The sequence below is a fragment of the Ranitomeya imitator genome, chromosome 6 (assembly GCF_032444005.1).
Source record: "Ranitomeya imitator isolate aRanImi1 chromosome 6, aRanImi1.pri, whole genome shotgun sequence".
Taxonomy (NCBI): Eukaryota; Metazoa; Chordata; class Amphibia; order Anura; family Dendrobatidae; genus Ranitomeya; species Ranitomeya imitator.
In genome coordinates this window covers 288,902,820-289,191,177 of record NC_091287.1, presented here as the reverse complement: position 1 = coordinate 289,191,177, position 288,358 = coordinate 288,902,820, and the positions used below count along the sequence as shown (strand labels likewise).

At 43.5% G+C, this 288,358-nt stretch overlaps 1 protein-coding gene across 6 annotated transcripts; it reads right to left on the bottom strand.

Moving 5' to 3' along the window:
- Positions 1-94,986: 94,986 nt before the first annotated feature.
- On the bottom strand, positions 94,987-285,887 carry RELCH (RAB11 binding and LisH domain, coiled-coil and HEAT repeat containing). 6 transcript variants are annotated; one of them, XM_069730630.1, is made up of 30 exons: positions 285,355-285,886; positions 251,393-251,482; positions 243,949-244,020; positions 243,779-243,834; positions 227,702-227,815; positions 220,825-221,016; positions 217,108-217,199; positions 204,872-205,186; positions 200,708-200,783; positions 200,355-200,450; positions 190,415-190,527; positions 189,025-189,115; positions 187,444-187,515; positions 172,152-172,292; positions 170,272-170,436; positions 169,267-169,414; positions 159,498-159,654; positions 157,236-157,359; positions 155,824-155,872; positions 143,112-143,191; positions 142,856-142,962; positions 140,105-140,204; positions 121,691-121,773; positions 121,035-121,098; positions 118,193-118,331; positions 113,249-113,365; positions 108,361-108,449; positions 105,596-105,666; positions 96,662-96,778; positions 94,987-95,836 (listed from the first exon to the last, which is right to left on the bottom strand). In XM_069730630.1, the coding sequence occupies exons 1-29, from the start codon at positions 285,857-285,859 to the stop codon at positions 96,664-96,666; spliced, it is 3,633 nt and encodes a 1,210-aa protein (XP_069586731.1). In that variant the 5' UTR covers positions 285,860-285,886; the 3' UTR covers positions 94,987-95,836; positions 96,662-96,663. The 6 variants fall into 6 exon arrangements, 5 of the variants coding, with proteins under 5 accessions (XP_069586731.1, XP_069586734.1, XP_069586729.1 ...); XM_069730633.1 differs by lacking the exon at positions 243,949-244,020; XM_069730628.1 differs by lacking the exon at positions 96,662-96,778 and having other exon boundaries at positions 285,355-285,885.
- Positions 285,888-288,358: the final 2,471 nt, after the last annotated feature.

Here is a 288,358-nt window from a genome sequence, read left to right as displayed (position 1 = left end):
TGGGTCCAACCAAACTTTTCTCTGTTTTAGGCCACGTTCACACATTCAGTATTTGGTCAGTATTTTATTTCAGTATTTGTAAGCTAAAATCTGGAGTGGGTGAGGAATACAGAAGTGGTGACTTGTTTCTTTTATACTTTTCATATGATTATTCAACTCTTGATTTTGGCTTACACATACTGATACAAAATACTGACCAAATACTGAATGTGTGAACTTGGCCTTACATTTGAGCATTTCATGACAATGAAGAATACAAGTGATTGCCAAATATAAGTTAGACCTATCAGTGAAGGCTTCTTTTTAAAAAAGGGGATGTTTTGTAGTATATTTGTGTAGCGATAAGGACCACAAATGTGCCATTTTTTGCTCCCTTTCAAATATAATTTGTTTTTCACAGCATCTGGCTTTAAAAAAAGCAAAGCTCGATATACTCTTGTTTCCCATGTCCACAGGTGAGTCTCCATTGCTGCTCACCGTGTCTAGCATTGGGTGTGGTGCTGACGTCATGTCGACAGCATGGCGGTCACCATTCATTTTTGGATTCGTGGAGGCTCTGGTTCCTCTGTAATTTAAATGTAGCTTTTTCCTTTCAGGCCAGCAAGATTTAATGTCCGTTTTCCTTGCTGGTATCTGGGGTGTTGCTGGTCAGCTGATGTGGGTGGTGACCATTCCCACCATCCTTCAAATAGACACCTGACACATCATCTGACTGTTGGTGATAGAGTTTCTCTAGAGACCAGCTGATGAGTGTGGAGCTCTCTGGTGTCAGTGTGTATCAGCTGTTTGAGGTCCTGGTTCTGGATCGCCCCCAGTAGGGCAGTGCGGTACTCGGAGCCGGGCCCTTCGGTTCTCAAGGGGGATGTCACGGTGGCTGACCCGGTCCGTGGCCCTAGGGGCGTCCGTTGATAAATGGGGGAAGGTCTTTAAAGGGATAATGTTCATGACACCACCTGTGGTATTCGGTCAGGGTGACCAACGCTGCTTAGGGGTCCGCTGGGGTGATGTTATGGCAGCTAGATAGTATACCTTCCCACAGGTGAAGTATATCCCCAGGGCTTCCCAAAGTGTAGATGGTGGATGGTGTAAGGCGCAGTGAAGAATGAGGACACAAGGGTGCATTCTCTTTACCTTTTTACTGAAGGTTCAGCATCCACAGTCCAAAGCACCAGATCACATGGCAGGCAGAGTCCGGCCAGTCTGAAGGCAAATCCAGAGTCCCCTTATCCAGGTGGAAATCAGTAGCCTTCCTCTAGTGCCTGGATGTTGTAGTACCTTACTGCTGAGCTTCTCATAAGGTCCTCACAACTGTTGTTGGTGTTCTAGATGTTATGTCTTTCTGTCCCCCAGATGGATAGGAACAACCCGTATGACTGATGGCCTGAGGCTTATTACAGGGACTCTAGCATGCCCTGGCCCCCACAGTTGCCACCGTGCCTCCTGGGTAAAAGGTCGGGCAACTAATATGGAATTAGCTGTCCTGCTGATCTCTGGAGCCAGGCTTGGAGACGAGGACTCCCTTGGTGTTCCGGCTACCGGCTTCTGCACCTCAGAAGGAGGCAGCCTTTTACAGGGCAGAAATCCTTCTGGTTTCCTCTCCTTTTGATATGACTTCGTTTCTCACTCTCAGCAACGCAGTTCCCTTTAATAAAAACACACCTAGTTCTTCCTATCCCTCCCCTCTTTCTCCTTACCTTTCTGGAGGATTCGCCTGTACAGGCAGGCCTATGCTTACATTTTCCATGATTCATATTCAGACTTGACTTCACACTTGGGTTTCTGCACTGACAATTAATTGCTTTGTTACTTTATATGACATATTTAATTTGATGTTTTAACATGTGTCCAACGGATATTTCTTATGTTTTCTTGGGTGGGTGGGTGGGTGGGGGGGTCATGGTTCCTCCTTGGGCTTCCTTCCCTTTGGTTGGGTTCTCAGGTAGTATACTACCAAAACTTGTCTTACTGTAGTTAGAGCTACAAGGCTCTGGCTTTGTAGCAATTATAGATATGTTTTGTTTTTTCTTTGTTTCTCTTTTTTTCTCTACTCCCTTTCCTTTTCTTCCCCTTTCTAAATACTTCCTCTCCATGCGGGTGCTCCTTCCGGGCGGATCAATAAAAATTTGCTGCACAGTGGCGCATTCAGATTATGGGTAAATTAAAGTTTTGCTCCTTTAATGTAAAGGGGCTAAATATTCCTGAAAAAAGGAGACAGGTCCTATACACAAGTCATAAACAGCAGGTTTCGGTCCTGATGCTCCAGGAGACGCATTTTAAAACTGGGGCTGTCCCCCCCTGTGTTTCAAAATATTACCCCAAATGGTACCACAGTTCCAATCCGCATGCCAAATCTAAGGGGGTCTCGATAGCTTTTCATAAAAACTTTGTGCCGGAAGTGCTGAGTTCCTCTATAGACCCAGATGGTAGATACGTGTTTTTAAAAATTTCCTGTGATACACGTCAATTGGTCTTGGCTAATGTCTATTTTCCGAATCAAGGTCAGCAGAGCTTCAGTGCGGAGTGTGGGAGGCGCCTCGGGGAATTCGCTGGCTCCTCTCCTGTGATACTGGGGGGCGATTTCAACATTCCCATGAATCCGGCGGTAGACGTCTCTTCGGGTAAGACTTCATACTCGCTTTCTTCTATTGCTCGGATTAGGAAACAAATGCGAGACATGAGACTAGTTGACATTTGGAGGGTACTTCACCCGGGTACAAAGGACTACAGCTTTTTCTCACAAGTGCATAACACTTACAGCAGAATTGACTACTTTTTTATCTCACACAACCTGCTGGACCTCCCAGTGGAGGCAGAGGTGGGTTCGATATTGTGGTCGGACCATGCCCCGATATTTCTTTCAATTCTGTTCCATTCTAATACAAAATCGGGCTTCTCGTGGCGCCTGAATGAGAACTTGCTCCAGGATGACCAATGCAAAACCGATGTGGAAAAGACGATATCCAATTTTGTAGCGGACCATGTGGGGGACACCACATCTTCTCCTATGAAATGGGAGGCCCTGAAAAGCGTGATACGGGGAGTTCTTATTTCACATGGCGCGCGCTTGAAGAGGGAGAGGGTCGCAGAAATAATTAAACTCTCAGACCAAATTCATAAATTAGAAACGCAACACAAAAGAGATCTCAATGAGGTTACATTCGCACACTTGTCCACAATCAGGCAAAAGTTGCTCACCTTACTGGACCAAAAGTCACGCTACCTCAGGGAAAGGCTCCGAAATCGCTTTTACCATCATGGAAACAAAAGCGGCAAGATCTTGGCTAGATACATTAACCCACGAGGCCCAAATACATTTATTCCCTTCATTAAAAATGGGAAAGGGGAAAAGTTATATAGTACCAGAGACATCACCTCGAGCTTCAGTGATTACTACAAAGACTTATACAACATAGATGGCCACTACAAAGATCTATCCACATCCGCTCTCCATAACAAAATTAATACGTATTTACAGCAAAACAATATACCCCTTCTACCGGAGGACGAGATTCTGGGCCTAGAGGGGGAGTTTACACTGGAGGAGGTTTTGGAGACTATCAAAGGCCTGAAACAAGGGAAAAGTCCAGGTCCAGACGGGTACTCAGCCGGTTTTTATAAATCATTCTCCTCATTATTGAGCCCGATTTTTCTTGAAGTGTGTAATTCGGTCTCCTCGGGTGGTTCCTTTCCCCCTCAGGCTTTGGCCGCTCATATCACGGTCATACCAAAACCAGATAAAGACCCCTCGTTATGTAATAACTATCGTTCAATATCTCTTATAAATTTAGACATTAAAATCTACGCGAAGATGATTGCAAATAAATTGAGCCCTCTCCTTCCAAACGTGATAAACCAAGACCAGGTTGGTTTTGTCCCAGGTAGGGAGGCGCGTGATAACACCATTAAGACCATCTCTTTGATAGACAGGGCGGGACGGGAGGGGGGTGATCCCATGTGTATCCTGTCGATCGATGCTGAGAAGGCCTTCGACAGGGTACACTGGGAGTTTTTGTTCCGGGCCCTGGCGGGGATTGACCTGGGAGAAAATATGATGCATAGAATAAAGGCCTTATATACCTCCCCTAACGCCCAGGTGAAGGTGAATGGCACCCTTTCAGACACGTTCGAGATACGGAATGGTACGAGGCAGGGATGCCCGCTCTCCCCTCTCCTATATATCCTGTCAATGGAATACCTGGCCACCGCCATACGCAATAACCCCTCCATAAGAGGAGTTAAATTAAGATCAGAGGAACACAAGTTGGCGCTTTTTGCCGATGATATCCTCTTATATGTTACCTCCCCCATAACTAGCATACCCAATATCATTTTAGAATTTTCGAAATTCGGTCACCTAAGCAATTTTAAAATTAATTCCCACAAATCCATGGCCTTAAACATATCCCTACCACCACCTGAGGTAAGTGGGCTGCGAGCCTCTTTCCCGTTTGGTTGGCGCTTCGATTCACTTCCATATCTGGGGATCAGAATAACAGCCAAAACATCTGGTTTGTACGATGCAAACTTTAAAAAGGCGTTGCAAAAAGCGGAGCTGGACTTAGAGAAGTGGCATAAACTTCAACTGTCTTGGTTTGGTAGAGTTAATGTAATTAAAATGGACTTATTGCCTCGCCTTTTATATTATTTCCAGACAATCCCGTTATATCTTCCCGCGTCCTTCTCGCGACTCAAGAAAGCGGTCATCCGATTGGTCTGGTCTCATGCTAGATCAAGAATATCACATTTTGTATTAAGCAGGTCCAAGAGGAGGGGGGGAATTGGCCTACCAGACTTCCTAGTATATAGTCGTGCCTCATTAGGTACTTGCATTTTAGACTTATACCACAGCAGTAACAACAAGAAATGGGTGGGCCTGGAGGGTGATCTCGTTGGCGGGGATCCTCAGGCGATACTATGGAACACGGGAGGGGGGGGGTTGAGGTCGAACCTTCCATTCATGACTAGGAACATGCTTCTACTTGTACGACAGAGTGGCAGAAATACTATAACCTCTACAGCCCCGGGTCCACTAACCCCAATTTACGACAATCCTCACTTCCCCGCAGGTCTCCGTAGGGAAAATTTCCTGAGTAAAAACAGAGCCGCAAGACCCATTATATTTGACTTCATAAATCAGACAGGTATTAAGTCCCTACACGAAATATACCAGGGGGGGGAACCTCCTGAGGGCTCTTGGTTCTTTTACGAACAGCTAAAGAGCTTCATAGGCACATCATTTAAACTTAATAAGTCCATGGGGGTGTTAACCCCTTTCGAGAAAATTTGTCTCGCTGAGGAGCCCCCGTCTCGTAAGGTGTCCCTCCTATATAATCTTTTCCAGGAGAGCCAGACCCCAACACATGACTTCCCAACGTTTTTCTCAAGATGGAAGAGTGACTTGGGGATTTCATTGTCCCAGGAGGAAAGAGATAAGATTTTTCTGTTCACCTTTAGGACTTCGCTGTCGGCTGTGTCACAGGAGAGGAGTTACAAGGTTCTGTCGAGGTGGTATAGATGCCCCTGCCAGGTTCATGCTATGTTCCCGGTGATCCCGGATATTTGTTGGAGATGCACATCAGAAAAAGGGACTTATGTCCATATCTGGTGGGAATGTCCACCCATAAAGAAATTCTGGATGTTAGTTTTTGATCTCCATAACAAATTATCCTTTCGCAAAATACAACCCACAGTGGAACTAGCCCTCTTGTCTCTGTGTGACATGTCGATATCTGGTTTTAAGAGGAGTCTTCTCAGACATTTTCTCACGGCTGCCAGGAATTTGATTCCTAGATACTGGAAGCAAGATCGTTACCCCTCAGGCTCCGATTTTGTTGTGGAGCTTAACAACATTTACAGAATGGAACAATTGATAAGTGAATCCATGGGGGATTAGACGAAATTTTTTAACACTTGGGCTTCATGGATTGTATTCAGGGAGACCCCAGGGTTGGACGTATGGTTGTCCAGGTCCTAATTCATATCTGGAGCCGATATGGGATCGTTCGCGTAATGGTTGTTGCCCCTGTCCTCTGGCCTGCCGTCGTGGCTTAAAGCCAATATTGGTGACTCAATGATCTTCTCTCCACTACATGAGGCCTGGGGTCAGCCCGGAAGGAGTGCCGCATTCCTCATACCTAGTGTACCCTCTTACCTTCGCCCGCTTTCCTTTCCCCTCCCTCCCTCCCCCTCCTTTCCTCCACCCCCCCCCTTTTTTTTCTCTTTCTCTTTCTTTCTTTTTCTTTTCTTTCTTTCCTTCTCTTTCCGTTTCTTTAATTCTTTCTACTTCTGCTTACTTCTTATATCTAACGACATTCTATACTAATATAAATGATTAAATATAGCTAGTAATGCTTGATTGCCTTTGATGCTGTTTATATGTTTCAACTATGAAAAATATCATTGTTAACTTGAAAGTGTTATCGTTGGCAGTGGCCAACTACATTTAATATTTGCTGAGACTTTCTCTTTTTGTATGATCTACGGGTTGTACCCCGTTGAGTTTAACAATTGTCTCAGCACTGTACCATTGTTTGTATTGTTTATTTGCTTCAATAAACCTGATTTATACAAAAAAACACACCTAGTTCAGTGGGCACCATCCAAAATTATCACATATAAGACAAATGGGTTCACTACCGAGCATGTATTATATACCTCAAAGTTTCAGAAAGAAAAAGCACATGCCCACCAAAGGTTGGAACTCCACAAAAGAATTTTTGTTGCAATAAAGTATCAAAGTTTATTTCTACAAGGTAATACTACACACAATTAAAAACAATTAAATTTACTCCAACGAGTAAATAACTCCATTATTACAAAATCCACCATTATATGTAAAATACATTTACTTTATACAAACATATATTCTGGCATTAGAAGATATTGCACCAATTTATAACTTCCAATAATGCTGCATTTGAATATCATATAATATAACAATGTTATCTGTATCATGGGGCCTCTGGACTGGTGACCTTAGGTATAATGTGAGGGGCTGTATCTGGTATATTATAGTAAGTATTCACTTGGGCCCACAGGTTTTAAACAAGGCAAATACACATACACAGATGATAAAATTTGTGACTATAACTGGGGTTAGATCTCCAGAGATGTTCATATTAGCACCACCAATATTCTGAATCGATAATATCCATGCGGGGTGCACAATTGGTTAGCCCAAAGCAACTTAGTAGGAGAAAGCCGTATACTTATCCCCAAACAGTCCTCTACAGTCACTCTGCGGTCGCCCCCTGGTCCCTTAGAGCAGCGGTGCAGCCAGTATATGAAGGAGTGTGGAAGCCCACGCATTCCGACACACAAAGGTGTCTTTCTCAAGGTGAGTATGTTCCTTGTGCGGTATCCGCGCTATTTAAACCATTTCAATTTTATTTACCTTGGTCTCAGGTGTGAGAAGCCGGAAGCAAGCACAGCTTCAGCGTGTGATATCCTAATCCGGAAGTATAGGTGCGGGGTTTGATGCGCTTGCGCAGTATGTCATTGAGCTTTGTCGCTACATATGCGCAAGCGCAAACAGGTCCGGCGGCAAGCCTGTATCTTTCCCCATGCTGACGCATAAAAAAGGCTTGCGTCTGCACACTGGGTACTCTCATTTTGGATACCAACCCGGAAGTGCAGACACGAAACCAGCCTCCCGATTGCACTCTGGCGCAGCAAACCATAGCGCTCAGTCCCTACGTATGCGCAGGCGCGAGTGGGTCCAGCGGCCAGCCTGTAGCCTTCCCCATACTAGTGCATAATCAAATTGCGCCCGCTCACTGGGTACTCTAATTAGGGACCCAGTGTGCTTGCGCAGTAAGTCATTGCGCTTTATCACTACATATGCGCAGGCGCAATTGGGTCCGACAGCAAGCCTATACCTTTCCCCATGCTAACACAAAAACAAAAAACAAAACTTGCGTCTGCGCACTGGGTACTCTAGTTTTGGGTCCCACCCCAAAAGTATAGATAAGAGGCTAGCTTCTTCATTGTACTCTTGCGCAGTACAATCATTTACAGATACAGGTTTTTACACCTACAGATGTTTAGTTTGTAGCGTACAGGGGCATAGTCTCTTAGCGCTATCGTCTTATTTATGGTAACCATGATCCTAGATCATATTTCTACTAATCTGCAAATCTACTGTTGTAATGGTAAACCCATAGAGATGGTGCACACTAAAGTATATTGGCCCTTGTCCCTTTTTGATCCAGAGCACTCCGTAATCCCAAATCACCTGTTGTATTATCCCGAGCAGACAAACCAGGAAAGTGAGAAGAAACATATATTCACGCCTATTACATTTATAGGTCTCTGGACCTCTATAGACTTAAGCACCACTAGGGCGCAAGTAATGCTATCACCCGATACCGAAAAAACAAAATATAGTATACAGTCTATAGGATCTTCCTTTCTTCTTGTCTTCATAGTGGATGGCTATTTTCCCAGATCCCATCAAACCTGTTAAAGGAAGTAGATCACTGGAAAGAGAAAAGGAAAAGAAATGAGTGAGGAAAAGAGGGGTAAAGTTAAATATATACAGAAACTCTCTGCCCATGGTCATAAAAAGGAACTGTGCAGATCATTTCTTTTTATAGAAGCCAGAATATAACAGCTCCTCATTAAGACCATTGGGTGCTAAACTGTCTAGATCGAAAATCCATCTGGCTTCTCGACGTCAAAGTTCTTCTGTTACGTTGCCACCCCTTATATTAGTGTTGACCCTTTCCAAGCCCATGACTTTAAGAGAGTCCCCTGAGCCCGCATGGGCTTCTAAAAAGTGTGCCGCCACTGATGTTAAAGCTTTGCCTTTTGCTTTGTCCGATCTCGCGGTGGCTATATTGGACAGATGTTGCTGTGCCCTACGCTGTATCTCCTGTGTCGTCTGACCGACGTAAATTTTCTCACAACCACAGACCAAGGCATAAACAACATTACGTGAACGGCAATTGAAGTATGTCTTGGACTGTATTTGTTTGGGCTGTTGTTTAACTGTAATCCCTATACCAGCAATCATTTTGGGGCAAATTGAGCAGCTCCCACATGGAAAAGAACCTCTATTTGAGTGGTTGGATCTGAGTCTTGTAACTGGGCGTCTATAATGGCTATTGGACAGATGGTCTTTTAGGTTTTTTGCCCTTCTTGCTACCACCTTGGGTCGATCTCCAATGAAGGGCCTTAGTTTTGGTTCACTTCTCAGGATGCCCCAATTTGCATTTAGTATGCGGTATATGTCACTCCACTGGTTGTTATATTGGGTGATTAAATTGATGGTATTTGAAACAGGTCTTACCCGCGATCTTAGGGCTTCCTCCCTTGTCTTCTCTCTTGATATCTCAAAAGCCTTTGATATAGTCCTGCGGGGATATCCTCGATCTCGAAATCTGTCGGTCAACAGACGCGACTCCTCGATGAAGTCCTCTGTGCGGCTGCAGTTCCTCCGCAGTCTGAGGAATTGTCCTTTTGGGATTCCCTTTTTGAGGTGCATCGGGTGGAAGCTCTCAAAGTGGAGGAGGTTGTTTGTGGCTGTCCTTTTCCGGAATAGTGTGGTCCTGATCCAATTCTGGTCTATCATCAATTTCAAATCTAGGAACTCAACAGAAGTAGTGGAAAAACAAGATGTTAATTTAATGTTCCAAACATTATTGTTGAGTCCCTCTATGAAAGTATGCAACCCCTCAGCTGTCCTGGACCACACTATGACAATATCGTCTATGTAACGTAGCCATTTTATCACATATTTGGAAAACTCCTCCAATTGTTGTACATGTGTCTCCTCCCACCACCCCATAAAGAGGTTCGCATATGAGGGCGCACATTTCGCCCCCATAGCTATGCCAGATGTCTGTTTATAGTAATCCCTATCAAACACAAAGTAGTTTTTTCCAGGACAAATTTGAGTAATTGCAGGATGAAGGTGTCATGGGCCGTGTCTCCCGTGGATTGTTTACTTAAAAAATAGGATGTAGTAATCATACCCAAATCATGTCCAACATTCGTGTAAAGCGCTTCCACATCTAGGGTTACTAGGATCGCTTTATCGGGAACTTCTAGGCCTTCACAAATTTCGATCAAATGAGATGAGTCACGCACATATGAATCCAAGGACTTTACCACCGGCTGTAAAAAGAAATCCAGATAGGAACATGGTTTTTCATAAAGGCCCCCCAGACCAGAAATAATTGGTCTACCTGGTGGCCTATCAGTGGATTTATGTACCTTAGGCACCAAGTAGAATGTTGGAATAACTGGATGGTCTGTAGTTAGATAGTCTCGTTCTCTCTTATTTATCGTGCCTGAGGAAAAAGCACCCGCGATCAAATTGTCCAATTGTTTTTTAAAAATTGCTGTTGGATCTGATGGTAATTTGGACATGATTTGGGTATGATTACTACATCCTATTTTTTAAGTAAACAATCCACGGGAGACAGGGCCCATGACACCTTCATCCTGCAATTACTCAAATTTGTCCTGGAAAAAAACTACTTTGTGTTTGATAGGGATTACTATAAACAGACATCTGGCACAGCTATGGGAGCGAAATGTGCGCCCTCATATGCGAACCTCTTTATGGGGTGGTGGGAGGAGACACATGTACAACAATTGGAGGAGTTTTCCAAATATGTGATAAAATGGCTACGTTACATAGACGATATTGTCATAGTGTGGTCAGGGACAGATGAGGGGTTGCATACCTTCATAGAGGGATTCAACAATAATGTTTGGAACATTAAATTAACATCTTGTTTTTCCACTACTTCTGTTGAGTTCCTAGATTTGAAATTGATGATAGACCAGAATCGGATCAGGACCACACTATTCCGGAAAACGACAGCCACAAACAACCTCCTCCACTTTGAGAGCTTCCACCCGATGCACCTCAAAAAGGGAATCCCAAAAGGACAATTCCTCAGACTGCAGAGGAACTGCAGCCGCACAGAGGACTTCATGGAGGAGTCGCGTCTGTTGACCGACAGATTTCGAGATCGAGGATATCCCCGCAGGACTATATCAAAGGCTTTTGAGATATCAAGAGAGAAGACAAGGGAGGAAGCTGTTGTGAGTTCTGTTTTTGGGCTCCCTCTGGTGGTTACTGATGGTACTGGGTGATTTGTGTTCTGCTGTCTCTGGTGTCCACCTGTTCTATTAGCATTTGGGAGTTTCCTATTTAACCGGGCTTTCTTGTCATTTCCCCGCCGGCTATCAAGGTTATCTGAGTGTTTTGTTACCTCAGCTTCTGGCTTCAGTAATCTTCAGGACAAGCTAAGTTTTTGATTTTCTTGTTCCACGTTTTGCTTTATTTTTGTCTTGTCCAGCTTGCTTATAATTGTTTCTTTGCTGCTGGTTGCTCTAGTGGGCTGTAATTGCTCCTCATGTTCCATGAGTTGGAACATGAGTTCAAGTAATTACAGGATGGTTTTTTGAAGGGTTTTTTGCTGACCGCGCAGTTTACTTTTGTATCCTCTGCTATCTAGTTTTAGCGGGCCTCATTTTGCTGAATCTGTTTTCATACTGTGTCTGTGCCTTCCTCTCATTTCACCGTCATTATATGTGGGGGGCTGCTATTTCTGTGGGGTATTTCTCTGGAGGCAAGAGAGGTCTGTGTTTCTTCTAATAGGGGAAGTTAGATCTTCGGCTGGTGCGAGACGTCTAGGATCAACGTAGGCACGTTCCCCGGCTATTGTTATTTGTGTGTTCAGGTTTAGGGTCGCGGTCAGCTCAGGTTCCATCACCCTAGAGCTCGTTGGTGCTTGTCCTTTTGTGATTCCCTGCCATTGGAATCATGACAGTATAGCCGGCCAAAATGTTTGGGCTGAAGTAGGAGGAAAAGTAGTCTGAGGAAGTTTTTTTTTTTTTTCTCTCCTCTGAGGTTGCTGCCTAGCCTTAATTGCAGCCTGGCTGATTTTTTTTTTCCTCCTCTTAATCCTTGAATGGCTCTGACCTTAGCTGTTTATCATGGACGTCCAGAGTTTAGCTTCCAGCTTGAATAATCTTGCTGCTAAGGTTCAAAATATACAAGATTTTGTTGTACATGCTCCTATGTCTGAACCTAGAATTCCTATTCCAGAGTTCTTTGCTGAAGATAGATCTAGTTTCCTGAATTTTAGGAACAATTGCAAGCTGTTCCTTTCTTTGAAATCTCGCTCTTCTGGAGACCCTGCTCAGCAGGTTAAGATTATTATATCTTTCCTGCGGGGTGACCCTCAAAATTGGGCATTTGCATTGGCACCTGGGGATCCTGCGTTGCTTAATGTGGATGCGTTTTTTCTGGCATTGGGTTTGCTCTATGAGGAACCTAACCAGGAGATTCAGGCTGAAAAAGCTTTATTAGCTCTCTCTCAGGGGCAAGATGAAGCAGAAATATATTGTCAAAAATTTCGGAAATGGTCAGTGCTTACTCAGTGGAATGAGTGCGCCCTGGCTGCAAAGTTCAGAGATGGCCTTTCTGAGGCCATTAAAGATGTTATGGTGGGGTTCCCTGCGCCTACGGGTCTGAATGAGTCTATGACTATGGCTATTCAGATTGATCGGCGTTTACGGGAGCGCAAACCTGTGCACCATTTGGCGGTGTCTTCTGAACAGGCACTTGAGACAATGCAATGTGATAGAGTTCAGTCTAGAAGTGAACGGCAAAACTATAGGCGGAAAAATGGGTTGTGCTTTTATTGTGGTGATTCAGCTCATGTTATATCAGCATGCTCTAAACGCACAAAAAAGGTTGATAAGTCTGTTGCCATTAGTACGTTACAGTCTAAGTTCATTCTGTCTGTGACTCTGATTTGCTTATTATCATCCATTTCCGTCGATGCCTATGTAGATTCAGGCGCTGCCCTGAGTCTTATGGATTGGTCATTTGCCAAGCGATGTGGGTTTAGTCTTGAGCCTCTGGAAGTCCCTATTCCTTTGAAGGGAATTGACTCTACACCTTTGGCTATGAATAAACCTCAGTACTGGACACAAGTGACCATGCGTATGACTCCCGTTCATCAGGAGGTGATTCGCTTCCTGGTATTGTATAATTTACATGATGTTCTAGTACTTGGTCTGCCATGGTTACAAACTCATAATCCAGTCCTTGACTGGAAAACAATGTCTGTGTTAAGCTGGGGATGTCAGGGGGTTCATGATGATGCACCTCCGATTTCTATCGCTTCATCTACTCCTTCTGAGGTTCCTGTATTTTTGTCGGATTATCGGGATGTTTTTGAGGAGCCTAAGCTCAGTTCGCTTCCTCCTCACAGGAATTGCGATTGTGCTATAGATTTAATTCCTGGTAGTAAATTTCCTAAAGGTCGTTTGTTCAATCTGTCAGTGCCAGAGCATACTGCTATGCGGGATTATGTTAAGGAGTCCTTGGAAAAGGGACATATCCGTCCATCTTCGTCCCCTTTGGGAGCAGGTTTTTTTTTCGTGGCCAAAAAAGATGGGTCCTTGAGGCCTTGTATAGATTATCGTCTTTTGAATAAGATTACCGTAAAATATCAGTATCCTTTGCCTTTGTTGACTGATTTGTTTGCTCGCATTAAGGGGGCTAAATGGTTCACTAAGATTGATCTTCGGGGTGCGTATAATCTTATACGAATAAAGCAAGGTGATGAGTGGAAAACCGCATTTAATACGCCTGAGGGCCATTTTGAGTATTTGGTAATGCCTTTCGGACTTTCTAATGCTCCTTCAGTCTTCCAGTCCTTTATGCACGATATTTTCCGTGAATATCTGGATACATTTATGATTGTGTATTTGGATGATATTTTGTTTTTTTCTGATGACTGGGAGTCTCATGTTCAGCAGGTCAGGAAGGTGTTTCAGGTCCTGCGGGCTAATTCCTTGTTTGTAAAGGGCTCAAAGTGTCTCTTTGGAGTCCAGAAGATTTCTTTCTTGGGGTATATTTTTTCCCCTTCTACTATTGAGATGGATCCCGTCAAGGTTCGGGCTATTTGTGACTGGACGCAGCCTGCATCTCTTAAGAGTCTGCAGAAGTTCTTGGGCTTTGCTAATTTCTATCGTCGTTTTATAACTAATTTTTCTAGTGTTGTTAAGCCTTTGACGGATTTGACTAAGAAGGGTGCTGATGTTGCTGATTGGTCTCCTGCGGCTGTGGAGGCCTTTCAGGAACTTAAACGCCGGTTTTCTTCTGCTCCTGTGTTGCGTCAGCCTGATGTTTCGCTTCCTTTCCAGGTTGAGGTTGATGCTTCCGAGATTGGAGCGGGGGCGGTTTTGTCGCAGAGAGGCTCCGATTGCTCGGTGATGAAGCCATGTGCGTTCTTTTCTAGGAAGTTTTCGCCCGCTGAGCGGAATTATGATGTGGGTAATCGGGAACTTTTGGCCATGAAGTGGGCATTTGAGGAGTGGCGTCATTGGCTGGAGGGTGCTAGACATCGTGTGGTGGTCTTGACTGATCACAAAAATCTGATTTACCTTGAGTCTGCCAGGCGTCTGAATCCTAGACAGGCTCGTTGGTCACTGTTTTTCTCTCGTTTCAATTTTGTGGTTTCATACCTGCCAGGTTCAAAGAATGTGAAGGCGGATGCTCTTTCTAGGAGTTTTGTGCCTGACTCCCCTGGAAATTCTGAGCCCACTGGTATCCTTAGGGATGGGGTGATTTTGTCGGCCGTCTTCCCAGACTTGCGACGTGCTTTGCAGGAGTTTCAGGCGGGTAAACCTGATCGTTGTCCGCCTGAGAGACTGTTTGTTCCGGATAGTTGGACCAGTAGAGTCATCTCCGAGGTCCATTCTTCTGCGTTGGCAGGTCATCCTGGAATATTTGGTACTAGAGACTTGGTGGCCAGGTCTTTTTGGTGGCCTTCCTTGTCTAGGGATGTGCGTTCTTTTGTGCAGTCTTGTGAGGTTTGTGCTCGGGCTAAGCCTTGCTGTTCTCGAGCCAGTGGATTGTTGTCACCTTTGCCTATCCCGAAGAGGCCTTGGACGCACATTTCCATGGACTTTATTTCGGATCTCCCTGTCTCTCAAAAAATGTCCGTCATCTGGGTTGTGTGTGACCGCTTTTCTAAAATGGTTCATCTTGTACCCTTGCCTAAGTTGCCTTCCTCCTCTGAGTTGGTCCCTCTGTTTTTCCAGAACGTGGTTCGTTTGCATGGGATTCCGGAGAACATCGTTTCTGACAGGGGATCCCAGTTTGTGTCTAGATTTTGGCGGACGTTCTGTGCTAAGATGGGCATTGATTTGTCCTTTTCGTCTGCATTCCACCCTCAGACGAATGGCCAGACGGAGCGAACTAATCAGACCTTGGAAACTTATTTGAGGTGTTTTGTTTCTACTGATCAGGATGACTGGGTTACCTTTTTGCCGCTGGCCGAGTTTGCCCTTAATAATCGGGCTAGTTCTGCTACCTTGGTTTCTCCTTTCTTTTGTAATTCGGGGTTTCATCCTCGTTTTTCCTCTGGTCAGGTGGAGCCTTCTGATTGTCCTGGAGTGGACATGGTGGTGGATGGGTTGCATCGGATTTGGAGTCATGTGGTGGACAATTTGAAGTTGTCCCAGGAGAAGGCTCAGCAGTTTGCTAATCGCCATCGCCGCGTGGGTCCTCGACTTCGTGTTGGGGACTTGGTGTGGTTGTCTTCTCGTTTTGTTCCTATGAAGGTCTCTTCTCCTAAGTTCAAGCCTCGGTTCATCGGTCCTTATAGGATCTTGGAAATTCTTAACCCTGTGTCGTTTCGTTTGGATCTCCCGGCATCGTTTGCTATTCATAATGTGTTCCATCGGTCGTTGTTGCGGAGGTATGAGGTACCTGTTGTTCCTTCGCTTGAGCCTCCTGCTCCGGTGCTGGTGGAGGGAGAATTGGAGTATGTTGTGGAGAAGATCTTGGATTCTCGTGTTTCCAGACGGAAACTCCAATATTTGGTCAAGTGGAAGGGTTATGGTCAGGAGGATAATTCTTGGGTGGTTGCCTCTGATGTTCATGCTGATGATTTGGTCCGCGCTTTTCATAGGGCTCATCCTGGTCACCCTGGTGGTTCTTGTGAGGGTTCGGTGACCCCTCCTCAAGGGGGGGGTACTGTTGTGAGTTCTGTTTTTGGGCTCCCTCTGGTGGTTACTGATGGTACTGGGTGATTTGTGTTCTGCTGTCTCTGGTGTCCACCTGTTCTATTAGCATTTGGGAGTTTCCTATTTAACCGGGCTTTCTTGTCATTTCCCCGCCGGCTATCAAGGTTATCTGAGTGTTTTGTTACCTCAGCTTCTGGCTTCAGTAATCTTCAGGACAAGCTAAGTTATTGATTTTCTTGTTCCACGTTTTGCTTTATTTTTGTCTTGTCCAGCTTGCTTATAATTGTTTCTTTGCTGCTGGTTGCTCTAGTGGGCTGTAATTGCTCCTCATGTTCCATGAGTTGGAACATGAGTTCAAGTAATTACAGGATGGTTTTTTGAAGGGTTTTTTGCTGACCGCGCAGTTTACTTTTGTATCCTCTGCTATCTAGTTTTAGCGGGCCTCATTTTGCTGAATCTGTTTTCATACTGTGTATGTGCCTTCCTCTCATTTCACCGTCATTATATGTGGGGGGCTGCTATTTCTGTGGGGTATTTCTCTGGAGGCAAGAGAGGTCTGTGTTTCTTCTAATAGGGGAAGTTAGATCTTCGGCTGGTGCGAGACGTCTAGGATCAACGTAGGCACGTTCCCCGGCTATTGTTATTTGTGTGTTCAGGTTTAGGGTCGCGGTCAGCTCAGGTTCCATCACCCTAGAGCTCGTTGGTGCTTGTCCTTTTGTGATTCCCTGCCATTGGAATCATGACAGGAAGCCCTAAGATCGCGGGTAAGACCTGTTTCAAATACCATCAATTTAATCACCTAATATAACAACCAGTGGAGTGACATATACCGCATACTAAATGCAAATTGGGGCATCCTGAGAAGTGAACCAAAACTAAGGCCCTTCATTAGAGATCGACCCAAGGTGGTAGCAAGAAGGGCAAAAAATCTAAAAGACCATCTGTCCAATAGCCATTATAGACGCCCAGTTACAAGACTCAGATCCAACCACTCAAATAGAGGTTCTTTTCCATGTGGGAGCTGCTCAATTTGCCCCAAAATGATTGCTGGTATAGGGATTACAGTTAAACAACAGCCCAAACAAATACAGTCCAAGACATACTTCAATTGCCGTTCACGTAATGTTGTTTATGCCTTGGTCTGTGGTTGTGAGAAAATTTACGTCGGTCAGACGACACAGGAGATACAGCGTAGGGCACAGCAACATCTGTCCAATATAGCCACCGCGAGATCGGACAAAGCAAAAGGCAAAGCTTTAACATCAGTGGCGGCACACTTTTTAGAAGCCCATGCGGGCTCAGGGGACTCTCTTAAAGTCATGGGCTTGGAAAGGGTCAACACTAATATAAGGGGTGGCAACGTAACAGAAGAACTTTTACGTCGAGAAGCCAGATGGATTTTCGATCTAGACAGTTTAGCACCCAATGGTCTTAATGAGGAGCTGTTATATTCTGGCTTCTATAAAAAGAAATGATCTGCACAGTTCCTTTTTATGACCATGGGCAGAGAGTTTCTGTATATATTTAACTTTACCCCTCTTTTCCTCACTCATTTCTTTTCCTTTTCCTTTAACAGGTTTGATGGGATCTGGGAAAATAGCCATCCACTATGAAGACAAGAAGAAAGAAAGATCCTATAGACTGTATACTATATTTTGTTTTTTCGGTATCGGGTGATAGCATTACTTGCGCCCTAGTGGTGCTTAAGTCTATAGAGGTCCAGAGACCTATAAATGTAATAGGCGTGAATATATGTTTCTTCTCACTTTCCTGGTTTGTCTGCTCGGGATAATACAACAGGTGATTTGGGATTACGGAGTGCTCTGGATCAAAAAGGGACAAGGGCCAATATACTTTAGTGTGCACCATCTCTATGGGTTTACCATTACAACAGTAGATTTGCAGATTAGTAGAAATATGATCTAGGATCATGGTTACCATAAATAAGACGATAGCGCTAAGAGACTATGCCCCTGTACGCTACAAACTAAACATCTGTAGGTGTAAAAACCTGTATCTGTAAATGATTGTACTGCGCAAGAGTACAATGAAGAAGCTAGCCTCTTATCTATACTTTTGGAGTGGGACCCAAAACTAGAGTACCCAGTGCGCAGACGCAAGTTTTGTTTTTTGTTTTTGTGTTAGCATGGGGAAAGGTATAGGCTTGCTGTCGGACCCAATTGCGCCTGCGCATATGTAGTGATAAAGCGCAATGACTTACTGCGCAAGCACACTGGGTCCCTAATTAGAGTACCCAGTGAGCGGGCGGAATTTGATTATGCACTAGTATGGGGAAGGCTACAGGCTGGCCGCTGGACCCACTCGCGCCTGCGCATACGTAGGGACTGAGCGCTATGGTTTGCTGTGCCAGAGTGCAATCGGGAGGCTGGTTTCGTGTCTGCACTTCCGGGTTGGTATCCAAAATGAGAGTACCCAGTGCGCAGACGCGAGCTTTTTTATGCGTCAGCATGGGGAAAGATACAGGCTTGCCGCCGGACCTGTTTGCGCTTGCGCATATGTAGCGACAAAGCTCAATGACTTACTGCGCAAGCGCATCAAACCCCGCACCTATACTTCCGGATTAGGATATCACACGCTGAAGCTGTGCTTGCTTCCGGCTTCTCACACCTGAGACCAAGGTAAATAAAATTGAAATGGTTTAAATAGCGCGGATACCGCACAAGGAACATACTCACCTTGAGAAAGACACCTTTGTGTGTTGGAACGCGTGGGCTTCCACACTCCTTCATATACTGGCTGCACCGCTGCTCTAAGGGACCAGCGGGCGACCGCAGAGTGACTGTAAAGGACTGTTTGGGGATAAGTATACGGCTTTCTCCTACTAAGTTGCTTTGGGCTAACCAATTGTGCACCCCGCATGGATATTATCGATTCAGAATATTGGTGGTGCTAATATGAACATCTCTGGAGATCTAACCCCAGTTATAGTCACAAATTTTATCATCTGTGTATGTGTATTTGCCTTGTTTAAAACCTGTGGGCCCAAGTGAATACTTACTATAATATACCAGATACAGCCCCTCACATTATACCTAAGGTCACCAGTCCAGAGGCCCCATGATACAGATAACATTGTTATATTATATGATATTCAAATGCAGCATTATTGGAAGTTATAAATTGGTGCAATATCTTCTAATGCCAGAATATATGTTTGTATAAAGTAAATGTATTTTACATATAATGGTGGATTTTGTAATAATGGAGTTATTTACTCGTTGGAGTAAATTTAATTGTTTTTAATTGTGTGTAGTATTACCTTGTAGAAATAAACTTTGATACTTTATTGCAACAAAAATTCTTTTGTGGAGTTCCAACCTTTGGTGGGCATGTGCTTTTTCTTTCTGAAACTTTGCAGTTCCCTTTAATGTCTCTTTCTTTGGATGCTGCCGCATTGGTGAGCAGGCGCAGCTCCGTGTCCTTCTGTCTAGGCCTCTGACAGGATCCCACCCCTGTCAGGGACCCACTACCTGGGTGGAGCTCAGATAGCAGCTAACTGAGTGTAGCTCAGCCAAGGTCCGCCATACTGGTGCTGCCTGGGTGAAACCTAGTCAGCTTCTGCCTAACTTCCTATCCAGACCACCAGTTTTACCTAATTGTGAAGAGTGCCCTACTAAATAGGAGCATAGCTCCCACTGGTGGACTGGAGTGTGAAGTGTGGTGTGTGGTATGTGATACCTCGCAAAGTGATCTCCTTTATTGCCATCAGACGTAACATCACTCACTGGTGGAAGAACGACATTACTACAACGACCAGGACCCTGGGGCGCTGCATTTCCGTATCCTGTGCGGAGTGGAGTTTGCAGCAGCAGCAGCTAGGAAGCTAAGTTTCCTTATTCCCTGTCTTTGTCAAGTGCTTGTCACTACCCCTTGTGCTTTCACCATCTGCACTGGTGAGGTTAGCGTCCTTGCCAGCCAGTGCACTAGCCAGGGTATAGTGAGGTGACAGCTAGGGACAAGGTTCATGACGGCGGTGATGGGAAGGACCCGCATAGGGCATTAGCGGAGCTTAGGGATAGGCACAGGCTGAGTTAGGAGGTGCCCCATCTCTCGTTCCCTATTGTTAGGGCCTTCCCCTTTTTCCATACCCGTTGTTGGTGTTCGTTGTGTCGTCTGTAGGACTTAACTGAGTCGGTTCATGACCGCTGCAGCCAGTGAGCTCAGCGTCTTTGAGCAAGGCATTCTAGTGTAGAGCCACTGAGCTCACTAATTGACAGACGTGCTGTCAAAGTGATGTCAGCAATGCACCCAATGTCACATATAGGGCGCATGGTTTGTTTGTTTTTTTGTTTTTTTTAAATGCAGCAAGGGACAAATTATATTTGAAAGGACATAACTCCTTTAAAATAGAGCAAAATATGGTGCTGATGTATTTCATACCTTATCATTTAAATAATTAATTATCTCCTGTTACAGGGATAACAGACAACATCAAAATACATGGATAGTGCACAAATTTATTCCATAGTACATATTTAAAGAACACAAATAAAAATGGAATAAAAACCCCAGAGTTGTCAATTTATTCACACATAGATTGTCTTGAATGGAGGGGAGATTCACATGCTCGGCTTCCGCACCATTCATTATCAATGGAGCTGTCGGAAATAGATAAGCATAGTTCTTGACTTTCTCCAGCGGTCCCATAGATGATAAATGGAGAGGAAGCTACAGCATGCATACTTCTAGTCTTTTCAAGGCAGAGCAGCAGAGATCAGTTCTCAGGTTTCCAAAGTCCTGATATTGGTATCACTAAAGGTCCTAGTGCACCAAACCCCGTTTATTCATTCTTGTTATGAAGCATCTCACGGTCGCTGTGTGCACAAACTCTGAAATCATCCGAAACAGGATCAATGATCACGAAAAAAATTGCTTTGCATTTGATGACCATTTGGTCTATATCTCAAATCTGCATATATCTAGTAAACTTGCTACCCAAACACCAACAGAGAACTGCTCATCAGACCTAAAAATGCGGGTCAGGTTGGCTTACTTGATTGCTGACTCTATTACCTGACAGCAGCCCATACCAGAGTACTTGACATGTTTCAGTGTTCTGAGTCAAAGCTTTGGGTTTGCATTGCACAAGATATTTTGCCCTAGGTCAGTAACAACATTGCCATGGACATGTACTCTAATAGTCCAAGAGAACATCCCCATGTCCTACAGCACATATTACACCTGGCTACCTTGTATTTGTCTAAGGTAAAAGGCACACTCATTGATACCCAAGGCCTATTACCCCACTGTTCTTACTAAGCTTTTTAACGAACTCCTTTCTCGGCAGCACTAGGAAACAACTTCTAAGGCCTTCTCAAATATGATTAGGCTGGAAACTACTTCACTCCTCCATTTTGCTGGCTCAATATGATTGAGCCCTTGAGTACGCACATTTTAATACTTGTTTCATTACACGCTGACCTTCATACGTTATTTTCTTCTTTTAAGCCCTGCTTGTCTTTCCCATGTCATTTGCAAGCTATTTCAGCCATATATTAATTGTTGCTCTCTCCCTATATGCAAGAACTCTTTGTGTTCTTCAAACTATAGGAAACTGAACTAGATGGACAGAGATGAATAAATCAATGGGCTAAATATTTATTTATACCACATAAAAAGGTAATTGCTATAAAATGCATCAAACGTACTATAAAATCTCATCAAGGTTGTACTGGGTTCCTGCTGCACTCAACAGATGGTAATCCTTGGTTCCAGATAAATTTTGGCATTTTAGGAGAGTGTAAGAAAAAGGAAGCATACTTGGTGGAACTGATCAGTTATAAGACTTTTTTTGGATGCAGGTAAGGCTGGTTTCACATTTGCGGTTGTGTACGCAGCGTTCCTTCCGCAATTATCCGCATGCGTCGTGTATTCTTATATTTAACATTAGGGACGCATGTGCCTGCGATCGGTTGCGCTTTGCCGCGTTTGACGACGCATGCGTCGTTTCGCCATCTGTGGTTTGGCGCAGTAAAAGCTACATGTAGTAATTTTAGAGGCGTCAATTTGCCGCCTAGAAACGTATGCGATTGTTAGCGGAAGGAATACGGCAAAAAACGCATTACAGTCTATGTGAACGAATGCGTTCGCAAGCACATGCGTTTGCTTCTGTTTGTGAACGCATGCGTTGCATCACAGGAAAACATGTCTAGACACTGATTAGCCACCCCCCACATACAAAGTGATAAAGGGAGGGAGTGGACATTTGCAGGTACCTATACAGCAGACTGGGAAGCAGATCAGACAGAGGAAAGCACCTTGGAGGAAACAAGACTGAACAATGTGAGTATATCCTAGCCAATGCCTTTATTTTCTATTTTCTGTCTCTATATGTTCTAATTTCTGCCATTGTTTCCTTTCTGCATGCATCAGAATGTCATCTTCTGAGGAGGAGCAACGTCCTGGGCCTGCACAAGCCGAACATGTCAGTGAAGTGAGTACTCGCCTCCTCAGATTGGTAAGTCTGTTACATCTACACATATGACAATATTTTTTTTCCCTTTTTTTAGAGCACTTCTTCCACTGCGGCAGAGGCTGAGCAGGAGCAGCGAGTTCACGGTCGGGTGGCAAGGCGGCAGCGTGTACGTATACGTGGCTGACTGTTTATTGCATCCTCACTTTACTATTCTTGAATCTTCATTTCTTTACTTTCCTCTTTCTTTACATTTTTCTTCTGGACTCCTTTTTTTATTGACTTTCAATTTTCATGCCAGTTTTCTGTGCCTGTTTTCTTTCTTTTTCTAATGTCTCCAACATTAATGTCTTTATTTATTTTTTAGGTTCCAGAACGGGATGAGGACCTCACTGAAAATGACCTCCTTATCTCTCTGGTCCATGAGCGTGTCCCGTTGTAGGACACCCGGCTTCCGCAGCACTCGGACAACGTGACGATCCAGCGACTATGGAATGAGGTGGCCAAAGCGATGTGGGATGGCTGGGACAACGCCCCGACTCGGGTCCGAAATGCATTTTGTAAGTATTGCAATGCAGTGTGATGCAGCAGAGACCTTGGCCGGCATCACACAACTGTGTGTGATGAGAGAAACTCTCAGGAGTTTCTCTCATCACACACAGTTGTGTGAGCACGGCCAAAAGTCCATTGTCTGACCATTATTTTTTTTTTTTTCAACAGTGCTCAAAGTCAAAACATGTTGGCGTTCGATGAAGGACCACTGCAACAAGGACCTTCGTCAAGAGAGCAGTGTTCGTAGTGGTTGTGGAGCAAGGATCCGAAAATATAAATACCACCACATTCTGGCATCAGGTGTTCCTTTTTCCCAGTTCTCTGCCTCTGCCCCTTTTTTGGGGGGCTCTTCCCGGCAGTGGCAGAGGGCCTCAGACAGGCCACTCATGCCCGAGTTTTTGCACTTGAGCTCGGTTTTTCACGATGGACTCATGGCGATGGGTGACCGACTGGATACTGCCATTAGCCATATGAATACACGTATCCAGGAGGTCACCAAAAGCCTTGACCAAGTAAAAGCCGACCTCCAGAGTCCAGCACATCATTTTTTTAACCAAATTGAACAGGGCATGTTGGAAAACCTTACTCCTGATCTCCACCTTAGTGTCATGCAGGCCTGCAATGCTGCTTACGTGCAGGCTATGCAGCAGAGTCGGTATTTTCAGCAGACAGTGGCGGCATATCCACCTGTGCCTACACTGTCACGATTGACCTCAATGCCGACATCTGCTGCATACCACTGCACGGCCACCACCATTCCAAGCACTGCCGGACACCACTACAGCACCACCACCATGCCGAGTGCTGTTGGACAGCCCACCACCACCACCATGACAACTGCTGCTCCTGCATGGACCTCCTCCACTGACACCACCATGCAGCAGCAGGACCCTGGCATGCACTTCCACTCCACCACCACTATGCAGCAGGACCCAGGCATGGCCTTCCGCTCCACCATGCAGCAGCAGGACCCTGGCATGGCCTTCCGCTCCACCATGCAGCAGCAGGACCCTGGCATGGCCTTTTGCTTCACAACCATGCCACAGCAGCAGGACCCTGGTGTGGCCTTCCAACCTCCAACCGCAACCATGCAGCAGTAACGGCACAAAGAACCTGACAGTTCGGCCACTATGACCAGGCCACATGAAATGACCCCGCCGAGGCTCCCCAGACCGCAGCACCGATCCCAAAAAGAGAAAAGGAAACAGCTGACTATGTCTATTCCTCCCCCCTCACCTCTCAATGTGTCTGTAATGTCAGGTTTGTCTCTCAGTATGTCTCAGCCCTCTCCTGCATCAAGCCCCATCCCCGAACTCCCAGATCCAACTACGCTGATTGCCCCTTCTCCTGCCACCCCTTCGTCGTCCACACTTAGCCAGGCCTCACAGCTACACACACCCCAGTTCCGTCACTCTATGCCAAGCAGGCGCAGTAAAAAAAAAATTTTTGTTAAAAAAATAAATAATAATGTTTTTTGCCCCCAATAATGTTTGGTTATTTGTGTATTTCGCCGCTGGCAACACACACCGTGTGCCTAATAAAACACTGCACCGCACACTATATTTTTTTGCCAACTCATAGCTCCAGTAGTTAAGTACAACACTGCAGCTTTGTGTGTTTGGTATAGAGCTATAAGGTGGCAAAAAAATATATAACTTGTATTTTCTCCATAATCTCTTCAGTCTGATTAATCTGTGTCGCAGACTGAAGAGAAAATGGCGGTAATACAATCAGATCTATACTCAACAGGTCATATGTCATAAATAGTGAGTTCATGATGCACAAAACTCTGCGTCATGAACGTATTATATATGACACCTGACCTGGTGAGTAGAGAACTGCCGTGTATAACCTCCATTTTTTCTTCAGTGTACGTAATCTATTTCACACAAACTGAAGAGACGATGGAGGTCATACAAGGCATATCTATACTCACCTGGACAGTTGTCAGAAATAGTGAATTCATGAGGCTGTTATTTGTGCATCTTGAATTCATTATTTCTGACACCTGACTTGATGAGTGTAGATCTGCTTTTTATTATACCTCCATCTTCTCTTCAGTCTGTGTCCAATAGATACTGCAGAAAAGAATCTGGATGTAATGACGTCAACTACCTTTACACTATCAACATAAGTGGTTTTTAGAGGAAATACATAGGAGACTCGGTCAAGATAGCAAAACACGAATTTTATTAACAAAAATTATTATTAACATTTAAAACATAACTGGTACAGGCCAAAACCCAACAGGAAATTTTACACAATATTGTCTTGCCGTGCCACACGTCCAATATCAGAATCAAAATAGGCAGCAAATTGGTCCCGCATGTGGCCAACTTCAACTGGACCGCAGCGGGTGATGCTGGTAATCTGGCAATGGGTTTGCAACTGGTTCATCCAATTCAATGTTGGGTCGCTCCTTAGCCATTATGTAATTGTGGAGAACCACACAGGCTTTGACCACCTCATCGACTGTCTCCATTTTTAGATTATTGGCTGTCGCAAGAATGCGCCATTTTGAGACAAGAATCCCAAAGGTACACTCCATTGTTCTTCGGGCCCTGGTCAGTCTGTAGTTATAAATCCTTTTAGTGTTCTTCAAGTCCCAACTGGAATATGGCTTCAGTAGGTTTTCACACATCTGAAAGTCCTCATCCCCAACCAAAACAAATGGCATCGGTGGGCCTTGAGTGTTGGGGAGTGGTCGTGGCAGTAGAAAATTAAAATTTCTTCCATACACACGTTGGCCCATATCCGAGTTCTTGAAAGTCTGTGAGTCATTCCCACGACCAAAAGCTCCAATGTCCACGGTGATGAAGCAACAGTCCGCATCTGCTATTGCCATGAGCACAACTGAAAAATATTTTCTGTAGTTGAAGTACTCTGATCCAGTTCTGGCGGGTTTGATAATGCGGATGTGCTTTCCATCCACCGCTCCCAAACAGTTGGGGAAATCACACACACTCCAGAATTTTTCAGCAATTTCAATCCACATGTCCTCTGTGGGTAGCGGTATAAACTCATCACAGAGAACATTCTACAAAGCCCGTCAGGTGTCCGCAACTATTCCAGACATGTTGGAAATTCCAAGCTGGCACTGAAAGTGGAGGGATGATAAGCTCTCTCCGGTTGCCAGAAAACTGAGATAAGAATACAAAAATAAATTTACAATTAATTCCATTTATGGTGGTGTTTAGCTAAAGATCTAAAGGAAAATACAAATAATATATGGCAGACCAATAATAATTATGACTGGCATTTCTTTAGAATTATTACGTACCTTAATGTAGCCAGGAGACGTTCCTCTGCTGGAATCGCTCTACGGAGCTGGGTGTCCTGTCTCAGGATGGCTCCTTGGACACGACCAAGCAATTCCCGGAAAGAGTCTTGAGACATCCTGGTATATTCCGGGAATTTGTCCGGGTTGGCAATAACACCTTTACCCCCAAGGGTGGTTTGCACGTTAATGACCAGGCCAATTTTTACAATTCTGACCACTGTCCCTTTATGAGATTATAACTCTGGAACGCTTCAATGGATCTTGGCGATTCTGACACTGTTTTCTCATGACATATTGTACTTCATGATAGTGGTAAAATTTCTTCGATATAACTTGCGTTTATTTGTGAAAAAAATGGAAATTTGGCAAAAATTTTGCAATTTTCCAACTTTTAATATTTATGCCCTTAAATCACAGAGATGTGTCATGTAAAATAATTAATATAATTAATAAGTAATATTTCCCACATGTCTACTTTACATCAGCACAATTTTGGAACCAAAATTTTTTTTTGTTAGGGAGTTATAAGGGTTAAAAGTTGACCAGCAATTTCTCATTTTTACAACACCAATATTTTTTAGGGACCATATCACATTTGAAGTCATTTTGAGGGGTCTATATGATAGAAAATAACCAAGTGTGACACCATTCTAAAAACTTCACCCCTCAAGGTGCTCAAAACCACATTCAAGAAGTTTATTAACCCTTCAGGTGTTTTATAGGAATTTTTGGAATGTTTAAAAAAAAAATTAACATTTAACTTTTTTTCACAAAAAATTTACTTCAGCTCCAATTTGTTTTATTTTCCCAAGGGTAAGAGAAGAAATTGGACCCCAAAAGTTGTTGTGCCATTTGTTCTGAGTACGGCGATTTCCCACATGTGGGGGTAAACCACTGTTTGGGCGCATGGCAGAGCTCACTAGGGAAGGAGCGCAGTTTGACTTTTCAATGCAAAATTGACTGGAATTGAGATGGGATGCCATGTTGCGTTTGGAGAGCCACTGATGTGCCTAAACATTGAAACCCCCCACAAGTGGCACCATTTTGGAAAGTAGACCCCCTAAGGAACTTATGTAGATGTGTGGTGAGCACTTTAACCCACCAAGTGCTTCACAGAAGTTTATAATGCAGAGCCGTAAAAATAAAAAATCATATTTTTTCACAAATATGATCTTTTCGCCCCCAAGTTTTTATTTTCCCAAGGGTGAGAGAAGAAATTGGACCCAAAAAGTTGTTAGAGCAAAAGAGGGGAGAAGCCAGCGCTGCCTAAGGTTAAGACGCAATACATAAAGTGCAAATGCACATATTGATTTCTAACTGTATTTTCAAAATGAGACATTTAGCAAACAATTGATCAATTCTTTGAGCCACCCCACCACTTCACGGCATTCTCATAATGGGGCAGTCCTACTCTACGTTTTTTATATTCGCTGTGCCACAAAGGCCTCCTAAATGAACTAAAAGCAAGACCACATTAAATACAAGCTGTACCTGGAGCATTACTGAGTCACTCCCATGGCGCCAGAGGAGGCAAGCGAGGATAAAGGTTGACCAGGTCCAGACAGACATTTCAGGTCCAACCTCCACACTGCCCATCCAGCACCACAGATAAAGAGTGAGACAGGCTGAGACACAGGTGCATAATTAAACAAAGCCTAGGGCAGGGCAGGGCTGCTGTGTGTGTGTACAGCAGCCTATCAATCACAGAAACACAGAAAGAATGGCGCACGTAACCCGGCACGGCGCACGGCAACAGTGGTGGTCAGCCACTTACCAATATCAGAGCAAAAGAAGGGAGAAGCCAGCGCTGCCTAAGGTTAAGACGCAATACATAAAGTGCAAATGCACATATTGATTTCTAACTGTATTTTCAAAATGAGACATTTAGCAAACAATTGATCAATTCTTTGAGCCACCCCGCCACTTCACGGCATTATCATAATGGGGCAGTCCTACTCTACGTTTTTTATATTCGCTGTGCCATAAAGGCCTCCTAAATTAACTAAAAGCAAGACCACATTAAATGCAAGCTGTACCTGGAGCATTACTGAGTCACTGTTAGTTACAGTTAGAAATCAATATGTGCATTTGCACTTTATGTATTGCGTCTTAACCTACATGATACATGGCCAAAAGTGCAGGGGTGTGGCCAAACTGTAGCTTGCCCTGCCGGATTTTAATATCTGACGGTGGCAATCCCATGCTCTCTCTCTTCTGCAACCCCATTGTCACAGTCCCTCAGTGGCCATCTTCCTCTCTCTTCTGCTACCTTGAGCCCCACGTGTCCCTGCCTGCCTGAATTTTGGCCCCCCGTAAGCGCGGCCGATCACTATGACGTACTATCCCGTCGGTGGGCATACGGGCTCACCCCACCTCGACGGGATAGTACTTCTAATGTCAGAAAGGGGTTAAAGTAATGATGGCCACTCGTTTTTCTTTACTTAGCTGCTTTTTTCTTGCAATAATACAAATTCTAACAGTCTATTCAGTAGGACTATCAGCTGTGTAACCACCAGACTTCTGCATAACACAACTGATGGTCCCAACCCCATTTATAAGGCAAGAAATCCCACTTATTAAAGTGAAAACCATTTCCGGTGACTACCTCTTAAAGTTCATCAAAAGAATGCAAAGAGTGTGCAAAGCAGTCATCAAAGCAAAAGGTGGCTACTTTGAAGAACCTAGAATATAAGACATATTTTCAGTTGTTTCATACTTTTTTGTTAAGTATATAATTCCACATGTGTTAATTCATAGTTTTGATGCCTTCAGTGTGAATGTACAATTTTCATAGTCGTGAAAATACAGAAAAATCTTTAAATGATTAGGTGTGTCCAAACTTTTGGTCTGTACTGTATGTGGGCATTCATACTTGCCACGTAATATATGACTGCATTTTCAGGAAGTGGAGAGGACAGTAGTGGTAAGCCACAGACTGACAAACTTTATGAAGAGACAGCAGACAGCGGTGATCAAAAGCACAAAATGATTAGAGAAGACAGTGGAAACAAATGCACTTGTTAAAATAAGTAAATTAAATGTCATTTTACTGCATTCAGTGCTAAATAAAAAGGAGCTCCCAAAGAATGCCAACATTTCTGAGTAAATTGCCTCTTCAGAGAAAAAGAGGACTTGAACTCTATAGCGCCACCTGTTGGAAGTAGCGATCCTACAAGTCACAATCAACCCTTTGACGAGTTTTGCAATATGACTTAGGATAAAAGCCAAAGCAGTATCTCAATTCGCAGACACGGTGTTTCGGGCTGTTAGCCCTCTTCAGTGTGAAGCATGAGAACTAATTTGGCTAGGTGAGAGTCTCTAAACTGAGTTCTAAGGGGTAAGGTATCTCCTTGTGGAGAGTGACATATCAGCTCTGGCTTGTCAAGGTAAGGAGGCTTATTCGCCTTGCGATGCATTTCTGGGAAATTTAATATGCAAATTGCCTCTTCAGAACATAATGTTCATGGAAGCAGCTGTCTGGTGTCAAGCACACAAATAAACATTTACGAAATCTAATTTTTAAACAATGTAAACTGAAATGAAAAACCCTACAAATCCCTTTTTTGATAGGCCATATTTTATTTATTTTGCTCACTTACCGGTATATAGCGCCATTAATTCCAAAGGGCTTTACAGACACTATCCTATAACCTTCAACGAGACGGAAAATCCATGGACATCTGGATGAGCTTTAAAACTCAGTTCACATTTATTCTGTGCACTAAGCCAAGCACTTACCGTACCTCTGGGTATACAAAATTCCACAAAAAATGTGATTTAGAGTAAACCACCAATGGAACAACTCATTGCAATAAGGTAGATTTAATCACCGTGGACCAGTTCTGGCTCCTGTTCCATAGGTTTAGTCATCGTTTTAGCTCAAAAAAGTGTTTTTGTGCACGCCTGAAAAGATGGGACACCGCCAGAACATAAGCCAGATAAAGTTCAATGTGACTCTGAGTGGTTCCATCAGGTGTTTAGGTTAAATCACATTTTTTAGGATTTAAACAAACCCCAATGTAAGCGCTAAGCGTAGAGCACAGTATAAATGTAAACTGAGCCTTATACTGACAGCAACCAAAAATGTTATGCACCCCAAAATACTACCAAAAAAACTTTAAATTAACTCACAAAAAACATTCCCCACTCAGGTTCGTCATCTAGCAATGGAAAAATAGGGTATTTATACATACTGGTAGCATGTAGTCTCTGGAAAAGCGACATGGAACTTACAAACCAATCCAGCAGAATCTGCTCTCTAAAATCCAAATGCCAGCCTCTTCCCCCTACAGTGCATGGGCGGACATACCGCAACTGCACTGGGGCCTGGAGGCTCCAGGGGGCCCATGGGGGCAGGGCCGATGTTAGGAGCAGACAGCTGCCTAGGGCCCCCGCTCCCCCAGGGACCCCCTGCTAGTAGCTCATTACACAGCTGCTATGGTGCCCTGTGAGGCAGGGGTACCCACCTGCCGCCAGGGCTGACTCCCTCGCTGCATTGAACTATACCGGCGTCTGCCGGTACATTCCCCACTCTGCCTCTGACACTGCAGGTGCGCAATGATGTCATTGCGCACTCACTGTATGCCAGGCAGTGCAGCTGCTGACACAGGGGCAGGGAGCAGCGCGGGCACGAGAGGTGAGGAGTGTGTTTTCTTTGTTTGATTTTTTTTACACTATAACAGTGAGTACTGGACTGTGGGGCCATTTTCAGGGGTGAGATGCAGGCTGTGCTATATACTACATGGCTGTGCTATATGCTGTGTGGGCTGTGTTATACACTACATGGCTGTGCTATATACTATGCAGGCTGTATTATATACTACATGGGCTGTGTTACATACTACGTGGCTGTGTTACATACTATGTGGCTGTCCTATATGCTACGTGGCTGTGTTATATACTATGTGGGCTGTGTTATATACTACGTGTGCTGTGCTATATACTATGTGGTTGTGCTATATGCTTCGTGGCTGTGCTATATACTACATGGCTGTGCTATATACTACATGGCTGTGCTATATGCTACGTGGCTGTGCTATATACTACGTGGCTGTGCTATATACTACGTGGCTGTGCTATATACTATGAGGGCTGTGTTACATACTGCGTGGCTGTGCTCTATGCTACGTGGCTGTGCTATATACTACGTGGCTGTGCTATATACTACGTGGACTGTGTTATATACTATGTGGCTGTGCTATATACTACATGGCTGTGCTATATACACTACGTGGGCTGTGTTATATACTATGTGGCTGTGCTATATACTATGTGGGCTGTGTTATATACTACGTGTGCTGTGCTATATACTATGTGGTTGTGCTATATGCTTCGTGGCTGTGCTATATACTACATGGCTGTGCTATATACTACATGGCTGTGCTATATGCTACGTGGCTGTGCTATATACTACGTGGCTGTGCTATATACTATGAGGGCTGTGTTACATACTGCGTGGCTGTGCTCTATGCTACGTGGCTGTGCTATATACTACGTGGCTGTGCTATATACTACGTGGACTGTTATATACTATGTGGCTGTGCTATATACTACGTGGCTGTGCTATATACACTACGTGGGCTGTGTTATATACTATGTGGCTGTGCTATATACTATGTGGCTGTGCTATATACTACATGAGCTGTGTTATATAGTACGTGGCTGTGCTATATACTATGTGGGCTGTGTTATATGCTACATCGGCTGTGTTATATACTACGTGGCTGTGTTATGTACTACATGGGCTGTGCTATATGCTATGTGGGCTGTGTTATATGCTACGTGGGCTGTGTTATATACTACGTAGCTGTGCTATGTACTATGTGGCTGTGCTATATGCTACGCGGCTGTGTTATATACTATGTGGCTGTGCTATATACTACGTGGCTGTGCTATATACTATGTGGGCTGTGTTACAATTTACGTGGCTGTGCTCTATGCTACGTGACTGTGCTATGTACTACGTTGGCTGTTATATACTACTTGGCTGTGCTATATACTACATGGGCTGTGTTATATACTATGTGGCTGTGCTATATACTATTTGGCTGTGCTATATACTACATGAGCTGTGTTATATACTACGTGGCTGTGCTATATACTATGTGGGCTGTGTTATATGCTACGTCGGCTGTGTTATATACTACGTGGCTGTGTTATGTACTACATGGGCTGTGCTATATGCTATGTGGGCTGTGTTATATACTACGTGGCTGTGCTATGTACTACGTGGCTGTGCTATATGCTACGTGGCTGTGTTATATACTATGTGGCTGTATTATATACTACGTGGCTGTGCTATATACTATGCGGACTGTGCTATATATTATGCAGGGTGCTATATGCTACGTGGGTTTTACTATATACTATGTGGCTGTGTTATATACTACATGGGCTGTGTTATATACTATATGGCTGTGCTATGCTACGTGGCTGTATTATACTACATGGGCTGTGCTATATACTACGTGGCTGTGCTATATACTATGTGGACTGTGTTATACACTACGTGGCTGTGTTACATACTACGTGGCTGTGTTATATACTATGTGGGCTGTGTTATATACTACGTGGGCTGTGCTATATACTATGTGGGCTGTGTTATATACTATGTGGGCTGTGTTATATACTATTGGGGGTATATTATATTCTATGGGGAGGCTGTGTTATTTACTATGGGGGTACATTATATTCTATGGGGAGGCTGTGTTATATACTATGGGGGGATGCATTATATTCTATGGGGGGCTACATTATATACTGTGAGGAGGTGGGCTGTATTATATTCTATGGGGGCTATATTCTATTCTATGGGGGCTGTATTAGATTTTATGAGGGAGGATTGCATCATACTCTTTGATGGGGCTACGTTATATTCTATGGGGGGCTGTATTATATTTATATTCTAAGAGGGGTGATTGCATTATACTCTATGAGGGGGCTACATTATACTATATGAGGGGGGCTGCATTATATTTTATGGAGGGTTACATTATACTCTGTGGGGTGGTTGCATTATGCTCTATGGGGTGGCTGCATTATACTATATGTGGGCTTCATTATACTGTATTGAGGACTATGGGGAATACATTATACCATATGAAGAACTATGTGGTGCATTATACTATGGGTAGTCAATTGTACTACAGTGATGACTATGGCGGTGCATTATACTATATGGAGCACAATGAGGGGTGTATTATACTATGTGGAGTGCTGAGCGGTGTATTTTAATATATGGAGGACTATGGGGAGTGTATTATACTATGTGGATGACTATGGGAAGTGTATAATACTATATGGAGGACTGAGAAGTATTATACTATATAGAAGACTATGGTGCATATTATATTATATGGAGGACTATGAGGTGTGCATTTTACAATATGGAGGACTGTGGTGCACATTATACTATGTGGAGGACTGTGGGGTGTATTATACTAAACAAGCAAAATGCTGCATATTCATCGAGTGATTGGATTGTTTTTGCCGGGACAAAAATCATTGTTCTCAGCAGCACATCGCCAGTGTAAACTGCAGATATGCTGCTGATAGCATTATACTGTATGGTGTTCTGTTAGTGATCTATTAGTGATTATTCTGTTCCCATTACTCTTTCTCAGTTGATGTAAAGAGACTGGGAAACAAGTGTTGAACGACACCAGTATTGTCGATCACACTCATTTAGCGGCCTGAACTCAGCGCATGTAAATACAACCAAAATGCTTTTGTGTGATGTGCAATATGTTAGCATTTGGGGCCCCATTTTAAACTTTGCCTAGGGCCCCACTTTGCCTAAAAATGGCCCTGCCTGCAGGGCGGCTAATATTGACGTCAATCTGGCCAGTTTATCCAGCCCCGAGGCTTCAGGGGGCCCCTGGCCAGATTGCCCTCATGTGCGGTGTGCAAGGACCAATCCCTGCAACTCTGCTGCCTGCAGGAGAAAATGGCAGCAGAGCGGAGCTGCAGGGAATGGATTCGTCCTGCTTCCTGCCTGCGCTTCCTATCTCACACAGCAGCGGCTGAATTATATCATCATTCAGCGCCGCAGCTGTGCGAGACAGGAAGCTGCTGGCAATGGTGGGGCTTCAGGATACAGTACACAGAAGTGAGGTGTGTGTATGCAGAGAGGTGAATGGTGCTGTGTGTGTCTGTGTGTGTGTGTGTATAGGTGGAGGAGAGGTCAATGATTGGGATGATGGGGCAGAAGGCAATGATTGGGTTGACAGAGAAGGCAATGATGAGGGTGATGGGGCGGAGGGCAATGATAGGGGTGGTGGGGGAGGCGGAAATGATGGAGGTGGTGAATGGGCAATAATGGGGTGGTGGGAAGTAAGCAATAATGGAGGTGGTGAGGACAAGGGCAATCATGGGGGTGGGGGAGAGGGCAATAATGGGATGGGGATATGGGGTATTGGGATGAGAGGAAAGGGGATTTATAATGGATTTAGGAACGGGGAGGTGTAGGAAGACGTTATCATCGATTATTATGTCTAACACAGTCCCTTAGTATATAATGTACTCACTTATGTATAGCACAGTCCCTTAGTATATATTTAGCTTTTTCGCCTTAAAAGGAGGGGGGCCCAGCTGTCTGTGTTCGCCCCTGCTGCAGTGCATTACTTTAGCTGTACATGTTGACTCCTGAGATTCTCGCTAAAGGGGAGAATGCCAAGCTGGCAGGGTGGCGTCCCATCTGTCCTGTTTTGTGTCAGTGCTGTGAATGTAGCCTGGGACTTTTCACCCTTCAACTTTCCAGGTTCTGCCAGACTACAACCCAACTTTGATTTTTTTTTTTTGGCGCTATTGGGATTGTAGCTGAGCAACACAAGGAAGAACTAAGGGATGATAAACCCCTGGTTTAGCTTATGCAAACCGATAGACATGTACAGATGTTTTTGTTTTCTCTTTATGTAGCATTCTTGTTTGTGTATTCATGTTGGTATTTTGCACTGCTTTGTATAAATATTTTGATATATATTCCACCAATATTGTACAGCAACTATGTAACATAAGAAAACATTAAGATAAGTTATATATTTATATAACATGTTGGAAGTACTCCAATGTTAAGCCATAATACTGGCTAGGAAACGGTTTCCAGAGGCTATACGTATGTCTCATTTTGGAGAGATAAAAAGCCTACAGCCTGCAGTGATCCTCAACCTACGGAACCAGTGCACAACCAGCTCTACCCTCTCCTCTCACTCATCCCCTGCAGACTGTGAGCCCTCACGGGCAGGGTCCTCCCTCCTTATGTACCTGTGTGCCTTGTTTTTTGCTCATGTTTAATGTATTTGTCTATATTTGCCCCCTTTTCACATGTAAAATGCCATGGAATAAATGGCGCTATAAAAATGCATAATAACAATAATAATAATCTCAATTGCGTAATGTGCCGCTTGTGGCTGCCATTTTCCCGGAGTCCACAACATTAGAAAGTATGGAAGGTGAGAGGCTCCGAGCTTTCATAAAATATCGGCAGAGGCCCCACACCACTGAACACCTCATCGTACCAGCCTGGGGCCTGCAGCCATAGCACGACTCCTGCTGCCGCCGAACACTCCATCCTATCAGTCTGGAGCCTGCGGTATCTTCTGCCTCTGCCTGTAGTGACCCTGTCAGCTCCGCCACCCCGGCCCCCATGTAAGCTACTGCAAAAGCAGATTGTAACATGCACCAGTTTATTAAAAAACCTTTTTTTTTCTATTTTCCCCCCAAAATGGGATACATTTTATAATCTGCAAAATATGGTAATTTGTTACTTCCATGGCCCACTGTTATAAAATTCTGTGACATACTTGTGTAGTCAAAATAGTTTCTACATCCCTAGATGAACTACAGGATTGGGATATTTTCCAACATGATGGGGTGGATTTCATGGTGCTGCTGCCTCAAGTGCTCTGCTAATGTGATAATGCATCAATATTCTATTTAAACCAAAATTGCAATCCAAAAGTCAAGTAGCACTTCTTCCTAGTTAAATCCCACTGAAACACCAGAAAGTATTATCCATCCATTTATAGGGGTACAACTGTGTTCAGAAGAAATTGCATAAAAATTGTGTGGTGCTCTTTCTCCTTTTACCCCTGGTGAAAACAAAAATTTGAAGTAACATTTTTTGTGGAATTTTTTTTTTATTTCTTTTTGCCCAATCCTAAAAAATTCTGTGAAGCATCTGTAGGTTAAACATGCTCAACCACATGTCCAACCCCTTTCCACTTCCTGCCACCTTCAACTCAAAATATTTAAAGGATCCATACATTTGTCAACCAAGAATCTGCAAAAACCATAGTCCATGCATTCATTGTCTCCCGCCTTGACTACTGCAACCTTCTACTTTATGGCGGCCTCCCTTCTAACACTCTCACACCCCTCCAATCTATCCTAAACTCTGGTGCCCGACTAATCCACTTATCCCCCCCGCGCTATTTCCCAGCCTCTCCCCTCTGTCTATCCCTTCACTGCCTCCCCATTGCCCAGAGACTCCAGTTCAAAACCCTAACCATGATATAGAAAGCCATCTATATGAAGGACTGAAAACTATATTATACTATATGGAGCACTATGAGGAGTGTATTATACTATATGGAGCACTATGAGGACTGTACAGTCATGGCCAAAATTTTTGAGAATGACACCAAAATTATATTTTCACATGATCTGCTGCCCTCTGGTTTTTATTAGTGTTTGTCTGATGTTTATATCACATACAGAAATATAATTGCAATCATATTATGAGTGCCAATAGGTTATATTGACAGTTAGAATGAGTTAATGCAGCAAGTCAATATTTGCAGTGTTGACCCTTCTTCTTCAAGACCTCTGCAATTCTCCCTGGCATGCTCTCAATCAACTTCTGGACCAAATCCTGACTGATAGCAGTCCATTCTTGCATAATCAATGCTTGCATTTTGCCAGAATTTGTTGGTTTTTGTTTGTCCACCCGTCTCTTGATGATTGACCACAAGTTCTCAATGGGATTAAGATCTGGGGAGTTTCCAGGCCATGGACCCAAAATCTCTATGTTTTGTTCCATGAGCCATTTAGTTATCACCTTTGATTTATGGCAAGGTGCTCCATCATGCTGGAAAAGGCATTGTTGGGCGCCAAACTGCTCTTGGACGGTTGGGAGAATTTGCTCTTGGAGGACATTCTGGTACCATTCTTTATTCATGACTGTGTTTTTAGGCAAGACTGGGAGTGAGCCGATTCCCTTGGCTGAGAAGCAACCCCACACATGAATGGTTTCAGGATGCTTTACAGTTGGCATGAGACAAGACTGGTGGTAGCGCTCACCTCTTCTTCTCCGAATAAGCTGTTTTCCAGATGTCCCAAACAATCGAAAAGGGGATTCATCAGAGAAAATGACTTTGCCCCAGTCCTCAGCAGTCCACTCCCTGTACCTTTTGCAGAATATCAGTCGGTCCCTGATGTTTTTTCTGGAGAGAAGTGGCTTCTTTGCTGCCCTCCTTGAAACCAGGCCTTGCTCAAAGAGTCTCCGCCTCACAGTGCGTGCAGAAGCACTCCACCAGCCTGCTGCCATTCCTGAGCAAGCTCGGCACTGCTGGTAGTCCGATCCCGCAGCTGAAACAGTTTTAAGATACGGTCCTGGCGCTTGCTGGTCTTTCTTGGGCGCCCTGGAGCCTTTTTGACAACAATGGAAGCTCTCTCCTTGAAGTTCTTGATGATGCGATAGATTGTTGACTGAGGTGCAATCTTTGTAGCTGCGATACTCTTCCCTGTTAGGCCATTTTTGTGCAGTGCAATGATGGCTGCATGTGTTTCTTTAGAGATAACCATGGTTAACTGAAGAGAAACAATGATACCAAGCACCAGCCTCCTTTTAAAGTGTCCAGTGATGTCATTCTTACTTAATCATGACTGATTGATCGCCAGCCCTGTCCTCATCAACACCCACACCTGTGTTAATGGATCAATCACTAAAACGATGTTAGCTGCTCCTTTTAAGGCAGGACTGCAATGATGTTGAAATGTGTTTTGGGGGTTAAAGTTCATTTTCTGGACAAATATTGACTTTGCAAGTACAGTAATTGCTGTTAAGCTGATCACTCTGACATTCAGGAGTATATGCAAATTGCCATTAGAAAAAATGAAGCAGTAGACTTTGGAAAAATTAATATTTGTCTCATTCTCAAACTTTTTGTCCATGACTGTATTATACTATATGGAGGACTGAGCAGTGTATTTTAATATATGGAGGACTATGAGGAGTGTATTATACTATATGGAGGACTGAGGAGTGTATTATACTATTTGGGCACTATGAGGAGTGTATTATACTATATGGAGGACTTGGCAGTGTATTTTAATATATGGAGGACTATGGGGAGTGTATTATACTATATGGAGGACTATGGGGAGTGTATTATACTATATGGAGGACTGAGGAGTGTATAACACTATATGGAGGACTGAGGAGTGTGTTTTAATATATGGAGGACTATAGGGAGTGTATTATACTATATGGAGGACTATGGAGAGTGTATTATACTATATGGAGGACTATGGGGTGTATTATACTAAACAAGCAAAATGCTGGATATTCACTGAGTGATTAGATTGTTTATGCCTCAACAAAAATTATTATTCTCAGCAGCACATCGCCGGTGTAAACTGTAGATGTACTGCTGATAACATGATACTGTATGGGGACAGATTGATCTAATAGTGATTGTTCTGTTCCCAGCATTCTTTCTCAGTTGGTGTAAAGAGGTCGAGAAACAAGCGTCGAACGACTTCAATATTGTCACACTCGTTTAGCGGCCTGAACACAGCGCATGTAAATAAAACAAAAATGCTTCTGTGTGATGTGCAATATGTTAGCATTTGGGGCCCCATTTTAAACTTTTTCCTAGGGCCCCACTTTGCCTAAAACCGGCCTTGCTTCTCCTGTTACATTTGGGAAAAATATGAAGCTAAATCAACATATTTGTGGAGAAAATGTCATGTTTCATTTTTTTGCATCCCAATATTATAAACTTTTGTGAAGCACCCATGGGTAAAAAGGGGTATAGATTCCAAAATGTGGTCACTTATGGGGGGGAGGCTTTTTATATTATGGAACCTCAGGGGCTATGCAAATGTGACATGGCTTCCGCAATTTCTCTCGAAAAGTCAAATTCTCTTCTGAGTCCTGTCTTGTGCCAAAGCAGTTATTTTTTAACACAAATGGGGTATTACCATGTTTGGGTGAAATTGCACAATAAATTGTGAGAATCATTTTCTCCTATTACCCTTTGTAAAAATTTTAAATTATTGCTAAAGCAATATTTTACTGGAAAACATATAATTTTTTTGTATTCCTATTTTAATTAATTCTTGTGAAACACTTAAAGGGTTAACAAACTCCCTAACAGCAGTTTTGAATACATTGATGGGTGCAGTTTTAAAAAATAGTAGAACTTTTGAGGTTTTCCTCTTAATTGGTCCATCATAATGTCAAACTTAAATAAATAAGGCAGCACACTGCGGCGCTAAAACATGCAAACATGAAACCTGAAAATTGAACTGCATTACTGCACTAGAAATATGAAAAAATTAGAGTGTTTAGCGCATAAATTGGCCAATTTATGTGTACCTGGTAGCCACATTAGGGCATCTCTCTTATACCAGGTCCTACACTTGCCTTTCCTTGCTGAGAATAAACGTCTTCATCTGAATGGGTACCTGCAAAACCTCTTCTTAGACTAAATTTCTCTCTCTCTCTGTGGAGGGGTAATCGACCTACTGCGATTAAAACACCTGTGGCTAGGAGGCGGAGTGCTCAGTCAGAAGGCTAAAGAATACAATTTTAAAAAACCTGACCGGCACATCCAAACATAGAATAAGTGTGAACAGGAGCTGAACCTAGAGTCACCAACTCGTATAAAGTCAAATAAATAAGGCAGCACACTGTGGCACTAAAACATGCAAACATGAAACATGAAAATTAAACTGCATTACTGAACTAGAAATATGAAAAAATGTAAAGCTCCATGGAATAAATGGAGCTATAATAAATAATAATAATAATAACAACATTTTATTGACCTCAATTTACCACTAACATGAAATACAAAGTGTTACAAAAAAACAGATTCAGAATCACTGGGATATATAGAAGAGCTATTACCAGATAAAATGTCACAAATAATATAATATAATAATTGAAATATGGGGCGTGGTCATTAAGGCAGAAAATGACTCAAACTATAAGTTAAAGGGAATGTGCCATCAGAAAATAACCTATTGTTTAAATCATGCTTATCCAACTAGTCACCAGCCCGGCTCGGTCCATGGTGGCTTTTAAAGTTTGTTCTCTGAAACGCCACAGCGATTCAGTGTCAAACATAACTGGCTGAGTTCATACAGCCAGTGCCTGACACATGCTGCTGGATAGAGCAGCACGTATCAGCTGTTAGGATCTCTTTAACTTCCTATTGTTTCAGGAAATAACAGGTTCCTAACTATAATGGTTAACACTATCTTTTTTATTGAAGTGTCTAATGAGCATGTGCAAAGGTCATTGTCTAGGGTGGGTGAGCAGGGTCATTAAAACTTATTGTAAGTGGTGGACATGATGCTGAGTAACTTCTCACAGCTAAGCCATGAGACAGGATAGTCAGGAGTCCAAAGTAAAAAGCCAGGAAAGTATGTCATAAACAGAAGGAAGAGAAAAAGGCATAGTCAGGAAATGTTCTGAGGTCAGAATTCAAGGGAGATAGTGGATCAGAGCTGAAAAGGTTAAACAGATGGAAGGTCAGAGCGAGGTCCTAGGTCCAACGAAAGATCTACAAACAGTGCGTAAAGCACAGAGAGACAAACCACATGGTAGCTGAATGTTTGTCTGGCAGAGGTCTGGGAGTAACAGCCCATTTAAGTAGCCTGGCAATCACCTAGGATATTGAATACCTAGAGACAGTCAGTGCCTCCCAGTCTCAGATTGGAAGGCTGAGCTGTCAATCAACACAGTGACAGCTCAACACGCCCCTACATCAGATTGGATGACTGAGATGTGGATCAAAGTGCTTCTTCATGCCCCTGTACCAGATTGGACAGCTGAGCTATCAGTAACTGCATTCCAGACACACTGAGGGGTGGAACCATGACAGTACATCTCTTCTTAAGGGCCATCGGACCCCCAAGCTTCCAAGGAAATTTTAGATGGAAGGCCCTCACTAACCGATTGGCCTTACATCTGGAGCTGGGACCCAGGATCTCTCCTCTGGTCCTTATCCCCTCGAATGGATGAGGTAATGGATGGAATTTTGTGCCCTACAAGAATCTACAACCCACTAAACCTCAGACTCCAAGCCACCATCGACCGAAATCGGAGGAGGCAGGAGTGAGACAATGCTGAACGTACAAACTCCTTCAAAAGGGATTTATGGAACATGTTAGGGATGCGAAGGGATGGAGGAAGCTTTAATCTAAATGTCAACGGAATGAACACCCTTAGAATCTCATATGAACTAATAATCTTTGGAACCAACTTTGCCGATGGCACTTTAAATTTAATGTCCCTAGATGACAACCAAACCTTAGTTCCAATATTAAAAGCAGGACCCACTGAACGACTTCTATCAGCCTTCCATTTTTGGCAAATCTGAGCAGTCCTAATAATCTTTTGAACCTCCCTCCAGACATCCCCAAGTTTCTGTATGGCGACCTCCACAACAGGACATTCAGAACTAATCCCAAAAAATTCACCATAATGGAGATGAAACCATAATTACAGAAAAATGGTGAGGTTCCAATAGAATAATTTACTCGAATGTTAAATCAAACTAGAGGTAAAAACAAAGGCCAGTCATCCTGCTGAGTGGCCACAAAGCACCTTAGAATTGTTTCAAGATTGATTTGTTCTCTCAGTCTGACCATTGGTTTCAGGGTGGTAAGCTGATGACAATACTAAGGGTACCGTCACACAGTGGCATTTTGATCGCTACGACGGCACGATTCGTGACGTTCCAGCGATATACTTACGATCTCGCTGTGTCTGACACGCTCCTGTGATCAGAGACCCCGCTGAGAATCGTACGTCATAGCAGATCGTTTGAAACTTTCTTTCGTCGTCTAGTGTCCCGCTGTGGCGGCATGATCGCATGGTGTAACAAAGGTGTGCACGATATTGTATACGATGAGCGCATAGTAACCAACAGCTTCTACATCGCAAATACGTTGTGAAATTATCGCTCCAGCGTCGTGCATTGAGAAGTGTGACCGCAGTCTACGACGCTGGAGCGATATTGGAGCGATGCTGGAGCGTCACGGATTGTGCCGTCGTAGCGACCAAAGTGCCACTGTGAGACGGTACCTTTAGTTTACTTCAAAAAGCTTTCTAGACTTTAAAGATAAATTGTGCTTCCCTATCAGACACAATGTTAAGAGGGATCAAAGGAACAAAATTAGTTTTTTTGTTGAATCAGTCAAACCAGATAGCAGTTTTCCCACCAGACAGAGTCAAATCTGTGCGGAAAACCAAGGACAAATGAATCCATGGTCTTTCTGCAATTGGCAATGGAGACAATTCCCCGGCTGGCTATGACTGACTTTAGAGCGTGCACAGACCTCATAAACAGAAAATATTTAATATCATTTTGCATGGACAGCCAACAAAAAAGTCTAGCAATGGCTTTCCATGTAGCCGTAACCCCAGAATGACCACTCAAAACAGAATCATGAAATTCCTGTCTTCCAATCTCAGGTATACAGGCACAAATAATTTGGACCATGGAGTAGCGAAAGTAGCCAACGACTGGACTTTATGCATGTCCTCTTCCAATTCCGAGGTTACCATAGAAACCACAATACCCTGCGGAATAATGGAGGATGGAGGTTCTGGAGGAGAAACTGAACAGAGACTAACAGAAAATGTGTCCGTTTTCACATTCTTAGACCATGGCCTGAACATAATCGAAAAATTAAACCTACAGAAAAACCAGGACCAACTGGCCTGTCTAGGAGTTAACCTTACCAGGGTCCATTTTAAACCCTTTTGGTGACAAGATAAACCCCAATAATTAATTCTCCCGATCAGAAAAAAACACATTTCTCTAATTAGCTAAGAAAGAATTCTCCCTCATCCTTTGTAACACAACACAAGTTCCTGGTGAGAGTCTAAATCTGTCGAGAAAATTAGAATATTATCCAGGTAAATCACAACATATCTCCGATGCAATCAGTGAAAATATCACTCAGAACATTTTGAAACACAGCAGGTGCATTTGATGATAGAAATAGCATGACAAGGTTTTCAAATAGACCCTCAGATGTTTAAAACACTGTTTTACACTCATCACCTTTCTGGAGGCATATCAAATTGTAAGCCCCTCTAAGATTAAGTTTAGAAAACACCCTGGCCCCCCAGAAGCCAGGGTGTGGCTTAGTGGAAATGGGTAAATATTTTTAACTGTGATTTTGTTCAGTTCTCAGAAATCGAGGAAAGAACGGAGACCCCCCATTTTTCTTTTTTTTTACAAAGAAAAGCTATTCTGCATTTTCAATGTATGTGGTTTTTCCTATGTTATTCACATTTCTTTGCTCGTCTTACTTAAATGTGAATGTTCTTACAGGGACAACATCAGTAAAGGATTTAGTGAGTTTTATGGGAAGGAGTATTGACAGTGCAGTCACCCAATTACTGCTTCTCGTTCTTCTGCTTCTTGTTCAAATGGTCTTCGTGACTGGTTGAATATGGGGAATGTGGCTATGCCATTTGCTGTTCCCATGATTTGGTGAGAACCCAAAAATCATAGTTATAACTGCTACTTTTGTTTTGTCAAATTTAAGGGCTTTTCTACAAAGAGCAAACATAAGATTAATTACCCTGAACAAATCTGCGATTAGGCCAGTTCCACATGATGGTACCTTGCCAGTTCCAGTACCACCGTTGTCTGGATTGGATGAAAATGAAGCAGAATATAAAGACTATGGAGCGGAAGCTAATGGCGAAGACATGGAGATCTCAAGTCAAGATGAGTATGTACTTGATGGAGCAGCCGAGCAGCCAGAACACTTTACTCAACATGAATTACATGATCTCATCAGAAACCTTTCATTCTCAAAAGATAAAGCTGAACTTCTTGCATCTGGGCTGAAACAGAAGAATCTTCTTCATGATGATGTCAAAGTGTGTTATTACCAAAGCAGAAGTAACACTTTAACACAATTTTTCACAGTTGATGGACCAATAGTGTACTGTAACACTGTCAATGGCCTCTTTGAAGAACTGAATCAAGAGTATTTTGCTGCAGATTGGCGATTGTTTATTGACTCATCCCAGAGAAGTTTGAAAGCAGTGTTGCTTCACAATGAAACCATCAATCCCTATTGCTCACTCATGTCATCTAAAGGAAAGTTATGAAATTCTGTCAGTTGTTTTGCATGCTATACAATATAAGCATCATCAATGGAATATCTGTGGTGATTTGGAAGTGATTGGTCTGCTAATGGGAGGTTTCACAAAATATTGTTGCCTCTTGTGTTTATGGAACAATAGAAATAAAGTAGAGCATTATGTTCGTCGTGATTGGTGTCAGAGAAACATCTGCAGCACGGTGGCGCAGTGGTTAGCACAGCAGCCTTGCAGCGCTGGAGTCCTGGGTTCAAACCCCACCAAGGACAACATCTGCAAAGATGTTTGCGTGTTTGCGTGGGTTTCCTCCGGGTTCTCCGGTTTCCTCCCACATTCCAAAGACATACTGATAGGGAATTTAGATTGTGAGCTCCATCGGGGACATCAATGATAATGTGTGCAAAATGTAAAGCGCTGCGGAATATGTTAGCGCTATATAAAAATAAAGATTATTATTATTATTATCTATGCTCCAGGTAGAGACAATGTTCAGCATAATCCTTTAGTTGCTCCAACAAAAATCTTTCTTCCTCCACTACATATAAAGTTGGGATTGATTAAAAACGTTGTGAAAGCCATGGCAAAGACAAATTCACAAGAGTTCCAGTAGTACATTTCACAGAAATTCTCCAGCATTTCACCAGCAAAACTGAAGGAAGGGGTATTTGTTGGTCCTCAGATCAGAGAACTTATGAAAGATGATGTGTTTGAAGGAACTCTAAATGATAGGGAATTGAGATCTTAGAAAAGCTTCAAGTTGATCTGAGAAAATATTTTCTTTGCAAAACAAAAATCTCCAGAATATGTTGAAGGTGTTGAGGAACTGTTAATAATAATAATAATAATAATCTTTATTTATATATATCGCCAACATATTCCACAGTGCTTTACAGTTTAACAGTTTCAAATACCACAGTTATAAGTAACAACGTTAACAATACAATAATTAAAGCAAAATAAGACGACCCTGCTCTTGAGAGCTTACAATATACAATGAGGCGGGGGAGAGACAAAGTACAGGTGTGTATTTACAATGATGTATTTACAATGATGGCCCAGCCTTCATCAGGGATATAGATGGAAGTAGTGAATTGGCTACACACACACAAATCTAAAATGACTTTTATTATGGAATGTGATAGGCCACTCTGAACAAATATGTTTTGAGGGTGCGCCTAAAACTATGCAAATTGTGAATGGTCCTAATTTCTTGGGGTAGAGCATTCCAGGGGATTGGTGCAGCACGGGAGAAGTCTTGGAGACGGGAGTGGGAGGTATGGATTAGTGCAGATGTTAGTTGAAAGTCATTTGCAGAATGCAGCGGTCAGCTTGGCAGAAATAGACAGAAATAAGGGAGGAGATGTAGGGGGTGCCACACTGTGGAGAGCTTTGTGGGTGAGAACAAGTACTTTGAGTTGGATCCTATAATGAATGGGCAGCCAGTGTAACGACTGGCGAAGAGCGGCTGCATTTGAATACCAATTAGCCAGGTAGATGACCCTGGCTGCTGCATTAAGGATAAACTGAAGAGAGGAAAGTCGAGTAATGGGGAGGCCAATTAATAGAGTGTTACAGTAGTCCAGGCGGGAGTGGATCAGGGTGACAGAAAGGGTTAATGTTGTTTCCATGGTGAGAAATGGGCAGATTCTAGAGAAGTTCTTTAGGTATAAGCGGCAAAGATTGTAGTTAGGTGAGTTGTGACGACTGGAGAGAGAGACTGGAGGATATGAGAGGGAATAGGGTCGGTAGTGCATGTAGTCGGATGAGAAGAAGAGAGGAGCCTGGAGACTTCTTCTTCTGTGATTGGATTGAATGAGGAGAGTGAGCCAGGGGAAATGCAGGGAGGGATGGGAGTCACAGCACTTAGTGGCTGGGAGCGGATTTCCTGATGGATATTATCTACTGTATTTTCTCTATAAAGTGGAAGGCCAGGTCATCAGTACAAATGTCTGCGATAGGGGCTTGTGATTTTGGCCTGAGGAGGGGTTGTTGGATAGTGAGGAGATCAGGGTGGTGAAGTAGGTCTGTTTGTTGAGGAGAAGGGCAGAATTATAAGTTCTTAACATAAATTTGAAGTGGACGAAGTCTTCTGGTGTGCGAGTTTTCCTCCATAAGCGTTCAACACACCTAGAGCATCGCTGGAGTAGTCAGGTTTGAGATGTGAGCCAGGGCTGTTTTTCTCTGTACTTGGAGGTTCTGAGGGTGAGGGGCGCTACTTGGTCCACGGTCCTTCTAAGGCCATGTTCACACGGTTTTTACAGCGGAACCGCGGTGATTTTGCTGCTGCGGGTCCACTGCAGTTTCCATTGCGTTTACAGTAACATGTAAACCCTATGGAAACCGCAAACCGCTGTACACATGCTGCAGGAAAAACCGTGCGGGAATGCAGCGGTTTACAACCCGCAGCATGTCACTTCTTTATGCAGAATCGCGGCGGTTCTGCACCCATAGGAATGCATTGATCCGCTTACTTCCCGCATGGGGCTGTGCCCACCATGCGGGAAGTAAGCGGATAATGAGAGGAGACTCTCCTCCAGGCCCTGGGAACCATATTTGTGTAAAAAAAAAAATGAATTAAAAAATAATGATATACTCACCTCCCAGTGCTGCACGCGGCCGTCTGGTCTCAGGTTTGCTATGCGAGCAGGACCTGCGGTGACGTCGCGGTCACATGACCGTGACGTCGGGGTCACATGACCGTGACGTCATGAAGGTCCTTCTCACACAGCATCTTTGGAACCGGACCGCCGCTTGCAGCGCCGAGGAGATCGGGACGTCAGAGGGTGAGTATATCATTATTTTTATTATTTTTAACATTAATATTGATGCTGCACATGCAGCATTAATAGTAAAACAAGTGCAGGATTAAACCTGCAGCGGAACCCGGAACACAAACCGCGATAAATCTGCAGGGATAACTGCAGCGGGTTTGCCCTGCAGATTTATCAAATCCGCTGTGGGAAAACCCGCGGGAGAACCCGCAGCCCCCTTCCTACGTGTGCACATAGCCTAAGAGTGTCATTGTAGTGGTGTACAGCCAGATCAGGACAGGAAAAAGAGGAGATTGGGGACAGTGATGAGTGTAAAGGTACCGTCACATAAGCGACGCTGCAGCGATACCGACAACGATCCGGATCGCTGCAGCGTCGCTGTTTGGTCGCTGGAGAGCTGTCACACAGACCGCTCTCCAGCGACCAACGATCCCGAGGTCCCCGGTAACCAGGGTAAACATTGGGTTACTAAGCGCAGGACCGGGCTTAGTAACCCGATGTTTACCCTGGTTACCATCGTTAAAGTAAAAAAAACAACCACTACATACTTACCTACCGCTGTCTGTCCCCGGCGCTGTGCTTCTCTGCTCTGGCTGTGAGCGCCGGGCAGCCGGAAAGCAGAGCGGTGACGTCACCGCTCTGCTTTCCGGCCGCTGTGCTCACAGCCAGAGCAGAGAAGCCCAGCGCCGGGGACTGACAGCGGTAGGTAAGTATGTAGTGGTTGTTTTTTTTACTTTAACGATGGTAACCAGGGTAAACATCGGGTTACTAAGCGCGGCCCTGCGCTTAGTAAACCGATGTTTACCCTGGTTACCAGCGAAGACATCGCTGAATCGGCGTTACACACGCCGATTCAGCGATGTCAGCGGGAGATCCAGCGACGAAACAAAGTTCTGGACTTTCTTCCCCGACCAGCGATATCACAGCAGGATTCTAATCGCTGCTGCCTGTCACACTGGACGATATCGCTAGCCAGGACGCTGCAACGTCACGGATCGCTAGCGATATCGTCTAGTGTGACGGTACCTTTAGGAGTCTGAAAGTGTATGAGAGCTAATGGCGTGTAGATTTCTGAATGTGGGGTAGGTAGGAGTGTACTGGGGTGGGCGAGGAATTGTGAGCGCGAAGGAGAGAATGTTGTGGTCAGAGAGGGGAAGCGGTGAGTTATCTAGGTAGGAGATTGAGCAGAGCCGAGCGAAGACCAGGTCAAGGGTGTTATCGTCTTTGTGTGTTTCAGAGAGCTGTGAAAGGCCAAGAGAAGTGGTTAGTGATAGAAGCTGGGTTGCACATGTGGAATGCATATCAATGTCTTGGATGTCGCATGTCTCTGAAAATGCACTTTTTGCATTCACATTTCGATTTCTTCCCTCAAAATCTTGGGGATGTAAGCGATGAACAAGGCGAGTGGTTTCACCAGGACATTAAATTAATGGAACACCGCTACCAGGGCTTTTGGAATGACTCAATGATGACAGATTACTGTTGGATGTTATATAGGGACAACCCTGAAAAATCGTATCAATGACAGTCTAATGTCAAGCACCTTTAATTTCTGCTCATATTTTGGTTTCTATTTTGCATGTGAAATTATTTTGGTTCAATAAAAACTGTTTTGTAAGGTGTAGCATTTTTTCTGATATGTAGATTACTGTTTTTTTTCTTTTTTTAATGTCACCAGTATATTTCCTAGATCTACTATATAAAGCTGAATGTGTGTATGTGTGTGTGTATGTATGTGGGGGATTGGCATCTGCACCGTCGCAGCTACAGCCACCAAATTTTGCACAGTCACACGTCTGGACCCCGAGAGCGTCATAGGCTATGTTGTGAGGCGAAATTTTAACCCCGCGCGTTCCAATTCACCAAACAATTTTGCCCCTATCTACATAATGGGGAAAAAAGTGAAAGGAAAAGTGTTGGAAGCGTCGAAGCTACAGCAACAAAATTTTGCACAGTCACACGTCTGGACCCCAAGAGCATCATAGGCTACGTTGTGAGGTGAAATTTTAACCCCGCGCTTTCCAATTCACCAAACAATTTTGCCCCTATCTACATAATGGGGAAAAAGTGAAAGGAAAAGTGTTGGAGGTGTCGCAGCTACAGCAACAAAATTTTGCACAGTCACACGTCTGGACCCCGAGAGCATCATAGGCTATGTTGTGAGGTGAAATTTTAACCCCGCGCTTTCCAATTCACCAAACAATTTTGCCCCTATCTACATAATGGGAAAAAATGAAAGGAAAAGTGTAGGAGGCAAATTGACAGCTGCCAGATGTGAACAAGGGGGACTTAAAGAATGAGAGCGATGGCGCCAAAGAGTATATACCGTACAGTTGCTAAGGTGGGGCCCCGACATGGGATACTCACCACACACGGGGATATGATTACACACACAAAATGCGCCACACACTACCACGTGCTTGAACACATATTACCCTCAGCATACATTTCACCACAAATACACCAACCTCGCCACATAAAAGTCGAAACACAAAAGTCGCCGCTCAAAACTCGCCATGCGCAGAACTCGCCACATGCAAAAACTAGGCTCTTGCAAAACTCGCCACAAGTGCAAAACCCACCTCATGGAAAACTCGCCACAGGCAAAACTTGCACACGTGAAAAAATTGCCACATGCACAAAAGTTGCAACACATGCAAAAGTTGCCTCACACAAAACTTGCACATACTCAAAAGGCACCACACATAAAACTCGCCACGCGCAAAACTCGCCATGCGCAAAACGTGCTGCACACAACTTGCTACACTAACCTGTCACATGCAACTCGCCACACAATAAGTTGCTACACGCATGTTGCCACACAAAACTCATCTCACAAAAGTCGCTACATGCATGTCGCCACACGCAACTCAACACACACAACTTGACAAACGAAACTCGCCCTAAAACACACACAAGTCTGGTTTTATCCTTCAAAAATAAAAATCTGATTAATAAGCAGACAAACTACACGAGCAACAAATGTACCATATAGGAAATACGGCAGCTGTCAGTCACATGACCTGTCTATTATGTGTATGTTTGAGCTAATATATACTACCAGGTGGAGGGCTTCCTGTTGGCTGGGGATTTATCAGGCTGCCAATTTAGCTTACAAATACTGAGGTAAAAATACTGAGCAAATAACGTGTGAAGACATACAGGCATATACTATATACAGGGGAGATGACACACAGCAGGTATATACTATATACAGGGGAGATGACATACAGGTATATACTATATACAGGAGATGACATACAGGTGTATACTATGTATAAGGGAGATGACAAACATGTATATACTGAGGTGAAAATGAGAGGTGTGAGTGCAAAATGAGAGGAGTGAGGGAAAATAGTGGAGTGATCGGAAAATGACAGATGTGAGGTCGAAATGACAAGTGTTAGGGGGGAATGAGAGGAGTGAGGGAGAAAATGAGAGGTGTGAGGGAGAAAATGAGAGATGTGAGGGGGAAAATTAAAGATGTGTTTGGGAAAATGAGAGGCGTGATGGGAAAATAAGAGAAGTGACGTGCTATAACTAACCACAGATATTTACTATGCCCAGGCAACGCCGGGCTCTTCAGCTAGTCTTATAATAATGATGCTGCTCCTTGGAAACTACACATGCTACAGAAGAACTATAAACATTTTTGAAATCAGGATAAAAAGATGATTCAGAAAAGTACAAAGTCACCTGCGATGATTATAATAAATATTTTTTTGTAGACCTGTGTAATTAGCACAATCATAAGGACCATGAGTAGGTAGTATCTCCGTCTCTTTTTCTGAGACCACAACTCTGAAGTCCTTCAGGTACCCCGGCAGACCCTTCAGACTAGCAGAGCATATTTGTACAGTCTTTAGACATTTCTTGCAACAACTAGGGCTCCATTTAACGATCTCCTTCTGGCACTAATCAATAACAGGATTGTGAATCTGCAACCACGGAAGTCCCAGTACCAGACCAGCAGGTAAATTACCCAAAACAAAACCGGAAATGGATTCAGAGTGGTGTGCTCCCACTTGGAGCGTGAAATCCCCTAACTTCTGGGTGCAACGGTGTCTTGTCAAGAATTAAAATTTGAATGGGTTTTTCTGAAATAATTGTCTCTAACCCTAACTTCAGAACCAGTCCCAAATCAATAAAGTTAGCAGCAGAACCACAGTCAATGACTTCCAATGCTGATAACACCTGGTTGTTGAAGGCTAATACCGTACTATATCAGAGGAAGAAAAAGGTACCTGGGAGTCTGAGTATCCTCCTCGGCCGTCACCCAGAGTCAAACGATCTCACGACGGTTTGCTAGCCTGAGGATGAGTTGGGCAATTCTTGAGAAAATGTCCAGAGAGACCACAGTACAGGCAGAGTCCAAGATCTTGTCTATGTCTTTTCTCCACAACATAAAGACTGGCAACTCTAACCTCCAATGGCTCCACCTATGGTAAATGGATCTGCTCCGGGAAAGTATCTGTCCACCATATCTCTCCTGGATTCTGTAGACCATTAGTATGGCCTGGCTCATTGCCTCCACCAGAGAACAAGGGGCATCATGAAGGGCAAGAGCATCCTTGAGGGTTTAAGAAAGACATTTGTAGAACTGGCACCTGAAAGCTACATCGTTCTACAGAACTTCAGTGGAATACTGACCAAACTCAGTACATAGTCCTATGTGCGACTTCCCTGTACCCGATCCACAAGCTTAGCATCAGCAACCTAGATCCTATCGGGTTTATCATATCAGACCTAAACTGTCAAAAATGCAAAAACTGTTCTGGGGATTGTGGGGACAAGGAAAATATCCAGGTCTTAGGACCTCCTCGCAGTAGGGACATGATTATTCACACTCGTTGGAACTAATCCCCTGATGACCAGGAGCGCAGGGTAAAAAATAACATACATCTCTCTCTGGATACCCTAAACTGGTCTTTCCCTCCCACAAATTTATCAGAGAGAGACCCACTACAGGTTCGGGAGAGAATTGGGTACCGATGTCACAGCCACTGCCGGCAGTGGAGGGCTAATCAAATTAATTTTTTGACCCTGCAATCGACATTGTGATGACTCCAGACTCTGGCATTCCTTAGCCAATTCCTGAGTCATCTTAGTCAAGTTTGCCACCTGGTCACAGAGTTTGTGAACAGGCTGGTAAAAAAGAAAAACATGTTGGCCAGATGTAAAGTGACGCTGAGTTACCGTATTTTTCGGACTAAGACGCACCGGACCATAAGACGCACCCCAAATTTGGGGTGAAAATTGCAGAAAAAAATATTTTTTATAAGATGGGGGTCCGTCTTATTGTCCGAATTTACAGTATCTTACCTGAGGGCTGGCGGTGGCAGAGCAGGGTCACAGGAGGCAAGGTGTCGGCAGAGGTGGGGTGATGCTGGGATGAGGAGGTGCTGGGATGAGAAGGTGCTGGGATGAGGAGGTGCTGGGATCAGGAGGTGCTGGGATCAGGAGGTGCTGGGATCAGGAGGTGCTGGGATCAGGAGGTGCAGTGAGAGGTATGGCGTGAGAGGGGTTCCAGGCTTACCGTGCAGGCAATGCAGGCTTACCATGGCGGCAGAGGTGCGGTGGCAGAGGAGGCGCAGTAAGCGGGGTCCCTTTCCCCGGTATGGTGATGCAGCAGCCCGGTAAGCAGCAGAGCCGGGTGAATCCTGTTGTTATCGGTGGGCGCGGCCATCTTCCTGAGGCCGCGTGTGTGCAGATGAAGCGCTCTGCTTCCCGGGGCTTCAGGAAAATGGCCGCGGGAGGCCGCGCGTGCGCAGATGGAGATCGCGGCGGCCATTTTCCTGAAGCCCCGGGAAGCAGAGCGCTCCATCTGCGCACGCGCGGCCTCAGGAAAATGGCCGCCACCACCGATAACAACAGGATTCACCCGGCTCTGCTGCATACCGGGCTGCTGCATCACCTCACCGGAGAAAGGGACCCCGCTTACTGCGCCTCCTCTGCCGCAGCACCTCTGCCACGGTAAGCCTGCATTGCGACTATTATACGCACCCCCCATTTTCCCCTCTTTTTTGGGGGGGAAAAAGTGCGTCTTGTAGTCCGAAAAATACGGTACTACTCACAGCCAAGCCGTGAAATGGTATAGTCAGGAGTCCAAGGTCAAAAGCCTGGAAAGTCATAAACAAAAGGAAGAGACAAAGGCATATTCAGGTAATGTTCCAAGGTCACAATACCAGAAGGATAGCAGATCAGAGCAGAAGGAGTTAAGGAGATGGTCAGAACGAGATCCAAAGTTAGACAATGAAAGATCTATAAACAGAACACAAGGCACAGACAGTTCAGGACACCCCTGCACCAGACTGGATGACTGAGTTGTCAATCAAAGTACTGACAGTTTCAACTTTCCCTTGTACCAGATTGGACAGCTGAGCTGTCAGTAACCGCATTCCAGACACACTGGGTGGAACCGTGACAGTGGATCCTGTGTTATCAGCTGTGTATAGAGATGTTACCGATCATTGTTCTCTTGCCTTTGATAATATGGAGCATTGCTGTAAACTCTTCCTAAAAGAGCAGTAAGTAAAAGTCTAACATAGCTACAGTGTGTAAATGATTATTATTTTTATTAAATATAGTAATATATATATATGTATATATATATTAAAATTCATACACTTTGCCCTTTCCTACAGTACCATTATTTTCCTAATAAAATTCCCACTGACAGGTTTCATTTAAACGTGAAATTAATGAATGCGTCTATTTTATGTCACATCATTGTCGACACAATTAAATAGTAATATGCTGGGCATTGCAGTAGCTTAGGTATCCATAGTTGTGCGGCACCCCAGGGTCCTGGTCATCGCAGTGGTATTGCTTTCTTCTCGGGGAGCGTGATGCTTCGTTTGGAGGCAAAGAAGGATAACTGCATCCAGGTATCACAAACATGCAACACATTTCACACTCCAGGCCACCAGGGGGAGCTTCTGATCCTATTTATTAGGTCACTCCCCATATATATGTAACTGGTAGCCTGTAGGGAAAGTTAGTCAGTTGCTGGCTGAGCTCAGCTCAGTTAGTTCCAGACCAGAGTCTGAGGAGGACAGAAGGTTAACGGAGCTGTGCATGCCCTCAGAGCTGCAGCTCCCGGAAAGAGATATTGAAAGGCAGAACTGTATTGCAGCGAGCATGAAGGAAGTCAAAGCAAAGGAGAGGATACCAGAAGGGGACCAGCCCAGCCCCGCTCAAGCTGTCTCCTTCTGAGGTGCAAAATCCCAGTAGCCGGAACACCGAGGGAGTAAGAACCTCTACGCCTTATTTCAGAGAGTGCGGCTGTTTTCTTCAAATTTATTTCAGAGACCGGCAGGACAGCTAATTGCAGGTTACCTGTCTGCACCTACACCCAGGAGGCATGGTGACACCTACAGAGCCGGGTTATCTAAGAGACCCTATAAACAGGCTCAAGTCACCAGTCATATGAGTTTTGTCCTATCCTAAATGGGGGACAGAGAGAATGAAACACCACATCTGTGAGACCCTTATGTGAAGCCATAGGCAGTAAGGGACTACACCACCGCAAGCGCAAGGGAAGGCTACTGATTTCCACCTGGACAAGGGAACTCTGTGCTTGCCTCCAAACCGGCCGGACTCTGCCTGCCCTATGATCTGGTGCCCTGGACTGTGGATGATGAAGTCTTCAGTAAAGGTAAAGAGACTGCAACCTTGTGTCCTCGTTCTTCTCTGTGCCTATCACCATATCACCATCTACACACCAGGAAGCCCTGGGGACATACTTCACCTGTGGGAAGGTATACCATCTAGCTGCCATAACATCACCCCAGTGGACCCCTTAAAGCAGCGTCAGTCACCCTGACCGAAAACCACAGGTGGCGTCACGAAAATAAACTCTATCTGTTTAAAGACCTTTCCCCTTTTACACGAATGTCCCAGGGCCACGGACCAGGTCAGCCACCGTGACATCCCCCTGTGAACCGCAGGACCCGGTACCGAGTACCCCTTGCCCGCGGGGCGACTCAGTTGTAACTACTAACAAACTAACTAACTGACACTATATCAGTTGTCATAACCATGGATACCTAAGCTAGTGGAATGCCCTGCACATGGGGTAAGCGACATAAGGAATCAGAAGAACTATGCTACATTTCTAATTGAAATTTCTAATATTATTATTATTACACCTACTACATATCAGGATAGGATTTTAGAGATGGTAATACTCCTTTAAGCTAAGCTTACCAGTTAATTGACTAAAGCAATGAGAAAGTATTTCATGTTAATTTGAATTTATTCTAACTGATTACAGATCATGTGATGAGCCGAAATGTAAATTGACATTCCTGGGCCCCAATACAACATCTGTAACAAGGTCCCTCCAAAGTGCCATTTATAACACTTCATTTTTCTATATCCCCTGCACACTTATTTGTTCCTCGCACAACCACCTCCAAGATTTCTCCGGAATATCCCCCATCCTCTGGATTTCCACGCCTCAACACATCCGATTATCCACCACCCTCGGACCCTTCATACAAAACCTGAAAACCCATCTCTTCAGGAAAGCCTACAGCCTGCGATAACCATTCTGCCGCCTCACCACCACCAGAGCTGCTGCACCCCCGACCTTCTGTCTCTTCCCCTTTATCCCGTAGAATGTAAGTCCGCAAGGACAGGGTCCTCTCCCCTCTGTACCAGTCTGTCATTGTAAATTTGTTTACTGTAAACGATATCTATAACTCTGTATGGAACCCCTTTCTCATGTACATCACCATGGAATTAATGGTGCTATATAAATAAATAATAATAATAATAATAATGCCGAAGGGGCCTTTATGAAACCATAAGCACCAGTGCCCAGGTATGACTGCTATCTCTGCAAACTCTATAGCTATCTTCTTTCAGTTTAGAAAACTCTTCTAATTCACAAATCTTTTTGCGATTTACCAGAAATTAGGAAACTTAGTTTGGTCAAACATGCATGCGTTTTACAGTTAAGCAAATAGATTTGCAGGACTCTGTTCCAGCCTCCACATTGGTAAGTCATGGCTACTGGATCAGAGCCCATCAAACCTCCTCCTTCCTATATGCATCCCTGGCTCCTCTTTTGATTAGTAGCTCCAGCACAAAGTTATTGTTGCGGCATGATGCATGCATGACACCTGACCTTTTAATCAGAAGAGGTGCAAAAATGCTGGTAGGTAGGAGGAAGTTTGGAGGGTTCTTGTTCAGCAGTCATGGACTATCAATGTGGTTGCTGGGCTAGGTCCTCCAAGTCATTTTGCTCAACTCTCATACGTTCCTTATGAGAAGAGTAAAGTAAGCCGCTGTCAAACACCTCTGAGATTTAATTCAGACATCCGTGAGTCACATACATGTTCTGAATATTTCAAGAATAGAACAAGTATGCATTATAGCCTACAGTCAGGGCCGGACTGGCCATCTGGCAATTCTGGCAAATGCCAGAAGGGCCTGTCTGGTTGTGGGCCGCCTTGTCTGCTACGTTGTTAACAGAATCCGTGTTCTCAAGACACCCATACTATTAAGAGTTGTGATGGAGCACAAAGTCGCTGACTCCGTCACTTACCCCAGCAGGCCACCAGTACCATTGGAAGCATTGGTCTTGTAGAAAATCTTCCTTTCCTCCATCCAGGGTAATATTAGTAAAATATCCCATCTGGTTCACGGGGATGGGGACAACATGGGCCTGTGTGATTTCAAATGCCAAGGCTGAATTTCAGCTCCAGTCTGTACCTGCCTACAGGGCTATTCACAAGTCCACGGTCATTTTGTCAGATAGAGTAGTCCACAAAAAATCATTGAAACATGTCCATTTTTGATCCAAGTCATATAAGTTTATGGAAACTTGAAAATCATAGACAGCTTTATAGTGCAGTCCGTGTGCTGTCCCTACTTAACATTGTTATGGATAAGACAAGCTTTGCAATTTATTTATATTTTTTAGCAAAAAATCACTGATGAAACGCTGATGGTAAAAGCTGATACATGGAGCAAACACTGATGAAACTCAGTACTCATTTTTACATATAAGAAATATCACAAAAGTCTAAATGAGGCCTTATTTCCAACACTCCTTTCTTTAGATAGCGGACAGGTCCCATTGAAATTAGGTGATTTAGCCATGTTCCCTCTAGTGTTATGGAGGACTTTACCTATCAACATATTTTGCATGCAATGCTTATTACATAAATTGCTGCCACAAAGATGAGGTTAGTTTTTATAAAACAGTTGGAAAACCTTTCCGTCTTCACAATATATGCTCAAGTCCCTTAAAGTCCATTTACATAGATCAACCGGCTGAGCACTACAACCAACGATTGGCAAACATTTAGGGATCGGCAGTCGTCTAAATGCCTATTTACATAGGCAGACCAAAGTTAACTGTACGCAAAAAGTCCGACTGGTTCATTTCAGTCCTCATAAAGCACATCACAGGAAAAGTTAAAAACAGCCCTTGTACAGCACAAAATGAAACATAAAGCAAAATGTCCATATAATAGTGCTGGTTTGCCTGCCTAGGTTAGAGTCCAGCTTCTTAGTTCTTTAGGAAAGGCACACAATCCAGGAGGTCTGCACACCTTCATACACATAACATCTGCAAGATAAACAGGTCCCATTTTACAATGTGAACCATATGCAGGGGTGGAGATATGGTGAGCAGCCATCCTGCCCTAACTCTTCAGATGCTCACAATAAGACCTGGCCTTATCATGGTCGATTAACCCCTATTAGTACTATGTGTACTAGAGCATTACTCCAGGTTTATATCACAAAGGACGTACACCTCGGTGATACATATTTCTAAACCACCATGTGTCTGGCAGCCAACTTACATACCTCCCCCTCTGCCTAAAGCAATGGGGCTTGGCACCTAATACCACTAGACATGGGATTCTTGAGAAAACATCGCCATTACCATGTAACTTTCCAGCTCTATGTTCCACATAGAAGTGGAAATCCTGCAGGGCTAACAAGAGCATTTCCCAAGACTGTCAGCGCTGGCAGTGCTTATCCACCATATCCCAAAGGCGTCGGCTATTACGACCCAACATATACTATAGGTTTGCGAGCAACATTAAGAGGACATCTTACCTATATTTACCTGACCTTCTGGACATAACAATGTTTGAGAAAGAAACTGGCTGGTTCGAAATGTAAGTTATTGTTTTATCTCCCACTATATTTCATAATGTCCAGCACTGTGGTGAATTAACTTTGAAATAAAATAAGAATCTCTTGTAACATTTTTGTGAGTATGGCTAATTACCTCATACTGATTCTTGGGTTGTCCATTTCAGCCGGCACCCATCCATCAACGCTGAGTGCACATCCTATTTACTACATACCTTTGGACGCCCAACTCCCTTTTTAACCTCCGTCTCCTGATGGGATCCCCAGTATGGAGTGGTTTGCCTCTCCAAGGAACCCTCGACCCCCTGATAGCTTTCAACCAGTCTGACCAAATCATCGGCATTCCAGGAATCTCTCTGGGCAACCCAAGTCTGCATCGTCCTTGGGAGTGCATGAATTGGTCTATTAAACTCTCTCTGCCATCTGCGCTGGGGTAAATGACTCTGGCTGGAACCATTTTTGGACAAGGAGCAATAGATTAAACATTTGGGAGCGAGGGGGGTTTGCTCCGGTGATATGCCTAGCACTGGACTTGTTCTCTGACAGTCATTGTCATCCCAAGTGCACCAAAATTTCTGGGTTCAATTTCGTGTATTCTTTGGCATCCTGTAAGGCTAAATCATATTAGGCCTTTTGTGGCTCCCCTATTGGGTATGACATCAGGACTTCCGCCCACTGCTCTGGTGGGAGTTTCTACCTATTGGTGACCCTTTAAAATGATTAGAAAGGCCACTACCTAGTCACCCAAGGTCATTTTCTGCAAGGTTGTCCTCAAAGCCTTGCTGACAGAGAAATCATCAGCTGACCTTGAAGTTGGAGCTGGCACCATGTCATGATACGCCTGTGAATATTTTAATCTGCTGCTGCTGTTGTTAGTGCTGGATTTGTTGTTGCTGTTGCTGGAGCTGCTGCTGGAGCTGTTGCATAAACAGCTTATTTGTCTCTTGTTTTGCCAGCTGTTGTTGGTAGTGCTGTTGCTATTCCTGGGCTTGCACCAGATGTTTAATCAGGTCCTCCCCAGCTTTACCCAAGACATGCAGCACTTCTGTATCATGTGTTCCCTGGAAACGTTGCTCACACTTCTAACACCAAATGTAGCACTGCTACTCACTTCGGCGCGATATGTGGTATCGTAGGAACCATTTCGGTTTAAAAAGTCTGGCTATTTTATTTCAGTACTAGTAAACAACATCACAGGAAAACTTAAATACAGACCTTGAAAGAGAAACACAAAGCAAACAGTCCCTATAATAGTGCTGGTTGTCCCACTTGGATTAGAGTACAGCTTCTTAGTCCTTTAGCAAAGGCACGCAATCCAGGATGCCTGCACACCTCCATACAAACAACCATCTGTGAGATAAACAGGTCCAATTTTACAATGTGAAACACACCCAGGGATGGTGATATGGCGAGCAGCCGCCCGCCCTAACTCTTCAGATGCTCACAATAAGACCTGGCCCTATCATGGCTGATAAACCCCTCTTAGTACTATGTGTACTAGAGCATTACTCCAGGTTTATATCACAGATGACGTGCACCTCTGTGATAGATATCTCCCATCCACTATGTGTCCAGCAGCAACCTTACAACACGTGAATCTCATGCAATTGTTTGATACTTGCAATTTCATAAGATCTAAAAAAAAATGCTCCAGAATGAAATATTTCATTTGTCATATCATAACTATAAGAAGCCGTTGTTAAAGAATTGTTGCCATTCGTAATACACAATATTGTGCCCTGTTTGCTTAAAGATTGTCATGATCCTTTCATCCCACTTAGATTACAGATCTATCCAAGTAAAATAAGTTCAACACACCTTTGGAAATCCCCACTGCTATCAGCGACAAGGGCTATAAGAATAGAAAAAAGTGATGGCCTTAGTTTATGGAAAGAAATATAATCCTATACTTTATATTCCAGAGTTAAAAAATTGTCTGTGAAATGTGCTGACAATGTATGTGAGATATTAAGAGAAATTGCACAATACAGTTGCAAACAGTTCCAACAACCTTGGATAAAATGACAGCTAGATTATAAAACGGTGTTACCACAAAAGGGTGTGACAAATAAGAAAAAGAAAATTGATTGTAAATAATTTCTCCATTGGATCCAAAATTGCAATTGGTGTCAGCATAAATTGACATGCTATAGATTTCTGATGATTTCTCATACAGCACTCAGATGAGATCTTATTACATCTCATCTACTTTAGTCGCACTATAAAAAAGGGATTTTCCTCCTGGAAATCTGCAGAATATTTGCTACTTAGGAACATACACTAAAAGCTGCCAGTCACCTATTATGCCTAAACTTAAAGGGATTATCTGTGATAAAGAAGAAACAGAGCTCTAGACATGCCTCTCAACTCACAGAAAGCAGTATGTTAAGCATACGGGAATGCGTTGTGTTACTTGTTCATTGTTTTTTGTTAATCAATCATTTTTTTAATTATCTACGTTTGGTCTATTGGAGGCGATAGAACTTTTTGGCCGCACATAGACTGGACCAGTCATCCGGCTGAGGAGGAAGGGAGATCCAGTGAGAGGTGTAAGTGGCCACTATTTATCCTTTTGTTATTGCATTGCATAATGGTGGTTTTGGCTGGAGCTTTCTTTTTTACCTGGTTTGTGATTACGGCATCCGCACCTAGAGTGACCGGTGAGGAAGCTGCAGGCTGACCCAGTATTACAATGGTTCACGGTACCCCATTCTCTCTCAGCACTGCAGGCAGCCCTCGGTCCCGCAGTTGTGGTCACGTAAAAGATTGTTTCCTCCTACACATGACAAAGCTAAGAGGGTGAACTCCACCATCTCCAATCTGTTGGCCATGGAAGAGCTGCCTTTCCGCCTGGTAGATACAGACGGTTCCCGAAAGCTAATGGCCATCGCAGTACCCCAGTACCAGTTGCCCAGTCGCTGTTACTTCTCTAAGAAAGCTGTGCCTGCACTACACCAGCATGTCTCAGACAACATCACCCGTTCCTTGACTAAATTTATGTCTGCCAGGGTGCATTTCACCACAGACACTTGGACGAGTAAGCATGGCCAAGGGGGTTACATCTCACTGACTGGCCACTGGGTGTCTGTGGGGGCATGCAGGGATGGGGCTGCTCCACAAGTCTTGGAATCCCCAAGGCTTGCAGGACAAACCTCTGTATTTCACACTTCCTCCACTGCTTCTGCCTGCTTCACCTTCTCTAGGGCCTCCAACTGTGCCCTCAACCTCTCCCTTATTGAGATACACATTCTAACAGTGAAGAGTGAATCCCCATCACCTCTGTAATGCACAGCCAGGTCTCACTGCAATTAGGCAGTGTCAAAATTGAAATACCTTTGAGATCGCAGTCATACAGCTGAAGAGTTGGGGCAGCTCTCCAGTCCGAGTTTAAGCAATGGCAGTCTCCGCTGAACCCTTATCCAGGGAAGGCTGTGTCTGATAATGGTGCGAACCTGGTGGTGGCCCTATGGCGAGGCAAGCTCACACACTTGCCTTGCATGGCTCACGTGCTCAACTTGGTGGTTTGGTGAATTCTCCACCACTTTCCTGGCCTGGGTGAGCTGATGCACAAAGCATGGAAGCTGTGTGCTCACTTCCACCGTTTGCACCCCCCAGGTCATCGACTTGCATCGATACAGAGGTCTTTTTCATTGCCAGTTAACAAGTTGATATGCGATGTGCCGACACGGTTGAATTCCACTCTGCACATGTTGCAACGACTCTGGCAGCAGCAACGTGACCTGACGCAGTATGTCATGTCGTTTAGCCTGGGCCAAAGCAGTACGGATGTGGCGCATATCATGTTTATGGAGTGGGCACCCTTCTGCAAAGTTTCAGAATGGCTACTAAGATGGTTAGTGCTGATGATGCCGTCATCAGCATCACTATTCTGGTCATCTATGTGCTAGAGCAGACTTTGAATCGCCTGCGGGAGGAGGTGGTGGTCCCAGAGGAGGAGGAAGTAGAGGAGGATGCAGAAGTGTTAACATTGTCTCTAAGATCCAGACTGTCGTCACACAGGCGGGTGACAAGGGAGGATGGATTACTGCGACAAAGGGGGGGCTGGTGATACTAAACAAACTGTTACTGAAGCTGCAAGAGACGAGGAACAAATGGAGGAGGAAGAGGTGATGGGCGAGCAACTGTCAGGATATGAAGAGGAAAATCATCCCCTCTGTTGTTTGTGGTTGGTGGGAGAGGAAACAAGCATCAGTGTTACCCAGCTACCAACATGACATGGGCTTGGACCTCATGGAAAAACCTGACTTATGAGTGCCTTCTTGCTGCACTATACCCGTGTAGTTATGATTCAAAATAGTGCTGACTACTGGGTTGCTACTCTGTTATATCCATGTTATAAGAGTAAATTTTGCCAGATGCTTCCCGCAAATGCTGGAGTATTGAAGCATACTTTTACTTAAGAGAGGTTTTCACCAAGTAAGCAGTGTGCATCGCAGCTCTAGACTTCCAACCTCTGGCACGTCAGTTCATCAACGCCAAAACATTAGCAACAGCAGAAGTAGTGTAAGTGGTAGAAGCAATTTCTCTCAGTCCTTTGACACTTTGTTTTTAGACCAGCTTGTGCAGCAGCACAACAGAGTCCAAGTCAGACAAGTGGTGAATGACTGGAGAGGATGGTGCAGGAGTATCTAGAACTCAAAATCAATACCATCAGGGAGGGTTTGGATTTTTTTACATTTTGATCTTCAAAATTGGATGAGTGGCCTGAGCTTATCTTTTATGCCTTGGAAGCTTTATCATGCCTGGCAGCCAACATTATCTCAGAACATGTCTTCAGCGCTGCTGGTAGTGTTGGTCCCTATTATACTATTTCTACTCTAGTGAAATAGATGTCATTTTGTTGGTGTCTGCCACTAATTTTTGGAAATATGGAGACTCCTGATGGGGTGTCTCCATCTTCTGGGTTGGCTGTAGTGGAAGAAATGTCGCTCCCCATTGAACTATTTCTACTCTCGTGAAATTGATGCCACTTTGGTGGTGTCTGCCCCTAATTATTTTAGATTTGAAGACTCCTTATTGGGTCTTCATCTGCTGGGATTCCTTGTAGTGGAAGAGATGTCAGTCCCCATTATACATTTCTATTCTGGTGAAATTGATGCCACTTCGACGGTGTCTGTCATTAATTTTTGGAAATGTGTACACTCCTCGTTGGGTCCCCATCTGCTAGGTTTGCTTTAGCGGAAGACATGTTGGTCTTTATTGTACTATCTCTACTATCATGAAATTGATGCCACTTTGTTGGTTTCTGCCACTAATTTTTGGAAATGTGAACATTCCTGGTTGGGTCTCCATCTACTGGGTTGGCTGTAGTGGAAGAGATGTCGCTCCCCATTATACTATTTCTACTCTTTTAAAATTGATGCCACTTTGGTGTCTGCCACTAATTTTTGGAAATGTGCAGACTCCTGATGGGGTGTCTCCATCTTCTGGGTTGGCTGTAGTGGAAGAAATGTCGCTCCCCATTGAACTATTTCTACTCTGGTGAAATTGATGCCACTTTGGTGGTGTCTGCCCCTAATTATTTTAAATTTGAAGACTCCTTATTGGGTCTTCATCTGCTGGGATTCCTTGTAGTGGAAGAGATGTCAGTCCCCATTATACATTTCTATTCTGGTGAAATTGATGCCACTTCGACGGTGTCTGTCATTAATTTTTGGAAATGTGTACACTCCTCGTTGGGTCCCCATCTGCTAGGTTTGCTGTAGCGGAAGACATGTTGGTCCTTATTGTACTATCTCTACTATCATGAAATTGATGCCACTTTGTTGGTTTCTGCCACTAATTTTTGGAAATGTGAACATTCCTGGTTGGGTCTCCATCTACTGGGTTGGCTGTAGTGGAAGAGATGTCGCTCCCCATTATACTATTTCTACTCTTTTAAAATTGATGCCACTTTGGTGTCTGCCACTAATTTTTGGAAATGTGTAGACTCATGGTTGTGTCTCCTATATGTGTGTAGCACACACTAAAGCAGTAGGCCTCTGAGATTGGCAGGCCTACACCCTCTTGAGTCAACTACCCGTGTAACTATCCTTACATTTTTCTGACAATATTAGTCTATGAAACTGATATTTGTACCTCCTGAGTGTGACTGAGCATCAAAACAGGTTGAGTTGTTGCATGTAGTTATCAGGGCTCCCAGCACACCAGGCCTACACTGATGCCTCACCCACCTCGTTTTAATTTGAAGTTCAATTCAAAGCTGTAAATGCTGGCCCTGACCCTGCTACCTCATGTATGGCTGATTGCTGCCGTGCCATTCTAAAATTTGTACTGTGGGTCAATTAAGGCCACTTTCCCATTGTCTACCTCTAATTTAATGTGTTTTGGCGGCATTTGGGCCCGTTTGAACATGTTCTGTATGCGTTTGTTTTTGCCTTCCATTGACTCTAATGGCGAATATTCAACCAATAATTCAGTGAATATTGCAAAATCGGTGATCAGATTTCGAACCGAACATTGAAATATTCGCTCATCTCTAATAAGTAGAAGTTATTTTGCAAAAATCACTTTGTTCCCAGGTATATGAAAGTGAGGGTACCCAAAAGGCCACTTTCAGATCTGCAATAGTTCAGGCAAATGTCATACCGCACAAGTTAGCTTTCAAAAAAAGAGAAGCATAGTAATTGTATGACCGGAGGATGACTACATTGGATAACATCAGCACGTTTTTCTGAGATTATAGTAGCTTGAATGTACATTTCTCCACTTTGTGGATTGTTTATGTTGGTTTTTGATAACCACCGCTGTAGAGTTCAAGGAGCTGCTCAACTTGTGTATGCTTTCAGAAAAACGAAAACCACAAGCATGTAAGACAAAACCAGTTGCTATTGTGTTTCATTTTTAAACAATCAGTATCCTGATCCTTGATATAAAACACGGCGGTGTACTGAGGAAATCTCTGTAGTGCTATTGTTTACTTAGATATCAGATGATACAGTATAATTTTTAATTGAATATCATAGCTAAAAGAGTTTTATATTGGTAGCATATAATTAAGATAGGCTATCAATAGTTTATAGATGGTGAGGTGACACCTAGTAACCCCGCCATTCAGCTGTTACCAGCAGCAGCCAGAAGTTTTGAGATGCTGACCGAACCCAGCAGCTCCGTTAAAATTATAGCAGCTGCAACTGGGTACTATGGAGCCACCATTATATGTATTATATATCCAGCCGTAGCCACTATAGAAATTATGGTGCTGCTGTGTTCCAACAGTCAACAGTATCTGAGAACTTTGCTCTGGTAACAGTTGATCAGCCAGGTGTCGCACTCCCACTGATCAGGTATTGATGGCCTATCCTAACGTTTGTTTCCCTATCGTTAGGATAGGCCATCAATAGTTGATTGGTGGGGGTACGACACCTGTCACCGCCGCCAATCACCTGTTACTGGCAGCAGCCTGAAGTTCTGAGACGCTGCCCGAACCCAACAGCCCCGTCAAAACTATGGAAGCCACCAACAGGTACTGTGGATCCAATATATACAGTGAAGAAAATAATCATCAACATTAACAGAAATAAACACTTGAAATAGATCACTCTGTTTGTAATAACTCTATATAATGTAGGAGGTTCACTTTTTGTATTGAAAAACTGAAATAAATTAACATTTTGATATTTTTTTGTGTAAATCAAGTTTATTGAAAGAATTTGCATGTAACAGAACTTTGCAAGGCAAAATAATAACAATCAGAAACATATCAGGTACTCCCAACACAGTCAAGTATTGTGATACATAGAAGAATAATAAAGTATTCAAAATCAGCCTGCAAAAAGGCTTCTTTGTCTCCTTGGGTATATAGAGCGCTATTTTAGAGACTTTACAGAGGAGAGTCCGCGAACAGTGATCACATTCTAGATAATGGGCCTAGATACGTCTTCCCTTCGACTGTGAAGTGGTCTATTGCTTTGGGCAATAATAGTCCTGACCACTATAAGTCTAATTCTCCAGGACCCGCTCTATTGATTGAGGTTAGTTAATGCTGGGATAAGAGTAACCAGGATGTCCCTTTATATTAACTTTGGTATGAATTAAGCCAACATTATAATTAATAGAAGAAGTAGAACGTTAGAGGAAAGAGAGGGAGGGAAAAAGAAGATGGGGTGGGGAAAGAGGACAAGGTCTCCGGTGTCTTGTCCAACTCAGTTGCTAGTTAGTATTTAAGTGTGTTCCACTACCTGAAATGAACATACATACAAAAACCCAATAGCACCCTAGTAGATCAACCAAGCCAGACATTAAGCTCCTCAGTTTCCCTGAACACCAACCAGGGGGTCCAGACTCTCAAAACTTTATCTCAGGTTCCGGTATCCTGGCCAACCAACTGTTCCATACGAAGGAGGCGGTTCAGCTCCGCCACAAATTCAGATTTTGAAGGGGAGTCTGATTGTTTCCAATAACGAGGTATTAGATTGCGTGCAGCTGTCAAAAAATGTCTAAGAAGGCTTTTCATATATTTGGCTATAGAGAGATCACAAATAGACAGCAAAGCCACCTCCATCGTAGGACAAACCCTATGAATGGACAGTCCATTGAACAGAGCAAAAACAGCCTCCCAGAACCCCCTTATGGGCAGGCAGGGCCACCAGATATGAGCATACAAACCCTTCTCCTTCCAACATCTCCAACATGTGTCTGGGGTAGAAGGAAACATAACGTGAACACTGTCTGGACATCTATACCATCGAGTCAACAGTTTATAACTTCCCTCTTGAAAGTCTGCACATAATGAAGATCGAAACGTGAAGAGGAGACTCTTATCCCTGTCCTCCATTGTTAATGGTTTATGCAAGCCGTTTTCCCACCTCGAGAAGAAAGCCGGAGGATCAGACGTAGACATCTGGTGCTCCTGAAACATCCTGTAGGGGAGTGAAACCGTACGTGTCGGAGGGTCTCCATCCAGGCAAGCCAACTCAAAGGGAGTGAGAGGTCTAAACAAATCTACCTGTTTGGATATTTTAATAATATAGCTTCTAATTTGTTCATAAAAGAACCACGAGGCGGGGGGAGGTCCCTACCCTCCAAAAAGGGACTGCACAGATTTAATATCAGATTGGGTTATATAGTCATATACTATTGGATGGCTATCCCTGTGTTTATGTAGGAACATAACTTTATCTAGGCCTGCTGGAAAGTCTGGATTGTCAAAAATCGGGGTCAAGGGGCCCGGTACGGACGAGATGTTTAGCTTTTGATTATTATGTTTAACAAAGAGGGTCAAGTGTCTTGTGAGATAGGGCAGACCCTCCCTCTGATCCTTCGCATCCCCCCTCCGCCAAATGCTTGCCTTGGGATTGTTAGTATTTCTGATTCTAAATCCACCCATTTTTTTATGAATCTGATGATAAAGATCTAAAAGGCAAGTTCCGAGAGAGGCATAATTGTAGAATAGGAAATTGGGAAGACTCAATCCTCCCTTTTGTTTAGGTCTGCTCAATAGTTGGTACGACAAGCGAGGGCGTCTACCCGACCACACATATCTTGTGATTATTGTCTTGAGCCTGGAGAAAAAGGAAGCGGGTAAGACCATTGGAATAGTCTGGAAAAAATAAAGGAGATGTGGTAGTAGGTCCATCTTTATAGTGTTGATCCTCCCAAGCCAGGATAAATGCAATTTATTCCATCTCTCCAGGTCAAGCTCTACTCTACGAAGGGCTATTTTATGATTGGCCTCGTATAACTGTGACGTTTTTGAAGTTAGGTTTATGCCTAGGTATCTAAGGGAATCCGCACGCCATTTAAACGGGAAAGAGTGTAACTAGGAGGCAAGAGAGGGTGGTAATGATATATTTAATATTTCGGATTTATGAGAGTTAATTTTAAAATTACTCAGTTGACCAAAGCGATTCAGTTCCGATAGGATATTGGGCAAAGTGGTTATGGGGGAGGTAATAAACATGAGCACATCGTCAGCGAAAAGTGCCAGCTTGTGGTCTTCTGAGAGGATCTTCACCCCTTTTATAGATGAGTTGTTACGGATCGCGTTGGCCAAGTGCTCCATAGTCAGTACATAAAGCAAGGGGGAGAGAGGGAACCCCTGTCTCGTGCCATTTCGAATAAGCAAGAGATCTGACAAAGAGCCATTGACTTTAATCTGTGCAGAGGGCGATTCATAAAGGGCCATAATACTCCTTAGAGTTTTCGCTCCTAATCCGATACCCTCCAAGGTTTGGTGCAGGAACTCCCACCCCACCCTGTCAAAAGCCTTTTCGGCGTCGACTGAGAATATACACATGGGATCCCTGGTCCTGTTAGCTCTGTCTATCAGGGAGGTAGCCCTTATGGTGTTGTCCCTTGCCTCCCTCCCTGGAACAAAACCCACCTGGTCCTGATTAATCAGATGGGGCAAGAGACCCCCCATTCTTTTAGCGATCATTTTGGCATATATTTTAACATCGATATTGATGAGCGAGATAGGGCGATAACTGCTACAGAGCGGGGGATCTTTCTCTCGCTTCGGGATAACCATTATATGAGCTGCTAAGGCTTGTGGAGGGAAGGATCCCCCCGATGCCACAAAATTACACGCGGCTAGAAATGGAGCGCCCAACAGATCCGTGAACTGTTTGTAGAATCCCGCGGTGTAACCATCTGGGCCAAGACTCTTACCCAGCTTCAGGTCCCCAATTACAGAGGTAACCTCCTCCAAAGAGAAGTCCTCCTCCAGACTCCCCAATATCTCCTCTGGAACAGTGGGCAACTTGGATAGTTGTATATAGGTTTTGATTTTGTTATGAAGTGAGTGGGCCGGGAGATCTGACTCTTTATGTTATATAGGGTATTATAATAGTCGTAGAAGCTGTATAGTATATCCCATATACAATGGGCAAGTTTGCCCTTGGCATTTCTTATGGAGGGTATAAATGTTTGCGGAACCCGTGGGTGTAGAGCCCTTGCCAGAAATTTGCCACTTTTATTACTTACGGTAGATGGTAGAAACGGCTCCTAGTTCTCTCCCTAAGGCAGCGGGATTTCTGATCTAATATTGTGAGTAACTTTTGCCTAGCTGTAGATAGATTGGACAGGGTGAGCGGGGAGAGATCCTGTTTATGCTGTGTCTCGAGTTTAGAAATCTGGGAGAGGTCAGCTATCTCTGCAATGCAAATCTTAAGGCGGGCACCCTGTGAGATAAGGACACCCCTCAGGACACTCTTTAAGGCCTCCCAATTTATTGAAGGAGACGTGGGGTCCACAGCATGGTCCACCACAAAACCCTCGATAGATCGTTTAATCTCTGAAACGCATATCGGGTCTTGTAGTAAATTCTCATTTAGTCGCCAAGAGAACATAGTTTTCGCAGAGGGATCTAATTGTATTGAGAAATAAATGGGAGCATGGTCAGACCACAACACCGACCCCACCTCCGCCCCCACCCCCAGGTCCAGTAAGGAGTGGGACACAAAAAATAGTCGATCCTACTATAAGTGGAATGTACCCGTGAATAAAAGCTATAATCCCTCTCATCTGGATGGAGAGCCCTCCACACGTCAACCTGGCAAAGATCGCTCATCTGCTTTCTTACTTTTTTAATGGAGGACAGGGAGTAAGAGGACTTACCCGTCGACACATCGACAAGAGGATTCATCGGAAGGTTAAAGTCTCCTCCAAGAATGATCGGCGAATCACCCGCAAACTTCTCTAGAAGCTTTTTTGCACGAATAGCCGAATTTCTGCTGGTCCTGGTTAGGGAAATAGACATTCGCCAAAATTAGTTCACGAGATCTCCAAGCCAACTTCAAGAAGATAAATCTCCCCTCCATATCAATCACCGAGTCAAGGACCTCTGGGAGGAAGGACTTATGAAAACCCACCGAGACTCCCCTGGACATGGCGTGAGGGTTTGTGCTATGGTACCACTTCGGGTAAAAAGATGTGCACTTAGGGGTCACACCAGATTTAAAGTGCGTCTCCTGAAGTAGCAGGACCAGGACACGTTGCTTATGATTGGAGTAAAAGATCTGCTTTCTTTTTTCTGGAATGTTTAACCCCTTGGCATTAAGGGAACAAAATTTAACTCCAGCTATAATCAAGGCGTTGTTTGAATGATTGATTATATGAGAACGGACACCGGATTCCTCGGATTGTAATATGCAGTTCCAGAGTTGGGAATAGGTAGGGGGATTGGGAAAGGGACAGGAAAGAGACGGGAAAAGAACAGAAAACAAACAGATTTAGAAGAAAAAAAAGAAAAATTTAGCGCATAGTATATATACATCTTTAAGCGGAAATCGTGATGCGATGGTGTAACGATAGTCCACCAGACACATCATTTGGGGTGAAAAACAGCCGAGGGTGAGGTCCAGACCCTCCCCCCCCCCGCCACCCTCGCGGCCTAAGCAAGTAATGACCATCAAAGAAAACATTGGTTAAGGTCTGTCAAGATTATCCAACATCTTACCCCACTAAAATTAACTTTAAGATCTTACTAAAAATGCAAACTATTGCGGGGGTAATTAGACCTCCTAATCTTTAACAAATCACAAGTCATGCAGTCCACTTGGTTAAAAATTGCCCATATTATTAAACACGGGCAAACCCGGTGTGTACCGGATCAAGGGTTAAGTAAACCCATCGGGGAGTATATATGTAGGTTATTATACTCTAGGAACAGAAGGGAGAGTATGAGAACCCCCTCAGGTCTGGCAAGAAGCAGAGCCATTTTTCTTGTGCTGTTTGGCATGCTGAGCCTTCAACCATCTCGGTGGGATGTCTGGGAGCTGGGGGGATCTCGGCCAATCAGGGAGATCCGTTAAAGGTAATTCAAAGGTTCCCAAGAAGGTGGCCAAGTCACCCAGATTGCGAAAAGTTGCTGTTTTCCCTCCCTTGAAAGCTATTAGCTGGAATGGGAATCTCCACTTGTAAGGAATGTCTTTTTCCTTTAGAAGAGATAAAAGTGGTCTCAGGGCCCTTCTCAGCTGCAAGGTCCGTCTAGACAGGTCCGAGAGTATTAGGATCTGGGTTCCGCGAAAGGTAATGGTACCCTTTTGTTTGGCTGCGATCATGATGGATTCTTTGACTTTATAATAGTGTATTCTGCAGATGACATCTCTAGGCCTTAGTTCTGATGATGGTTTAGGCCAGGGGTGTCAAACTGCATTCCTCGAGGGCTGCAAACAGGTCATGTTTTTAGGATTTCCTTGTACTGCACAGGTGATAATTTAATTACCTACACACATAATGATTGCAGCACCTTGTGCAATGCTAAGGACATCTTGAAAACACGCATGGTTTGCGGCCCTCGAGGAATACAGTTTGACACCCCTGGTTTAGGCCCAAGTGCTCTGTGGATCCGGTCAAATTCTATGGAACCCTCCCTCTTGTCATTTAAGATCTCAAGGAATAGTTTTTGTACCGTCATGTCCAGCTCGGAAGGGCTCACAGATTCCGGGAGGCCACGGATTCTGATGTTGTTTCGTCTGTTACGGTTCTCCAGATCCTCCAGCCCAGTTACCATGTCCTCCAATCTCATGGCTTGGCTAGTAATCACCTCTCTGTGGGTTTCTAGTTCCTGCAAGATGAGTTCCTGGGATTTCTCCACATCCTCCACCCTAGAGGTGAATTCTGATTTTAGAACCTGCAGTTCTTTCTTATAAGAGTTTTCAATTCTGCGGGCGAATGTCTCCAGATCATTTTTAGTGGGGAGAGTTCTGATAAATTTACCAATATCGTGGATAGTTAAGTCATCTGAGAATTCAGGAGTATCGTCCCCATCTTCTGTTGCTCTATCAGGCGAGCCGTGGGAGGCTAAGGAGTCCTGAGAAGAGGAGCATTCCCCAGGGATCTTGGAAGACATGGATCTGGTATTGCGTTGTGGATTTTTTGTAGTAAGAAAGCGATCCATATCTTCTGTGAGCGCTTTATTATCCAGAGATTGTCCGGCACGCTTTTTGGACTTGCCCATATATATATATGGACTTTATAAGGTTATAAGTGGTCACGGGAGGGCATGTGAGGCAGGAGCAGCTACATCAAGCTACCTTATCCCTCATCGGCAGGTTTCCCTCCCCCAATGCGACCTCCACCCGGTGTAGAGATGTGGCCTGATGCCTCCCAGGTGCCGCGCAGTACCGGTGCTGTTATGTCTCAGCAGAGGGTAGGTTACTGCCTCAAAGTCTGCTGGGCGGCAAGATGGCGGCGTTTGGCGCCAAAAAAGAGTCCCCAGAGAAGGAGAGCGCTCCAGAGGCCCCACTGCTCCGCTGGAGATAGATCCAGGTCCTCCTCAGCAAATAGGTAAGGCCGCAGCAGGTGGATTAAATGTGCGGGGACACAGGAGGAGGGGAGTGGGGGAGCTATACCGGCGTCCAGGGCCGCGAACTGCGTGTCTCCCTGGCGCTCTGGGATCAAGATGGCCACCGCTGCAGTTACAGGCAGTCTCCCTCCTGCTCCGCCGTCACTCCCTCACTCAACCGGACCTTCCCGGGGTGCGCCCAGGTCTGTAGCGCCGACCACGGCGTCGGCACTTCTGTCTCCTCCTCTTCGGCTGCTCGGTCAGAGCGGCGATCCCTCTCCGGCTCCTCACTCCAGCCGGTGGGCAGCAATGGCTTCTCTTTGTGGGAGCGCTGCAGCGTCCACCGGAGCCGGGACCCCTCAGGTACGTTCACCCGGCAGTGCGGGCCATAGGGCTGCAGAACTCCGAGGTTCCTGGCCGGTTGTCGGTAGTTACCGGCGTTAGCTTTAGTGAGCCCTGAGGAGCTCACCGCACACACGTCCGCACCGCTCGGAGTCCAGGCCACGCTCCCAATTTGATGATATTTTAATTTTGTGAGAATAATAGAATTAGAGAATGGTAGAGTTGGAAGGGACCTCCTGAGTCATCTGGTCCAACGCCCAGCTCAAAACAGGATTCACTAAATCATCCCAGACAGATGTCTGTCCAGCCTCTGTTTGAAGACTTCACCACCTCTCGTGGCAGCCTATTCCACTCATTGATCACCCTGTCAAAAAGTTTTTCTAATATCTAATCTGTGTCTCCTCCCATTCAGTTTCATCCCATTGCTTCTAGTCTTTCCTTGTGCAAATGAGAATAAAGATGATCCTTCTACAATGTAACAGCCCTTGAGATATTTGTAGACAGCTATTAAGTCTCCTCTCAGTCTTTTTTTTTGCAAGCTAAACATTCCCAAATCCTGTACACACCTGTAGTAGTCAAATTATTGCACTTTTTCCCTCTACGTGGTTTTTATTTTGCAAAGTAGGCAGATAACGTGAGTTGGCTCATCCTTTGCGGTGTCAAAAAAGGCCCAGGCTAGGCATCTCTTGCCACTCCTGCGAGCTGCAGACCCACGAATGCTGCTGGTCACAGCCATAGTTGTAGCTGAGGATGCAGTGCTCATTGTGGTTGCATCACTCCATGTGTGTGCCGTTTGGTGCAATGTAACCACCTCATCTTCCTCCTCCACCACCTCCTCAGATGACCTATTCAGCTGCGTCCCTCTGTGCTCACGCCAGGTGGGATCTACAACCTCATCATCATCCTCTGTGTCATCCCATTCCTCGCCCTGAAAGTCACCCCTCTGCAGACTCACTCATCTATGGTCCATAATCTGTTGTAGAGTTGTGACGTGGCGAGAAGCAAAGGTAATTGGGGTGCCACATCTGTGGACTGCACTGTGTGTGATGTTGAGGTGGAGGAAGAGGAGAGACCACTTGAAACTGCACTTGCCATCCACTTGAGCACATGCTCTCTCTGGCCCTCATCAACAAGGCACACTGCTGAGCGTCTGTCAAAGAAAGGGAGTGAAGTAGCCAGTCCTGTAACAAAAGTTGTACCTCCTACACCATGTACACCTTGAACACCATGCCTATTGCCCCTTCCATCACGACCTCGCTTTTTCCCAGTCATGTTGCTCAGATGGTGTGGTAAGAGCACAAAATTAGTAATAAAAAATAGATTTTTTTTACTCTGCATCAGCTCTGCACACAACTTAATTTCAGTAGCACTAAATGACAATGTAAAATATGGTGTGCTAAATCATGTTAGTAACAGAAGAAAGTTTGTTTTTTTAGTGGGAATGAGGCCTGTATAACATAGAAGATATGCTCCAAACACTTTCAAAGTGAGATCTCACCTACTGTATTATGTTAGTAACAAAAGAAAGAATTGTTCCAGTGTGGATGAGGCCTGTATAACAAAGAATATATGCTATTACAATTTCAAAGTGAGATCTCCCCTACTGTATTATGTTAGCAACAGAAGAAAAAATTGTTTCAGTGTGGATGAGGCCTGTATGGTGTACAATAGAATATAGAGTTTGGCTCAAAAGTTTACATACCTAGGCAGAATTTTTGCTTTCTTGGCCTTTTTTCAAAGAATATGAATGATAACAGCAAAACTTTTTCTCCACTCATGATTAGTGGTTGGGTGAAGCCGTTTATTGTTAAACTACTGTTTTTTCTCTTTTTAAATCATAATGACAACCCAAAACATCCAAATTAACCTGATCAAAAGTTCATATACTGTAACAAATGGAAGCAGAGGCACAGGTGATTAAGTTCACATTCATCTTTTATATTTAGAGTGGAACCTCGGTCTGGGGAGCTCCGAAGGGGGCGTAACTAGTAAGATCCCTCGAACAGGACCAGAATGGAATACCTGGGGGACACAGGTGCTACCTCCAGTTAGACCCCAGACACGTGGCACCTGTCCCAGCGGGACAAACAAATAAACAAATATAACAGATATGGTGGAGCTGATAGGCGGACATCGGGTATGAGATATGAAGCTGGCTCTGGCGAGCGATGTCAGATTCCAGGTAGATGGGAGGAAGCTGGCTCCAGCACCTTTAGCGTTGTCCAGAGGTTCGAATGGTGAGTGGTGGAACAGGATGGCACTTGAGTATAAAGGTACAGGTGTCATCTTCGGACAGCTGAACCACTGGTCACTGATATTCTGCAGAAACAAACAGTATAAGCAGAGTGCAAAACGGAATGCTATAACAGCGCAGACAGAACAGGAACAGAACCGGAAATAGCAAGAGTAGATAATTGTTGCTCCGGCACCCTCCATATGATGGAGGGGCCAGAAGTAGTAATCAGTGTGCTGCCATTGGTTAATTGGAATTTTCAAAAAATGTGTGCTGTCCCTTTAAGAGCCTGGAGGTAAGTGCGCGCGTGTGCTAAGCATTCTCCCTGGAGGCCTGCTGGCAGCATGCCAGGAAGTGTGGAGGAGAGAAGCAGCGGCAGGACACCGAGGGACAGACAGAGAGCGAGGATCCTGACTGGAACCTCACAGAGGTACAGGGGCAACCTCAGGAGCAGGGGCGGGTGAGGGACCAGAACTTGGGGCAGCGCCACAACCTGGTGTAACATATACCCTGGTGATTTTGGCCTGATAGCATGCACAGAAGTTGACACAAATGAGTTTGAATGGCTTCTAAAGGTAACATCTTCACCTGTGACCTGTTTGCTTGAAATCAGTGTGTGCATAAAAGCTGAGTGAATTTCTGGGATCCAGACAGACTCTTGCATCTTTCATCAAGTCACGTTTCTGGATTGTGAGTCATATGGAAAGCAAAAGAATTGTCAACGGATATATGGGAAAAGGTAGTTGAACTGTATAAAACAGGAAAGGGATACAAAGATCTCCAAGGAATTGATAATGCCAGTCAGCAGCATTCAAACTGTGATTAACAAATGGAAAATCAGGGGCTCTGTAAAAAACAAAACAACAGTCAGGTAGACCAACAAACATGTTATCCACAACTACCAGGAAAATTGTTCAGGATGCAAAGAAAAACCCACAAATTACATCAGCTGAAATACAGGACTCATTTGGATGTTTTGGGTTGTCATTATGATTTTAAAAGAGAAAACACAGTAGTCTGACAATAAATGGCTTCACCCAACCACTAACCATGAGTGGAGAAAAAGATTTGGTGTCATTCATATTCTCTGAAAAAGGCCAAGAAAGCAAAAATTCCGCTGGTAAACTTTTGCGCACAACTGTATGCTACAAACAATTTCAACCTCAGATCTAGCCTGCTGTATCACGTTTGTCACAGAAAAAAAAATATTTTTTTTTTACTCTGCATCAGCTCTGCACATAGCTGAATTTCACAGCCACTAAATGACAAGGTGAGATATGGCGTGCTGAATCAAGTTAGCAACTGAAAAAGATGTATTTTTTTTTACTCTGCAACATCTCTGCACAAAGATGAATTTAAGGCTATGTGCACATATCCGGAAATGCCGCAGAAATTTCCGCGGCAATTCCGCAACTGTGCCGCGGGTAAAGCGCATGCGGAATTGGCATACGTTTTCCTGCTAAACACTAGCGTTTTACAAGCGTAATTAGCTAGCAGAATGCAAGCGTTTTCCAAGCGATCTGTAGCATCCCTTGGAAATTTGGTTGACAGGTTGACAAGTGTGACCAACTCTTTACTATTAATGCTGCCTATGCAGCATCAATGGTAAAAAGATCTAATGTTAAAAATAATAATAAAAAAAAATCGTGATATTATCACCTTCCTGCGGCCCGGCAGCCTTCCCGCTCCTCACGATGCTCCCGTTCCCAGTAATGGCTTGCGGCAGTGACCCCAGATGACGTAGCATCAAGCGAGACCGCTAAGTCATCACAGGTCATTGCCGCAAAACATCCCTGGGAACGGGAGCATCGTGAGGAGCGGGAAGGCTGCCGGGGCCGCCAGAAGGTGAGAATATCACAATTTTTTATTTTAATTCTTTTTTTTTTCAGGTATATGATTCCCAGGGCCTGGCGGAGAGTCTCCTCTCCTCCACCCTGGGTACTAACCGCACATGATCAGCTTACTTCCTGCATGGTGGGCATAGCCACATGCAGAAAGTAAGCGGATCAATGCATTCCTATGTGTGCGGAATCCCAGCGATTCCGCACAAAGTATGAACATGCTCCGTTTTTTTCCAGAATGCGATTCCGCCGCGGAAAAAACGCAACATGTGCACAAAAATTGCGGATTGCATTCTAATAATAGGATGCTTAATGTATGCTTTTTTTTCGCTTTTTTTTGTGTTTTTATAGCGAAAAACTGTGAAAAATCCTGAACGTGTGCACACAGCCTTACTACCACTAAATTACAAGGTGTGATATGGTGTGTTGTATAGAGAGGAGTGAATTTGCTCAGGTTCCTATTTATTCAGCATGCTGCAGAGGGAACTTGGCTTCCTGGATCAGCCTGTTTGTTGGGCTCTCCATGCATGTGTCGTGACTGTGACACAGCCGCAACACATGCAGCTGCGGCGCCGATCAACTGATTGGCTGGCGCGATCCCTCTGCAGCTTGCTGAATAAGAGGGAACCCGAGCAAATTCGCTCATCTCTAGTGTTGTATCACGTTTATCAACAGAAAATAAAGTTTTGTTTTAATCTGCAACAGCTCTGCACAAAGATGATATTCACTGCCACTAAATGACAAGGTGACAGATGCCTTGCTGAATCACGTTAGCAACTGAAATAAATTGATTTTGCGAGGCCTACTTATGCATGGAGCACAATTGTAGGACATGTGTTCTTCTGGTTTTGTCTGTGGACCTCACTAACTGCAAGAAAAAAAAATCTGCTGGAAGGTCGATTTCACAGCCACACAGGACATTAGCTATCTAAACCATCTGACTTAGAAACGACAGCCTAGCTAACTAGGTAAAATCTATCAGTACCCAGATCTAGTGTCAGGAGCAGCCTCTCTGAGCTGTTATACTAACAAAATGGAGTAAAACAAGATGTCTGCTCTTTATATAGAGAGGGACTTGTGATATCAGCAGCCAATGACACAAGCCGTTGTGTCTGGACATTGTCGATGTTTCCTGCGCCCTGATTGGCTAGTCACAGAGTGGACACAGATAGTAAAAAAAAAAAAAGGTTACAAGCCCGCCGCTCCTGAGCTCTCCCCACATCAAACACTTGACCCACGCTCATCATACACCACCACTATCCTAGCCAAAGTGCTAAAAATATTTTCTAGCACTTCTACTGAATGTTAACATTTTTTTCGATTTTATGAAAATTTGCTTGTTTCCGATCATGAATCTGAATGTGCCATATCGTTTTCCGAACATTGCTCATCTGTCTTTTTCACCATTACAAACTCAGTAAACTCTGGCAAAGGCAAGTTAAAATGTTTATATCCAATCATAGTTTACAGTTTCTGAGAATTAAATTTACCTTGTATAATGAAGTTCTGAAACTTTCTAATATACTTGTTTGTTTTAACTAGTTATGTTCAGAAGGCCTCTACCGGTCAGTGAATGAAAAGCATCCAATATTTTTCAGTTCCAAAATTTGACCTAGTTTTTTCTGCCATCAATAAATAATAAATCCATAATGCATTAGTGCAAGCGACCTAATCCAAGACAGAAACCTATCTTGAGTCAGTGCTTTAAGTAAATCTACAAGTCTTTGTACAAGGGTAACAATGTAGCGTACAGTGCGAGGTATTCTCACTAACTGCAAACATGACATGGATTTACTAACTGAAAAAAAGCCCCAAAACTGCATTACTAAAATAGTTCAAGTGACATGCATCATTAAAGGGAGCCTGTTGGCAGGATTTCACACCCCAAACTATTTATGTGGTGTGACAGAGTCACTGGTAATGTAATAGAGGGGAGATATGATTCACTACGCCTAATGGCGTCAGCGATATAAAATCTAGTGTTGTATTTCCTCCAGCACAGTAAGTGTTGCGAGGGTTAAGTTATGTTTTGGGCTGGTTTTTAGGGGGACATAGAGCAGGTGGGAGAGTGGGGGAGAGCAGGATCATGGTGAGGTCACAGTTATGTGATCAGTCATGTGGTGGAGGACTCACATGGTCTGGGCTTAAATGGCTGAAGAGAAAATCTCTCAGTGTTCACTGTGTTCACCTGGAGAAGGAGCACTCCAGGAAAGTGCTGCATGGACTTGAGAAACTGAACAGTGTGTGTTCTGACAGCCGTGAGCGGGAGGGACCCCGCTCACAGAAGGACTGTGTTTGTTCTGCCACCATTTTATTTTGTTTTCCTGTTTTGCCCAGAGAGCTGTATTTCCTTTGCCACACCTGGGTTTATGCTGCCTACAATAAACACAAGGAAGTTCTTAAAGCCGCAGTGTACCCGTGTCTACCTCCGTGTGCAGCTGATTGAGCCGATCTACCACAGTGGACATGTAGCTCTTTTTAAGACAAGTCCAAAGAAAAAGTTTTTTAACATTTTAATCACCCCATATTAACCCCTTTCTGCCATCGGACTGAATATTACGTCCGATGGCAGATCCCCTGCTTTGATGCGGGCTCTTGCGGTGAGCCCGCATCAAAGCCGGAACATCTCAGCTGCTTTGTACAGCTGACATGTGCCCGCAATAGCGGCGGGTGGAATCGCGATCCACCTGCCACTATTAACTAGTTAAATGCCACTGTCAAATGCTGACAGCGGTATTTAACCCCTTTCTGCCATTAGACGTACTATTGCGTCCATGTGGGGTGGGCTTTGCTTCCCAAGGACGCAATAGTACGTCATATGCGATCGGCAGCGCTCACGGGGGGAGCGCCGCCGATCGCGGCCGGGTTTCAGCTGTTTATCGCAGCTGACATCCGGCACTATGTGCCAGGAGCGGTCACGGACCGCCCCCGGCACATTAACCCCCGGCACACCGCGATCAAAGATGATCGCGATGTGCCAGAGGTACAGGGAAGCACCGCGCAGGGAGGGGGCTCCCTGCGGGCTTCCCTGAGCCCCCCGCAGCAACGCGATGTGATCGCGTTGCTGCGAGGGTCTCACCTCCCTCCCTGCTCCCTCCAGCCCCGGATCCAAGATGGCCGCGGATCCGGGTCCTGCAGGGAGGGAGGTGGCTTCACAGAGCCTGCTCAGAGCAGGCACTGTGAAGGCTGCAGCGCTGCATGTCAGATCAGTGATCTGACAGAGTGCTGTGCAAACTGTCAGATCACTAATCTGTGATGTCCCCCCCTGGGACAAAGTAAAAAAGTAAAAAAAAAAAATTTCAAATGTGTAAAAAAAAAATAAAAAAAAATATTCCAAAATAATGAAAAAAAAAAAAAAATATTATTCCCATAAATACATTTCTTTATCTAAATTAAAAAAAAAAAACAATAAAAGTACACATATTTAGTATCGCCGCGTCCGTAACGACCCGACCTATAAAACTGGCCCACTAGTTAACCCCTTCAGTAAACACCGTAAGAGAAAAAAAAAAAAAAAAAAGGGGCAAAAAACAACGCTTTATTATCATACCGCCGAACAAAAAGTGGAATAACACGCGATCAAAAAGACACATATAACTAACCATGGTACCGCTGAAAACGTCATCTTGTCCCGCAAAAAACGAGCCGCCATACAGCATCATCAGCAAAAAAATAAAAAAGTTATAGTCCTGAGAATAAAGCGATGCAAAAATAATTATTTTTTCTATAAAATAGTTTTTATCGTATAAAAGCGCCAAAACATAAAAAAATGATATAAATGAGGTGTCGCTGTAATCGTACTGACCCGAAGAATAAAACTGCTTCATCAATTTTACCAAACGCGGAACGGTATAAACGCCTACCCCAAAAGAAATTCATGAATAGCTGGTTTTTGGTCATTCTGCCTCACAAAAATCGGAATAAAAAGCGATCAAAAAATGTCACGTGCCCGAAAATGTTACCAATAAAAACATCAACTCGTCCCGCAAAAAACAAGACCTCACATGACTCTGTGGACCAAAATATAGAAAAATTATAGCTCTCAAAATGTGGTAACGCAAAAAATATTTTTTGCAATAAAAAGCGTCTTTCAGTGTGTGACGGCTGCCAATCATAAAAATCCGCTAAAAAACCCGCTATAAAAGTAAATCAAACCCCCCTTCATCACCCCCTTAGTTAGGGAAAAATTAAAAAAATGTATTTATTTCCATTTTCCCATTAGGGCTAGGGTTAGAGTTAGGGCTAGGGTTAGGGCTAGGGTTAGGGCTAGGGTTAGGGCTAGGGCTAGGGTTAGGATTAGGGTTAGGGCTAGGGTTAGGGCTAGGGTTAGGGCTAGGGCTAGGGTTAGGGCTAGGGTTAGGGTTAGGGCTAGGGTTAGGATTAGGGTTAGGGCTAGGGTTAGGGCTAGGGCTACAGTTTGGGTTGGGGCTAAAGTTACAGTTAGGGTTTAGATTACATTTACGGTTGGGAATAGGGTTGGGATTAGGGTTAGGGGTGTGTCAGGGTTAGAGGTGTGGTTAGGGTTACTGTTGGGATTAAGGTTAGGGATGTGTTTGGATTAGGGTTTCAGTTATAATTGGGGGGTTTCCACTGTTTAGGCACATCAGGGGCTCTCCAAACGCGACATGGCGTCCGATCTCAATTCCAGCCAATTCTGCGTTGAAAAAGTAAAACAGTGCTTCTTCCCTTCCGAGCTCTCCCGTGTGCCCAAACAGGGGTTTACCCCAACATATGGGGTATCAGCGTACTCAGGACAAATAGGACAACAACTTTTGGGGTCCAATTTCTCCTGCTACCCTTGGGAAAATACAAAACTCGGGGCTAAAACATATTTTTTGTGGGAAAAAAAAGGATTTTTTATTTTCACGGCTCTGCGTTATAAACTGTAGTGAAACACTTGGGGGTTCAAAGTTCTCACAACACATCTAGATTAGTTCCCTGGGGGGTCTAGTTTCCAATATGGGGTCACTTGTGGGGGGTTTCTACTGTTTAGGTACATTAGGGGTTCTGCAAACGCAATGTGACGTCTGCAGACCATTCCATCTAAGTCTGCATTCCAAATGGCGCTCCTTCCCTTCCGAGCTCTGCCATGCGCTCAAACGGTGGTTTCCCCCAACATACGGGGTATCAGCGTACTCAGGACAAATTGGACAACAACTTTTGGGGTCGAATTTCTCCTCTTACCCTCGGGAAAATACAAAACTGGGGGCTAAAAAATAATTTTGGGGGGAAAGATTTTTCTTTTTAATTTTCACGGCTCTGCGTTACAAACTGTAGTGAAACACTTGGGGGTTCAAAGCTATCACAACACATCTAGATGAGTTCCTTAGGGGGTCTAGTTTCCAAAATGGTGTCACTTGTGGGAGGTTTCTACTGTTTAGGTACATTAGGGGCTCTGCAAATGCAATGTGACACCTGCAGACCATTCCATCTAAGTCCTCATTCCAAATGGAGCTCCTTCCCTTCCGAGCCCTCCCATGCGCCCAAACAGTGGTTCCCCCCCACATATGGGGTATCAGCGCACTCAGGACAAATTGGACAACAAATTGTGGGGTCGAATTTCTCCTGTTACCCTCGGGAAAATACAAAACTGGGGGCTAAAAAATAATTTTTGTGGGAAAATTTTTGTTTTATTTTTACGGCTCTCCATTATAAACTTCTGTGAAGCCCTTGGTGGGTCAAAGCGCTCAGCACACATCTAGATAAGTTCCTAAGGGGGTCTACTTTCCAAAATGGTGTCACTTGTGGGGGGTTTCTACTGTTTAGGTACATTAGGGGCTCTGCAAACGCAATGTGACACCTGCAGACCATTCCATCTAAGTCTGCATTCAAATGGCACTCCTTCCCTTCTGAGCCCTCCCATGTGCCCAAACAGTGGTTCCCCCCACATATGGTGTATCATCGCACTCAGGACAAATTGGGCAACAAATTTTGGGGTCCAATTTCTCCTGTTACCCTCAGGAAAATACAAAACTGGGGGCTAAAAAAATAATTTTTGTGGGAAAAAAATTTTGTTTTATTTTTACGGCTCTGCATTATAAACTTCTGTGAAGCACTTGGTGGGTCAAAGTGCTCACCACACCTCTAGATAAGTTCCTTAGGGGGTCTACTTTCCAAAATGGTGTCACTTGTGGGGGGTTTCAATGTTTAGGCACATCAGTGGCTCTTCAAACGCAACATGACGTCCCATCTCAATTCCTGTCAATTTTGCATTGAAAAGTCAAACGGCGCTCCTTCCCTTCCGAGCTCTCCCATCCGCCCAAACAGTGGTTTACCCCCACATATGGGCTATCAGCGTACTCAGGACAAATTGTACAACAACTTTTGGGGTCCAATTTCTTCTCTTACCCTTGGGAAAATAAAAAATTGGGGGCAAAAAGATAATTTTTGTGAAAAAATATGATTTTTTATTTTTACGGTTCTACATTATAAACTTCTGTGAAGCACTTGGTGGGTCAAAGTGCTCACCACACCTCTAGATAAGTTCCTTAGGGGGTCTACTTTCCAAAATGGTGTCACTTGTGGGGGTTTCAATGTTTAGGCACATCAGTGGCTCTTCAAACGCAACATGACGTCCCATCTCAATTCCTGTCAATTTTGCATTGAAAAGTCAAACGGCGCTCCTTCCCTTCCGAGCTCTCCCATCCGCCCAAACAGTGGTTTACCCCCACATATGGGCTATCAGCGTACTCAGGACAAATTGTACAACAACTTTTGGGGTCCAATTTCTTCTCTTACCCTTGGGAAAATAAAAAATTGGGGGCGAAAAGATAATTTTTTGTGAAAAAATATGATTTTTTATTTTTACGGTTCTACATTATAAACTTCTGTGAAGCCCTTGTTGGGTCAAAGTGCTCACCACACCTCTAGATAAGTTCCTTAGGGGGTCTACTTTCCAAAATGGTGTCACTTGTGGGGGGTTTCAATGTTTAGCCACATCAGGGGCTCTCCAAATGAAACATGGCGTCCCATCTCAATTCCAGTCAATTTTGCATTGAAAAGTCAAATGGCACTCCTTCGCTTCCGAGCTCTGCCATGCGCCCAAACAGTGGTTTACCCCCACATGTGGGGTATTGGCATACTCAGGACAAATTGTACAACAATGTTTGGGGTCCATTTTCTCCTGTTACCCTTGGTAAAATAAAACAAATTGGAGCTGAATTACATTTTTTGTGAAAAAAAGTTAAATGTTCATTTTTATTTAAACATTCAAAAAATTCCTGTGAAGCACCAGAAGGGTTAATAAACTTCTTGAATATGGTTTTGAGCACCTTGAGGGGTGTAGTTTTTAGAATGGTGTCACACTTGGGTATTTTCTATCATATAGACCCCTAAAAATGACTTCAAATGAGATGTGGTCCCTAAAATAAAATGGTGTTGTAGAAATGAGAAATTGCTGGTCAACTTTTAACCCTTATAACTCCCTAACAAAAAAAAATTTTGGTTCCAAAATTGTGCTGATGTAAAGTAGACATGTGGGAAATGTTACTTATTAAGTATTTTGTGTGACATATCTCTGTGATTTAATTGCATAAAAATTCAAAGTTGGAAAATTGCGAAATTTTCATAATTTTCGCCAAATTTCTGTTTTTTTCACAAATAAACGCAGGTACTATCAAATAATTTTTACCATTGTCATGAAGTACAATATGTCATGAGAAAACAATGTCAGAATCACCAGGATCCATTGAAGCGTTCCAGAGTTATAACCTCATAAAGGGACAGTGGTCAGAATTGTAAAAATTGGCCCGGTCATTAACGTGCAAACCACCCTTGGGGGTAAAGGGGTTAAAAGTGCTTCTGGTCATCGGGCCAGAAATGTGATCGGGGGGTCATCGGTGCATTGACATAACAACCAGAGGTCTCCTGAAGACCTCTATGGTTGTTGATGCCAGATTGCTGTGAGCACCACCCTGTGGTCGGTGTTCATAGCAATGCTGTAATTCTACTACATAGGAACGATCTGAGCATCACTCCTATGTAGCAGAGCCAATCAGGCTATGCCAGCTTTTAGCCTCGCAGGGAGGCTACTGAAGCATGGCAGAAGTTAAAAAAAAAAAGTTTTAAAAAATAAGAAAAAAATAAAAAATATATAAAAGTTTAAATCATCCCCCTATCGCCCCATTCAAAATAAAACAATAATAATAAAAAAAATCAAACCTACACATATTTGGTATCGCAGCATCCAGAATCTCCCGATCTATAAAAAAAAAAAAGAATTAACCTGATCGCTAAATGGCGTAGCAAGAAAAAAATTCAAAATGCCAGAATTCCGTCTTTTTGGTCGCCGCCACATTGCATTAAAATGTAATAATGGGCAATCAAAAGAACTTATCTGAACCAAAATGGTATAATTAAAAACATCAGCTCGGCACGCAAAAAATAAGCCCTCACCCAACCCGAGATCTCAAAAAATTAAGACGCAACAGGTCTAGGAAAATTGCGCATTTTTTTTTTTTTAGCAAAGTTTGGAATTTTTTTTCACCACTTAGATAAAAAATAACCTAGACATGTTTGGTGTCTATGAACTTGTAATGACCTGGAGAAGTTTTATCATTTAGTTAACCTAGCAAAAAACCCAAGCAAAAAACAAGTGTGGGATTGCACTTTTGCAATTTCACCGCACTTGGAATTTGTTGCCCGTTTTGTAGTACATGGCATGGTAAAACTAATGGTGTCATTCAAATGTGCAACTCGTCCCACAAAAAATAAGCCCTCACATGGCCATATTGACGGAAAAATAAAAAAGATATGGCTCTGGGATGAAGGGGAGCGAAAGACAAAAGCGCAAAACCGAAAAAAGCTCTGGGGGTGTAGGGGTTAAATCTAAAGCAATAAAAAAAATAAACATGAGGTATCATAAACGTCCAGTCTATCAAAATCAAAAACTAATTAGCCAGTGCGGTTAAAACCTCATGTAGAAAATAATTGGAAACACCAGAAATGTGCTTTTTTTTCTGTCACCTTAGCACAATATATATATACATAGTAAAACGCAATCAAAACATCATATGAGCCCCAAAATGGTATCAATGAAAATGTCCGCCTAACGCAAATATGGTGACATAAAACCAATCTTTTTTTTTTTACTAAAGTCTGATTTTTTCCCCACCTTTTAAATACAAAAAAACATTTGGTATCATTGTAACCATACTGACCTGGAGAATTATACTGACAAGTCATTTTTATATTCTTACCACTGTAAAACCAAAACTTAAAAAATGAAGGGCAGAATTGCATTTTTTTTTTTCACCATTTAACCCTACTTGTAATTTTTTTACTACGTTTTCCCGTACATTTTAAAGGAGTTGTCCACGTCTGGTACGAAAGTCTGCAGCCATTGTGAATCCTCACGTCGTGCATAGTACATGCTGTCAGGATTCTCCAGTGCCACTGGCGAGACTGGGCAGTTAAGTAACTGCAATATGCATACTCCTGGACATATTCTGACTAGACGTGGGTGGCCTCGCTCAATACAAGCGAATTGTGACTGCAGACTTTTGTGGAAAACCAGGACAACCCCTTTAAGATAAAATTAACTGTGTCATTCCAAATTACGATGAAAAAATAAAAATGTTATGACTCCTGAAGGGGTAAGTATTTAGAAGGTAGATTGTAAAAATTGGCAAATTTAGTCTATGTATCGTGTGTAGTCAGGAGGAAGTTGTCAGACACCATCCCTCTCATTTCCTGCACCAGTAATAACACCATGGGTTTCATCAGCAAGATTCCTTCAAGTGATGATCTCACGATTGAAAAACAGAGATCCTCTCTCTTTGGTACTAAATTAATCCCCGGATTACACACCGACCTCAAGCCCTTGCACTAACATTTTTTATCTGCTGTTTAAAGGGAATGTTCATTTACTAAAGTGGCTCCTGTAAAGCATCAGCCTTGAAATCCTTAATATTCCAGAACTTGTCAAGACAAGAACGGTGTAACTTATGAACATTTGCCTTTCACATATACACTTCCTTAATAGTTCCTCTTCTAAGTACTATTAGCCAAAGGCCTAAAATGCCTACAAATATTATAGGGACCACAGGATAAACATACTTTTAGAATATTTAACTTTTGGCAATTCTAGAACACATTTTAATTACGGTAGATGAAGGAATTAAGTTAACTTTCAAGATTATAAGGGCACCTGGCCCCCATTCATTAAAACTGGCGTTTTGTATGTAAGTCATAATGATTGGAATGAGATAATTAATGTGCTAAATTCATTAAAGGAGGTATCTGGGATGTAACAAAAAATAAGTACCTAAGCACTAACAGGCAGGTAATTGCAACTTGCATGCCTGTTGTGCTTGGCGCCGTTCTTCCCCGGCACAGTGCTCGTCCGGGATGCAGAAGCTTCCGCTAATGTCACGTCTACATGGCGGAGGCTTCTCTTCCGCTCTGCTTTGTCGACGGGTTGGTACTTCTGACATCATTCTGATTGACAGCTAAATGCCCTCTGTCTAACTGGGAGACTTGGCTGTCAATCAGAATGACGTCAGAAGTCACGCCCCATCGCATCAGCAGAGGCAGCTGAACACCCGGCAGGAGCGGTCTGTGACTGCACTGTGTTGAAGAACGGCACAGTGCACAAGAGGCAGTTAAGGTGCAAATACCTGTTAGTGCTTAGATACATTTTTTGATAAAGTACCAGATATACCCTTTAAGGACATCACCAGAAATGTTACTCCAGTCAGGCACTGAAGTAAGATTTCCGGATTAATGCACACCTCCACTTTTGAACAATTTGTCAGGAGGGCATTGACACACCCATACCACTGACTTTGGTGGTGCTGGCCAAAAGTGGCTTGAAAATTACAGAAGTCTCATGCAACTTCACATTCCACAAAAAAAATTCCATAGTTTTCAACGTGTTTTATGTATAAACACTGATGAATCGGGGCCTATGTATTTTTGTAGGTAGCATATCCTGAGCCTCCATCAAATTCAAAGTCCTAGATCAGACTGAAAAATGATTGAAAATTTCATCGAATCACAGTGGGCATCCTCAATGGTTTCAAAGACAGCTTAAAGGGGTTGTCCATTACTCTAACTCACTTGCTATTTTTGCCATGAAAGCCAAAGCATAAATCCCCTAAGCACCCTCATATACCTTTTCTGCTAAGTTTCATGTTTTATGCCTTTTTACTTCACTTCCTGACCCCTAACACCAGCTCTGTAGTTTACAGCCATCACTTCTTCAGGATCCTCATTGCATTTCCCCATCAGCACGCCTGTGTTAGTCCTTGTAATTCCATCTAAACCCCTTCCACTCCATCCACTGCTTCAACTTGCTACACCCACCCAGCCTCAACACAATATTTGTCCAGGAGACTGCTGCAAGGCACTGTTTATGTGACTAAAAATTGCAAACAAGCAGTAGTCCACAAGATCTGGCCATAAGGTTTATCCCGTACCCCCCACACTGACCACCTGTGCTGCTGTAACTAGATGGATAGAGACAGAGGTTTGAATTTATACTGGGTGTATACGACATGGTGTATATTGGCTTGTAAAAGTTTGGGCACCCCTGGTCAAAATTACTGTTATTGTGAACAGTTAAGCAAGTTGAAGATGAAATGATCTCTAAAAGGCCTAAAGTTAAAGATGACACATTTCCTTTGCATTTCAGGAAAAATATACTGTATACCGTATATACTCACCGACACAAAAAGAGGATTTAAAAATCCTCCAAAAAATTCAAAAAAGTCAGAGAAAAAAAAGTCACAGAGAAAAAAAAAAGTCAGAGAAAAAAAACAGAGAAAAAAAACATCTCTGCTTTTTTCTCTGTGACTTTTTTGAATTTTTTTGAGGATTTTTAAATCCTCTTTTTGTGTCGGTGAGCTTTTACTCAATGTTTAGCGTTAGGACTGGCAAATTGTAAGGACCCTTGACGTGGGTTGCCAGCTTACGTATTGAGGCCCCAATATAAACTAATACCTTACATACATTTATATGTGGTTTTCTTTTTGCACTTTATCTTGCAGGGTGCAGTCGGACCAAGATAGTTCAGTAAACTATTGGCCTTTGTTCAAACAGCATGCATTTTGTAGCACTGGGCGGCCCACCTGTATGTGCGTTACTAATAGGCTGTAAACCAGATGCTCTGCATTGCTTGTGTAAATTATGCCATATACAGACTAGTATCTCTTATCTTTTTGTGCACTAATGTCAAACAGCCAACACTGGATTGAAAGTGGTTGTTTCATCGGTATTTTTTGCGCCTGCGTGTTTGCCATCATTTATCGGGTTCGCTGCGCCCTGCTGGTGCATTTGGTTGGAGGCTTCTGCAGGTAAACATCTCTGCTTTTTTCTCTGTGACTTTTTTGTATACCGTATATACTTGTGTATAAACCGAGATTTTCAGCACATTTTTTTGTGCTGAAAACGCCCTCCTTGGCTTATACAAGAGTCATTGTCCAGAAAGCCGGCGGGGGAGGGGGAAGCAGCAGCAGGAGACTGCCAAGGCTGGTTTCATATTAGCATTCGGCTGGGCTGAGTACTTCCTTCCTTCTTCCTCCCTAAGCTCCGCCTACTCCGCATGCATCCTGCGTACCTATCTTTAACATTGGGTATGCAGGGACATGCATTGTATGCAGATGCATCCGCATGCGGTGTTTTGATGAGTCCGGCGACCGCACCGGAACACAAAATTAGGCATTTTAGACATCATTTCATCTTCCTTCAAGTTGCTTAACTATTCATAACAGTAATTTTGATCAGGGGTGCCCAAACTTTTACATGCCACTGTATATATACCACACAAGGAATAGAGCAGGGTGTATATACAATGCTTGCGAAAGAATTCAACCCCCTGGAACTTTTCAACCTTTTCCCACATTTTTCAAACATAAAGATACCAATGTCAATTTTTTGTGAAGAATCAACAACAAGTGTACCACAATTGTGATGTTGATTGAAATTTATTGGTTGTTATTTTAAATTTTTGTGGAAATTCATAAACTGAAAAATGGAGCGTGCAATATTATTCGGCTCCTTTACTTTCAGTGCAGCAAACTCACTCCAGAAGTTCATTGTGGATCTCTGAATGATCCAATGTTGTCCTAAATGCCTAATGATGATAAATATAATCCACCTGTGTGTAATCAAGTCTCCGTATAAATGCACCTGCTCTGTGAAAGTCTCAGGGTTCTGTTTGAAGCACAGAGAGCATCATGAAGACCAAGGAACACAACAGGCAGGTCCGTGATACTGTTGTGGAGAAGTTTAAAGCCGGATTTGGATACAAAATGATTTCCAAAATGTTAAACGTCCCAAGGAGCACTGTGCAAGCAATCATACTGAAATGGAAGGAGTATCATACCACTGCAAATCTACTAAGACGCGGCCATCCCTCTAAACTTTCATCTCAAAAAAGGAAAAGACTAATCAGAGATGCAGCCAAGAGGCTCATGATCACTCTGGATGAACTGCAGAGATCTACAGCTGAGGTGGGACAGTCTGTCCATAGGACAACAATCAGTCATACACTGCACAAATCTGGCCTTTATGGAAGAGTGGCAAGAAGAAAGCCATTTCTCAAAGATATCCATAAAAAGTGTAATTTAAAGTTCGCAAAAAGCCACCTGGGAGACACGCCAAACATGTGGAAGGTGCTCTGGTCAGATAAAACCAAAATCGAACAGAGCAGGTGCATGTATACGGAGACTTGATTACACACAGGTGGATTATATTTATCATCATTAGGCATTTAGGACAACATTGGATCATTCAGAGATCAACAATGAACTTCTGGAGTGAGTTTGCTGCACTGAAAGTAAAGGGGCCGAATAATATTGCACGTCCCACTTTTCAGTTTATGAATTTCCACAAAAATTTAAAATAACCAATAAATTTCGTTCAACTTCACAATTGTGTTCCACTTGTTGGTTCTTCACCAAAAATTTACATGTGTTATCTTTATGTTTGAAGCATGATATGTGGGAAAAAGTTGAAAAGTTCCAGTGGGCTGAATACTTTCGCAAGGCACTGTATGTATGTATAATATATATATATATATATATTATACATACACACCCCCCCAATGAGGGTGGTCTTTGTTGTCCTTTCTCATTCTCTGGTCCTCTACCAGAGGCCTGGGAGTTTGAGAGTTCTGTGCAGGATCTTAGGTGTACAAAATGCTGTAGATAAGCCCCTAAAAGCGGTGGCCGTAGCTTATATACGAAAAAGTAGGTGACAGATTCCCTTTAAGGTTATGGAGTTTTCCAGCCCAGTCCCGGACCTTACTCTGATAGAACACTTGCGGGGTGACATAAAAAATTCTGGTTCTGAGGCAAAGCCAACAAATGCCAAAAAAATGGTGGCATGTACACCGAGCATCCTGTGCTGGAATAACAGGTGACAGAAGTTGGTTGACTCTATGCAACATAGATTTGAAGTTCTAAAAAACTGTGAATATATAACTAAATATTAGTTTAGTGATTCACAGGAATGCTAAATCATCAAAAATATTGAGAGTTTGTAAAGACAAATGTAGACACTGCTATTTTTTTAGAACAGCCCAATGTTCATAGTTAAAAATTAAATACAGTTCTCTTCATGTTTTGAATTAGAAAACAGTGTGCGATGTTCCCAGTACATGGAAAGAAAAACTAGTCTAAAAATTTTGTGATTAACTCATGTTTTCGAGCAGACTACTATTATTTTGAACACTACTGTATACGCATAGATGTACTACAGAATCAATTGCATATTAAATACTTTAGTAACAATTCCAATTGAGACTAAGGATATTTAAGAGTTGGTCCACTATTTTTATAATCAGTCACCCATCTATAGATAGGTCAACAATATCAGATTGGTGGGGTCCGACATCAATCAGCTGTTCTCAGTGCTGGCAGCTCTGTGAACTGTGTAGTGGCTGCTGCCAGGTACTGCAGATACCCCCCTATTCAAATGAATAGAAATGGATCTGCAGCGCCCGCCAGCGCCACTACACAGTTGATCAATAAATTCAGTTCTCGAGAGAAGTCTTGTTAATAACATTACAAAACATGACCATAGCGTTCAATTGCTTATCGTGTGAAAAAGACAAATGTGGTAATGCAGAATATTTTCAGAAGAGAAGGAAATCCCAAGGGGCAAAGCATTCCAATCCTGGAAGAGAACTTGTTTAGTTAACACTGACTCTTTAGTGAAACATTAATGCTGGCAATGTAATGGTCACTTCCTGCTAAGTAATAAGGCTAGGGTCACATTGCGTTAGTGCAATCCGTTTAGCGCTAGCGGATTGCGCTAACGCAATGTTTTGTATGGGGCTGCGGTCGGGGTCGCGGTAACGTCCCCGCTCTCGCAGATCCCCGATCTGCGAGAGCGGGGAACGGACCGCGGGCGCGCCTCGGACGCTGCAAGCAGCGTCCGCGGCGCGCCAGGAATCACCGGCGCGTCGCTAGCGCGTGCCGAACATGGCACGCGCTAGTGAAGCGCGTTCCCATTGCCTTCAATGGGCGCGTTAACGGACGCGTTGCACGGCGTTAATTTCACCGTGCAACGCTGTCCGTTAAACGCGGTCCCATAACGCAATGGGAACCCAGCCTTAGGGGCTGTCCTAGTTTGCTGAAAAGGAGAAGGCTTAGCTCAGAAACTGCTGGTTAGTTCTCCGCTTCGTTTATCTGTTAGTGTGGTGTAATTGTTTCGCACCAGTATCAAAGCTCAGGGTCGCTCCCATTCTGTGCATACGCACACGTACAGCTATACTTCTATTATTGGAATTACTTTTTCATTTGCTTCATTCTTCATAAATTCAATTATAGCAGGCGTCAGAACTAGAATGATCACCTACCTCTGCCCTGAAACGTTACCAACTGGATACAGGATGCCATTTACATTTATCAGACTTTTATTTCCACAAGGTTAGAAGTCATTTACCTATATTTATTAACAATATTTTCACATTTTGTTTAGGCACCTATTCTGTGGCCCTGTCAGGGTTTACGTCTGAACCCCCCACAAAACGGGATTTGGGCGTATGCGCCGACTATAATTCGGAGGCACAACCTCAGATGCAGCAGACTGCTTCTGAGTGGCCACCTCCATAGCCGTAAACTGCCAAAAATGATGCACGGCATAGTGAACATGAGCTCTGCCACCACCATTAGTCTATGGCCCCGTTGGCGCATACGCCCAAATTCCGTTTTGCAGGGATTCAGACGTAAGCCCTGAACAGGAGCTGGAACACAATGTGCAAACACCCATAGCGTCATTGCACTAAGGCCTCTTTCACACATACATTTTTTTTTTTTTTTTTTTTTTAGAATCAGTCACAATCCGTCAAAGTGTTGAAAAGACTGATTCTGTGAAGATTGAAAAAAAAAACCTGATGCACTGGATCCGTTTTTTGACGGATCCGTCGAAGCAGCTACCGCAAGAATTTAAAGAAACAGAATTCCGAAGAGAGGGAGGGAGAGATTTTTTTCCCTGAATGGAAAAATGGGTTAAATTAAAGTAATAGAAATCCATGCTCCGTTTCTAAAAACTGAATCCGTCGCTGGATTCCGTCTTTTGACAGATCCTGCGTCCATAGGCTTCTATTATAGCCATCGACAGACAGTGCATAATCCGTCGCTGTACGACGTACACAAAAAATGTTACTTTGTCCGTTGTCTCTGGCTGATGGACAAAGACTATGACAGATCCGTCACGGATGAAACGGAAGGCCGTCTGTCACAATCCGTCGCTAATACAAGTCTATGAGAAAAAAACGATCCAGCAGCAACATTTGTTGGAACTGTATTTTTTCTAAAAAAGATGGATTGTGACTGATGGCAAAAAACTGATGTGTGAAAGAGGCCAAAGCACTGCATGCAAAAAAAAATACAATTGAAGTAAAACAGTGCTCTTTTCGTTTTTAAGAATTTTTCCTACAACTTAAATTGAGCTGTATACAGCAACCATGGAATTTATACAAATCATAACCCAGTAATGCAATTTAGAAAATAATATATTACAATGTTAATATTAGAACAGTAACATTTGTGTATAATACATCTGCTTATTTTTCGGCAAATTAGTTCCTGTAGTTTGTTTAGTCCAAACCATGTAGCATCTTGTTACTCGGCCTCCACAAAGGTGCATAGGGCTTCTTCTGTATATTTGCAATTTTGAACAGATTATTTTTGTCAAATTTCATGTAAATCTGAAGTTGAATGTATGGAATAGGACAGAGTTTGTATGGCAGTACAGCTCGGTGCAAGGCAGCCTGTATTGCTCCATGTTAGACACTGTTCACATGGTACTGTTGTGTGCATGCGCCTTTTGAGGGCAGAACAAAGTACTGCAGTGCTCAGGCGCCGGAAAGGTCAGAGAGGCCCGGCGCCTGCGCACTGCAGTACTTTGCTCTGCCCTCAACAGGGCAGACAAAGTACGCCTGCGCCGGAGCCGTGGCTGAAGATCAGAAGAGGACGTCTTGGAATGAAGATGGGAGGCGCCGAAGCAGACCAGAGACGCCCATCCGACCGGACCAGCAGCAGGACCGCCCCTGGGTGAGTATAATCTAACGTCTTTCTCCTCTTTCAGGTAACATCGAGGGCTTATCTACAGCATTACAGAATGCTGTAGATAAGCCCCTGATGCCGGTGGGCTTACCTCACCCGCGATTTTCGGGGTGACAGGTTCCCTTTAAAAGTAGAAAACTACACACACACAGAAGGAAGCCGTTCACAGTTTTTAGAATCAATAGGAAAAAAAAATAAAAATGAATCATAGCTCGTGTCTGGCAGGGCAACGCCATGATGAAGGTTAAGACTACGCGAAACATTGATGTGAAGGAAAACCATAACAAAACCATCAGTGATAAACCGTTTTTAATATTGAATGAAGAGTCTTCTAAAGGTGACATTCAGTGAATATTTACAGGATTGTGTTCCCTTTATAATGTTAGACTCCTCAAGCTTCTAATCTACCATGACAGTGGTATCACTCCACTCCGAAACAATGAAAGACAAAGGCCAAAGGAAAACCACATGGGAGGAAATTGTAGAAAAAAGCCTCTGCCAGGAGCATGACTTTATGCTTATCCTTCGAAATCCAAAAAGGCACAGGGGAACGCTGGCTCTTCTCTGAATCATTTACACATACAAGAAACTGATCCATATACCCAGAATTTAAATACATAGTCATTTTTCACTTTATTACTTCATGACAATTAATTTAATTTACATTATTTAAGTACCATTGCAATGTGTGCAGTATATAACAGAATCGCCAATATTCCTTTCAGAAAAAAATACTTTTTCACTATATATATATATTTTTCTTCTTATGTATAAAAAAAAATAGACAAAACACAGAACGGAGACATGGGATAGGCTAAAGATCCTGCTTAAACTTCATTTACAGTAGTTACTCCCAGATCAACAGACATGCTGATATACTAATGAAGTGCAAATATCTTTGGAGTTTTCAGTAAAATATATTACAATAATGTAAGACAGGAGAAAAATAAAAAGGCATGTACTTCAAGTACGAGGAGCAAGTGGTCCATCTTTAGTGTTTGATTGGCTAGAAGGAAGCCATTTATTTTTTCCGCTGAAAAACATTTGCCAACATCGCGCCGGACGTTGTAAGCTGGCCCATTTTGTTCAGAAACTTGGTCTTTGCATCTTCGCTCACGAGGCTTGCGGCAATCGACATGGACCTAAAAGAGAGAATTACATAATTCATAATGGAGTGCTACAGCCATAACTAAAAAGGATAGCTTACTTTCACAACATATAGATAAGACCTCACAAATTCTAGAAATGAAGCATTAGTCTCCAGTTCCAAATTCCAGTGATTTGCGTTTAAATTTTTCAAAATATATGTCTAAGGCTGCTGTAAACTACATTTGAGCGCTTTAAATGGAATCTGACAGAGGTCTTTTTCTATGTAATCTAGATGCTACATGATTTAGGGGCAGAGAGCCCGATTCCAGCGATGTACCACTTGCTGGACTGATCGGTGTACTTTGGATAGGATCCCTTTTCTCTGCTGTAGAGGAAGCAGTGGTCAGAATACGGAGCTTAGTATAATAAACCCGCCCACATGAATGATTGGCTGCTGACAATCACTGATGGGGGCTGAGATAAACAGATTAGCTGGACTGGACTGGACGTGAGACCTAGTCCTGCAGTGATCATCTCCTACTAATAAAACACTGATTATATTGAAATTACAGCACACAGCCTAATAAGTGATACATCGCTTGAATCAGAGTCTCTGCTTCATACATCAGGCAGCTCTTAGATTAAATGGCCAAAACGTGCAGACAGAGTTCCTTTAAAATGAAGCTTGATGTTTGCACTCACAGACCACTGTCCCAATAACATGTGCCAGTTCTGGAAGACTACTTTTATTTAGTCTCATTTCACTGGAAATATTCTCCGGCCTTGAACACCAGATATTGATCAGAGAATATTCTGATTTGGAAAAAGATAACCTCTGGCATATATAAACGTATACATAAAGCTGAGGAAAGACTCACTTCTAACCCTTCTTTTCAGCACCTGACTTGGACAGAGACCAAACGTTCCAGGTTGGAGCACGAGCACACGACGGCATGGAAAACAGATTGGCCGGAAAAAGACAAGCTGAGAGCATTCTGGAATGAGAGCAAGAAAAGCTGAGAGTAGAGAGAAAGATGCAAAGTGAAATTCAGTAAGGGTAACAAAGAAATGGTGAATACGTTGGAGAAGACCGGGAATGACAGCACGTAAAAAGAATTGAAGAATGTTCTCAGCCAGCTTTTAACTCTCCAGTAATGTCCATCAGCAATCTGGAACGTTTGGGTTTAGTCATATTATTGCACAAAATTGGAGCTTGAAAAATAAACACCAGAATGTCAATTTCATGAAATATAAGGTGTAGGAGATAGAGATTTGTCTAACCTGAGAAAATCTGTATAGCACAGATTATACTATATCCCCAGTTTTCATCTAAATCTAATCTTCAACTTCATTCAAACAAATGTGAAGCCACCAAACAGCGCCTGCATTTAGGGTAGAGCTTACAGCGATGGGTTGTAATTGCTCCTTTCAGAATTATAAATGGGAATGGAGGTTAAAGTAACGCCTCTCTCCCAATAAAATGTTATATTCAGACTCATTTCTGCACTCAAAACAATAATAAGACAAAAAGTAATTAAAACTCTTTGGCCCTCCAGGGTTTCTAGGTGTATCCAAGCTTCAAGTTATATGGAGCCATACTATGCCTACAAATGCCTTCAATGGTAAAACAATTCTATTGTGGAGGAAACTAAGCCATCTAAAAAAAATTCAGAATTTCAGAAATGCGGTTGTGTGAACAAGCCATAAAGCACATGAAATGTCTACAGCTTCACACGTCAGAACCAACTGATTCTACGGCATATAACGGACTAAAGGACTGTGCAAAGATGATCAATAAGTCACCTCTAGATCCACATAAAGGCATTATTTTCTTCCAAAAGGAGCTTATGCTAGCTTGGATCGCCTTCTTATAAACTAAAGATGAACACTATGTTCAAAGGTAGAGTCCAAGAGAAGAAACCATACATTGCAATGTAAATAAATGTACATCCCATCATAAAATAATACCGTTTCAGTTGTCCCAACCGGACACTCAGTTTTGGAGGAACTATATATGAACTGCCAGCTCAGTGGAATGGGGGCCACATCCTATTTGTACTGAATACAAAAATACTAAAGAGAAACAGAAAACTGAGCAAGAGTATGACCTGAAAACATGCACGATGTAAGAGCAAGTTCACACTGGCCATGGAAACAAACAAAACCAAAGAAAAAAAACAATATGTGCATATACCGTAATGAAAATAAATAAGTAAAAAAGCAAGGGCATTCAATAATTAACATAGTGTACTTAGTAAACACTGTTTTTGATGAAAAAAAGCTGTTCCACCACGGCAAGGTGGTTCCTCTAAAGCTGGGTGTCCGGTTGGGACCCCGTGACCCTGCCACTATTCACACTAGGTAGATTTTAAAATTAGAGTGTAGTTACTGTTCCAATTGGGTACACCTTGCCGTGGTGGAACAGCTTTATGCTTTTTTTGATCAAAAACAGTGTTTACTAAGTACGCTATGTTAAATAAGTAAAAAAACAAATGCATTAAATAATAATTTTCATTACGGCATATGTACACATTGTTTTTTTCTTTGGTTTTGTTTGTTTCCATGGCCAGTGTGAACATGCTCTTACATCATGCATGTTTTCAAGTCATGTTTTCAAGTTTCAATAAATCGACCAAAGCAAATTTTGAAAGGGGACATGCAAGCTTATGATCAGCAGATATGATTTCTGCTATGTTGTTGTCGCCATTAATGGGAACTTGTCAGCAAAACAAAAAAAGGTATCTACCTGCAGCCAAAGTAGCAATCTGTAGGTAAATACGGTTTTAAATATATGTGGAAGTCTAAATGCTGGTGCAGCTGCAGGGCGAAAATGAAATGATACGAGGCGGCACTGGAACAGTGAGCGCTCTAGTCATCAGAGTCGCACCTGGTGCGGTGTACACACAGTGGGCGCTCACTGATCACAGTCTCAGGTGAGATCCCCATGACTAGAGCGGAGCATTTGTAGGAAGGATATTACTGCATGTTCTCCCTGCAGCCGCACTTCCATATGTTTAGAAAGGCATTTACCTGCTGGATAATACTGTTTTATTGTTGTTTTTTACTATCAGGTTCTCAAAAATATTTCAATTAAAATTGTTTTGTGAATGCACATGCAAGAAGAAAAAAAGATTTTATGCTTCACCCAGAAAACAGTACAATATGCTAATCCACTACAATCGGAGATACTTTTACAAGCCTCAAACCTCAACACAATTTTCAAATGAAATCTGGAAGGAATAAGTGAGAAGAGGAAGCCAAGAGGAGGGAAGCAACGTGGAACATGAGGGAACTTCCCTTTTCATGACAACGCTCACATTTTTATGTTCTCTACAGTAACGCACAAATCACATAAAAGTCAATTTACATAGTAACATAGTTAGTAAGGCCGAAAAAAGACATTTGTCCATCCAGTTCAGCCTATATTCCATCATAATAAATCCCCAGATCTACGTCCTTCTACAGAACCTAATAATTGTATGATACAATATTGTTCTGCTCCAGGAAGACATCCAGGCCTCTCTTGAACCCCTCGACTGAGTTCGCCATCACCACCTCCTCAGGCAAGCAATTCCAGATTCTCACTGCCCTAACAGTAAAGAATCCTCTTCTATGTTGGTGGAAAAACCTTCTCTCCTCCAGATGCAAAGAATGCCCCCTTGTGCCCGTCACCTTCCTTGGTATAAACAGATCCTCAGCGAGATATTTGTATTGTCCCCTTATATACTTATACATGGTTATTAGATCGCCCCTCAGTCGTCTTTTTTCTAGACTAAATAATCCTAATTTCGCTAATCTATCTGGGTATTGTAGTTCTCCCATCCCCTTTATTAATTTTGTTGCCCTCCTTTGTACTCTCTCTAGTTCCATTATATCCTTCATGAGCACCAGTGCCCAAAACTGGACACAGTACTCCATGTGCGGTCTAACTAGGGATTTGTACAGAGGCAGTATAATGCTCTCATCATGTGTATCCAGACCTCTTTTAATGCACCCCATGATCCTGTTTACCTTGGCAGCTGCTGCCTGGCACTGGCTGCTCCAGGTAAGTTTATCATTAACTAGGATCCCCAAGCCCTTCTCCCTGTCAGATTTACCCAGTGGTTTCCCATTCAGTGTCTAATGGTGATACTGATTCCTTCTTCCCATGTGTATAACCTTACATTTATCATTGTTAAACCTCATCTGCCACCTTTCAGCCCAAGTTTCCAACTTATCCAGATCCATCTGTAGCAGAATACTATCTTCTCTTGTATTAACTGCTTTACATAGTTTGGTATCATCTGCAAATATCGATATTTTACTGTGTAAACCTTCTACCAGATCATTAATGAATATGTTGAAGAGAACAGGTCCCAATACTGACCCCTGCGGTACCCCACTGGTCACAGCGACCCAGTTAGAGACTATACCATTTATAACCACCCTCTGCTTTCTATCACTAAGCCAGTTACTAACCCATTTACACACATTTTCCCCCAGACCAAGCATTCTCATTTTGTGTACCAACCTCTTGTGCGGCACGGTATCAAACGCTTTGGAAAAATCGAGATATACCACGTCCAATGACTCACCGTGGTCCAGCCTATAGCTTACCTCTTCATAAAAACTGATTAGATTGGTTTGACAGGAGCGATTTCTCATAAACCCATGCTGATACGGAGTTAAACAGTTATTCTCATTGAGATAATCCAGAATAACATCCCTCAGAAACCCTTCAAATATTTTACCAACAATAGAGGTTAGACTTACTGGCCTATAATTTCCAGGTTCACTTTTAGAGCCCTTTTTGAATATTGGCACCACATTTGCTATGCGCCAGTCCTGTGGAACAGATCCTGTCGCTATAGAGTCCCTAAAAATAAGAAATAATGGTTTATCTATTACATTACTTAGTTCCCTTAGTACTCGTGGGTGTATGTCATCCGGACCCGGAGATTTATCTATTTTAATCTTATTTAGCCGATTTCGCACCTCTTCTTGGGTTAGATTGGTGACCCTTAATATAGGGTTTTCATTGTTTCTTGGGATTTCACCTAGCATTTCATTTTCCACCGTGAATACCGTGGAGAAGGTGTTTAATATGTTAGCTTTTTCCTCGTCATCTACAACCATTCTTTCCTCACTATTTTTTAAGGGGCCTACATTTTCAGTTTTTATTCTTTTACTATTGATATAGTTGAAGAACAGTTTGGGATTAGTTTTACTCTCCTTAGCAATGTGCTTCTCTGTTTCTTTTTTGGCAGCTTTAATTAGTTTTTTAGATAAAGTATTTTTCTCCCTATAGTTTTTTAGAGCTTCAATGGTGCCATCCTGCTTTAGTAGTGCAAATGCTTTCTTTTTACTGTTAATTGACTGTCTTACTTCTTTGTTTAGCCACATTGGGTTTTTCCTATTTCTAGTCCTTTTATTCCCACAAGGTATAAACCGCTTACACTGCCTATTTAGGATGTTCTTAAACATTTCCCATTTATTATCTGTATTCTTATTTCTGAGGATATTGTCCCAGTCTACCAGATTAAGGGCATCTCTAAGCTGGTCAAACTTTGCCTTCCTAAAGTTCAGTGTTTTTGTGACTCCCTGACAAGTCCCCCTAGTGAAAGACAGGTGAAACTGTACAATATTGTGGTCGCTATTTCCTAGATGCCCAACCACCTGCAGATTTGTTATTCTGTCAGGTCTATTAGATAGTATTAGGTCTAAAAGTGCTGCTCCTCTGGTTGGATTCTGCACCAATTGTGAAAGATAATTTTTCTTGGTTATTAGCAGAAACCTGTTGCCTTTATGGGTTTCACAGGTTTCACTTTCCCAGTTAATATCCGGGTAGTTAAAGTCCCCCATAACCAGGACCTCATTATGGGTTGCAGCTTCATCTATCTGCTTTAGAAGTAGACTTTCCATGGTTTCTGTTATATTTGGGGGTTTGTAACAGACCCCAATGAGAATTTTGTTACCATTTTTCCCTCCATGAATTTCGACCCATATGGACTCGACATCCTCATTTCCTTCGCTAATATCCTCCCTTAAAGTGGACTTTAGACAAGACTTTACATAGAGACAAACCCCTCCTCCTCTCCGATTTTTACGATCCTTTCTAAACAGACTGTAACCCTGTAAGTTAACTGCCCAGTTATAGCTTTCATCTAACCATGTCTCGGTTATTCCCACTATGTCAAAGTTACCTGTAGATATTTCTGCTTCTAGTTCTTCCATCTTGTTTGTCAGGCTTCTGGCGTTTGCGAGCATGCAGTTTAAAGGATTTTGTTTTGTTCCAATCTCCTCGCTGTGGATTGTTTTAGAAATGTTCTTACCTCCCATCTGAGTATGTTTTCCTGGGTCTTCTTTGTTCAAGTCTAATGTTTTTCTTCCCGTCCCCTCTTCTTCTAGTTTAACGCCCTCCTGATGAGTGTAGCGAGTCTTCTGGCGAATGTGTGTTTCCCAGGTTTGTTGAGGTGTAGTCCATCTCTGGCGAGGAGTCCATCGTACCAGTAATTCACACCGTGGTCCAGGAATCCGAATCCTTGTTGTCTGCACCATCGTCTTAGCCAGTTGTTTGCATCAAGGATCCTGTTCCATCTCCTGGTGCCATGCCCGTCTACTGGAAGGATAGAAGAAAAAACTACCTGTGCATCCAGTTCCTTTACTTTCTTCCCCAACTCTTCAAAGTCTTTGCAGATTGTCGGTAGGTCTTTCCTTGCCGTGTCATTGGTGCCAACATGTATCAGAAGAAATGGGTGGACGTCCTTGGAGCTGAAGAGCTTTGGTATCCTATCGGTCACATCCTTGATCATCGCACCTGGAAGGCAGCATACTTCTCTTGCAGTTATGTCCGGTCTGCAGATGGCTGCTTCTGTGCCTCTCAGTAGTGAGTCTCCCACCACCACCACTCTTCGTTGCTTCTTGGCTGTACTTTTTGCTGTCACTTGTTGCTGTGTGCCCTTTTCTTTTTTGCTTGCTGGTATTGCTTCATCCTTAGGTGTGCCATCTTCATCCTCTACAAAGATTTGATATCGGTTCTTCAGTTGTGTGGTTGGTGATTTCTCCATGGTCTTCTTGCTTCTTTTGGTCACATGCTTCCACTCATCTGCTTTTGGAGGTTCTCTGACACTTTTTTCACCTTCTGTGACCAGTAGAGATGCTTCTGTTCTGTCTAGAAAGTCTTCATTCTCTTTGATGAGTTTCAAAGTTGCTATTCTTTCTTCCAGACCCCGCACCTTTTCTTCTAAAAGGGCCACTAGTCTACACTTCTGACAGGTGAAATTTGATTCTTCTTCTGGTCGGTCTGTGAACATGTAGCACATGCTGCAGCTCACCATGTAGGTTGTCACATCTGCCATGTTGCTCCTAGATCCTGCTGACTTGCTGTGTGTTTTCCTTCTTGTGTAATCTACTCAGCCAAGCTCTCTTGCAATAATATCCTACAGGCAAAAATTCGGCGCGCGGTTTGGCGATGCTTTCCAAGCAGCTGGTCCCGGCTGTACCCAACGATCTTCTAGCTTAGGGAGACTTCGCTTTTCCCAGAAGGCACCTGGAATATGCAAATTAGCCTCCTCAAGCTTGAATCCCTGGTTTATCCCTGGTTTATTTAAATGTAATAATGCATTGACACCGAATGTAAATTAAATCCTGGAGACAAGTAAACTGACCAATCTTGGCACTTCGTAAAAGAGTAAACATGACTCTAAACTAGTCTCAAAATTTGCTACCATAATAAATAATAAGAATATATATATCCTAATTTAGACATTTCATCATCTGTAATTGTATCACTGCATATGAAATGAGTAGTAGCATCTCCTGTGTTGGAAGCACTATTCCAAAAGAGGCCATACATCCTCAATAACTGCCGGCCAAATGTTCGTTCTGCCAACCACTATTCCTTTTAGACAAACCCAGGCCCATTTCCCTACACGTGCCCACATGTGTTCTCGATAGATAATGCCTCATAGAGGAGTATCCTGACTAGATGGAATCTCCAAACAATGGCACAGTGATTCTTATTGTTTCCACTGAAATAGACTAGTGCTCCATGTACCAAAGAAAATAAGAATTCCCTGTGTAACTGTGTAAGGGAAATGACACAAACACATTTTTAGGAGGAATTGTCAAACTTTCCTCCGAAGTGAAACAAAAGCTTCATTACTAGGTAATCATTAAATCACTAACACAGTATATACGCCAAGACATTGACTACAGAGCTAAGGCACCCGGCTCGATTCCGCTATGTAGGTGTACAATATGCTAATAATGTGGAGTAAACAGCCCATGAAGGATTCAGAATAGTATTTATTGGAAACGTAGGAAACAGCGATAGAGGAGACAGGAAAACTGTTGTCACAAATGGGAAGCAACCTGACCAACAACATACACAACACCTACATTATAGACAACTTCCTATCTCCTGGCCAGTACTTTGCGCCATTGTTTCCATTTAATGATCTGTAATAAGCCACAGCTAACCCGGCACATTCCTTACAGCCATGTTGAGTGTACCTGTGTACAGAAAACTACTATGCAGGGTTAGTCATGTAATCAGATGATTGCTGCATGGCTGACTGTTGTATCTTATTATTGGACGATCACTGTGCCCAGAGGATATCTTATAAATGTCTGACAGGCGAGTCCCAGAGATGGCGTCCGCCATCTATCTTAATGTGCTGGCATTATAGAGAAACTATACTTTAAGGATCCTAGGTGAGTCTGGCTATGGCAAGCAGCTGGCTCTTCTTAGCGCCACTCTGGTGGATTAGCACGTCGCTCCCTTGTGTGAACATTGGGAAAGACCTGTCATTCACCAAGAGCAGTGCTGGGAAAAGCTGGACTAGTCTCCATCTTCTCTGCCACAGTACTTAAGAGACAAATATACCTGGCTACAAATCAGGCTCTGATGCAGTTTGGGCAGAAAGAATTAGATAACCGGTTTCCTGTAAGAATAGGGCTCCGAGCTGCACTACTGTGAATGAAGAGGTGACGGCACATCCATGGCTCCCTCCATTCACTTCCACTTACATTCTGAAACTAGCCAAGCACACTGATGGACCCGGAAGTCATACTGAAATCTCACAGCTCTGCCAAGTATTCTGGAGCACAGACTGTGCAGTGACTTTCCCGTTGTGTGCTATGGTCTCTGTGAGGTATTGCACATGTGTTGCCCCCGTAATGCTAGGCCACATGGTGGGATTTCACCACGTCAAGTGAACCCTGGATCTGTCAGTCATCAAAGTGGTGGGCTTGAGAAGAGTATATCCACAGGGGCTACAGTACTTGCCTGGATCAGGAATGCCCATTGGGCCACTTGCAAGCTAATTTACATGAAAATATAACTCTTGTAGTCTACATGCTATTCAATGTTAAAAAATAGTCAATAAGTGTATGCTAAAAAGAAATCACTAAAGTTGCTTCTTCATAGGCTAAAATAGGAAAAGGAAACCGGTCATGTTGAAAATGGCACCTTATATGCAAGCTAGATGTTACAGAGCAAGAGGCTAGCCAGTCTGATGTACATTTTTGCAGGAAAAGCTCCAATAAACCTTGCAAATGCTTGTGTATGTTGGAGTCCAGTGGGTGGGGCTATTCAGCGAGTCTTCCCAGTATAACCTTGCTTACAGAGAGCTGTCAATCACTACTAGGACCGCCCTCTGTACTCGTATGCATACCTACACCAGAGATCACAATAAATAAATTACAAGCTATAATGAACCACAGAATGTAAAATAATTTGTGATGTTTTATGCCTTCATTTCATGGAATGACATGTACATTCACACAGGCAATGATTAAGGCAATTCAAAATGAACAACATGGACACCTACCCTTGAGGTTCCTGGACCGTCTTATTTTCCACCTTTTGCTCACATTCTTTTATCATGGAGCTTAAAATTACCTGACAAAAAGAAAATAAATCACAAAGATCAGAGAATTCTGTAAACATTTGATGACCTCTGTATAAGTAGTCGTACACTTCCAATACTGTAAGACAATTGCCAGGAAAACCTTGTGTCGCCTTAAGTTGACATACATATCCATTGAAATAGAGTAGTCAATTTTCAGAAAATTACCCAAAGTGTGTAGACAGGCCTACACATATATACAGATATATGCACAGCTATAATTATAAGGAATCATCTTCGAGATGAAAAAAAAAATGTAATTGAGAGCAATATGGATATGTTGGGATCAACAGTAACTGTCCGATTGGGATTTTTCTCCCTGCTAAATTAGCGTGGAATAGCCCACCATACTAATCTACTTAATGCTGCCCTATAATTATACTACATGTAATTTACACTCTCATAAATAGCTTATGAAAGGGGTTGTCCAGGACTTTTATACTGATGGCCTGTCCTTAGGATAGGTCATCAATAACTGATGCGACAACCAATAGCTCAGCCGATCAGCTGTTCCCGATGCAGTCAGCGGAGAGATGTGCTCTATTGCAGAGTGGAATAAAACCGCTCCGTCAACTGCATGTATGTGGAGGAAACCGCTGATCGGCAGGGTGCCACATATCACACCCCATCAATCAGATATTGATGATTTATCCTAAGGATAAGCCATCAGTGGAAAGTCCTGTACAACCCAATTAATAAAGCAGATAAAGGAGTATCTGCAATAAACTAAAATATGTGGCTTTATCAAACTATCTTACAATGTCTTAAAACTTTGAAAAGTAACAGATAACTGAAGTGTTCTGAAGGGCAAGAAAAAAAGGCAGATTTTTTTTATGTTCAGCAGTAGGACATATTGCAAATGTACATTTTCTTAAGGAAGCAACACTGTGAAATGTGCCTTGAGGTTTGGGACTAGGAAGTGCGAGTTCACTTCCAGGATTTGTTCTCCCTTGGATCTGTGACCTAATAGGTGTGTATGTATTAAAGCAATTGTTCAGGATTAGAGAAACACAAACCACACCTGACAAAAGTCATTCTGCTGGCTGGTAAAGGGTTAAAAGGTCATCATTTACTTGAATCATGATGAGCTGCAAGACCTATACCTATGGAAACGGTTCTTGGTAAAAAGTAGCCATGTTTTTCTAATCTTAACACTTAATATTATTTTCATACAAACTGAGAAACTGCACTAGAAGAACACAATATTCCAATTTTAATGTTTGATGATGATATTAGCATAGATTAAAATTGGTGGTGCTAGAAAATTAAATGACATCTATATACTAAACTTTAATGTTACAGGCTACAGTATTTCAAATTAATTCCCCCTTGGCTTTTTACCAATTTTGTTACATTACAACCGGTGTTTTAAATATTTCTGTAATCTGATTTGTGTGTGATGCATCAGCACTAAATAGTCAAAGTTGGTGAAATAAAGGGAGACAAATATAGGCATATATTACATTTATGGGATCAAATAACTAAAAATTGGCTTGTGCATATGTATTCACCCTTTCTGCTATGAAACCCCTAAAAATTTCTGGTGCAAGCAATAATTTGTCACGCTCATAGTGAAAGGAAGTGTCACATGGTCTGTCAGGATTTACACACTTATCAGTGACAGCAGATGTTGCACGATGGGAGCAGTAGTCTCATCAGCCCTTGCCTGCTGACCTGCGATAAGCTTTTTACCGCAGTTCACCACTGCGGGTGACCGTCACAGCTGCGTGGTCACGCTGACATCTGACAGCATGATCCCGCAGTGCTCTGACCAACAGTCTGCGGTAGCATTACCGCGGGTCACAGTCACAGCTGCGTGGTCACGCTGACCTCATGATCCCACAGTGCTCTGACCGACAGTCTGCGGTAGCATTACCGCGGGTCACAGTTACAGCTGCGTGGTCACGCTGACCTCATGATCCCACAGTACTCTGACCGACAGTCTGCGGTAGCATTACCGCGGGTCACAGTCACAGCTGCATGGTCACGCTGACATCTGACAGCATGATCCCGCAGTGCTCTGACCAATAGTCAGCGGTAGCGTTACCACAGGTCACAGTTAGAGCTGCGTGGTCACGCTGACATCTGACAGCATGACCCCAGAGCTCTCTGACCAACGGTCTTACTGGCGGTTGCATTACCGCCAATAAGAACAGCTGTGCCGGTGTTTCCTATGCTGTCACACAGATGACAGTGTGGAATACACCATAGTAAGCTGGTAAAACGCAAAACAAAAACTCAGCAAATCCGCAAACATTTTTATACCTGAGTTTTTGCCATGAATTTGACTGACTTAATTGAAGTCAATGGGTGAAAAACACTGCAGAAACGCACAAAGAATTAACATGCTGCGGAAAAAAAACACTGCAAATATGTACAGAAATTTACACAGAAATGATCATGTGCACAACACTTCAGGATTGTCATTGAATTAGCTTGCATAAGGATTCCATGCGAAAACGCATAAAAAAAAGCACTGTGTGCGCACAGCCTAAAAGGAAGATGTAACCATATCCAAAAAATGTCTTGCCGTATTGCACGTTTTACTGATGACTTCTAGACTGTGAAGTGTGCTACATGTTTTTTTTTTTAACAGCTCGGCTCACCCTTTAAGTCTTCAAAAGAATCAGTTAATAATTCTTGAATCTAAATTATATTGCAGCTTTAGACAAGTCAAAGTGACTTACCTCATGTTCTGGGGATAGATGTTCCATGTCAACACGCAGACACCTGAGACCAGGTAGAAAGTGGTTTACCATCAACTCTTCAGATATGACTGACATTAAAGTTAAGTGCAAACTCATTGTTGTGTAATTTAGGAAACATACAAGCATTATAAACCTGTAATTAAAGAAGGCCACATATGAGACTTGCTGGTGTGTTTGACAGCCTTTTCTGCAGACTCCATCATAAATGTGAACGCTCAGCCAAGAATGTGCTTCTGTCTCATACCGCTCGGTCGGGGAACATGTAGTTATCAGAAGTACTGCCAGCAGTCAGTGATTTTTATAATCAAAATGGTGGATTATTTTCTTCTAAAACAGAAAGGTAGAATTTGCATAGGGAAGAATAGAACACCATATGGGCTAAGTTAAGGGACAGTGGTATGGTCTCAAGCCTCTGTTGGAGTTTCTTCTACAGGTGTTAAGAAGAGAACAATTAGCAGAACTTACAGATTTAGAAAGGACTAACTGCGTATCCTTCCTCCAATATACGATGTTGGTGGGGAGGGAAGGATAAAGCATATTGAATTTTAACTCCTTATCCTTTTGTTTACAGGGAAGATGAGCGTCCACAGATAGGTCTAGTAGTGATTCAAGGCCCATCTACATGGACCATATTATAAATTGGCAAACGAGCATTCATAAAATTGTTTGATCTGGAATCTGTCTGTGTAAACATGCCACCAACCAGATGTTGAATGAGCAAAACACTTGTTCGCTGGTTGTTTATGCCACAAAAAAAAACATAATTGTTGACAGTTCGTGGTCCTATGTAACAGGGACTGTGTTACCGACATCATGCACGCTATATGGGAACATAATGAGCAGATTAGAGTTCGTTCTGTCGGAATACAATTCTGCTAAATAAGCATCCACTGATGTGCTGTCATACAAAGGCTAATGACTTAGCTGAGGAGATTTGGATCACAAGTCCACTTCCTGTTACCGGAGCAAAAAAAATGTATTCCTTTAAAACTAACGTGAAACCACTAATATTATTTACTTGTGTGTCCATGTGGCCTCCAGTATGTAGCCAGAACCGTGCACAATGAAAGAGCCGGCGTAAAGAGCATGTCCACAACATTACCATAGGTTTAGAGTCGCACAACATCTCAGCACATTTAAAAAAAAAAACAAAAACAAAATCCAAAAGGTTTGAAGTTCCAAACAGAAAGTTTATAAAAAGTGAAGAGGTGAGGACCCAAAGAAATTAATGTTGAGGGGAAGTTACTGGATATTCGCTCTAAGACTTTGTCACTAAAAGGTCTGAATATCGACAGAAGTTAGCTCAATGATGGATTTATTTTACATTACTTGTACATCTTCCTTCTCTTCCAACAAAACAGGAACAAAAAATGGTCCATAGGATTTTGTTTCACGTGAGAAATTTCACATGGCTATATTCATATTTTTATTGTCACTATTCATGAATACAGTTTTATACCATCTTCGGGAATTTGTGCTCAGACAGAATAAAGATACATATCAATTAGTGAATTTTTTATACAAGAAACCTGTTTATATACGTGTTTGGGTTGGACATGGGTGAGTAGTATAAATATGAGGTTGAGTTCAAAACTAGCCGTGCCCCGGAAGAAGCTGCAGTGGCGAAACTCGAGTCCGGCTTTATATAATGTTTTATATGCTGTGTTTTATGAATCGTTTGTAAATGCCTTGCAGAAGAAAAACAATAAGAAGGCTAAGTTGAATAGTTGTACTACCAAGAGAAATACAATAGAAGAAAATAAAACCAGTTTGAGGAATCCAGTACCACCTTGGAAGTGAACGCATTTGATCACTAAATCTCAATCTCTTCAGCTAAATCCTTAGTCTGCACAAGACGCTACATTATCTCTTCAGTTTGTCTTTGAAAGTGTGACATGCTCCATTTGAGTTTTTTGGTGCAACTTGTGAGAGTGGTGGTTATTCTATTTTTTTTTTTTACAGATCTGTCTGTTCAGGTTTTTAGGGCTTTGCGCTGCATTTATACTAAATGAAAATAATTGTGAACGAGCGCTTTTAAAAACTCTTTTTTCATAATTATCTTGTCATGGAAACAGGTTGCCAATCACCCACACTTGTTAATTGGGAGACATGATATTGTTTTTGTTGGCGCATCAACCTGTGTAAACCGGACTCATACGGCAGAGAACTATGGCAGCATACGCACACTGAGCAACCTATTACTGATTTCTCAGTCAAACTAGTGTTTGACAAGTGTGACCAACTTTTTACTATTGATGCTGCCTATGCAGCATCAATAGTAAAAAGATAGAACGTTAAAAATAATTAAAAAAAAATAAAAAATCATGATATTCTTACCTTCCGGAGTCCCCGGCAGTCTTCCTGCTCCTCGCCATGCTCCGGTCCCAATAATTCCTCACAGCAATGACCCCAGATGAAGTAGCATCACGCGAGACCGCTACGTCATCACAGGTCATTTTCGCAATGCATTATTGGGACCGGAGCATCGCGAGGAGTGGGAAGGCTGCCGGGGACACCGGAAGGTGAGAATATCATGATTTTTTATTTTAATTCTTTTTTTTTTTTTACAATAATATGGTTCCCAGGGCCTGGAGGAGAGTCCTTTCCTCCACCCTGGGTACCAACTGCACATGATCCGCTTACTTCCCGCATGGTGGGCATAGCCCCATGCGGAAAGTAAGCAGATCAATGCATTCCTATGTGTGTGGAATCCCCGCGATTCCACACAAAGAATGAACATGCTGCGTTTTGTTTCCGGAATGCGATTCTGCCGCGGAAAAAAACGCAGCATGTGCACAAAAAGTGCGGAATGCATTCTAATAAATAGGATGCTTAATGTAACACGAAAAATCCTGAACGTGTGCACACAGCCTAAAAGATCTACCAACCAACCACTCACAGGAATAAAATACTCTGTTAATGCAGGATCAGAAAAGAGGAAGGCGATGGGAAGGAAGCAGTAATTGACTGACGCATCAGTGGAACTTCTCTTTTATGGACACAAGTCTGCCATTTATAATACAGATATCATCAAACGCCTTGCACAACTCACCGGACTAAATATAAATGAAGTGTCCAGGAAGTTTAGTGGCGGCAACACTTCTCAAATACAGAACATTAGTTTCCTGTAGCACGAGACAGAATGTTAACACTAACTCAGTTTGAAGCATTAGCCAAGTCCTAGCTGGCACAAAAGAGTCGTGTTGTCTAGAGGGGTCTCCTCGTGGTGATTAGAAATTAAGGCATCACATAAGAAAAGCATGTAAACTAATGGAAACATGAAGACGAAATTAAATCACTTCTAAATTATTAGCAACTCTTAAAATCACATGTAGCAACACAAATGTTTCACGAGCTTTGTCCCTTGGATATCATGTCACTTCAGTCATTCAGCCTCCGGTCTGTGCAGTCAGGTCACCGCAGAACCTAACACCACGGCTTCCTGTCCCAGCACCGATAGCCAGAGCGGACAGTACTGTATTCATTGGGTAAGAGCCGAGGAGTATGCATTAATTTCATAGAATTTAACCATCGCTGATGTTTGGAAGACTTCTGTATAGGTCACATTACGTCTTTAAGTCAATTTCCGTCTCTGATGGCCCAAACTTTTTATAACACAGGTAACTGGTTCTAAGATCCATTTCTTACCATAATAATTATGGCAATCCTAATTGATGTAAAGAAGGAAAGGTTTATCCTGATTTCATGTCAGATATTGAGAAAAACATGCATTTGTGTCATCTTATATAGTGTATTTAAACTTCTGGCTTCAACCGTGTACACACACTATAAGTTAGCATAGGCTTGTCACTGTGTGGGATGTAATGATACAGCTCTGATGTCCTGGTGTAGCATGAGTCAGTGTGGCGGGATGGGCAGTGGAGCTGAGTTTAGCTGTGTCACATTTCAAACTTTTCTATTAAGTCTTTTCCTCTCATCTCACCCTGCACTGTCCCAACACTGATAAGTCACAAGAATCCTTTTGGAAAACAGTTTGGTTTGACTAAATATCCCAAATCAAATGGCAGAACTTATGGGGTAGTTACCTAAAAATGGCACTCAATAGCCAGCTTTCTTCCTCTTGGAGAACCAAATTGCATACTCTTTTTCCCTGGTCTATAAGTCTTCCAATTTCTCCTGGCGGTCTCACAAGGAGAAAGAGTGCCATCCTAAACTATATACTCCAAAACATGTTCCGTATGCACTTTAGACATCAACTACATATTTTAGCAGGCAAAGGGGACCTAGAAGTCAACATATCATAACCACCATATTTTCTACTATGCACATCAGCTACAATCTGAAGATAATGCTAGTTTCACATTAAAAGCGTTGTACATTACTCAGACAATCCCTTTTAAATTCTCATATTTCCCCCTTGAAAAACAAAGACACCCATACTCCCCTCCGGTGCCAGCACCGTAGTTATGTCATGCAATCCCAGCAGCCACTCAGTGCTGGCTTCACACTTCCCCCTCCTTTGGACAAATCACATAGATCCAGAGGAAGCGAGAGCTGCGGCTTTCTCACTTCCTCAGGTTATAAGAGATATGTCCTAAGGTGGGAAGAGTGAAGTGGCCGCTGATCATCTGCAGGGGATACATGACAAAGTTACATGACCCACGAGGGAGTCAATGCTGACACCGCTGGAACGGCACTGGAAGTGAGTAGAAGGGTTTTTATTTTATAAGAAGCAAACGGGATGATCGAGAAAGGGATGTCGGAGTAGTGGACACCCCCTTTAAAAACAACGCAAAAAATACCCCTTTGTGCAGCAGAAAAGTATTATGGTTCAGACTAGAATTTTCACAACTAAACTATTTCCCTCTCATTCAAAGCCTAAGTTAGGAGGCTACATAAAGGATACAGCAGCAGGAAAGAGCACTGTAAGCTTCAAACAGATACGTGGCGATGTCCAGTCTTTTAGAATCCACAGACTGCTGGTTATTGACCAATGCTAGTCTGTGCAGGTGCGGAAGAACAACTAGAAGACAAAAGGCAGTGTTATAAATGGTTACTTAACCATACGGTATGCATGGACAGTAACATTTAGAGGGAGCATGTCACCAAGAATAAGCCAATTGTATGATATTCTATGAAAGTTGGAGCATCGGTCCCACTTACATTCGCAAAAATGCTGGTCGCGCAAGGATCACGATAAAATGAGCCCCAACCCTGTAACTCCTTACAAACAAAACAGTTAGGGCGAGTTCAGACAATTCTGTTAATTTACTGGACAATTACTTACATGGCGACCCATGTAGGCCGTTCGTGCTGTACGCTATATGGACACCTTCATGACCTTTTAATGACACTATTCTAAACCCATAAGCTACGATATGGACTTGGTCCTCCCTCTGCAGCTCTAACAGCTTTCACTTTTATGGGAAGGCTTTCTATAAGATTTATACTTAGGATAGGCCATCAATATCTGATCGGTGGGGGTGTGTGGCTTGGTACTGCACATCTACCCCTAGTCGAATCAATGCAGGACTGATGTGCAGTACCCACCCGCTGCCACTATGTGGTTGTCAGAGCTGAGGACATCTGTCCGTCACTGGCACCAGGCAGAGCTGGTAGGTGGAGGTACCGAACAGATATTGATGGCCTATCCTAAGAGTATGTAGAATCAATCAATCAATGTAGAATTCCCAGACAACCCCTTTAACTCCAGATGAAAGTGATGCCAATATTGCAGTCGTATGGCAGAGATTTCTGCAGTACAACTCTGTTTATATTGAGGATCATAATACTGACTGCTTCAAAATGAAATAACAGCCCCCAACATGTCTCACGGCAGCATCCTCAGTGATATTGGGGTACGGATCAATGTATTTATGACATTAAAACACGCCATATCTCTCAAATCTGGACCATCAATGGTCTATGTGTATATACACACTTCGGTTTGTGTAGATTTATTGCTACATAGTGAACACACATCTCATTATGATTTAACAGTTTGTGTGGGTTTAGTACAACCATCATGAAATAAAACACTGAACATTACTTCCAAATTTTTTTTTGTATATTTATGAATTTTTGCTTCAAAAAAATAAATCACATCAGTCCGGCGGTACAGTGTTTAGAGGATGGCTCCCTTGGGATGCTTGGGGTCACTTGTCTTACCAGGTTTTCTCCACTATGGTTTAATAATAATTTACCAGAATTTTTGGCAATGGGATGTATATCAGGATGGCAGGCTAAAGGGATTAGATATGTTTATCAGATTTTAGAGCCACGGGAGTTGAAGTTGAAGATATTTTCTGTTTCAAGTCAAGGATTTAACCCTTGCTAAGGCACCTAAATGCGTGAAGGCTCAGTGAGATAGGGCTATATATACACAGTCATAGTCAAAAGTGTTGACACCCTTGAAATTGTTACAGAAAATTAAGTATTTCTCCCAGAAAATTATTCCACTTAAACGTTTTGTTATACCCATGTTTATGACCTTTGTGTGTATTGGAGGAACACTAAAAAAAATACTGAGAAAAAAAGGCAAGTTGGACCCAATTCCACCAAAACAACAAAAATGGGCAGGACAAAATTGTTGGCACCTTTCCAAAATTGTGGGTAAACAACTTTGCTGCAAGCATGTGAATGCTCGTTCAAACTCATCTGCGGCAAGTAACAGGTGTGGGCAATATGAAAATCACACCTGAAACCAGATAAAAAGGGGAGACGTTGACTCAATCTTGCATTGTGTGTCTCTGTGAGACACAATAAACATGGAGAATAGAAAGAGGAGAAGAGAACTGTCTGAGGACCGGAGAACAAAAATTGTTAAAAACTATCAACAAATCTCCAGAGATTTTGATGTTCCTTTGTCCACGGTGCACAACATAATCAAGACGTTTATAACCCATGGCACTATAGCTAATCTCCCTGGGCATAAACAGCAGAGTAAAATTGATGAAAGGTTGCAACTCCGGATAGTCTAGATGGTGGATAAGCAGCCCCAATCAATTTCCAAAGAAGTTCAAGCTGTCTACAGGCTCCGGGTGCATCAGTGTCAGCAAGAACTATCTGTCAACATCTGAGTGAAATGAAAAGCTATCGCAGGAGACCCAAGAGAATCCCACTGCTTACACAGACAAAAAAACTAGATTACAGCATGCCGAAACGCAAGTATGTAAGCCAAAATGCTTTTGGGAAAGCGTCTTGTGGACACGAGACCTATATAGAGCTTTTTCATAAAGCACAACATTCTACTGTTTACTAAAAATGGAATGAGGTCTACAAAGAAAAGAACACCGTACCTACAGTCAAATATGGTGGAGGTTCAGAGATGTTTTAGGGTTGTTTTTCTGCCGTTGGCACTGGGTGAATTTACTGTGTGCAAGGCATCATAAGATCTGAAGATTACCAAAGGATTTTAGGCTGCAATATAGTGCCCAGTGTCAGAAAGCTGGGTTTGCGTCCTAGGTAATAGGTCTTCCAGCAGGACAATGACCTCAAACATACTTCAAGAAACACCCAGAAATGGATGGAAACAAAGCCCTGGAGAGTTTTAAAGTGACCAGCAATGAGTCTGGATATAAAGCCCATTAAACCCCTGTGGAGAGATCCCAAAATTGCTGTTGGGAGAAGGCACCCTTCAAATATGAGAAATCTGGAGAAGTTTGCAAAGTAGAGTGGTCCAAAATTCCAGTTGAGACAAGTAAGAAGCTTGTTGATGATTATAGGAAGCAATTGGCAGTTGTTTATTCCAAAGGGTGTGCAACCAAATATTACGTTTCAACGTAAGGCCCATTTTTAGGGTTCAGCATGAAATTATGCCCAATTTGCCTTTTAGTCCTTTTTTGTGTTGTTCAATACACAAAATAAACATATATATAACAAAACAAGTGTAATTGCAATAATTTTAAAGGAGACACACTTCCTTTTCTGGATCAATTTAAAGGGAACCTGTCACCCCCAAAATTGAGGGTGAGCTAAGCCCACCAACATCAGGAGCTTATCTACAGCATTCTGTAATGCTGCAGATAAACCCCCGATGTATCCTAAAAGATGAGAAAAAGAGGTAAGATTATACTCACCTGGGCGGGCGGTCCGATCCGGTGGGCGTCGTGGACCGGGGCTCCCATCTTCATGGGATGACGTCCTCTTCTGGTCTTCATGCTGCGGCTCCGGCGCAGGCATACTTTGTCTGCCCTGTTGAGGGCAGAACAAAGTACTGCACTGCGCACTGCAGTACTTTGCTCTGCCCTCAACAGGGCAGACAAAGTACGCCTGTGCCGGAGCCGCATCATGAAGACCAGAAGAGGACGTCATCTGCTGAAGATGGGAGGCGCCGGACCGGACCGCGACACCCATCGGTCCGGGACCGCCCCTGGGTGAGTATAATCTAACCTCTTTTTCTTATCTTTTAGGATACATCGGGGGCTTATCTACAGCATTACAGAATGTTGTAGATAAGCCCCTGATGCTGGAAGGCTTAGCTCACCCTCGATTTTGGGGGTGACAGGTTCCCTTTAATGAGTGCCAACACTTTCGGCCATGACTGTATATAAAGAATATAAATTTTTTTTGTTCATATTTGAGGAATTGGGACAAAACAAGCTGAGGAAAAATGGGTTAAAATTAAACATATTTTAAAAACAATTTTAAACTGATAAAAACAAAAACAACATATATGCCAAAAAGTGAAGGATGTCATGTTGCCTTAAGTTGTAAAGTATCTTTAAATAGGAAATTGCATTAGTGAAATCTGCAGAAACAAGAAAACCATCCAGAGACCAGCGCATGATCAGAAAACCACCTGATGGTTAAACAAGGTTTATTATTTTAAATCCAGAACGATTTTTTATTTAACTATGGGCCTAAAAACTAACAGGCAGGTAGTTACTAACTACCTGCCTGTTCTACTTGATGCGGCTCTGAGCAGTCTCCAACCACTCTCCTGTCAGCGATCCAGCTGCTTCATGTCAGCAGAACAGCTCTTCCTTTTCCACTCTGTTGACAGACAGCATGACAGCCGACATCATGCTGACCAACAGCCGGCATAATATAGTTAGGTAGCAGGGAGCCATCAGTCAGCATGACGACAGCAGTCACGAAACGGACGAGAAGCCCCAAGTTTTCATATCACAATCCATATTAACTGAAATTTAAAAAAAAAAAAAAACTTGCAATTTTCACACTTGCCACTAGGCCGAATGTTAGACTTATACCTCCTGTTTATAGCCAGATGGACATCAGCAGCAATAGACTTTGAATATAGGATCCAGTTTTGGGGATAGAGGATATTGGAAAGCTACAGTCGGTTCACGGTAACTAGATTATTACATGGGATGGAAGGTCTCTCTAATAATGAGGAGATAGAAAACTAATGTTTGTTTACATTTGAAAAAAGATAACTCAAAGGTGATATCATTTACATGCATAAACACATGCAAAGCTCTGGCACACGACGTATTCCTTTTAAGTACCTTACAAAGGATCAGGGGACATTGATTTTATGTGAAGAAAGGGGATTCCGGCAGCTAAACAGGAAAGGGTTCTTTACAGTTAGAGCAGTGGGAATGTGGAATGCCTAACCACGAGTTAATGCAGCGCCTGTATTACGGAGTGTGCAAACAGAGGGCTTTAACCAGGAGTAGTTCCCAGTTTTGTATTTGACATTGCTTCCTTGTACTGAATGTCCCCATGTGTGGTAGTCATGTAAACGTATGGTTACTGCTAGCTCTTCTCCACAAGTAAACCACAAGCACAGAAATTCCCAGTTAGATGCTGGCGCACGGCCTGTGTACTCAAGATAATTGCCCATCTGCGATTGTGCCAAGTATGACTGATCATCAAGGTCACTCACATTCATCTCTGAATCTAGGCTCTGCATTGGGTCCAACTCTTCCAAATGTCCTGATTATTTCTATCTGCAACGAGTGCTGATCTTGATACTGAAGATCTTCAAGGAATGATGCCAGCTGCATTTTAACTCTTTCTAATAACTGCAATATAAGAATCATTAAACAACTACATCCAAGAAGCAAGACATGTGCATTTCATACTATGAAAAGCCAACTGGCTAATGAAAATTGTATGTATGTATGTATGTATGTATGTATGTATGTATGTATGTATGTATGTATGTATGTATATGTATGTATATGTATATATATATATATACATATCTATATAGATATATATATATATCTATATAGATATATATATAGATATATATATATATATATATATATCTATATATATATATATCTATATAGATATATATATATATATATATATATATATCTATATAGATATATATATATATATATATATCTATATAGATATATATATATATATCTATATATATATATCTATATAGATATATATATATATATACACATATATATATACATACACACACACACACACACACACACATACATACATACATACATACATACATACATACATACATACATACACAGTGCAGACCAGCAGACCAAAAGCTTGGACACCTTCTCATTTAAAGATTTTTCCTTATTTTCATGACTATGAAAATTGTACATTCACACTGAAGGCATCAAAACTATGAATTAACACATGTGGAATTATATACTTAACAAAAAAGTGTGAAACAACTGAAATTAGGTCTTATATTCTAGGTTCTTCAAAGTAGCCACCTTTTGCTTTGATGACTGCTTTGCACAATCTTGGCATTCTCTTGATGAGCTTCAAGAGGTAGTCACTGGGAATGGTCTTCCAACAATCTTGGAGGAGTTCCCTGAGATGCTTAGCACTTGTTGGCCCTTTTGCCTTCACTCTGCGGTCCAGCTCACCCCAAACCATCTCGACTGGGTTCAGGTCTGGTGACTGTGGAGGCCAGGTCATCTGGCGTAGCACCCCATCACTCTCCTTCTTGGTCAAATAGCCCTTACACAGCCTGGAGGTGTGTTTGGGGTCATTGTCCTGTTGAAAAATAAATGATGGTCCAACTAAACGCAAACCGGATGGAATAGCATGCCGCTGCAAGATGCTGTGGTAGCCATGCTGGTTCAGTATGCCTTCAATTTTGAATAAATCCCCAACAGTGTCACCAGCAAAGCACCCCCACACCATCACACCTCCTCCTCCATGCTTCACGGTGGGAACCAGGCATGTAGAGTCCATCCGTTCACCTTTTCCGCATCGCACAAAGACACAGTGGTTGGATCCAAAGATCTCAAATTTGGACTCATCAGACCAAAGCACAGATTTCCACTGGTCTAATGTCCTTGTGTTCTTTAGCCCAAACAAGTCTCTTCTGCTTGTTGCCTGTCCTTAGCAGTGGTTTCCTAGCAGCTATTTTACCATGAAGGCCTGCTGCACAAAGTCTCCTCTTAACAGTTGTTGTAAAGATGTGTCTGCGGCTAGAACTCTGTGTGGCATTGACCTGGTCTCTAATCAGAGCTGCTGTTATCCTGCGATTTCTGGTACTGGTGACTCGGATAAACTTATCCTCAGAAGCAGAGGTGACTCTTGGTCTTCATTTCCTGGGGTGGTCCGCATGTGAGACAGTTTCTTTATAGCACTTGATGGTTTTTGCCACTGCACTTGGGGACACTTTCAAAGTTTTCCCAATTTTTTGGACTGACTGACCTTCATTTGTTAAAGTAATGATGGCCACTCGTTTTTCTTTACTTAGCTGCTTTTTTCTTGCCATAATACAAATTCTAACAGTCTATTCAGTAGAACTATCAGCTGTGTATCCACCAGACTTCTGCACAACACAACTGATGGCCCCAACACCATTTATAAGGCAAGAAATCCCACTTATTAAACCTGACAGGACACACCTGTGAAGTGAAAACCATTCCCGGTGACTACCTCTTGAAGCTCATCAAGAGAATGCCAAGAGTGTACAAAGTAGTCATCAAAGCAAAAGGAGGCTACTTTGAAGAACCTAGAATATAAGACATATTTTCAGTTGTTTCACACTTTTTTGTCAAGTATATAATTCTACATGTGTTAATTCATAGTTTTGATGCCTTCAATGTGAATGTACAATTTTCATAGTCATGAAAATACAGAAAAATCTTTAAATGAGGTGTGTCCAAACTTTTGGTCTGTACTGTACATACACACACATACCCATGAATATATGAGAGAGAGAGAGAGAGAGAGATGTTGGTAGGTATGTAGATATACATACATACATACATACCGGTACATATGTATATACACATATATACACACACACACATACATATTATACATATTGTACATACCGTATACACACACATACAGACCAGCAGCTGAGCTGCCATTCCAAATGTGGAAACTTACCAATGTCCAGTATTCTGAAACCTTATTTAATGTATTATTCCCATTATTTGTACACCCCTCACCCTATATTGTGTAGTGCTGTAGACATTGTGTAATCATTAAAAATATGTGCCATTCACAAATAAAAGAAACATGCAAGAAAATCTATAACAAATTTCTATAGTAATAGATCACAATTATGGGAAAGTAGTGAAACTGGACTTTCCCCCTTCTTCAGACTTTCTAATAATGTACAACCAGAATGATAGTTATCTTTACAATTAGGATAATCATAGACGCACAAAGTTTATAAGCCTTGAGACAGTCCATAAAATCTAAACAGATGATGTCCTAGTAGTAAGATAAAGAACGCCAGGTTTGCTGGAGCTCCCAATCACACCCACCTCTCTCTGAGTAACAGTCTCCATGATGGTGCCGAATGCTGGGATGGTAGCAATTCTTACAGAACTGTAATAGATTAAAAGGTAACGTGCCATTTGTAATGCATCCAACACACTTATATTAAAATCAATACAAAGAACCTTCTAGAAAATGGACTTTAAATCTAGTTATTGAAGGGAGAGTAAAAATAGGAGAATTAGAGTCATGTATTGGAACTCACAATTCTGGGTCACTGGACAAGGTTACAAGGGCCGGAGCAACTCGCTTGTCAATTAGGGATTCTTGCATGCCTCGGAGAATGAGCTGTAACCAGTCAACATGCAATAAAAAATGGCTTGGTAAAAAGAAAGTAAACCTTGGCAGCTGTGACTGTGGATGGGCAGATTGTAAACTTGGTCTCCTCCATAATAGTTAGAGGTAGTGGGAAGGTACACAACTGGAATTGTGGAATCATTTTAATAATGGTGTTAGTCAGAATATTAAGCATCCTGCGGGTAAGACATGCGCCATCAGATTTACTCTAAAAGATCCAATTGAAATTTTGTCAGAATAACTGAAAACTCTTTGCCTGAAGTAGTGTTTCTGGAGAATTATGGAAACTGAGGGGCATTTCCTATAATCAGGATGCTTAAAGGTAGAAATCAGCAAAGAAACTTACATTTCTGGATCGCTGGACAGAGTGATGAGAGCAGGGACAACTCTCTGAGCTACCAAAGTCTCATTCACCCCCTTCACCAAAAGCTGATTGGACGGAGCGAGAGGGGAACCATGGTGTGATGCACAGGAGAGCGAGCAGGAAGAATGGCAAGGGAGCGAGAGAAAGGGGAGAAACACAAAATGCAAACATTAGAAGCTACTATTCACATGCCAAGTAGGAAGATCAGGCATAGGTCTGAAAAACTATAGTCAACATTATCAAATATAACAAATCTAAAATGCACATGACACATGTAGAAAATAAAATACAAAAAAAAAAAAATCGCTAGGCAAAGCGATGCAAAACACACTGCAGACTGAAGAAAGTGGACAGAGGTTTCAGGGCATTCAGAACAAGCGGTTGTGTGTACACCGAGTAACACTATTTCTGTCTGTCATAACGATTATACCATCCATTTTTCACAAATTTTCAGAGTGGAGGAGAGGGCAGCGAGAAGCGCGCCTGCGCAGGAGAGCGATGGAGGACACGGTGCGGATGGCTTAGGATGCGTCATCCACGGCGGAACAACAAGAGAGGATCAAGAGCAGAGATGCCCACTGGACCGGACCGCCACATCTGTCAGTATAAGAAAAGCTCTTTTGTGCCTTGCTTAGAGGATTGGGGACATACATCCAGCATTCTAGAATGCGGTCTCAGAGGGCTGGAAGACCCTGCCATACGGTATATGGGGAAACCTGGTGACACCTTCCCTTTAACAGCATGCAATTTCCAATGCTAAACACTGACCACGACTTCATGTTTGGTAACAACATGAAGCTATGATCTTACAAGTGTGTCTACATTTTCAGAAAGGGAATCTCCATTTTTGTTAATTATCACCAAGTGGATAAGTCTTCACTGCTAAATATCAACTACCCGTTAAGATAGGTTGTACATTTTTGCAGAGTTCTTTTATGCAAATTAAAAGCGGCTTTTTACAGTACCAGCAAAAGCTGTGAGATTTCAGTAATCCCATGCGTATGCTTGCTTTTTTTCATGCCTATATAGGAAAACTGGCATTTTTTTTTAAATCTCCAGCATGTCAATTCTTGAACCATTTTTGCAGTATTTTTGCACCCATAGAAAGCAATGAGAAAGCAAAGATACTGCACTTTATTGAACATGTTCTCTAGACAAGTGACACATGATCCGTTCCAAAAAAAGCCGCAAAAATGCAACAAGAATGCAACAAAACCTGCTTTTCGTATGGCGCTTCTTCACTGCGCAGAGTAGGTCATGCCTGCAGAAAAAAAAATGCTGCAAATCCCAAATGCTGAAATATACCACGTGGCAAGAGGAAATATTTGTAGGGAAAGCAGACAACCTAAAATAATTTAGCTTTGAAAAAGTACATCTCACAAGTCTCGGGCTGCCATTTTTTCTTTTATTTTTCAATAAAAGAGGATAATCCCAGGCTGGGGATCTTAGTAAATATAAGTTAGTGTCAAAAGGGTTCGTAAGTGACCCTAATGCCCCTTCCCCCCACTTCACAAAACGGCCTGACCTTCTAGCAAAAGGTGGACTTGACCTTCTGGGTTGTAGGACACTGGCATGCAGAGCTGTATCCCACAGCCCTCCGCGGCCCCTCTGGCAGTGAAGGAGCAATCTCTTCTAAGCCAACATCAAACAGTAGTCACCAGATTGGCGATGGGTAGTCATTTACGTATTCACACATCGCTCCCCCCATATATTTGTGGTTTTTGCTGCAGTGTTTTAAGGATACTTTTCATTACACTTGATCATGTGGCTAGAGGTTACATTCAAGTCTACAATATAATATTGGGAAGGGGGGGGGTGCATATATTATATATATGTTTTTTAATGTTTAATAAAATTATATTGCTTTTAAATAAGTATTTATTATAGACTTGTTAAACAATTGTTCTTTATGGTTAAGTGTCAAACGTGGAGAAATGTGCTTGTCATTTCAGAGCGTATGCATTCAGAAAGTACCTACAGCTTTCCCCCACACACAGTTTTCAGATATTCTCACGTACATAGGAGTGCCAGGGCTAACAAATATCAAGAATAGCAGTGGCAAACAATGAGAAGTATGCTTCTACGTCTTGCTTACAATTGTGTACACAGGGTTATATACAGTATACGGTCATCACCCAATCCTGTCCTATGCAGGTGAAGTTTTGTATTATTGTGAGTTTAGAACATCGCTACAAACAAAAAAATAAATAATCTGTACATGTATGCTTTCTGATGACAGAGGCGTCTTAGCTGCAAAATGTATTAATTGTGAAATGTATATTAGGAACTGCAGCGCTGCAGACACACACACAGACATTCTACCTCTATTCTAGCGTTCCTAATATACAGTTAGGGCCAGAAATATTTGGACAGTAACACAAGTTTTGTTATTTTAGCTGTTTACAAAAACATGTTCAGAAATACAATTATATATATATAATATGGGCTGAAAGTGCACATTCCCAGCTGCAATATGATAGTTTCCACATCCAAGTCGGAGAAAGGGTTTAGGAATCATAGCTCTGTAATGCATAGCGTCCTCTTTTTCAAGGGACCAAAAGTAATTGGACAATGGACTCTAAGGGCTGCAATTAACTCTGAAGGCGTCTCCCTCGTTAACCTGTAATCAATGAAGTAGTTAAAAGGTCAGGGGTGGATTCCAGGTGTGTGGTTTTGCATTTGGAAGCTGTTGCTGTGAGCAGACAACATGCGGTCAAAGGAACTCTCAATTGAGGTGAAGCAGAACATCCTGAGGCTGAAAAAAAAAGAAAAAATCCATCAGAGAGATAGCAGACATGCTTGGAGTAGCAAAATCAACAGTTGGGTACATTCTGAGAAAAAAGGAATTGACTGGTGAGCTTGGGAACTCAAAAAGGCCTGGGCGTCCACGGATGACAACAGTGGTGGATGATCGCCGCATACTTAATTTGGTGAAGAAGAACCCGTTCACAACATCAACTGAAGTCCAGAACACTCTCAGTGAAGTAGGTGTATCTGTCTCTAAGTCAACAGTAAAGAGAAGACTCCATGACAGTAAATACAAAGGGTTCACATCTAGATGCAAACCATTCATCAATACCAAAAATAGACAGGCCAGAGTTAAATTTGCAGAAAAACACCTCAAGAAGCCAGCTCAGTTCTGTAAAAGTATTCTATGGACAGATGAGACAAAGATCAACCTGTACCAGAATGATGGGAAGAAAAAAGTTTGGAGAAGAAAGGGAACGGCACATGATCCAAGGCACACCACATCCTCTGTAAAATATGGTGGAGGCAACGTGATGGCATGGGCATGCATGGCTTTCAATGGCACTGGGTCACTTGTGTTTATTGATGACATAAGAGCAGACAAGAGTAGCCGGATGAATTCTGAAGTGTACCGGGATATACTTTCAGCCCAGATTCAGCCAAATGCTGCAAAGTTGATTGGACGGCGCTTCATAGTACAGATGGACAATGACCCCAAGCATACAGCCAAAGCTACCCAGGAGTTCATGAGTGCCAAAAAGTGGAACATTCTGCAATGGCCAAGTCAATCTCCAGATCTAAACCCAATTGAGCATGCATTTCACTTGCTCAAATCCAGACTTAAGACGGAAAGACCCACAAACAAGCAAGACCTGAAGGCTGCGGCTGTAAAGGCCTGGCAAAGCATTAAGAAGGAGGAAACCCAGCGTTTGGTGATGTCCATGGGTTCCAGACTTAAGGCAGTGATTGCCTCCAAAGGATTTGCAACAAAATATTGAAAATAAAAATATTTTGTTTGGGTTATGTTTATTTGTCCAATTACTTTTGACCTCCTAAAATGTGGAGTGTTTGTAAAGAAATGTGTACAATTCCTACATTTTCTATCAGATATTTTTGTTCAACCCTTCAAATTAAACGTTACAATCTGCACTTGAATTCTGTTGTAGAGGTTTCATTTCAAATCCAATGTGGTGGCATGCAGAGCCCAACTCGCGAAAATTGTGTCACTGTCCAAATACTTCTGGCCCTAACTGTACATTTCACAATTAATGCATTTTGTCTGCGTCTGCAGCGCGCCGCGTCTTTATTTTTGTGTATAATGCAATGGGTCAATGTGTAGAACAACCATAAACTGACAAAATCCAGAAAGAGGTGAGCAGGCACCACTCTATATTCCGGGACCAACCTATAGCATTTTGATATTTATCGGTGATCCCTTTTCTTATTGGTATGTGTGTGTAGGAGACTGCAAGAGGGGTTCCAGCTATTTTTGCTTATAGCTCACAGTCAGAAAATGCTTGGAAAGTGAGCTTTTAACTCCTTTCTCTCACTACTGGTGCTGTGAGGTTGCCATTGCTGCTGTGCCTATCGGGGTGGTGTGATCTGGGGCCATGGGGGAATTGCGCTGCAGCATGGGTGCAGTGAGGCACTAAGTTGCTCCCCTTATTGGTGAGCCTTCACTTCAGCAGTGGTTGGCACATGGTGTGGCACCTTTTAGATCAGTGACTCACGGAGTTTCACCGTGACGTGGTAGTGGCCTTTATACAGTCAGTATAAAATTTTAAGAACTTCGTGTTCATTTTTTGCACATTTTTGCTTAGTCACAATAGATCAATGTTTGATTTTTGGATGTTCTGATTATAACGTTCGTAGCATCCACACATAAAAATAGCAGCAGCACAGACAAGCCCAACGAATGAAGAAAATTCTTACTCATGTGATTGGATCATTTTTCCGGATCCAAATGATCGTTCTTGGCAACATATTGCACATGTAAGCAGGACATGTACTGCTGATAACATGATATTGTAAGGGAACAGAGCAATGTATTGGCAATTGTTCTGTCCCCGTTAGCCTGTGTAAAAAAGGCCAATAAACGAAAAATACAATTGATCGTCGCTTGTTAAATAGTCTGAAAATCGGCTTGTGTGAATCCACCACAAATCTTCAGGTATGGTACAATGTTAGCAAAATTAAAAGTGGGGCTCTAAATACTAAGAACCACAATTTGGCAAAAACTGGCCCTGACCATGACCCACCTGACAGCCTGTCCGTGAAACATCACTGCTCAACTATTGCTCCCCAACCACATGTGAAACCATTTCAGATTTCCCCCTGCATATCTTTCCTAAAGATTGATTTATTGTATACTAGTTGTTCTTACACTGCACCATTTTGCCAAGTTCACACTTTCTATTTTGATGCAGTGAATATTTGTGAGAGTGAACTATCACTACCGGTCATTAGGACAGGCATTTCTTGGCCGTGAACTTGACCAATGAGCTCAAGTCACTGCATAAAAGTTATGATGCCCTTATCTCCTGCCTTGACTACTGCAACCTCCTACTCTCTGGCCTCCCCTCTAGCACAACTCCAATCCATCCTACACTCTGCTGCCCGACTAATCTACCTGTCTCCCCTATGCCAAGCCCTTCAATGGCTTCCTATCGCCCAGAGACTCCAGTTCAAAACCCTGACAATGACATACAAAGCCATCCACAACCTGTCTCCTCCATACATCTGTGACATGGTCTCCTGGTACTTACCTACATGCAATCTCCGATCCTCTCGAGACCTCCTTCTCTACTCCCCTCTTATCTCTTCTTCCCACAACCGCATTTAAGACTTCTCCCATGCTTCCCCCATACTCTGGAAATCTCTACCACAACACATCAGACTCTCACCTACCATAGAAACCTTCAAAAAGAGCCTGAAGACTCACCTCTTCCGACAAGCCTACAGCCTGCAGTGATCCTCAACCTACAGAACCCCCACACAACCAGCTCTACCCTCTCCTAGTGTATCCTCACCCATCCCCTACAGACTGTGAGCCCTCACAGGCAGTGTCCTCCCTCCTTATGTACCTGTGTGCCTTGTTTTTTGCTCATGTTTAGTTGTATTTGTCTATATTTGCCCCCTTATCACATGTAAAGCGGCATGGAATAAATGGCGCTATAAAAATGTACAGTAATAATAATAATAGTTATTTAAAATTACCACTTTTTTTTAAAGACTTTAAGATGCATTTTTAGCATGAAAAACATTTTGATAAAAAAAAAAAAGTTTGCGTTTTAGAGTCCAGAGGGAGCTTCTCATGGTCAAAGAGAAAGTTTACACAGCATCTTTCCCAATCAACGAGACAGCGGCAGAGATTATTCTCCTCCGGTATGAGGCTGATCAGTCTGATCAATGCAGTGCAGGATAGGTAGCACCAGACAATGCCCAACGTTAAAGCTGCATAAATGTGGCAGGTCCTGATTATCTGAAGAACTTTTAAAGTCATATGATTCAGTTAGGGACATAGAAATGTATTAGTATATAGAGATGAGCAATTTAATAGGGGCAGGGCTTATTTGGCAAGCTATAGCGCTTACAAAATAAGCTGTATTGAGAACCCAGCTCCATGGAGCGCGCCGGCTGATCAGCTGTCCGGCCCCGCAGCTGCATGTGTCACGGCTGTGTGACAGTCACAACACATACATGGAGAGCCTGCTTGTTGAGTGTAGATAATGTGCATGTTGTAAATACAGATGAACAATAACAATAGATGCATTACCTCTGTAGTCTACACTAGTGCATTAACCCCTTCATGACCCAGCCTATTTTGACCTTAACCCCTTCATGACCCAGCCTATTTTGACCTTAAAGACCTTGCCGTTTTTTGCAATTCTGACCAGTGTCCCTTTATGAGGCAATAACTCAGGAACGCTTCAATGGATCCTAGCGGTTCTGAGATTGTTTTTTCGTGACATATTGGGCTTCATGTTAGTGGTAAATTTAGGTCAATAAATTCTGTGTTTATTTGTGATAAAAACGGAAATTTGGCGAAAATTTTGAAAATTTCGCAATTTTCACATTTTGAATTTTTATTCTGTTAAACCAGAGAGGTATGTGACACAAAATAGTTAATAAATAACATTTCCCACATGTTTACTTTACATCAGCACAATTTTGGAAACAAAATTTTTTTTTGCTAGGAAGTTATAAGGGTTAAAATTTGACCAGCGATTTCTCATTTTTACAACGAAATTTACAAAACCATTTTTTTTAGGGACCACCTCACATTTGAAGTCAGTTTGAGAGGTCTATATGGCTGAAAATACCCAAAAGTGACACCATTCTAAAAACTGCACCCCTCAAGGTGCTCAAAACCACATTCAAGAAGTTTATTAACCCTTCAGGTGCTTCACAGCAGCAGAAGCAACATGGAAGGAAAAAATGAACATTTAACTTTTTAGTCACAAAAATGATTTTTCAGCAACAATTTTTGTATTTTCCCAATGGTAAAAGGAGAAACTGAACCACGAAAGTTGTTGTCCAATTTGTCCTGAGTACGCTGATACCTCATATGTGGGGGTAAACCACTGTTTGGGCACACGGCAGGGCTTGGAAGGGAAGGAGCGCCATTTGACTTTTTGAATGAAAAATTGGCTGCACTCTTTAGCGGACACCATGTCAAGTTTGGAGAGCCCCCGTGTGCCTAAAAATTGGAGCTCCCCCACAAGTGACCCCATTTTGGAAACTAGACGCCCCAAGGAACTTATCTAGATGCATAGTGAGCGCTTTAAACCCCCAGCTGCTTCACAAATTGATCCGTAAAAATGAAAAAGTACTATTTTTTCACAAAAAAAATTCTTTTAGCCTCAATTTTTTCATTTTCACAAGGACAACAGGATAAAATGGATCCTAAAATTTGTTTGGCAATTTCTCCTGAGCACACCGATACCTCACATGTGGGGGTAAACCACTGTTTGGGCACATGGTAAGGCTCGGAAGGGAAGGAGCGCCATTTGACTTTTTGAATGAAAAATTATCTCCATCGTTAGCGGACACCATGTCGCGTTTGGAGAGACCCTGTGTGCTTAAACATTGGAGCTCCCCCACAAGTGACCCCATTTTGGAAACTGGACCCCCCAAGGAACTTATCTAGATGCCTAGTGAGCACTTTAAACCCTCAGGTGCTTCACAAATTGTTCCGTAAAAATGAAAAAGTGCTTTTTTTTTTCACAAAAAATTTCTTTTCGCCTCAATTTTTTCATTTTCACATGGGCAATAGGATAAAATGGATCCTAAAATTTGTTGAGCAATTTCTCCCGAGTACGCCGATACCTCATATGTGGGGGTAAACCACTGTTTGGGCACACGGCAGGGCTCGGAAGGGAAGGCGCGCCTTTTGACTTTTTGAATGGAGAATTAGCTCCATTTGTTAGCGGACACCATGTCGCATTTGGAGAGCCCCTGTGTGCCTATGCAATGGAGCTCCCCCACAAGTGACCCCATTTTGGAAACTAGACCCCCCAAGGAACTTATCTAGATGCATACTGAGCACTTTAAACCCCCAAGTGCTTCACAGAAGTTTATAATGCAGGGCCATGAAAATAAAAAATAATTTTTCTTTTCTCAAAAATGATTTTTTAGCCTGGAATTTCCTATTTTGCCAATGGTAATAGGAGAAATTGGACCACAAATGTTGTTGTCCAGTTTGTCCTGAGTATGCTGATACCCCATATGTGGGGGTAAACCACTGTTTGGGCGCACGGGAGGGCTCAGAAGGGAAGGCACGCCATTTGGCTTTTTAAATGGAAAATTAGCTCCAATCATTAGCGGACACCATGTCGCGTTTGGAGAGCCCCTGTGTGCCTAAACATTAGAGATCCCCCACAAATGACCCCATTTTGGAAACTAGACCCCCAAAGGAACTAATCTAGATGTGTGGTGAGCACTTTTAACCCTCAAGTGCTTCACAGAAGTTTATAACGCAGAGCCATGAAAAAAAAAAAAATCTTTTCTCAAAAATGATTTTTTAGCCCGCAATTTTTTATTTTCCCAAGGGTAACAGGAGAAATTTGACCCCAAAAGTTGTTGTCCAGTTTCTCCCGAGTACGCTGATACCCAATATGTGGGGGTAAACCACTGTTTAGGCACATGTTGGGGCTCGGAAGTGAAGAAGTGACGTTATGAAATGCAGACTTTGATGGAATGCTCTTCGGGCGTCACGTTGCGTTTGCAGAGCCCCTGATGTTGCTAAACAGTAGAAACCCCCCACAAGTGACCCCATTTTGGAAACTAGACCCCGAAAGGAACTTATCTAGATATGTGGTGAGCACTTTCAACCCCCAAGTGCTTTACAGAAGTTTATAACACAGAGCCGTGAAAATAATAAATACGTTTTCTTTCCTCAAAAATAATTTTTTAGCCCAGAATTTTTTATTTTCCTAAGGGTTACAGGAGAAATTGGACCCCAAAAGTTGTTGTCCAGTTTCTCCTGAGTAAGCTGATACCCCATGTGTGAGGGTAAACCACTGTTTGGGCACACGTCGGGGCTCAGAAGGGAAGTAGTGACTTTTGAAATGCAGACTTTGATGGAATGGTCTGCGGGCGTCACGTTGCGTTTGCAGAGCCCCTGGTGTGCCTAAACAGTAGAAACCCCACACAAGTGACCCCATTTTGGAAACTAGACCCCCCAAGGAACTTATCTAGATATGTGGTGAGCACTTTGAACCCCCAAGTGCTTCACAGACGTTTACAACGCAGAGCCGTGAAAATAAAAAATCATTTTTCTTTCCTCAAAAATGATGTTTTAGCAAGCAATTTTTTATTTTCTCAAGGGTAACAGTAGAAATTGGACCCCAGTAATTGTTGCGCAGTTTGTCCTGAGTATGCTGGTACCCCATATGTGGGGGTGAACCACTGTTTGGGCACACGTCGGGGCTCGGAAGTGAGGGAGCACCATTTGACTTTTTGAATACAAGATTGGCTGGAATCAATGGTGGCGCCATGTTGCGTTTGGAGACCCCTGATGTGCCTAAACAGTGGAAACCCCTCAATTCTAACTCCAACACTAACCCCAACACACCCCTAACCCTTATCCCAACTGTAGCCATAACCCTAATCACAACCCTAACCCCAACACACCCGTAACCCCAACACACCCCTAACCCTAACCACAACCCTAATTCCAACCCAACCCTAGCCCTAAGGCTATGTGCCCCCGTTGTGGATTCGTGTGAGATATTTCCGCACCATTTTTGAAAAATCCGCGGGTAAAAGGCACTGCGTTTTACCTGCGGATTTACCGCGGATTTCCAGTGTTTTTTGTCCGGATTTCACCTGCGGATTCCTATTGAGGAACAGGTGTAAAACGCTGCGGAATCCGCACAAAGAATTGACATGCTGCGGGAAATACAACGCAGCGTTTCCGCGCGGTATTTTCCGCAACATGGGCACAGCGGATTTGGTTTTCCATATGTTTACATGGTACTGTAAACCTGATGGAACACTGCTGCGAATCCGCAGTGGCGAATCCGCAGCGGCCAATCCGCAGCCAAATCCGCACCGTGTGCACATAGCCTAATTCTAAAGGTATGTGCACACGCTGCGGAAAACGCTGCGGATCCGCAGCATTTTCCCATGAGTTTACAGTTCAATGCAAACCTACGGGAAACAAAAATCGCTGTACACATGCTGCAGAAAAACTGCACGGAAACGCAGCGGTTTACATTCCGCAGCATGTCGCTTCTTCCTGCGGATTCCGCAGCGGTTTTACAACTGCTCAAATAGAAAATCGCAGTTGTAAAACCGCATTGAAATGCGCAGAAAAAACATGGTAAATCCGCCATAAATCCGCAGCGGTTTAGCACTGCGGATTTATCAAATCCGCAGCGGAAAAATCCGCAGAGGACCAGAATACGTGTGCACATACCGAAACCCTAACCCTACCCCTACCCCTACCCCTAACCCTACCCCTAACCCTAACCCTACCCCTACCCCTAACCCCAACCTTAGTGGAAAAAAAAAAAAAAAAAAATTTATTGTCCCTACCTATGGGGGTGACAAAGGGGGGGGTGTCATTTACTTTTTTTTTTATTTTGATCACTGAGATAGATTATATCTCAGTGATCAAAATTCACTCTGGAACGAATCTGCCGGCCGGCAGATTCGGCGGGCGCACTGCACATGCGCCCGCCATTTTGGAAGATGACGGCGCCCAGGCAGAAGACGGACGGGACCCCGGCTGGATCGGTAAGTATGATGGGGTGGGGGGGGACCACGGGGGGGGCATCGGAGCACGGGGGGGGTGGATCGGAACACGGGGGGGGGGTGGATTGGAGCACGGACTGGGGGAACGCTGTGCGGGCAGGCGGATCGGAGCACGGGGGGGGAATCGCTGTGCGGGGGGGTGATCGCTGTGCGGGGGGGGGGTGATCGGAGTGCGGGGGGGTTTGATTAGAGCACGGGGGTGTGATTGGAGCACGGGGGGAGCGGGCAGGAGGACGGGGGAGCGGAGCACAGGACCGAGGAGAGCGGACCACAGATCGGGGGGCTGGGGGGGCGATCGGAGGAGTGGGGTGGGTGCACATTAGTGTGTCCAGCCATGGCCGATGATATTGCAGCATCGGCCATGGCTGGATTGTAATATTTCACCATTTTTTTAGGTGAAATATTACAAATCGCTCTGATTGGCAGTTTCACTTTCAACAGCCAATCAGAGCGATCGTAGCCACGAGGGGGTGAAGCCACCCCCCCTGGGCTAAACTACCACTCCCCCTGTCCCTGCAGATCGGGTGAAATGGGAGTTAACCCTTTCACCCGATCTGCAGGGACGCGATCATTCCATGACGCATATGCTGCGTCATGGGTCGGAATGGCACCGACTTTCATGACGCAGCGTATGCGTCAAAGGTCGGGAAGGGGTTAAAGACCTTGCCGTTTTTTGCAATTCTGACCAGTGTCCCTTTATGAGGTAATAACTCAGGAACGCTTCAACGGATCCTAGCGGTTCTGAGATTTTTTTTTCGTGACATATTGGGCTTCATGTTAGTGGTAAATTTAGGTCAATAAATTCTGCGTTTATTTGTGATAAAAACGGAAATTTGGCGAAAATTTTGAAAATTTCGCAATTTTCACATTTTGAATTTTTATTCTGTTAAACCAGAGAGTTATGTGACACAAAATAGTTAATAAATAACATTTCCCACATGTCTACTTTACATCAGCACAATTTTGGAAACAAAATTTTTTTTTGCTAGGAAGTTATAAGGGTTAAAATTTGACCAGCGATTTCTCATTTTTACAACGAAATTTACAAAACCATTTTTTTTAGGGACCACCTCACATTTGAAGTCAGTTTGAGGGGTCTATATGGCTGAAAATACCCAAAAGTGACACCATTCTAAAAACTGCACCCCTCAAGGTACTCAAAACCACATTCAAGAAGTTTATTAACCCTTCAGGTGCTTCACAGCAGCAGAAGCAACATGGAAGGAAAAAATGAACATTTAACTTTTTAGCTTTTAGCTTTTTAACTTTTTAGTCACAAAAATTAGCAACAATTTTTTTATTTTCCCAATGGTAAAAGGAGAAACTGAACCACGAAAGTTGTTGTCCAATTTGTCCTGAGTACGCTGATACCTCATATGTGGGGGTAAACCACTGTTTGGGCACACGGCAGGGCTTGGAAGGGAAGGAGCGCCATTTGACTTTTTGAATGAAAAAATTGGCTCCACTCTTTAGCGGACACCATGTCACGTTTGGAGAGCCCCCGTGTGCCTAAAAATTGGAGCTCCCTCACAAGTGACCCCATTTTGGAAACTAGACGCCCCAAGGAACTTATCTAGATGCATAGTAAGCACTTTGAACCCCCAGGTGCTTCACAAATTGATCCGTAAAAATGAAAAAGTACTTTTTTTTCACAAAAAAATTCTTTTAGCCTCAATTTTTTCATTTTCACATGGGCAACAGGATAAAATGGATCCTAAAATTTGTTGGGCAATTTCTCCTGAGTACACTGATACCTCATATGTGGGGGTAAACCACTGTTTGGGCACATGGTAAGGCTAGGAAGGGAAGGAGCGCCATTTGACTTTTTGAATGAAAAATTATCTCCATCGTTAGCGGACATCATGTCGCGTTTGGAGAGACCCTGTGTGCCTAAACATTGGCGCTCCCCCACAAGTGACCCCATTTTGGAAACTAGACCCCCAAGGATCTTATCTAGAAGCATATTGAGCACTTTAAACCCCCAGGTGCTTCACAGAAGTTTATAACGCAGAGCCATGAAAATAAAAAATAATTTTTCTTTCCTCAAAAATGATTTTTTTAGCCTGGAATTTCCTATTTTGCCAAGGGTAATAGGAGAAATTGGACCCCAAATGTTGTTGTCCAGTTTGTCCTGAGTACGCTGATACCCCATATGTGGGGGTAAACCACTGTTTGGGCACATGCCGGGGCTCGGAAGTGAAGTAGTGACGTTTTGAAATGCAGACTTTGATGGAATGCTCTGTGGGCGTCACGTTGCGTTTGCAGAGCCCCTGATGTGGCTTAACAGTAGAAACCCCCCACAAGTGACCCCATTTTGGAAACTAGACCCCGAAAGGAACTTATCTAGATGTGTGGTGAGCACTTTGAACCCCCAAGTGCTTCATAGAAGTTTATAATGCAGAGCCGTGAAAATAAAAAATCATTTTTCTTTCCTCAAAAATGATGTTTTAGCAAGCATTTCTTTATTTTCACAAGGGTAACAGGAGAAATTGGACCCCAGTTTGTCCTAAGTATGCTGGTACCCCATATGTGGGGGTAAACCACTGTTTGGGCACACGTCGGGGCTCGGAATTGAGGGAGCACCATTTGACTTTTTGAATACGAGATTGGCTGGAATCAATGGTGGCGCCATGTTGCGTTTGGAGACCCCTGATGTGCCTAAACAGTGGTAACCCCTCAATTCTACCTCCAACACACCCCTAACTCTAACCCCAACTGTAGCCATAACCCTAATCACAACCCTAACCACAACCCTAATTCCAACCCTAACTCTAAGGCTATGTGCCCACGTTGCGGATTCGTGTGAGATTTTTCAGCATCATTTTTGAAAATTCCGCGGGTAAAAGGCACTGCGTTTTACCTGTGGATTTAAAGCGGATTTCCAGTGTTTTTTGTGCGGATTTCACCTGCAGATTCCTATTGAGGAACAGGTGTAAAACGCTGCGGAATCCGCACAAAGAATTGACATGCTGCGGAAAATACAGCGGATTTGGTTTTCCATGGTACTGTAAACCTGATGGAACACTGCTGCGAATCCGCAGCGGCCAATCCGCTGCGGATCCGCAGCCAATTCCGCACCGTGTGCACATAGCCTAATTCTAAAGGTATGTGCACACGCTGCGGAAAACGCTGCGGATCCGCAGTAGTTTCCCATGAGTTTACAGTTCAATTGATCGGAGCATGGGGCGGGGTGGATCGGAGCGCGGTAGAGGTGGAACGGAGCACGGGGGGTGGAACGGAGCACGGGGGTGGAACAGAGCACGGGGGGGTGGATCGGAGTGCAGGGGGGGTGATTGGAGCACAGGGAGGGTGATTGGAGCATGGGGGGAGCGGAGCACAGGATGGAGGTGAGCCGGAGCAGTGTACCGGACAGATCGGAGGGCTGGGGGGGGCGATCGGTGGGGTGGGGGCACATTAGTGTTTCCAGCCATGGCCGATGATATTGCAGCATCGGCCATGGCTGGATTGTAATATTTCACCAGTTATAATAGGTGAAATATTACAAATCGCTCTGATTGGCTGTTGAAAGTGAAACTGCCAATCAGAGCGATCGTAGCCACGGGGGGGGGGGGGGGGGGGTGAAGCCACCCCCCTTGGGCTAAACTACCACTCCCCCTGTCCCTGCAGATCGGGTGATATGGGAGTTAACCCTTTCACCCGATCTGCAGGGACGCGATCTTTCCATGACGCCACATAGGCGTCATGGGAGGGATTGGCACCGACTTTCATGATGCCTACGTGGCATCATGGGTCGGGAAGGGGTTAAAATGAGTAATATTGACCTCCGCACATATTCATACCACCACGGAAGTTTCAGTTCATAGCCAAGATGTTTTTCCTATTTTCTGCTGTCTAAACCTGGGGTGTGTCTTGTAGACTAAAATATGTAATCTTTGTCAAAATTCTGTAATCACTATTCACCTAACCATAAAAGTAATGTAGCTGACATATACCTGTGGGTCACGGTCCAAAAACGGGTCCCCTGTACCGTCCACGGGTCTCCTGAGCCAAACCTGACAGTGACACATGGATGTGTAAAAGGGCACAAAGGACTGCTGTCATATATGGCTAGTAATGAATCTACTAGAATAAGGTGGCCTCTTGCCATGTACCCTCTTGATTGCTGTATACCTTACCTCCTTTATCTAGCTATATACACATCTAGATTGATTAATTTGGTCCTGCAGTGCCAATACTACTATGTTACTACTACTTCCCCCTCCGGTCCCCCACAACAACAAGAACAAGATTATTCTATAGGATGCCCTCACCTTTGGAGAAGCTGGCCACCTTGGTATACCAACAAAAAGGGTATACCTTATACCTTTCCCATGTTATGTGAAACTTTTATATAAAACTGAAGGTTCAATTTACAGTACTTGATATTTGCATGGGCTGATGAGTCCATTGTATATTTTCCAATTTTTAAGCTGTATGCCACGTTTAGCATTTTACCTCAGTATTTGTAAGCCAAAACCAGGAGTGGGTGATAAATACAGAAGTGATGCATATGTTTCTATTATACTTTTCCTCTGATTGTCCCACTCCTGGTTTTGGCTTACAAATACTGAGGTAAAATACTGTGATAACGTGTGAACGTGGACGTATAGTTATAGACTCAGGTTGCTTCAAACAATCTTCTAATTGATCTCTTGTCCAGTTTCATGTTAGCTTTTCCTTATGAATATCGTTGAAAAAAAAAATAACGTACCATAAAACTCAAAAATGTATACTTATTGAAACTTAATCACTAACTAATTTAAAGGTGTGCAGAAAGAACTATAAACACCACACCCCTATATAATACTTTACTAATAAAATGTTCTCATACCAGGCACAAAGCCATCCTGACTTACTGGTTTCTGGAAAGTCCCAGAGGCTCCCCTGGAAGAAAACTGCAACCTCACTCAAGTACAAGGCTTCCTCATCCGTGGACCGTCAACACTTTGCATGTCATCTGTCAAAGACACCAATGACCTGTACGGTTCCCAGCAATAGTGGCCACTAAAAGGCTAATCTGCTAGATTTGCATGATCTGAAGGTGAAGCGCGTAGCTAATGGATTACGGCACTAGAAGAGGATTGGGTTTTATAAAAAAAAAAAAAAAAACTGCATATAGCTGGATGCAGAATGAGTTACCTGTGAACCAGTCAGTGAGCTTGTTCTGACAACAGGCTTGTAAGACATACCATTCTTCTAACCGGATTTATCACCAAAACAAAGTTCACTGTTTATGTAGTCAAGAGTTAGGGACTCTTGTCAGAAGGGGCTCATAGATGGACTTACAGTTCACGCATTCTTCAGTGTTCTAAAAAAAAGTTCCAGACATTGCAGATGTTTTTTTCTTATAAAACTGCACTTTTGTGACCTGAACACTCAACACTGAGATATAATTGTGTTAATCATTTCTTAAAGGGATTGTCCATACTCAGCGTGACTGCAGGCTTGTGAATCCCCACATGGCACGCACTGTGCGCAGTTAGTCTTCTCCGGTGCCAGTGGTCATGTGAATGCAGGTATGCAATATACATATTCCCGGCCACAATCTGATTAGATGGACGCTTAATGCAAGTGTATTGAGCGAGTCTGGAAACAGTCTAGTCGGAATGTGGCCGGGAGAATGCATATTGCATACCGGTGGTCACATGACCACCATACCCGATACAGACACCGGAGAATCCTCACAGTGTGTAGTGTGCACGATGTGCAATTACACAAGTCTGCAATCACCTAGCGTTTAAAGGTACCGTCACACTAAGCGACGCTGCAGCGATACCGACAACGATCCGGATCGCTGCAGCGTCGCTGTTTGGTCGCTGGAGAGCTGTCACACAGACAGCTCTCCAGCGACCAACTATGCCGGTAACCAGGGTAAACATCGGGTTACTAAGCGCAGGGCCGCACTTAGTAACCCGATGTTTACCCTGGTTACCAGCGTAAAAGTAAAAAAAAAAACAAACACTACATACTTACCTTCCGCTGTCTGTCCCTCGGCGCTCTGCTTCTCTGCCCTGTGTAAGCACAGCGGCCGGAAAGCAGAGCACAGCGGTGACGTCACCGCTCTGCTTTCCGGCCGCTGTGCTTACACAGGGCAGAGAAGCAGAGTGCCGAGGGACAGACACCGGAATGTAAGTATGTAGTGTTTTTTTTTTTTTACTTTTACGCTGGTAACCAGGGTAAACATCGGGAAACTAAGCGCGGCCCTGCGCTTAGTAATCCGATGTTTACCCTGGTTACCAGCGAAGACATCGCTGAATCGGCGTCACACATGCCGAGTCAGCGATGTCAACAGGAAGTCCAGCGACGAAATAAAGTGCTGGACTTTCTGCAGCGACCAACGACATCACAGCAGGATTCTGATCGCTGCTGCGTGTCAAACTGAACGATATCGGTAGCCAGGACGCTGCAACGTCATGGATCGCTAGCGATATCGTTTAGTGTGACGGTACCCTATGACCGGACAATCCCTTTAATCAGCCATCACAATATGATCTGGCAGAGTCCCATAGTCTTGCTGTTCCTATCAGAATAAAATAAATGATAGTAAAACATTTTTCTTCTTCTAGATGTAGTGGTCACTTCTAGCCTTGACATGAAACATTAATCAAAAATATTGTAACTAGTGATTTAATCACCCCATGACTGTCTTTTCTTTAAAGAGGGTCTTAATTTAGCTACAGTGTCTCCGTAATCTACCCTCTTATGTCCCCCACCCCGGACCATCTATAGCTCTGCTATGTATATCTTACTGTATAGAGAACGCCATGTGCCGTCTCTCCCCTGATCTATAGGACAGAGCTATGTTCCCACCGTGTGCGTTCTAGGATTTCATTCTCCTCTCCAGCAGTAACTGGCACTAGTTGCTAAAATTCAGTTTTCCAATCACTAATATCCCGACACCCAAAGTCTCTCCCATGTGTTTAACTCCGTGTTTTACCATTGCTATGCAATACAGATACAATAATGGGGTTCTGCAATTGTCAGATATATACCAAAAGCTAAATGCTTTGTGAATTCCTCCAAAATAAAACGGTTTTGTGTGCGACCAGCTGTACAGAGAACTATCGGCAAATATAGAAGGAAACTCTAGGGAAAGGCGAGCAAAGGGCACAGAATGGAAGAGAAAGTGAAGGTTAGTCTGGGAAAGAAGTGCAAGAAAGGTCAGAAAATCATCAAGGGCTCAGTGCTTGGGACATTACAAAGTTAATGATTTCAGACTAGATAAAGAGTCCTGATAAAGAAATCAGATGACAGAACAGAAGATACCAGGGGTCTGATTGAATTAACCCTTCACATAGTTTACATTCTCTTTCTGCTCCATCTCACAGTACCAGAGACATAATAAAAGCATACATCATAAACCAACAAGGAATTCACTCCAAGACTAACCTCAAACATTCTGGCTGCGGTACAGCGTACCAGTGCCGAGGTGTGAACAACCCCATACCAAAGCACAGTTAACAGCAGCTCGTGGTATGCGGGGTTAGTCCTGCCGGGGAAATAAACCATTAATGACCGAATATACACACAAGAAGAGAAATTAACATAATGTGTATCACTTTACATATGTAGTGTAACATTAGAAAATAATATAAAGAATGACTTTACAAACACTATACATTGCCTGATCATTCTGTTGTGTGCACACATTCTGCACCAAGATTTTACAAGAGGTGACTAATTTATAAAACCCATCCTCAAACACCCTGCTATAGACTTGCTAGAAAGACTGCCTGCTGTTCACTGAGGCCATTTAGTAGCCAGAGTCAAGAGCAGCTAAAAAGCAGAGTTCTTAAGGCTTGTTCAGACCAACAGGCTTTTGGTCCGTGTGCGCGATGGACCACACATGGGACAGGATATAGCCCAAGAACAGACACATGGGACAGGATATAGCCCAAGAACAGACACATGGGACAGGATATAGCCCAAAAACAGACACATGGGACAGGATATAGCCCAAAGAACAGACACATGGGACAGGATATAGCCCAAAGAACAGACACATGGGACAGGATATAGCCCAAAGAACAGACACATGGGACAGGATATAGCCCAAAGAACAGACACATGGGACAGGATATAGCCCAAAGAACAGACACATGGGACAGGATATAGCCCAAAGAACAGACACATGGGACAGGATATAGCCCAAAGAACAGACACATGGGACAGGATATAGCCCAAAGAACAGACACATGGGACAGGATATAGCCCAAAGAACAGACACATGGAACAGGATATAGCCCAAAGAACAGACACATGGGACAGGATATAGCCCAAAGAACAGACACATGGGACAGGATATAGCCCAAAGAACAGACACATGGGACAGGATATAGCCAAAGAACAGACACATGGGACAGGATATAGCCAAAGAACAGACACATGGGACAGGATATAGCCAAAGAACAGACACATGGGACAGGATATAGCCAAAGAACAGACACATGGGACAGGATATAGCCCAAGAACAGACACATGGGACAGGATATAGCCAAAGAACAGACACATGGGACAGGATATAGCCAAAGAACAGACACATGGGACAGGATATAGCCAAAGAACAGACACATGGGACAGGATATAGCCCAAGAACAGACACATGGGACAGGATATAGCCCAAGAACAGACACATGTGACAGGATATAGCCAAAGAACAGACACATGGGACAGGATATAGCCCAAGAACAGACACATGGGACAGGATATAGCCAAAGAACAGACACATGGGACAGGATATAGCCCAAAAACAGACACATGGGACAGGATATAGCCCAAGAACAGACACATGGGACAGGATATAGCCCAAAAACAGACACATGGGACAGGATATAGCCCAAGAACAGACACATGGGACAGGATATAGCCCAAGAACAGACACATGGGACAGGATATAGCCCAAAAACAGACACATGGGACAGGATATAGCCCAAGAACAGACACATGGGACAGGATATAGCCCAAAAACAGACACATGGGACAGGATATAGCCAAAGAACAGACACATGGGACAGGATATAGCCAAAGAACAGACACCTGGGACAGGATATAGCCCAAGAACAGACACATGGGACAGGATATAGCCAAAGAACAGACACATGGGACAGGATATAGCCAAAGAACAGACACATGGGACAGGATATAGCCAAAGAACAGACACATGGGACAGGATATAGCCCGAGAACAGACACATGGGACAGGATATAGCCAGAGAACAGACACATGGGACAGGATATAGCCCAAGAACAGACACATGGGACAGGATATAGCCAAAGAACAGACACATGGGACAGGATATAGCCCACAAACAGACACATGGGACAGGATATAGCCCAAGAACAGACACATGGGACAGGATATAGCCAAAGAACAGACACATGGGACAGGATATAGCCCAAAAACAGACACATGGGACAGGATATAGCCAAAGAACAGACACATGGGACAGGATATAGCCAAAGAACAGACACCTGGGACAGGATATAGCCAAAGAACAGACACATGGGACAGGATATAGCCAAAGAACAGACACATGGGACAGGATATAGCCAAAGAACACATGGGCGCTTTTCCATATGGAATGACAAAACATGAGGGACAAGCACACAATGCCGCCCATGGAGCAGATAGGACCCGGCCTAAATCTAGAGGAAGTAGCCAGACCATGTATTACACAAAAAGGCCATTAGTTTGGATGAGACATGTAAGGGCAAATGATGTGCTCAGACACAGAAAAAACTGGCCACTGGGGATCCCTGAAGCAGAATCCTGTGATCCTCTTAATATCAAGGGACCCTCCTGACTAATAGGGATTATCCAGAAAGGTCAACATCATTAAATATCTCAAAGAATAAGTATCTAAAGTAATCTATAGTGGAACCCAAGTATTCTATTCCCCTGCAATGCTGCCAAAAGAAAGTGGAAGAATAATATAGAGACCACTGAGATCCCTTCCACCTACTTTAACCCTATTCCTAATTGGATGTTCAAAAATCTATAACCCGTTTTCATGTAAATCCTGATCAGTGTTTTACCCCAATAAATATTTATCACACAAATTGTATTCAATGTATTCTTTACATGAAGGATGGACTATGGCATGTTGAACTGGTGCTAGACTGCTGTGATAGATTTACCTACCCAAGTTCTACGAAAGCGGCTTTTAGGCTGTCCAGAGGCGCATGAGACAATGAGAGCATAGTCATTACATCTTCAAGGAAACCAACAAGCAGCTTCCGGTCTTCTTCCTAAAATACAAAAGGGACAAAACCTAGAGACAGGCGATGATGGATCTAGACACTGAAATAGAGACTACCTGGCAGAGGAGAGCGATTCCGATAAGCAAGACACACTATTAGTCCACAAGCCTGGCTCACTTTCCTAGTGATGGGCTTACCTGATTGTAGCAGGTTAGCACTCCTGTAGCATAGATAGGGACTGTGGCTTTTGTCAGGACACCATTACCTGCTGTGGCATCTAAGAGAGATTGGATAGAGTTATTAAAGGGAACATGTACGGCCTGATCCAGCCTGAACCACGAGCAGCAGGAACCGCACACTGGCTGGCCGACTGCAGGCAGGTGTGTTTTACACTAAAAGGCTGCAGTGTTACAGCGTAGACTTACTAAGAAAAGCCGACCGAGGACTGTGCGTCTCAGGTGACTAGTACGAGGAGGCACCTTAGCTGGCTTCTCCCTGTTTTCATTGACTGACAGGTCCCTTCTTATGTGCACACAGGAAATAGGGATTTTTGTGTACTCACCGTAAAATCCTTTTCTCCGAGCCATTTATTGGGGGACACAGACCATGGATGTATGCTGCTGCCAATAGGAGGCTGACACTAAGTTATACAAAAAAAAAAAGTTAGCTCCTCCCCTGCAGTATACACCTTCCTGCCAGCTCTCAGCTAACCAGTTCGATGCAAAAGCAGTAGGAGATCAATAACAACATATGAACGTATAGCATGTAAAAATTATATATGAGAGTATAGCATGTCAAACCATAAAACAAGCAGAAGCTAAACACAGGGTGGGAGCTGTGTCCCCCAATGAATGGCTCGAAGAAAAGGATTTTACGGTGAGTACACAAAAATCCCTATTTCTCCTTCGCCTCATTGGGGGACACAGACCGTGGGACGTCCCAAAGCAGTCCCTTGGTGGGTACAACATCAGATCAGGCCCTGTGTAACCGCTACTTACAAGAACGCCACTGCGGCTTGCAGAGTCCGCCTGCCCAGACTCACACCCGCGGAAGTCTGGGAACTATAGTACTTCAAGACTGCATGCGGACTGGATGAACCCGCAAGCTTGCAGGCGTGCTTTACCGACGCCTGGTGCCTAGAGCCCAAGAAACCTCGATCAACAGAGTGGAGTGGAGTTAGGCTGACGTCTAACCCGGAAGGACTCCTGGATGGTTTAACGAATCCACCAGGCTAACATGGCCGATGAAATGGCTAAATCCTTCCTGTAACCGTCAGGAAGCCTTCCTCTGACCGCCAGGAAGCCCAAATAAGGAGTCCAACCTTCGGAAGGACACCATGCACGATACGTACCTACTCAGAGCACTCACTTCACCCAGAATATGGAGAACCCATCCCGTTTTGTGGACTGGTGCCGAAAGAGATGAGGGAAGAACGATGCCCTCATAACATTGGGAATACAATACCACCATGGTAACAAGGGACGGGGATGGCCTGAGGACAACCTTGCCTTGATGGTAATAAGGGAAAAAAGTCTGAAAGAACAGAGCGTCTAGCTCTGAAGACTTGTCAGGATGACGAGATCGTAGAGAAAAAAAAGGGGCGACCTTTCCTGGTAGTAAAGTCTGCCCGGATCAAAAGGAGTCTAGTGTAAGACTCCCAGGACATTTTTTTTTCTTTTTCGGGCATGCGCAGTTTGCGCTGCCCTTCGAACTTACAGCGCAGGCGACGGGGACCTTCATGAAGGAAATGGAGGCGGCGCATGGAGGCCCTGAGTGATGGCTGGGAGGCGTTTGTGTCAGGGGGAAAAGACATGCCCCCCTGACAAATTAGAGGTATGAGGGACAAATTATAAAAACGATTATTTCAGCGTTGGCAGGGACACCAACTAAAAGTGCCACCTTGACAGGATGCAGCATTAGTGCAGCACAAGGTGGCTCCTTCAGTTAAAAACACCTGGGGGCGGGGGATGACAGGTTCCCTTTAAGGTCCTAAAGATCTAATGGTATGTGAAAGGGAAGGACCACATGTGAAAACTCCCTGCGAGAAAGTCCATACTTGCAGTTTCGTTGCAATAAAACGGAAAAGTGCTAGCTCCGCAAACAAAACAAAAAAAAAAAAAAAAAACACGAACGTGGTCTGTGCGGATCTCCCAGGACCACTGGTGCCCTTCCTAATTCCAAACAACTCTCGGAAGTAGGGGAAGGGGGAGTTATGGAAACTGGTACCACGGAAGAACCAGTGAATTCACTGCAATGGCTTTTGGATCTTGAGGCCGAACCATGAACACGAGTACATTGGTGTTCAGTCTGGAGGCCATCCGATCTACATCTGGAGTGTCCCAGTGAAGGCAGATTTGATGGAAGACTTCCGGATGAAGTTCCCACTCACTTGAGGCGGGACCCTGATGGCTGAAGAAGTCTACCGCCCAGAGATCTACTTCTGGGATGTGTACTGCCGAGATCACCGAATGATAGATCTCGGCCCATCAGAGAACGTGAGGTACCTCGTCCATGATGCCTGACCGTGGGTACCTGCTAGATGACTGACGTACGGCACAGCCGTGGCATTATCCAGTTGAATTCAGGTGGGGTGACCCTCCAGAAGGCAGAGGACCTGCTGTAGGACTAGCCGTATCGTTCGGATCCCCAAAGGTCGGGAGAAGAAGGCTGGCATTGGTAGTCACTAATAATCATTGAACCAGAAAGAACTGCCCTGGATGAGGAAGAAGCTCAGAGACTACCCTCTGAAAGCCTGTTTGACCTACAGAAAACGAGTGGAGCGAAGGAAACAGCTTCCATAGCTGTCACCATTTTTCCTCACGACCCTCCCAGCAAATCGAAAGGAATGAGTGATCAAGTGAGTTCTGAGTTGAAGGGCCACGGCCTTGTCTCAAGGGAGAAATACCAACCCTCTGGAAGTGTCCAGGATCATCCTCAAAAAGGATATCTGCTGGGCTGGAAAAACCTGAGTGGAGGAACTCCGTCCAAAGAAGGTGGACCTTCTCCAGCTTAGTAAAAGTCTGAGGTCCAGGATCGGTCTTACTTTTCGGTCCCCCTTTTTTAGAACCAAGATCCCTTAGATCTAGACCGTCCTGGACAATTCTTCCACTGCTGGTTGGGTCTATAGGGAACATGCGATCCTAGGGAGTGATGTCAGAGGCTTTTTGAACGCAGTGTACGCTTCCATACTCTGAGCTATAGTGCCCTTCTGGGTATAACGGCATTTGCTGCTGAAAGCACCACGCAACTAGCTGCATCCAAGAGGCGTGAACCGGCTAGTCTCCCGCTCAAGAAATTTGATTGACCAGCTATACTGTCTTTGGGAAAAGGATACTGATGTGAATCAAAGTAGTTAAGGTCTCCGACCAGGAGACCATTGCTCTAGCAACCCATGCGGTGGCTAAGGAAGGGTAGAGCACTCAACCCGAGGCTGCAAGACGGAACGAACCAGATTTGCTATCCGACAGTCCGTTGTAATTTTAGTTGATGACCCATCGGGCAGAAATACTGGTAGACAAACCACAGGAGATTCTACCGGGTTAATCTGCCAAGTGGCAGAATGCGCGGCTGCATCCAGGTCAGGAAAAGCCATCTCTTGCTACCTCCGCTCTATTTTGACAGTGCAGAGTTAAAATGATGAACCCTCGATCCACCACCCTCTTAACAGGGGAGTGGAGAAGGATCATCTGATAAGTAGTGGAGATGCAGAGAAGGGTGGTCAGATGCAAAAAAAAAAAAAAGGTGTCACTGTACATCCACAGAATTCAGGTCACCGGGTGGACAGGACTGGTTCCGGTAATAATATAGGGCACGGCACTCTTGGCTTCTAGGAGGTGCACAAGTTGGGTTTCCAACCCGTCAAATCAATGCAATAAATACTTGGCACTCAGGAGATGATAGAAAGTGAACAATTCGTTTATTGGGTGCATCCACAGTTTAAACGTTTTCGGTCTATTAAACAGACCTTCATCAGAAAATAGGTGCTGGATTACTGGAAGCCACGAGTAGAGTGGGCCCACAGGGGTGCCACTTATAGGGCAAGTCCATGAGCATTCCACAGGAGTGACGCTACCACAGCGGTCCGGTGCCTGTCTCTCTGGAGTCCTCAGCGCTACTTCCCTTGCGAGTGTCTCGCCTCCTTATAGCGCTCCACTCCTGCAGCTCCAGTCTCTCCTAGGCGCCCAGTTCTCCTGGACTTGCCCTATAAGTGGCACCCCTGTGGGCCCACTCTACTCGTGGCTTCCAGTAATCCAGCACCTATTTTCTGATGAAGGTCTGTTTAATAGACCGAAAACGTTTAAACTGTGGATGCACCCAATAAACGAATTGTTCACTTTCTATCATCTCCTGAGTGCCAAGTATTTATTGCAAGGACTGGTTCCGGTGTTAGGCCTGGCTGCAGAAGAGTATACATGTAAGCAACACTCCATGTGCTCGTCTATTGATGGTGTGGGGACATCGATGCCCTTTAACCCCTTCAAGACCCAGCCTATTTTGACCTTAAAGACCTTGCCGTTTTTTGCAATTCTGACCAGTGTCCCTTTATGAGGTAATAACTCAGGAACGCTTCAACGGATCCTAGCGGTTCTGAGATTGTTTTTTCGTGACATATTGGGCTTCATGTTAGTGGTAAATTTAGGTCAATAAATTCTGCATTTATTTGTGATAAACACGGAAATTTGGCAAAAATTTTGAAAATTTCGCAATTTTCACATTTTGAATTTTTATTCTGTTAAACCAGAGAGATATGTGACACAAAATAGTTAATAAATAACATTTCCCACATGTTTACTTTACATCAGCACAATTTTGGAAACAAAATTTTTTTTTGTTAGGAAGTTATAAGGGTTAAAATTCGACCAGCGATTTGTCATTTTTACAACGAAATTTACAAAACCATTTTTTTTAGGGACCACCTCACATTTGAAGTCAGTTTGAGGGGTCTATATGGCTGAAAATACCCAAAAGTGACACCATTCTAAAAACTGCACCCCTCAAGGTACTCAAAACCACATTCAAGAAGTTTATTAACCCTTCAGGTGCTTCACAGCAGCAGAAGCAACATGGAAGGAAAAAATGAACATTTAACTTTTTAGTCACAAAAATTATCTTTTAGCAACAATTTTTTTATTTTCCCAATGGTAAAAGGAGAAACAACCACGAACGTTGTTGTCCAATTTGTCCTGAGTACGCTGATACCTCATATGTGGGGGTAAACCACTGTTTTGGCGCACGGCAGGGCTTGGAAGGGAAGGAGCGCCATTTGACTTTTTGAATCAAAAATTGGCTCCACTCTTTAGCGGACACCATGTCACGTTTGGAGAGCCCCCGTGTGCCTAAAAATTGGAGCTCCCCCACAAGTGACCCCATTTTGGAAACTAGACGCCCCAAGGAACTTATCTAGATGCATAGTGAGCACTTTGAACCCCCAGGTGCTTCACAAATTGATCCGTAAAAATGAAAAAGTACTTTTTTTTCACAAAAAAATTCTTTTCGCCTCAATTTTTTCATTTTCACATGGGCAACAGGATAAAATGGATCCTAAAATGTGTTGGGCAATTTCTCCTGAGTACACCAATACCTCACATGTGGAGGTAAACCACTGTTTGGGCACATGGTAAGGCTCGGAAGGGAAGGAGCGCCATTTGACTTTTTGAATGAAAAATTATTTCCATCGTTAGCGGACACCATGTCGCGTTTGGATAGCTCCTGTGTGCCTAAACATTGGCGCTCCCCCACAAGTGACCCCATTTTGGAAACTAGACCCCCCAAGGAACTAATTTAGATGCCTAGTGAGCACTTTAAACCCTCAGGTGCTTCACAAATTGATCTGTAAAAATGAAAAAGTAATTTTTTTTCACAAAAAAATTCTTTTCGCCTCAATTTTCTCATTTTCACATGGGCAGTAGGATAAAATGGATCATAAAATTTGTTGGGCAATTTCTCCCGAGTACGCCGATACCTCATATGTGGGGGTAAACCACTGTTTGGGCACTCGGCAGGGCTCGGAAGAGAAGGCGTGCCATTTGACTTTTTGAATGGAAAATTAGCTCCAATTGTTAGCGGACACCATGTCGCGTTTGGAGAGCCCCTGTGTGCCTAAACATTGGAGCTCCCCCACAAGTGACCCCATTTTGGAAACTAGACCCCCCAAGGAACTTATCTAGATGCATATTGAGCACTTTAAACCCCCAGGTGCTTCACAGAAGTTTATAACGCAGAGCCATGAAAATAAAAAATAATTTTTCTTTCCTCAAAAATGATTTTTTAGCCTGGAATTTCCTATTTTGCCAAGGATAATAGGAGAAATTGGACCCCAAATATTGTTGTCCAGTTTGTCCTGAGTACGCTGATACCCCATATGTGGGGGTAAACCACTGTTTGGGCGCACGGCAGGGCTCGGAAGGGATGGCACGCCATTTGGCTTTTTAAATGGAAAATTAGCTCCAATCATTAGCGGACACCATGTCACGTTTGGAGAGCCCCTGTGTGCCTAAACATTGGAGATCCCCCAGAAATGACACCATTTTAGAAACTAGACCCCCAAAGGAACTAATCTAGATGTGTGGTGAGGACTTTGAACCCCCAAGTGCTTCACAGAAGTTTATAACGCAGAGCCATGAAAATAAAAAAAAAAATTATTTTCTCAAAAATGATCTTTTAGCCTGCAATTTTTTATGTTCCCAAGGGTAACAGGAGAAATTTGACCCCAAAAGTTGTTGTCCAGTTTCTCCTGAGTACGCTGATACCCCATATGTGGGGGTAAATCACTGTTTGGGCACATGCCGGGGCTCGGAAGTGAAGTAGTGACGTTTTGAAATGCAGACTTTGATGGAATGCTCTGTGGGCGTCACGTTGCATTTGCAGAGCCCCTGATGTGGCTAAACAGTAGAAACCCCCCACAAGTGACCCCATTTTGGAAACTAGACCCCCAAAGGAACTTATCTAGATGTGTGGTGAGCACTTTGAACCCCCAAGTGCTTCATAGAAGTTTATAATGCAGAGCCGTGAAAATAATAAATACGTTTTCTTTCCTCAAAAATAATTATTTAGCCCAGAATTTTTTAATTTTCCCAAGGGTAACAGGAGAAATTTGACCCCAATATTTGTTGTTCAGTTTCTCCTGAGTACGGTGATACCCCATATGTGGGGGTAAACTACTGTTTGGGCACATGCCGGGGCTTGGAATTGAAGTAGTGACGTTTTGAAATGCAGACTTTGATGGAATGCTCTGCGGGCGTCACGTTGCGTTTGCAGAGCCCCTGATGTGCCTAAACAGTAGAAACCCCACACAAGTGACCCCATTTTGGAAACTAGACCCTGAAAGGAACTTATCTAGATGTGTGGTGAGCACTTTGAACCCCCAAGTGCTTCATAGAAGTTTATAATGCAGAGCCGTGAAAATAATAAATACGTTTTCTTTCCTCAAAAATAATTATTTAGCCCAGAATTTTTTATTTTCCCAAGGGTTACAGGAGAAATTGGACCCCAAAAGTTGTTGTCCAGTTTCTCCTGAGTACGCTGATACCCCATATGTGGGGGTAAACCACTGTTTGGGCACACGTCGGGGCTCAGAAGGGAAGTAGTGACTTTTGAAATGCAGACTTTGATGGAATGGTCTGCGGGTGTCACGTTGCGTTTGCAGAGCCCCTGGTGTGCCTAAACAGTAGAAACCCCCCACAAGTGACCCCATTTTAGAAACTAGACCCCCCAAGGAACTTATCTAGATATGTGGTGAGCACTTTGAACCCCCAAGTGCTTCACAGACGTTTACAACGCAGAGCCGTGAAAATAAAAAATCATTTTTCTTTCCTCAAAAATTATGTTTTAGCAAGCATTTTTTTAGATTCACAAGGGTAACAGGAGAAATTGGACCCCAGAAATTGTTGCGCAGTTTGTCCTGAGTATGCTGGTACCCCATATGTGGGGGTAAACCACTGTTTGGGCACACGTCAGGGCTCGGAAGTGAGGGAGCACCATTTGACTTTTTGAATACGAGATTGGCTGGAATCAATGGTGGCGCCATGTTGCGTTTGGAGACCCCTGATGTGCCTAAACAGTGGTAACCCCTCAATTCTACCTCCAACACTAACCCCAACACACCCCTAACCCTAATCCCAACTGTAGCCATAATCCTAATCACAACCCTAACCCCAACACACCCCTAACCACAACACTAACCCCAACACACCCCTAACCCTAACCACAACCCTAATTCCAACCCTAACCCTAAGGCTATGTGCCCACGTTGCGGATTCGTGTGAGATATTTCCGCACCATTTTTGAAAAATCTGCGGGTAAAAGGCACTGTGTTTTACCTGCGGATTTTCCGTGGATTTCCAGTGTTTTTTGTGCGGATTTCACCTGCGGATTCCTATTGAGGAACAGGTGTAAAACGCTGCGGAATCCGCACAAAGAATTGACATGCTGCGGAAAATACAACGCAGCGTTCCCGCGCGGTATTTTCCGCATCATGGGCACAGCGGATTTGGTTTTTCATATGTTTACATGGTACTGTAAACCTGATGGAACACTGCTGCGGATCCGCAGCCAAATCCGCACCGTGTGCACATAGCCTAATTCTAAAGGTATGTGCACACGCTGCGGAAAACGCTGCGGATCCGCAGCAGTTTCCCATGAGTTTACAGTTCAATGTAAACCTATGGGAAACAAAAATCGCTGTACACATGCTGCGGAAAAACTGCACGGAAACGCAGCGGTTTACATTCCGCAGCATGTCACTTCTTTGTGCGGATTCTGCAGCGGTTTTACAACTGCTCCAATAGAAAATCGCAATTGTAAAACCGCAGTGAAATGCGCAGAAAAAAACGCGGTAAATCCGCCATAAATCCGCAGCGGTTTAGCACTGCGGATTTATCAAATCCGCAGCGGAAAAATCCGCAGAGGACCAGAATACGTGTGCACATTCCTAACCCTAACCCTAGCCCTAACCCTAACCCTACCCCTAACCCTACCCCTAACCCTACCCCTAACCCTAACCCTAACCCTACCCCTAACCCTAACCCTACCCCTAACCCTAACCCTATTCTAACAGTGGAAAAAAAAAAATTTCTTTATTTTTTTATTGTCCCTACCTATGGGGGTGACAAAGGGGGGGGGGTCATTTATTATTTTTTTTATTTTGATCACTGAGATATAATCTATCTCAGTGATCAAAATGCACTTTGGAACGAATCTGCCGGCCGGCAGATTCGGCGGGCGCACTGCGCATGCGCCCGCCATTTTGGAAGATGGCGGCGCCCGGGAGAAGACGGACGGGACCACCGCTGGATCGGTAAGTATGATAGGGTGGGGGGGGACCACGGGGGGGGGGATCGGAGCACGGGGGGGGGAATCGGAGCGCGGGAGGGGTGGAACGGAGCGCGGGGGGCGTGGAACGGAGCACGGGGGGGCTGGAATGGAGCACGGGGGGGTGGAACGGAGCACGGGGGGGGGGTGGATCGGAGTGCAGGGGGGGTGATTGGAGCACGGGGGGGTGATTGGAGCACGGGGGGAGCGGGCACGAGCACGGGGGGGAGCGGAGCACTGGACGGAGGGGAGCCGGAGCAGTGTACCGGCCAGATCGGGGGGGTGGGGGGGCGATCGGAGGGGTGGGGTGGGGGCACACTAGTATTTCCAGCCATGGCCGATGATATTGCAGCATCGGCCATGGCTGGATTGTAATATTTCACCCGTTATAATGGGTGAAATATTACAAATCGCTCTGATTGGCAGTTTCACTTTCAACAGCCAATCAGAGCGATCGTAGCCACGAGGGGGTGAAGCCACCCCCCCTGGGCTAAACTACCACTCCCCCTGTCCCTGCAGATCGGGTGAAATGGGAGTTAACCCTTTCACCGGATCTGCAGGGACGCGATCTTTCCATGACGCCGCATAGGCGTCATGGGTCGGAATGGCACCGACTTTCATGACGCCTACGTGGCGTCATGGGTCGGGAAGGGGTTAAAAGGACCCGTCGCCCCTAAGAATCAGACTAGGTATGGCATCCCACGTCGTAGGGGTGTATACCTGGAGGGGACACCCCACGTGTTAGCATATTGGCTGAAAAAGGATACCACGCCTGCAGAGGCTTCTGTCCAATGAAATTCTTATCCGGACACCCCCTGTCCGAGTGAATGACAAATGCTCTGCGAGGGACAATATTAAACACATTACACTGGCGCTCACCCTAGGAAACCGCAACACTCCTTAGCTGCTGGGATGCAGACAGAGTAGTGCCAACTGTGTCAAGAGTCCTAAACCACGTAATACAATATTGATCCCTCTGCGAGGGAGTTTAGTCTCCTTATGAGCGCCACTGCGTGATCTAGAGTAGAACCACAGCCCTCATCAATCTACAGAGATTGGTTGATGATATAAATAGGCGCATCCATCCTTTTCTTAAGCTCTGGCAAGTCTAGATTCAAGGTAGTATCTGATCCATATCAGAGTCTTGTTCTCAGCAAATCATTGGTGAGGGAGATTAGGAAATAAAGCTTCCATTTTCTAGACGCCTGTACGTTTCTAGAATACTTGCGGCCCCTGCTAGCCGACGGCTCCCATGTAGGAGAGGAACCATATATATCGGTCCTGCGAGTACTCCGAGTCACAGAGGGTTCACGGAGGGCCTCAATCTCTTGATCAGAGAAGCCATGGGATGTGGCAGTGATGAAGCCCACTCAGGGGAACTAGGTAATCTGGGATAAGCTGGGATTGGCGGCGGAGGGTTCCGGAGTTCATTTAGGGTGACCGACTTCGGACTGGTCATGTGCCTTTAAGACCAGGGAATGCTAGTCAAATGCCTTTAAAACCAGGAAATGCTGGTCATGTGCGCTTTAGACCAGGGAATCTTGATCATGTGCCTTTAAAACCAGGGAATACTGGTCATGTGCCTCTAAGACCAGGGAATACTGGTCATGTGCCTTTAAGACCAGGGAACACTGGTCATTCATGTAAGTACAGGAGGGAAGAGGGCAGTGCTTCCTTACCCAGCTGCAGAGTCGTTGTGCTCCTTTAATGCAAAAAACCAATCGCCCCTGCCGGCCCGGTGGACCAAGATGGCCACCGGGAGTCCCAGAGGTGATAAAGTCTCGCAGAGAGCGAGAGGAGCCATTTTGAGGCGGTGCCACAGACACGATGTGGGCGGAGCCTCGTGACTTCCATGAATAGGCCCAAGCCGGGGCCTAAATTTCTGCAGCCTTCAGGAGCAATACCAGGGGTAGAATAGAGAGGCATTGGGCCGAGAAAAGTGAACGCTCCCGTGCCAGACAGAAAACGCCAGAAAAAATGGCGGAGCCGCCTTGGCGCGCCATAGTGTGGGCGCGACTTTCGGGATGAGGCCTACACATCGTCCGAAGTCGGGGGCTAAATTTTTGCAGCCGGCTGGAGCGTTACCTTAGGGAGGTGGGCCACAGGGAAGCCATGTTAATATCCCACTGCAGGAGCCTATCGCCGACTGGATCCACTCACCATTGGTTCGCGTCCCGGCATGGACCCGATGACTGGGTTTCAGCGTCGAGGAAAGCGCGCACTGTGCTGTTCTGCTGCAAGTCAGGTATTGCAGCGTGGGAGGTTCAGGGATAAAGCGATAACCCTCAATCCACCATCCCTTTGTTAGGGAGGTGGAGAAGAACTGTCCGCCTCCTTATGCCATCCGCTTTAACAGTGGTGGGACAGTGGGGGCTGCTCGGACGCCAAAGAGAAGGAACCTCTGTACAGAGTTCAAGCCCCCGGGTGGATAGGGCCAGTTGTCCGGCAATAGGCCTGGTTCCAGGAGAGGATACATAGAGGCGACACTCCATGTGCTCGTCCGTTGCTGATGTGGGGAGATCGGAACAGTCGCCCCTAAAGTGAGCTCAGGCATGGTATCCCACGGCGCAGGAGAGGGTACGGGGAGGCGACACTCTGCGTTCTCGCCTGTTGATGGTTCGGGGAGATCGGAACCTTGAAAGGATCTGTCGCTCCCTTCACTCCATTAATTAAAAAAAGAAAAAGCTGGGGTCTGAACCAGACCCATGTGCCTCCTACAGACACTAAGCAAGAACTGGTTAGCTGAGAGCCGGCAGGAAGGTGTATACTGCAGGGGAGGAGCTAACTTTCTTTGTATCACTTAGTGTCAGCCACCTATTGGCAGCAGCATACACCCCACGGTCTGTGTCCCCCAATGAGGCGAAGGAGAAATAACCGGTCAGTGAATGGGATCAGGGCACAGAGTAGCCGGAGGAGGGCCGGCCTCAGATTAGGCAGCCAAAACATACAGTGTGCAGATGACTATTTAAGGTATATGTCTCAGCTGACTACCGACAGGTCAGTACCCAGCGGCATCTCTTCATCCCAAACTGTTTGAATGATAAATAGATCTCTCCCTGTGTGTGCAGCAGGGTGGGGAAAAGCCACCATGTGCTTGTCAGCAGGGCTGTGTAGTCAGAGTCGGTATCCATCTTGGTGGAGTCAGATGTATAAGATGGACTGACTCAGACTCCAGCAATATATAATAAATTGAGTTCAGTTGTACAATGCAGGATGTGCTGTAAATGTTTCCATAATAATTTGGTAAAGTTATGAAATGTCCTATAAATGTCCGTTCTGTTCCTGATCTAAGGATGCCGGCTTTTAGTGGAGATGAATCTGTGCTGCACTTTATGTCCATGTTCAGTAGTGACCAGTGCTGTGGGGTCGGAGTCAGAATCAGTCGGTGGTTTGTTTCAGTCCTCCTCAACTGTGTATTTCCAGAATGGGTTTAACACCACTTCTGTCTTTTATATTGCAGTTTGCATAGCGCTCAGTCCTGTCCGCCTTGCATGCCGGAGGTGCTGGGATCTAGCAGACCAGGATCAGATCTGCCAGTCACTCGTGTCACAGTTGTTTTACTCTGTAATTGGGGCTCATAGTAGCGGCATAAACACTTACCTATATTTTCCTCAGACAGCCTCAATATTTCCTGGAACTGTGGCTTTACCTAAAAAAGCCAATTTATAGCGGAATATTTTTAGTGACAATTATACTCACACCGATGCAAACAAACAAAAGGTTTCCTGCAGCACCGGAGGTGATCCCTGTGCAATTAGCAGCCTGTGAATATCGGAGTCCAAGACATGGCCACTGCACTGAATCAAGACTATTTCACGTACAGATAAAAGGCAAAACGTGAGCAGAAACAATAGAAGTTTAGGCCAATTAAGAATGGCTTGAGAAAAGCCGGTTTGATGGGCTGAAATGTCGCTTGTTTCTGCTCACTGTACACATTTTACCTGTTGCTGGAATAATGGACTGCTTTTTGCTACAAGCGTTGATTCAGTCCGAGGCCGTTTCTTGGACTCTGGTATACCTACTGTATACACAAGAAAAAAAACTTAACAAGGTACATGTTTAAATGTAAGTAAGGTCATCAAAGATATTGGTCAAATCCTAGAGCTCTAATTAGGATTGTAGAAATATTTAGAGATTTCAGCATGCAGATCCCCACAGAAATATATTGTCTGACATGTCTTGAAGGGAACCAGCTATGTCCAGAACCTGCAGATATATGATAATCAGCAGGTAAAGAGAGTTTAAATCATGTCTTTAGACTTACTGAAGCAGCGAGTAGAGGGAGAAAATGAAGTTACATTCTACCTGCAGCTGCTGGGAGTAGTGCAGGGAGCTGCGATGGTCACCGCTACTGTTGAAGTGGAGTGCAGTGTACTTGCTCGATAGCACAATGATCGACAGCCTGCTCTGCAGTGTGTGTGTGTGTGTGTGTGTGCGCAGTGTATGTGTGTAGGGCAGACTGACAAATAATGTAATTGAGAGTGATTACAATGCACTCACTGTAAACACTATTTACCTGCAGATTACCACTATATCTGCAGGTAAGTAATGTTTCTGGACATGACAGGTTCTCTTTTAAACGGAACCGGCCATCAGTTTTGTTACATAGCAGCTAAAAATATCATCTTACTCAGCATCTGCATTCCCTAAATCCTTATACAACCTCCTGACTTCCCGTGTATAGCACTGAAAAACCTTTGAGATTTCTCCTGCGCTGTATTGTAATCGTATCAGTCCGGTCAGATGGGCATGGCTTCGGTCCTCTACATTCCTCCCCCCCGGCTGCTGCTCACTGTCCTTGATGTATATGACGCCTCCTGGGAGATATCTCGTGCCTGCGCAGACAAATCGCATCTCGTGCTTGCACAGTATGCTTTGCTCAACTGAGGTCAAACCCGAAAATCGGAAGTGCACTTCCACATGCAAACGTATTTCCGATACATGAACCAATTTGTTTGCAGGTTTTTTGAAAACTTTACAGCAGACAAAAAGAAATGAAAACACTTGTTTACCTTTGTGTTAGTAAATATCTTTCCAAACGTTCTGCACAACCTCCAGAAATATCTTGAAAATTCATGAACGCAAGCTGTTGATGCAACATTGATGCGGCCCACGATCTCGATCAGTTGGGGTAATCTGCAAGCAAACCCATTGTTTGTTACCAACATAAATTTTATTATCAGTTTAATAAAATACCATCTCGATTGTAGTTTCTAAGCTGACCAAGTATCTTCTGAGTATGTGAATGTGGCTGTACAGGAGGTATGGCTCTCGGACGTTCGCTTGCATTTTAGCAATCAGGACGGTTAGGCACCCCATCAAGAATACAAATCTTTACAACGGGACATAAGCAGAAGATGCTAAGATACCAGTGAGATCCAAATAAGTTGTAAGATACTGGATATATTCACTAGGACAGGTGTATTGCACTGCATTAGGCCATTATGGTGTAGAATAATGAACACTAGCACTTTGTGAAGGCTATTGGCAAACACATAACTAAAATGTCTCTGGCTCTCTTCATGGACGAAAACAAAATTGCCAGTAAAAAGATTGATAACAACAATGACAGGGGCTGTTTATAAAAATTATACATATACAGTACATACCAAAAGTTTGGACACACCTTCTCATTTAAAGATTTTTCTGTATTTTCATGACTATGGAAATTGTACATTCACACTGAAGGCATCAAAACTATGAATTAACACATGTGGAATAATATACTTAACAAAAAAGTGTGAAACAACTGAAAATATGTCTTATATTCTAGGTTCTTCAAAGTAGCCACCTTTTGCTTGATGACTGCTTTGCACACTCTTGATGAGCTTCAAGAGGTAGTCACTGGGAATGGTCTTCCAACAATCTTGAAGGAGTTCCCAGAGATGCTTAGCACTTTTGCCTTCACTCTGCGGTCCAGCTCACCCCAAACCATCTCGATTGGGTTCAGGTCTGGTGACAGTGGAGGCCAGGTCATCTGGCGTAGCACCCCATCCGGTCATCTGGCGTAGCACCCCATCGCTCTCCTTCTTAGTCAAATAGCCCTTACACAGCCTGGAAGTGTGTTTGGGGTCATTGTCGTGTTGAAAAATAAATGATGGTCGAACTAAACGCAAACCGGATGGAATAGCATGCCGCTGCAAGAAGCTGTGGTAGCCATGCTGGTTCAGTATGCCTTCAATTTTGAAAAAATCCCCAACAGTATCACCAGCAAAGCACCCCCACACCATCACACCTCCTCCTCCATGCTTCACGGTGGGAACCAGGCATGTAGAGACCATACATTCACCTTTTCTGTGTCACACAAAGACACGGTGGTTGGAACCAAAGATCTCAAATTTGGACTCATCAGAACAAAGCACAGACTTCCACTGGTCTAATATCCATTCCTTGTGTTCTTTAGCTCAAACAAGTCTCCTCTGCTTGTTGCCTGTCCTTAGCAGTGGTTTCCCAGCAGCTATTTTACTATGAAGGCCTGCTGCACAAAGTCTCCTCTTTACAGTTGTTGTAGAGATGTGTCTGCTGCTAGAACTCTGTGTGGCATTGACCTGGTCTCTAATCTGAGCTGCTGCTAACCTGCGATTTCTGAGGCTGGTGACTCGGATAAACTTATCCTCAGAAGCAGAGGTGACTCTTGGTCTTCCTTTCCTGGGGCGGTCCATGTAAGCCAGTTTCTTTGTAGAGCTTGATGGTTTTTGCCACTGCACTTGGGGACACTTTCAAAGTGTTGGTCCCAACCCCATTTATAAGGCAAGAAATCCCACATACTATATCTGAAAGGGCACACCTGTTAAGTGAAAATGATTTCCGGTGACTACCTCTTGAAGCTCATCAAGAGAATGCCAAGAGTGTGCAAAGCAGTCATCAAAGCAAAAAGGTGGCTACTTTGAAGAACCTAGAATATAAGACATATTGTCAGTTGTTTCACACTTTTTTGTTAAGTATATAATTCCACATGTGTTAATTCATAGTTTTGATGCCTTCAGTGTGAATGTACAATTTTCATAGTGAATATATATATATATATATATATATATATATATATATATATATATATATATATATATTATATATTTTATTGAAATCAGAAGCAATTTGGGCTATAGTGACCTGCAAGTCCTACTCAGCTGTAAGCACCATCTAATCAAGGGTGCACAGGTTATTTAGAGCCCATACATTTCATGTTGAGGAGGTTGCAGTTAAAGAAATACTATTTTATACATTAATAATAAAAGTAATGATGATATTTAAAATAATCAGGAAAACAAACTCACAGTTGATTAACCACCCAAAGTAAACTTTCCCAGCCAGTGGTTCCCTCGTGCTCCAGCTGGTGGTCATAAAGCTGTAGTAGTACGGCCAGCTGCTCACGGCTGCCAACTATGGTCGCTACATCCTGGAGAGGCGATATAGGGCGCGGAAAGCGAGTCACTGAAAAATGACCAGGAACAAAAGAAGAAAAGCGTTAGCCACCACTAATGATAACCAAGGGTATTTCCATTCAAGTCACCTAAAAACAAACATAAGAGGTTAACATATTTTCGTCTGAATGTTCCACAAGCTGCATAGTTACTAAAGTACACAGAAAGGGTCAACAGAAGGGCGCACTGCTGCAGAGGGACTTTTCTACCTATGATCTATAGTTACATAGTAAGGCAGAAAAAGCCTGCAACTATTCACAGGGGTAACCACCACAAATCATTTGTCCCACTGGTCATCCAGCACGCTCCTCATAAGGACACCTACACCTCATGGAGACCGACCAAAAGCCACAACCAACCATCACAACACAGAAAAAATATGGGGTCAACAGAATATCTGCTTCTTGTGCTTTCAAAATATTAAATTGCACAAATATATAATTTATACACATATACATACACACAACACAATATATAAAAGTATATGTGATAGACTTTTTTGTTGGTTTGTGTGAAATTATATAACTCACACCCAATAAAAACAAAAAATCTATCACTAGTCAATAAACATCAAAGTAGAAACATAAGTATCAAGAAGTGTCCCAACATGCATACCTACAGTGCCTTGCGAAAGTATTCGGCTACCTGGAACTTTTCAACCTTTTCCCACATATCATGCTTCAAACAAAGAAATCAAATGTAAATTTTTGGTGAAGAATCAACAAGTGGAATACAATTATGAAGTTGAACGAAATTTATTGGTTATTTAAAATTTTTGTGGAAATTCAAAAACTGAAAGGTGGGGAGTGCAATATTATTCGGCCCCTTTAACTTAATAATAATCTTTATTTATATATAGCGCTAACATTCTGCAGCACTTTACAGTTTTGCACACATTATCATCACTGTCCCCGATGGGGCTCACAATCTAAATTCTTTATGAGTATGTCTTTGGAATGTGGGAGGAAACCGGAGTACCCGGAGGAAACCCACGCAAACACGGGGAGAACATACAAACTCCTTGCAGATGTGGTCCAATGTGGGATTAGAACCCAGGACTCCAGCGCTGTAAGGCTGCAGTGCTATCCACTGAGCCACCGTGCTGCATACTTTGTTGCACCACCTTTTCCTGCGATTACAGCTGCAAGTCACTTGGGGTATGTCTCTATTCATTTTGTACATCGAGAGACTGAAATTCTTGCCCATTCTTACTTGGCAAACAGCTCGAGCTCAGTGAAGTTTGATGGAGATTGTTTGTGAACAGCAGTTTTCAGCTCTTTCCACAGATTCTCGATTGGATTGAGGTCTGGACTTTGCCTTGGCCATTCTAACACCTGGATAAGTTTATTTGTGAGCCATTCCATTGTAGATTTTGCTTGTTTGGGAACATTATCTTGTTGGAAGACAAATCTCGGTCCCAGTCTCAAGTCTTTTGCAGACTCCAACAGGGTTTCTTCAAGAATGGTCCTGTATTTGGCTCCATCCATCTTCCCATCAATTTTAACCATCTTCTCTATCCCTGATGAAGAAAAGCAGGCCCAAACCATGATGCTGCCACCACCATGTTTGACAGTGGGGATGGTGTGTTCAGGGTGATGTTCTCATACACTTTATGCAGTTAATAGCCCTCTGTGTCTGTACTGCTACATACTTAGGCAGTTAACTGGTTCATGCAGCTTTACATGAACACCTGAGCCTTACACTATGGCTGGTCCGAGTAACTAAAGCAATTGTTACCATCCACCTCTTGTGTCTCCCCTTTTCCTCATAGTTTGTAAGCTTGCGAGCAGGGCCTCCATTTCTCTTGGTATCTATTTTGAACTGTGATTTCTGTTATGCTGTAATGTCTATTGTCTGTACAAGTCCACTCTATAATCTGGAAAGCTCTGCGGAATATGTTGGCGCTATATAAATAAAATTATTATAAAATTATTATTATGAGCTGTGTTGCCTTTACGCCAAACATATTGTTTGGCATTGTTGCCAAAAAGCTCGATTTTGGTTTTATCTGACCAGAGCACCTTCTTCCACATGTTTGGGGTGTCTCCCAGATGGCTTGTTGCAAACTTTTTTTTTTTAATCTTGTATTTTTTTATTAAAGCATATGAAACGCCAATAACAGAGTCCGATATAATTTCCAGACAAGTACTATACGTTAGATACATGACCGGACAATACATTTTCATTTTACGAAACAACACCCTTACCCCCTAACCAACCCCCTCTCCCTCCCCCCAATCTCTTGCCCATTATCCGATAAAGCGATCTAACAACATCACCTCTTGAGAAAAGATAACAAGCTATACAAAAACACATCAGTACATGTAGGAGTCCCCCCAAAATCAACTAAACGACACCCATTCTACTTTGCAATAACTCAGCAGACGCCACACCTGGGTGATCCATCCATCCGCCCCACACATTTTCAAATTTTGTATTCTGACCTCTTTTACAGTATAGGTTTCTTTCCTTAAGGGCAATAAAATTTATCTTGTTGATAAATTCCTTTTTCCCTGGCGGTTTTTCATCCAACCAATGCAATGCGATAAGCTTTCTCGCAGCATACAACTATCTTGCGATAGTCAGATTTCCACAATCATCCGTAGCAATATCATCCATACAACCCAAAAGGCAAGTCAGCGGGTTACGCACCACATCTACTCCTGTCACTTGTTGCAAACTTTAAACAACACTTTTTATAGATAACTTTGAGAAATGGCTTTCTTCTTGCCACTCTTCCATAAAGGCCAAATTTGTGCAGTGTACGACTGATTGTTGTCCTATGGACAGACTGTCCCACCTCAGCTGTAGATCTCTGCAGTTCATCCAGAGTGATCATGGGCCTCTTGGCTGCATCTCTGATCAGTCTTCTCCTTGTTTGAGATGAAAGTTTAGAGGGACGGCCGGGTCTTGGTAGATTTGCAGTGGTATGATGCTCCTTACATTTCAATATGATCGCTTGCACAGTGCTCCTTGGGACGTTTAAAGTTTTAGAAATCATTTTGTACCCAAATCCGGCATTAAACTTCTCCACAACAGTATGGCCGGGGTCACACACAATGTATAAAAAATCTGTCCGATTTTGTCTGCGGAGAATTGCACAAATGTTCTCCATATGGTGATCTGTGTGTCATCCGTGCCCAATGCCAGGATGCGTTTTTTTCTCAAAAAAGTATCCGTGTGTCATCCGTATGGTGAGATTTGCTCACACACTAGCAAAATGAGCAAATAATGGCTGAGGCAATTTCCTGTCACCTGCCCAATGCCTGAGAATTTCTCGCAAGTCACACACATGGTCCGTGTGCTGTGCGATTTTTTTCTCGCACCCATAGACTTGCATTGGCGTTTTTCAGCTGAGCTACGCAGACAATCGCAGCATGCTGCAAATTCACTCGCAAGTGTAATACTGACGAGAAAAAAAACAGATGATGGGAGCTCCCCCATAGATTAACATTGGTCTGAGGGCTATGCGATTTTTTCTTGCTTAACACTCATCCGTATCTGTAGTGTAGCTCCGGCCGATCACGGACCTTCCTGTTGTGTTCCTTGGTCTTCATGATGCTCTCTGTGCTTCAAACAGAACCCTGAGACTATCACAGAGCAGGTGCATGTATACGGAGAATTTATTACACACAGGTAGATTGTATTTATCATCATTAGGCATTTAGGACAACATTGGATCATTCAGAGATCCACAATGGACTTCTGGAGTGAGTTTGCTGCAATGAAAGTAAAGGGGCCGAATAATATTGCACGCCCCACTTTTCAGTTTTTGAAGTTACACAAAAATGTAAAATAACCAATAAATTTCGTTCAACTTCACAATTGTGTTTCACTTGTTGTTGATTCTTCACCAAAAATTTACATTTGGTATCTTTGTTTGAAGCATGATATGTGGGAAAAAGTTGAAAAGTTCCAGGGGGCCGAATACTTTCGCAAGGCACTGTACATATATTGCCCAGGTTTATCAATATATAGGGAATTTTGAAATACACATAAATAGTCCCTATGAGGACAACATTAGAAAGGAGAAAAACAAAATTGCAGAAGATTGTAGATTTTATTAGCCAGGGAGATGTTAAAATAATTTCTATCAAAGAAAAAATATAGCTCTGCTTACACCTGCTTATGGTGGCACCATATGGGTTTCTATCATGCTTTTTGACATTTTTTAAATGGCAATAACAATTCACTCTGCATTGCTAATTATGGACACCTAGACATCCTGGTCTCATGGTTCCCATTACAATTTTTATAGTCTGTCACTGTCCATTCATCAGTTGTACAATAGACCAATTATAATGGTCACAGCTCGGTTTTTGAATGGGCTGTCCAGCACTTTTGTGCAGCACCTGGCTGTGGCCACTATGTAGTTTATGGGGTTGTGCTAATCAGCAAATCTGGCTGCCAACACAGCGAGCAGCTGATCAGTGGGAATGGAGAGTGACGCACCCCCACTGATAAGATATTGATGATATATCCCATGGATAAGCCATAAAAAAGTCATTGACAGCCCCCTAAAATGTAAGTCATAGATACTAGTGTGACTAGAGCTTTAGGCTATGTGCACACGTTCAGGATTTCTTGCAGAAAATTCCTGAGAAAAACCTGAAATTTTCTGCAAAAAATCTGCATGCGTTTTTTTTGCGCGTTATTGGTACGTTTTTTTTTCCGGACATTTCCCAATGCATTTTATAGTGGGAAATCCGCAAAAAAAAACCGCAAAATTAATGAACATGCTGCGTTTTTTACCGTGATGCGTTTTTTTTTTCCCGAGGAAAAAAAACGCATCATGTGCACAAAACATACGGAATTCATTCAAAATGATGGGATGCATATTGTATATTAACCTTTGTCAGGCTGCATAATTTTACGTTAACAGGCTGCAGAGGTACAATTGTACCTTCATATATATTTTATTGAAATTTGGCCAATATATTCTGGACCAAAACTGCAGAGATGTCACGAAATTTCAGCCCTCTACGGCTTTTCTGAAAAAAAAAAAGGTTATTGCAATTTTAAAACGGAATAGTTACAATTGTACCTACTCAGCCGGACGAAGGTTAAACAGGGATCACCCGCATGCATACAAAATATACATGAAAAACCAAATGGCAGAAAGAATATGCACAAAAAAAGGGATTACCCTGTTTTTGTGCATATTCTTTCTGTTTTTTGGTTTTTCAGAGCTTTAAGCTTGCCATACATAGAGAACAGAAGTCAAACGTTCATTTGCCATCTCTTACTACTCCCAAATAAACGTGCGCGCTCTGCTCAGCCAAGTCTTCATGTTTTGCAAATGAGATCCCAAACACAAAGGGATTGGATGCTGCAATTTAAGCTTCCCGATCTTTCCCTCCCTACAGATCAGGGAAGATTCGGGAGACTCGGATGGTTGGGAAGTGCCGCTTACATCGGCAGGTGCAGAGGACTTTCTTATAATGTGCAAATGGACTTTAAGGCTACAGATCTGCACCTTTGCATCTCAATATAATTTATTAATATTGCTCACAGGAGGTCCACAATATACTAAGCGGATACATTTTGCCTCCTGGCATGACGACATTGCATTAAGATAACATTGTACATCGCTAATGTTACACAACATGTAAATGGAATTTGATAATCTTTGCATTTCACAGCTGAGCCACAACTGAGGCCTATACCTTGAATAAAAATCCCAAAGTGAAATTAAGATAATTATGCCAAACTTTTCATAGATACAAGATTACATCATGGTCATTGAAGCTACAATAGACAGAATAAGCCGTTTATTTTCTATTTCTTCTTAGCGGAACAATGAAATCCAGCTGATGTTACTTCCTTGTAAACTCATTATGAAACCAAAGAACAAAGGGATATTTAAAACCGCAACAAGCAAAGTAAATATGCAAGAAAACCAACCATGTAGCGTTACGAAAGCCATCCCTACAGATTCCCCCACATGCATGCACACTCAGCCAAGCATGCATGTTTTCTTGGTAAGAAGATGGAGGAAAGGAATTTGCAGGAAGTTTTTTAAATAATGTTTAACTTTTTCAGAACATAATGTGAAATTGCTGTGAAATCCGAGTACTGGACTTGGCCATCTCCCGTATTCCCATGGAGAATGAATGGAGAACATGCTGAGCATGCACTGTGCAGCTCGATTCCAGTTGGGACAGAAATCCCCTGTTCTGGCCATCGGTGAGTGTCTCAGTGGTGCTATACAGAATCCATACTAATAAACAGTATGACATTTCATATCAGACACGAGGCTGTAGCTCCGCATAGATGCATCTAACTTTTCTCAAGTGCACACACCGTACAATTGCCAGAAATGGAAACCATCATGTTAATGAACTTGGACAGAAAGAAAACAGGATTACAGCAATCCTAGCTGTATTAGGTTACAGAAAAATAGTGAATATATGGCATAAAGTTTATTGAACAGATACTTTGTCAGAAGAGTAATATAACAATTAACATAGTAAGTGCATAAAACATTAGATCTACTGTCACAGGGCAAATAAAGCAACTTGAAACTTATAGGGGTTGTCTAGGCTTGAGACCAATGTCGGCAATCAATATGTACGGTATGTGCAATTTCCATTCTTGGGGTCACATGTGCATTACTCTCATTTGGCTGCATTCAGTCTGAATCTACAGTGTGCACATACCAATAAAAACAAGGAAAACCACTGCATGAACATGCGTGTCCAAATGTTTCATCAAATACATATGGATGCAAATATGAAGTTCTTAAAATATGTGCGCAGATATATTAAAAAAAGAATTGAGATGTTTTCCCAATTTTCAATGTGACGATTTCACAAACACTGAACCACACAATAGGCTGACACTTCTGAAGAGATCACTTCTCAGCAGTCATCTAACTATCACAAACAGGATTGTAATAAAACCAACACCTACGCAGAAATCACAGCCTACATCTCCCCTACGCACACGGAAATCACAGCCTACATCTCCCCTACGCACACGGAAATCACAGCCTACATCTCCCCTACGCACACGGAAATCACAGCCTACATCTCCCCTACGCACACGGAAACCACAGCCCACATCTCCCCTACGCACACGGAAATCACAGCCCACATCTCCCCTACGCACACGGAAATCACAGCCCACATCTCCCCTACGCACACGGAAATCACAGCCTACATCTCCCCTACGCACACGGAAATCACAGCCTACATCTCCCCTACGCACACGGAAATCACAGCCTACATCTCCCCTACGCACACGGAAACCACAGCCCACATCTCCCCTACGCACACGGAAATCACAGCCCACATCTCCCCTACGCACACGGAAATCACAGCCTACATCTCCCCTACGCACACGGAAATCACAGCCCACATCTCCCCTACGCACACGGAAATCACAGCCTACATCTCCCCTACGCACACGGAAATCACAGCCCACATCTCCCCTACGCACACGGAAATCACAGCCTACATCTCCCCTACGCATGGAAATCACAGCCTACATCTCCCCTACACATGGAAATCACCAACTACATCTCCCCTACACACAGAAATCACAGCCTACATCTCCCCTACACACACAGAAATCACAGCCTACATCTCCCCTACACATGGAAATCACAGCCTACATCTCCCCTACACATGGAAATCACAGCCTACATCTCCCCTACACATGGAAATCACAGCCTACATCTCCCCTACACACACAGAAATCACAGCCTACATCTCCCCTACACACAGAAATCACAGCCTACATCTGCCCTACACACAGAAATCACAGCCTACATCTCCCCTACACATGGAAATCACCAACTACATCTCCCCTACACACAGAAATCACAGCCTACATCTCCCCTACACACACAGAAATCACAGCCTACATCTCCCCTACACATGGAAATCACAGCCTACATCTCCCCTACACACACAGAAATCACAGCCTACATCTCCCCTACACATGGAAATCACAGCCCACATCTCCCCTACACACAGAAATCACAGCCTACATCTCCCCTACACACACAGAAATCACAGCCTACATCTCCCCTACACATGGAAATCACAGCCTACATCTCCCCTACACACAGAAATCACAGCCTACATCTCCCCTACACACAGAAATCACAGCCTACATCTCCCCTACACACACAGAAATCACAGCCTACATCTCCCCTACACACACAGAAATCACAGCCTACATCTCCCCTACACACACAGAAATCACAGCCTACATCTCCCCTACACATGGAAATCACAGCCTACATCTCCCCTACACACAGAAATCACAGCCTACATCTCCCCTACACACAGAAATCACAGCCTACATCTCCCCTACACACAGAAATCACAGCCTACATCTCCCCTACACATGGAAATCACAGCCTACATCTCCCCTACACACACAGAAATCACAGCCTACATCTCCCCTACACATGGAAATCACAGCCCACATCTCCCCTACACACAGAAATCACAGCCTACATCTCCCCTACACACACAGAAATCACAGCCTACATCTCCCCTACACACAGAAATCACAGCCTACATCTCCCCTACACACAGAAATCACAGCCTACATCTCCCCTACACACAGAAATCACAGCCTACATCTCCCCTACACATGGAAATCACAGCCTACATCTCCCCTACACACAGAAATCACAGCCTACATCTCCCCTACACACAGAAATCACAGCCTACATCTCCCCTACACATGGAAATCACCAACTACATCTCCCCTCCCTGCACAATGACCTGAACAATGACCTCATGATCGCAGAACATTCCAAGAAAACTTTCCTGTACAATTCAGTGCACAGCAGCATAGAAAAAAAGAGCAGCCCTAAAAATCATAAATTACAATTAGAAAACAAAAACAAATTAGATAACAAAACCAGATACTAAGACGAGTTTGTTTAAGTGGAAAGAAAATACAGGTGATGCATTAACTTTAAAGGAACAACAATGTGCTCATCTGTTACATGAACACTGCTCTGAATAGGACAGAAGGGCTAGGAGATATATTACACAGTCTCACATGCTGGGACGGATGAGTCAGATGCAGGAAAATCACAGACAGCAGATCTATTTTAAGGGCCAGTAGACAGACCATAATAGACGCTGGAAAAATAAAATCAAACTGTGTGTGTATAAACCGCCACTACTGTATGGTATGCAACTACAGGCACACAAAAAAGAGGAACACACTGCCAATGATTGCAAAAGGCAATCCAAGACTGACACACACACTGTGCCAGGACATAGCACTTACACCCAAGTATTTGAAGGGATTGTACAGAGAAAACAATTTACCACCTATGCATAGAATTGGTGACAACTTGTTCAGACCACTCAGATCCAAACAGACTGGCAAAACAGGGAACTTTTATACCCGTAAGAAAGGAATGGTAGTGCACGTGTGACCTGACCTCCATTTATTCCATATGGGGCTGCAGAGTGCCAGGCTCCGCTTTACTGGCAGCCACATAGAGAATGAACGGGAAGGCGGTAGGACACCTGATCTGTTGGGCCATTTTGTAACGGTGACAAAAGTTACAGATGTGTGAAAGAGATTTCACTGGACAACATGTAATTGATTAAAGGACTGACGTGTTATAATTCTGGTCCTTCTTTACCTTCTATCTGTAATACTTCTCCCTGAAGCTTGGCTTTATTTGTAAAAGGTGCATTCTGTAAAACGGTGGCAAACAGCGAGGGAATGAGGGACTGCAGGGCAGAGAGATACATGTGCAGCTTGTGCTCATCCAGGCCGTGCTCCCCCTCCTAGAAGAAGAAGGGAATACAGATGAATTAGCAGTGATCCAGCCAGGAAAATCACACGTCTCTGACAGGTTCTAAGAACGAGAGCACCAACCCATGCTTAGGGCAATGTGACTGCGCTGACCATTGTGGAGCGGTGTGAATACACTAATACCCTGATCACACTGTAGACCCCATAGCAGCAGCAACAAAGTCTGCTTTAGAGTTAAGCAAATCACAATCAGTTTTCCTAAAACGTCTTTTATTCTATGCGACCGTATAAAATATTCATATTTGCTTTTTATGCCTTTTTTGGTTTCTGTTCTATCAAAGCAACAAAAAAAAAATCTACAATACAGAACAACACTTCAACGTTCACCAGAGACAACCGCGTTCCGAATGTAGCCATCATGGCGATCAGCCGATCACCGCAGGTTCCTCTTAGCCAGCCTCACACACTGATGACTCCTATGGGGAACAACGCCAGTCAGGCATTCAGAAGAATGGCCGTCCATAGAAGAGAAGAACTGTACAAGTCCGTGAGCGGAAATCCAAGGGTATGTGCACACACTGTTTTCTTTCTATAAAAGATGCTCAAAAGCCTGTCGTCTATACACAGACATGAATATATTCACTCTTTCATCGTTTTGTTAGCATTTTTTTTTCAGGCTGGTTTCGGATTAGATCTACTCCAAACATGTGAAAAAAAATTGTGTACATACTGTAAATAGTTCCATTTTTATTCATACGCTAAACAATCTGGTTTTCACACATCATGTCAGGGCACATCCAAAACGAGCAGTCTCCGCAATATCAGGCCGGTGGTTTCAATGTTATGGTTGTTGAGTGACTATTTATTGCAACGAAAAAACACAACTTACCCGCAAGAGTTTTTCAATTTTGCTCAGAAGAGTGGGAATAAGGTGGGATTGAAGGTTTCCAAGCTCCATAGTCCATGCGGCATACGCTGGTAAAAATACCTGGTGAGTGGCACCCACTACTCGCTCTGAGGGGTCCCCTAAGGCGGTTAGGAGGAGCTCAAAACCCTGGAAGGACATCACATTTATGACTATTTCAGAACAGCAAACATTCCATGGAGAATTAAGGTTGAGGAAACAGCAAAAGTGCTGGAGTTTATCTATATCCTTAAGGGGGTTGTCCAGGTTTGACACAAAAGTCTGAAGTTTCTCTGTGTTACTGCAATTAACAGAGTGCATGCACCATTAAGATTCTCTGGTACTGGCGGCAAGACCAGGGGATCATGTGGTGGCAAGACCGGGTGGTCATGTGGTGGCTAGACAGGGTGGTCATGTGGAGGCAAGACCGGGTGGTCATGTGGAGGCAAGACCGGGTGGTCATGTGGAGGCAAGACCGGGTGGTCATGTGGAGGCAAGACCGGGTGGTCATGTGGAGGCAAGACCGGGTGGTCATGTGGAGGCAAGACCGGGTGGTCATGTGGAGGCAAGACCGGGTGGTCATGTGGAGGCAAGACCGGGTGGTCATGTGGAGGCAAGACCGGGTGGTCATGTGGAGGCAAGACCGGGTGGTCCGCTCTTGGTACACACTATCAGGATTTACAAGTCTGCAGTTACATAATATGACTGCAGACTTATGTGCCAAACCTGGACATCTCTTTTAACAACGTGGGACATAATGACTTCATGTTTTTTTTAGCTCCAACTCCTTACCATGACCCATACATTTAACGGAATGTATCAATAATAAACGGTCTCAAGTTTAAAAATCAAGTTTTTAAGTTAAATGTATTTTTAAAGAAATATTTAATAATTTATTTTTCAATTTTTCACTTCCACTCCTGCTACTGTTTTCCCAGAAGCTGCAGCATCTGGTGTTCAAATTCTGGAAGTGTTGTATCTCACACAACCACATAAGGTGAGCGGTTCTACATTTAACATTTAATTATCAATCTTTTAATGTGGATAAGACCCTGTTGTGCTCATTCATTTAAAATAAATAAAAATCTGCAATTTTCACACTACCCTTATACTAGACTCATAGTTCCTATTTTGTACAGAAAAATTTTCAGCAGTCTCATTATCATCACAGACAGGATTACAATGACAAGTGACACCTCTATATATAGCCAATTTGGAAAAATACTTGCCAATGCGCAAGCTGTTTTTAATGTAGTGTATAGCATGAATCAAAGTAATTGGAATGAAAAATATCACAATATATACAATATTCTTAGCAAAACATATACAACATCATAAAAAGGGTTTCTACGAGAGTAGGAAGTATCATTATAAATTACTAAAAACCTTTGATAAGCACATGGCACTTGTTTTCTCTATGTAGAGAATTGTCATAGTACATTAAAATGTAGTGTAACGTAACTAGAGTCCAATGGGCTCCTGGCCCCCGGCATATTGGCCAGATGTATGACCTTGTAGCTTTCTAAATCCTATAAAGACATACAAGTTGTGACTCACTCCCCCGTTATGTAGTAATGTCCCCCATCCTGGGCTCCTTCCTGTTACATAGATATCCCCATCCTGGAATATATGTCCCCAATCCTGGTATACATACATAATATATGTAGGCACCTGTCCTAGTATCATTCTAGGACAGTTTTCAGGTGTCAGTATAACAAGATGGCGGACATTTTAATATACAACAGTGATTACCTCCATAGGCAAAACTAGTATGATTTAAAAATTAAAAGGTATATAGGAAGCTACTTTCTTTTATCCTTTCTATTCCCGGAGAACCACAACCATTGACTGTTAGTGACAAGTACCTGTTGATATTTGTCTGGATCATCAATGTATCCCATAATTATGCCAAGACTTTTAATCACAGCTTCCCGCACCATATCCGCTTTGTCTTCCAGTAACATCTGTTGCAACATTGACAACACCAGAGAGCTTCTTATCTCTTTCTGAAAAATAGAGTAGCATGCATTGCTATAGTAATCCAACACGGAACTTCCCACATATTAATAAAAGATCATCATGGTGTAAGGACAAAGTGCCCAATACTGCCCGGAATCCTGTGATTTGGGGAAAATACTAGGGGCGGTGTTCCAACAACATGACTAGATTTCTGGATGTTTTATAAAAGATTTCCTTTTTGGCCAAGCATGTAGCATTGGTGAGGGACAGAGATTAGACACATGTACTATTCTATGGTGGGTCTGATTGCTTTATAGTGATAATCGTATATCAATAATGAAGCACAGACCTGACAAATCAATACCTGATCGATGAACACCAAACATAAGCTATCCCCTATCTAGGGAGATGGGGGATAGCTTCCTGACCGCTGGGGCTTCCATTGATCTAGAGAACAAGAGCTCTGAAGGGCTTGGAGTGAATGGAACAGTGGTCAATAATGTGCACTGCCCCTGCATTCTTGTTTTTATCAGATAGATTTTTATTATCCGCAAAGAATAAACAATCAGAATATTTCTCATGGCAATGTTTCATTAAACATTTACAGATAACTTTTTCCCCCCGACCCAGAGCCCCCCCACCCCGCCCAACCCCAGAGACCTCAGCCAGAGCCACCCCACTTCCCATCATCATACAAACATTTGAATAAACATCCGTTATATTTCCATTGAATACTAGGTTCCCTATATTCTCATTTATCATCCTAATTCAAGTCCATCCACGGTTGCCACAGCTTGTGGAAGATGTCCAGCTTATTCCTTTTGGTGTAGATACTTTTCTCCAAAGTAAGTATATGCTCCGCTTGCTTAAGAAAGTCTCTTCTTGTTGGAGGTTCCTCTCTAATCCAAAATTTGGCGATCAATTTCCTAGCAATGAATAACAATCGTGCAATAGCTATTTTAAACATGTTGTCCGTAACAATTTCCTCCACATATCCCAATATGCAAGTCAGTGGAACCCTAGGGACAGAACATCCATACACCAGTTCAATACGATTTAAAACAACTATCCAGAAGGAGGACAGTCTAGGGCACTGCCACATCATATGCAATATCCCCGCCTGCGATTGTGAGCACAGAGGGCATTCAGAGTTCTGCCTAAGCCCAGCCTTGAACAACCTGTCAGGGGTTCTGTAGGCCCTATGGATTACGAATAACTGTGATAGCCTGCCTGGTTCACTCATTGATATCTTGGGCACATATTCTAGGACCGACTCCCATCTATCATTGTCAATTATTCCCAATTCAGCTTCCCATTTCCCTTTGGCTCGGATGGGATATTTTTCCAGGAAAGAAAAAAGTAGAAACCCATATATTTCTGAAATCGCCCCCTTCGTGCAGCTATTCTTAAGGATATAGTCGAGCATGAGATCAATCTGTACCACTATGGCTCCCCTTTTATTCTGTGCCTGATAAGCATGAGAGATACGATTATACTGGAACAATTCAGACCGTGGCAACTGAAATTCTTCCTGCAACTCCTCAAATGTTTTAAGTCTGCCCTGACTTATCAGCTGCCCCAGCCGTTTAATACCTGCTGCAGACCAAAAGTGAAAACCCTCCCTCTGCCTAAATTCCGGTAGATAAATGTTGTCCCAAATAGGCAAGAATCTGGTGAACCCACTCACTTCCCTAATGAGTTTGACTTTTTCCCATACTCTGTGAATTAATTTGATAGTGCACCCCTGTGAACCCATTTGTTTGAATTGTCCTCCCTCCAAACTGTCACTCAAAACGTCTGCCTGTAGTAAGAACCTCAAGCTATTAGGTATTTGCACACTCCCTGCCTCCTCCCACCATCCTTTGAGATGTTGACACTGTGCTGCTAAGAAGTATAGCCATGGATTAGGAAGTGCAAGACCCCCCTCTGTTTTGGCCCTCTGAAGTATCTCCTGTTTAAACCTAGGACTCTTTCCTCCCCATATTAATTCCCCAAAGACCTAATCTTACGGAATCTGCATTGTGTAATCCAAATGGGAGAGTTATGTAGCACGTACAACAACTGTGGCATTACAATCATCTTTAAGAGGTTCACCCTACCAACCACCGATAAATGTAATTTGTTCCATGCCGCAATCTTGGTACGAATTTTCTGCATTAATGGACTTAAATTCAGTTCCTCAAAGGTAGTTAGAGGAAGAGCAATCTGAATACCCAAATATTTGAATTTTTGAACAATCTTTAATTTTGTGGTTATCGCCCTCTCTCCACTGCCAATACTGTCCCCCTCAATCAACAACATACAGGACTTATCCCAGTTTATTGTGAGACCCGAAAACCAACCAAACTCCTCAATCAAAGCAACCGCATTGCACAGGGACCTTTCAGAATCCTCCAGGAACAACAAAATATCGTCAGCATATAATGCAATTTTGTCTTCCCTCCTACCATAGATGAAACTTCTAACCTCCTGAGCACCTCTTATTTTAGCCACTAACGGCTCTACGGCCAGAGCGAAGAGCAACGGGGACAGCGGACACCCCTGTCTGGTACCCCTAAACAGCGGGAAACTCTCTGACAAATTATTATTAACTCTAATTTTTGCCGTTGGGAACGAGTACAGCAACTTAACCCAGGAGATGAATTTTGGACCAAACCCCAGGCGATCCAGTACCGACCACAAGTAACTCCACTCCACACAATCAAAGGCCTTGTGGGGATCTAAAGACACCACAACTCTTTTTCCGGCATTGTCTGCAGGAATTTGCATATTTAAAAATAGCCTTCTCAAGTTAATTGCCGTGGATTTATTGGGCATAAAGCCAGACTGGTCTGGGTGAATCAATTTATCGATCACTTGGGACAGCCTGTTCGCCAGGGCCTTCGCCAAAATCTTTATGTCAGCCGTTAGAAGTGAAATTGGTCTATACGACTCCGGCTGTTGAGGATCTTTATCAGCTTTAGGAATAACCACCACAATGGCCTCTCTCATTGATGGAGGCAGCACTCCCCTCTCCAACGACTCAGAGAACACTCGCTCCAATTTGGACATTAACTCTGCATTAAGAATTTTATAAACCTCTACTGGGATACCGTCCGTCCCCGGAGCCTTGCCCCCCGCCATATCCGCCAAAGCCGCCTTCAATTCTTCCTCCCCAAGCGGTCTATCCATCCACTCCCTTTCCTCTCTACCTAGTCTGGGTAAGTCAACCTCTTTCAGATATCTATTCATTTCCTCAGGACTTTTATCCACCCTAGAAGAATATAATTTACTATAAAATCTCCGAAAAACGTCTAAAATTTCCTCCCCTTGAGTAACCGTTTTACCTTCCTCTGTTCTTATGGAGTATACATGTGAAGAATCCCGCTGCGCAGAAACCACCACCGAGAGCAAATGTCCCACCTTCTCTCCCTCAGAATAAAATGTTTCTTTTTGAAAGGCTCTCAACCTATCTGCCCTACGCATATGGAGTTCATCGACCGCTACCTGAGCCGCCCTCATACGAAGTTGCGCTTCTCTTTAATTCTGAGAGGCCAGTGTCTCTTCCGCCACCCTCAGTTCCTCCATCACTGCATTGTCTTGAATTTTAGACTTAGTTTTATGTCTCGAGATGTCCCGGAATAAAATTCCTCTCAGGTATGCCTTCATGGTGTCCCACACTACAAGATTCCCCGCACTCCCTTCATTAATCCTGAAAAACTCCCCGAGTTCAGTTCCCACCTGTTCCATATCCAAATACTGTAGCCAGGAGGGGTGAAATTTCCATCCCAACCCCTTCAGAACACTCTTCCCAGTCATTTGTACCGAGACCAGTACTGGGCTATGGTCCGATATTACTCTAGGCCTATACTCCACCTCATGTATTAGATTATTCACCCCCCCATTTCCCAAAGCCACATCAATGCGAGATAAAGATCCGTATGTTGCTGAATAACATGAGTAGGCATATGTCCTAGGATTACGCACCCGCGCCCCTGCATTCTTAATGGGACCACCAGAGATTGCCAAGCGATGCACAAGGTGGTCTTTGGCATGACTATTAAAATGAATAGAGTGGCAGGGTGCATAATCAATCACCTTCAGAGCCCCAAAATTGGCGGTGGCCCCAGCAGATGGACTCCAAATGATCTGGAAATTACCCTACGGATAGGGAGTAGCTCTCAAACTTGAGAAATTCTCAACTCCCCCATCCATTCCCCCATGGCTTGCTCGCATCAATGAGATAAAGCATATGGAATAGCTAACCAAGCTAAACAGGAAGAAATCCCGATCCTGCAGAAGATTTGGCCCACTAACACTCAAAGCAGCATTGGTGAATACAAGGCTTCGCCACCAGCGCGTGACCCAGCACACTGTACTCCCAGCTCCAACTTTCAGATTGTGTGATAATTTATTACGGACTAATCTTATTACGATAACAGCACAAGGAATTCCTCAAAAATTTGTGATCGCTTCCCAAACAAAATAGAAACCTACATTGAAATAGAAGGAGCAAACCATGACCAAATAAAACGCCTAAGAATTTATTGAATACAAGAAATATAAAATACAAAGTAGTAACGAAAAAGTTACATAGAAGAGACACCGTGACCTCCTGACGAAATCTCCAGCAGCGGTGAAACGTGTCGAGGTGTTCACTTAAGCCCCATTATATAATACTAGATGGTGGCCCGATTCTAACACATCGGGTATTCTAGAATATGCATGTCCACGTAGTATATTGCACAGCCCACATAGTATATTGCCCAGCCACGCAGTATATTGCCCAGCCACGTAGTATATTGCCCAGCCACGTTGTACATTGCCCAGCCACGTTGTACATTGCCCAGTCACGTTGTACATTGCCCAGCCACGTTGTACATTGCCCAGCCACGTTGTACATTGCCCAGCCACGTTGTACATTGCCCAGCCACGTTGTACATTGCCCAGCCACGTTGTACATTGCCCAGCCACGTAGTACACTGCCCAGCCACGTAGTACACTGCCCAGCCACGTAGTACACTGCCCAGCCACGTAGTATACTGCCCAGCCACGTAGTATATTGCCAAGTTACGAAGTATATTGCCCAGTGACGTAGTATACAGCACAGAGCCGCGTAGTATATTGCCCAGTGACGTAGTATACAGCACAGAGCCACGTAGTATATTGCACAGCGACGTAGTATATTGGCCAGTCAAGTAGTATACTGCCCAGCCACGTATGTCACAGATTAAAAAATAAACATATACTCACCTTCCGCGGGAGCCCTTGTAGTCATGTCACCTGTGCGCGGTGCACTCTGCAGCTTCCGGTCCCAGGATTGGTAGCGCAGGACCCGTGATTACGTCGCGGTCACATGACCGTGACGTCATGGCAGGTCCTTCTCGCGCAGGACCTGTGATTAGGTCGCGGTCACATGACATGGCAGGTCCTTGTCGCATACCATCCTTGCCACCGAAACCTGACGCTTGCATGGAGCGGTTACCAGAGAGTGGCGAGGAGCGGGAAAGGCGGCGGAAGGTGAGTATATAATGATTTTTTATTTTTAACATTAGATCCTTTTACTATTGACGCGGCATAGGCAGCATCAATAGTAAAAACTTGGTCACACAGGGTTAATAGCGGCGGTAAGGGAGTGAGTTACCCGCGGCATAACGCGGTCCGTTACCGCTGGCATTAACCCTGTGTGAGCGGTGACTGGCGGGGAGTATGGAGCGGGCATTGACTGCGGGGAGTATGGAGCGGGCGCCGGGCACTGACTGCAGGGGAATAGGGAGGGACTAATCGGACTGTGGCAGTCGCTGATTGGTCGCGGCAGCCATGACAGGCAGCTGGCGAGACCAATCAGCGACTTGGATTCCATGACAGAGGTCGCGACCAATGAATATCCGTGACAGAAAGAAGGAGACAGAATGACAGACAGAAAGACGGAAGTGACCCTTAGACAATTATATAGTAGATGTCCACAGGTAATGATAATTTCCATATTATATGGCTATACTTGTTATGGTGGTATAGTTGTGTCTGTACAGGACTCCTTTTTATATTCGTGTATTTACTTTCTAAGGTGCATTACATATATGGGAGTCATGGCATTGTATTATTTATACAGGAATCATACATGGGAGTCATGGCATTGTATTATTTATGCAGCAATCATACATGGGAGTCATGGCATTGTATTATTTATACAGCAATCATACATGGGAGTCATGGCATTGTATTATTTATACAGCAATCATACATGGGAGTCATGGCATTGTATTATTTATGCAGCAATCATACATGGGAGTCATGGCATTGTATTATTTATGCAGCAATCATACATGGGAGTCATGGCATTGTATTATTTATACAGCAATCATACATGGGAGTCATGGCATTGTATTATTTATACAGCAATCATACATGGGATCCATGGCATTGTATTATTTATACAGCAATCATACATGGGAGTCATGGCATTGTATTATTTATACAGCAATCATACATGGGAGTCATGGCATTGTATTATTTATACAGCAATCATACATGGGAGTCATGGCATTGTATTATTTATGCAGCAATCATACATGGGAGTCATGGCATTGTATTATTTATACAGCAATCATACATGGGAGTCATGGCATTGTATTATTTATACAGCAATCATACATGGGAGTCATGGCATTGTATTATTTATACAGCAATCATACATGGGAGTCATGGCATTGTATTATTTATACAGCAATCATACATGGGAGTCATGGCATTGTATTATTTATACAGCAATCATACATGGGAGTCATGGCATTGTATTATATATACAGCAATCATACATGGGAGTCATGGCATTGTATTATTCATGCAGCAATCATACATGGGAGTCATGGCATTGTATTATTTATACAGCAATCATACATGGGATCCATGGCATTGTATTATTTATGCAGCAATCATACATGGGAGTCATGGCATTGTATTATTCATGCAGCAATCATACATGGGAGTCATGGCATTGTATTATTCATTGCAGCCATCATACATGGGAGTCATGGCATTGTATTATTTATACAGCGATCATACATGGGAGTCATGGCATTGTATTATTCATGCAGCAATCATACATGGGATCCATGGCATTGTATTATTCATGCAGCAATCATACATGGGATCCATGGCATTGTATTATTCATGCAGCAATGATACATGGGAGTCATGGCATTGTATTATTTATACAGCAATCATACATGGGATCCATGGCATTGTATTATTTATACAGCAATCATACATGGGAGTCATGGCATTGTATTATTTATACAGCAATCATACATGGGAGTCATGGCATTGTATTATTTATACAGCAATCATACATGGGAGTCATGGCATTGTATTATTTATACAGCAATCATACATGGGAGTCATGGCATTGTATTATTTATACAGCAATCATACATGGGATCCATGGCATTGTATTATTCATACAGCAATCATACATGGGATCCATGGCATTGTATTATTCATACAGCAATCATACATGGGATCCATGGCATTGTATTATTCATACAGCAATCATACATGGGAGTCATGGCATTGTATTATTCATGCAGCAATCATACATGGGAGTCATGGCATTGTATTATTCATGCAGCAATCATACATGGGAGCCATGGCATTGTATTATTCATGCAGCAATCATACATGGGAGTCATGGCATTGTATTATTCATGCAGCAATCATACATGGGAGCCATGGCATTGTATTATTCATGCAGCAATCATACATGGGAGTCATGGCATTGTATTATATATACAGCAATCATACATGGGAGTCATGGCATTGTATTATTTATACAGCAATCATACATGGGAGTCATGGCATTGTATTATTCATGCAGCAATCATACATGGGAGCCATGGCATTGTATTATTCATGCAGCAATCATACATGGGAGTCATGGCATTGTATTATTTATACAGCAATCATACATGGGAGCCATGGCATTGTATTATTTATACAGCAATCATACATGGGATCCATGGCATTGTATTATTCATACAGCAATCATACATGGGATCCATGGCATTGTATTATTCATACAGCAATCATACATGGGAGTCATGGCATTGTATTATTCATGCAGCAATCATACATGGGAGTCATGGCATTGTATTATTCATGCAGCAATCATACATGGGAGCCATGGCATTGTATTATTCATGCAGCAATCATACATGGGAGTCATGGCATTGTATTATTCATGCAGCAATCATACATGGGAGCCATGGCATTGTATTATTCATGCAGCAATCATACATGGGAGTCATGGCATTGTATTATATATACAGCAATCATACATGGGAGTCATGGCATTGTATTATTTATACAGCAATCATACATGGGAGTCATGGCATTGTATTATTCATGCAGCAATCATACATGGGAGCCATGGCATTGTATTATTCATGCAGCAATCATACATGGGAGTCATGGCATTGTATTATATATACAGCAATCATACATGGGAGTCATGGCATTGTATTATTTATGCAGCAATCATACATGGGAGTCATGGCATTGTATTATTCATGCAGCTATCATACATGGGAGTCATGGCATTGTATTATTTATGCAGCAATCATACATGGGAGTCATGGCATTGTATTATTTATACAGCAATCATACATGGGAGTCATGGCATTGTATTATATATACAGCAATCATACATGGGAGTCATGGCATTGTATTATTCATGCAGAAATCATACATGGGAGTCATGGCATTGTATTATATATACAGCAATCATACATGGGAGTCATGGCATTGTATTATTCATGCAGCAATCATACATGGGAGTCATGGCATTGTATTATTTATGCAGCAATCATACATGGGAGTCATGGCATTGTATTATTCATGCAGCAATCATACATGGGAGTCATGGCATTGTATTATTTATACAGCAATCATACATGGGAGTCATGGCATTGTATTATTTATACAGCAATCATACATGGGAGTCATGGCATTGTATTATTTATACAGCAATCATACATGGGAGTCATGGCATTGTATTATTTATACAGCAATCATACATGGGAGTCATGGCATTGTATTATTTATACAGCAATCATACATGGGAGTCATGGCATTGTATTATTTATACAGCAATCATACATGGGAGTCATGGCATTGTATTATTTATGCAGCAATCATACATGGGAGTCATGGCATTGTATTATTTATACAGCAATCATACATGGGAGTCATGGCATTGTATTATATATACAGCAATCATACATGGGAGTCATGGCATTGTATTATTTATACAGCAATCATACATGGGAGTCATGGCATTGTATTATATATACAGCAATCATACATGGGAGTCATGGCATTGTATTATTTATACAGCAATCATACATGGGAGTCATGGCATTGTATTATTTATGCAGCAATCATACATGGGAGTCATGGCATTGTATTATTTATGCAGCAATCATACATGGGAGTCATGGCATTGTATTATTCATGCAGCAATCATACATGGGAGCCATGGCATTGTATTATTTATGCAGCAATCATACATGGGAGTCATGGCATTGTATTATTCATGCAGCAATCATACATGGGAGTCATGGCATTGTATTATTCATGCAGCAATCATACATGGGAGTCATGGCATTGTATTATTCATGCAGCAATCATACATGGGAGTCATGGCATTGTATTATTCATGCAGCAATCATACATGGGAGTCATGGCATTGTATTATTCATGCAGCAATCATACATGGGAGTCATGGCATTGTATTATTTATGCAGCAATCATACATGGGAGCCATGGCATTGTATTATTCATGCAGCAATCATACATGGGAGTCATGGCATTGTATTATTCATGCAGCAATCATACATGGGAGTCATGGCATTGTATTATTTATGCAGCAATCATACATGGGAGTCATGGCATTGTATTATTCATGCAGCAATCATACATGGGAGTCATGGCATTGTATTATTCATGCAGCAATCATACATGGGAGCCATGGCATTGTATTATTCATGCAGCAATCATTTCTACGCGTGTTATGGGATTTATCTGCCTGCATATTACAACACAGAATAACATGCCATTGCTTCGCTGTAGTACTATGTGTCCCCATCTCAGGGCTCACAGGTTCTGCATTCTGTCTGTGGTCAGACCTCTCGGTCACTCTTGTGACTTTTTCATTACTACTTTGCATTTTATATTTCTTGCATGTAATAAATTACTCTGCATTATATTTGATCATGGTTCGCTCCTTCCATATCGCTGTCGGTTTCTATCCGAAAATGATTTTCCTTAATATAGAAACGGATTAATTTACTGCTGTCAGATATACTTTCCATGCACCTTACACATACTGATCTGAAATCCCTTCCTTTTTTCTACCGTTATTTGTCTACAAGCCTGTTAAAACATGTAATGTAGATAAAAGCATAAAATGGTCTTATCGCAATTAATAATTAACTAATAAGTATGAGAACTATTGGGTAGGTGTCCCAGGTGCTCAGCCATGTGCCCTTCCTGCGCCCTCCTCGCTGTGCGGTGTCTGGCTGCAGTAGGACCATTCTCTATGGCGCATTTGTAGCACAGCACCGAGATGGCCCCCATAGCCGTGCCCAGGCCAATATTGGAAATGGACAGCAGAAGAGTAAAGGGGCAGTCCGGCCCAAATCGATAGGTTTGCAGTCACGCACTGTGCGCTGCAGGTATTCGCCGGTTTCTGACCCGGGATCGGAGGGTATGTATGAGTTATACATACCCCTGGCCAGTGTGCACGGCCGCACACATGTATGGAGTTAGGCCACGCCCACATCACCTCGCTCAATAAGAGTGTATGGAGCAAGGCCACGCCCTCTAGAGGGGCCTGGCCGGGGTATGTATAACTCATAGACCGGTGAATCCCCGCAGTGCACTGTGCGTGCACTGGGGGGGGGGAATTCAGAATTCTGTGAAGTCACACAGTCACTGCAGACTCATCGATTTGGACCGGACAAACCCATTTGAACTTTGTGTTCTTCGCAGGGTTTCCACAACACTGGATATTTTAAAAACAAGCAGAAATCCCAGCAACCTGACAATTATAGAGTCAAGTGCATTTTTTGTTTACATTCTTGGGTTAGATTTCCTTGTAAAGGAATCGGTTACCAGGTTTTAGCTACCACATCTGAGATCAGCATATTGTAAGGCCAGAGACCCTGATTCCAGCGATGCATCGCTTACTGGGCTGCTTGCTGTCATTTTATCTGCTGAACATCTAGCAGCTCTCTGAATGCTGAGCCCTGTATAACCCGGCCCACACCACGGATTAGCAGTGTGTCTGTACACTGTGCAATAAAACTCCCCATCTATGATCTGCACCAATGTTTCCTGCCACATCTGTCTCTCGCCTTCACATATAGTCTTGAAAGCTTGCCATGTGCTACCATCATTTCAAGAGAAGCAATGAGTTGGCTTACAGCTGGTACACACACTAGCCCGGGTCCCCAATCTGTGGCTCGTGGTCCCATAAGCTAGCACGTCACCGGCATTCTGAGACCGTCATTTCATCCAGCTGCCCATCTCATTTATACATTAAACCTCTAGGAACCATTGGTAGAGTATTTTCATTGCTTGTACAATCAGTCTAATTGATCCCAACAATGGGTGCCTCAATGAAAGATCGTTCTTCATTGTATATTTGATTGGTTTCTGATCTTTCAAGGAAATCAAATTTATTAGACACAGAGAGCAGAAAACAGATGCAAGAAAACCAACAAAAGAACTGCAGGCCTCTCAAAGGATAGAACACCTTGGGAGACAATATTTGTTTTTCACATGGAAGCATGTATTTTGGGCTAATCATTTTTTTCCATGTGCATTTTATTATAGATTTTGCACCGTTTGGCTTTAACAGGCTCTTTACTTCCCTGCATATTGCTGGCTTCATAATGAGTTAACTGAGAATCCATCAGTGAGCTCCTGCTGAAGGGGAACTTGTCCCAAAGATATCCATAGTCCATATCCTTTTAAGACTCCACTATAATAAATGGTCATGATATATGCTAAAAGGGGTTGAGCAGAAATTGGGATTCATGGGAGAGTGGCAAACTGAAAGCTTTGAATATGCAAGACAGATTTCTGCGAATTGGAACGGATATAAAGGCTCTTTCACACTGGCCGCTGCAAACCGTATGGTAACAAACAATTGTTAAAATAATCATCTGGTCTCCAAACACTTGGCAGCCTGTCAGCATTATATTCCCTGCTTACAAAAATAAGGAACAAGGGGCTGATTCCAAGCCCTTTAGCGTTACTAAATCTTAACAGCCGCACTAATGAGCAATAATAGGATCATTTGAAATAAGAGGAAGGAGATTCGGAGTCATTAGTTACAGGTCCTTCACAAAAAATTAGCATATAGTGTTAAATTTCATTATTTACCATAATGTAATGATTACAATTAAACTTTCATATATTATAGATTCATTATCCACCAACTGAAATTTGTCAGGTCTTTTATTGTTTTAATACTGATGATTTTGGCATACAACTCCTGATAACCCAAAAAACCTGTCTCAATAAATTAGCATATTTCACCCATCCAATCAAATAAAAGTGTTTTTTAATAACAAACAAAAAAAACCATCAAATAATAATGTTCAGTTATGCACTCAATACTTGGTCGGGAATCCTTTGGCAGAAATGACTGCTTCAATGCGGCGTGGCATGGAGGCAATCAGCCTGTGACACTGCTGAGATGTTATGGAGGCCCAGGATGCTTCAATAGCGGCCTTAAGCTCATCCAGAGTGTTGGGTCTTGCGTCTCTCAACTTTCTCTTCACAATATCCCACAGATTCTCTATGGGGTTCAGGTCAGGAGAGGTGGCAGGCCAATTGAGCACAGTAATACCATGGTCAGTAAACCATTTACCAGTGGTTTTGGCACTGTGAGCAGGTGCCAGGTCGTGCTGAAAAATGAAATCTTCATCTCCATAAAGCATTTCAGCCGATGGAAGCATGAAGTGCTCCAAAATCTCCTGATAGCTAACTGCATTGACCCTGCCCTTGATGAAACACAGTGGACCAACACCAGCAGCTGACATGGCACCCCACACCATCACTGACTGTGGGTACTTGACACTGGACTTCAGGCATTTTGGCATTTCCTTCTCCCCAGTCTTCCTCCAGACTCTGGCACCTTGATTTCCGAATGACATGCAAAATTTGCTTTCATCAGAAAAAAGTACTTGGGACCACTTAGCAACAGTCCAGTGCTGCTTCTCTGTAGCTCAAAAGTGGCTTTACCTGGGGAATGCGGCACCTGTAGCCCATTTCCTGCACACGCCTGTGCACGGTGGCTCTGGATGTTTCCACACCAGACTCAGTCCACTGCTTCCTCAGGTTCCCCAAGGTCTGGAATCGGTCCTTCTCCACAATCTTCCTCAGGGTCCGGTCTCCTCTTCTCGTTGTACAGCGTTTTCTGCCACATTGTTTCCTTCCAACAGACTTACCATTGAGGTGCCTTGATACAGCACTCTGGGAACAGCCTATTTGTTGAGAAATTTCTTTCTGGGTCTTACCCTCTTGCTTGAGGGTGTCAATGATGGCCTTCTTGACATCTGTCAGGTCGCTAGTCTTACCCATGATGGGGGTTTTGAGTAATGAACCAGGCAGGGAGTTTATAAAAGCCTCAGGTATCTTTTGCATGTGTTTAGAGTTAATTAGTTGATTCAGAAGATTAGGGTAATAGGTCGTTTAGAGAACCTTTTCTTGATATGCTAATTTATTGAGACAGGTTTTTTGGGTTATCAGGAGTTGTATGCCAAAATCATCAGTATTAAAACAATAAAAGACCTGACAAATTTCAGTTGGTGGATAATGAATCTATAATATATGAAAGTTTAATTGTAATCATTACATTATGGTAAATAATGAAATTTAACACTATATGCTAATTTTTTGAGAAGGACCTGTATATATAATCGGATGTGTGATGCTCCAAGCCGCACTTGGATGGGAAAAAAACAAACATTTTAAAAAGGTAATAGTGATGAGCAACTGTGCTGGGATAAGGTGGGCTAAGCATGCTCGGTGCTAACCGAGTGACTTCGGCATCCTCCAATAATACAGTATGTTCTAGTCCCTGCACCTGCATGTCTCCCTGAGTGTGCTGCGCTGTTAAACAGCCGCGAGACAGGCAGCCGCATATTTTTCGAGCACTCTGAAGTCACTCTGTTAGCACCCAAGCATGCTCAGATAACACCTTATCCCAGCACGGTCGCTCATCACTGAAAGGCAACTGTGCTTTCAAGTGATTTTCTATAATAGGCTGCCCTGTATGTGTCTAACACCAATACTGGCCATTATGTAAGGGGATAACTGCGGAGATAGCTGGAGATTAGCTGTAACTTGCCATCCACTGCTGATGGAGGGAGGAGAGGAGCTGCAGTGGTCTCCTCCGTAGGCCGCAGAGATGGGAACGCCTGCTCTTCACTCACTAACAGGTGAGCTGCAGCAACATCGGGCACATTATACACCATAGGCGAGCGGTGTTGATCTGAACCTGTACCGTGGTGCGGGAAGACGTCCTTTTCCCTGTAACGAAGCTAACTCTGCCACTATGGCCGATACTTAGCTTCTCTGCTTGCAGATGTCTTGGGACTACCTCCCTGGGCACTCTCTCCATGTCTGCGCTGTCCCATCACTTGATTGTTAAATAACTCCGCACCGCCTGGCTAGGCTTCCTACCTCACACCTCGACTCAGGAGTAGCAGTCAGTCCTACACTTTTCCTGGTCTCCACTCTGTATCATGCTATCCGGGGCCTCGGTCTCCGCTCACTTTAGTGACACCCAGTTTATGCGGCTCTGCTGACTAATCAGACCATGTTTCTGCTTCTGGCTGCAAGCTAGACCTTCCTGGCAGGCCACTCCCTCTGTCCCTTCACTTTATCCACTCCCACGCTGGGCTATTCCCAACCATTAACTAACTGTGGTTGGGCAGAATACACCCTGTCACTAATAACACATTTCTCAACACTTTGCACATCAAAAATACATTTCAACAATACACAATGGGGAATGTGGGCAGAACTTCCAGCTTTTTTCAAATTAACCCCTGATGTAAAGTAAAGCACTGGTCAGAGAGCTCTGCACCATGTTTTTCGGCGTGCTGTTCGAGGGCTCCTTATGGTAGGAGCTGTAGGAACACTTACAGGGAGGTACGGTGCTAGATCTCCACATGATTCTGCCACAAGCAGTCTTCTTTCCGGGTATTTGTGATTGATCTGGAAGACAGCATAACAAATACACAGCTAGCAATGAATAGAAATGAGGGGATTTTTTTTTTTTTTTTTACATTTTTTACACAGATCATACAATAGAATACAATATTCCAAAATATAAGTACATTCAGGCTGTGTGCACACGTTGCGTTTTTCGCGCTATAAAGACGCATAAAAAGCACATACATTATTCATCCCGTCATTTAGAATGCATTCTGCAATTTTTGTGCACATGAAGCTTTTTTTCCGCGCAAAAAAAATGCAGCATGTTCATTAATTTTGCGGATTTTTCACGCTATTTAATGCATTGGGAAGCTCCTGGAAAAAAAACGTACAAAAAAACGCATTCGGATTTCTTGCAGAAAATGTCTGTTTTTGCTCAGGAAATTTTGGCAAGAAACCCTGAACGTGTGAACATAGCCTTACATTTAAATGAAGTTTAAAAGCTGACAGGTTTCCCATTAGGCCCTGCTAGAGGCTATAGGAGAACATAGGAGGCCCTTATTATGACCATGTTCACCACAGAAATAGTAGAAGGGATTGGCCACTACTTTATTGATCGCCTATCCATTGACCATCAATATCTGAATAAAAGTTCTCAGATCCTGCAGGGACACAGGATCCACAACAGTCAGGTGATCCAGCCCTTGTACTATAGAAATGCCGGAGCTGCTGTGTCCAGGCAGCATCCAAGAACGTTTAGTAACAGCTTATCAGATATTGATGGCCTATACTAAGGACAGATCATCAAGGAAAGGTAGTGGACAACCCCTTTGTGGTTGTAGCCATCGCTGATACAGTATGGAGGCTGTTACTTACAGTCGGCAACCACTAGTCATCAGATTACTGCATGTCTGTGGTGCCCCGTGCTGAAAGTGTATCTACAGTGCTGTAAATCTTCAGCAAATGTCACATTTTAAAGGGGTTTTCTAGGCTCAAGAGAGATTCCCCTGTATTTCCAAGATATTAGCTGCTCCTGTGACTGCGAGTATCAGAGCACCGCATAAGAATATAGTCCACATGTGACCACTGGCATGCCGCATATTAGCCGTCACGACGGCCCACTCATCCGAGACATACAGGTGAATTCTGACAGTGTGCACAATGCAGTCACATTTTGGCAATCTACAGACATGCATAGTGACAGCAGAAATCTCTTGAGCCAGGAAAAAACCCTTTCAGTATTCAGTATACATAGCCACGTACATGTACGCATGTCTGATATATAAACACGTTTCCTTCGTTTTAATAAAACAATTTTGAATTGGAGACACATGTAAAGTTTATTGCTCTTTTTTTAATCTTGGTTTTGTTCAACATGGTTACAGTGAAAACCATACCAAAAAACAGAAAGGAGAGAGGCTCCAAAGTGACTGCATGTAGAAAAGCACCGTGGTGAGTATCAGCATGTACATACAGGATTAGTAAGAGCATGGAAATAAGAATAAGCGACATGTGTCAGCTCACGAGAAGCTTAGCCTGCGGATACTGGCAGCCAAATGGTAGACTTACTTGTTCCCAACACTGTGGCAAAAGTTCTGCTTCAACTCGAGTCGGTCCAACATGCCGGGCAAAAGCCACACATCCTGTTAAAATCATCTGCCTACAGCGAGAGAAAGGTGGACAGGACACATCGCATGCGCATTATTGATAGACGCACTTTCATGATGCACATCCTAAACAGATAGAATGGTTCTTCATTTAGCAAAACAGCAGATCAAGCCGTAACTAGTGATGAGCGGCCGTGCTGGGATAAGGTGTTATCTGAGCATGCTCGGGTGCTAACTGAGTGACTTCAGTGTGCTTGAGTCCCCATGCCTGCATGTCTCGTGACTGTTCAACAGCCGCAACACATGTAAGGATTACCTGTTTGTTAGGCAATCCAGCACGTTTTGCAGGTGTCGAACAGCTGCAAGACATACAGCTGCGGGGACTGGAACATATTTTGAGCACGCCTTTGAGCAAACCTTATCTGAGCATGGTCACTCATCACTAGTCTTAACCCCAACAAATTTGTTGGTGTTTGGAGGACTGTAAAAACTTAAAAAGGATCACTGAAAAAAAAAAAATGTACAAGGCATTCAGCATCAATAACTTTGGCATGTTACTGGGCTTAGGACAAGAACCATTTGTTAGTCAAAAAGCTGATCTGAACATGTCCCCCTACAGGAACCCCCATCTGTAGTAAACTGTAGGGAAAAAATGTTTGTACCAACAAAGGATAAATGAAGCATTGTCACCCATAGGCTGTCTGTGGCACGCAGGCAGGAAAGGTCCGACAGGGCAAGAGATTCTCAGACAATCACTTATACTCTGGCCAAGAAGCTTTTAGAGTAGACTGTTCTCCTTTTCATGTAGACAAGTACACTAATTAATAGATGCTACAAAGAGTTGATGATCTATGAGGGGGGCCGGGTCCCAAGACCCCCACGATCACCCAAAACAGCACTCTGATGTTCACAGCTCTTGTATGCAGTCTGTGCAGAGCTCTGTATGAGCACCCATCTGTGAGAGCAGTGTACGGACCCTACTAATGAGCCTGCATCCACCCTATGGGTCCATACACAGCTCAGCGAGGTGGCGTGTACAGATCCTGACACTGAGACCACACAGCGCCGTGTGCTGGCTGCATACAAGAGCTTGGCACTTTAGAATGGCATTTTGTGCAATCAGTGGTGGTCTCAGGAACCGAACCCCCACAAATCAGCACTATTTGTAGTGTCTATTATGTATAAAAACTTGCATAATGACAGCTACACTTTAACAAAAAACCCTAATGAATGCTGTGTGTAACCCTTCTGATCTGCCAAGAGTGGAGGAAGAGAGGGAAAATATCAGCCTGCTCCTCCATGGAGCATGTACCCAGATGTGACACTGGATGGGGCCATGAAGGACACCATACCTCTGCTCATCGTCCGGCCGCTTTATTAAATTAAACAGAATATGCAGGAGCTGGTCTCTCTCCTTAGGCTCGGGGTGGAGGCAAGCGGTGCACAGTATCAATGGAATCAATTCCTGTTTATCAAGGGAAGAAAAAACAGAAGTCTAAAAACAAGCCAAGCAGAAAAACACCACAAATTATTCACTTTTAATTTGACATACACTGATGAGCAGAAATCTTGTGTCCTTACTTTGTGGCAGCACACAGAGTACACAGTAATAAGGCCAAGTTCAGAGGTTTTTATTTTAGCAAAAAATCAAAAATGGATCAGAAGAAGCAAAGAAACTGAAAAATAGAGGAACAAAAAGAACTAAATGATGCAGAAAAGGCTAGTTGTGAGAAAATGCCTCATGGGCTGAAACAGAGCAGGATATATTTAGCATTTTACTAAACCATGACAGGCTCTAGAATTCAATGACTCTTACACATATCTTTCAGAAACATCTGTACAAAATGTAGGAAAAAAAAGGAATTCCCAGGAGAAAAGACAACACAAATTCGGAACAGCGGATTTTATAGGGAATCTGTCACAAGGTTTGTGCTATGTAATCGGAGAGTAGCATGATGTAGGAGCAGACACCCTGATTCCACCAATGTATAACTTACTTTACTGGGTGCTGCACGATTGATTAATCTCTTTCCTGCAGATCCAGCAGTTCTCTGAATACTGAGCCCTGTATGACCCAGCCTATGCCACTGGTTGCCAGCTTTCTGTGTATACTCTGCATAGGTAGAAAGCTGCCAATCAGTGGTGTTGGCCAGCTAAACAGAGCAAGGTCCAAGACAACAAGTCGTCCAGTGATAATCTCCCATTAATAATACACTGATTTTACTGAAACTACAACAAGCAGTCTAGCTAGTGACACATCCCTAGAATCAGGGTCTTGTGCACCTCTCAGATTCCCTTTCGGAGTGTGTACTAGAGGCGCAGGGCCTTGTCTCGTTTAGTACCAGTCTATCAGTGGGTTAGCTATCATTGTCTGAATACTTGTTCAGATACTTTCATCTAATTCTATCCTGAAAAAACTAATGATAAAAAATCCCAGCCGGCGCTGTACCTGCCTGCACATACATGTAGGATCAGTGTGGGAACTTAAGCAGAAGACAATAAGTGCACTGCACGCAGGGAGAGGCCGCAATGCATCCTGAGGAGGGAACTGCACCACCAACAGGCATCAGCTGAGCTATACGAATCCACTATTTCCCTACACCATCAGTGACGTTCCCACCACTATGAAAGGTGGCACGTGTCAGCCATAAATTACTTGTTTAATCAAGATTTTCTTAAACACATTTTTATTTTGTACTAGCTGAAGAGCCCAGCGTTGCCTGGGCATAGTAAATATCTGTGGTTAGTTATAGCACCTCACTTCTCTTATTTTCCCATCACGCCTCTCATTTTCCCAATCACATCTTTCATTTTCCCCCTCACATCTTTCATTTTCCCCCTCACATCTCTCATTTTCTCCCTCACGCCTCTCATTCCCCCCTAACACTTGTCATTTCAACCTCACATCTGTCATTTTCTGATTTCTCCACTATTTTTCCTCACTCCTCATTTTGCACTCACACCTCTTCATTTTCACCTCACACCTCTCATTTTCACCTCATCACCTCAGTATATATATGTATATAGTATATACCTGTGTGTCATCTCCTCCTGTATATAGTATATACCTGTATGTCATCTCCTCCTCTATATAGTATATACCTGTGTGTCATCTCTCCTGTATATAGTATATATCTGTGTGTCATCTCCCCTGTATATAGTATATACCTGTGTGTCATCTCCTCCTGTATATAGTATGTACCTGTATGTCATCTCCTCCTCTATATAGTATATACCTGTGTCATCTCTCCTGTATATAGTATATATCTGTGGGTCATCTCCCCTGTATATAGTATATACCTGTGTGTCATCTCCTCCTGTATATAGTATGTACCTGTATGTCATCTCCTCCTCTATATAGTATATACCTGTGTCATCTCTCCTGTATATAGTATATATCTGTGTGTCATCTCCCCTGTATATAGTATATACCTGTGTGTCATCTCCTCCTGTATATAGTATGTACCTGTATGTCATCTCCTCCTCTATATAGTATATACCTGTGTGTCATCTCTCCTGTATAGTATATATCTGTGTGTCATCTCCCCTGTATATAGTATATACCTGTGTATCATCTCCTCCTGTATTAGACCTCGTTCACACGTTATTTGCTCAGTATTTTTACCTCAGTATTTGTAAGCTAAATTGACAGCCTGATAAATTCCCAGCCAACAGGAAGCCCTCCCCCTGGCAGTATATATTAGCTCACACATACACATAATAGACAGGTCATGTGACTGACAGCTGCCGTATTTCCTATATGGTACATTTGTTGTAGTTTGTCTGCTTATTAATCAGATTTTTATTTTTGAAGGATAATACCAGACTTGTGTGTGTTTTAGGGCGAGTTTCGTTTGTCAAGTTGTGTGTGTTGAGTTGCGTGTGGCGACATGCATGTAGCGACTTTTGTGAGATGAGTTTTGTGTGGCGACCTGCGTGTAGCAACTTTTTGTGTGTCTAGTTGCATGTGACAGGTTAGTGTAGCAAGTTTTGCGCATGGCGAGTTTTGCGCGTGGCGAGTTTTATGTGTGGTGCCTTTTGAGTATGTGCAAGTTTTGTGTGAGGCAACTTTTGCATGTGTTGTAACTTTTGTGCATGTGGCAATTTTTCCGCGTGTGCAAGTTTTGCGTGTGGCGAGTTTTCCATGAGGTGAGTTTTGCACTTGTGGCGAGTTTTGCAAGAGCCTAGTTTTTGCATGTGGCGAGTTCTGCGCGTGGCGAGTTTTGAGCGGCGACTTTTGTGTTTCGACTTTTATGTGGCGAGGTTGGTGTATTTGTGGTGAAATGTGTGCTGAGGGTAATATGTGTTCAAGCACGTGGTAGTGTGTGGCGCATTTTGTGTGTGTGTTCATATCCCCGTGTGTGGTGAGTATCCCATGTCGGGGCCCCACCTTAGCAACTGTACGGTATATACTCTTTGGCGCCATCGCTCTCATTCTTTAAGTCCCCCTTGTTCACATCTGGCAGCTGTCAATTTGCCTCCTACACTTTTCCTTTCATTTTTTCCCATTATGTAGATAGGGGCAAAATTGTTTGGTGAATTGGAAAGCGCGGGGTTAAAATTTCACCTCACAACATAGCCTATGATGCTCTCGGGGTCCAGACGTGTGACTGTGCAAAATTTTGTGGCTGTAGCTGCGACGCCTCCAACACTTTTCCTTTCACTTTTTTCCCCATTATGTAGATAGGGGCAAAATTGTTTGGTGAATTGGAAAGCACGGGGTTAAAATTTCGCCTCACAACATAGCCTATGACGCTCTCAGGGTCCAGACGTGTGGCTGTGCAAAATTTTGTGGCTGTAGCTGCGACGGTGCAGATGCCAATCCCGGACATACATACATATACACACACACACACACACACACACACACACACACACACACACACACACACACACACACACATTCAGCTTTATATATTAGATATCACTATCTATATACAAAAAAAAATCCTAAAATCTTGAATTTTTCGCCACACTTCTAAAGCCTAATATTAGCCTGATAATTTGTATTCTGTATAGATCACTTTTCAGCGGACTCCTTAATATCACAGGCGGGATCATCAGCTATATGATCCACCATTAAAGGGACACTGTCACCTGAATTTGGAGGGAACAATCTTCAGCCATGGAGGCGGGGTTTTTGATTCACCCTTTCCTTACCCGCTGGCTGCAATATTGGATTGAAGTTCATTCTCTGTCCTCCATAGTACACGCCTGCGCTGTGCAATCTTGCCTTGTGCAGGCATCTACTACAGAGGACAGAGAATGAACTTCAATCCAATATTGCAGCCAGCATGCAGCCAGCGGGTAAGGAAAGGGTGAATCAAACACCCCAAAACCCCACCTCTATGGCTGAAGATTGTTCCCTCCAAATTCAGGTGACAGTGTCCCTTTAAGAGAAAAGTGATAGACACAAACCAACTTCCACCCAACCTCCCACCTACCCGACCTCCCTTCACAGATCAATGTGCATTCATAGAACAAATCCTTAAGTCAATGAATCCGAACTTGTCCATAACTGGCCGGGGTTCATGTCGCTGCTGTAAATCACATTTCTACATGGTATTAAATTTAAGCTCAGGCAACATAACAGACCCCATGATCATGATTAAAAAAAAAACATGTAAAATATACCAGTATATATTTCACTAGTTAGTTTTACATATCACAAAATTAAAGCAGCACGTTCCCTTTAAACAGGAGATGAAAAGTAACAGCAGCTTGACAAGGGTAAGAGACAATTGTAACATTTAGGTCACCTTTTTGTGCTACCATAGACTAACCCATCGGATATATGTTGTCCTTATTCGGAAAGACATCAAAGCTACAAATTACAGTTTAGTGTAATGAGATATAAAATTTGCATCCAAAAATACACACACACAAAAAAAACAACACAGATAGTCTCTAACAGCCTGGCCAAACCCAATTCTAATTACTGCCTGTAAAGTAATATATAAAGCTCTTGTGCTGCCATCTAGTGATCCAAATCATTCACAGCATATCCTATAACGTAAGGTATATATATGTAGGAGAAAGACTGGAGTAACCAATACGTGGGTAAGAAAGTACAAATTTATAAATTATAAATTTTGTACTTTCTTACCCACTTATTGTTTACTCCAGTCTTTCTCCTACTTATATAGTCATGATACGGAGTCAATAAAATATTGTAAATGTGGGTTGATACCATTTAGTATCCCCACCTCTGGCATATTAATATGCAATGGGGTTTTTTTTTTCTGTGTCAATGTAAGGTATATATAGCACTAGGCTCACAGAAATCTAACAAAAATCTCAAATTTTATTAATAACTATTAAAAGTGACAAATAGTAGAAAAGGTCGTCACAAACAAAACTGTTTCATCACGGTTGTATAAGTAATAATATGATTTAACAAGATTTGAAGGTAGGGGGAAATTATTTTTTTCAGGAGCTGGTACAACTGGAATTAGAGATACCATATTATCTCAAGACACAAAGAAAAACTTAACACATGCATTATTATTCCTATTTCTCCTTTTTTATGCTTCGTCCCTGTATTTGCCTACTAGTGATGAGTAAACGTGCTCGGATAAGGTGTTACCTGCTCGTGCCTTATTAACAGAGTATCCTCTGGGTGCTGGAATACTATGTCCGAGTCCCTGCGGCTGCGTCTCTCAGCTGTTTGACAGCAGCAACACATGCAGGGATTACCTAACAAACAGACAATGCCTGCATGTGTCACCGGTTGCTGCAGTCGAACAGCCGAGAGACATGCAGCCGTGGGGACCCGGACATAGTATTCCAGCACGCAGAGGATACACTATTAACACACTCATTCATCACTAGCCCCTACCTAATCGCCATTTTGTTTCTGTCAGGTTGCCAAGCTCCGCAGTTAGGTACGGGCAAATGTAGGGACTAAGCAGAAAAAAAGGACAAATATGGCCTTTTCTTTAAATCTATGGCCAATAATACACAGTTATGGCCGAAAGTGTTGACACCCTTGAAATTGTTACAGAAACGGAAGTATTTCTCCCAGAATATTATCGCAATTAGAAGTTTTGTTATACAAGTTTCCTTTCATAAATTAAAGAGAATTCCACACAAAACACCAAAAATGGGCCAAACAGGATAGTCCAACTCCTCATTAAGCAAGTTATTGGAGTGGATCTCCCATTAAGTCCTCAGCTCTATTAAATATTTTCCATGAATCCATATCCAAGAGATCTATTAGATTGCCCTTACATATGATAACAGCAGCACGCTGTTTGATTGCCCACCATTGGAAGCAAACCTCTCCACCTGCCCAACTAGATCTATGTTCTCACATCAAAGATATCAGGAACTCGGAATACAGGGCAGCCCTTAACGACAATGCTGTAGAGAGATTTAACCTGGTTTGGTCTCCTTGGGATTCCTTTTGGTCCATGATAAATATATGACATGGATATATCTAGGGCATAACATTCCACAACATTTCCCCCCTTCCCTTTTGTCAGTGTGTTTGTAAAATTATACGCTTTATCTACTTAAAAAGGTTTAACTATTACTATAGTATAAGATTGGTTGTTAACCTATAAATGGGCAGCACGGTGGCGCAGTGGTTAGCACAGCAGCCTTGCAGCGCTGGAGTCCTGGGTTCTAATCCCACCCAGGACAACATCTGCAAAGAGTTTGTATGTTCTCTCCGTGTTTGCGTGGGTTTCCTCCGGGCACTCCGGTTTCCTCTCACATTCCAAATACATACTGATAGGAATTCTAGATTGTGAGCCCAATCGGGGACAGTGATGATAATGTGTGCAAACTGTAAAGCGCTGCGGAATATGTTAGCGCTATATAAAAATAAAGATTATTATTATTATTATTATTAATGATAGTGAAAAATCTAAAATGCCTAATTATTTTTTCTTTTCCATGTGATGCTTGTTTAAACTCACTTGTGTCAAGTGACGGGTGTGGGCAATATGAAAATCACATCTGAAACCAGATAAAAAGGGGAGGAGTTGACTCAATCTTTGCATTGTGTGTCTTTGTGTGCCCCACTAAACATGGAGAACAGAAAGACAAGAAGACAACTGTGAGGACTTGAGAATCAAAACGGTTGAAAAATATCAACAATCTCTAGGTTACAAGTTAATCTCCAGAGATCTTGATGATCGTTTGTCCACGGTGCGCAAAATAATCAAGAAGTTTACAAACCATGCCACGAGAGCTAATGTCACTGGATGTGGACGGCAGAGAAAAATTGATGAATGGTTGAAACGCAGCATAGTCCAGATGGTGGATAAGCAACCCCAATCAAGTTCTAAAGAAATTTAAACTGTCCTGCAGGCTCAGGGTGCATCAGTGTAAGTGCAAACTATCTGTCGACATTTGATTGAAAAGAAACGCTATAGCAGGAGACCCAGGAAGACCTCACTGCTGACACAGCAACATAAAGAAGCTAGACTGCATTTGGCCAAAATGTACATGAATAGGCCAAAATCCTTCTGGGAAAGCATCTTGTAGGCAGATGAGACAAAGACAGAGCTTTTTATTAAAGCAAAACATTCTACCATTTACCGAAAATGGAATGACGCCTACAAAGAAAAGAGCCAAGTACCTACAGTCAAATATGTTGGAGGTTCAAAGATGCTTTGGGGGTGTTTTGCTGCATAGGTACTTACCTACACGCAACCTCCGATCCTCTCAAGATCTCCTTCTCTACTCACCTCTCATCTCTTCTTCCCACAACCGCATCCAAGACTTCTCCCATGCTTCCCCCCATACTCTGGAACTCTCTACCCCCAACACATCAGACTCTCGCCTACCATAGAAACTTTCAAAAAGAATCTGAAGACCCACCTCTTCCAACAAGCATACAGCCTGCAGTAATCCTCAACCTACTGAACCACCACACAACCAGCTCTACCCTCTCCTAGTGTATCCTGACCCATCCCCTGCAGACTGTGAGCCCTCGCGGCCAGGGTCCTCCCTCCTTATGTACCTGTGTGCCTTATTTTTTGCTCAAGTTTAATGTATTTGTCTAGATTTGCCCCCTTGTTCACATGTAAAGCGCCATTGAATAAATGGCGCTATAAAAATGTATAATAATAATAATAATAATAAATAATATGGCACTGGCTGCTTTGACTATGTGCAAGGCATCATGAAACCTAAAGATTACCAGAAGATTTTGGTTCGCAATGTAGTGCCCCATGTCAGAAATCTGGGTTTGTGTCCTAGGTCATGGGTCTTCCAGCAGGACAATGACTCCACACACTTCAAGAAGCACCCAGAAATGGATGAAAACAAAGCACTGGAAGCTTCTGAAGAGGCCGGCAATAAGTCCGGATCTAAATCCCATTGAACACATGTGATAAGATCTTAAAATTGCTGTGGGGAGAAGGCACCCTTCAATATGAGATTTCAGGAGCAGTTTACAAAAGTAGAGTGGTCAACAATTCCAATAGAGACAAGCAAGAAGCTTGTTGATAGTTATATGAAGTGACTGATTGCAGTTATTTATTCCAAAAAGTGTGCAACCAAATATTAACCCCTTCACGACATGCGCCGTACTAGTACGGCGCATGCCGTGAATCCCCCTTTGATGTGGGCTCCGGCGGTGAGCCCACATCAAAGTCGCGACATGTCAGTTGTTTTGTACAGCTGACATGTGCGCGCAATAGCGGCGGGTGAAATCGCTATTCACCCGCCGCTATTAACCTGTTAAATGCCGCTGTCAAACACAGACAGCGGCATTTAACTACCGCATCCGGCTGGGCGGCTGGATATGACGTCATCGCCGACCCCCGTCACATGATCGGGGGTCGGCGATGCATCAGGAAGGTAACCATAGAGGTCCTTGAGACCTCTATGGTTACTGATGCAGGCCTGCTGTGAGCGCCCCCCTGTGGTCGGCGCTCACAGCACACCTGCATTTCAGCTACATAGCAGCGATCTGATGATCGCTGCTATGTAGCAGAGCCGATCAGGCTATGCCAGCTTCTAGCCTCCCATGGAGGCTATTGAAGCATGGCACAAGTAAAAAAAAAAATGTTTTTAAAAATATGAAAAAAATATAAAAAATATAAAAGTTTCAATCACCCCCCTTTCACCCCATCCTAAATAAAACAATAAAAAAAAAAATCAAACATACACATATTTGGTATCGCCGTGTTCAGAATCGCCCGATCAATTAAAAAAAAGCATTAACCTGATCGCTAAACGGCGTAGCGAGAAAAAAATCCGAAACGCCAGAATTACGTTTTTTTTGGTCGCCGTGACATTGCATTAAAATGCGATAACGGGCGATCAAAAGAACGTATATGTGCAAAAATGGTATCATTAAAAACATCAGCTCGGCACGCAAAAAATAAGCCCTCACCCGACCCCAGATCACGAACAATGGAGACACTACGGGTATCGGAAAATGGCACTTTTTTTTTTAGCAAAGCTTGGAATTTTTTTTCATCACTTAGATAAAAAATAACCTTGTCATGTTTGGTGTCTATGAACTCGTAATGACCTGGAGAATCATAATGGCAGGTTAGTTTTAGCATTTAGTGAACCTAGAAAAAAAGTTAAACAAAAAACAAGTGTGGGATTGCACTTTTTTTGCAATTTCACCGCACTTGGAATTTTTTTCCCGTTTTCTAGTAAAAGACATGGTAAAACCAATGGTGTCGTTCAAAAGTACAACTTGTCCCGCAAAAAATAAGCCCTCACATGACCTTATTGATGGAAAAATAAAAAAGTTATGGCTCAGGGAAGGAGGGAAGTGAAAAATGAAAACGCAAAAATGAAAAAGGGCCGCGACTTGAAGGGGTTAAGATGAGGGTCCCAACAATTTTGTCCGGCCCATATTTTTTTTTGTGAAATTAAGTTCACTTTGCCATTTTTTTCTCATTTTTTTGTGTTGTGCCTCCATTACCAGACTGGACAAAGTGGGCAATACAACGAACAGAAGGGCAACAACATAGAGATGTTCAGAACTACCAGAGACAAAAATGCTGCTAGGACTCAATTATCATATATGCTTAGGACATATATGGGGGAAGCGGATGGGACCAGGATGATCGGAATATTCTCACTGCTGGATGAACAGACAGAAAGGACAGAGGTACTAGATTCTGGAGAGCACGGGGGGATGCGGCGGGGATGACATGCTGTACTACTAACTCACCTGGCAGAGATGCATAACCATTTTCTAGAAGCAGATGCATGCACAAAAATAAAACTGTCAACTGAATTAATGCTCTACATACAGACTGGAAATTTTCATCTAGGCAGAACTAATTCTAAATCACCGAAATGGAAGTGTTTTACCTCTCTTTTTGCAAGCAGCACATTTGGGACGATATGAGGCAAGCAGCGGCCCAGCATCAGCATTACTCCATTCTCACTGTCTGCGATCCTGGACACCTGCAAATGACAGACGTTTACTGTCAGCTTTGCTCCAAAACAATTAAAATCCACATATAAAGGCTGAGAAATCCAATAATGCTTTCTACATGCTAAGGGGAGATTTATATTAAAAAAGATTTTTCCACCTGGCAAAATGTAATGCATTCGACTGCCACAAATTAAAAAAAAACACCCAAGATGATCAGTTATTTAGTTGGTAAACCCTGAAGAACATAGGAAAAATAGGTAACACAAAACATGCAAAGGTTTCTCACCTCTGAGCCTAAACGACTGTCGGACGACATGCGACAGAAAGACAGAAGAGCTTGATGAAAGGCCGGAGATAGTTTTCTGTTGGAAAGCATAGACAGAATTACTTACAGCTTATCGGATGCATAGATGCAAGGTGTATACCGCCAGCTGCTGAAGTGCCAATGAGACCCCCTGGAAGCTTTGTATTAGTACTGTGCATGCAGAGTAGATGTACGAATAACTATCAGGGTCCAGCAACCAAGAGCGACCCTTCCGCTGGTACTTTAAAAGTACAATTGTGATGAAAATCACTATAAAAGTTATATGCTAGAACAATGACCATCAATTAGAGGGAATCGGTCACCAGGTTTTTCATATGTACACCTATGGCCAACTTTCAGCCCCATAAGACAGCATTCTAAAATGCTGTATTTATGACTCCAATTCGCCCAGCTCGCCAAAAAATCTTTTATTATAGTCACCTATGGGGCAGTCTGCTGGTCTTGGTCCACTGCCATCTCTCTTCTTGCGATGCCATCCTCAGTCTCTACTTTGTGTGGATAAAGCATCATACATCATCCAGTGTTCCCCTTCTCACTCCTGCACAGGCGCACTCCTCTCTGCCCTGCTGAGGGCAGAGCAAAGTACTATTCTGCGCATGAGCAGTGAAAGGCCAAAGGACACATGTGCGCATGCACATTACAGTGCTTTGCTCTGCCCTATTTTACATTTTAAAAATTACTGTAAGGAAAATGGGCTGATGCAAAAGTTTGCAGATTTGTGTGTTCAGATAACTAACCAACGTTTCACACCTTAATTAGCCCATTGTGGTTATGGTTTGATCATCATACTGTTCAGAGACACCTGCACAAATATGGCCTTCATGGAAAAGTCATCAGAAGAAAACCTCTCCTGCGTCCTCACCATAAAATTCAGAGTAATGCAAAAGAACATCTAAACAAGCCTGATGTATTTTGGAAACAAGTCCTGTGGACCGATGAGATTAAAGTAGAACTCTTTGGCCACAATGATCAAAAGGTGGAGTAAAAAAGGGCACAGAATTTCAGGAAAAGAACATCTCGCCAACCATTAAGCATAGGGGTGGATCAATCATGCTTTGGGGTTGTGTTGCAGCCAAAGGCACAGGCAACATTTCACAGGTAGAGGGAAGAATGGATTAAATGAAATTTCAACAAATTCTTGATGCAAACATAACATCTGTAAAAAGCTGAAATTGAAAAGAGGAAGAGGATGGCTTCTACAAGTGGATAATGATCATAAACACATGTCAAAGTCCACAACAGACTACCTCGAAAGGTGCAAGCTAAAGGTTTTACAATGGCCCTCACATTCCCCTGATATGATCATTGAAAACCTGTGGCTAGACCTTAAAATAGCAGTGTATGCAAGGCGACCCAGGAATCTCACAAAACTGGAAGAATTTTCCAAGGAAGAAAGGATGAAAATCCCTGAAATAAGATTTGAAAGACTCTTGGCCCCCTACAAAAAGCGTTTACAAGCAGTGGTACTTGCAAAAGAGAGTGCTACTTGGTGCTAACTATGCACGGTGCCCAAACTTTTGCATTGGCCCATTTTCCTTTTTGTAATCCCTAAATGTAAAAGAAAACAATATTGTTTTTCCCTAAAATACAAAGGAAATGTCTAATAGAGAAAATATACAATATCCATCAGGAAATCCGCTCCCAATCACCAAGTTCAGTGACTCCCATCCCTCCCTGCATTTCCCCTGGCTCACTCTCCACATTCGATCCCATCACAGAAGAAGTCTCCAGGCTCCTCTCCTCTTCTCGTCCGACTATATGCACCACCGACCCCATTCCCTCACATCTCCTCCAGTCTCTCTCTCCAGTCGTCACAACTCACCTAACTACAATCTTTAATCTCTCCCTCTCCTCTGGCATTTTCCCCTCCTCCTTCAAACACTATCATTACTCCATTACTAAAGAAACCCACCCTCGACCCATCCTGCACAAACAACTACAGACCAGTCTCCAATCTCCCCTTCATCTCTAAACTCTTGGAGCGACTGATATGCTCCCGCCTTACCCGTTACCTCTCCACTCACTCCCTTTTAGACCCTTCACAGTCCGGTTTCCGCCCCCTACGTTCGACGGAAACTGCACTCAAAGTGACCAATGACCTTCTGACAGCAAAACGTAACGGTGACCACTCTCTGCTCATTCTTCTCGACCTTTCTGCAGCTTTCGACACTGTTGACCACCCTCTCCTACACTCTAGGCTCCAGTCACTTGGCATTAAGGACACTGCTCTCTCCTGGTTCTCCTCCTATCTTTCTGACTGCTCCTTCAGTGTTCTATTCCCTGGCTCCACTTCATCTCCTCTTCCTCTCACTGTCGGGGTACCTCAGTGCTCAGTTATTGGCCCCCTTCTCTTCTCCCTCTACACGGCCCCAATTGGACAGACCATCAGCAGGTTTGGCTTTCAGTACAATCTTTATGCCGATGACACAACTATACACATCCTCCCCTGACCTTACCCCCGCTGTACTACAGAACGCCACTGACTGTCTGCAGTCTCCAACATCATGTCCGCTCTCTATCTGAAACTCAACCTCTCCAAAACTGAACTACTTCTGCTCCCGCCATCTACTAACCTCCCTAAATCTGACATTTCCCTCTCCGTGTGTGGTACCATAATAACACCCCGGCAGCAGGCGCGCTGTCTGGGTGTTATGTTTGACTCCGATCTCTCCTTCACCTCCCATATACAATCTCTTGCCCGCTCGTGCCGCTTACACCTAAAGAACATCTATAGAATCCGCCCTTTTCTCACCATGGAAAAAACAAAAACCCTCACTGTCGCCCTGATCTACTCCCGCCTGAACTACTGTAATGCTCTACTTATTGGCCTCCCCCTTACTCGACCTTCCCCTCTCCAGTCTATCCTTAATGCAGCAGCTAGGGTCGTCCATCTGGATAATTGTTACTCAGACTCGTCCGCTCTTCGCCAGTCGTTACACTGGCTGCCCATTCATTACAGGATACAATTCAAAGTACTTGTTCTCACCCACAAAGCTCTCCACAGTGCGGCACCCCCATACATCTCCTCCCTCATTTCTGTCGACCTAACCGACCGCTGCGCTCTGCAAATGACTTTCGACTCCAAGACTTCTCCCGTGCTGCACCAATCCTCTGGAATGCTCTACCCCAAGATATTAGGACCATCCACAATTTGCATAGTTTTAGGCGCTCGCTCAAAACACATTTGTTCAGAGCGGCCTATCACATTCAGTAATCAAAGTCATTTTATGTTTGTGTGTGTGTAGCCCATTCACTATCTCCATCTATCCCCCACCCCCTGAAGATGGCTGGACCATCATTGTAAATACATCATTGTAAATACACACCTGTACTTTGTATCTCCCCCACCTCATTGTAGATTGTAAGCTCTCACGAGCAGGGTCGTTATATTTCGCTTTAATTATTGTATTGTTAACGTTGTTACGGTTTGTGTTTGAAACTGTTAAACTGTAAAGCGCTGTGGAATATGTTGGCGCTATATAAATAAAGATTATTATTATCATCTTTACCTTTAGCCATTTTAGAGATCATTTCATCTTAAACTTGCTTAACTGTGCATAACAACAGTAATTTTGACCAGGGGTGGAAAAACTTTTACATGCAACAGTATTCAGCATTATAGAGTGCTGTCACATGAGGCTGAAAGGTGGTAGCCACAGCCTGGTGGCAGGTTCCCTTTAATACCACATATATATTATGTTGCGCATTATGACAAAGTTTGTGATCACTTAAGCAGCAGGTATAAAGGAAAGCGGCCTCAGAACGTTCCTATGTACCTAAAACACCAAACTACGCAGGTGCTCACGCTCCCAGATGCCGGTCAGATATCGGGTGTTTTGGCTGCAGCAGTGACGTCACGTTTACCTTGTGCAAATCCTCCAGCCAATCACTGAGCTCAGTAGCTTGTGCCGTCTACATCAGCTGAGGTCCGTGATTGGCTACGGTGGTGAAGACCACTATAGCACAGATCTGAGCAGTGGGAGCGGTACTGAACGTGGGGAGGGCGAGTACTTGCTCTGTTTATTATTTCAGTATAGTGTTTTTCAGGGCCATTTTACTGAAAGTGGAAAACGCAGTTAAAATGTTGTTGTTTTCTTCAAACTTTAAATTCAATACGGAATTTACCGATTGGGCTGATCAAACTGGACACCATCTTTGAGAGGAGGTGTATACAGCAGGGTTTTCTTGCTAATTTTTGACAGGTCAGGGCTGGGTGGAATTTCTTGTGACAGCGGAAAATCTGTTTTGGGGTCTCCTGTTTTGCTGTCTACACCAGCCTGATTTTCTTCAGCTTTTTTGCATTTAGTGTCAGCTTCTGTTCGGATATCTATGTAGTGGTCGCTTTCTTCTGAAGTCTGGCTCTGGAGTCTGGCAGGAGGAGCTCCCTGGGATGAGGGAGTCACTTCTGGTACAGGGCTCGATCTGAGAGTTTCTATTTCTCTAAAATCAAAATGAAATGTTTTAGCATAAAAAACAAAAACTTCCTATCTACAACCCAAATGCCAAAAAAGTTGCTCCAATGTGTAAATATAAAGGAAACAAGGATTTGGAAATATCTTCTAGTCATAATTTGCTCACAATACAACATAGATCAGAAGTTGAAAGTTAGACATTTCATTAGAAAAAAGTAATACATCATCTAGAAATTGATGGCAGCAATACATCTAAAAGAAAACAAAGATTGGACAGGAAAAGACTATAAAAATAAAAGGTGCAATTGAAAAAACTATAGGGTCAATTTTCAACTAAGTCATAGGACTATGTATAAACTGCACGTTAGCGAGGCAGAGTCTCTCAGACGCAAAGATGGTCAGAGGTTCACCAACTATGAACAACTATCTAAAAACTGGGAAACAATTTCAGAAAAAAGTTCCTCAATGAAAAATTGCAAATACCGTATATACTCGAGTATAAGCCGAGATTTTCAGCCCATTTTTTTAGGCTGAAAGTCCTTCTCTCGGCTCATACTTAAGTCATTGTCCCAGGGGGGGTCGGCGGGGGAGGGGGAGCGGCGGCTGTGACATACTCACCTGCTGTTGGTGCGGTCCCTGCATCTCCGGGCGCTGACAGCTTCTTCCAGCGTTGAGCGGTCACATGGTACCGCTCATTACAGTAATGAATATGGACCCAACTCCACTCCCATAGGGGTGGAGCCGCATATTCATTACTGTAATGAGCGGTAACGGTGACTGCTCAACGCTGGAAGAAGCTGTCAGCGCCCGGACACCGAAGATGCAGGGACCATACCAGGAGCAGGTGAGTATAACGGGGAGGGGAGCGCAGCGCTGCGCGATATTCACCTGTCCTCGTTCCGGGTGTTTAGCAGTCTTCCGCGCCCTCTGCGTGAACGTTAGTGCAGAGGACGCGGAACACACAGCGGCGCCGGAACGAGGACAGGTGAGTATTGCAAGTGCCGGGGTCCTGAGCGACGAGAGGAGAGTATGTGATTTTTTTTTTACATCGCAGCAACAACATATGGGGCAAATATCTCTATGAAGCATCTTATGGGGCCATAATCAACGTTTGTGCAGCACTATATGGGGCAAATATCTCTATGGAGCATCTTATGGGGCCATAATCAACATTTGTGCAGCATTATTTGGGGCAAATATCTCTATAGAGCATCTTATGGGGTCATAATCAACATTTGTGCAGCATTATATGGTGGTAAATATCTTTATGGAGCATCTTATGGGGCCATAATTAATGTTTGTGCAGCACTATATGGGCAAATATCTTTATGGAGCACTTATGGGGCCATAATTAACCTTTATGCAGTACTGTATGGGACAAATGTGTCTATGGAGCATCTTATGGGGCCATTATTAACCTTTGTGCAGCATTATATGGGCCATATTTTGTATGGAGCATCTTATTGGGCCCACCATGAACTGTATGGAGCATTATATCGGGCTCCTGATTCAATATGGATATTCAAAAACACTTAACCTACTGGTATCTCAATTACCGTAATTTTACTTTTATTGGTATCTATTTTTATTTTTGAAATTTACCAGTAGCTGCTGCATTTCCCATCCTAGTCTTATACTCGAGTCATTAAGTTTTCCCAGTTTTTTGTGGCAAAATTAGGGGTCTCGGCTTATACTCGGGTCGGCTTATACTCGAATATATAAGGTAATTTGAATATTTCACTATCCACAATATTCAGAGATTCTGGAGAAATCAATTTTGAAAAAGGAACAAGACAGATGATCAACATTGGATGCTTGTGATCTATGGATAATAGGAGGCACTTCATTAAAAATAGGGCAAAGCACTGCATGGGCTCAAGAATACTTCCAGAAATTATTGTCTATGAACACAGTTCACGGTGCAGTCCACATGCAAATCAAACTATCATGGTAAAAAGCCATATATTAACAATCCAAAAACGCTGCAGTCTTCTCTGGGTCAAAGATAATTTATAATAATTTAAAATAGACCAAGTTAAAATGGGAAACTAATCTGTGACCAGATGAATCAAAATTTCTTCAAGGAAACCATGGACGCTGTGTCCTGTGGACTCCAGAGAAGGACTATGTTGTCAGCGCACAAGCCTGCATATCTGATGGTATGGGGCTGCATTAGTACCAACAGTATGGGCACTATCATTGCTGAGAATCATAGGAGGTTTTAGAACAGCATGCGCATATCCTGACAATGTCTATTTCAGGGAAGGCTTTGCATATTTCAACAGACAATGCTAAACCGTATACTGCATCTGCAACAGGAAATCAGGTGATGAACTGGCCGCCTGCAGCGGAGACCTTCACCAATGGAAAACATTTGGCGCATTATAAAATGAAGAATCTGGCAAATAAGACCCAGGATTGTTGGCCAGCAAACAATCCAACATTAAATAAGAAAGCGACAACAATTCTCTTCTTAAATTCCAACAATTGGTCTCTGTGCTGCACTTTATGCACATGCTCAGTAGTTACCAGTGCTGGAGAGTCGGAGTCAGGGAAATGGAGTCGTCGGAGGTTTGACTTACCAACTCCACAGACTTATTTGTTATTTATGAAATGGTAAAATGTCTCACTTTCACCTCCTGAGATGTATTCTATGTTCTGCTGCCAATAAAATATGCATATGAGAAAATTCTCAAATCATTTAGTTCTTGTTATAACTACTTTTGCAAATGGCAGAGCATTTACACCATTACCTGATTTTACATCATCAGCAGCTAGTTTATTTCTTACAGGTTTACAGATGCTTCTATTATTTTGTAAATGTCTAGTTGAGCAAAAAGATCAACGCTGCCCTGGCCCAGCATCTAATCCAGGTAAGTCAGGTCATGACAACGCAGGGCCTCACAAATACTAGAGGCGCCCCGGATGCCTGTCACAGAAGTGAACAATGAAGGACATGAATCTTTTCCCTCAATACATCTGCAGCGGCCAGATGTTACAGTATATTGGATGGGATTTCAAGAAATCCCATCTCCACTATGCGTGCTGAGACGCCTCTAGCTTCCCTGTGGAGACGGACATGCGGTGCCTTTTTCCAGACTGCAGCATGTCTATTTATCTTGCGGAGACGCTCAGTCTCCGCAAGATAAATATCCCCAGTCCAATGTGTTGGGTGCGGTGATTCCACACAGTTCAATGAACACATGCGGAATCACCTGCGTTCAAAAGCCAGCAGCGATTTGGGTGGAGCGGACATGTGCTGTGTCCAAAGCGCTGCCAATTACTGACCGTGGGAACATACCGTAATAAGAATTTTTGGGGTTTGTAGTATTGAAAATATGCTTTGGAAGCTATAGTTACATATATTAAACAAATAACCCTTAATTTTCTATGATCGGTCAGATAAAATCTTACATTTTATTAAATACACTATAAAACCATGAGACAACTACAAACAGATGTACATAAACAACACACAACCGTGCACTCTACAATATACCCTACTAATAAAGCCTATTGCCAGCACCTGCCTAACAGCGGAGGTTGGCACCCTACACACAAAAACGAGATTGGCGCCCCCGCTCACCGTTGGCTAACCCTGTAACTCCTACAATGAACCCTATATAGGTGTCACTTGTATACTCAACCAGAACCAGAGTGGATAGACAGGGCCAAGCGGGCAGTATAGTATATACACTTTAGATGCTGATATGTGTAACTATGTTGGCTGGAATGTGGCAGGGTGAAGTACACGGACAAGGACAACAAAGTGTGAACAAAACAGTGCTTGTGTATAAAAGCTAAACCTCACTACCTCTGTCACCTATTGATGAATACCGTGCCTATCAGTGGAGGTTGGCACCCTACTTTTCAGCGGATATGGCGCCCCCACTCAGCGGTGGCTGACCCTAGGATTCCCTGCAGATAGATAGAAACTCCTTATATTTTATGGTCAGCAGCCATGCCACACATATAGGCAGGACAAACACTTCAAAGAAGCTATAGTTACCTCTCCAATCCCACCCTTTCCTTCCCAGTCTACTTCCTACTATAGTAATAACATCATCACACTGAAGAACTGCACAGTAACTCAGCCGTGTCGCAGGATCAGTAAGGGGACAAATGCTTTAACTCACTACGAGCTGGGTTTTTTAATTACATGCCAGATTACCACTGTACACCTTTAAAAATCAATCCTTTTGGGAGAAGAAGGACGCATGGTGGAGAGCTCCTCCAGCAAAAAGGAGGAAAAAGGTCTTCCCCCAGACTCCACTCAAACGTGGACCACCAATTTTTCTGGGCAATCATATATGGACTAAGGGAGACCCCCAGCGGGTGACCCCCCTTCCACGAGGAGACGCCGCATCGGACCCACGGACCTGGAGCGGCCTTACAGTTCACCACTCCGGGCACAGACTGACACAGCAGGCGGTGCAGGGCGAGGTGAGCGGCGGCGATAGGAAGCCCGCGGACCCCCGCTGAGCTGAGGGGGCAGTGAAGGAGGGACCCTCCCGCCCTTGGATTCTCCGCGGCGCCTGCCGAAAGAGCATCGCAGGCGTGCCCAGTTAGAACCCCTGCGGGTGAATCCCAGAGGAGCGCGCGGACCGCGCTCCACCGGCTCCATCAGGCTCTGCAGAAGGCACAGGGAGGCTCGGCGGACAGAGCGCGGTGAGCATCTGCGGGGAGAACGCCGCGGTCGTGCTTGGTCGGAGCCCCTGCGGGTGAGTCCCTGAGGAGTGCGCGGGCTGCGCTCCACTGATCCCCTCAGGCTCTGCGGACAGCACGAGGAGGCTCAGCAGGCGCGGTGTGCACTCACAGAGAGAGCGCCGCAAGCACCCTGGAACTCCTGCTGGGGAAACCCTGAAGTGTGCACCCCACTAAAGAGGAAGACAAGGAAGGTAGGACTGCTATAGGTGGGATAGGAGAATCCCCCCAGGGCGCCCACCATTGTACCGCCAGTGTTGATTGATTTCCCGCCACTGAGAGGGTGGACGCCATTTTGGGGACGGGACTCCTCACAAAGAAGCACCATTTCAGGGCGGACGTGCCCAAGATACCTGGCACCCCTGCATATTGCTTTGCTTGTCATCCTTGCTGCAGAAGCAGTGCAGCCACCCTACCATAGCTCCTTAAAGGGTTGTCATTGTGCTTTATTTACATTATTATCAGAAAAAAGAACTGCAGCACACCATGTAACAGGCCTATAACTTACTAGCCCAGACCTCTGGTGACACCTAGTGCTGAAATTGTGTATAACAACTAGAGGCTCCTTTTCTTGGTCCAGGACATTGTATATGCCCCACTAACCTCAAGATCATAACTAATGCACCTCGGAGGGGGCTTGCTGATGGGGGGCTTTGTCTGATGTGGCGACCGCTGTGCCCCCATGCTCCCCTGAACACTACCACGGGCAATTAATAGCAGCAGATATATATGGGTAAAAATAAGAAGACTTCTGGGCAACCCACAGGCTTACATAAGGAACCTTCTATAGAGGACATGGATCGATTCTTAAACCAACCACTTCAAACAAGGAACACCAGATCAGCAATGTCGCAAACACCGCACAAAAATAGTTCCTCCTCAAAAGAGCCACAGACCTCACACATCTCTCCTAAAAAAACAACAGACAATAGCGGGGGAGATGTAGACATATCGGAGGACATGAATATAGCTGAACTGAGTAAATACATTAAAGCTCTTCCAACTAAAACGGACCTGGAAAGTTTTGCGTGTAGGCTTGAGAACTCTTACAAAAAGGAGATACATAACTTACAGACAGAATTCACATCGCGTATAGAAGATGTGGAAAAGACACAAGAGGATATTTCACAGGAACTTCAGGCGCACAGGGAAATTTTAATGGACCACACCATGAAACTGGAGGAAATGTCATCTGGCCTTGAGGATCTAGAGAATCGCAATAGGCGTAACAATATCCGTATACGTGGCTTACCAGAATCTGTCAGTCCTCGGGACCTAGACCACACAGTTCAGAGAATATTTCTGGACATTCTCGGCGACCACGAGGACAACACCATCGAGTTCGACAGGATCCATAGATCCCTTGGTCCTAAACCCACGTCTGAGGCGCGCCCTAGAGACGTCATCTGCAGGGTGCATTATTTCAGAATTAAGGAGGCCATCATGATGGCCTCTAGGAAAAAGGGATCCCTCCAGTTTGAAGGCCATCCAATTCTACTCCTATCAGACCTATCCAGGCGCACCCTATTTCTGCGCAAAGCTCTGAAGCCCTTGCTGGAAGTTCTCAAGGAAAGAGATATCCCCTACAGGTGGGGGTTCCCATTCCAACTAACAGCATTCAAAGGCGGCAAAAGTGCATACTTTCGCCGGATTGGGGACCTGGCTAACTTCTTAGGAACATTTGAACTCCCATTAATAGATCTTCCAGATTGGCCTCTGGCCCCGACACTTCCAGATGCTCCTCCGAGGTGGCTCAAGGTTCCCCGTTCCAAGAATCGTCATACCAACGAAGGCTCCTCAGATCCCCCATGAAGTTCTCCTCTCTTCATTTGTTTCATTTTCTTCTTAGTTTTAATTAGTTTCTGCCCATTGTTGCAATATGCCCAGATACTCTGCTGCAGCTGAGTGGTCCCATGATCACTTATTGTCTACATGTTTGCAAATCCTCATTTATGGGACATACCAAGTTCGGGGGGGTTGGGGGGTTCAGTATCTCCCTTGGCTTCCCTTATCCACCTAAGGTGCACGGGCGAAGGGAGGGGAGGAGACTTCTCCTTCTCCATTCTTTTGCCCTAACTACACAGATGCATAGTCTAACCTGGTGCGTCAACCCTAACGCACCTTCTTTCATGTTTTCCATGTTCTATTATCTCTTCTCTACCCTGTCTTTTTCCCTTCCCTCCTACTGTTCCTTCCCTACTACCCTTGGCTGTCACCGGTTCTGGCGGACGGGGCTCATAGTGTTGCGGGTTGGCGTAGGGATATTTGACAATGGATGATTTTAAATTTTGCTCCTTCAACGTTAAGGGGCTAAATATACCAGAAAAAAGACGTCGGGTCCTATTTGAGAGTCACAAACAGAGGGTCTCTGTGCTACTGCTCCAAGAGACACATTTCAAAACTGGTGTGGTACCACACTGTACCACGAAAAATTATCCCAAATGGTATCATAGCCCAAATCCATTTTCAAAGTCAAAAGGTGTCTCAATAGCCTTCCACAAATCCTTTGTACCTGAGATCTTAGACTCACAAATTGACAAACACGGCAGATATATCTTCCTGCTCATCACATGGGCAGCTCATAAACTTGTAATCGCTAACGTTTATTTTCCAAACCAAGGGCAACAGAAGTTTGGAGCCGATTGCAAAAGACGTCTCGAGGAGTTTGCTGGTTCCTCTCCTGTGATACTTGGGGGCGACTTTAATATTCCTATGAACCCTGCGGTGGATGTCTCTTCGGGTAAGTCCTCATATCCTGCATCTTCTATTAAAAAAATAAGATCCCAGCTGCGCAGCATGAGACTGGTAGATATCTGGAGGGTTCTTAATCCAACAACTAAGGACTATAGCTTCTTCTCAAAAATACATAACACTTATAGTAGAATAGACTATTTTTTCGTTTCACATAAGTTACTCGACATGCAGGTAAAGGCGGATGTGGGGTCGATACTGTGGTCAGATCACGCTCCTATTTACCTAACAATCTCACTTCATTCTGCCTCGAGAGCAGGTTTCTCCTGGCGTCTGAATGAAAATCTGTTACAGGATCCCATATGTAAATCCAAGATTGATCAAACAATCACAGATTTCATGACTGACCACGAGGAAGACACCACGTCCCCCACTGTAAAATGGGAGGCTTTGAAAAGTGTAGTAAGAGGCGTCCTCATCTCTCATGGCGCTAGGTTAAAAAAAGAAAGAGCGGCGGAAATACTTAGCTTAACAGATCAAATCCACCAATTAGAAAACAAACACAAACGAGACCTTGAGGCCAGCACATTTGCTAGGCTCTCCTCGGCCAGACAAAAACTGCTATCTATAATAGACCAAAAATCTAAATACCTCAGAGAAAGACTCAAGAGCCGCTTCTACCAGCTCGGCAATAAAAGTGGTAGACTCTTGGCCAGAGCCCTCAATCAACGTAATCCCAATACCTACATTCCTTTTATTAAAAACAAAGAGGGGAAGAAAATGTTTAATACCAAAGATATTCTCTCCAACTTTAGCGAATACTACAAATCTCTATATAACATAGCGGGTCACTATAAAGAGGCCCCACTACATTCTCTCCGTAACAAAATCAAATCATATTTACAGGAACATAAACTACCCACTCTGCCTGAAGGTGATCTACTTGATCTTGAAAGGGAATTCTCGGTGGAGGAGGTGTCTGAAACCATTAGCACCCTGAAACAGGGCAAGAGCCCGGGCCCTGATGGGTACTCAGCAGGCTTTTACAAGTCGTTCAACTCGCTGCTTAGTCCAATATTCCTGAAGGCCTGTAATTTTGTCTCTCTTGGGGGCTCTTTCCCTACACAGGCACTCATCGCTCACATAACAGTTCTCCCTAAGCTGGGCAAGGACCCTTCTACATGCGAAAATTACCGCCCGATCTCTTTAATAAATCTGGATATTAAAATATATGCAAAAATGTTAGCCAATAGATTATGCCCCCTTCTACCAAAACTAATAAACCAAGACCAGGTGGGCTTCGTCCCAGGGCGAGAGGCGAGGGACAACACAATCCGAACCATGTCTCTAATTGACAGAGCGGGCAGGGAGGGGGACCCCCTGTGTATCATGTCAATAGATGCGGAAAAGGCCTTTGACCGGGTCCATTGGGAATTTATTTCCCAGACCCTAGAGGAAATTGGCCTAAAAGAAAACATGCTGCGTAGGATCTCCGCCCTATATTCTTGTCCTAGTGCCCAGGTCAAGGTAAATGGCACATTATCAGAAATGTTCCCGATCAGGAATGGTACAAGGCAGGGGTGCCCTCTCTCTCCCCTCTTATATATCCTAACAATGGAGCATTTAGCTGTGGCCCTGAGAAACAACCCATCAATTAATGGCATAAAATTACGTTCTGTAGAACATAAGCTAGCACTTTTTGCAGATGACATCCTCCTATATATCACGTCCCCCTCTACGAGTCTACCAAATATCATTTCGGAGCTACATAAATTTGGCCACCTAAGTAACTTCAAAATGAATTCCCATAAATCCGAAATCCTAAACATTTCACTCCAACTCCCCTTGGTGGATCAATTAAGGAGGTCCTTCCCATTTAAATGGAACTTTGATTCCCTTACTTATTTAGGTATCAAAATTACAAGCAAAACGTCTAAATTGTTTGAAAGCAACCTTGCGCCAATCCTACAGAAAACAAACTCAGACTTGGAGAAATGGCACAGGCTCCAATTGTCCTGGCTGGGTAGGATCAATGCAGTTAAGATGGACCTTCTGCCTCGTCTCTTATATTTTTTTCAAACAATTCCCCTATACTTGCCAGCTTCCTTCTTTTCCCGCCTCAAACAAATAATTGCCCGTTTTATTTGGTCTCATAATCGGGCACGTATTTCATATACAACATTAAGTAGATCTAAACTGACAGGTGGATTGGGTCTCCCGGATCTCGCGATTTATAGTTATGCATCAATGGGAACCTGTATCCTAGACCTTTATCACAGTAAAAACAACAAAAAGTGGGTAAACCTAGAAAACGATCTTAACGGATGCGACCCTCAAGTTGTTCTTTGGACAGGAGGCAGGGGGCTAGGACCGGGCACTTACATACCTTTCCTCACGCGAAACATATTGCTTCTCATTAAAAACCGAAACAAAGACCTTCAGATCACAACTCTCCCGGGCCCTTTAATCCCAATTTATGATAACTCTGCTTTTCCAGCGGGGCTGAATAGAGAGACATTTCTAAATAAGAGAAAAGACTCCAAACCCATCATCCATGATTACTTAAAAGAAACTGGGATGAAGTCCCTCCGGGAATTATTCCCGGAGGAAGAATCCCACTCTATTGATTGGTTCTTCTATGAACAACTAAAAAGTTATATCCACTCAATCTCTAAACAAACCAATATCAGCAGGCCGCTAACTCCCTTTGAGATGCTTTGTATATCAGCAAATCCCCCGGATCATACTGTCTCGCTGCTGTATAAAATCTTCCAAGAGGGGAGGGCTCCGCTGCAGGGTTGGCCATTGTTTTTCCCGAAATGGGAGGGCGATCTGGGAAGGCCCTTGTCATCTGAAGACAGGGGAAAAATTCTTCTCTTCTCATCCAGATCGTCATTATGCGCGGTATCACAGGAGAGGAGCTATAAAATTCTAGCAAGATGGTATAGATGCCCCTCCATGGTGCATGCGGTGTTCCCCACGACCCCTGACACCTGCTGGAGATGTTTAAAGGAAATAGGCTCTTACATGCATATCTGGTGGGACTGCCCCCCCATAAAGGATTTGTGGTTGGCTGTCTTTGAACTCCATAATAAGCTGTCTATCACACAGATCCAACCTTCAGCAGGTCTAGCATTGCTGTCTCTATGCGACCTATCAATATCCAGGTTCAAGAGGGGTATCCTCAGACACTTTCTTACCGCAGTCAGAAATCTAATCCCTAGGTTTTGGAAACAAGAAAAATTTCCTACCCGTACAGAATTTGTGGCAGAACTTAATAACATCTATAGAATGGAGCAGTTGATAAACCAGTCACCAGGTAACGTAGAAAAAACCTACAGCACATGGGCCCCTTGGATCGCTTTTAGGGAAACTCCTGAACTGGATCTCTGGGTTTCCAGAACCCGACACACTGTGTAGCTTATTTTCGTATGCTTCCGGGCCGTTCCTCAGCATGCGTCTTGTCCGCTGGGCTACGGGGGCAGCCGCACTCCTTCCCTGAATTCCCCACCCCCTCATCCACCCCTCTCTTCTTCTTCTTTCTACCCTCTTTTCTTTCCTCTTTCTTACTTTCTATGTATGTCCTCCTCATATCCAGTTTTGATTTTCATATTGTATTTTAAATATCTACAAAGGAATTTAATAATTGTTATCAACTATCCCGGTAGTTCTTTATTGTTATTAACCCATAATTTCGGGATAGTCAAGAGCATTATTAATTAGAAAATTATATCGTAAGACATAAATGTAACTATGCTCTTCCTGTTCGATTTAAAATTACTGTCTATCATTGCACAGATTTATCAGTTTGTACTGTTTACCTTTATTCTTTATTGCTGTGACCAATAAAAATGATTTATACAAAAATCAATCCTTTTATTGTCCCAATGTATTGAAAATTAAATCTGAAGCAAATTAGCATCAAGTTGAGCTCAAAAATCATTTTGTGTGTATGCAAACCTAGTTTAGCTTAGTAGGTTACTAAGAAGTATGTGACTGTTGGGGAAAGGCAGATGAAGCTCGCACTCTACAGGGCTTCTGTTGCCTGTTACTATAGAGACATTTTATGGAAAATTTTTGGCATACTTTTTTTGGGCTGTGGTATATTATACAGCCTTAAAGGCAAAATAAAGAATAAAAGCTGAAATAGAACTGCAAAAGCTCCAAAATTGTGCATATAGAGCGAGGCTCTACAAAATCTCAGTAGTGAAGACAGGTTATCCCAAGCTAGAAACTACTTTTTTGGACAATTTATTAAATCATTCCTTTTATCCCCACAAGCTAAACACTCACTGGCCTAAATCTCTGCTCCTGTACCTCTCTGGGTTTCTATAGGACAAAAATATAAAGTGCCCAGCCATCTCTATCAGTCCGATAGACACAAATGGAGTTGCATCGGCATGTGCAGAAATGCCTCTATTCAACCCAGTCCAGAGAGGATTACTGGGGGACCAGTGGTGGGATCTTAAACAGTCAGACAATAATTATATCAACTATCCTGTGGTCTTTTGTTGGAAATAAAGGCATTCGCCCCTCAGTAGCAGCATTACTTACCCTTGGAGGATCCGTATTTGATCCAGCAAAACTTCTTTCTCGTCATTACAGTGCCGGACTCGATCTTCTAATTCCTGTACTAATGCTGAAGGCTAAAAAGAATTAAAAAAAAAGGAAAAGCATTAACAAGACAAAGAGGTCATTATTATCTGGATATTTTATCTCCTTGTAACATCAGTATATATAAGTTTCCACATATGGCGCTGCACAGAGCTGCCGATAGGAGCTGGCCCCCTACCAGAGACCCCCACCGATAAGTCAAAATAATTCTCTAAAGTCTGCAGATCTTGCATGAGCTGCATGGACAGAGCGGTGTACAGGCTCCAGAGTAAAGGTACCTTCACACTAAACGATATCGCTAGCGATCCGTGACGTTGCAGCGTCCTCGCTAGCGATATCGTTCAGTGTGACACGCAGCAGCAATCAGAATCCTGCTGTGATGTCGTTGGTCGGGGCTAGAAGGCCAGAACTTTCTTTGGTCGCTGGCTCTCCCGCTGACATCGCTGAATCGGCGTGTGTGACACCGATTCAGCGATGTCTTCGCTGGTAACCAGGGTAAACATCGGGTTACTAAGCGCAGGGCCGCGCTTAGTAACCCGATGTTTACCCTGGTTACCATCCTAAAAGTAAAAAAAAAAACAAACGCTTCATACTTACCTTCCGCTGTCTGTCCCTCGGCGCTGTGCTTCTCTGTACTGGCTGTGAGCACAGCGGCCGGAAAGCACAGCGGTGACGTCACCGCTCTGCTTTCCGGCCGCTGTGCTCACAGCCAGTACAGAGAAGCACAGCGCCGGGGACAGACAGCCGAAGGCAAGTATGAAGCGTTTGTTTTTTTTTTACTTTTAGGATGGTAACCAGGGTAAACATCGGGTTACTAAGTGCGGCCCTGCGCTTAGTAACCCGATGTTTACCCTGGTTACCGGCATCGTTGGTCGCTGGAGAGCTGTCTGTGTGACAGCTCTCCAGCGACCAAACAGCGACGCTGCAGCAATCCGGATCGGTGTCTGGATCGCTGCAGCGTCGTTTAGTGTGAAGGTACCTTTAGTCTATGGGTCTATGTATTCTCTCACAGAGCGGTGTACAGGCTGATATATTTACTATTGGTCCCATAGGCCGCTCAGTGTACACAAATAAAGCAGCAGCTCTCGACTTCAAAGTAGTACTTTGACTGACTGGAGGTGGTCTTTGGACTTGGTTCCCCACCCATCAGTAACACCTTGCAGCACCTGTCATATATTAAAACTTTTATAAAATGACAATTGCAATAAAATATTCAAGCTCTTTATCTATGGCCTTCCAATTTTATTTTTTTTTTTTTGCCCTAATGTGGAGAAAAACATTATTACGATATTTTTTCGGGAATATAGGACGCATTTTACTATAAGGCGCACCCCAGGCTTAAATAGCAAAAAAAATAGATACACACAGCTCCGTCACCACACGGACACAGATCAGATGCTCCGTCACCACATACACAGCTCCGTCACCACACAGACACAAATCAGATGCTCTGTCATCACATACACAGCTCCGTTACCACACAGACACAGATCAGATGCTTCGTCACCACATACACAGCTCCGTCCCCATACGGACACAGATCAGATGCTCCGTCACCACACAGATCAGATGCTCTGCCACCACATACACAGCTCCGTCACCACAGACACAGATCAGATGCTCCGTCGTCACATACACAGCTCCGTCACCACACAGACAGATCAGATGCTCCGTCATCACATACACAGCTCAGTCACCACAGACACAGCATACACAGCTCCGTCACCACACAGACACAGATCAGATGCTCCGTCATCACATACACAGCTCCGTCAACACAGACACAGATCAGATGCTCCGTCATCACATACACAGCTCAGTCACCACACAGACAGATCAGATGCTCCGTCATCACATACACAGCTCAGTCACCACAGACACAGCATACACAGCTCCGTCACCACACAGACAGATCAGATGCTCCGTCATCACATACACAGCTCCGTCACCACAGACACAGATCAGATGCTCCGTCATCACATACACAGCTCAGTCACCACACAGACAGATCAGATGCTCTGTCATCACATACACAGTTCCGTCACCACACAGACAGATCAGATGCTCCGTCATCACATACACAGCTCAGTCACCACACAGACAGATCAGATGCTCTGTGATCACATACACAGTTCCGTCACCACACAGACAGATCAGATGCTCCGTCATCACATACACAGCTCAGTCACCACAGACACAGCATACACAGCTCCGTCACCACACAGACACAGATCAGATGCTCAGTCATCACATACACAGCTCCGTCACCACAGACACAGCATACACAGCTCCGTCACCACACAGACACAGATCAGATGCTCAGTCATCACATACACAGCTCCGTCACCACACAGATCAGATGCTCCGTCATCACATACACAGCTCCGTCACCACAGACACAGATCAGATGCTCTGTCATCACATACACAGCTCCGTCACCACACAGACAGATCAGATGCTCTGTCATCACATACACAGCTGTCACCACACAGACACAGATCAGATGCTCTGTCATCACATACACAGCTCTGTCACCACACAGACAGATCAGATGCTCCGTCATCACATACACAGCTCTGTCACCACAGACACAGATCAGATGCTCCGTCATCACATACACAGCTCTGTCACCACAGACACAGATCAGATGCTCTGTCATCACATACACAGCTCCGTCACCACACAGACACAGATCAGATGCTCGGTCATCACATACACAGCTCTGTCACCACACAGACACAGATCAGATGCTCCGTCATCACATACACAGCTCTGTCACCACAGACACAGATCAGATGCTCCGTCATCACATATACAGCTCTGTCACCACACAGACACAGATCAGATGCTCCGTCATCACATACACAGCTCCGTCACCACACAGACAGATCAGATGCTCCGTCATCACATACACAGCTCTGTCACCACAGACACAGATCAGATGCTCTGTCATCACATATACAGCTCTGTCACCACACAGACACAGATCAGATGCTCCGTCATCACATACACAGCTCTGTCACCACACAGACACAGATCAGATGCTCTGTCATCACATACACAGCTCTGTCACCACACACAGATCAGATGCTCTGTCATCACATATACAGCTCTGTCACCACACAGACACAGATCAGATGCTCCGTCATCACAGACACAGATCAGATGCTCTGTCATCACATATACAGCTCTGTCACCACACAGACACAGATCAGATGCTCCGTCATCACAGACACAGATCAGATGCTCTGTCATCACATACACAGCTGTCACCAGACACAGATCAGATGCTCTGTCATCACATACACAGCTCTGTCACCACAGACACAGATCAGATGCTCTGTCATCACATACACAGCTCTGTCTCCTGCCCTGCACTGATCAGATAGATCAGCGTCAGACAGGAGGAAAGCATTTCTCCAAAGAACTGGGAGAGATTCTGCATCAGCGTTCTTCTCGATCATAGACAGCTGCGTCCACACTATAGGATGTATACTTTGTTGCTACAAAATGTGTCTTATGGTAAAAAAAAAAAATCTGTTCCGTTTTCAGAAACATGCTTTAGTGTAGTTGATGCTGCAGAAGTGGCATATCTATTGAACAGAATAGGGAAACATTTTACAATTCCTTCAAGCATTCTGAAATACCATTTCTGACCTGTACAGGTACTGGATCCATGGCAGGCCTCTCAGCTTTCGGACGTGGCTGCAGGTCATCCTCATCTACACTTACTGCAGCATCTGCTGTGTCCTTTAGTATACCTCGGTGGCTGCCAAAATTTCGATAAAGTTGCAGCAAGTCGGGAGGCTTTGGGATATTTAACCCTACATCATCCCATAATTCAAAGTCCTAAAAAAAAGGACACCAAAATAAATTGAAACTAGCAATAAAATATCTAATAATGAAGGCATCATTGCATTTTCAAATGTATACACACGCACCCTTACGTAACGTGAAACAAAGTGGCAGAAGTATTTTATACTATATGCTGTAGTTCAAATTATTCTATTGCTCTCAGATTGATGTATATGCAGAGAATGTTCAGAAGTACACTTCCAACAGGACGCGGTCCCATATCTCACTGTATGGGATAAGCCATCCATATGGTTGTATTGCAAATACTATTTTATTACGGTTTACCTTTCTACAGCACAGCATAGTATATTGCGTGGATTCCGAAGAATACTGCCTAACAAAGGCTAAAAGGACATTTTGGAGCTTTACTTGATGTACATGAATTGAATAAAGAGCTGAGCTGCAGTTCCTTGAGACAGTCATTATAGAAACAATATCATCAAAACAGAAACCATATTTAAAGATATAGGTACACTAACGGACCCTATGCCTAATTTAAGGGATCAAATCATTCAGTCTAAATTGACTCTCCTATACTGGAATGAATACTGAAAACATGGAGTATACAATCCAAAATATATTTCATAAAGCCTTCCTAAAAATACAAAAAGGCATGTACACATGTATAAAAAAAAAAATTAAAAGCAAACTCATTTAGAACGGAGACCAAGGTAGAAAAACATGTGTATAATATACATAATTAGGGCAGGGGAACTATCTAAATCAATTCAAAACTGAATAAAGTGCAAATGCTTGGTGTAGACCTCATCACCATGTGTCTGAAGAGATGATACTGCACCACTGCAAAGTGAGTGCGTGCTTAATTTCAATGCGTACTGTAATCTTAATGTAGCACTGCATCCATACAATCAATATAAGCTCTTACCGACTGTTGCCCGTGTGTGGTACCACGGAGACAGTCCCAACGCGCGCTTCACATTGGCTTCCTCAGAGGGCCATAGATTTTGCTTTGATACCCGTCTTTTTATACATATGTACATGTTTTTTTATGCTTAATAAAGCTATTTGAATTATATTTTGGACTGTATAGTGTGTGTGTGTGTGTGTGTGTGTGTGTGTGTGTGTGTGTGTGTGTGTGTGTGTGTATACACACACACACACACACACACACACCTATATATCTATACATGTCTATATATTATATATACAGTACAGAGAATAAGTTTGGACACCTTCTCATTTAAAGATTTTTCTGTATTTTCATGACTATGAAAATTGTATATTCACACTGAAGGCATCAAAACTATAAATTAACACATGTGGAATTATATACTTAACAAAAAAGTGTGAAACAACTGAAAATATGTCTTCTATTCTAGGTTCTTCAAAGTAGCCACCTTTTGCTTTGATGACTGCTTTGCACACTCTTGGCATTCTCTTGATGAGCTTCAAGAGGTAGTCACCGGAAATGGCCTTCCAACAATCTTGAAGGAGTTCCCAGAGATGCTTAGCACTTTTAGCCCTTTTGCCTTCACTCTGCGGTCCATCTCACCCCAAAACATCTCGATTGGGTTCAGGTCTGGTGACTGTGGAGGCCAGGTCATCTGGCATAGCACCCCATCACTCTTCTTTTTGGTCAAATAGCCCTTACACAGCCTGGAGGTGTGTTTGAGGTCATTGTCCTGTTGAAAAATAAATGATGGTCCAACTAAACGCAAACTGAATGGAATAGCATGCCGCTGCAAGATGCTGAGGCAGCCATGCTGGTTCAGTATGCCTTCAATTTTGAATAAATCCCCAACAGTGTCACCAGCAAAGCACCCCCACACCATCACACCTCCTCCTCCATGCTTCACGGTGGGAACCAGGCTTGTAGAGTCCATCCGTTCACCTTTTCTGCGTTGCACAAAGACACGGTGGTTGGAACCAAAGATCTCAAATTTGGACTCATCAGACCAAAGCACAGATTTCCACTGGCCTCATGTCCATTCCTTGTGTTCTTTAGCCCAAACAAGTCTCTTCTGCTTGTTGCCTGTCCTTAGCAGTGGTTTCCTAGCAGCTATTTTACCATGAAGGCCTGCTGCACAAAGTCTCCTCTTAACAGTTGTTGTAAAGATGTGTCTGCGGCTAGAACTCTGTGTGGCATTGACCTGGTCTCTAATCTGAGCTGCTGTTAACCTGCGATTTCTGAGGCTGGTGACACGGATAAACTTATCCTCAGAAGCAGAGGTGACTCTTGGTCTTCCTTTCCTGGGGCTGTCCTCATGTGAGCCAGTTTCTTTGTAGCGCTTGATGGTTTTAGCCACTGCACTTGGGACACTTTCAAAGTTTTCCCAATTTTTCGGACTGACTGACCTTCATTTCTTAAAGTAATGATGGCCACTTGTTTTTCTTTACTTGGCTGCTTTTTTCTTGCCATAATACAAATTCTAACAGTCTATTTAGTAGGACTGTCAGCTGTGTATCCACCAGACTTCTGCACAACACAACTGATGGTCCCAACCCCATTTATGAAGGCAAGAAATCCCACTTATTAAACCTGACAGGGCACACCTGTGAAGTGAAAACCATTCCCGGTGACTATCTCATGAAGCTCATCAAGAGAATGCCAAGAGTGTGCAAAGCAGTCATCAAAGCAAAAGGTGGCTACTTTGAAGAACCTAGAATATAAGACATATTTTCAGTTGTTTCACACTTTTTTGTTAAGTATATAATTCCACATGTGTCAATTCATAGTTTTGATGCCTTTAGTGTGAATGTACAATTTTCAGTCATGAAAATACAGAAAAATCTTTAAATGAGAAGGTGAGTCCAAACTTTTGGTCTGTACTCTATCATCCATCCATCCTTCCTTCCATCTATAGTGTAAGGCAGCAGTAACATCGTACACAGTGAAGAGGCAGTGACCCACAAAGTTCAAACACAAAAGTCTCTTTAATGTGTTACTTCACACATAGAGGTGAGGCGTTTTATATTACACATCATCAAAGTTCAATACATTGTAGCGTCTCGTCTCAGTGCCCGTTTTAAAGCACTACACATCATATGGCTTTTAGACTGCAGTCCCTAAACACGCCGGACCTCTCCTTGTCCAGTATCCGTGAGGCGACAGCACGCCATATTACAGTCTCCAAACACAGCTGCTCATGTTGGAGACACTACACCCCCGTGGGTGTCATGCACTGCTGTATCACAGAATCTTTACTCACACAGCCATACACATCCAAGGATATCCTCCGGATAGCAGCCGGGCACCATATCCACCTGTTTGTAATCGTTACACATGCCAGTCCTCTTTCAGGCATAGGACATCCACCTCCGGTACACCTCCGGGCACAGGACTGTCCTTATCCAAAACCAGTTATCATGGACGACTTGCATCTCTGTGTACGCTGCGGGTGCCAGGCTATTCAGCTGCCCTGGGTGCTGGCTCCGCTGGCCTGTTCTGCTTCACACACACAGCCAGCACTCTGCAGGACTCTGCTCTGCACAAGAGCACATAACAGACTGACACTGACTTTGCCCCTGACACACCCACTGTCACGGTGCCACTCTGCCCCTCGCTCCCTTCTCCGCTCGCAGGCATACTTGCCTGCATCGGCACGCTGCTCCTGCAGGCGCGCATTCTTCCTTCTCCTCTTCATAACTCACCGCAGCTTCTGGGATTCCGCCGGCTGCGCGTGCGCAGTTCGCACTCCTGCTCCCTCTGCACACACGCACTTCCGCTTTTGATATACAGGGGCGCCGCTTCTCCTCTCTTTGACCCTGGAGGACCCTGACCCGGAAGTCCTTCTGCGTCCCATGTATTTAAGGTAACCCTTCCTCTGCTTCCTTGCCCGATTGTCATTTGTGCTACTAATGACCCAGGTCCTCTCTTGTCTCTGCGCGGTCCGTCCTGTGTCCCTGCTCAGTCCGGTTCGCCTAGTGTCTCAGTCATTTTCAAGTCTTCCTTGTTTCTCCGTTCTAGTCCGGTCGGTCCTGTGTCTCCTCCTTGTCCTGTCCACGTTCCGCCTCTGTCTCACCCAGCCATCCCTGTGTCTGCGTCATTTTCAGTTATCTTCTTGTCTCGTTTCTTTCCAGTCCACCCAACGTCTTTTCTCGCTCGGTCAGACCTACGCTCTCCCTCTCTTTTGAACCTCTTATTTCCTGTCCCCAGGTGCCAGCTTCTGCGGCAATAGTCTCCCTTGGGCCTGCCCCCAACCTGTATTGGGGGTGGTCTACCTGGCTAGCTCACCCTTGGGAGGTTCGTTGTCGTGGATCTGTGGGTTCACTCTAGGAGTTCCGAAATCTTAAAGCAACATCACACCCATACCCTGTACTGGAGGGTTTTAACAGACAAACAGGAAAACCCGGACCGGAAATACGTAACTGCCATGCATACCTATGGACTTCATCAGTCTCCATGAACACACAGCGACCCCTACCTGTGACACGAGACGCTGCCTCACAATATAGTAAATTTTCTATAATATTATATACTGTGTGTGTATGTATGCGTGCGTGTATGTTTGCGTGCATGTATGTATGTATGCATGCATGTATGTGTGCATATATGTATGCGTGCATATATGTGTGCATGCATGTATGCATGCATATATGTGTGCATGCATGTATGCATATACAGTGGGGCAAAAAAATATTTAGTCAGTCAGCAATAGTGCAAGTTCCACCACTTAAAAAGATGAGAGGCGTCTGTAATTTACATCATAGGTAGACCTCAACTATGGGAGACAAACTGAGAAAAAAAAATCCAGAAAATCACATTGTCTGTGTTTTTATCATTTTATTTGCATATTATGGTGGAAAATAAGTATTTGGTCAGAAACAAAATTTCATCTCAATACTTTGTAATATATCCTTTGTTGGCAATGACAGAGGTCAAACGTTTTCTGTAAGTCTTCACAAGGTTGCCACACACTGTTGTTAGTATGTTGGCCCATTCCTCCATGCAGATCTCCTCTAGAGCAGTGATGTTTTTGGCTTTTCACTTGGCAACACGGACTTTCAACTCCCTCCAAAGGTTTTCTATTGGGTTGAGATCTGGAGACTGGCTAGGCCACTCCAGGACCTTGAAATGCTTCTTACGAAGCCACTCCTTCGTTGCCCTGGCGGTGTGCTTTAGATCATTGTCATGTTGAAAGACCCAGCCACGTTTCATCTTCAATGCCCTTGCTGATGGAAGGAGGTTTGCACTCAAAATCTCACGATACATGGCCCCATTCATTCTTTCATGTACCCGGATCAGTCGTCCTGGCCCCTTTGCAGAGAAACAGCCCCAAAGCATGATGTTTCCACCACCATGCTTTACAGTAGGTATGGTGTTTGATGGATGCAACTCATTATTCTTTTTCCTCCAAACACGACAAGTTGTGTTTCTACCAAACAGTTCCAGTTTGGTTTCATCAGACAATTGGACATTCTCCCAAAACTCCTCTGGATCATCCAAATGCTCTCTAGCAAACTTCAGACGGGCCCGGACATGTACTGGCTTAAGCAGTGGGACACGTCTGGCACTGCAGGATCTGAGTCCATGGTGGCATAGTGTGTTACTTATGGTAGGCCTTGTTACATTGGTCCCAGCTCTCTGTAGTTCATTCACTAGGTCCCCCCGCATGGTTCTGGGATTTTTGCTCACTGTTCTTGTGTTCATTCTGACCCCACGGGGTGGGATTTTGCGTGGAGCCCCAGATCGAGGGAGATTATCAGTGGTCTTGTATGTCTTCCATTTTCTAATTATTGCTCAAACTGTTGATTTCTTCACTCCAAGCTGGTTGGCTATTGCAGATTCAGTCTTCCCAGCCTGGTGCAGGGCTACAATTTTGATTCTGGTGTCCTTTGACAGCTCTTTGGTCTTCACCATAGTGGAGTTTGGAGTCAGACTGTTTGAGGGTGTGCACAGGTGTCTTTTTATACTGATAACAAGTTTAAACAGGTGCCATTACTACAGGTAATGAGTGGAGGAAAGAGGAGACTCTTAAAGAAGAAGTTACAGGTCTGTGAGAGACAGAAATCTTGATTGTTTGTTTCTGACCAAATACTTATTTTCCACCATAATATGCAAATAAAATGATAAAAAAACAGACAATGTGATTTTCTGGATTTTTTTTTCTCAGTTTGTCTCCCATAGTTGAGGTCTACCTATGATGTAAATTACAGACGCCTCTCATCTTTTTAAGTGGTGGAACTTGCACTATTGCTGACTGACTAAATACTTTTTTGCCCCACTGTATGTGTGCGTGCATGTATGTATGTATGTATGTATGTATGTATGTATGTATGTATGTATGAAGGCATGCATGTATGTATGTGGGCATGCATGTATGTATGTATGTATGTATGTAGGCATGTATGTATGTATGTATGTAGGCATGTATGTATGTATGTGGGCATGTATGTATGTATGTATGCATGTATGTGGGCATGTATGTATGTAGGCATGTATGTATGTATGTATGTATGTATGTATGTATGTATGTATGTAAACATGCATGTACGTACGTACGTATACGCACACACCCATACGGTTTATGTTGTTCCGCTTCCATTCACACCGGATATCTGACCACTGCTGAGGCTGAAAACAGATGATCGGTGAGGATGCCAGGTGTCTGAGCCCCACTGATCTGATACTTGTGTTAAGGATGGGTCATCAATATTGTAAGGCTGGACAACCCCTTTAATAAGAAACTAACATAAATTAAAATAGAATGCACCTTACCTGGTCATCATTTTCATCAGAAAAGGTTATAGAAGTAAGTTTGTTGTTATTTTTCAATAAATACTCATTGACAAGGAAATTTAGTGCTCTTTTCTCAAGAGGTTTTATAGGCTCCTAGACAAAAAAAAAATTAGATTAACAAGGTCCATTTATTCACATTGTTTGAGCAATTTAATAGTCTGGGTAAATAACAACAAGCCACCAATCAACTTACCCTCCTATGTGATGTTACCTGTGTGAGATCAATTGTTAAAGGGAATCTGTCAGCAGACATTTGCTATGTAATCTGACAGCATCATGAGGTAGGGACTGAGACTCCGATTCCAGCAATCATGATAGATTCACCGTTTCCTCTGCTGCAGATCTAGCAGAGCTCAGTTGTTGAGCTGCGTATAACCCTGCACATACCACAGCTTTCTGTGTACATTGCATAGCGACAGAGAGCTTCTAATCAGTGGTAAATGCATGGCTGGACAAGAAGGCATGAGGCCAGTTGTCCTGTAGTGATAATCATCTGTAAAGGTACCGTCACAATCAGCAACTTTGCAACGAGAACGACAACAATCTGTGACGTTGCAGCGTCCTGGATAGTGATCTCGCTGTGTTTGACACGCAGCAGAGATCTGGATCCCGCTGTGCCATTGAGGGTCAGAGCTAGAAGTCCAGAACTTTATTCGGTCGTCAGGTCGGCGTGTATCGTCATGTTTGACAGCAAAAGCAACGACGCCTGCAATGTTTTTACATGAAGCTAACAACCAGCGAGAACGAGAAGTACGTCACTGGATCGCTCCTGCATCGTTCTGGTGTTGCCGTGTTTGACGTCTCTACAGCGACCTAAACAGCGACGCTGCAGCGATCGGCTCGTTGTCTATATCGCTGCAGCGTCGCTTAATGTAACGGAACCTTAACCCCTTTCTGCCATTAGACGTACTATTGCGTCCATGTGGGGTGGGCTTTACTTCCCAAGGACGCAATAGTACGTCATATGCGATCGGCAGCGCTCACGGGGGGAGCGCCGCCGATCGCGGCCGGGTGTCAGCTGTTTATCGCAGCTGACATCCGGCACTATGTGTCAGGAGCGGTCACGGACCGCCCCCAGCACATTAACCCCCGGCACACCGCGATCAAAGATGATCGCGATGTGCCGGCGGTACAGGGAAGCACCGCGCAGGGAGGGGGCTCCCTGCGGGCTTCCCTGAGCCCCCCGCAGCAACGCGATGTGATCGCGTTGCTGCGAGGGTCTCACCTCCCTCCCTGCTCCCTCCAGCCCCGGATCCAAGATGGCCGCGGATCCGGGTCCTGCAGGGAGGGAGGTGGCTTCACAGAGCCTGCTCAGAGCAGGCACTGTGAAGCAGCCTGCACTCCTATCAGATCAGTGATCTGACAGAGTGCTGTGTAAACTGTCAGATCACTGATCTGTGATGTCCCCCCCTGGGACAAAGTAAAAAAGTAAAAAAAAAAAATTTCAAATGTGTAAAAAAAATAAAAAAAAAATATTCCAAAATAATGAAAAAAAAAAAAAAATATTATTCCCATAAATACATTTCTTTATCTAAATAAAAAAAAAAAAACAATAAAAGTACACATATTTAGTATCGCCGCGTCCGTAACGGCCCGACCTATAAAACTGGCCAACTAGTTAACCCCTTCAGTAAACACCGTAAGAAAAAAAAAAAAAAAACGAGGCAAAAAACAACGCTTTATTATCATACCGCCGAACAAAAAGTGGAATAACACGCGATCAAAAAGACAGATATAACTAACCATGGTACCGCTGAAAGCGTCATCTTGTTCCGCAAAAAACGAGCCGCCATACAGCATCATCAGCAAAAAAATAAAAAAGTTATAGTCCTGAGAATAAAGTGATGCAAAAATAATTATTTTTTCTATAAAATAGTTTTTATCGTATAAAAGCGCCAAAACATAAAAAAATGATATAAATGAGGTATCGCTGTAATCGTACTGACCCGAAGAATAAAACTGCTTCATCAATTTTACCAAACGCGGAACGGTATAAACGCCTCCCCCAAAAGAAATTCATGAATAGCTGGTTTTTGGTCATTCTGCCTCACAAAAATCGGAATAAAAAGCGATCAAAAAATGTCACATGCCCGAAAATGTTACCAATAAAAACATCAACTCGTCCCGCAAAAAACAAGACCTCACATGACTCTGTGGACCAAAATATAGAAAAATTATAGCTCTCAAAATGTGGTAACGCAAAAAATATTTTTTGCAATAAAAAGCGTCTTTCAGTGTGTGACGGCTGCCAATCATAAAAATCCGCTAAAAAACCCGATATAAAAGAAAATCAAACCCCCCTTCATCACCCCCTTAGTTAGGGAAAAATTTAAAAAATTTATTTATTTCCATTTTCCCATTAGGGCTAGGGTTAGGGTTAGGGCTAGGGTTAGGGTTAGGTTTAGGGCTAGGGTTAGGGCTAGGGTTAGGGTTAGGGTTAGGGCTAGGGTTAGGGCTAGGGTTAGGGCTAGGGCTAGGGTTAGGGTTAGGGCTAGGGCTAGGGTTAGGGTTAGGGCTAGGGTTAGGGCTAGGGTTAGGGCTAGGGTTAGGGTTAGGGCTAGGGTTAGGGTTAGGGCTAGGGTTAGGGCTAGGGTTAGGGCTAGGGCTAGGGCTAGGGTTAGGGTTAGGGCTAGGGCTAGGGCTACAGTTTGGGTTGGGGCTAAAGTTACAGTTAGGGTTTAGATTACATTTACGGTTGGGAATAGGGTTGGGATTAGGGTTAGGGGTGTGTCAGGGTTAGAGGTGTGGTTAGGGTTACTGTTGGGATTAGGGTTAGGGGTGTGTTTGGATTAGGGTTTCAGTTATAATTGGGGGGTTTCCACTGTTTAGGCACATCAGGGGCTCTCCAAACGCGACATGGCGTCCGATCTCAATTCCAGCCAATTCTGCGTTGAAAAAGTAAAACAGTGCTTCTTCCCTTCCGAGCTCTCCTGTGTGCCCAAACAGGGGTTTACCCCAACATATGGGGTATCAGCGTACTCAGGACAAATAGGACAACAACTTTTGGGGTCCAATTTCTCCTGTTACCCTTGGGAAAATACAAAACTCGGGGCTAAAACATATTTTTTGTGGGAAAAAAAAAGATTTTTTATTTTCACGGCTCTGCGTTATAAACTGTAGTGAAACACTTGGGGGTTCAAAGTTCTCACAACACATCTAGATTAGTTCCCTGGGGGGTCTAGTTTCCAATATGGGGTCACTTGTGGGGGGTTTCTACTGTTTAGGTACATTAGGGGTTCTGCAAACGCAATGTGACGTCTGCAGACCATTCCATCTAAGTCTGCATTCCAAATGGCGCTCCTTCCCTTCCGAGCTCTGCCGTGCGCTCAAACGGTGGTTTCCCCCAACATACGGGGTATCAGCGTACTCAGGACAAAATGGACAACAACTTTTGGGGTCGAATTTCTCCTCTTACCCTCGGGAAAATACAAAACTGGGGGCTAAAAAATAATTTTGGGGGGAAAGATTTTTTTTTTTTAATTTTCACGGCTCTGCGTTACAAACTGTAGTGAAACACTTGGGGGTTCAAAGCTATCACAACACATCTAGATGAGTTCCTTAGGGGGTCTAGTTTCCAAAATGGTGTCACTTGTGGGAGGTTTCTACTGTTTAGGTACATTAGGGGCTCTGCAAATGCAATGTGACACCTGCAGACCATTCCATCTAAGTCCTCATTCCAAATGGAGCTCCTTCCCTTCCGAGCCCTCCCATGCGCCCAAACAGTGGTTCCCCCCCACATATGGGGTATCAGCGCACTCAGGACAAATTGGACAACAAATTGTGGGGTCGAATTTCTCCTGTTACCCTCGGGAAAATACAAAACTGGGGGCTAAAAAATAATTTTTGTGGGAAAAAATTTTTGTTTTATTTTTACGGCTCTCCATTATAAACTTCTGTGAAGCCCTTGGTGGGTCAAAGTGCTCAGCACACATCTAGATAAGTTCCTAAGGGGGTCTACTTTCCAAAATGGTGTCACTTGTGGGGGGTTTCTACTGTTTAGGTACATTAGGGGCTCTGCAAACGCAATGTGACACCTGCAGACCATTCCATCTAAGTCTGCATTCAAATGGCACTCCTTCCCTTCTGAGCCCTCCCATGTGCCCAAACAGTGGTTCCCCCCACATATGGTGTATCATCGCACTCAGGACAAATTGGGCAACAAATTTTGGGGTCCAATTTCTCCTGTTACCCTCAGGAAAATACAAAACTGGGGGCTAAAAAAATAATTTTTGTGGGAAAAAAATTTTGTTTTATTTTTACGGCTCTGCATTATAAACTTCTGTGAAGCACTTGGTGGGTCAAAGTGCTCACCACACCTCTAGATAAGTTCCTTAGGGGGTCTACTTTCCAAAATGGTGTCATTTGTGGGGGGTTTCAATGTTTAGGCACATCAGTGGCTCTTCAAACGCAACATGGCGTCCCATCTCAATTCCAGTCAATTTTGCATTGAAAAGTCAAATGGCACTCCTTCGCTTCCGAGCTCTGCCATGCGCCCAAACAGTGGTTTACCCCCACATGTGGGGTATTGGCATACTCAGGACAAATTGTACAACAATGTTTGGGGTCCATTTTCTCCTGTTACCCTTGGTAAAATAAAACAAATTGGAGCTGAATTAAATTTTTTGTGAAAAAAAGTTAAATGTTCATTTTTATTTAAACATTCAAAAAATTCCTGTGAAGCACCAGAAGGGTTAATAAACTTCTTGAATATGGTTTTGAGCACCTTGAGGGGTGTAGTTTTTAGAATGGTGTCACACTTGGGTATTTTCTATCATATAGACCCCTCAAAATGACTTCAAATGAGATGTGGTCCCTAAAATAAAATGGTGTTGTAGAAATGAGAAATTGCTGGTCAACTTTTAACCCTTATAACTCCCTAACAAAAAAAAATTTTGTTTCCAAAATTGTGCTGATGTAAAGTAGACATGTGGGAAATGTTATTTATTAAGTATTTTGTGTGACATATCTCTGTGATTTAATTGCATAAAAATTCAAAGTTGGAAAATTGCGAAATTTTCATAATTTTCGCCAAATTTCCGTTTTTTTCACAAATAAACGCAGGTACTATCAAATAATTTTTACCATTGTCATGAAGTACAATATGTCACGAGAAAACAATGTCAGAATCACCAGGATCCATTGAAGCGTTCCAGAGTTATAACCTCATAAAGGGACAGTGGTCAGAATTGTAAAAATTGGCCCGGTCATTAACGTGCAAACCACCCTTGGGGGTAAAGGGGTTAAGTGACACATTGCTGAAATCAGGGTCTCTGTTTTTACATTATGGTGATCTCAGATTATAAAAGCAAAAACCTGTTGATGAAAGCCTCCAGGTAACGAGCCACACTGGAGCCTATTGAGGCAGTTAAATCCTCGGCAAATTCTCCACACCCGCTCCCCTTGAGCGACCAGTTTCTGCCTGCGTGTATATATAGGGAGAGACCTTTCAGTCTAGGGAGTAGGTGAGGAGAAGCAGCTGGGGACCCACCTGCCCAACTATTCTCCTGTGCGGCTTGAACACCGATGGCTTGTAAAAGTATGTTTTTCACTGAAACACCGCAGCTTTCAGAATCAAACATACCTGGCAATTGCCAGATAGATGTGGCCTGTGGATCAGTATTCAGGTTCCCTTTAAAATCGGAAAAAATATTAATGCCAGCTATCATATCTGGCCATTATCTAACTTGCATGGAAATTCCTGATCCAAAATAAATCAGAAAGCCGCTTTATGGAAAGTTTTCATAACATATGTAGCCACAGTGGATCCATCTGCTCTGTAAAAAGTGTTCCTACTTTAATAAAATATTCCACAAGCCAATAACTATCATGTCCTAATAGTTTGCTCATATCAGCCATTTTAATTTTCAATGGGGCATGATGACAACATTTGACAGAAGTTACAAATCAATGCTTATAACAGAGTCAAGTTTCAAGCACTGAATACAGACTTACATGATAGCCACTTATTGGTGGGCACTAGAGTGAGGAATGAGCATTCCTTCTGGAGGAGAGCAATTTTGCATTGTATTCTCAGGGGTGCAGATGGGCTGACAGATTTTGATCATCATGTGCATTTACAAGCTAACATGCAGTGTAGTAAAGAAGCAATTGAGTGATTACAGTATAGTAATGTCAGTAAACAGTAGATATTGTGAATCGGTTTGCAAGACCCAGTCCAGCAGCCACGTCAGTAATCTGTGGCTGCTGGAAAGGAGCACTGAGGTCCGGTCTCCTACCTGGGGCACTCACAACCCTTCTTTTAATTTGACGTTTCAGAAGGCTGGCTAATCAAAACAGGAACAATGAATAAATGACACTTTCCATACGTCTACTTTACATCTGCATCTTTTTCAAATGTCACTTTACTTTGTTAGGATGTTAGAAGGGTTAAAAGTTTAGCAGCAACTTATTTTTTCAACAAATTTACAAAACCTGTTTCTTTAGCGATCTATTCAAATTCTAATGGACCTCGAGGCGCCTATATATTGGAACTCCCCAAAAGCAATACCATTTTAAAAGCCGCATTGTCAGGAAATGCTTTAATCCTTCAGGTGCTGCATAGGAAATAATGCAAAGTGGAATGAAAAAAAGAAATTCAATTTCTCTAAAAATGTTGTTTTAGCCCCAATTTTTTCACTTTTGTTAGCAGTAACACCAAAAAGTGGACCCCACAGTTTGTTACCCACATTGCTATGAGTGCAGTGATACCTCACATGTAGCCAAAAAGTTCTGTTTGGATAAACGACAGAGCAGCCAAACTTGGCTGAAAAATGGCAGACACCATGTCGCATTTGCAGAACCCCTAAACAGCAGAAACCCCCCACAAATAACCCCATTTTCAAAACTACACCCCTCAAGGATTTTATCCAGGAGTATAGTGAGCATTTTGAGCCCACAGGTACTACACAGAATTTGATAACATTAGGGTATCATATTGAATATGTCATATCGCCATCATTTTTTTTTTTTTTTTTTGCAACTTTTGAAAAAACCCTAACCTCTAACCCCTAACCCCAAGCATAAAGACAAAGAATTATAGAAATAAAAATGATAAAATAAAGAAATGTAATCTGAATGGGGGTACGACACGGGGGGAGGTGGGGGTGATGAAAGGGGTGCACAGGGAGAGGCACAGTCCAAGAGCTCCCATATTTATTCATTACTGAGCTTTTGATCACTGTGGTAGGGTCTATCACAGTGATCAAAATTTAGGAACCAAGAGGAATAATTCACGCGGTAGCCGGTGGGCAGATCTCGGTGCGCACACTGCACATACGCCTGCCATTTTGCTTCAGGAGCAGGAGAGCTAAGGGATGGTGGTTCCAATATTAAGGCTCCTGTGGGTGGCCTGGGGACACTTTTTCTCATGTGGTTGGGGACTGGAAAAAACAGCCCTTATTGTGTTCTTCAGGGTCTCAACTACCCCTGGTGGCTGAAACAATAGATATTTTCCAACTCTGGGGGGCGCTATTACCTTATTCCCTTGGAGGCTGCAGTTTTTGTGTGCATCGGTGGGTGTAAGAGGTTAAAAAGCTGATAATCAAAACTTAGAACTAGAAATAGTGACAGAGGCTTCAGATTTACAATGGCTCTTCAGCAACGCTTACACATCAATTCAAACACTGATTTCACAGGAATTGAGGAACGGACTGACCATGTAAAGATGTTGCTGGACTTTGAAAGTGCTACAAGCTGGAAGGGAGGTGAAACTGTGCTGATAGGTTCCCTTTAAGATGATAATTTTATTATCTAAACTTTGTGTCTGTACAAATAAGAAATATAGGTTAAGGTTTGTATTTTTGTATGTCAGCCCTAAAGAAGATGGCAATCTGCATGGTCTATATAGACAATACAGAGACATGTGCGTTTGATGACAGCGGAGATGAATAGGAAGCAATAAACAGAGAAACGCTATAGATTACAGTGTCTAGGAAGTGATCGTGTCCTGTCCCCTTCCCCCCATTGATCAGAGCATGACAGGGAATATGCATTCATCTGTCGCCTTATCTGTGAGCCCTACAATACTGAGTCATCCAAGCCTCCAGCAGGAAGATAGAGTTCTTTAAAGAGGTTGGCCACTTTCACTGGTTAGTGCAGCTTTCCTCACAAACGGACCAACTCTTCTGTCTATAATATGGCTGCTGGTTGAAGAGCATGTGACCCGATCAGTCCATTAGCCTCCTCTTATGTTGGGCACTTTAATAAGGGGGTTGTCCAGTAGTGGATAACCCCTTTAATGACAGATAATCTGATGTTTTGTTTTTCTGTGGGCCAACTGTGCAGTATAGAAATATTAATTAAAGTAATGCCATAGGCAGAAATGCCATCACTTTATGATCAGTGGGGAACAACTTCTGGGTCCCCAATGATACAATAATAAAAAGGACATAGCGTTGATGTCCTCTAAGAGGCTTTCGCCAACCCAGTTGTACAGGTATTTGCACTTGCCCACTTTACTTGGATAGGGTGGTTCTGCAGATCCCTGTACAGTGGATTGGTGGAGAGGTGCTGAATAGTGAGTGGCTTGGGTGCCTCTGAGCTGGGAAGAACAATGAAGGAGCTAAAGTCATTAACCAGGGTAGTGCATGCCCCAGACCTACACGAATCACAAACTGATGGGGCATTACTGTAAGAAAAGTATGGGAAAAGATTAGTGATGTTACTCGAGATTTCCCGAACACGCTCGGTTGTCCTCCGAGTATTTTTTAGTGCTCGGAGATTTAGTTTTTATTGCCGCAGCTGAATGATTTACATCTGTTAGCCAGCATAAGTACATGTGGGGGTTGCCTGGTTGCTAGGGAATCCCCACATCTACTTATGCTGGCTAACAGATGTAAATCATTCAGCTGCGGCAATAAAAACTAAATTTCCGAGCACTAAAAAATACTCGGAGAAAAGACCCCCTTGAGTGTGGATCTTATCGTCCCATACTGCTGGTTAATGTGGATTATAAGATTTTCACCAAGGTTCTAGCCACTAGACTAAATACTATTATATTAAACCTTATACACCCTGACCAGACTGGGTTCATGGCCGGTAAAAATACCTCTATTAATATTAGACGAGTCCAATCAGTAGTCCAATTTAGGTCTTTAGTGACGGATAATAATTGGGCTCTGGCATCACTGGATGCAGCCAAAGCCTTTGACTCCCACGAATGGCCTTTTTTATTTGCATGTTTGAGGAGATATGGCTTCGGGGCTAGGTTTCAGAAATGGGTAGGTGCAATATACCTATAATGGTATTAGATGATGTAGCCTATAAGGTAAGACATCACTTATGGGTGATACCAAGATAGAATATAAGTGAGAACAGTCGTTGTGAATGCAAAATATACTGTCCCACACTCTCAAGATACCTCTGGTTAATAACACGAGCACATAAGTGCAAGAAATGTTAAGCCAGGTAACCCTGTATGTATAGGTATTGGCAGGTATCAAAAAAAGCAGATAATAGACAGGCAGGAGGGGGGTAAGGCAAATAAGGTGAAAATCAAATATAACGCAAATGTTAAAACAAGAACGATCTCACCAATTGCCGTGGCTCAGGTAGGTATAGCCCATGGTTTGCGGAGTGGAGAAATCCATAAATCAGCGATGTAGGGAGACAATACCCTGTCAATCCCTAAAAGGACTAACTGTAAACCTACGTTCCTGAGCTCCCGCCCTTACAAGGGCAGTCCACAGCTACCCCTAAACAATATCATGCCCTGCACTCTCCCTATTAGAACGTCCCGACGCGTTTCTTCGCAGGCCGAATCATCAGGGGACTTGCCTGCCTGGGAGCTAAAGTGCATGAGTGCTATAATGAAGAACAAAAGGACCTGCCACCCTCCATATTAGACTGAGGAGAGTGGGGGGAGTTATACGTCCACTTAAATAATCTGGTGAAAGGCATGATTAGCCAATCACATGCTGAACACAAAGCATGTGATCAAAATAAGGGTGAGCAAATGCTTAATACAGCGATATGTAACTAAACCGATGATCAAAAAGAAAACCCAAATACAGTAAAAGCCGCAGAGTACTGTATTCAATAGTACCTGTAAGGTACTGGTCCGGCATCTAGACGCCATCGGTCCGATGAGAAGACACGAGGGAGAAACTTCCGGTGACAGTGGAAGTTTCAGTTGCCAGGATACATAGACGCTGACGAGCGCTAGGACGCGCCGGAACCCAGAAGCTTCCCTATAGACCGGAAGTAATGGTTACTGGGTTACCAAGACGCTGCCCTGCGCTATGACGCACTGAAAACAAACCGGAGATGATTTGCGTTATATATGATTTTCACCTTATTTGCCTTACCCCCCTCCTGCCTGTCTATTATCTGCTTTTTTTGATACCTGCCAATACCTATACATACAGGGTTACCTGGCTTAACATTTCTTGCACTTATGTGCTCGTGTTATTAACCAGAGGTATCTTGAGAGTGTGGGACAGTATATTTTGCATTCACAACGACTGTTCTCACTTATATTCTATCTTGGTATCACCCATAAGTGATGTCTTACCTTATAGGCTACATCATCTAATACCATTATAGGTTTTTTTGTTTTGGGGTGACATTATTTGTTTTTGTTATTGTCATAGTATATTTTTACCTTGTATAGATTAAAGGTTAAGTTTTAATTCCTACTAGAGCTGTGTTCCTATTATATTGGTAGGATCTTGTTGGATACATCCAATTGGATTTATTTAGTATTGTTTTTTTCTCATAGGTGCAATATACGCAAAACCTGAAGCTCGTATAATTATAAATAATTCAGCATCGGAGTCATTTTCTCTATCTAGAGGGACAAGTCAGGGGTGCCCCTTCTCCAGAGCTATCTTACATCGTAACATAGTTATTAAGATTGAAGGAAGACTTTAAGTCCATCTAGTTCAACCCATAGCCTAACCTAACATGCCCTAACATGTCGATCCAGAGGAAGGCAAAAAAACCCCCCATCTTTGCTCTTGCGATTGAGGCATGGCTATACGCATGCGGGCTGTTATGAAAGGCAATTCAGTACCACAATGGACATAGCGGTCAGAGCACATACAGTGATCTGACAATAACCCAAAATCATAGAACGAGCTCTGAGACGTGGGAACTCTGCAGACCGCAATCCCTAATCCTCTCCAAACAACACTAGAGGCAGCCGTGGATTGCGCCTAACTCTGCCTATGCAACTCGGCACAGCCTGAGAAACTAACTAGCCTGAAGATAGAAAATAAGCCTACCTTGCCTCAGAGAAATACCCCAAAGGAAAAGGCAGCCCCCCACATATAATGACTGTGAGTTAAGATGAAAAGACAAACGTAGAGATGAAATAGATTCAGCAAAGTGAGGCCCGACTTTCTTAACAGATCGAGGATAGAAAAGGTAACTTTGCGGTCTACACAAAACCCTAAAGAAAACCACGCAAAGGGGGCAAAAAGACCCTCCGTACCGAACTAACGGCACGGAGGTACACCCTTTGCGTCCCAGAGCTTCCAGCAACAAAATAGACAAGCTGGACAGAAAAAATAGCAAACAAATAGCAAAGAAGAACTTAGCTATGCAGAGCAGCAGGCCACAGGAATGATCCAGGGAAAAGCAAGTCCAACACTGGAACATTGACAGGAAGCCAGGATCAAAGCATTAGGTGGAGTTAAGTAGAGAAGCACCTAACGACCTCACCAGATCACCTGAGGGAGGAAACTCAGAAGCCGCAGTACCACTTCCCTCCACCAACAGAAGCTCACAGAGAGAATCAGCCGAAGTACCACTTGTGACCACAGGAGGGAGCTCTGCCACAGAATTCACAACAGCGGGCCTCTCCAAATATTGTGGGTATAAATATAGCCGACCGTTTAGAGACTATTGGTTTATATGCGGACGATATTTTATTCATGGATAGGGCAGAAGAGACGCTCCCACATGGGTTACTATTATAGATACATTTAGTAAATGCACCGGATTATATATTAATTGGGATAAATCCGCCCTATTGCCTCTCTCTCATAGCCCAATGACCCACCTTGCTACTTTGTCTTCGCTACCTATGGTGTCTCATTTTAAATATCTAGGTATTAACATATCCAAAGACAGTGAGCTTGATCTACAACTTAATATTATTCCTCTACTGGAATTAGTCAGAATTAAGTGTGCCTCGTGGGGTAAACTTTCGCTATCTGTAGCTGGCCGTATAAACTTAATTAAAATGGTTTTACTTACTAAACTCAACTACTCTCTCCAACATAGTGCGGTGTTGATTCCTAAATCCTTCTTCACGAATCTAAATTCCTTGACCACGTCTTTCATATGGGGGAAAGGCAGACCCAAACTTAAACTTTCTACTGTACAGAGGTCCAAACAGATGGGGGGAGCCGCATTGCCGGATTTCTAATTATATTACCTAGCCGGACAAATTAAGGCTTTGAGTAAGTGGATGCCCAACAATCACCTACCCAACTCAGAAAGTCACTTAATGCATGCTGCAAAGGTGGACTGCCCATTAGGCTTCTTAGAAACAAATAAACCTGGTGTCCCTCTACCTCTATTTAAATAAGCACGGTCAGTTTGGAGATAAATCAAAAAAAGTCATCCACTTTGTGGATATTCTAGCAGAGATACCACTGTGGAACAATTATTATTTTCTGGTGTAATTGGGTCACCGGTCTGCTAATTTTTGGATTTCACAATGTTTTCTCGATTCAAGATTTGTATGATAATGGAGAATTGATGTCCTTTGAGCAAATTCAGTCTAATTATACAGTCCCGAAGTCCCAGTTCTTTCATTTTCTTCAGCTCAGATCAGCTACCCAGTCACATCTACGTTATGCGAGTTTGACTCAAATTATCTCATCTTTCCCTTTGATAGGAATTCTTAAAATCGCAAGGTCCCCAGGGTCTCATCTCAGCTTTATACACATACATGTTATCGGTCGGAACCAATTCTGCTATTGTGTCAATTAAGGGAAGGTGGGAAGCTCTCATTCCTGATGCTCAAGATGAGGCTTGGGAGGAAATTCTTGAATCTCCGATTGGAGTGTCCCCATCAGTCAATAATAGAATAACCCAATTATATATCATACATCAGTCATATTTAACTCCATTGCGGCTCTTTAAGATGGGTCGGTTTCAAACATCGGAATGTTTCAGATGTCATTCACTGGAAGCAAACTTTACACACATGGTATGGGGTTGCCCCATTATTCAGTCTTACTGGAGCCAGGTAGCGTTGCTGTTGACTTCTCTAGTACAATCCCCTGTTCCTCTCAGTCCCTTAGTTTGTTTATTTGGGGTGCTAGATGGTGAAGTCTGGGGACACTATGTTAAGATTTTTCTACGTGAGACACTCTTTCTGGCTAGGAAGGTGTTGGCATTGCATTGGATGGGTAGTGTAGACCCCTCTCTCGGGACGTGGATAGAATTGGTAAACTCGATCATACCGTATGAGCGGATATTATATCAAAACAGGGGCTGCTTAAAGAAGTTTGATAAGACTTGGGACAGGAGGAACTCTTCTTGTCTTACTGTATCAGGACATGGTGGCCTGGCACCACCATGAGAATCATGGTTGAAATGCATTAATACATACTCTACAGCATCAGATAGTTATTATAATATATATAGATATCGGGCGGCAGATTAGGATAAGATAGTTATGACTTAATTGGTTGTATAATGAAGGGGAGAGGAGGAGAGAGAAGGAGAATACTTTCCCCCTTTTTTTTTTCCTTTTTTCTCCCCTCTTTCTTGGATACATGCTACCAGGCCGACATGAAGTTATGTCATATTTTCTAGTATGCTTTGCCCAACTGTGGGCAAAGCCGAAAAGCATTAGTGCGCACTATGTCCCGGAAGTATTTCGCTGTGTGCCGGGACATAGTGCGCCGGCGCATGCGCACTAATGCTTTTCGGCTTTGCCCACAGTTGGGCAAAGCATGCTGCGCATGCGCAAGGCAAGATTGCCTTGCGCAGGCGTGTACTACGGAGGACACAGCATGAACTTCAACCCAATATTGCTGCCAGCATGCAGCCAGCGGGTAAGGAAAGGGAGGAATCAAACACCCGAAAACCCCGCCCATATGACCGCAAACCTGTCCTGCCAAATTCAGGTGACAGGTTCCCTTTAACATGTGCCACCCTGTTTTTAAAGGGATCACAAGTAATTGGACAATTGACTCCAAGGCTATTTCATGGACAGGTGTGGGCAATCCCTTCGTTATGTCATTCTCAATTAAGCATATAAAAGGCATGGAGTTGATTTGAGTTGTGGTGCTTGCATTTGGAAGGTTTTGCTGTGAAGTAAACATGCGCTCAAATGAGCTCTCCATGCAGGTGAAACAAGCCATCCTTAAGCTGCGAAAACAGAAAAAACCCATCCGAGAAATTGCTACAATATTAAGAGTGGCAAAGTCTAAAGTTTGGTACATCCTGAGAAAGAAAGAAAGCACTGGTGAACTCATCAATGCAAAAAGACCTGGGCGCCCACGGAAGACAACAGTGGTGGATGATCGCAGAATAATCTCCATGGTGAAGAGAAACCCCTTCACAACAGCCAACCAAGTGAACAACACTCTCCAGGAGGTCAGCATATCAATATCCAAATCTACAATAAAGAGAAGACTGCATGAATAACTACAGAGGGTTAACTGCACGTGCAAGCCACTAAAAAAGGCTAGACTGGACTTTGCTAAAAAAAACATCTAAATAAGCCAGCACAGTTCCGGAAGAACATTATTGGACAGATGAAACCAAGATCAACCTCTACCAGAAAGATGGAAAGAGAAAAGTATGGCGAAGGCGTGGTACAGCTCATGATCCAAAGCATACCACATCATCTGTAAAACACGGTGGAGGCAGTGTGATGGCTTGGGCATGCATGGCTGCCAGTGGCACTGGGTCACTAGTGTTTATTGATGATGTGACACAGGACAGAAGCAGCCGAATGAATTCTGAGGTATTCAGAGCCATACTGTGTGCTCAGATCCAGCCAAATGCAGCAAAACTGATTGGTCGTCGTTTCATACTACAGATAGACAATGACCCAAAACATAAAGCCAAAGCAACCCAGGGGTTTATTAAAGCAAAGAAATGGAATATTCTTGAATGGCCAAGTCAGTCATCTGATCTCAACCCAATTGAGCATGCATTTCACTTGTTAAAGACTAAACTTCAGACAGAAAGGCCCACAAACAAACAGCAACTGAAATCTACCACAGTGAAGGCCTGACAGAGCATCAAAAAGGAGGAAACATAGCGTCTGGTGATGTCCATGAGTTCAAGACTTCAGGCAGTCATTGCCAACAAAGGGTTTTCAACCAAGTACTAGAAATGAACATTTTATTTAAAATTATGTAAATCTGTCCAATTACTTTTGGTCCCTTTAAAAACAGGGTGGCACATGCTAAGGAGCTGAAACTCCTAAACCCTTCATCCAATTTTAATGTGGATACCCTCAAATGAAAGCTGAAAGTCTGAACTTCAACTGCATCTGAATTGTTTTGTTTAAAATTCATTGTGGTAATGTCTATAACCAAAATTAGAAAAATGTTGTCTCTGTCCAAATATATATGGACCTAACTGTATGTTGTCACTGTTTTGGTTAAAAAACTAATTTAAAAAAACAAACTACTCGGAGGACCCCCGAGCATGCTCAGGAAATCTCGAGTAATGAGTATATTCGCTCATTACTAGAAAACATCTGTAAATCTTAAGACCTCAGCAAACCTTTTCACAGTCTATACAGCAAAGCCGACAAGTGCAGTTTTAGCCTATTGTGTGAAGAGGGAAAAATTTCAGGACAAACCCGTCTGATGCATCCTTTGGTAGCTAGATGTACATTATCTACCAACTTGAATACGTGTCTTACTCCAGCCTACGGAAAGCTAATGAGTCTGGGCAAGTCTTTAGACACAGATTAGAAACTACAAGAATATTGAACATCAGCAGCAGGGTGGTAAGTACGGTATATTAAGAAATATCTTATCAAGTAGAGCACCAAGAAGTTGCCCCTGAGCTTTGAAAACCACCATATATTCCATGTTTTGAAATTTTTTATGTGAAATAGAAAAAAAAACTTCATACCTGAATTTCAGGACTCGATTTATAATTCTTGCGTTCCTGCAAAGGAACTTCATTTTCTGAAACACAGAAATTAAGTAAATTGGCACTCTTATAAGATCAGCTGTAAGTGTTACCTCTGTTAGTAATGTGAATTAAGAAAACTAGGTAGAAGAAAATCGTATGTACACCACCTGCAGCCAGTGTAAGGTTGACCCTGAGGGCCTGAATGGTCTCCTTGGCTTTCCGTAGCTCAAACTCCAGGACTGGACAGGGTTTTGGATTAAACACACACAGGCATCCAACCAAGAAAAGGGAAACAAAAATAAAAATAAAAAGCAAGGATGGGTGTGGAAAAATATATATACAGTTTGTATTGAAACAGAAAGCATGCAGTCTAATGGATCTCATGAAAGCATGCAGCAGAGTTGGCTTAGCAAAACCATGGGCATCCTTTTCTTCTGTGGAAATGAATCTAGCCAAACCAAGTTCACAGTTCAAGCTGTCTGACAAAGTTTAGGCAGAGGGAAAACAAGCAAACGCACATTCTGGTGATCTCATCAGAGTCATTTTTTATTGGAGATTGGACACTATGGCTTCTTAGTCTACACTACACTCAGAATTGGAAATCAAACACTTATTGGTGTTCTACAGGCAGGATATCGAGGACCTATCCTTAGGATAAGTCATTAATATTGGATCTATTATGGTCCCACAAAAGGCACCCCTTAGATCAGTTGTTATTTGACCCAACAACAGAAGAACAACCTAAATGCTTCTTCATACGTCAGCATTCATTCTTGTATGCAAAAATTAGTCTGAGCTTCTTCAGCGGATCCGCAGCAGTTTCCCATGAGTTTACATTACAATGTAAACCTATGGGAAACAAAAAACGCTGTGCACATGCTGCGGAAAAACACACGCGGAAACACAGCGGTTTACATTCCGCAGCATGTCACTTCTTTCTGCGGATTCCGCAGCGGTTTTACAGCTGCTCCTATAGAAAACCGCAGTTGTAAAACCGCAGTGAAATTCGCAGAAAAACCACGGTAAATCCGCAATAAAATTGCAGCAAAAACAGTGTTTTTGCCCTGCAGATTTATCAAATCCGCTGCGGAAAAATCCGCAGTGGACCAGAATACGTGTGCACATAGCGTCAGATTTTGGTCAGTGTCAGTTTTTTACAATCAGCATTTTATCACTTTTTCATGGATGGAAAAATAATTGGGTTCTCAAACTTCTCCTATCCAATGGTCCACGAAAAATAGACAAGTGGATTGTTTCCGTTTTTTTTTCCACATGCTTGCATTGGTGAGTTTTCTCAATATAGGCTGAAAACCCCAATCACTTGGACTGTAAATTGTTTGGGATTTGAACACATCCTAATGTCCACATGGGACATAAATGAAAACCACCTACAAGCTCAGAGCCAAGAACTTGATGGGGTCTATTCCAGGCCACGGACACGATAAAGACTATGTATCTTTAGCAGGTGGACCAAAGGTCACAAGGACTTGTTGGGCACTCCGCCCTGGATCGCCTTGCACATCTGGTGGTTCATACACACCTCGAACCTGTCCACATCCGGTAGTGCCCAAGTTGTCCATTCAAGAAGGAAACATTTGCTTGTCATTTGGGATTGCTTCCAGTAATATGCTGGAGAGTTAGGCTGTGTGCACACGTTGCTGATTTTTCGCGTTTTTTTGCGATAAAAACAGCATACAATAAGCATCCCATCATTTAGAATGAATTCCGCATGTTTTGTGCACATGATGCATTTTTTTCTGCGAAAAAAACGCATCGCGATAAAAATCGCAGCATGTTCATTAATTTTGCAGGTTTTTTTTGCGGATTTCCCACTATAAAATGCATTGGGAAATGTCCGGAAAAAAATCGCATCAAAAACGCATGCAGATTTCTTGCAGAAAATTTCAGGTTTTTCTCAGGAATTTTCTGCAAGAAATCCTGAACGTGTGCACATAGCCTTAGGGTACTGTGGTGGTATAATGTATTATGTAGGGAAAAGATCACAAACCGTGTGGCTCGCAGGACTATTATGTGTGGCTCGTTTATGTCTGTCAACTTGGTGCATTAGCGCGAAGTATAGCACACAGCTATGAAGAGCAGGTCTCCAGATAGTGACAATTGTAAGTAGCCCCACACAGAAGAGCAGATCTGGATGTGCCTATACTGGCAATGGGGTTGGAGAGAAAAATTAAGTGCCAAGCTGGAGATAGGACGATACTGTCAGATAGAGGGGTGCTTGGAGCTGGATGGCATAGCGTGGTGGAAGTGATGGATGCAAGAATACTGAAGGAGGGCAAGATGGAAACTCCTAGATGTAAGTCTATAGCCTTGGTGTAGTTTCCGTGGGAAGCTTTGTCTGGTATTACACCAATATTGGGGGATCTGGGTGTCACTTCTGAGGGGGAAGCAGATACTGAATGTCACTATACGGGTGGGTGGGATGCTCTGGCTATGGCTCGCGAGTTAGGAAAGGTTGGGGACCACTGGTGTAAGGTAACCTGTACTGTTGTCTTATACTCTCCTGTATGGTAAATCATATTACCGTATATACTCGAGTATAAGCCGAGATTTTCGGCCCATTTTTTTGGGTTGAAAGTCCTCCTCTCGGCTTATACTCGAGTCATACCCAGGGGTCGGCAGGGGAGGGGGAGCAGGGGATGTCTAATTATACTCACCTGCTCCTGGCGTGGTCCCTGGTTCCCCAGCAACTTCTTCCTGTACTGAGCGGTCACATGGTACCGATCATTACAGTAATGAATATGCGGCTCCACCTCCCATAGAGGTGGAGCCACATAGTCATTACTGTAATGAGCGGTAACGGTGACAGCTCAATACAGGAAGAAGCTGTGGTGCCAGGGAAGCAGGGACTGCACCGCGCCAGGAGCAGGTGAGTATAACGGGGAGCGCTGCGCGATATTCACCTGCTCCCCGTTCCGGCGCCACTCCATCTTCAGCGTCTTCTGCAGTGACGCTCAGGTCAGAGCACGCGGTGACGTGGTTAGTGCGCGCTCTCTGCCTGAACGTCAGTGCGGAAGACGCTGAAGACGGAGCGGTGCCGGGTCGAAGTCAGGTGAATATTGAAAGTGCCGGGGGCCTGAGCGATGGAGAGGTGAGTATGTGATTTGTTTTATCGCAGCAACAGCAAATGGGGCAAGTGTCTGTATGGAGCATCTTATGGGGCCATAATCAAGGTTTGTGCAGCACTATATGGGGCAAGTGTCTGTATGGAGCATCTTAGGCTACTTTCACACTAGCGTCGTACTCGGCCTGTCGCAGTGTGTCGGGCCGACGTACTGACGCTAGCAGTGAATGCGCCGCACAACGGGGGCAGCGGATGCATTTTTCCAGCGCATCCGCTGCCCCATTGTGAGGTGTGGGGAGGTGGGGGCGGAGTAATGTTTTTTTCAGCCGACGGTCCGCCACAACAAGGTGCAACCGTCGCACGACGGTTGCGACGTGTGGCAAAGCGTCGCAATGCGACGCTAATGCAAGTCAATGGAGAAAAAACACATCCTGCAAGCACTTTTGCAGGATGCATTTTTTCTACAAAACGACGCATAGCGACGTGCAGTGCACGATGCTAGTGTGAAAGTAGCCTTATGGGGCCCATCAAACTTTATGGAGCATCTTATGAGGCCATAATTAACGTTTGTGGAGCATTATATGGGGCAAGTGTCTGTATGGAGCATCTTATGGGGCCATAATCAAGGTTTGTGCAGCACTATATGGGGCAAATATCTTTATGGAGCATCTTATGGGGCCATAATAAACATTTGTGCAGCATTATATTGGGCAAATATGTCTATGCAGCATCTTATGTGGCCATTATTAACCTTTATGCAGGATTATATGGGGCATATATTAATATGGAGCATCTTATGGGGCCCATCATAAACTGTATGGAGCATTATATGGTGCTCCTGATTCAATATGGATATTCAAAAACATTTAATCTACTGATGTCTATATTAGTTTTACTTTTATTGGTATCTATTTTTACTTTTGACATTTACCGGTAGCTGCTGCATTTCCCACCCTAGGCTAATACTCGAGTCAATAAGTTTTCCCAGTTTTTTGTGGCAAAATTAGTTTAAAGAAAATGAAGATGCAATAATTTGCCACCAATCTGTAGCGCAATTGACTTATGTAGAGTGCAGATGATAATTAGGACAATTTCATACATTTTGCTTTTACTGTAAAATGATTAAGATTTTCTGCCCGAAAAATCCAGATGGAAAATCGACCGCATATCTGCCTTGTGGGCGGATAATAAAGGGGGATAGAGATATTCAGTATATCAATCAGTCTACAACATAGTGCCTGCTGACAGCATAGCATCCTCAATAACACAAGCTACATTTAGAGTATTTCTAAACATGTAATCATTCCTTGATATGTTATAGCCACAGTAGTTTTCATCAGTGGGAGGCTGGGCTCTTATGCTTGAGCAGAGCTCCACAGCTAGTCTGTGGCCCATACACCACTTGGCTCACACTGTAGCACTACCTTAATTTAAGCGATTACTGGAGCCGACCTGTATCCCCCCGATTAACACTACTAAATAGGGGCTATAACACAAAGTTACTCAAATGGAAACACCCATATAATAAGAAAGTGGTTTGGCAGACTGAGATCAAATGTTAGACACTAGCTACAGAGGAGAGGAAAACCAGTTCAGCCAGGTCACCAAATGATGGCCATCTTGAATGCTGCCAGATTGGCTTTACCTTCAGTATTTCAAAATGAAAAGGTAGGTGTGTGACACACCAAAGTGGGAGAGAATATCACCAAAAAAATCAAATCTCGGGCTTCATGTTAATGCAACCATTTGTTCTCGTGTTAAAAGCAGTGATTCTTCTTCTGCACATTATGTGGTGGCGTTATCCCAACCAGAATATTTTGAGATTGTCCTGGTGTCTTGTCAACAAATCAGACAAGTAATCGCAGAAGATTTCCGCTGGTGCCACCAAAAAGGCTTCTCATTACCCACACTGCATCTGACAAACTCACTGCCAAATTCTGAGAAACAGGTTCTGTCACCCAAAACTACACATGTAGCAACAACAATCATTGTCCTGGCCCGATTCAGCAAGAGCTATAATGTAGGACTCGCCGTCTGCCTCTGGGATGGGGCAGGCTATGTGCACTGTGGGAATTGGAGGCCAATATGGGCAGCCTTGGCTGAAGTGTTCAGTGGAAGAGAAAGGATCAGATCCATGGAAAATATCTGTATGTCTTCCTTGCAAATTATGTCAATTTTCTATCTAAGAAGCTCCTGACACCAGGTTACTGGTCCTTTCTAGGGTATGTGCACATGACGTCTTAGATGTTGGCAGAACCGCACCGTTGTCGTAGCACAAGCTTCAGGAAAGCCACCAAGCAGAAGGTACCTGAATAATGCTCAGGACACTCATTTCAGCTGCTCTACGACTTTCAACGTCTGAATGGGTTAAAAGAGTTGGGAAAAAAAAAGAAACATATGGCCAATAATTAAATTTTGATAAGCATATGTTAATTCTTTTTGGCAATTTTTTGTGCTTTTTCATGCGGCTTCCAGGCCAGTTGTGCCGGAGAAAGAGGTCACGAAGGGCATGTTCACATGGCGTCTTCCACACACCAGCATACCCAAAACATTTTTGAAGTAAAAGACTCTTCAGGTAAACGCAGAAGCATCTTTTCGGACATCTCTATGACACCTTTAGTGATGGGTTTAAATCAAAAGTTTTTGTGTTTTTTTTTTACTTTCTTTTTACCACTTTCTCTGGTGGGTTCCAGGTAAAATCCACCTGAAAAAAAAAACAGTGTTCACATACCCTGAAAGTGCTTGTACTGGGACATATAACAACCTCTTTCTTTCAGAAGACATACAGCATACTTAGGCCAAAACAGAGAGTCGATCTATAACCCAATAGAGGCACGCCATTCTGTGCATCTTATGTGCCCATGGTGAACTCCATATTAAAACCATATTTTTCTGCTATAGTCTTCATGAAACCTTAACTAGTTTATTTTTATTCCATATAATTAAATAAAAAATATTATAAGATTAAATCGTTCAAATTGGTTTGGGTTAGATCCTGATCCTCAAGAAAACGAGATGCATAATCAAGCCAATAATGAAGGCAATGAGAAAAAAAAAGTTGGTATAAAAGGAATTGGAAAAATGTAAATAAGACATTATAATTAAAAAAATATATACATATAAAAAAAAACACAAACATCGCAACATGAAACACGACCAAAAATTGGTGAGGACACAAAAAAAAAGAAACTATGTCAGACTGCAAGAAACCAATGGCAATGGTCAGACAAAAAAAGAGTAATGTCTGGAGGGTGAGAGGAAGGCCAACGATGACACACACTCTGCTGCATGTTTCTTTTTCATAGATGATACGTCCTACATATTTCATGTAGTTATTGCTATCTTTCTTAATTCTGTAAGTAGTACAGTCACAGAACATGCACAAAGTACAAGAGCTAAAAGAATCCTTGTGGAGTATAAAGATACACATCGCAGAAACTTTCATACAATGTATCATAGTGATACAATCTAACACCTTATAGTGAAATATTTGGGTAGAATGATGGGGGGAGGGGGATCTCAAAAGTGACAGCTTCAGGATGATTGCAGAATATCGGCACACTGGAATGTCTCATGTGACTTTTTGCGAAAGACTGAAATTAGAAGCTGGAATTACAAGTTCTGTATTACCCATCGTTACAGTCATTGAAATGTGCAGAATATGGTCACAATCTACTGAGCAGTTCCCCAATAGCAGCAAATGTGAGAAAAGAAAAACTAACCATAGCAAAGCTTTTAAATACCCGGCTGCACAGTACCACCACCCCGAGGGTCAGCGCAGGTCTGCAGTTACATACCCTGCAGGGATGAGGTGGGAAGTAGACACCATTGTTGTAGCAGGGCATTTAATAGGATGTAATAGCTATTTTTTTTAAACATCTTTTTTTAAAAAAATTGGAGTAGGTTTTCTCAGAGAAGGTGCATTAGAAGAAACCTGGAAAATTAAAGTGATAGGTGCGCATGTAAGTAAAAAAAATAATGCATATGTTTAAGTATTTAAACAAACTCTTCACCCTGGCAGCCCAGGGACGTCGGTCTACCTGCAAGGGCAGGAAACCATTGAAACGCACAGAGATGCTCTGCCATTTATCTGCCTCTCTCTGATGCGATCATGGGTAAAGGTATAGGTCAATCATATTATAGAAGGTGTTCCAATCTGAAGATCAGTGCTAGTTGTTCCAGTGGTTCCATTTCCAGACTGTGCTCAAAACAGGAGAGTGTTTCCTATGGTTGCACATCATCAGAGAGACTGGCTGAGTGATCATTCCAACAGCTAGGCCAGCCCATGCTCACTGATGCAGACAGAGGGCGGCCATATTTATAGCTGCAGAGATACGCCGTCAGCCAGCCCCCTCACACATAGCACTGGTCATGTGTGGACATTGGAAACACATCCTGAGGCAAAACCAAGCTGGAAAAGGAGCTGCCGAACCTCCGGCCGACATCAATACTCTTAAATGGCATATTCTAAGCAAACCAAGAATGGCATTTTTAAAGCGGACAACTGATCAATGTCTGATGCTACTCACCTGCCACCCGCTCGTCAGTTTCCCTATTTCCATCATCAGAGTACCGCGCAAAGTCCAGAGAATCAAGAGTGCTAATGCTACCCGCGCGATCTGAAATGAAGCGGAAAGCTGGTGAGCCAGAATCAACCACAAGCGCTGCTTACAACACATCCACTATATTACTCTATGGAATCAAGTATTCAGGGTCGCACTCATTCCCCATAATTGCCATGACGGGTAAACATTGGGAACAAATGGCAGTCACACATCCATAGAAATACAGAAGGGAAACGTTATTCCAGATTGGCGAGAAAAGTACTGATTTTATTAAGAATATTTGGTAAACGGGTGTTTTTACAGAAAGGTTTAATCAAAAGGCTGAAAAAAAAGCATCTAGCATCCAAAAAGCAACCAACAAGATGAAAAGGAGCTGTTCAGTAACGCCACCCACACAATATGCCAGCTGACAACCCCGGCCTAGGCTGGCAGTTTCCATGGTAACGAACATGTGGGATTTTGTCTTCTGTTGCTCCAGCACTTGGTACAGTGTAACACAAAATATAGGATACAGCAGGAAAGTCTGCCAGGCGGTCATGTCAGCGGATGGGACTACCGACACCACCGATTGGCTGCAGCGTTCACGTGCAACACGACAGTGACCACCAGAGTACCCGACTTTCATTATGAGCATTATTTAAAGCACCTGGACCACCCTTTCAATGTGCTCTCTATGAACAGATAGCTCCGCCACTGTGTCCTGGAGATCACTCATACTGCCAACTATGGCCAGGTCACAGCAGCGGAGCTTGCTACTGCACATGCTCACAGGCACCAGTCCTAATAAAGGGAATATGCCACCTAACCTGAGAGCATAATGTAGGAGAAGAGTCCCTGGTTCTGGTGACATATCACTTACTGGGCTACTCAGTGTAGTTTTATTAGCAGGAGATTATCACTAGAGGACTAGTAAATCTGCTGCACTGTAGTCCTCCTTTATAAGCTCTGTAGAACGCTGTCGCCACCACTAATTGGCAGCTTTCCGCCTATGCACAGTATACACAGGAAGCTGTCAATAAGCAATGTGGATGGGGTTTATACAGAGCACAGAATTCAGAGAACTGCTAGATCTGCAGCAGATAAAACTGTGATTTTATCAAAACTGTACAGTGAAGCAGTAAGTGATATGTCACTGAAATGAGGGTCTGTGCACCTGCTGTCATGGTGTAGCAAAAACCTACGGCTAATGCAGTGGTCCCTGCCGATACCAGAGGTGAATGTGTATACTGTCTGCTGCAGCCAATCACTGACCTCACAGGTCACTGGGGCGGAGGAGCGATATACAACTTAATACCTTTATCTTGTAACATTCCTTCATGCCCCCATACACACTGGTCAAATGTCGATTGGACTCCATGGGTTTGGTCGCCCCTCAATGTGTATGAATGTTGCGGGAGAGGTCTATCAGAGGTCGTTTCTGGCCTGCCTTTCCATTTGTTGTCCCCGAGATAAGCTGCGGCAGAGATCTGATGTGTACGGCACATGGAGAACACTGAGGTCAGCGCAGCAGCGTCATTTACAGAATAGAGTCACCACACGATACCATAATGATTGCCACAAGCACATAGAAAACAGAAGCTTGGTGATAAATGTTCAGGGGACCCGTTACAAGGTCAAAATTGGCTCATATGTTTCTTATGTTATTCCTGTTGCTCCCCTGAACATCAAGGTTTTTTCTTTCATAAATCTGCGTAAGGCTATGTGCACACGTAGGAAATGTGGTGCAGAATTTTCTGCACTAAATCTGCATCTGCAGATTTGATGCAGTTTCTACGCAGTTTCTACGCAGTACAATGTAAATCAATGTGAAAAAAAAAGCTGTGCACATGGTGCAGAAAAAACTGCTGCAGAAACGCTGCAGAACTGCACAAAAGAAGTGACATGCACTTCTTTGAAATCTGCAGCGTTCCTGCGCAGATTTTTCTGCACCATGTGCACAGCTTTTTTTTTTCACATTGATTTACATTGTACTGTAAATCACAGTGCAGTTCTGCAGCGTTTCTGCACATACCCTAAAAGTTACATGAAGTTTTTTTTATGTAGTGCTCATTTTTATGGGATTTATCAAGGGGACTTTGCTCACAGAGTAATAATGCAGATATTAAAGGCATGCCCACAGGGCACTAAATTAAAAAGACCCATATTTCTGGAACCATATGCAAATACTTGGGAGCAAGCAGGAATTAAAAGAGCAAAGTCTGAGTATTTCTGACCTGGTGCCAGGTCCTCTTTTATTTGTGCAGTGTGGTCTGTGGACAGCACAGAATAGAGCAGGAGAAGCTGAGCAGAATGATACCGGATGTAGGTTTGTTGGAAAAGATTCCGTATAAATTGTGTTATATCCAATGAAATCCCTGGTGTATGTGCACATGAGTCCAGGGGGCGGTCCTAATTGTGATTGACAGCTGTGACTGCAGGCATACATGGAAGAATTAAAGGGACACTGTCACCTGAATTTGGAGGGAACAATCTTCAGCCATGGAGGCGGGGTTTTTGGGTTTTTGATTCACCCTTTCCTTACCCGCTGGCTGCATGCTGCTGCAATATTGGATTGGAGTTCATTCTTTGTCCTCCATAGTACACGCCTGCACAAGGTGCAATCTTGCCTTGCGCAGGTGTGTACTATGGAGGACAGAGAATGAACTTCAATCCAATATTGCAGCCAGCATGCAGCCAGCGGGTAAGGAAAGGGTGAATCAAACACCCGAAAACCCTGCCTCCATGGCTGAAGATTGTTCCCTCCAAATTCAGGTGACAGTGTCCCTTTAAGTCACTGAATGGGACCGCCCACTAGACTCGCCCAAACACCAGGGATTTGAAGAAATCAGCAGATTGGCTCCTCCTGATCTACAACACCCTGCACGCAACAGGACTCGTTCCCTTTAAGTACACAATTGCTTATTGTCATTTTTTTAAAATCAGATATGGAACCAAAGTGGGCCGTGATCACAAGCTAACGACCTCTGCATCACCAAGTATATAACCTTGTAGGCGCTCCACTAAAGAAGCTAAAATCTGACTGGTTCCAGCTACAAACCAGGCTCTCCATGATGGAAAGCACAAGAGAAAGGACTTCATTCTGCATAATCACATACACACACGTAGTGATGGTCTGAATGTGGGCTCTGTGCACACTAGTCTGTGTCCCTACAGTACTCTGCCATTGCCATAGAAACCTTTAAATAAATATTTGTTAAAATGTTCATTGATGTATCATGTAATCTTTCTGATGGTGACAAAGTTAGCTAGTTCTACTAATTTTTTATATATTTTATTAAACCCTGGATAGAATAAGACTGATTATTCTAATCTATCCACGGTGACAGAACCTTAGTGGGAAAAAAGCTTTAAAAAAAAAAAAAAAAAAGAGCCACTACTCACCAGCCCCAGCGTTGGCTCCATGTCACTGCTCCAATCTGGATTTTGGCTACAACACCCATTGACAGCTCGCATCAAGCTGCAGCCAATCACTTCAGCTCAGTAGTTATGCTGATGTAGACAGCATAAGACGCTGAAGTGATTGGCTGCAGCTCAACGTGCCGTTACCACTGCAGCCAAAACACAGGCCCGGAGCAGCAGCAGGGAGCCGGCTCTGGTAATTACTGCCTGTATGTCTGTGGGGTCCACTTTATAAAAGTGGAAAACTTCCTTGACCTTTCTTCCATAAGGTATCTGTTACTTTAAGGATTCAGAATACTAATCTGCCCACTCATATTACTCAATAGGAAAAAAGTGAGAAGCTGAGTTTTCCACCAGTACAATATTATTTACTAATATTTTGCTATGCAGACCTATACGCATCCATAGTAAACTACAAACGTGGTACAGTCTTATTTAGCACTCATCCTTTTTGATCACCTAACCACAGTATGTATGTGGTCCGTTACCGTGCACCCACATAGATCTGTATATAAGCTGCACACAGAAACGTATAGAAAACTTATAGATAAGCCTAATTACAGGGGCCTCATTATTCATCTAATACCATAATGCTTTGGAAGGGGACATCATCCTGATCCTTAGTGACGTTCTATAAGGTTATGCAGATTACACACGGTCTCTTTTGCTAGTGTTCGCTATTAAAATCAGGGGTGTTTCTCCTTTTGTCATTAGCATATTATTAACCCCTTCACCAAGATCAGACATATAACCTCCGACGTGAAAGTGACGCACCCCCATTCCATGTTCTGGCTATCAAATTATTTATGCATCGTCTTTAGACTATACGTATACTGACAAGTGTCCAAAAATACACCGACAAGCTGCAGTTCGGTTTCTGGAGGTACACTGGGCCGTGAGGATGCACGTACAGCTCCTCAGCCTCACACTGTGCATTACCTGAGGTGAGTGGCGGTAGGCAGGGAATACAGCGTGAGGCTGAGGAGCGGAGTGCATCTTCACAGCCCAATGTACTGCCCGACCAATATATACACAACTTCTAAATGTCATCACTTGCAGCTGGAGCATCGCTTTGGGATCATAAAGGGGTCAAATGAATATTTTATTTTAAAGGGCTATATAGACATATGAATTGACAGTGTAGAGGTTTCTGACTGGTTCCATTTACGGTAAATTTCTACAAATTATCCAACACTTCTTATATCACATCTGATGAGTAACATTGATGAGCGAGTATACTCGTTGCTCGGGTTTTCCTGAGCACGCTCGGGTGATCTCGTATTTGTGAGTGTTCGGAGATTTAATTTTCATCGACTCAGCAGCATGATTTACAGCTATTAGCCAGGCTGAGTACATGTGGGGGTTAGCTGGTTGCCAGGGAATCCCCACATGTACTCAGGCTGGCTAATAGCTGTAAATCATTAAGCTGCTGCGATGAAAACAATCTCCGAGCACTAACAAATACTCGGAGACCACCCGAGCAACGAGTACACTCGCTCACCACTAATTACTCACATTTTCTCTGCATTTTCCATCACCTTAGATCAATAAAATATAATTTTTGCTGTTGTTTTTAATCCTAATTTCACAATATGAACAATACCCTCGCTGCATCTTAGTCATTCTCATGGGACAACCATAAAAACTAAATTTGGCTTTAAGAATAAAAACTCATCACAAGTATGGAAAGAAGCGTTATCACAACTATTATTGCTCATCAGTTTACAGTTAACGGCATATTTCTTTTTTTTTTTCTTCATTAAGAACAAATATTTTGGTTGCTTTATAATGCACATATCCATATACAAAATGTCCAAAAATTAAAATTTTCACGTTTTGAGATGGAAAACAAACAAGGCTGACTTTGGTGTGTAGAATTGGAAAGGGTGAACGGAGTCATCTCATTAACATTAGAACGTGGGGGATTTATTGAAAGATGACATCTCTTATGAACTGCAAAAGTACTGCTTGTCTTCTTCAAACTTACAATCAAATTTAACGGGGGTTTCACTACTCTGATATTGACAGGTCAATAATATCAGATTGTTCGACATCCAGCACTCTGACTGTTCAGCAGCTGTCGGCTCCGCCGGTGGCCAGATATAAACAGGTATGGTGCTGAGCAGCACTGCTCCATCACCTGTATAGCGGCTACATGTCCATTTGAATAGCGGCCGACCTTCTAATCAGCAGAAACCATGGCTGGGTAACTATGGCCACCAAATCTGATTTTTGGCAGTCCTTGGTCACCTTTATTAATGTCCACAGCCCTGTACTTTTGGGAGCGGCACTACAGCTTTGTGCCATTCAAATGTATAAAACAAAGCTGTAAAACCAAGCACACCCACCACTAAAAATACAGCTTTTGTGCAAACTATGACCACGAGTTGCATTTTTAATTTTATCATCAATTATTCCACGTTTATTTTTGTCCTCGGCATATGAATGAATACAAAGAAAACACCATTAACCCCTTCATGACCCAGCCTATTTTGACCTTAAAGACCTTGCCGTTTTTTGCAATTCTGACCAGTGTCCCTTTATGAGGTAATAACTCAGGAACGCTTCAACGGATCCTAGCGGTTCTGAGATTGTTTTTTCGTGACATATTGGGCTTCATGTTATTGGTAAATTTAGGTCAATAAATTCTGCGTTTATTTGTGATAAAAACGGAAATTTGGCAAAAATTTTGAAAATTTCGCAATTTTCACATTTTGAATTTTTATTCTGTTAAACCAGAGAGATATGTGACACAAAATAGTTAATAAATAACATTTCCCACATGTTTACTTTACATCAGGACAATTTTGGAAACAAAATTTTTTTTTGTTAGGAAGTTATAAGGGTTAAAATTTGACCAGCGATTTGTCATTTTTACAACGAAATTTACAAAACCATTTTTTTTAGGGACCACCTCACATTTGAAGTCAGTTTGAGGGGTCTATATGGCTGAAAATACCCAAAAGTGACACCATTCTAAAAACTGCACCCCTCAAGGTACTCAAAACCACATTCAAGAAGTTTATTAACCCTTCAGGTGCTTCACAGCAGCAGAAGCAACATGGAAGGAAAAAATGAACATTTAACTTTTTAGTCACAAAAATTATATTTTAGCAACAATTTTTTTATTTTCCCAATGGTAAAAGGAGAAACTGAACCACGAAAGTTGTTGTGAAATTTGTCCTGAGTACACTGATACCTCATATGTGGGGGTAAACCACTGTTTGGGCGCACGGCAGGGCTTGGAAGGGAAGGAGCGCCATTTGACTTTTTGAATCAAAAATTGGCTCCACTCTTTAGCGGACACCATGTCACGTTTGGAGAGCCCCCGTGTGCCTAAAAATTGGAGCTCCCCCACAAGTGACCCCATTTTGGAAACTAGACGCCCCAAGGAACTTATCTAGATGCATAGTGAGCACTTTGAACCCCCAGGTGCTTCACAAATTGATCCGTAAAAATGAAAAAGTACTTTTTTTTCACAAAAAAATTCTTTTAGCCTCAATTTTTTCATTTTCACATGGGCAACAGGATAAAATGGATCCTAAAATGTGTTGGGCAATTTCTCCTGAGTACGCCGATACCTCATATGTGGGGGTAAACCACTGTTTGGGCACATGGTAAGGCTCGGAAGGGAAGGAGCGCCATTTGACTTTTTGAATGAAAAATTATTTCCATCGTTAGCGGACACCATGTCGCGTTTGGAGAGCTCCTGTGTGCCTAAACATTGGCGCTCCCCCACAAGTGACCCCATTTTGGAAACTAGACCCCCCAAGGAACTTATTTAGATGCCTAGTGAGCACTTTAAACCCTCAGGTGCTTCACAAATTGATCTGTAAAAATGAAAAAGTACTTTTTTTTCACAAAAAAATTCTTTTCGCCTCAATTTTTTCATTTTCACATGGGCAGTAGGATAAAATGGATCATAAAATTTGTTGGGCAATTTCTCCCGAGTACGCCGATACCTAATATGTGGGGGTAAACCACTGTTTGGGCACACGGCAGGGCTCGGAAGGGAAGGCGCGCCATTTGACTTTTTGAATGGAAAATTTGCTCCAATTGTTAGCGGACACCATGTCGCGTTTGGAGAGCCCCCTGTGTGCCTATGCATTGGAGCTCCCCCACAAGTGACCCCATTTTGGAAACTAGACCCCCCAAGGAACTTCTCTAGATGCATATTGAGCACTTTAAACCCCCAGGTGCTTCACAGAAGTTTATAACGCAGAGCCATGAAAATAAAAAATAATTTTTCTTTCCTCAAAAATGATTTTTTAGCCTGGAATTTCCTATTTTGCCAAGGATAATAGGAGAAATTGGACCCCAAATATTGTTGTCCAGTTTGTCCTGAGTACGCTGATACCCCATATGTGGGGGTAAACCACTGTTTGGGCGCACGGCAGGGCTCGGAAGGGATGGCACGCCATTTGGCTTTTTAAATGGAAAATTAGCTCCAATCGTTAGCGGACACCATGTCACGTTTGGAGAGCCCCTGTGTGCCTAAACATTGGAGATCCCCCAGAAATGACCCCATTTTGGATACTAGACCCCCAAAGGAACTAATCTAGATGTGTGGTGAGGACTTTGAACCCCCAAGTGCTTCACAGAAGTTTATAACGCAGAGCCATGAAAATAAAAAAAAAAAAATATTTTCTCAAAAATGATTTTTTAGCCTGCAATTTTTTATTTTAGAAAGGGTAACAGGAGAAATTTGACCCCAAAAGTTGTTGTCCAGTTTCTCCTGAGTACGCTGATACCCCATATGTGGGGGTAAACCACTGTTTGGGCACATGCCGGGGCTCGGAAGTGAAGTAGTGACATTTTGAAATGCAGACTTTGATGGAATGCTCTGCGGGCGTCACGTTGCGTTTGCAGAGCCCCTGATGTGCCTAAACAGTAGAAACCCCCCACAAATGACCCCATTTTGGAAACTAGACCCCGAAAGGAACTAATCTAGATGTGTGGTGAGCACTTTGAACCCCCAAGTGCTTCATAGACGTTTATAATGCAGAGCCGTGAAAATAATAAATACGTTTTCTTTCCTCAAAAATAATTACAGTTAGGTCCATATATATTTGGACAGAGACAACATTTATCTAATTTTGGTTATAGACATTACCACAATGAATTTTAAACAAAACAATTCAAATGCAGTTGAAGTTCAGCCTTTCAGCTTTCATTTGAGGGTATCCACATTAAAATTGGATGAAGGGTTTAGGAGTTTCAGCTCCTTAACATGTGTCACCCTCTTTTTAAAGGGACCAATAGTAATTGGACAGATTCAATAATTTTAAATAAATTGTCCATTTCTAGTACTTGGATGAAAACCCTTTGTTGGCAATGACTGCCTGAAGACTTGCACTCATGGACATCACCAGACGCTGTGTTTCCTCCTTTTTGATGATCTGCCAGGCCTTCACTGCGGTGGTTTTCAGTTGGTTTGTTTGTGGGCCTTTCTGTCTGAAGTTTAGTCTTTAACAAGTGAAATGCATGCTCAATTGGGTTGAGATCAGGTGACTGACTTGGCCATTCAAGAATATTCCACTTCTTTGCTTTAATAATCTCTTGGGTTGCTTTGGCTTTATGTTTTGGGTCATTGTCCATCTGTAGTATGAAACGACGACCAATCAGTTTGGCTGCATTTGCCTGGATCTGAGCACACAGTATGGCGGCTCTGAATACCTCAGAATTCATTCGGCTGCTTCTGTCCTGTGTCACATCATCAATAAACACTAGTGACCCAGTTCCACTGGCAGCCATGCATGCCCAAGCCATCACACTGCCTCTGCCGTGTTTTACAGATGATGTGGTATGCTTTGGATCATGAGCTGTACCACGCCTTCACCATACTTTTCTCTTTCCATCATTCTGGTAGAGGTTGATCTTGGTTTCATCTGTCCAAAGAATGTTCTTACAGAACTGTGCTGGCTTTTTTAGATGTTTTTTAGCAAAGTCCAGTCTAGCCTTTTTATTCTTGATGCTTATGAGTGGCTTGCACAGTGCAGTGAACCCTCTGTATTTACTTTCATGCAGTCTTCTCTTTATGGTAGATTTGGATATTGATACACCTACCTCCTGGAGAGTGTTGTTCACTTGGTTGGTGGTTGTGAAGGGGTTTCTCTTCACCATGGAGATTATTCTGCGATCATCCACCACTGTTGTCTTCCGTGGGCGCCCAGGTCTTTTTGCATTGATGAGTTCACCAGTGCTTTCTTTCTTTCTCGGGATGTACCAACTTGTAGATTTTTCCACTCCTAATATTGTAGCAATTTCTCGGATGGGTTTTTTTCTGTTTTCGCAGCTTAAGGATGGCTTGTTTCACCTGCATGGAGAGCTCCTTTGACCGCATGTTTACTTCACAGCAAAACCTTCCAAATGCAAGCACCACACCTCAAATCAACTCCAGGCCTTTTATCTGCTCAATGGAGAATGACATAACGAAGGGTTTGCCCACACCTGTCAATGAAATAGCCTTGGAGTCAATTGTCCAATTACTTTTGGTCCCTTTAAAAACAGGGTGGCACACGTTAAGGAGCTGAAACTCCTAAACCCTTCATCCAATTTTAATGTGGATACCCTCAAATGAAAGCTGAAAGTCTGAACTTCAACTGCATCTGAATTGTTTTGTTTAAAATTCATTGTGGTAATGTCTAGAACCAAAATTAGAAAAATGTTGTCTCTGTCCAAATATATATGGACCTAACTGTATTTAGCCCAGAATTTTTTATTTTCCCAAGGGTTACAGGAGAAATTGGACCCCAAAAGTTGTTGTCCAGTTTCTCCTGAGTACGCTGATACCCCATGTGTGGGGGTAAACCACTGTTTGGGCACACGTCGGGGCTCAGAAGGGAAGTAGTGACTTTTGAAATGCAGACTTTGATGGAATGGTCTGCAGGCGTCACATTGCGTTTGCAGAGCCCCTGGTGTGCCTAAACAGTAGAAACCCCCCACAAGTGACCCCATTTTAGAAACTAGACCCCCCAAGGAACTTATCTAGATATGTGGTGAGCACTTTGAACCCCCAAGTGCTTCACAGACGTTTACAACGCAGAGCCGTGAAAATAAAAAATCATTTTTCTTTCCTCAAAAATGATGTTTTAGCAAGCATTTCTTTACTTTCACAAGGGTAACAGGAGAAATTGGACCCCAGTAATTGTTGCGCAGTTTGTCCTGAGTATGCTGGTACCCCATATGTGGGGGTAAACCACTGTTTGTGTGCACGTCGGGGCTCGGAAGTGAGGGAGCACCATTTGACTTTTTGAATACAAGATTGGCTGAAATTAATGGTGGCGCCATGTTGCGTTTGGAGACCCCCTGATGTGCCTAAACAGTGGAAACCCCTCAATTCTAACTCCAACACACCCCTAACCCTTATCCCAACTGTAGCCGTAACCCTAATCACAACCCTAACCCCAACACACCCGTAACCCCAACACACCCCTAACCCTAACCACAACCCTAATTCCAACCCAACCCTAGCCCTAAGGCTATGTGCCAACGTTGCGGATTCATATGAGATTTTTCAGCACCATTTTTGAAAAATCCGCGGGTAAAAGGCACTGCGTTTTACCTGCGGATTTACCGCGGATTTCCAGTGTTTTTTGTACGGATTTCACCTGCGGATTCCTATTGAGGAACAGGTGTAAAACGCTGCGGAATCCGCACAAAGAATTGACATGCTGCGGAAAATACAACGCAGCGTTCCCGCGCGGTATTTTCCGCACCATGGGCACAGCGGATTTGGCTTTCCATATGTTTACATGGTACTGTAAGCCTGATGGAACTCTGCTGCGGATCCGCAGCGGCCAATCCGCACCGTGTGCACATAGCCTAATTCTAAAGGTATGTGCACACGCTGCGGAAAACGCTGAGTTTACAGTTCAATGCAAACCTATGGGAAACAAAAATCGCTGTACACATGCTGCGGAAAAACTGCACGGAAACGCAGCGGTTTACATTCCGCAGCATGTCACTTCTTTCTGCGGATTCCGCAGCGGTTTTCAACTGCTCCAATAGAAAATCGCTGTTGTAAAACCGCATTGAAACGCGCAGAAAAAACATGGTAAATCCGCCATAAATCCGCAGCGGTTTAGCACTGCGGATTTATCAAATCCGCAGCGGAAAAATCCGCAGAGGAACAGAATACGTGTGCACATACCGAAACCCTAACCCTACCCCTACCCCTACCCCTAGTTCTTACCCCAACCTTAGTGGAAAAAAAAAAAATATTTTTTTTTATTGTCCCTACCTATGGGGGTGACAAGGGGGGGGGGGGGGGGGGTCATTTACTTTTTTCACTGCACATGTGCCCGCCATTTTGGAAGATGGCGGCGCCCAGGAAAGAAGACGGACGGTCCCTGGGAGGCCAGATAAGTATAAGGGGGGGGGGGGAGATCAGGGCACGGGGGGGGGGGGGGGTGTCGGAGCACGGGGGGGGTGGACCGGAACACGGGGGGGTGGATTGGAGCACGGAGTGGGGGATCGCTGTGCGGGCGGGTGGATCGGAGCACGGGGGGGGGGGGATCGGAGTGCGGGGGGGGGATCGGAGTGCGGGGGGGTTTGATTGGAGCATGGGGGGAGCGGGCAGGAGGACGGGGGAGCGGAGCACAGGACCGAGGGGAGCAGACCGCAGATCGGGGGGCTGGGGGGGGCGATCGGAGGAGTGGAGTGGGTGCACATTAGGGTGTCCAGCCATGGCCGATGATATTGCAGCATCGGCCATGGCTGGATTGTAATATTTCACAATTTTTTTAGGTGAAATATTACAATTCGCTCTGATTGGCAGTTTCACTTTCAACAGCCAATCAGAGCGATCGTAGCCACGAGGGGGTGAAGCCACCCCCCCTGGGCTAATCTACCACTCCCCCTGTCCCTGCAGATCGGGTGAAATGGGAGTCAACCCTTTCACCCGATCTGCAGGGACGCGATCTTTCCATGACGCATATGCTGCGTCATGGGTCGGAATGGCACCGACTTTCATGACGCAGCATATGCGTCAAAGGTCGGGAAGGGGTTAACTTGCATTAGCTCTGTAACATCTGCAGATTCGGTGGTCATGGGATCCAAGCTCAAATCCTGACAGAATTAGGAATTTGTGACCATGGCCAATAGCGAGGGAATACTAGGATCTTTGTTAGGCTCAGTTTACAACACGAGTTTGCAACCAGTTGAAAAGCTACTGTGCTTTTTTGGAGAAATTTAAAGATGTAAAGCAGGATACAACATAAAGCTGAACAGACGTAACATGCACATGTAGTTCACACCTAGCCTTAGGTAAGGAGGGAGCTGCCTGGAAATGGAGCGATCAGTCATGGTTCTGTTTGTCGATAAAGTATTATTGTATCCACTCCTAACATACCTGGCACAGAAAGGAATGCAGGGGAATTTACACAGGCACGAAGGACTTTGTGCCTGAACACTCCTTACTCATCTAAACAGTGGGAATAAGAGCCAATACTGGCCACTTTTCTCTGGCCACAGATCATCTTCAAGGTGGATTTACATTGCACCATTATCTGGAACGAGAGTTCTCAACAATCAGGCAATGTATATACACTGCCTGCCTTAATAGAATATGCTCACGTCTGAAACCCGTCTGCATCTAGTTTTAACTTTTTATGGTGGTGTTGCGGTTGTGACTATTTTCATGTTTTTTGTATGAATAAATATATGGCTTTTAACAGAAGAACTCAACACTGGAAATGATTTGTTTTCCCAAACTTTTCAAAGTGGTTCATACAGTTTGATAAATCTCACTAACTTTACGACTATCTATTCTGTTTACACCATTTAATTGGCATACATTGTGCAACAAATTGGCACCAACATTTTGCTGCATTTTTGTCCCACATTTTACCAGGTAGCACATCATAAAGACAGTTTTTGGAGCAAATCACAGCAGAATTCTGTTGCAGTTAGCTTGATAAATATGCCCCTGTATTTTATATATTAATAAGTTTACATGGCCACCGATTAAGGCGGAGCATGGAATTTGTCTCTATGTGCGAGTTACATGTGGTCCAGCCGGCATACACAGCCAAGTGGGATGTGATATGCTATTTTCAGAAGTCTCACAGACATAAATGGAGGTTGCGGAAACAAAGTAGCTCTGCCTGCTTGGCTATTTCTATAGCCCCAACCAAAAACAAAGTGTGAAACGCCACGACTCACTCCTACAACTAGAGATAGGAATGTAATATTGAGCGGTTACATGTCTGAGGAGCAGGAATCCCAGTACTGATCCCCACTGTTAGCACAGGAGTGGGATATATGGCATATTGCCTAGTGGTCACCTTACTTCAAGTGTGACGTGCCTCTATGATCACAATAATGAAGTGCTGGGTCTTCGCTGCCAATCTCCTCTAAGATAACTGAAATATTTTTTTTTTTACCGAAATTTTCTGATAAGGATTACAAAAAAAAATAAATGTAAGAGGTGTTCTTGCTGGCAGTGTGGCCAAAAATAACTTTTGTACTCTATTAAAACACTTAATGCCCAAGAGTCTTACCCTGGTTTCTCAGCTAAATTTACCATGGACAACTTATAATGGGATACAGAAAGTGCAGGGTACCCAGCAAAATAAAAACTGTCAGAAGATAAGCACCATCGTCAATGGCAGCAAGGCCAGGCTCAGCCGTGCGGATTTCATGGTCCCTATACAAACCACAATGCCCAGACTGACCACGGATTTCCCCACCCTAAATTACAGCCTAGCAGATGCACATGAGGCTGTAAATTCAAGTCAGGAGACCCGCAATCAGTCCAGGCCTTGTGGTTTGTATACGGACCATGAAATACACCCCCTGAACTCTCCTGGATCCCAGGATTGGTGTGAATATCTAGACGGAGGCAATTTTGCTAACAAAAACATTAGTAAGTGATTAATAAGAGGTAAGTTATTAATCCATTCGAATGCAGAAAAGATCAAGCAGCACGTGTATCCTGGCTTAATTAATTCTCCTAAATTTCCGAAGATGGCTGCAAAAGCGTTTGCCTATTTCCAGGAGTCCCATAAAGGATGGATGGAATAGAGATTCAATAACTATTCTACTTGAAACAAAAACTATGGTATTTATCTGAGACCAAAAGCTACTTTGACCAACAAGACCTTCCAGAAGCTTCAAGACAAATCACTGTGCATGATAAAACACTCACTGGCTGCGTCTTTTAGTGGTGTGAAAAATCTAGAAATAACACCAGAACATGTAGTGTATTCTGTAATACCTAGATAGATAAGGGTAATCTGACAGCAGGTTTTGCTATGTAATCTGAGAGCAGCCTGATGTCAGCGGTGTGTCATTACTGAGCTATATTTTACGGTTTCACTAAAATCAGCAGCAGATTATCACTACAGGACAACTGGCCTTGTGCCTCCTAGTCCAACCATGCTGCCAACACGGATTAGCATTTCTCTGACACCATGCAATGTACACGGAAACTGTGCTGTGTGCGGGGTCACACACAGCTCAGCAACTCAGCTCTGCTAGATCTGCAGAAGAGAAAATTGTGACTATTAAAACTGCTGAACCCAGTAATCTAAGTGACACATCGCTGGAATCAGGGTCTCTGTCCCTACCTCATGCTGTAGCTGAAATCTTGATTTTGTTTTAGTGCTGAGGCACCGAAACATTGACACCAATGTTTTTTCCCCCCATTCTTGTCAGATTATATGACAACTCTACGTTGTGTACATTGTTTTAATTTCCAGAATGTATCACTCATCCAAAAGCCATTAAATCCAATGACAGGACGAATATGGTGTAATCTGACATCTGGCCAAATCTAAGCAGAAAAAGCGTTACCTAAATGACATTATAAACTAGATTTCCTGACGGACTTCTAAAAAAAATAATAAAAAAAAGCATTCAAAATCCAATTAGGCAGTGAGTACAGATAAGAGAATGTCCTCAGGGATCTGCATCTACAAAGTGTTCTGCTCTGGAACATGCAGACACTAAACAGGGCATGACCACAATTAGATATTGGATTACTTTGTAAGGAACACCAAACTAGAGGACAATGTGAATACTAAAATGTGGATTCTCTGAATTAAAGGGAAATCGATATATCATTTTATTTTTCTTTCCAAGTATACAGTGCTTTTTTCACCAGTTCTTCTATGGGAGATTGTAGTGGGCATGCTCTGTGACATATCTCCGCGCTGAGGAAGAGGTGGGGGAACCGAGTGATCCCATGGGATCTGCCTCCTTTACACTGCTAAACAGTGACCTCTACAAAACAGAAAGGCTACATACACATGTTGACAATTTGTAGCAGATATTTTAGAATCAAGAAGCACAGATTTGTAATAAAAAAAAAAAAAAAAACATAAAATATACACGTTTGATGCATTGTAACTTGCATTTTCTCCCAATTCATTTGAATAAGTGAACAAATGTTTATGGAATTGACACGCGGCAGATGTGAAAGACAAGCCGTGGTGGTTTTAAGCCACGAGGAAAAAAAACAAAGCAGCAGGAATCTCATTTAATGATACTGTAAAATGCTGCGTTCTTTCTGCAGCAAAAACACGCTGCATAGTTTCCCCATAGCCATTTATTAGATGCGATAAATTAAAATGGTTCACGCCCTGTGGGCGTGATAATTTCCACGAGCCAGAGTCATCGCCAGCCCCTGCAAATCTCACAGCCGCGCGTCGTCACTGAACCCGAGGAGCATTGCGCATGACCAAAACCCAGTTTCTGAACTTCGCCTGTGCCTTTGAAGCTGGAAAACCGTACACCCAGCTTCTGAGATGCTGCCGAAATGTGCAGCGCACTGCTGGGCTGGATGGAGGGCATGGGGGACCTGACAGGTTCCCTGTAATGATGAATGCGTGAATAGATCATCTTTACTGGTCCTCGTGACACCCTCAGGTCACCGCATTATCAGTTTGCTGTTACCTGTTTTTCTAATCTCAGACGACTCCAAGGGACGTGCAACAAGGCTGCTCACCAATTCCCATAAAATCCACTATTCTGTTGAATTTTAAGGCAAGTGTTCGACGCGGTGTCAAAAACGCAGCATCTTAGTGCCAGCAATGTGGGTGGGATTAATAGGATTCTCTTGCCCACTGTGCTTCTTTTTTACTCAGCACAACCAGCAGTGGGGGTTTCAGATCCGCAGCATGACAATTTCTCTTGCGGGTATGGTGAGTATTATGTGCAGATTTACTCCATACACTTACACTAGACGCAGAAAATAAGCAGCAAGAAAAAAAAATTTGCACACAAAATATTAACCACTTTCTGCCAGCTGACTGAATAGTACGTCAGCTGGCAGATCCCCTGCTTTGAGGTGGGCTCCGGCGGTGAGCCCACCTCAAAGCCGCAACATGTCAGCTGTTTTGTACAGCTGACATGTGCGCGCAATGAGCGCGAGCGGAATCGCGATCCGCCCGCGCCCATTAACTAGTTAAATGCCGCCATCAAGCGCTGACAGCGGCATTTAACTAGTGCTCCTGGCCGCGCGGCCGGAGGTGCTCGCACTGCTGACCCCCGTCACATGATCGAGGGTCAGCAGTACATTGCCATAACAACCAGAGGTCTCCTTGAGACCTCTATGGTTGTTGATGGCCGATTGCTTTGAGTGCCACCCTGTGGTCGGCGCTCATAGCAAGCCTGCATTTCTGCTACATAGAGGTGATCTGTGCATCACCGATCGTGTAGTGCATGCTTCTAGCCTCCTAAGGAGGTTATTGAAGCATGCCAAAATTTAAAAAAAAAAAGTGATTAAAAATATAAAAAAAATAAAAAATATATGAAAGTTCAAATCACCCCCCTTTCGCCCCAATCAAAATAAAAAAAAAATCAAACATACACATATTTGGTATCGCCGCGTTCAGAATCGCCCGATCTATCAATAAAAACAAAGGATTAACCTGACCGCTAAATGGCGTAGCGAGAAAAAAAATCAAAACGCCAAAATTACGTTTTTTTGGTCGCAGTGACATTGCATTAAAATGCAATAACAGGCGATCAAAAGAACGTATTTACACCAAAATGGTATCATTAACCCCAAGGGTGGTTTGCACGTTATGGACCGGGCCAATTTTTACAATTCTGACCACTGTCCCTTTATGAGGTTATAACTCTGGAACGCTTCAACGGATCCCGGTGATTCTGACATTGTTTTCTCGTGACATATTGTACTTCATGATAGTGGTAAAATTTCTTTGATATTACCTGCGTTTGTGAAAAAAACGGAAATATGGCGAAAATTTTGAAAATTTCGCAATTTTCCAACTTTGAATTTTTATGCAATTAAATCACAGAGATATGTCACACAAAATACTTAATAAGTAACATTTCCCACATGTCTACTTTACATCAGCACAATTTTGGAACCAAAATTTTTTTTTGTTAGGGAGTTATAAGGGTTAAAAGTTGACCAGCAATTTCTCATTTTTACAGCACCATTTTATTTTAGGGACCACATCTCATTTGAAGTCATTTTGAGGGGTCTATATGATAGAAAATACCCAAGTGTGACACCATTCTAAAAACTGCACCCCTCAAGGTTCTCAAAACCACATTCAAGAAGTTTATTAACCCTTCAGGTGTTTCACAGGAATTTTTGGAATGTTTAAATAAAAATTAACATTTAACTTTTTTTCACAAAAAATTTACTTCAGCTCCAATTTGTTTTATTTTACCAAGGGTAACAGGAGAAAATGGACCCCAAACCGTGTTGTACAATTTGTCCTGAGTACACCGATACCCCATAAGTGGAGGTAAACCACTGTTTGGGCGCATGACAGAGCTTGGAAGCGAAGGAGCGCCATTTGACTTTTTAATGCAAAATTGACTGGAATTGAGATGGGACGCCATGTTGCGTTTGAAGAGCCACTGATGTGCCTAAACATTGAAACCCCCACAAGTGACACCATTTTGGAAAGTAGACCCCCTAGGGAACTTATCTAGATGTGTGGTGAGCACTTTGACCCACCAAGAGCTTCACAGAAGTTTATAATGCAGAGCCGTAAAAATAAAACAAAAATTTTTTCCCACAAAAATTATTTTTTAGCCCCCAGTTTTGTATTTTCCCAAGGGTAACAGGAGAAATTGGACCCCAAAAGTTGTTGTCCAATTTGTCCTGAGTACGCTGATACCCCACATGTTGGGGTAAACTCCTGTTTGGACACACGGGAGAGCTCGGAAGGGAAGGAGCACTGTTTTACTTTTTCAACGCAGAATTGGCTGGAATTGAGATTGGACGCCATGTTGCGTTTGGAGAGCCCCTGATGTGTCTAAACAGTGGAAACCCCCCAATTATAACTGAAACCCTAATCCAAACACACCCCTAACCCTAATTCCAACGGCAACCCTAACCACACCTCTAACCCAGACACACCCCTAACCCTAATCCCAACCCTATTCCCAACCGCAAATGTAATCCAAACCCTAACTGTAGCCTTAACCCTAACTGTAGCCTTAACCCTAACTGTAGCCTTAACCCTAACTGTAGCCTTAACCCTAACTGTAGCCTTAACCCTAACCCTAGCCTTAACCCTAGCCCTAACCCTAGCCTTAACCCTAATGGGAAAATGGAAATAAATACATTTATTTTTCCCTAACTAAGGGGGTGATGAAGGGGGGTTTGATTTACTTTTATAGCGGGTTTTTTAGCGGATTTTTATGATTGGCAGCCGTCACACATTGAAAGACGATTTTATTGCAAAAAATATTTTTTGCGTTACCACATTTTGAGAGCTATAATTTTTCCATATTTGAGTCGACAGAATCATGTGAGGTCTTGTTTTTTGCAGGACGAGTTGACGTTTTTATTGGTAACATTTTCGGGCACGTGACATTTTTTGATCACTTTTTATTCCGATTTTTGTGAGGCAGAATTACCAAAAACCAGCTATTCATGAATTTCTTTTGGGGGAGGCGTTTATACCGTTCCGCGTTTGGTAAAATGGATAAAGCAGTTTTATTCTTCGGGTCAATACGATTACAGCGATACCTCATTTATATCATTTTTTTATGTTTTGGCGCTTTTATACAATAAAAACTATTTTATAGAAAAAATATAGATTTTTTTTTCATTATTTGGGATTTTTTTTAATTTTTTTTTTTTTTTTTACACACTTGTAAAAAATGTTTTTAACTTTTTTACTTTGTCCCGGCGGGGAAGACAATACAGATCGGTGATCTGCCAGTTTGCACAGCACTCTGACAGATCACCGATCTGTCTCAGAGCGCTGCAGCGTTACCAAGTGCCTGCTCTGAGCAGGCACTTGGTAAGCGACCTCCCTCCCTGCAGGACCCGGATCCGCAGCCATCTTGGATCCGGGACTTGCTGCAGGGAGGAAGGTAGGAGACCCCCGGAGCAACGCGATCACATCGCGTTGCTCCGGGGGTCTCAGGGAAGCCCGCAGGGAGCCCCCTCCCTGCGTGATGCTTCCCTGCACCGCCGACACATCGCGATCATGTTTGATCGCAGTGTGCCGGGGGTTAATGTGCCGGGGGCGGTCCGTGACCGCTCCTGGCACATAGTGCCGGATGTCAGCTGCGAAAAGCAGCTGACACCCGGCCGCGATCGGCCGCGCTCCCCCCGTGAGCGTGGCCGATCGCCTATGACGTACTATTCCGTCCTTGGGAAGTAGGGCCCACCCCACATGGACGGAATAGTACGTCTAATGGCAGAAAGGGGTTAAAAACGCCAGCTCGGCACGCAAAAAATAAGCCCTCACCTGACCCCAGATCACGAAAATTGGAGATGGTACGGGTATCGGAAAATCGCGCAATTTTTTTTTTTTTTTTTATAGCTAACTTTGGAATTTTTTTTCACCACTTAGATAAAAAAGAACCTAGACATGTTAGGTGTCTATGAACTCGTAATGACCTGGAGAATCATAATGTCAGGTTAGTTTTAGCATTTGGTGAACCTAGCAAAAAAGCCAAAGAAAAAACAAGTGTGAGATTGCACTTTTTTTGCAATTTCATCACACTTGGAATTTTTTTCCCGTTTTCTGATACATGGCATGGTAAAACCAATGGTATCGTTCAAAAGTATATCTCGTCCCGCAAAAAATAAGCCCTCACATGGCCATATTGACGGAAAAATAAAAATAGTTATGGCTCTGGGAAGGAGGGGAGCAAAAAACGAAAATGAAAAAGCGGAAAAAGCTCTGGGGGTGAAGGGGTTAAGCAACAGGGAATTAATTCATATATTCTGAAAAACAGGAATCCGGTGAAAACTATTTGCTAATAACTCAGAGGCATCACATGAGAAGAGTATGTCTGGCATCTCAGGCCACCAATGACCAAAATGAAAAGGATCTATTGAGGGGGTGAACTGTCAGTATTTTACCAAAAATATAACAACGTTATAAACAAGAGACTCTGGAAATCAGTAGAAGCGTGAAGTGAAAGGCTCAGCGGGATCTGCTCATGTTTATCTACCACATTGCAAAGGATCACAACAGACGTCAACCCAGAGGCTGAGCCCTCACAACCAGCACTAGGCCCTGGAACATCTCTGCTCCAAATCATATACCACACAGGCAAGAGTCATCATCCAGGAGGTATTTGAGAGGCCTGTGCCTCAGTGACAGTAATTTTGACACATACCATACTCTACAACATACAGAGACTGACATACTCCCTGGGGAATGTCTTAGGCCTTATTCACATGGACATAAATCACATACATGTTCTATCCACTTGGAAGCTAGAGTCAGTTCAAAGGCGGGTAACTTCATTATAACATGTTATGGAACGTCTCTCCTATAATGAGAGGTCAGAACAGTTTATATTAGAATAAGACGTCTCAGGGGATCGCATTTATATGTATAAATACATGTGTGGTCAGTACAATGGACTGGCGCATGACTTATTCCTTACAAAGACCATACTAAGGACCATGGGGGGGAGATTTAGGCATCTGAATAGGAAAGGGTTCTTAACAGTTAAAGCAGTCAGACTGTGGAATGCCCAAATGCAAGATGAAGTAATGGCAGACACTAGAACAGCATTTACAAAAAGGCTTGACGACTTTCTCACAATGGCATTGTGGGGTATAAATAATCTAGAAGGTATAACTGGTGGAGAAAGGTTGAACTTCATGGACGGTTTCTTTTTTCAACCTATATACATTTGCGCGCAAAAGTTTACATACCCCAGCAGAATCTTTGCTTTCTTGGCCTTTTTTCAGAGAATATGAATGATAACTAGTGATGAGTGAATATACTCATTACTCGAAATTTCCCGAGCACGCTCGGGTGTCCTCCGAGTATTTTTTAGTGCTTGGAGATTTAGTTTTTATTGCCGCAGCTGGGTGATTTACATCTGTTAGCCAGCATAAGTACATGTGGGGATTCCCTAGCAACCAGGCAACCCCCACATGTACTTATGCTGGCTAACAGATGTAAATCATTCAGCTGCGGCAATAAAAACTAAATCTCACTAAAAAATACTCTGAGGACAACCGAGCGTGCTCAGGAAATCTCGAGTAATGAGTATATTCACTCATCACTAATGATAACACCAAAACTTTTTCTCCACTCATGGTTAGTGGTTGGGTGAAGTCATTTATTGTCAAACTACTGTGTTTTCTCTTTTTAAATCATAAGGACAGCCCAAAACATCCAAATGACCTGTTTGCTTATAATAAGTGTGTGTGCATAAAAGCTGAGTAAATTCTGGGATCCAGACAGACTCTTGCATCTTTCATCCAGCCACTGACGTTTCTGGATTGTGAGTCATGGGGAAAGCAAAAGAATTGTCAACAGATCTATGGGAAAAGGTAGTTGAACTGTATTAAACAAAAACGGGATACAAAAAGATATCCAAGGAATTGATAATGCCAGTCAGCAGTGTTCAAACTGTGATTAACAAATGGAAAATCAGGGGCTCTATAAAACCAAAACCACAGTCAGGTAGACCAACAAAAATGTTGTCCAAAACTGCCAGGAAAATTGTTTGGGATGCAAAAAAAAAAATCCACAAATAACATTCAGCTGAAATACAGGACTCTGTGAAAACTAGCGGTGTGGCTGTTTCAAGATGGACAATAAGGAGGCACTTGAAGAAAAATGGGATGCATGGTCGAGTCGCCAGAAGCCATTACTGCGCAAATGACACAAAGTATCTTGCCTACAATACACAAAACAGCACAGAGACAAGCCTCAAAACTTCTGGAACAAGGTAATTTGGAGTGATGAGACCAAAATTGAACTTTTTGGCCACAACCATAAAGGTTACATTTGGAGAGAGGTCAACAAGGCCTATGATGAAAAGAACACCATTCCTACTGTAAAGCATGGAGGTGGATCACTGATGTTTAGGGGATGTGTGAGCTACAAAGGCAAAGGAAACTTGGTCAAAGTTAAAGGAAAGATGAATTCAGCACGTTATCAGCAAATACTGAAGGCAAATTTGCACTTAGCCCGGAAGCTGCGCATGGGACGTACTTGGACGTTCCAACATGACAACGATCCAAAACACAAGGCCAAGTCAACCTGTCATTGGCTGCAGCAGAACAAAGTAAAGGTTCTGGAGTGGCCATCTCAGTCTCTTGACCTCAAAATCATTGAGCCACTTTGGGGAGATCACAGCAGTTCATGCTAGACAGCCTAGGAAGTTACAGGAACTGGAGGCTTTTTGCCAAGAAGAGTGGGCAACTTTGCCACCTGAGAAAATAAAGAACCTCATCCACAACTACCACAAAAGACTTCAAGCTGTCATAGATGTTAGCGGACCAATACACCGTATTAAGAAATGGGGTATGTGAACTTTTGATCAGGGTCATTTGGATGTTTTGGGTTGTCATTACGATTTAAAAAGAGAAAACACAGTAGTTTGACAATAAATGCCTTCACCCAACCACTAACCATGAGTGGAGAAAAAGTCTTGGTGTTATTTATATTCTCTGAAAAAAGGCAAAGAAAATAAAAAGTCTACCGGGGTATGTAAACTTTTGAGCATAACTGTAACTGTGTAAAATTTACTCATTATATCTATGTGGGCAGCACGGTGGCGCAGTGGTTAGCACAACAGCCTTGCAGCGCTGGGGTCCTGGGTTCTAATCCCACCCAGGACAACATCTGCAAAGAGTTTGTATGTTCTCTCCGTGTTTGTGTGGGTTTCCTCCGGGTTCTCCGGTTTCCTCCCACATTCCAAAGACATACTCATAGGGATTCTAGATTGTGAGCCCCATCGGGGACAGTGATGATAATGTGTGCAAACTGTAAAGCGCAGTTATGTTATGTTAGCGCTATATAAAAATAAAGATTATTATTATTATCTATGGTGCAATTTAGATCTCCGTGTTTTTTGTGGAACGTGGAGCTATGTCAGTCTCTGATCTAGATATAGGATATAGAAACTTGGCACTCAAAATAGGGCAAAACAGTATAACATTTTTAACTGCATTGGCAGTCAGATAAATGAGTAATGCAACATAGAAAAATATTTAGAATTGAGAGTCCTCAGTGGTTGATACCTTTTAATGGCTAACTGAAAAGATGGTAACAAATTGCAAGCTTTCGAGACTACACAGGTCTCTTCATCAGGCAAAGACTAAAACAAATTCTGAAGAATCACATATTTATGCACAACATAGTATAGGAAAAAAAAAAAAGAGGGGGAAAAAAAAACATGGATAAGCCAGGTGACATGAAGCAGAATTACCATGGGTGATAAACAGTTACGTCCATAAATATTGGGCCAATTCTTAGATAAGGATTGTTTTATTGTCCTGTGATTAGGGTTTCTGTTGTAATGACCCTTCATGGTCTTTATGGACGTAACTGTTTATCACCCATGGTAATTCTGCTTCATGTCACCTGGCTTATCCATGGTTTTTTTTTCCCTCTTTTTTTTTTCCTATACTATGTTGTGCATAAATATGTGATTCTTCAGAATTTGTTTTAGTCTTTGCCTGATGAAGAGACCTGTGTAGTCTCGAAAGCTTGCAATTTGTTACCATCTTTTCAGTTAGCAATTAAAAGGTATCAACCACTGAGGACTCTCAATTCTAAATATTTTTCTATCCACTGGCTAACACGGTACCAAGATATATTTCTTTCCTGTATCGTAATGCAACATAGACGTTTCAGTCTCAAATGACCTTCATCAGTATACTTTAAAAATATCAAAGTGTGACAATTGTCATCAATAGAATACATCTAGGGAAAAAAAAAATTGTCACATAATGAAAAAAAAAATCAATGTTATAGAGTGTTCACAATAATGCAAGTCAACATTAGATATTTTGTATCAGAGTCAAAAACATCAGCTCTGTCGGGATAAACTCCAAATCATTCATCAATAGATATAAGGAACTAACCTACCCGACTACACAGGCATGGGGAAGAGGAGAAGTAAGAGAGGACACATTGTCACTTCCACCATCAGGGACATTACCTTTTTTCTATTGGCAGCTCTTAATGGACTGGTTCTGCCTTTACTCTTTTTATATCTGTCTTTCACATTACATTGGCGCACAATAGGACAAGTGGTGGACACCGTATTCATCACACACTGCTTCCTATCTGGATTGGGGGTGGATCTTTTTTTACAATTTCCACCTATTCCTGTGACACTTATTTATTACAATACTTATTTGCATCTCTTACATTTTCTTTCAGAACATTTTCCATATTGGACACTGTCCTCTCTTACTTCTCCTCGTCCCCATGCCTGTGTAGTCGGGTAGGTTAGTTCCATATATCTATTGATGAATGATTTGGAGTACAGTACAGACCAAAAGTTTGGACACACCGTCTCATTTAAAGATTTTTCTGTATTTTCATGACTATGAAAATTGTACATTCACCCTGAAGGCATCAAAACTATGAATTAACACATGTGGAATTATATACTTAAAAAAATATGAAACAACTGAAAACATGTCTTATATTCTAGGTTCTCCAAAGTAGCCACATTTTACTTTGATGACTGCTTTGCACAGTCTTGGCATTCTCTTGATGAGCTTCAAGCGGTAGTCACCGGAAATGGTTTTCACTTCACAGGTGTGCCCTGTCAGGTTTAATAAGTGGGATTTCTTGCCTTATAAATGGGGTTGGGACTATCAGTTGTGTTGTGTAGAAGTCTGGTGGATACACAGCTGATAGTCCTACTGAATAGACTGTTAGAATTTGTATTATGGCAAGAAAAAAAGCAGCTAAGTCAAGAAAAATGAGTGGCCATTATTACTTTAAGAAATGAAGGTCAGTCAGTCCGAAAAATTGGGAAAACTTTGAAAGTGTCCCCAAGTGCAGTTGCAAAAACCATCAAGCGCTAGAAAGAAACTGGCTCACATAAGGACCGCCCCAGGAAAGGAAGACCAAGAGTCACCTCTGCTTCTGAGGATAAGTTTATCCGAGTCACCAGCCTCAGAAATCGCAGGTTAACAGCAGCTCAGATTAGAGACCAGGTCAATGCCACACAGAGTTCTAGCAGCAGACACATCTCTACAACTGTTAGGGCTTGTTTCCATTTGCGAGAAACATGTCCGTGTCTCGCATGTGAAAACCAAGCTCTGGCGCCGTCACTTGGGAGCAAAGCGTGCAGCTCCATGTGTTGCTATGCGGCCGCACGCTCCGCTCTGGAGTGCTGGCGCCAGAGCTTGGTTTTCACATGCGAGACATGGACGTGTTTCTCGCAAATGGAAACAAGCCCTTAAGAGAAGACTTTGTGCAGCAGGCCTTCATGGTAAAATAGCTGCTAGGAAACCACTGCTAAGGACAGGCAACAAGCAGAAGAGACTTGTTTGGGCTAAAGAACACAAGGAATGGACATTAGACCAGTGGAAATCTGTGCTTTGGTCTGATGAATCCAAATTCGAGATCTTTAGTTCCAACCACCGTGTTTTTGTGCGATGCAGAAAAGGTGAATGGATGGACTCCACATGCCTGGTTCCCATTGTGAAGTAAGGAGGAGGAGGTGTGATGGTGTGGGGGTGCTTTGCTGGTGACATTGTTGGGGATTTATTCAAAATTGAAGGCATACTGAACCAGCATGGCTATCACAGCATCTTGCAGCGGCATGCTATTCCATCCGGTTTGCATTTTGTTGGACCATCATGACCAGGACAATGACCCCAAACACACCTCCAGGCTGTGTAAGAGCTATTTGACCAAGAAGGAGATTGATGGGTGCTACGCCAGATGACATGGCCTCCACAGTCACCAGACCTGAACCCAATCAAGATGGTTTGGGGTGAGCTGGACCGCAGAGTGAAGGCAAAAGGGCCAACAAGTGCTAAGCATCTCTGGGAACTCCTTAAGATTATTGGAAGACCATTCCCAGTGACTACACTTGAAGCTCATCATGAGAATTCCAAGAGTGTGCAAAGCAGTCATCAAAGCAAAAGGTGGCTACTTTGAAGACCCTAGAATATAACACAATTTCAGTTGTTTCACACATTTTTGTTAAGTATATAATTCCACATGTGTTAATTCATAGTTTTGATGCCTTCAGTGTGAATGTACAATTTTCATAGTCATGAAAATACAGAAAAATCTTTAAATGAGAAGGCGTGTCCAAACTTTTGGTCTGTACTGTATATCCCCACAGAGCTGATATTTTTAACTCTGATACTAAATATCTAATGTTGACCTACATTATTGTGGACTCTTTATAAAGCCTCTTTCACACGTCCGTGTCTCTGGTATGGGTGGTGACAGTAACGGAGACACTTACACATGTAGACCTAAATTAGTGAATGGGTCTGTGCACGTCAGTGTGTTTCCACGGACCGTGTGTCCATGCGCAGAATACGCTGACATGTCAGTTTTTTATTTAACAGCAGCACGGGCGGCAAAATGTCCCGCTATCAGTGTGACACGTACTGGCGCCTGGAAAGCAGCTGTACAGTTGGCGCTGTTCACTGGCACCGGGTGCTGACGACTGCTCTCATCATTCTCATAAAAAAAAAACAGGGTGGGTTCCCTTGCACTTTTGATTGATAACCAGCCAGGCAAAACTGACATCTGCGGGCGGCAACCCTCAGCTGTCAGCTTCAGCAAGGCTGGTTATCAAGAACTACATGGTGGCCCGATTCTAACGCATCGGGTGTTCTAGAATATGGATGTCCACGTCGTATATTCCACAGCCCACGTAGTATATTGCACAGCCCACGTAGTATATTGGCCAGCCACGTAGTATATAGGCCAGCCATGTAGTATATTGCACAGCGACGTAGTATACAGCACAGAGCCACGTAGTATATAGCACAGACACGTAGTATACTGCCCAGTCACGTATGTAACAGGTTAAAAAAAATAAACATATACTCACCTTCCGAGGGCCCCTTGTAGTCCTGTCGCTTGTGTGCGGTGCACGCGGCAGCTTCCGGTCCCAGGGTTGGTATGAGCGCAGGACCTGTGATGACATTGCAGTCACATGACCGTGACGTCATGGCAGGTCCTTCTCGCATAGCATCCTTAGCACCGGAACCTGCCGCTTGCACTGCCGAGGACAGGACGGGACGGAGGGTGAGAATAACTTTTTTTTTTTTATTATTCTTATTTGTAACATTCGATCTTTCTACTATTGATGCGGCATACGCAGCATCAATAGTAAAAAGTTGGCCACATAGGGTTAATAGCTGCGTAACCGGAGTGCGTTACACCGCGCTCCGGTAACGCTGGCATTAACCCTGTGTGAGGGCTGACTGGAGGGGAGTATTGAGCGGGCACTGACTGCGGGGAGGAAAGAGCGGCCATATTGCCAACGGACTGTGGCCGTCGCTGATTGGTCGTGGCAATGGTCGTGGGCGTTTTGCCACGATCAATCAGCAACTTGGATTCCATGACAGACAGAGGCCGCGACCAATGAATATCCATGACAGACAGACAGAAGGACAGACAAAGACGGAAGTGACCCTTAGACAATTATATAGTAGATAGAGGGGTCCCAGCACTGTTTTTTTAAATTAAACAAATTTTTAAAAAAACAGTGTGGGGTCACCCCAAAATTTTTTACAACCAGCCTTGCTAAAGCAGACAGTTGGGGGCAGGCATTCTCAGGCTGGTAACAGGCCATGGATATTGATTCCCCCAGCCTAAAAATAGCAGCCCACAGCCACCCAGAATAGGCGCCTCTACTAGAGGCACCAATTTTGACACTTTACCCAGCTTTTCCCACTTGCCCTGTAGGGATGGTTAGTGGGATTGATGTCACCTTTCTATTGTCCGGTGTCATCAACCCCACTGGTTAGTAATGGAGAGGAGTCTATAAAACACCTATCCATTACTAATCCTATAGTTATACTGTAAATAAAGACAGCAAGTATAAAGTCCTTTATTTGAAATTAAAACAAAACACACTTTGTTACTTTTAAATAAAAATAAATACATTAATACTCACCTAACGCCCATTCCATTGAAGCCAATGTCTTCTGTAATAATACAAAAACAAACAACAATATCCATCACCTGTCCACTGTTTTCTCTCACGCTGTAATCCATGTCTGGGGATAAACAGTTTTCAACCTGGATGGTGCCAAGATGTGACCGTCTAGGCTGAAGACCACTGATGAATGATCTGATGTGTGCGCAGCATCAGTGAGAAGCATGACCTCATCGAGGCTACCACGGGTCAGTGAGGCTGCATTTCCAGCCAGGCTGAACTCCGGTGACCTCAGCACCGTGAGAAAAAGTCAGTGACTTCACCACAGTACAGCTCAGTGAGGATAACAGATTACTGTGAGAAATCTGCGGTGAACTCACTGACTTTTTCTCACGGTGCTGAGGTCACCGCAGTTCAGCCCGGCTGGGAACGCAGCATCAGTGACCCGCGGTAACCTCGATGATGTGACCGCTGCTCACTGATGATACTGAAGCTCATTCATCGGTGATAAAATTATTTATCCCCAGACATTGATTACACCATGAGACAGAACATCGGACAGGTGAGGGATATTGTTTTTGTTTTATTAAATAAGACAAGGGCTTCAATGGAATGGGTGTTAGGTAACTGTTTGTTATTTTTAATTAAAAATGGAAAAGTGTGTTTTGTTTATATTTCAAATAAAGGATTTTATTCTGGCTGTTTTTATTTACAAGATAACTATAAGATTAGTAATAGATCGGTGTCTTATAGACCCCTCTCCATTGCTAACCTGTGGGCTTGATGTCTCCGGACAATACAAAGGTGACAACCCCACAAATATTACCCCACTTGCCACCACTACAAGGCAAGTGGGAAGAGACGGGTAAAGCACCAGAATTGGCGCATCTAATAGATGCGCCTTTTTGGGCAACTGAGTGCTGCTATTTTTAACCTTGGGGGGGGTCAATATCCATGGCCCTTTACCAGCCTGAGAACACCGGCCCTCAGCAGTCCGCTTTAGCCAGACTGGTTGTTAAAAACGGTGTGGGGTCTCTGCATTTTTTTTTTACATTACTTAAATCATTTAAAAAAAAAAACAACGTGGGGACCCATCTATTCTTGATAACCAGCCTTGCTGAAGCTGACAGCTGAGAGATGCAGCCCTAAGAAGTCAGTTTTGCCTGGCTGGTTATAAAAAAATAAAGGGGAACTCACGCGGGGTTTATTTATTCATAGCGCAGGCGGCGGCTGATTCAGGGTATGTGCACACGTCCGGATTTCTTGCAGAAATTTCCTGAAGAAAACCGGAAATTTTCTGCAAGAAATCCGCTTTTTTTTTTTTCATTTTTTTCGCGTTTTTCTTAGCATTTTGCATGCGAAATTAGCTTGCAGAATGCTAAAGTTTTCCAAGCGATCTGTAGCATCGCTTGGAAAACTGACTGACAGGTTGGTCACACTTGTCAAACATAGTGTTTGACAAGTGTGACCAACTTTTTACTATAGATGCAGCCTATGCCGCATCTATAGTAAAAAAATAGAATGTTTAAAAATAAAAAAAATTTAAAAAAATGGTTATACTCACCCGCAGACAGCCGACCTCCTCAGCGGCGTCCATTCCTATAGATGGTATGTGTGTGCAGGACCTTCGATGACGTCGCGGTCACGTGAGCGGTCGCTCGACCAATCACAGGACCGCGACGTCATCGTAGGTCCTTCACACAGACCATCTATAGGAACAGAAGCGGCAGCATGCAGCGCAGAGAGGCGGGAAGACTCCGGGGCCATCAGAGGGTAAGTATATGACTATTTTTTTAATTCTTTTTTACTAATTATATGGTGCCCAGTCCGTGGAGGAGAGTCTCCTCTCCTCCACCCTGGGTACCAACCGCACATAATCTGCTTACTCCCCGCATGGTGTGCACAGCCCCATGCGGAAAGTAAGCAGATCAATGCACTCCTAGGTGTGCGGAATCCCCGCAATTCCGCATTTTTAATGAACATGTTGCTTTTTTTTCCGCAATGCGATTTTTTCGCGGAAAAAAAAGCAACATTTGCACTAGAAATGCGGAATACACTGTAATTAATAGGAGGCATATGTAAGCGTTTTTTTTCGTGTTTTTATCACGTTTTTATAGCGAAAAAAACGCGAAAAATCCTGAACGTGTGCACATGGCCTAATTCTCCCATCAGCTGCTGACTGCTCTCACTGTTATCAGTTGAATATAACTCAACATTCTCCCGTGATATCGCATTTCACCGGCAAAGCAGGGGAGAATGATGAGTGCCGCCTTCAGCACCGGGGAACAGCGCTAACTGTACCGCTGCTTAGCAAGCACCGGTACATGTGGTACTGATGCGGCACACGGTTACCAAAAGTGTGCCACAAGTATTACACACAGAGACACAGATATCTCCTGTACTGGTTTTTCCAGTACTGAAAATATGAGGACATGTGAAACTGGCCTAATATTGATGATTTGTTTCATTATGTGACATTTTGTTTTGATTTTTCTTAGATGTATTCTATTGCTGACAATTATCACATTTTGATCTTTTTAGAGTATACTGATGAAGGTTGTTTGAGATCGAAACGTCTATGTTGCATTACTCTTTTTTGACTGCCATGCAATTAAAGATGTTATACTGTTTAGCCCTATTTTGAGAGCCAATTTCTATATCATATACAGCCAGTATTGGACTCTACTTGAGCACCAGTTCCAGGAAGTGCCGTTTTTTGTTTTTTTTCTACATTTTAGTCTCTGATCACTGTCGTGATTCACATTTACTAATACAGGTACATCGGTTCGTGAAACTCACGGACAGCACACGGATGGCATCAGAGTGCAGTCCATGTACTGTCTGTGATTAACATTGTAAGGGACAGATAGGATTTGGCTGTTATTTTTTTTAATATGAGAGAAGTCACTGACAAATATCAGACTGAAAACATTGGTGAGCAACAGCATTTTCCTACGTGCCATTAAAATCAAGGACGGCTGAATGACACCTTACTGTAAATTCACACATCCATGGGAGTGCTACCATCCAAGGGAAACTGAACAGTTTTTCCCTCAGGTGTCATCCTAGTTGCTTCTGTTTTTTCTCTCTGGAGAAGGTATATGGTCTTAACTTTTTTTTTTATCCATTTACATTTAACGGATCAATTAAAAACGGATGAAACACTGACGGAAACCTGAAGTACAAGGAAAGTCTTCAGAGTGCCATCCGTTTTATATGTATTCACACAGAAGGCAGAAAATAGGCCATGGTCCGAGACTCCCGGACTGGAGCCGCCGATCCATGAGATGTGTATGATCAATGAGACTCTCTGGGTCTGTGCTGTCCGAGGGAAAAACGTACAGCGCTAGAATTGTCACACGGATGTGCGAATAAAGCCCCATAGCTGGATGTAACGGGAATGTAATAACAGGACACGTATAGAGAATCACACGCACGGAGGACCGTGACAGGAAGACACGCACGGAGGACCGTGACAGGAAGACACGCACGGAGGACCGTGACAGGAAGACACGCACGGAGGACCGTGACAGGAAGACACGCACGGAGGACCGTGACAGGAAGACACGCACGGAGGACCGTGACAGGAAGACACGCACGGAGGACCGTGACAGGAAGACACGCACGGAGGACCGTGACAGGAAGACACGCACGGAGGACCGTGACAGGAAGACACGCACGGAGGACCGTGACAGGAAGACACGCACGGAGGACCGTGACAGGAAGACACGCACGGAGGACCGTGACAGGAAGACACGCACGGAGGACCGTGACAGGAAGACACGCACGGAGGACCGTGACAGGAAGACACGCACGGAGGACCGTGACAGGAAGACACGCACGGAGGACCGTGACAGGAAGACACGCACGGAGGACCGTGACAGGAAGACACGCACGGAGGACCGTGACAGGAAGACACGCACGGAGGACCGTGACAGGAAGACACGCACGGAGGACCGTGACAGGAAGACACGCACGGAGGACCGTGACAGGAAGACACGCACGGAGGACCGTGACAGGAAGACACGCACGGAGGACCGTGACAGGAAGACACGCACGGAGGACCGTGACAGGAAGACACGCACGGAGGACCGTGACAGGAAGACACGCACGGAGGACCGTGACAGGAAGACACGCACGGAGGACCGTGACAGGAAGACACGCACGGAGGACCGTGACAGGAAGACACGCACGGAGGACCGTGACAGGAAGACACGCACGGAGGACCGTGACAGGAAGACACGCACGGAGGACCGTGACAGGAAGACACGCACGGAGGACCGTGACAGGAAGACACGCACGGAGGACCGTGACAGGAAGACACGCACGGAGGACCGTGACAGGAAGACACGCACGGAGGACCGTGACAGGAAGACACGCACGGAGGACCGTGACAGGAAGACACGCACGGAGGACCGTGACAGGAAGACACGCACGGAGGACCGTGACAGGAAGACACGCACGGAGGACCGTGACAGGAAGACACGCACGGAGGACCGTGACAGGAAGACACGCACGGAGGACCGTGACAGGAAGACACGCACGGAGGACCGTGACAGGAAGACACGCACGGAGGACCGTGACAGGAAGACACGCACGGAGGACCGTGACAGGAAGACACGCACGGAGGACCGTGACAGGAAGACACACACGGAGGACCGTGACAGGAAGACACACACGGAGGACCGTGACAGGAGACACACACGGAGGACCGTGACAGGAGACACACACGGAGGACCGTGACAGGAGACACACACGGAGGACCGTGACAGGAGACACACACGGAGGACCGTGACAGGAGACACACACGGAGGACCGTGACAGGAGACACACACGGAGGACCGTGACAGGAGACACACACGGAGGACCGTGACAGGAGACACACACGGAGGACCGTGACAGGAGACACACACGGAGGACCGTGACAGGAGACACACACGGAGGACTGTGACAGGAGACACACACACACACACATGGAGGACCGTGACAGGAGACACACACGGAGGACCGTGACAGGAGACACACACGGAGGACCGTGACAGGAGACACACACACACACACACACGGAGGACCGTGACAGGAGACACACACAGAGGACCGTGACAGGAGACACACACGGAGGACTGTGACAGGAGACACACAGCACTACATGGTATAATGGGAATCTATGGAGCAGCCTTATGACCGGTGACAGCGGCACACCACCCTCTCCCCGCCCCCCGGTCACTCACTCAGCTGTCCGCCGGTGTTGGGATTACTGATGCCCGTTGTGGGCGGAGCCCCGGCAGTCGGTCTCTCGAAATTGCCGGGATTGGAGAAGTAGTCCCGGAGCCGGGGCAGCTCCCTGCCGGTCTCCAGCAGCTCGGTGTGCAGCTCCAGAGCCGTGAGCAGCAGCTGTTCCCGCAGCAACTGCGCCGCCACCGCGTCCAGCGGGACTCGCCCGGGCTCCCCGGAGAGGACGGTAAGTCGGGGCCCGGCGGTTTGCAGTAAGGCGGGTTCTCCCTCGTCCAGCATATACCGGGCAGTGAGTGAAGGAACCGGTCTGGCGTCCAGCGGAGACACATCTTCCTCATCATCATCTTCTTCCTCCTCTTCTTCTTCCGCCTCTTCGTCTGAGTCGCTCAGAAAGGGGTTCACGCTGCTACTGCTGGTACTCGGAGCCACAAGAGCGGCGGAGCCCCCGGGAGAAACGGCTGAGGAGCCGCCCGGGCCTGGACCTGCTGCAGGGGCCGCCATCTTGTAATAAGGCGGGGATGGAGGAGGACTGGAGCCACCTTCCCCTACTTCACACACAGGGGAGGAGGCTGCTGCCCACAGTGACGCCTGGCACTCCCCCTGCTGTGCCCCGGGCACGCCTGGCGTCAGATCAGCTCTGAAAGCAGAGAAAATCTGTAATCCTGCGCCGATAATAACGGAGCATCAGTGCGACAATTCTCCAAGATCTAGAGATCCAAAGGTGCTGGACAAGTCAGATGCATCACATGCAGCCCCCCTTATCAGTGCATCCCACCAGATGTTTAGCCCAAGCTGCATTCATGGACAGATGAGCTGGATAAGTGTGGGCTGCACAGGGGGCACTGCCACTGTCACATAGGACCCTTATGGAGTACAAGGGGTTGCTTGTTTTTTTTTGTATTTGTGTTCTTTGGGCGATTTCTTTTTTCAATACTTTAAATGTAACATACTTAATCTCCATTAAGAGGATTGTAAAGTGATGGCAGATTTCTAGAATTTACTGGCCACGCAGCTGATAACTGCAGCCCACTATTGCTTGCAGCCCACCGTCCCTTGCGGTCCCCTGTCCCTTGCAGCTTGCCGTCCCTTGCAGCCCACTGTCCCTTGCGGTCCCCTGTCCCTTGCAGCTTGCCGTCCCTTGCAGCCCACCGTCCCTTGCAGTGCCCTGTCCCTTGCAATGCCCTCTCCCTTGCCGTCCCTTGCGGCCCGCCGTCCCTTGCAGTCCCCTGTCCCTTGCAGCTTGCGGCCCGCCGTACCTTTCAGTCCACTGTCCCTTGCAGCTTGCCATCCCTTGCGGCCCGCCGTCCCTTGCAGTCCCCTGTCCCTTGCAGCCCACCATCCCTTGCAGTACCCTGTCCCTTGCAGCCCACCGTCCCTTGCGGTCCCCTGTCCCTTGCAGTCCCATGTCCCTTGCAGCTTGCCGTCCCTTGCATTCCACTGTCTCCTGCTGAGGGGGGTGCAGTGCTAGCCCAGCGTTATGGCCCCTTCTCATAGGATTGTTGATACCAGGAGGACATGCCATTACTTTACAACTTGGCTCTAACATTTTAGGGTATGTGCACACAACTTTGTTATTATTTCCAGCAGAAGATGTGTAAGGGGTGTACCACAACTGACTTGTACCCCTCGCCTTTTTCAAGTTAATGCAGTGCATAAGCTTGAATTGCTATGTATGTTTTACTCTGTATATATTGTCATGTTCCTGTATGCTGCTAAATGTATTTGCTTTCTACTGCACAGGTAGGGAAAGTGCAGTACGTAGGTTAGTCCACTAGATGGGGACACCTTAGCACACATAAGATAGTAAATAGTTAACATAGGAGGGGCCAACTGTGGGTAAGACAGGAGTATTTCCTGATTGGAGTTTAGTGGGGACAGGGAGCCCAGACAGTTCAGTAGGGCGTTAGAGCCCGTCAATACAGTGGGCCCGTCACATTTGAAGCTAGGAGGAGCCCAGCCATCCAGGGCCTGGGAACTGAAGGAAACATCAATAGGGGAATGCAGAGCAGCACCAAGATGTGGCAGCTTACTACATGGGCAGATGCCCTAATGTCTGGTGCGAAACGGACAGGGGAACCCCCTAAAGGTAGTGAAGCTGGACAGAGGAAACGCTGCAGTACCGGACGAAATGGTACAACCAGGGAGCATTCTAGAAGAAATAGGGAAAAGCACAGGAATAGACAAGGATGTGTACTGTGATGTTCCCTGTAAAATTGCTGTAATTGACCTGGACGTGCTGCAAAAGAATTCAAGTGAAGTTGTTACAAGTTGAAACTGGACTCTGTCTCTCTTTGTGTGGAACCAGCAGGAGTGAACCCACAGCAGACCAGAGGGGACCCTGACAGAAAGCGTCACAGAAGGTATGCTGCAAAGGGGACATTGTATGTATGTCGGGTGGCCAGGGTGCGCTCCATCAGCTATCACTGTGGGCCACGACTACTGCCCTGGCTCCCCTCATAGATGCTTCAGGAATGGCTCCATTTGTCTGGCATTTAGCAATCCTGATGTAAGCAGGTGCTGAGATGCAGTACACAGGGATCACAGAGCAATGCAGCATAACATTATTATTTAATTTAACAATAAAGATGAAAGTAAACGCCTCACAGGGAGTTAGGACACAGTAAACAAGAACAAAAAGGAGAGCAAGGATTAATGCGACAGTCTGAGGTTTAAACAGCACTTCTCGTGACTCCCGCTGGTCTTCCTTGATATACAGTCCGATGGAGGGTTATAGTACCAGCAACGGCTGGTGTAGAGTCCTGAGCTGGGGTCCTCTGTCAACGGTCCGACTTCTGGCGGCAGTGCACGGTCTCCGGTTTTACCCGCTGAGCCCCTAGTCCATAAGCCTGTGCAGCCAAAGTGAAAGAAGCCGCAGGTGTCCCTGTATCAAGAGTGAGCTGATGCGCAGTAGCCAGCAGAGGGAACCACACGTCAGTGTCCTGTAACCGGCCCACACTTCACCGTACGAACGCTGCCCAACGTTTATCCGGGCACCTGGCG

What these genes read in the sequence shown, in the direction of transcription:
- RELCH (XM_069730628.1), bottom strand. Translation starts at nt 285,859, where the DNA reads ATGGCGGCCCCTGCAGCAGGTCCAGGCCCGGGCGGCTCCTCAGCCGTT. An exon ending in CTTTGGGTGGTTAATCAACT is followed by an intron (nt 157,360 to 159,497) that starts GTGAGTTTGTTT and finishes GTTTGCTTGCAG; the next exon opens with ATTACCCCAACTGATCGAGA. An exon ending in AGACTGTTACTCAGAGAGAG is followed by an intron (nt 118,332 to 121,034) that starts GTGGGTGTGATT and finishes CTTATATTGCAG; the next exon opens with TTATTAGAAAGAGTTAAAAT.